The sequence below is a fragment of the Solanum verrucosum genome, unplaced genomic scaffold, assembly GCF_900185275.1.
Source record: "Solanum verrucosum unplaced genomic scaffold, falcon-dt-bn FXZP01000094.1, whole genome shotgun sequence".
Lineage (NCBI taxonomy): Eukaryota > Viridiplantae > Streptophyta > Magnoliopsida > Solanales > Solanaceae > Solanum > Solanum verrucosum.
This window is the reverse complement of record NW_026019970.1, coordinates 337,583-625,940: the sequence shown is the minus strand read 5'-3', so window position 1 is coordinate 625,940 and position 288,358 is coordinate 337,583. Positions and strand designations below refer to the sequence as shown.

Genomic DNA, 288,358 nt, shown 5'->3' with positions numbered 1-288,358 from the left:
CAATACTAAAAACAACACTAGCGCATACCCGACCGACCCCACGCTTCTCCTCCACCAAAAACGCTGCAACCCAGCAAAAATTGTTGAAGTCCAGTGATTTCAGCATCCCAGAATCGCAAGCATCATGACCCGAGCCCAACAGCGAAGGAATCCAACGTGTCCCCATCTTGACGCCTCGTTAGTCCTTATTTCAAATCAAGCGCCTCAGATCGTTGTTCCGTTGAGTAATTGTACGATTTTCATACATAAATTCAAGATGGCTGCCTTATTCTCAAGATTTTTGAATTTCAAATTTTGAATCCATTTCGTTTCCCTCCTCAACCAAACCCTAAATTTCCCCCTATAAATACCCCTTCTTCTTATTTGTTTGGGGTTGGAAAAAATTGGTGAAAAAAAAGAGGTATAGAGAACGATAGTTCATAGAGAAAATATTTTCTAAGGTCGCAAATAGAGAGTCGAAACTTGAACAAAAAGCATTCTCGATTAGCATCCAAAATGATTTGAGTTTCTTTGAGCTCTGTTTCTTTTTACACGCATCGTCCGAGCTCGCCGAAGTTCTCAGAATTTGCATTGTGGTGGTAGAAGTTCTGCTCGAGTTCATCGTCCCGGCTAACTGCTCCGAGAGAGAATGAAGGAATGAATTGCTATTCTAAATTCATCTCTTAGTTTCCATATAGGTTGGTTTTGTTCTGAAATGCATGATGAGTCTCCTATCAGTTTTGTTTGAGTAGTTTATTGTTCTTTCGATTTCAACTCGAGTTTTAATAGCCATTTGGTTCTGTTTCTTCTCTGTTTGCTCATGTTTTGGACTGATGTCCTCTCACATTTGATTCAGAATGTTTGTGTTCTTTAGCCTGTTCTCATAAAGTTAAGTCAGCTCTGAATGAGTTTATTAAGTATTTTGGTTATTTTACACTCTATTGATGGCTGTTTTCTTTCCTATCGATGCCATGTTGGAGCTGCTTCTACCTGTTATTGTTGTTGTTGTTGTTTATAGTTGTGTCTTTTAGGATGGATTTGAGGCTGAGTAGTTGTCGTATTTCAGCGGATTACATGTTGCATTTGACCGAGTTTACTGCATTTGATTATTCAATATAGGTTGTATTTCTCAACATATCCTCTTGAAAGGTTGTTGATATTTGTTTGCACTGATGAATATATATAGATTGGTTTAAAAATAAAGAGGATAACATTATTCTCCCTCATATTAGATGACTAGCTGAATACACTTGATATGAATTTAGTTGAAGGAATTGGGGTTGTGATTATTTTGCCTCTTTGATTACTCACTGATATTACTTGCCACACCTAGAAACATCATATGCTTATGTTAAAATCTGAAAATTGTTCATCTTGAAAGTTACAGTAGCTATGAGCACATTTGGTCTAATTTTTTGAGTCTTAACTAGAGCTTTAATATTGTTTTAAGTTTGAGTGGGTAATTTTTTTCCTTAATTTATTTAAGTATGTCTTCTCATTGTAGCTTGAATTGCTATCAACTTTTTAATATGGACATCAATATGTTCGTTTGTTTTGGTCTATCTCTCGAAATTTGATTTGGTGAACACCTACGAACTTGATCATTTATGAATGCAAATCTGTATAAGGTCGTTTCGTTTGGTTGAATATTTGTTTAAGATTTACGTGGCGGAAATTTTATATATTTTCTTTAGTGTTCATGCTTACGCCTTTATTTATTTTTCAATTCCAAGTGTATTTTTATTCATTATGCATCTGTTATCCTATAATCCATGAATTTGAAATTGTCTATCTCTGGATTAGGTAACTCCAATATTTTTTAGATTCTCTGCATTGTGTGTCCAGTAGAAATATTAATTTATTACCTTTGTTCTAATAAAAATTGTTGTAGTAGCTTCCACTTATTTAGAGTAGCTTCCAATTGTTTATAATAGACCCCTACATGTTATGAAAAGTTAGTTGTGATTTCTTAAGACCTTTTGACATTTTAGTTCAATGAGATAGATAGTACCCAATTGATTATGTTATCTGAAAGATCTGATTATTTTCTTTCTTGTTTTAATTATTCTATGTTGCATAAAGTTTGGTGCTTTAATTCTTTATAGACAAATTGGTGTTAAATTAGTCAACAAGGAATATGTTGTTATTAGAATATCAAATATCTGACCAATTTGCTACATCGAGTTGCTTTATTTTCTAAATGTCGACTCCTACTTGTTTAATTCACTTGTGCTAATCATTTTCTTTATCTTCTTAGCATGAACACTCTCCCATGTTGAGTCCACTCGGACTCCCAACCCCTTTGCATTCGATTCTCCTTAGGTCAACCTTCGTGTTGCGATAGGAAAAATACTATTATTTGGGTTAAAACCCAAGTGAAATGATCAGCAGTGGCCTCAAAAGGCTGAAAACGAGTAGCAGAAATGGGCCAAAGCCCTCCTAAATATCGGCAATTGTATTTTGTATTTATTGGGCCAAAGAAGGCCCATCTTTTATGTTAATTATTATTTTGCTAGATTAGGAAAGGTGGGATTGGGCTTTAGGCCCAAAGAAAAAATATTTCTTTTATGCTAGCCTAGGACAGGTACAAGTGGTACAAATGGGGTTAAAGGCCCAAAAGCCGAAATTAGGTCCAAGTGTTGGTCCAGGCAGACAGAAAACCAGACTTGGGCATCAACATTCTCTCCCTATTTATTTGATTTGTTTTCGTATTTGTCTAATTGTTTATTTACTAGTTAATTCTAAGGTTTTTTCGTGGGATGATGTTGATCCATTGGTTGGATGATGATGATGCTCCATCGATATGATGATGATGTTGATGCTCTATTGGTAGGATGACGATGATGATAGAACGATGTTGCTCCATCGATAGGATGATGATAATGATAGGATGATGATGATGCTCCATCGATAGGATAATGATGTGTTGATGCTCCATTGATAGGATAATGTTTCCTCATTGATAGGATGACGATAATGATAGGATGATGATGCTACTCCATTGATAGGATGATAATGATGCTCCATTGATAGGATGATGATGCTACTCCATCGATAGGATGATGATGATGCTCCATCGATAGGATGATTAACAATGCTCAATTGATAGGATAATACTGACGAAGGTCCATTGGTAGGATGTTGATAATGAAAAACCATTGGTAGGATAATGATAATAATGAAGAAGATCTGTCGGTGGATAATATTGATCAATTGGTAGGATAATGTTGATGATCCATTGGTAGGATAATGTCGATGAAAATGAAGATCTGTTGGTAGGATGAGGATATTCCATTGATAGAATGAATGATGTCCCTTTGGGTGATGGTATTATCTCATTTGATAATATTCTAGGAATGTCCATCTGGGTGGTAAAGACGATGTCCCTCATGATAGTTCACATTACCGCGTCTGATATCAATGAGATTCGTGAATAGTCTTCAAACGTTCTTGATGCTGAAGAGTGTAATCTCGTGTCATCGAAGATGCTTGTAAATATTGAGAGTGATGCATTCACTTGTTTCCATTTTGAACACTTTGTTTTCATTGTGACTTATGCTTTGCCGGGAATTTAAACGAGGTGTTATTGCTCGTATTCTAAACTCTTTCTTTTTCTTCTTAAAAACTTAAATGACTTTCCTGCATCCACAACTTTAGAAAAATTGTCAATTTTGGGGAGCTCCTCGCCCTGTTGACTTCTCCATATTCGTTTAATGGAGAAATATGATGAACTTAAGGCAATCTTATAGACCTGCATCCACAGAAAAATTGTTAGTTTTTAAAATAAACTGATCTGTGTTGACTTCTTCAATCGTTTGCTCCTTGCCTTGCTATCTTCAGTTGATCGCTCTGATCTCTTGCTTCTCGATAGACCAGACAACTTTTTATGCAAAAATATTTGAAACATATAGATAAAATCTTTAAGAAAAAGGTTTTCAAAAAGTTGTAATTGAAAAAGGTCACTGCCAAGTGTCATGTCACGTCAAGCTTAAATGAACGTCATTGGTTCGAAACTTTGCTGTGTCCGATAGCTTGTTCTGGAGAATCTAAAAATCCTTAAAGATTTGGAAATTTTTGACATGGTTCTCCCGAAATCTACTATAATAGAGAAGTTTTGTAGTTGACTCTGAAATTCAAAGGTGTCGGAGATTGCTGCAGTTGGCTTTGACGTTTAATGATGCCAAAGATCATTTAAAGTTAGCTTTTAAACTTCTAATATTCTCGAAATATTCAAAATTTATTACAAACTTCTAGTGATGTTTGAAGGAATTTTTGAGGTCATCCTCAAAAGTTTCTGTGCCAGTTAGATGTCTTGGGGTATCTCGAACAGTGTATATATGACTTGTAGAATTTTTGAGACCTTCTCAAGAATTCTGTCCCAATTGCAACTCGCAGTGTATCTTTAATCTTGACTTGTTGGAGAAAATATCTCTCTTTAGAATTTTTGAGAGGGACTCAAAAATTCTGTCCCAGTTTCTATTGTAAAGAAAAATAGAATTATTATGGGAGATATGACCGAGCCGTTGTGGCACCTACGTATCCCGTTGAGGCAGAAATCAGGTTAAACGTAGTTCTCCCTCGTGATTAACAAAAATAGGAAATTTACAAAGAAATCGACCGAGGCCGACGTAGGCCGCCTATGTATTTCTTTCTTGAGAATTCAGGTCGAATGTAGTTCAAATACAGAGAAATATTAAAAGGGATGAAGGGGTGACCGAGGCCGACATATGCTGCCTATGTATCTCATTCTTGAGAATTTAGGTCAGACGTAGTTCATTACAAAAGGAAAAATTCTAAGCATAAACGATTACAAGAAAATAAAGGTGGTTACAAAGAAATGATAGAAAATGAGTCTTCAAACATGTTATCTTTTGACAACAATGAAGTAGATCGATAACTTGTGAGATCCAATGTTCATGCTCAACCATGTTATGTCATCAAACAATGTATCGATGTGTTCTCCAAACAAACTAATGAGTTCTCTTTCCTGTGCTTTTGTCAGATAGACACCAATTTTGATTTCTTTGATGCGTTAATCATTTTCCTGATTCACTATTCTGACCTCTTCTGGATTTGACTTATCATGACTTTCGTACTGTTTGAACTTCTCAACCAGGTGTTTGGGTACCATGATCTTCTCATCGTAGTCCTCAAATTCGTCTGCATCTACCCCATATTGTTCATTCAGCTTGTGACACGACATGCTATTGGCAGATTTGAAAATATTTTCATTGAAATCATAGATAGATACTGTCATATAGTAAATATAAAGCAAGTAGAGCAATTTTTGCAATAAAGGAGGTTTTCATTTGAAATAAAAAAAATAAGAACTTTGGCAATGATGATAAATCATTTTGCCTTTTCCAAAATATGAGGAGTGAGATTAAAACATAGTGAGGCAAAATAGAGTAAAGGATGGGTGTCGAGCCTCATTTGAAACACCACCAATTTTTTAGAAATAGCATATAAAATTGTCTATGTCTACCAAGACGAACGAGGAATCAAGAGCGAAATGGATGTCCAGTTAGTTATTTGCTCCTTTGGCTTGCTGTCTAGTATGACTGGTGTCTCAATCATCTCTTCAAGCACAATATCACCTTTTTTGATTAAATTTTTTATTCCTTCCCTTACACTAATTTGCATTGAAAAAGACTGATATAAGTGAGACAATTTTTGAAAAGCTTGATTGATCTTCTGCTTGTTCTGGCCCTCATTTGACACTAAAGCAAAAGCTGGATAAGGTGTCATGATCACAAATTTGGATTTCTCTCTTTTGGTTGGAAAGACTACAACTTTCTCAAGCTTTTTGAAGGTTGGCTGAGATTATAACTTTCTCCATATTCAAATCCTCTTCGACTTCAACCATATTAATAGTCACCCCTCCATGGTTCGGCATGGGGTTTCTATTGACATTAGGACTGGTAGTATGAAGAGTAACGACCTTTTGATCTATCAAGTCTTGAATTTTATGCTTCAAGTTGATACAATCCTCAGTATTATGCCCAACACCTCCTGAATGGTAAGCACAGTAAAGATCGGGTCTATAAAGCTTGGAGTCGACATTGATATTTTTTGGATCAATTGCCTGTATCAAGCCAGCTGATTTCAATCTCTCAAAAAGTTGTGTTCGACTTTCAACCAAAGGAGTAAAGACTCTATAATGTTTCTTCTCAAGATTTGGGCGAGGAGAATAGTAATTATTTCCTGGATGTGAAGGTACTTGACAGTAGTTTGGAGGATTTTGGTGAGTTGGTGCATGCGTTTGGAAATTTGGGTATTGTGGAGCTCGGTAACTAGGAGGGGTGTTTTGGTAGTGCGGAGGTGGAGTTTGATAACTTGATTGGATATTTGAACAATTAACTGATGGAGTTTGGTAATATGGATGGGTATTTTGGTAAACAAGAGGTGGAATTTGGTAACTCGGTGGTGGAGTTTGGTAATTAGGAAGTAGAATTTGGTAACTCGGTGGTGGAGTTTGATAACCTGATTGGGTATAACAAGCTGGATATGAATTTTGTGGAGCTCGAGGATAACCTTTGTAAGGTGAGGATTTTCTGAAGTGTCCTTTTCCATTAGATGTGCAAGAAATAGAAGACACATTTTCTCTCTTCTTTTTCAACAATCCTGCAGATTCGGTTGAGGCGGCAACGCGAGATACTTTTCTGGTTTTAATCCCATCTTCGATAGCCTCACCTACCTTGACTATCTCCGCAAATTTTGCTCCAATAAGCAACATTATCCTGTCATAGTACTTTGGCTTTTGAATGCGTATGAACACTTCAAAGATCTCCTTCTTAGACATGGGTGGTCGAACCCGAGTGGCCTCTTTCCTTCACCTATACGCATATTCACGATAGCTTTAAGTGGATTTCTTCTTAATTCTCTCCAAATAATAGCGATCAGGAACGATCTCCAGATTGTAGGCGAACCGTTCGACGAAATCTTTAGCTAGTGCATTCCAGCTAGACCATTGTTTTGTCTCATGGGAGGTAAACTATCCCAACGCTTCCCCATTCAAACTTTGGCTAAAAAGCCGCATTAATAAAGTTTCATTCCTTCCAACTCCCACGAGGTGGTCACAATAGGCCCTCAGGCGTGCCAAGGAATTCCCCGTTCCTCCGAAACTGTCAAATTCTGGCACTTTAAGACCTTTCGGGAGGTCCAGATTCGGATGGATGCACAGATCCTCATAATTCAACCCATCGACTTCAGGAATATAATGCAGCTCCTTCATGACTTTCCTGATCTCTTCTTTCATATTCAATTTGGCTGCCTCTTTCTTTGACATCCACTCTCTCTATTATTCCTCATAGTGATCAAGCTTGGAACAATTGGCATAAGGTTCATTTGAAATTGGGATTTAAAAAGTAGTCTTTTGAGGCAATGACGGAGCAATGGAGGGACTCTGGGTATTTTGAATGACTTTGTAATTTTGGGGGAAAGTCTGGGGGTTGGTATATTGATTATGCTGATGGGAAAATGTTTGCGGATTGTCGACATTTTGATTTTTAGGGGGAGGGAAAGCTTGCGGGTTGGCATTTTGATAAGAAGGAAAGGTTTGAGGGTTGGTACCTTGAGGATGAGGTGGCTCTTGGTGAGATACGGAGGCATGAAGGGGATTTGGGGCTGCTAGGTTGATGATTTGGAGATTTTGAGTGGGGTTAGAGGGTGGGCTCTGAACATGTTCCGCGCTTGGAGGAGGAAAGTAGGGTGGAGGTCTTCAATCTCCTTGAAGGTTGAAAGCAAAAATTGGATTAGGCAAGTTTTGTCTTCTTTGCATTTCGACCCTCATTTCGGTGATCTGTTACATTAAATGTATAATTAATTCATTTTGATCAACGATGGTGGGTTGAGCCACGACAACATCAGTCAGACTAATCTAATCATTGTTATCACCCATTACTGCCTTTCTTTTTTGCAAACTTTGATCGGGGAAAGAATCTTTGGGGGCCTTATATGTTATGAAATAAGGATGATCGGTCAGCTTATCAACACAGATCAATTATAAGTATTTGACAAAGAAAATTAACTCAAAAGATAAACATGTTAGTCTATGTAGATGATAAATAATACAAGATATCACACAGGAGTAAACACACAAGGGTTGCTTCATTCGAAGATAAACTGGCCCATTGGTATAGAGAAAGACAAAAAATTATCTATTTGACTTTGAGCTTAGTGGATCGGAAACGCCAACTTGAGTTGAGACAAAGTCGATTGTAACTTTCATTGTTATATTTCCGAATTCAATCGATATGAAATTCTAGCCTCCTTGCAAGAGTTGGAAAAAATAAAATTTCTCAAAATGGGGACCGAGCCTTGTAAGGCCGCCTACGTATCTTATAGAAGAGAATTCATGTCCTACGTAGTTCGACCCTCGAATCTCTTTTGATTTGAGACGGTAAATATTTTTCTGGTATGAGAGTAGGATTTGAAAAAATAAAATTTGAATTTATTGGGAAACTAAAGACTCGAAGAGTATTTGGCATACTTTCTATAGTGACTTGATATTTGTGCTTAGGGGTTTCTAGAAAATCTCCAAAAAGAGTTGGCTTCAAATAGAGCAACATAATCACACACGCAGTTATAACACATAAACAATTATTGCATGTTTTAAACAAATATGTGACCCTTTTATGCCAAGGGTAGACCTAACGATTTGAGGGATGTATATCGTCGTTTGAAACAACCCATTGCCCCAAAAACCAAAATTTATACAAATTTTGTGAATAAACTGAATGGGGATACATAATGTGGAATATGTGATACAAATAATTAGTCTCACACAGGGGTACAATCCTAAACTATGCTTCCATGAAAGGTCCTTTGTTTTTGTTTTCTCGTCGTCACCTGATGTCCATACTTTTCGATGGAATAGTAGCTTGTACAACTTTTTCTTCGACTTGAATAAACTATTAAACTCCCAACCCCCTAACAAACAATGATTTTTCAAACAATGTATACATCATTCGAATTTAAACACATAAATATGATCGTTCGTTTAGACCGTAGGCAATTATAGACTCAAGGTGGTCTTTCTAATGCGCCCAACACGCCTTGTGCGTTGGGTCATCTTAGTTCAATGCGCTAAAAGGGATTTGGGTTCGCTTTATGCTACTTGACTAAGAGTTGGTTTAGACAAGACCTGGTTACCCGAGTTAGACAAACTACGGGGTGAAGTATAATAAATGACGTTGAATGACTACAAGCCAACTATTCGTTTATCACTTCAAAAGAACTTGGAGGTGCTTTTCTGAAGAACAGTCGTGGAAAGCCACGTAATCGTCTTTTTTCCTAATGCAAATTATTTGCCGTTTGGTGGAATCGATGCCATGAAATGCAACAATTTATAATTTACAAGAATTGAAACAATTAAGCAATTTAAACAAATAGCCAAATAAGTTAATTTTAAGGTTAGAATCCATTCAAATCCCCAGCAGAGTCGTCATTCTATTTTATTTAAAATTATATTTAGACTGGTTTTAAGAGTCGCCACTTAATTTTGAAAGAAAAATTAAGAAAACTATCTTTTCAAAAGATTAAATCAGGGAATCTAATGAAAATATTATAAAGGGGATCGGGGTTCATATTAGCATTTCGAGAAGCGTTTGAAAGCACCCGATATTAGTTTGTGGTCATCCAACATTGTTTATTATACTTCACCCCGTAATTTATCTAACTCGGGTAACCAGGTTTTGTCTAAACCACCTCTTAGTCAACTAGCGTAAAGCGAAACCAAATCTCTTTTAGCGCATTGAACTAAGATGACCACCTAAGGCGTGTTGAGCCCATTAGAAAGACTACCTTGAGTCCAAAACTGCCCACGGCCTAAACGGACGATCATACTTATGTGTTTAAATTTGAAGGATATATACGTTGTTTCAAAAATCATTGTTTGTTGGGGGGGTTGGGAGCTTAATAGTTTATTCTAGTCGAAGAAGAAGTTGTACTAGCTACTATTCCATTGAAAAGTGTGGGCATCCGGCGACGACGAGAAAACAAAAACGAAGGACCTTTCATGGAAGCATAGTTTAGGATTGTACCCCTGCGTGAGACTGATTATTTGTATCACATATTCCCCATTATGTATCCCCATTCAGTTTATTCATAAAATTTGTTTAAATTTGGATTTTTTGGGCAATGGGTTGTTTCAAATGACGGTATACATCCCTCAAATCGTTAGGTCTATCCTTGGCATAAAAGAGTCACATATTTGTTTAAAGCACACAATAATTGTTTATGTGTTATAACTGTCTGTGTGATTATGTTGTTTTATTTGAAGATATTCTAGCCAACTCTTTTTGGAGATTTTCTAGAAAACTCTAAGTACAAATATCAAGTCACTATCGAAAGTACGTCCAAATACTCTTCGAGTCTTTAGTTTCCCAATAGATTCAAATTTTATGTGTTGAAATCCTACTCTCTCATACCAGAAAAATATTTACCGTCTCAAATCAAAAGAGATTCGAGGGTCGAACCACGTAGGATGTGAATTCTTCTCCGTGAGATACATAGGCAGCCTTTCAAGGCTCGGTCCCATTTTGAGAAATTTTATTTTTTCCAACTCTTGCGAAGAGGCTAGAATTTCATATCGATCGAAATCGAAAAAATAACAATGAAAGTTACAATCGACTTTGTCTCAACTCAAGTTGGCATTTTCGATTCACTAAACTCAAAGTCAAATAGATAATTTTCTGTCTTTCTTTATACCAGTGGGCCAGTTTATCTTTGAATGAAGCAACTCTTGTGTGCTTACACCTATGTGTGATATCTTGTATTATTTATCCTCTACATAGACTAACACGTTTATATTTTGAGTTATTTTTCTTTGTCAAGTACGTATAACTGATCTGTGTTGGTAAGCTGGCTGGTCATTCTTATTTCACAAGATCTAAGGCCCCCAAAGATTCTTTCCCCGATCAAAGTTTGCAAAAAGGAAAGGCAGTAATGAATGATAACAATGTTGAGATTAGCCTGATTGATGTTGTCGTGGTTCAACCCATCGCCGTTGATCAACATGAATTAATTATACAGATAATCCAACAGATCGCCGAAATGAGGGTCGAAATGCGAAGAAGACAAGACTTGCCTAATCCAATTTTGGTTTTCAACCCTCAAGGAGATGGAAAACCTCCACTCCACTTTTCTCTTCCAAGCGCGGAACATGTTCAGAACCCACCCTCTAACCCCGCTCAAAATCCCCCAATCATTGACCTAACCGTCCCAAATCCCCATCATGCCCGTCTCTTACCAAGAGCCACCTCCTCCTCAAGGTACCAACCCTCAAACCTTTCCTTCTCATCAAAATGCCAACCTGCAAGCTTGCCCTCCCCCTAAAAATCAAAATGCCGATAATCCGCAAACATTTTCCCATCACCATAATCAACATCCCAACCCCCAGACTTTCCCCCAAAATTACAAAGTTACTCAAAATACCAGAGTCCCTCCATTGCTCCGCCATTGCCTCAAAAGACTAATTTTCAAATTTCAATTCCAAATGAACCCTATGTCAACTGCTCCGAGCTTGATCAATATGAGGAACAAGAGAGAGAGAGTGGAGGTCAAAGAAAGAGGCAGCCAAGCTAAATATGAAAGAAGAGATTAGGAAAGCTCTCAGTCTTTGTCGAGAGCATCCAAGAGGATGAATTCTCAAAATAAACCACAGGTGCGGACGACATAAAAAAGGATGCAGCACAACGTGAAACTTTTTCTTAGTAGCGAATTGGGACACAGTCCAAAGAGGAATGTCAAACTCTTAGGACGCGAGCTGAGGAGCGACTTCCACCACAATCAAACAACACCCCTATCAGAAGGCATGTGGGTTTTACTTTAGGTTTACCGGTATCAGTTTCGCATCCGAAAAGTTTTGGTTTTCACCGAAGGCATCATTCCAATCTGAGTGACAATGTATCAAGATCTTTGGAAATTATGTCCGTGTAAGTTCTTACTTATGGATGTGAAGAGCTCCACATTTATGGCTAAGAGGTTTCAAGCCTCTTTTTCATACTCGACTTATTTGTCACTCTTCCATAACCAAAGGTTATCTTGCATAAGAGATTTCCTTTCCAACCGGTCGAGTCGAACTACAAACATCCCGATTCCTTAGGTCTTAGGATATGTAAGCGGGCTTAAATTTGAAAAATCTACTGTAATCCGACATTCTCTCTTAAATCTTATTCCCTAGCATTCTGGTCTCTTCATAATTCGATATCAGAATAGCTTTTTAATTCTTTCATAATCGTGCGTTAAATCAAGTGTATCAAATTATAAGTGGCCTGAATTCTCATATAGTCTAAGATATGTAGGAAACCCGTTTCTAGGATTCGGCCATAATCCTAAAGTTTGTATCAAAAACTCTTTTCTGAAAGATGAAGATGTGGTCGGTCAAAATTGGATTTGTCAGTTTCATTTGCCTCAAATTTCTTTTAGCAATCCAAGTCAAACGAGGGACAGTTGTTGACACCCAATTTTAACCCTCCCCGAGAAGAATTAATTTCCGAGCATCTTAATTTCAAACGATCTGAAATATTTAATTTGATCAAAATTTAAAATATTTTTCAAGTAATTTTTAGATAATTTTAGTCATTTTATAATTTTTAAATAATAAATATGTTTTTATATAATTAGTATATTTTATAAATATTCGAAGATCGCGTAAAAAAGATTTTACTTTTACATAAATATTTTGTTAATTAGTTTAGTTTAAATTATGGTTAATATTCTTAAATTAATTAGTTTGATTAAGTTAATTATTTTATTTTGTCAAGATTAAGAAGCTCGTTAATTAATTAATATTAATTTATCTTATTTGAGTTTTAGCCAATTTTATTAATTAAATTCAAAATGGTTATTTTCTTAATTCATTTGGCTATAATCAAAATCCATAGAGTCATTCCTAATCTAACCCTTTTAACCTCCCCTTAAACCCAGCAACCCAAAATAATTTCTAGATTATCCAAGCCCAATTACAATTCCAATACAAAGAAATCTATTCCAAAACAGACCCATCTGCAGCACATCAAATACATTACACCAAATCCCAACCCATACCAACAATACATACGTTCAACAATACTAAAAACAACACTAGCGCATACCCGACCGACCCCACGCTTCTCCTCCACCAGAAACGATGTAACCCAACAAAAATTGTTGTAGTCCAGTGATTTCAGCAGCCCAAAATTGCGAGCATCGCAACCCGTGTCCAGCAACGAAGAAATCCAATGTGTCGCTATCTTGATGCCTCGTTCGTCCTTATTTCAAATCAAGCGCTTCAGATCATTGTTCCGTTGAGGAATTGTACGATTTTCGTACCGAAATTCAAGCTGGCTGCCTTATCCTCAAGATTTTTGAATTTCAAATTTTGAATCCATTCCGTTTTCCCCCTCAATCGAACCCTAAATTTTCCCCTATAAATGCCCCTTCTTCTTATTTGTTTGGGGTTGGAAAAAACTAGTGAAAAAAGGAGGTATAGAGAATGATAATTTATAGAGAAAATATTTTCTAAGGTCGCAAATAGAGAGTCGAAACTTGAACAAAAAACATTCTCAATTAGCATCTAAAAGGATTTGAGTTTCTTTGAGCTCTGTTTCTTCTTTCACAGATCGTACAAGATCGCCGAAGTTCTCAAAATTTGCATTGTGGTGGTGGAAGTTCTGTTTGAGTTCATCGTCTCGGCTCGCTGCTCCGAGAGAGATAAAATGATTTTCTTTTACGCTTTAGCTCTTCTTTGTTCATTTTAGAATTAAGAGTGTTATGAGTTTTGTGAATGAAGGAATAAACTGTTATTCTAAATTGATGTCTTTATTTCGATATAGGTTTGTTTTGTTCTGAAATGCAAGATGAGTCTCATTTTAGTTCTGTTTGAGTAGTTTATTGTTCTTTCGGTTTCAACTCGAGTTTTGATAGCCGTTTGGTTCTGTTTCTTCTCTGTTTGCTCATGTTTTGGACTGATGTCCTCTCCCGTTTGATATGAATTAAGTTGTAAGAATTGGGGTATTGTCTATTTTGCTTCTTTGATTACTCACTGATATTATATGTTTATGTTAAAATCTGAAAATTGTTCATCTTGAAAGTTACGGTAGTTATGAGCACATTTGGTGTAATTTCTTGAGTCTTAACTAAAGCTTTAATATTGTTTTAAGTTTGATTGGGTAATTTTTTTTCTTAATTTAGTTAAGTATGTATTCTCATTAAAGCTTGAATTGCTATCAACTTTTTAATCTAGACATCAATATGTTCGTTTGTTTTGGTCTATCTCTCAAAATTTGATTTGGTGAACACTTACACACTTGATCATTTGTGAATGCAGAACTGTAAAAGGTCGTTTCGTTTGGTTGAATATTTGTTTAAGATTTACGTGGCGAAAATTTTATATATTTTCTTTAGTGTTCATGCTTACCCATTTATTTTTTCAAATCCAAGTGTATTTCTTCATTATGCATTTGTTATCCTATATTCCATGAATCTGAACTTGTCTATCTCTGGATCGGGTAACTCCAATATTTTTTAGATTTTCTGCATTGTGTGTTCAGTAGTAATATTAGTTTCTTACCTTTGTTTTAATATAAATTGGTGTAGTAGCTTCCATTTATTTAGAGTAGCTTCTAATTGTTTATAATAGCCCCCTACATGTTATGAAAAAGTTAGTTGTGATTTCTTAAGACCTTTTGACATTCTAGTTCAATGAGATAGATAGTATCAAATTGATTATATTATCTGAAAGATCTGATTATTTTCTTTCATGTTTTACTTATTCTATGTTGCATAAAGTTTGGTGCTTTAATTCTTTATAGACAAATTGGTGTTAAATGAATCAATAAGGAATATGTTGTTATTAAAATATCAAATATCAGACCAAATTGCTACATCGAGTTGCTTTATTCTCAAAATATCGACTCCTACTTGTTTAATTCACTTGTGCTAATCATTTTCTTTATCTTCTTAGCATGAACACTCTCCCATGTTGAGTCCATTCGGACTCCCCACCCCTTTGCATTCAATTCTCCTTGGGTCAACCTTCGTGTTGCGAAAGGAAAGATACTATTATTTGGGTTAAAACCCAAGTGAAACGATCAGCAGTGGCCTCAAAACGCTGATAACAATTAGCAGAAATGGGCCAAAGCCCTCCTATATTTCGGCAATTGTATTTTGTATTTATTGGGCCAAAGAAGGCCCATCTTTTATGTTGATTATTATTTTGCTAGATTAGGACAGGTGGGATTGGGCTTTAGGCACCAAAGGAAAAGTATTTCTTTTATGCTAGCCTAGGACAGTTACAAATGGGTTAAAGTCCCAAAAGTTGAAATTAGGCCCAAGTACTGGTCTAGGTGGACTGAAAACCAGACTTGGGCCTGAACGTTCTCTACCTCTTTATTTTATTTGTTTTCGTATTTGTCTAATTGTTTATTTGCTAGTTAATTCTAAGGTTTTTTGGTAACTCAATTCCCCAAAAGACGAAACAACCATATCTTTAAAATCAAATTAGTATTTTATTTGACTTTAAAATATCTAGTACTTAACTAATATTTTTATTCCATTACCCTTTCCCTTTTAAAAAACAAGTTCAAGTCTTAAGTTGATATTTCTTCAAATAAAGTATGCTTTTATTTAAAAATCGTTTAGCCAAATAGTTAATTACCGGATAACCACATGTTAACGGGCATTTCGGATGTTTTCAAACGTTTCCCGAAATGCTAATATGAACCCCGAACCCCCTTATAATATTTTCATTAAATTCCTTGTTTTAATCTTTTGAAAATTTAGTTTTCTTAATTTTTCTTTAAAAATTAAGTGGCTACTCTTAAAACCAGTCTAAATATATTCTTAAACAAAACAGTAGATCCCCAAAAGATTGAAGCAGTTAGGAATTGAGTCAGACTTAGTTCTGTGACTGAAATTAAGAGTTTTGTGGGGCTCGCTAGCTACTATCGTTGCTTGTGAAGGGATTAAGGTCAGATTTGTAGATTCAAGTTTGTAGGTGACAACATTCAAGAAGTTTTGGTATGGGAATGTTAGATAATGAACAACATTACTTTGGAAAATGTATTTAGTATTGTTGTCATAGCATGTATGGGTTGTTTAGCGAATGATGAAATTAAGTTATGTCATTTGAGGTTCGAAGTATACTATGATTTCATGGATTTTTTGTATATCAAGAAGAAGTCAGGATACGACTGATCCAATAACAACGAGGTTTACTTGGTTAAGTTATTAAGTGTGTTAAATTGTGGAGAACCTGGGTATGAGGAGGAAATCAGTGAGGTCGTGGAGGCCGAGAAAATGGTTATGCGGGTAGAGGAGTAGTGCATCCAGGCAAGGAGGTTGCTCGTAAAGATGCCAAGGCTTAGTTTTTATGCCTTTTTGGGTAAGACCGATGCTGAGGGTCTGATGCAGTGATCACAAGTACTATTATATTATTTGTGACCGGATGGCTAATTGGTTGTTTGATCTGGGTTCTACTTATTTTTATGTGTCCGTGCGATTTACCTCTAAATTTGATATGATTTGTGATATACTTGATGCCCCCATCCATGTTTCTACCCAGTTGAACAGTCAGTCATAGTCACCCATGTATATCGTGTTGTCCTGTTGTGTTTATGGATTTTCAAACTTGGGTTGATTTGGTTATGCTAGATATGATTGACTTGGTATAATCTTAGGCATGACTTGATTGTCCCCCTATTATGTTGTGCTTAATGGTAATGCTAAGTCGGTAACTCTAGAGATCCTGGGTAGTGAAATGTTAGAGTGGGAATGGGGGTACAAGCCTAAGTCAGCTAAGGTCATATCTGTTATGCGGAGTAGGAAACTGGTGGGGCGGGATTGTTTCATGTGATTGACTCATATTTGGGATGTTGAGGTCGAATCCCCCTCTATTGAGTCAATTCATGTGGTGTCAGAATTGAGAGAGCTTAAAGATCAAATCAAGAAGCTTCTTGATTAAGGTTTCATCCCTCCTAGTGCTTCCCCGTGGGGTTTTCCTGTCTTATTTGTTAAGAAGAAGGATGGTAGTATGAGGCCTATTGATTTTATCTTAAGCCATAAAGGGGTGGATTAATACCGGAATGACAAACTTATGAATAAAGAAAGTCCCATTGAGTATACTTGGGTGAGGGCAATTGATTTTTTATTAAGAAAGTGCACATCAAAATTGGGTTAGTCCTTTGAACTTGATGGGTATACCTTAGTTTAAGATGTCGTGTTGATGGAAAGTTTGACTTTGTGGTGATAGTCAGGGCTGACTGAGCATAAGGGTAATACGAGTTTGTGATGGAATGTAACTATATAATAAGATTGGTTGGCAACTATTGAAAAAGACTTGAGAAAGGAGTGTACATACATTAGCTCGAGTTTGATGATAAGTGCTTGGTTCTTGTTTTTGAGTTTAGTAATGAATTTGATTCACTAGCTATGCTCTAGTGTGTTTTCACTTTTGTGAGTGGATCCCTAGTGGTGGATCAGGGGTACCAAATCCTACGATGTTCTCTTGGTTGAGTGGGAGGATTGGGAAGATTTGGTCATTTCGAATGACATAATTGGTATTGTCTTGGAGTTGTTAAAGTATTTTAGTGGTTCGATATGTACCAGTTGCTTATGAGAATTCATAGAAGAGCTACCCTGTGTGATCATGGTTGTCCGATAATCTTAATATTCGTCTAGTCGTCGAGGTCATGTATTGATTGTGTGTAGATGAATGCGGGGATCATTGGGTTCAATTCTACTGTTCTTAAGGGTAATCTACAATCATAATTGTTAAATCTAGCATTCATAGTATGGTTAGAGGGTTATATGCTTGGACATATCCCTCGATGAGTATATAATGTATAAAGATCAAATTTTGTAGCTTAAGCTCATGGAATTTTATGTTATGAGAAGGAGATGTTGATAAGAACTATGATTGGTTGAGTATTATGAGTGTGTGTTGGTTGGTTCAGGTCCACCTCTAATTGTAGCGAGTATTGATTTAGAATTTCATCATGCTTATGTGAGAAAGGATTAGTCCTGATGACTGTGTCAAGGTCCTTGATAACATGTGGCAGACGTGAGTATGATCAACTTTGGTGGTTATTGAGAATAGTTTTTGTTGTAGTTAAGTTTACATACAAGAATAATTATCACTCGAGTATTGTGATGACTTCATTGAGGCATTGTATGTGAGGATGTGTAGATCACTCATAGGGTGGTTTGGGGTTGAAGATGTAAAACTTTTGGGAGTTGATTTGGTGAAGGATGCTCAGGACAAGGTGAGAAGTATCCAAGCTAAGCTTCTAGCAGACCAGAGTCGACAGAAAAGTATGCGGGACAAGTAACCCCACTGATTCAACGATTCAGATACTACTCTACTTTTACTTTAGCCAGTCTTTCCTAGTTGGTCACTCGGGGACGAGTGATGGGTAAATTGGTATCTATTGTAACGAACTGATTTCGTCGTTATGGAAAAGCCAATAGGGAAAGAATTGGACTAGAAAAACTTTTGACTAGTAACTTGAAATTTCTAGCCTAGTCTAGATTTGGATGAAATCGAAGTCAAGCGACTCTAGGGAAATCTGGTAATGAATGAGAAGTATAATAATGAAATTGATTGTGTGAGTGGATAGCTAAGACGTTAAGGAACCCGTACGACTTTACAAAATTAAATTTGGACGAGTAGAACTCCCGAAATTGATCTTAGCGTGAACATGTGTTTTCTGAGTGTCGTGGGATGAAGGTGTGTTGTGAATGGGGGTTTGGAGCTCTTAATTCGACATTCTATTTCCGTGCAAGCCGTTATGACAGGATTATTCCCGCCAGGGCGAGGCCGCTGTGGCGGGTTGGGGGCCGCCACAGCGGGGACAATCGCGATTTAAGATCGAAATAAACCCCAAAATCATTTTATTCTGCAACATTTGACTTTGAGAGCTAGGAGACTACCCCATGTGCATTCTTGACGTTTTTCACCATTATTAAGGCTAAATGTAAGGTTTTAACTCCCTGAATCCGTTTTGAGATCCGTAGAATGTAAATTCGTGGGTGATTATCGATGGGGTGGGTTTTGATCTGGAAATTATGGTAGAAAAAATTCTAATCTGGGTATAAGGATCTTTGGTATGGTCTAGGGTTATTGGGTTTGTCATAATCTGGATAATTAGACCCTTGATTGTTGATCCTTGCATATATTAATTATTTGTAGACCTAGAACAAGCGCAAAGAATCCGAAAAGGAAAGATTCAAGTGGCTTAGGGGATTCAAGCTTGGATTTGAGGTAGGAGATGATTGTGATTTCATGTTGGTATGATATATATTTGTAATTGCTCATTATAATGCATGTATGTATGCGAATGTTGCATTATTAATCACTCTAATCATAAATGAGGATAATTGAATAATTGTATGTCATTAATCACCTCTTGTTGTATGATTGTGAGAATATACATTGTGATTGTGATTGTGGTTTGTTGAATGGATCGGGTGTTACGTTCTGACACACTAACTTGGATCAGTTGCTATGTTCTGGCATAAATATGGGATCGATTTCCACGCTCTGGCATAAATATGAGATCGGTTGCCACGTTTCGGCACAAACATTGGATCGAGTACCACGAACCGATACACTAACAGTTTGGGTTCCATGAGAGGACCATTGAATTGGGTTCCGTGGAGAGGACCATTGAATTGTGTTGTGTATCTACTTGTGTTGATTACGTTCATATCTAATGGTGATTGAGATTGAAAGATTGTTTATTGCTCTAAAATGATAACCAATGTGTATTATTGAGAACGTAGAATGCTACATTGATCTTGAAAAGATAACTAACATTGTATATGTTTGGTATATGCCTGTTTTATAATGTTGTAGTTACTTGCATGTGTTTCACTTATTGGGATAGCCATGTGATCCTACCCGTACACTTGTATTGTGGTTGTGTACTGATATTGCACTTGCTTGTTCTTTGTTGAGTACAAGGCATCTTCAGGCGGCTATTGATAGACCTCAGCTAGGTGACTATTGAGCGTGACCAAATTCAAGGGTGAGCTAGTTCTTTCAGGCTATCATGGATATTTCTTGTTTAAGTCCACTCTTTTCGGACTCGGACTATTTGTTTAAGGTGTTTGTTTAGTTTTGGGGTTGTACTCCTTGTTCTTAGACTTGTCGTTAGTAGAGTTTTGGTGCAATGACTTTCAGGTTCTAGGGGTTATTCTTCCGCATTAGTTTGGCTAGTTTATTTAAACCTTTAGAGTTTATGGGAACTCTGTATTTCTTTTGGTCATTTAAACCTGCTTCCGTATCTTTAAATGCATATAATTTGGTTAAGTTGTTAGTTTGGGTTGTAGTAATGGTTTTTCCAACAGAGGGTTAGTGTGGGTGCCAATCACGACGGTCTGAGTCGTGACATATATATATATATATATATATTTACAAAACTAATGTCTTTATCAAGATCAAAGATTCCATAATCATATGATATACCAATAAGTAATATGTAGTCATTATGTGTTTTAAAATTAAAATGCAATCTTCTAAAATCCAAGTTTCATATATAATATAGTTATGATAATGTTTTGGAATTGAGGTTGTGCACAAACAAAACATTAAGGATGCTTGAAAAGGGTAAAAGAGAAGTAAGGGATAATGGGAACAAAAAGTACTTTGCTGCAAGAGAATAGTCATCATTGTGTATCATACAATTGTAATTAATTGCTAGTTTTAATTCCATCATTTGACTTTCTACTTTTTTTTACTCCTGTTAATATTAACATTATTATGACAACAACAAAAAAAATCATATAAATTTTTAGGCTTGATCATTTGGAGAAGAAAAGATTTCTTTGGAGAATCTTGTAAAAAATGTATTTTGTAAAAAGTTATTTGTGAATCTGCAGTAGTTGGATTTACATAGAGTCTGTACTGACAAATACTTATAACAATAACTTTGAAGAAACATAAACAACAAAGTTTGAAACATGTACTAAAAAACAACAATTAATATCATAAGCATAAATTAATGACTATAAAAAAATATAGCAAGATCTGTAACAATAGAATGAAACATAATGGAAAAAATCGAGCCCACTGAATGCAGAGTGTCTCCTTAAGGAAACTATTATCCTCTAGTATCCGAGGTTTAAAGAAATAGATCCTCTCAGGATGAAATAATTTTATTCACCAGTGTAATGATATAAAAAAAATGGTGTCAGTGAGCCACTCAACAGAAGCAAAGTACACAAATATTTAATTGTGCAGAAGAAGAAGAAGAAGAAGTTCAGAATTTTCGTTGTTTTAAAATGAGAGGAAACTCTTCTATTTATAGAAAAAAAGTGTAGTGTGAACAAATGTTTATTGTGTCTTATCGGAAAGGTCACAACTCTTTGGAAAAGTCACAACTCTCCAAACAGGTCACAAACTTTCATAAATATTACAACCTTTCGTAAAAGTCACAACTTCTCATAAAAGTCACAACTTTTAATGAAAGGAGAAGATTAGTTTTGGAAATAAATAAATTAAAAAGGAATCCTTATTTGTGGTGGCGCCACATAGGCGGCCTAAGGTTCTACATATATATATATATATATATATATGATTTCTAACTATTATAATTATCGCGCATCCCGCAGATACATATACTAATTTCAATCAATTAAATAATGGCATAAATTAGTATTATCAGAACTGATCTGTCTTAAATAAAATATTATTCCAGGAGGTTGCTTGGAACAATTCTGTATATAATTAATTACACTGTCTAAATAACAAATAGAAGACCATATAATTCTGTATATAATTCATTTGTCAGATGTTTGGGATTTAATACTTCAATTGGATGGTTGTTATATTGTTCTATAATGTATTGTATTATATATACAACGTTTGGATAGATTCTATAGTTTCTCATTGTTACATAATGTCACATAAGAAAATTTTGAACAAGAAAAGTATGATACATGATAAAACTATTATAAAAAGGTAGGATAATTGATAAAATAGAATTATTAGATATTCCATAAGCAAAGGTAAATAAAACGGAGGAAGTATATGTGCTCAAATAAACCAGATCTAGGACAGGTTCTAACATTTGCAACCACTAGAAATTGATTAAGACGAACGAGTTATATTGTTTGGTCATACAACAACTCATAAAAACTAAACTGTAGAAGATATTAAAACCAACATATAACCACGTGAGCTACTGCATGGAGTTTGATGTATAATCTCCATTAAACGGGTCCAATATTATGTCATGATATAAATGCTAATCTGAGCTAACATGGATCCACTAAGCTAATGCTTGTAAAATACAAGGAATCAGCCACAACTAATGGGTGACCATTATAAGCCTAATGTGACACGTATTTTTGGGACATAAGGATTGTTACTAAAGGTCTCATGCCTCAACTAACGGGTGAGCCTCCATCCCTAGGTCCTCTCGGTGTTAAGTTAACTCCCAATAGAAACATGCAATTAACTTAAGACATTGTATCATACTGATAATTGATAATAATTGAGTAGCTCATGAATCATAGTAAAACTAATAATTTCTGATGATAATTGAGAGACAATTTATCTAAAAACGTCTTAAGTCATGATATATGATACTCTGGATTATGCATTTGAAAGAGCATAAATCTGAGACATGAAAATATTTATACTCTGACGGTTCATAAAATACAATTATTATTATGGGAATACAAGTAAAATCATGCAAGTGAAGGTCATTCATGAAGAAGAACTATATTTCATTGGAATTATGTACAAATCATAAAACCCTAAGTTTTGTACAAATCACATACTGAAGAACTGAAGTCTTTTTAGGACTCAATGGGTGAAAAGATACCCATTGATTAAATTTCACGTACCTGAAATAGAGACACTAGCTTGAATTCTTGAGCGGAGACTTGAAGCTTTAAAGTGCTTGTTCTTGCTTGAGATGAGCCTTGAAACAAAATAAATATAATTTGAGGACCTATACCCTGGGCGGGACTGACACTCGAGAACCATTACTGGCCCCAAGCGAACCCTTGGCCTGGCTTACTTACTCAACGGAAGACTTAACTCAACATAACTCTACTTTTAAAAGTAAACTGAAAGCTCAAAGATAACTAAAAATGTATTAAAATAACATTCACTGGCCAAAATGGCAACTCAAGTCTCAACATAATAGAATGAAAATAAAAGGACTAAAGAACTAACATATGACTGTCTATGAAGCCTCTAAAAACTGAGACGGACGTCGGGACAAGACCCACGACATCCTAATGAACTAAACATACTGAAAGCAATAAAATGGGATCCTCCGGAAGCAAGGAGGCTAACCAACAAACTCTAAAGCTCAACTAGAATCAATGATGCGCTGGATGCTGATCCTGGTTACCTATATCTGCATCATTAAAAGATGCAGGTCAAATGACATCACTACATTGAATGCATGAGCATGCGAGGGGAAATCTAAAACAAGACATAATCATGAAAGGAATGAAAGAAGAAACCTAGTCTCAACTCAACTCAACTCAACTGAATTCATTTCAATATAAAGCAGTATAAATAAGTGTAGTATAAGGAAAAGCTTTTCAAAACATGGATAGCAACTCTATGTATTTAGAAATACAATAGTAACTATGTGTGTATGCAAAGATACAATATAAACTCTGGAATGTATATAAAAATACAATTTACTTCTGTGTATATAAGAATACAAAATACTTTCGTGGTAGTTTCTCTAACCGACAACCATCACTTAAGAGCTACTGTGATGATACAACGTTTTGCCTCACGCTGTCAGGGCCGTCCTATACCTTGCTGAGGGTATAGAACCTGACTACTAAGTGGATCCACTAGTCTATGCTAAAAATTTCTAAGAAATCATCTAAAAATTATGACCCTTTTCTACCCATGGTGGCTACATGGTTTATGGGGGCTAGGAGTTGTCTGAACTCTCCCCCATATCGGTGCTCAATACTACTCCCAGAATATAATACTAGCTCTTATATTTAAAAACATAACTTCTTTCTGGGGTTTGAGAAAATTTCTCAAAACATAGTTCAAAGGCTCTTCTTGAAAATCAAAGTTTCCTCTTTTGCTTAATTGTGAAAACATTTACTCTTTACTGAAAAACTAGCTCAAAGTCTCTTTTGGAAATCAAAGTTTTCTCTCTTGTTTAAATGTGAAAACATTTTAATCTTTGGGAATACATAGTCCCCATATACTCTTTTGAAGAAATGAACTTCAATCTTTACTCTTTACTCAACTCAAAACTCAAGTCTTAAAACAAAGTTAAAACATTTGTAAAAGACTCTTGGAAAACTCTATGAACTTCTCTTGACTTGACTCTTAACTTTCCTTGAATTAAATTATGGATTCAAGGCTCATGATCTCCTGTTATGGATGATTTCATATTGTTTAGACAGTTGGGGCGGGAGCCAGAGCCCAAACTTCAGAGTCTGGGTAAGGGCGGTCTGAGTGGCGCGGCACCCCTGAGCCCAAACTTCAGACACTGAAGTGGGGTGCTCTGAGTGGCGCGGCGCCCTATGCCTCTGCCCAAAAAATCCCCGATTTTTCTTGCTTATTTTTCAACTCTAAACCCTCTAGATTCACTTGGTTCTTTCCCCAAACACTTAGATTCGACTACATAATAAAAATATGAAAGAATCTACTCAAAATGATATCTAATTTCATGAATTTAAATCAATAACTCAACAACTCCAACAATACAAAACCCAATAGAAACTTCAAACAAATCTATCGAGAACTAAATTCCTAAACCTTCAAGAATATAAATTCACTGAAATATATCATGGTTTGCGCGTGGGTGAATTAACCCAACGCTATGTGATCTCACATACCTCTTAGGGATCACCCTTTGATGAAATCCACAAGCAATTCTTCAAGAACTTGGCGATTCCTTGCTTCTTCTTCTCTTTTCTCTTCTCTCAAAACCCTAGTTTATTTTCAATAGCGTAAATGAAATCCAATCAGTTTAGACCCCAACTTAATTACCAAAAATGAATTTAATTAATTGGGTAGTGAAAAGACCACAATACCCTTCTAAAATCCAATTTTGACTTTCCTTATCTAGATAGCCTAACTTCAAATGGGAATATCTCCCTCATACAAACTCGAAACTGAGCAAACTCAGAGGCGTTGGAAAGATAATTCATATATATTTCCTACGGTTTCTTTTAGCAGACCTTAATCATCCTTATCTATGAGATATGGTCATTTGAAGTTGACCCAAAACTCATACTTATCTTGATTTTGTCAAATTTCCAAATTTTTTATTCTTTCCAAAAATTAATCTTTCTAATTCTAGCTCTTTCTAGTTGAGCGGTGTTACAATATCTACCTCTTGGGAACAATTATCCTCGAATGAGATCAATCTTAGTAGGCTAAGGACGTAACATCTAACATTCAGTTCAAACACCCAACAAACAAAAATGCAAATACAACATGCCAACTTAAAAATAAATACCAAGAAAAGGATTAGTACCTTAATTTGGAACTTCTACGGATTTGAAGAGACGTGGGTATCTCTTCGTCATATCCTTCTCAGCTTCTCAAGTGGCTTCTTCAATAAACTGATTTCTCCACAAAACTTTGACTGATGCTACCTCTTTTGTTCTCAACTTGCGAACTTGGCGATCTAGAATCTGAACAGGAATCTCTTCATATGATAAGCTATCCTTGATACCAATATCCTCATTAGGTATGATAAGTGAAGGATCTCTCATGCACTTTTTCAACATGGAGATGTGAAATACCGGATGAACTGCTGCTAACTCTTGTGGTAGCTCTAACTCATAAGCTACATTGTCAATCCTCTTGCATATTCTGTAAGGACCAATATATCGGGGGACTAATTTTCCCCTTCTTACCAAGTCTCACAACACCATTCATGGGTGAAACTATCAAGTAGACCCAATCATCTACTTTAAACTCTAACTCCCTTCTCCTAACATCAGTGTAGGATTTCTGACGACTCTGCGTTATTTTCAACCTTTCTTGAATAACTTTCACTTTCTCCATAGCTTGATGAACTAAGTCTGGTCCTATCAACCCAGCTTCACTAACTTCAAACCATCCAATAAGAGATTTGCATCTTCTCCCATAAAAAGCTTTATAATGAGCTATCTGGATGCTAGAGTGGTAACTATTGTTGTAAGCAAACTCAATGAGAGGTAGGTGATCGTCCCAATTACCCTTGAAATCAATCACACAGGCCCTCAACATATCTTCTAACGTATGAATAGTGCGCTCTGCTTGACCATTTGTCTGCGGATGGAAAGCAGTACTCAAGTTCACCTTTGAACCCAAGCCTTTCTGAAAAGATTTCTAGAACTGTGCAGTAAATTGTGCACCTCTATCTGATATAATCGAAACTGGCACCCCATAAAGTCTAACTACCTCTTGAAGTTACAACTTGGCAAAGTCCTCTATTGAATGGGTAGTCTTTACCGGCAAAAAGTGGGCTAACTTTGTCATTCTATCGACAATCACCCAAATAGAATCATGTTGTCTGCGAGACCGTGGCAACCCAGTAATGAAATCCATATTGATCATCTCCCACTTCTATTCTGGAAGTTCTATATTCTGATCCATACCACCTGACCTTTGGTGCTCTACCTTAACTTGTTGACCATTTGGGCATTTAGCAACGAACTCAGCAATACCTTTTTTCATAATATTCCACCAATACATTTCTCTCAAGTCACGATACATCTTTGTGGAACCCGGATGAATTGAATATCTATAGCTATGAGCTTCCTCCATGATCCTATCTTGGAATTCATCCACCCTTGGTACACATAATTTACCTTGATACATCAATACATTATCTCCTCCTTGTTCAAAAGCCAATACTTTTTGCTTATGAACATTTTCCTTTAATTCAAGAAAAATAGGATTTTGGTCTTGCTTCTCTTTCACTTTTGACACTAATTATGATTCAACCCGATTCATCACTACTACTCCTCCCTCTGTGGAATCCATTAGTCGAATTCCTAATCGTGCAAGTCTATGTACATCTTTTGCTAACTCCTTCTTTTCTTCCTCAACATGGGCAGTACTACCCATAGATAATCTACTCAAGGCATCAGCAACAACACTAGCCTTACCTGGGTGATAAAGGATACTCATGTCATAATCTTTGAGTAACTCTAACCACCTCCTATGTATGAGATTAGGCTCTTTCTGACTAAACACATACTGAAGACTATTGTGATCAGTGAATACATCTACATGAACACCATAAAGATAGTGACACCATATTTTCAAAGCAAATACTATGACATCCAACTCTAAGTCACGTGTTGGGTAATTCTTCTCATGAACCTTCAATTTTCTAGAGGCATAAGCTATAACTTTGCTATTCTGCATTAACACACAACCCAAACCAACTCTGGACACATCACAATATATAACAAAGCCTTGCGTACCTTTTGGTAAGGTCATACTAGGGTAGTAGTCAACCTCTTTTTCAATTCCTGAAAGTTTTTCTCACAAGCTTCGGACCATTGAAATTTCACTATTTTCTGAGTTAACTTGGTCAAAGGGGATGAAATAGATGAGAACCCCTCTACGAACCTTCTATAATAGCCAGCCAACCCCAAGAAACTCCTAATATCGATTGCAGATGTGGGTCTAAGCCAATTATGCACTGCCTTTATTTTCTGAGTGTTAACTCTAATTCCTTCACCGGAAACAATTTGGCCTAAGAATGCCACAGACTCAAGCCAAAACTCACACTTAGAGAACTTCGCATACAACTCTCTATCCATTAGAGTTTGGAGAACTATTCTGAGATGACTAGCATAAACTTCCTCATTTCTCGAATAGAATAGAATGTCATCAATGAACACGATAACAAACATATCTAAATAACGCTTGAATAGTCTATTCATAAGGTCCATGAACGTTGTAGGCGCATTGGATATACCGAGCGGCATGACCAGAAACTCATAATAACCATAACGGGTCTTGAAAGTTATCTTTGGAATATCACATTCCCTTACTCTTAACTAATGGTAGCCAGATCTGAGGTTTATCTTAGAGAAACAAGTGGCACCCTGAAGTTGATCGAAGAGATCATCAATTCTCGGAAGAGGATACTTATTTTTTATAGTAACCTTGTTGAACTAATGGTAATCTATACATATCCTAAGGGAACCATGCTTCTTTCTCAAAAATAAGACCGGAGCGCTCCAAGGTGAAACACTTGTTCGAATAAGACCTTTCTCTAGGAGATCTTTCAACTTCTCCTTTAACTCTTTCCACTCTGATGGTGCCATTCTATATGGCAGAATAGATATATGACGAGTATCAAGAAGAATATCTATACTGAAGTCTCTCTCAAGAGGACTCCGAGAAGATCATCTGGAAAGATTTCTGGAAACTCTTTTACTACTGAAACTGACTAAATAAAAGGTATCTCAAAACTAGAGTCATTAACTCATACTAAGTGATAAACACACCCCTTGGAAACTAACTTTCTTTCCTTAAGGTACGAAATAAAATGACCTTTAGGCACTACTGAACTACTTTTCCACTCTAAGACTGGCTCATTTGGAAACTGGAACTTGACAACTCGATAGCTACAATCAACTGAGGCATAACAGGCATGAAGCCAGTCCATACCAAGAATAACATCAAAATCTACTATGTCTAACTCAACTAAATCAGCCATGGTGCTCTTGTGATTGACGGAAACGGTATAATCACGATAGACCCTCTCTGCTAGAATAGACTCACCAACAAGTGTAGAAACACTGAAGGGCTCACTAAGTTTTTTAGGAAGAATTTCAAAATTCACCGCAACATAAGGAGTTACAAAGGATAAACTAGCTCCTGGATCTAGCAAAGCATAAACATCAAAGTTAAAGACTTGGATCATACCAGTGACAACATCTGGCAAATCCTCTAGCTCTTGGCGGCTAGTGATAGCATAAAGATGATTTCCTTCTCCGCCTGGCCCTAAAGTAGCTCCTCTGGATGCAGCTCTGTCTGGTGGAGCAACTGAAGAAGACTGGGCTCTATTGCCCCATTTATCGATACCCTGCCTGTTCTTTGGACACTCTCACATAAAATGACCATTCTGGCCACACTTAAAGCAATTAGTGGAGCCCTCACGACACATCCCCGAGTGGTTTCTACCACACTTAGCACATGCAGGAGGCTTACTACCCCTGTGTGTCATACTATCTTGAGAATGGGCAGGTTTAGCTCTGAAATTCTGACTATTGTACTCACCTTTGTTATTTGGTGCAGGTGCACTAGCAGATGATGGAGCAGGTGCCTTTTGTTTCTGTTGGAAGAAAGACCGGTTCACATCATTCTTTCGCTGCCCGAACGCATTCCCTGATGTCTTAGACCTCTTATTCTTAAACTCTTCTCTATCCCTCAGCTTATCCTCCTCAACTTGTTGCACATGGATCATTAGCCTTGCTATGTCCATATACCCTATCAGCATAGTTGCATTGCCTTCCTAGCTTGATAGGCGAGACAACCCAGCAACGAATAAACTCATCATTCCCCTCATGTCAGTAACCATCTCCGAAGCATAGCAGGAAAGTTGTGTGAACCTTAGACTGTACTCATGAACGTTTAAATAATCCTTCTTAAGAGTGAGGAACTCTCGTACCTTTGCTTCTCTCATTTCTCGAGGTAAGAAACACCCCAAGAAGGCCTCCTCAAAACAAGCTCAACTCACAAGTGGTACACCCTCAGCTCGGTTCTTTTTCCATTGATCAAACCAGATCCTAGCGACACCCTTCATTTGGTATGCAACTAGCTCCACCCTTTCAGTAACATCAACATGCATGATCTCAAAAACCTTCTGAAGCTCTTCAACAAAATTTTCTGGATCCTCAGTAACACTTGAACATGTGAAGCTTGATGGATTCATCCTTAAGAACTCACAGATCCTTGAAGTGTCAGCCACTTCCTGTTGATTCCCTCTCTATCCAACTTGATTGGTCACAGCTTGACTTAACATCCGATTAGCTTCACGAAATTCAGCATTGGTGACCTCTCATTGGGGTTGCACTTCTGGTGCATTAGGTACCCCTTGCTCCTGAACGTTCCTCCTAGTAGGACAACCTCAGACAGCTCTTCATGGAGGCATGATCTGAAAGACACGCGCAAGAACGAGTTAGAAGGAAACTTTATAGATATTAACTCTATCGCACGACATGAATATGAAAGAAGTAAGATACTTCCTAAGTGTCGCAGCCTCCTAATTATAGATGTAGCGCGCTTCACACCGATAACTAGGACTCTACTGACACGGCTTCATAGACTCCCTAGCACTCTTGAACTCTGGGCTCTGATACCAAGTTTGTCACACCCCGAGCCTACACCTTGGGTGGGACTGACACTCGAGAACTATTGTTGGCCCCAAGTGAACCCTTGGCCTAGCTTACTTACTCAGCGGAAGACTTAACTCAACATAACTCTACTTTTAAAAGTAAACTGAAAGCTCAAAGATAACTGAGAATGTATTAAAATAACATTCACTGGCCAAAGTGGCAACTCAAGTCTCAATATAATAGAATGAAAATGAAAAGACTAAAGAACTAACATCTGACTGTCTATGAAGCCTCTAACAACTGAGATGGACGTCGGGACAAGACCCACGACATCCTAATGAACTAAACATACTGAAAGCAATGAAAGGGGATCATCCGGAAGCAAGGAGGCTCACCAACAATCTCTGAAGCTCAACTAGAATCAACGATGCGTTGGATGCTGATCCTGGTTACCTGTATCTGCATCATTAAAAGATGCAGGCCAAATGGCATCACTACATTGAATGTACAAGCATGCGAGAGGAAATCTAAAGCAAGACATAAGCTTGAAAAGAACTGAAAGAACAAACCTAGTCTCAACTCAACTGAACTAAACTGAACTCATTTCAAAATAAAGCAGTATAAATAAGTGCAATATAAAGAAAAGCTTTTTAAAACATAGATAGCAACTCTGTGTATTTAGAAATACAATAGTAACTCTGTGTGTATGCAAAGATACAATATAAACTCTGGAATGTATATAAAAATACAATTTACTTCTGTGTATATAAGAATACAAAATACTTATGTGGTAGTTTCTCTAACCGACAATCATCACTTAAGAGCTATTATGATGATACAACATTTTGTCTCACACTGCCATGGTCGTCCTATACCTTGCCGAGGGTATATAACCTGACTACTAAGTGGATCCACTAGTCTATGCTAAAAAGCACTAAGGAATCATCTAAAAACTATGACCCTTTTCTACCCATGATGGCTACATGGTTTATGGGGGCTGGGAGTTGTTTGAACTCTCTCCCATATCGGTGCTCAATACTAGTCCCAAAATATAATACTAGCTCTTATGTTTAAAAATGTTTAAAAACATAACTTCTTTCTGGGGTTTGAGATAATTGCTCAAAACTTAGCTTAAAGGCTCTTCTTGGAAATCAAAGTTTCCTCTCTTGCTTAATTGTGAAAGCATTTACTCTTTATTGAAAAACTAGCTCAAGGACTCTTTTGGAAATCAAAGTTTCCTATCTTGTTTAAAACATTTTACTCTTTGGGAATATAATACATAGTCCCTATATACTCTTTTGAAGAAATGAACTTCAATCTTTACTCTTTACTCAACTCAAAACTCAAGTCTTTAAACAAAGTTAAAATATTTGTAAAAGACTCTTGGAAAACTCTATGAACTTATCTTGACTTGACTCTTAACTTTCCTTGAATTGAATTATAGATTCAAGGTTCATGATCTCATGTTATGGATGATTTCATGTTGTTTAGACGTACCTTAGAGTGTAGGAATCAACTAGGAAACATAGGTACGCTTCAAGGGAACATAATCGAAAAGAAGTTGTAAAAGATAGAAGACCTGGCGTCCCTGGCGCTCTGAGTGGCACGGGGCGCCAGAGCCCAAACTTCAAAGTCTGGGTTGGGGCGCTCTGAGTGGCGGACGCCCTATGCCCTTGCCCAGAAAATCCCTCATTTTTTTTGCTCGTTTTTCAACCTCTAGATTCACTTGGTTCTTTCCCCAAACACTTAGATTTGACTACATAATCAAAATATGCAAGAATCTACTCAGAACGACATCTAATTTCATGAATCTAAATCAATAACTCCTCAACAACTCCAACAATCAAGAACCAAATAGAAACTTCAAACAAATCCATCAAGAACTCAATTCCTAAACCTTCAAGAATATAATGTCGCTGAAATAAATCATGGTTGGCGCGTGGGTGAACTAACCCAACTCTATGTGATCTCACATACCTCGTAGGGATCACCCCTTGACAAATTCACAAGCAATTCTTCAAGAACTTGGCGATTCCTTGCTTCTTCTTCTCATTTCTCCTCTTCTTTTCTCTTCTCTCAAAACCCTAGCTTATTTTCAATAGCGTAAACTGAATCCAATCAGTTTAGACCCCAACTTAATTACCAAAAACGAATTTAATTAATTGGGTAGTGAAAAGACTGCAATAATCGTCTAAAATCCGGTTTTGACTTTCCTTATCTAGACAGCCCAACTTCAAATGGGCATATCTCCCTCATACGAACTCGAAACAGAGCAAACTCAAAGGTGTTGGAAAGATAATTCAAAGGTCTTTCCTACGGTATCTTGTAGCACATCTAACTAATCCTTATCTAGGATTTATGGTCATTTGAAGTTGACCCAAAACTCATACTTAACTTAATTTTGTCAAATTTCCAGATTTTTCATTCTTTCCAAAAATGACTCTTTTTAATTCTAGCTCTTACTAGTTGCGGGGTGTTACAGTTGTGCATTAGAGGGGAGGGTTTGGCCACTAAATTTTCCTTAATCACACTGAAAATAGGTTAAAGCGACATAGTGTAAGAATTAAAGAGTGGGAAAAGATCAAAACAAGCATGTCTAAAAACTGATATCGACAGCTTCTACGAAGGTGTCTACGGTCTGTGGATCCATCTATGGTTCATAGATTCCTGTTCGTATAAATTAGAGAAAAATCTAAGTTTTTGAAGATTGATATACGAGACTCATCTACGGTTCATAGATCAATCTACGATCCATAAATGTGTCCGTAAGAATAAGGGAACTTATGAGTTTTTGAAGTCGAAACCATGAGTCCAATCTACGATTCATAAAAGAATTTAAGTGCAGTAGATTACACTCGTGAATTCAGACTTAAATTTTTGTTTTTGAAGTCTCATCTACATATCCCACCTACGGTCTGTGGTTTCTTTTACGACCCGTAGATGGTATCTGTAAAACACATAGAATTTTGAATCTCTGAATTCTCAAGGTCTGATCTGAACTTAGAAACTTTTGGGATGTTACAACATTTTTCTACAACGATGTCAAAATTTGATACACTCAAAATTACACCTTAAGATGATGTAACGCGAATGCATACAAATACTGTAAATCCAAACAAGATTGGGGTCAAATCCTATATAAAATAAAGAGATATACTACTGATTAGATGAATACCAGATTGACAATATAAATTGTATTACTGGAAGTTGCAGTAATAAGTTTGCTATGTATACTATATGATTAAAGCACTAACGTTTGTCTCTATAATGAAGTGCACTGTTCTTTGATTTTCATGCAATTACAGACAATTAGACATTTAAATATGCACTCAGTTCCTAAACCAACACTCAAAGGTATATTAATTAAGAATTTTTTGAAAGCTAGTCAGTAATTAACACAAGCTCACACATCTATATAAAGGAGTTGCAAACTCCCATCTGAGTAAGACGTGCATCAGTCAGTTCGATTCGATTTTATGTATTATCAGTTCGATTTATTAGTTTTTGATTTTTTAAATATGCTAAATTAATAAGATACTTTTATTGGTTTTTGGTTTATTGATTTTTGGTCCTCAATGGTTCGATTTTTAGTTTAACCAATAAGAAAATTAAAATAAATATATGACCTCTTCAACAATTTGGTGCGACAAAAATAATGTTACTTTACATAATGCCATAAAATAGAAACATTAATAACTAACATCAAAAGAACTATACAAGTGCAACACCAATAAAAGATCTAGGACAATAATGTGAATGGAAGGCTAAAAGACAAAGATAGTAATCAATAATGTACTCATATTAATAATTAATATTTATATAGGGATAAAGGAGTGAGTAAATTACTACAACTTTAATGAGTTATCATTTTACCCAATAACTCAATATTAAAAAAAAAACCGAACCTATGACTTGATAATTTTTTCTTATAAAATCAAGGGTAAAGGGTCAAAAATACCCCTCAACTTTGGTTTATTGTTTGACTTTACTCTCGCCGTTAAAATGAAGTTAATTTTACCCCTCCCGTTACTAATTTCACCAAATTTACCCCTCATTAGACGGAATCCCCAAAATTGACCCGAATTTAAAAAAAAAAAAAACCTATTCCGTATTTTAACCCAATGACCCGGCCCCATTTAGAATAACCCGGTTAGAAATGCAGACATTGATGGAGTTCATACTTTACAAAGTGCTACTGTAGTACATATTATTACTGAAGTTTTTACATATTTGAAAGAAAAAAAAAAACAAATCAGCAAATTAAAGCAAAAAAGCTACCCGGAAAAGTTCTAACCCCGCTGCCCAAAAAGCAATAATATCAATTCAAAAAATAAAATAATCCACAACAAAGTTTAATAGCATATAATCAATGACAAACTTGAACAAGGAATATGAAAAAAAAGAAAAATTATTGGAGCTTGAACTCCCTAACCAAATCTTAAACACAGAGAAAAGAGTGAAAAATGTAAAAGAAAAATAAATCATAATAAAATATTAGAATGGAAAGCAAATAGAGGGTCACCGGAAAATGGGATAAAGCTCGCTCGTGGAGCTGTGTTGGTGTTGTTAACTGGTTCGAGAAATGGGTTTGCTGATTTTAGCGTTGGGAGAGAGGCTGTGGTGGTTGCTGATTTGCAGAGCCTCGTCGGAGTTCATGGTCGTTGTTCATCGGAGTTGGAGCCAAAAACACCTATACAATAGAAGAAAACGTAAAAGGGGAAAAGGGAGGGGAATGGCGGCGGTCGCTCTTTGCTGGAGTTCGTGGATGGAGCCGGTGGATTTTGGTAATTGTTTGATGGGTGTTTTCAAATCGATTGTTTACAGGTTGTTTTTGAAAAGGAACTCAAGTTTAAAGATGAAGATGAACAAGATAGAACAAAAATGGGTTATATTATTATGTGGGTCGGGTCGGGTTAAAATTGGGTAATTTAAGTAAAATTCGGGTCAATTTTGGGGATTCCGTCTAATGAGGGGTAAATTTGGTGAAATTAGTAACGGGAGGGGTAAAATTAACTTCATTTTAACGGTGAGGGTAAAGTCAAACAATAAAACAAAATTGAGGGGCATTTTTGACCCTTTTCCCTAAAATCAATAAAAAATCGTTAATCCAATAACCCTATAGCATTTTTTTCAATTCAATTTATTGATCTATTCAATTTTTACACACCCCTACTTTTGGAATATTTTTGGATATCGCAAGAAGGGAGAAAGACGTTGACATAATTTGCTCTCAATGTCTCTTAACAAGAAGGAGAGTTCCAAACAAGTGTAAGACTCATGGCCAAAATTGAATAAAAAGAAGTTTTTAGTTGAGGAGGAAGAGCTCAAAAATAAAGGAGAATTTGTATAAGGTATAATACATAAATATGTCTTTTAATTTGACATTTACTTATATTTATGTCCTTCAACTTTGGGTGTGCACAAGTAAACACTTAAATTTATATAAAGTTTAACAAATAGACACATGCGTCCTACGTGACATCTACATGACAATATGAATCCTACGTGTATTATGACACGTAGGACGTATGTGTCTACTTGTTCAACTCTATACAAGTCTAAGTATAAATGTGAAATAAGGCCAAATTAAAAAGCACTTTTATGTATTGCATTTTTATAAAGGGTTTTTTGGTTAATCATTTGAAACTCGATACCCATAGAAGAATTTAACCCTAAAAAGAATAGGATTAAAAAAATTAAATCATATGACCAGCAAAACCCTAGCAGTTATGGTTGCTTAAGGCTCATAAAATCTGATGTTGAGGGGATAATTGTTCAAGAATAAAGAGAGGATTCAAAGATTTGTGAGTTTTTTGGATAAATTATTTTTCTTCAAATTGGTATAATTTTTTTCATAATTTTGGTAGAGAATTAAATATATATCTTTCCTTGTCGGCGGGCGATATGCTAGCCAACATGTCTCGCTTGTTTGGGCTTATAATTATATTGGCAAACGTCAGGCCAATGATATATGCATGAAGAATAATCAGGTTGAGAAGAACTGATAAAAAATATTGCAAGTTTATAGGAAACTAATTTCTTCCCCTCTAAGGGTGTGTTCAATGTGAAGAAAAACTAATTCTTGAAAAATAATTTCTAGGAAACTAAGCGAGTTCTTTACTTATTTAGTTCTTGTGTTTAGTAGATAAGCAAAAATTATTATCTTAAAGTTGTTTGTATATAATTTTGACAAATAATATAGGAGGTTGGGGTTGGGAGGTAGGGGTGTGGGGTGGTGGGAATGACATAATTAATGTGAAACGTTACTATATATTGTTGAACTTGTTTTCCCTACATTCATTAGGGAAGTCATTCTCCTCATTTTTAAAGAACTTGATTTTCTAAATATTTAACCAACCGAACATAGAAAAATTGAAATACATACCAAGCCCACCCTAAGAGTTAGAAAAATGAGTTAAAATATTGATGACAAAGTGTATCAATGATAGTTGAAGAGAAAGTGTTTCAGCCTGAAAAGTTGATGAGAAGTATGTCAACAATGGTAAGAGAATTACTAATTGAATGACTTTTGGATTATAAAATAAAATTGAGTGACTTTTTAAAAGAATTATTCATAGTTAAATGACTATCTGAACATTATTTCTTAACTAGTGCATCAACAATTAAATATACAATTTTGAATTACGAAAAAAATATTAAAACAATAATTTAAAGTACAAGTAGAAAACTAAATTGATTAAGATTTAATATTTTAATTCATGTCTAAAAAGAAATTTATAGTCGAAACTATTTGGTAATAGATTTTTCGATTTTGAGTTAAGTAGGTTTTATAGTATTATAATAAAGATATTACCAGCTATTTTTTATAATGGCGGGAAATTTTGAAGAATATTTTTGATTCCCTAAAACAATAATTATTTATTTACTCGATATAAAGCACAATACAACTTTGGACATCTAAAGTATTCCTTGAGTGAATTATTTGTTCATCTTTGATTCCCTTATTAAAATACTTTTCTTTTAATACTAACCAAAATGTATGGCAATAGAATCATGAGTTCACGTTCCAAAACTACTTTACTTATTACATCTTTATATTACTTGCTTTTTGTCAAATTTAATTTATATTACTTAGCTACAATCGGGTTAGATATTTTTATTAAAGTCTGATTAATTTAATTTATATTACTTAGCTATCATTATACGAGGTTAAATATTTTTATTTATGTCTGATTAATTTAGATTTATATTGTATGATTTATTTAAGGAAAGTGTTCTATATCAGGAAAATTTTAAACTCAAAACTTAAAATCGAATCATTTAATTAAAGAAGGAACAACCTCATCTGCTCAATCATATATTTAGTGGTCACAAAATACAACTTCCATACCCTCAGCTCTCTCCTAAATCTTCGTGTTTAATTACTACGTTTCCATCTTCAACTCATATCATGTTTCTCTTTATTTCATATGAGATATTCTTTTCTCTAAATATTTTTGTACATTAAATATTTCAATAAATATTTAATGACATTTCTATAATTTTATCCAATTGAGTCTTACTTATTCGACAAAAAAGGACGCATTTTTCTATTTTAAAATTCATTTACTTTAAAATATTCTTATAACATCGCAACATCTTTTCAGATTCTTTAAAGAGCAACTTTCTTATATAGCAAACATAAAAATCATATTTGTATGTTATAATTATAGTTTGCATAATTGTGCTCCATAGCAAATTTTATGTTGCTATGGAACTTTTGATTTGTATAGTTCGCTACAAACATCCAATTTTATACAAATTGTTCAGTTTTGTATAAATCTATTTATACATTATAATTTGTATAATAAGATTTGTATTTGTATAATTATAAGTGTATAGGATGAAAATATATGTATTTGTATTTGTATATACATTTTTCTCTCACTTTATATAAACACAAACACATTTTATACTGAAATGTATAAAATGGCTAATTGTATACCAAATCAGATGGCAAAAAAATGGGATGTTTATTGTGAATTACAATTAAAATAAACTATGGCTATAACATTTAATTTGAATTAATAGTTTGCTATTTCATACAATTAAAATATTCTTATAACATCGCAACATCTTTTCATACTCTTAAACTTCACACTCAATTAAATTACATTACATAAATTGAGACCAAGAAAGTCAGAGGCAGACTCATGTGCTATATATAATAAATACCTTGAGATATAACATATAATTTATTACGTACCCAAAGACACTAAAACTAAGTTTTGGTGCATTAGTTTAAATGTTGCACACCTTTGAGGGACGGGGTTCAAATCTCATTTATTACTTTTTTTATTTTAATGGTGCAACGTGAAGTTCAAAATTATCACCCACAAAGTAAACTTTATATTATAGAGTTATTTAATTTATATTTATACGTCAATACATTAATTTTATATTTTTAAACTTAATAAATTTATTATACGAATAATATTCGATGACATACTTTAACTAACATGCATCGATAATGATGCACCTTTCATCTTCAAATCTTCACCTACGAAGAAAGTGTGTGGCTATATATATATATATATATATATATATATATATATATATATATATATCATTTAATGTAAGTCAATTAACAAATAGAGAAAGAAGAAAAAAGAAGGCGTATGTCTAGAGTGGACCTGGCAACATGTGCGCTACGCGTTAATGAGATTAGTCAATGAACAAAAGAAAATGGGAAAAAGGAAGAATCATTATGTCTCTCGTCTTTAGTGCTCACCACATATATGAAGGAAGACTAGAATTTAAAATTTTTGATTAAAAATGAAATGATCACAACATATTCCTTCTCTTTCTTTTATGGTGGACTGTTTTTTTAGTCCAAAAAAAAAAAATTCAAAATATAAAATTTATTACTTCCTCAATCTTCACACTTTGCTATAAACGGAGTAAAAGAGATTAATAAAAAGTATTTTAAAGTTAATTTCATAAATCATACTTATAGCCGGGTAGTGGCTTTCCAAACAGACTCGGTCTATTTGGAAAGTCACTTGGTAATTGGAATTGGTGTAATTACTAGGGTAGTAATTACCACCCTAGTAATTACACTGACCTGTTTGGTTGCCACAGTGTAATTACACATGTCATGTTTGGATGCCACAGTATAATTACACATGTTCTATTTGAATGCACAATTGCAATTATAAAATTATAATAAATTTTAAAAATAAAAATTAATTATTTAAAATTTATACTAGACAAATAAGAAACTTTATAAATGACATTAAATTAAATATTTAAGATATATATTCTTTTTTGAAAATATATTAATTTATAAACATATTTTCTGTAACTAATATTATGAAAAAATAATTGATTTATATTTTTTCAAATTAATATATTTCAATTGAATTGATCGTAACAACTAAAAGTATGAAGTTTCTACGAATATCATGAAATGCATGTTTGATAAATCGAGTAATATATAAATAAAATATCATAAATTATTAAATGTTTGACAAAAATGTAATCTATCAAGTCTAATTAAAAAATGACATGCAATGTAAATTCAATATTACTAAAACAAATGAAATTGAAAATATAACATAAGTTGTAAATTCAAAACAAAAAATTTAACATAATACTCTTATAACAAATTTCAACATAGCAATAAATATGATTTATTTTTATTTTTTCTTAATAAAGAAAACGTAAGTCTATAACCTTACTTAACAATAAGTTCTATTTTAATTTAAAAATTAGAATACTAATAAAATTATACTAATGAGAAAATATGCATGGCATAAAGAAATAGATAATACGAGAAAATTACATAAAATCACGTAAAGTAAGGTTGAGAACAAGAGGAAAATGAAATATAATAATATAAAATAAAAAATAAACTTTTACAAATTTTTAGAATAATAAAAATAAAAAAAGAACTTAAAATAATAGAACTAAAAAAATTAAAACAAAGAAATTTAAATAGAAAAAAAATAATTAAGTAATCATATGGTAATTACACCATGTAATTACCAGCAATTCACAGCCTCTGCCTGTGAACTGTAGAGTGTAATTACCTCCTCACCAATTACCTGTTGACCAAGTAATTATCTGTTCTTCCAAACAGGAAAAGACAATATAATTACACTAATAGTTTGCTATAAACGGATTTTAAGAGATTAATAAAAAGTATTTTAAAGTTAATTTCATAAATCATACTTATAGCCAGGTGGTGGCTTTCCAAACAGACTCGGTCTATTTGGAAAGTCACTTGGTAATTGGAATTGGTGTAATTACTAGGGTAGTAATTACCACTCTAGTAATTACACTGACCTGTTTGATTGCCACAGTGTAATTACACATGTCATGTTTGGATGCCACAGTATAATTACACATGTTCTGTTTGAATGCACAATTGCAATTATAAAATTATGATAAATTTTAAAAATAAAAATTAATTATTTAAAATTTATACTAGACAAATAAGAAACTTTATAAATGACATTAAATTAAATATTTAAGATATATATTCTTTTTTGAAAATATATTAATTTATAAACATATTTTCTGTAACTAATATTATGAAAAAATAATTGATTTATATTTTTTCAAATTAATATATTTCAATTGAATTGATCGTAACAACTAAAAGTATGAAGTTTCTACGAATATCATGAAATGCATGTTTGATAAATCGAGTAATATATAAATAAAATGTCATAAATTATTAAATGTTTGACAAAAATGTAATCTATCAAGTCTAATTAAAAAATGACATGCAATGTAAATTCAATATTACTAAAACAAATGAAATTGAAAATATAACATAAGTTATAAATTCAAAACAAAAAATTTAACATAATACTCTTATAACAAATTTCAACATAGCAATAAATATGATTTATTTTTATTTTTTCTTAATAAAGAAAACGTAAGTCTATAACCTTACTTAACAATAAGTTCTATTTTAATTTAAAAATTAGAATACTAATAAAATTATACTAATGAGAAAATATGCATGGCATAAAGAAATAGATAATACGAGAAAATTACATAAAATCACGTAAAGTAAGGTTGAGAACAAGAGGAAAAAAAATATAATAATATAAAATAAAAAATAAACTTTTACAAATTTTTAGAATAATAAAAATAAAAAAAGAACTTAAAATAATAGAACTAAAAAAATTAAAACAAAAAAATAAAAATAGAAAAAAAATAATTAAGTAATCATATGGTAATTACACCATGTAATTACCGGCAATTCACAGCCTCTGCCTGTGAACTGTAGAGTGTAATTACCTCCTCACCAATTACCTGTTGACCAAGTAATTATCTGTTCTTCCAAACAGAAAAAGACAATATAATTACACTAATTACACCAAATTCAATTACCAGGGTGTCCTTCAATCTAACTAACAAATGGAGAAAGAAGGAAAAAAAAGGCATTTGTTTAGAGTGGACCTGGCAACATGTACGCTACGCGTGAATGAGATTAGTAAATTAAGGGACAAAAGAAAAAGGGAAAAAAAGAAGAATCATTATATCTTTAGTGACTCACCATATATTTATTTTAGCAAAGACAATTTCATACCTAAAAAAACTTAAAATTAAAAATGAAAAAAAACAATTTATTCTTTCACCATAACTCTGGGGTAACCACATATTCCTTTTTTGTTTTTTTAGTCGACTATATTTTTTAGTCCAAAAACAAAAAGAATTTTCAAAATATAAAATTTATTACTTCTTCAATCTTCACACTTTGCTATTAACGGAGTAAAAGTGATTAATAAAAAGTATAACAAAGTTAATTTCATCAATCATATCTTATAGGGAGTAGTAACAGAGAAATTTCTCGGAAGAAGTTAAGAAAGTAGTTAGGAAAAAAAAGTCTGTATATAAGAAAAATCACGTACTTTATATAGAAAAGAATAAAAAAAATGTCTTAATTGAATTAAAATGTTTTCCGTTAATAATTTGATCTAAAAATACTCATTCATAAATAGTTTAGTTCAAATATATCCATATGATTACTTAATCAGTCAAAAATATGTTTTTCCTAATAAATAATATACTCATTTGCAAAAAAGGGATTTCGATCTATCAAGTAACAATAAGGGTATTTTAAAACTAAATTATTGATAGTAATAACATTTTAAGACCAAATTATTAAATATTAACTAAGAACGTTTTTGTTCAATATGAGTCGGACTAAATTCAGATTCGCGTAGGAAAATTTCATATTGAAGGTCCCTAACAAAGACGTTTGAAACTTGTGGACGAAGGAGGTGAATAGTTGTATACTATAATAGACTAGATCAATTATATTCATTGACTTGAAAGACAAGATCATTTATGCTAATTATTTTATACATATTCACAGACTTGGTTATTTCCACAAAATCTTATTCAATTTCTGTTTTTGTTTCATAACCAAACCAAACCAATCCAATCAAGAAACAGCCATGGCTGAAGTACTCGTCTCCATTGTGCTTGAACAATTAGGTACTTTCATTGTGGAACAAGTTAAAGAACACGTTAAAGAACAAGTAGAGGAGATGAAAATGGCTATTGGGATCAAGAAAGAGATCGAAAATTTATCTTTGAAGTTGAAAATGATAAGAGCAGCATTGGATGATGCAGAGAGAAGAAGGGTCAAAGATATATATGTTAAGCATTGGTTAGAAGTTCTTGAAATTTTCTCTTATGATGCAGACAATGTGTTAGATGAATGGCGCACAAGAATACTCCAGCAACAAATTGAAAGAGATGAGTCTGTTGCTGATGCTGGTTCTGGTGCTGCTGTTTCGATTCCTAAGAAGAAAGTAAGTTGCTTTTCACTGTCTTGTTGTTTTACTTTCAAGAAACTTGAGGTTAATCGCGATATTGTTCGTAAAATAAAGGAATTGGATGTGAAGTTAGAAGAGATTGTGAGGGATAAAGATCAGTTCAATTTTGTAGTTAATGCAACTGGTGGTGGTGGTAGTGTTTCTGATCAAGATGCGTTTAGGAGAGTTATGAGTACGGGTATTGTTGATGAATCAGAAGTACATGGTAGGGATTCTGATAAAGATGTTGTAATGAGGAAGTTGCTTGAGAGTAGTGATCAAGAAAGTGTCCCTCTTGTTGTTTCTGTTGTGGGTACAGGTGGGATTGGAAAAACAACACTTGCCCAACTAGCTTATAGTGATGAGGAATTGAAGGGTCATTTCGATAAAAGAATTTGGATTTGTGTATCTGATCCTTTCGATGAAGTCAAAGTTGCAAAAGCTATTCTTGAAGGGTTAACTAAAAGCTCTCCGAATCTGTCTGAGTTCCATATGTTGTTAGAAAGAATTCAAGAATGTGTCTCTAAGAAAAGGTTCTTTCTTGTGCTAGATGATGTGTGGTCTGAAGATAATAGAAAATGGGAACCGTTGAAGAACTCCCTCAAGAATGGAGCTCCTGGAAGTAGAATCTTGGTTACATCCCGAAGTGAGAGGGTTGTGGGGATAATGGGCAGTTCTTACATGCATAGGTTGGGACAGCTATCAGATTCAGATTGCTGGGCATTGTTTAGTCGGATAGCATTTTCAGGAAGGAGTAACGAGGATCGTGAGAATTTAGAAGATATTGGAAGGAGAATTGTTCAAAAATGCAAAGGATTGCCACTTGCTGCAAAGGCTATGGGAAGTCTCCTACGTTTTAAGGTTACAGAACAAGAGTGGCAAACTGTTTTGGACAATCAAATATGGGAACAGGAAGAAGTGACATTAGACCTTTTTCCTCATTTGTACTTGAGCTACAATGACTTGCTCCCAATCTTGAAGCGTTGTTTCTCATATTGTGCCATTTTTCCTAAAGATACTGTCATAAATGTAGACAAGTTGGTCAGAATTTGGATGGCACAAGGTTATCTCAGCACAGTTGAAAATAACCAGCAGGAAGTTAGAGGACGCGAGTACTTCATGAACTTAGCTATGCGCTCTTTCTTTCAGGAGTTGGAGACAGATGATAAAAATACAAGTGTGATAATATCTTGCAAAATGCATGATGTAGTGCATGATTTTGCTCAGTTTCTTTCAAAAAATGACTGCTATAGCATCACAGGGACCGAAAGCACAGAAAAAGTTCTTAGTGTTCATCATTTATGCTGGGAGAGAACTGACAGTACAGTAACTCCTGTTTCTGTCTGTGATGTTGAAAAGATCCGCAGTCTTTTTGCTGAACACTTGCTCGCGAAAGAGCTTACTCACGATCTGGTCAAAGGTCTTAAATGTCTAAGAGTTCTAAATTTACATGGCTGTGGAATACAAGAACTCCCTCAAGAAATCGGCAAGCTGTTCCATCTGAGGTACATTGATTTAAGCAGCAGCCAAGTACAGAACTTGCCTGAAGCCATTTGCCGGTTGTGTAATCTGCAAACGTTAGATCTTCAAGGATGTAAGCGTCTTTCAAGACTTCCTCAACATATAGGAAGACTGATAAACTTGAGACACCTCATTACAACTGACACACCCAAGTTGGAATCTTTTCCTCAAGATATCGGAAATCTAACTCAGCTCAGGACTTTGAGTGACTTTGTAGTTGGGAAAGGATCAAGCAAGCTAGGATATATCGGAAAATTGAACCAGCTTCAAGGGTATGTATCTATCCATGTGATCGACAGTTTGAACGCTGCAGAAGACGTAGTTGAAGCACAAAATGCAGCATTAAGAATGAAGCCATACATCAAGGAACTACGTTTGAATTTCTACTGGGCAAGTGAGGTAAGTATGGATGTGATGGAAGCTCTAATACCACCTCCAAACCTTAGATTCTTGACCATCAACGGATACAGAGGCACTCAATTCCCAACATGGATTACACTGTCCCTTAATAATCTTAGAGTTCTTACACTAAGTGAGTGCTTTAATTGCACCTTTTTGCCACCTTTAGGTAAGTTGCCATTTCTTGAAATTCTTTGGATAAGGCTTATGGATGAATTGAAACATGTAGGAAATGAATTCTTGGGCTTGCCAGGAACCATTAACACATTTCCAAAGTTGAAGAAATTGAGATTTTCATATTGTTCAGAGTGGGAAGAATGGACAGACATAAAACCAGAAGTTGGTTTTTCAGTAATGCCTAGTCTTAAGGAGTTAGAATTAAATTGTTGTGAAAAGCTTAATAGCCTTCCATATTGTCTCCTACAAAGAGTGTCATCACTAGAGTCTTTGAAGATCGAGATGTGTCCTTGTCTTGAACTTGATTGGACTGAGATAACTCATATTCAGAACATTGAAACTGATGATGCGATGTGAGGAATGTTGAGTTCTTTTGTGAGAAGCCTGAAGCCGGAATCACTTGGTAATCATCTGCCTTGTACAAACTGCTCATCACACTATGGGAGTTGGCCAAGCATTACCTTAATTGCAAGACTTATTCATCTCCTACATGAGAATGAGAAAGATATGTATGATAATAAACTTTATTAGTTTTCTTCATTTTTTTTTCTCTTTTGTTACTTGAATTATCCTTGTCTAGAGTATGAACCTGTATCCATGTTTTGATGACATGTACATCAAGATTTTTGTATTTTAGATGTTGAACATGTATAGCTTGAATACTCTTTGAACTAAGAGAGTTGTCTACTACCGTACTACCAAATCTTATTTGTCTTTATATATAAAATCTTGTATTGTTCAAAGTAACTTAATGAGTCTCAAAAAATCAATCAATAAGTTGGTTCCATTGGAGTTGTTGATGCAAGAACTTTGAAATGGAATACCAAATAAGCTCACGAGAGGGAGTTGGTCGGATGGTAAACACCTCTCACTTCCAACCCGAAGGTTGCGAGTTCAAGTAAGCAGGGGAGGGAGCAAAAAGGGTGGGAACTCATGGGAGGGTAAAAAAAAAAAAGAATACCAGATAAGGTACTCTCAACTGTGCGTTAACAGCATAAGTAAACAAACAACATATATTTGATCTTGACATCAGTGTTCAATTGTCTTAGATCTCTAAAACATTTTTATCTTAATATTCCAGATTGATTTTTTTGGTTATTTTCTCACTTTAAATATGTAATGGTACAGAGAGTTACATGGTAAGTTGCAAGTGGACAAACAAACATTGCACTGGTGACTAGTATCATTAGAACCAGCCACTTCTGCCCACATCAACTTTTTTATGCAGGAGTATAATACCAAGTTGATGTAACAAATGATAAGGGGAAAACTATAGTTTTTATTCTGCAAAATTGATTAGCTGCTGGATTTATCGACTTGAAGTGGGCACTGTGTTTATTGTTCCTCTTCATTTCAGATACTTCCTCATGTTCCATAACAGTTTTCAGTTTCAAAGGTTGGAGCAAAGCACTACACTGCACCGTTAACATTCTCAATATCGTCTTTTGTCAATTGCATCTTGCCTTTGTCTCGTCTAGGGTTTCTTCGTGTTTGATCTGGTTGCCCTCGCTGCAAAATAAACAAGATTTTACCCGAGATCACAATCACAAGAATCAATGTCATTGTCCATGCAAAGGCATACTTTGCATACAAAGTAATTACTTTTATTGTGGTTGTTGTGTATATGCTGTCGGATGCTAGTCATGCCCCTCCCCCTCCCCAAAGTTTGGGTCGTGGATTACTGTTTAACAAACAACGGTAATATTAGAACATGAATTAGGTATGTTCATACCTTCCTTAGAACAAATGCCAAATAAAGGTAGGCTACCTCCCATTCGTCTGATGATAGAGTACCTGTAATTAGCAAACTATATCACAACACAAGTTTTGGGTATGCATATGTAACAAGCATCAATTATCGAAAATACTTGGATGAAAGAGCACAGCACTAATATTCAGCATCTAAGATAACCAAAACTTACTTTGGTCTTGGTTCCCATCACCTAATGCACCGAGCCTCCTCATTAGCTCAATGAACTCTGGTTTCTTCATGTACTCATCCACAAACTCATGGTTGTTCTTCACAAAAACTAGCTCGAAGTCATACTGCAATAAAAAATTAAATAACACTGTCAGAATAAATGTGAAGGCAAGAAACAATTGCATTATATACTTGAATGCTAATATTATGCCTTCTGCAGTGCAATCCTTGAAATATCAGTAATTATGCCTCGTATAGCATACACAAATTCTATCTGAGTAACTATAAGGATTTTGAACAATGTCTAAGATACTCCCTTATTTTGTCTCATAATAACATTAGGGAGCGCTCTCAATCAGTGTTATCAAAGGCACACTTAATGTGTGCTTCAGTGTCGTCATCAAGGTTCTAAGACATACATTTCCTTGCCAATGAACCTCTTCTGAGGAGATGACACTACACAATTGATATTTCACTTTTTATCGTAATTATTTTTAATTTCTTTGTTCATATATTTGTCATTCATGCTTACAAATTATTAGTCTTGGACTAATCATATATATATTTATACTTTTTCTCCCTTTGCGCCTTTTTGCATCAAAGTCTACACTTTATTTGCGCTTTGCGCTTAAAGCCCCAACAGACCTTACAACTCTCTTTGCTTTTGATAACACTGCTCTCAATCAAGAAAATTGCCTTCTCTATATAAAAGAAAACCTACCATGGTCTTGATTTAAAATAAAAAAATAATATAAGATAAAAAAGGGCATATTTACACCTACAATTTCTCGTATTCATATAAAAGGGGTATATTAAGTCAAAAAACAAATGACCTGTGGTGAAGTACATGTCAACAACTAAAAGTGGGAGGCACACATGCTAATACCTCTTCAGCCATTGCCTTGAAGACGGGGAAAGGAACAATCCACTCAGGACAATCAACAGCATCCTACAATCCAAATATTGACAGTTTATTTGTTGAAAAGCAGATAAATCATATATTCACACATAGATGCAATCAAAGGATTTTCAATATCAGAACCGTAGATTGGTTTTCAGGATTTAATAGGAGGATTACCCTATGTTGGTTTTCAGGATTTAATAAGAGGATAACCGTATGTTGGTTTTCAGGATTTAATAGGAGGATGATAACATTCCAAGCATATAATACAAAGTCTGTTGTAAGTCGTTTAAAATGGGATTCTCAACCTGTTGATATATGTACATAAACTATTGTCTGATAAAAATTAATAACTGAGTTTTGAGCCCCAAAATAGTGTTTGGTTTCATTCATAGCACATGCAAATCCATAAATAGTAGAGTAAGAACAGTTATTTAGTCTGCTAGAACTTGCAAATCATGGAGGCTAAAAGACAAATAAAAATTCTTCAATGTGCATGATTCTAGACACGTAAAGCAAAAACTGAAAACCATACATGTATAGACTAGCTATAAAACAAATAAATTATTCAAATGGAAGCTGAGATTTGTGTTTTGCAACAAAAATCGACAAAGAAGCGAGTACATACTTTAATCAATAGCAATAATATCAAAGGACACAGCTAAGATATATAGGAAGCCATAAAGGTCTACACACCTCCAGATGGAACTTGTATTTGATGCCAAAAGGATTTGAAGATTTAAATTTCTGCAAAACAATAGAAGATCTTAATATACGAATACTTATAATAGGAAAAAAACAGAAATTAGAAAATTGCTAGAAAATGATAACACAAGTTACCTTCTCTGAAAACTCTTCATCAAAACGTATCCAATAGACACTATTACCAAAGGCTAGCCCCTCAGCTGTACTTCCAAAGATAAACAGGAACCATATATCAACAGATCTTTAATCTGGACTTGTATAAAAAGAGACTACATAACACATTTCAAAAATTTGTAATGCCACGATCACTCCACTAGTCTTAAGTGATGGCTACACGATCATAAAGAATTAGACAATATTAGAAATAATCACAGAGGCTTTAAATAAAACACATAGAAGATATGAGAAAAGGTAAACTAAGATGGTTTGGCTATATCCTACATAGACCTCTAAATGCACCATGCTTGTAGGTGGGATACTTTTATGATGATTAAAAAAAGGAACGATGTAGACCTAAAACCACATGAAGGAAAATTGTCTCAAATGACTTAAAATCTCAAAATAGGTGCATGCTTAACAAAGTAAAGAATACAATAGAAGCAAAGGACCTATATGTACCAACAGGTTACGATTGAAGTTTTGTTGCAGGTGTAACTTGCATAAGATCTCATCTTTGGTATAAGTCTTTTTGTCTAGTTGGATACTCATATGTAAGGGTAGAAAAAAGAGTTAGGTTTAGATAATTTCTTGTTCTGAAGGAATTTTTATGTGCCTTACAAGCAATTATTTGTCAATACTGGAAGGAAATAGATCCAGGCAGAGGACATAAAGGATTCACATAGCCAACCCAACTAATTTAAATTTGATGCATAGTTGAATGATTGATGAATCAGGCAACAATCTAAGCATTTGAGCGCCCCCCCACCCCAAATAGAAAAGGAGAAAAAATAAATAAATGAAGAACAATTTTCTAGTTGCACTTCAGCTCCTTGACCTTTTAACTGAAAAGCTAGTGATGAGAGTAAGGATATATCACAAAGACATCAGAGTCATCACATTTATAGATTCAACAGGGACAAGCAGGGCAGAATTGAGCAAAAGTTAAACCTTCTCTATACTTCTTGACAATGACATTGGCATCTGGCATTGTTCCAATAAATATTCCTCCAGGTCGGAGTAAAGCTGAGATATTGGCCAGCGCACGTCGTGCACGTGCCTCAGTAGACCACGAATAATGCATAGCAAACTGCAAATTTCAAGTTTTCTTAGCTTAGAATCTGTAAGAGGACACCCAAGACGGACATAATTTCTGGATAAAGGGCTGTTGCATATCAAGATACTAGGCAGAGGGATCCAATCAGGAGGACACTGTACAGCCATTTTTCCTCAACCTTTACTTCATTAAAGTTTCTTTAAAATTTAAGAAAGATGTGGATTGGACTCCTTTTTCAGTGAGCTACTTTGGAAAAACTTCTGAACACAGTAATGAATTTACAAGTTTCATTGGCAAAATAGAAAGTAAAGCTGGAGAAAAACCAAAATAGGAAAAATGAAACATTTAACATAGCCAGGAACCAAAAACATGAAAGCTTGAGAAGAGATATTTTACGAGGGCACCAACATACCCAAAACACCTCACGATGCTCATAGAAAGAGATGCAGTTTTATAAAAGTAATTCAATTCATAGAAGCATGTACCTCTATAGGCTAAGAAATGGCAGAAAAATAGTTCAATTAAGCCATAAAATAACTACTCCTTTTGATAACATGGAGTAGTTATTTTCTGGCTTAATTGAACTACTTTACTGATTGGCACGAAATATTTTTGAAGGAGAATGATAAATGGTTCATCTTGGACTATGTTTTTCACCTAACTCCCTGAAGAACAATGCTACACTATAGGAAATGTAGGAGACTGACATACCTGACAGCTACAAACATCAAAAGGTGCATCATCTGCTAAAACCCTATCCAAACGAACCTGAAATTTCCCACACAAGATATCAGTAGAGTCATCCGCCTTGATGTTTCAATAAAAGCACGCAGCTGTTTGGAATATCAGTGGTTTTAAGCATATATTAATCATCACTATACATCCAGCTAAGGACATGATACCTAAGGTCATCGTATGTTTAGGAAATGATTCATCATACATTCATAATAATCTAAACAACGCGGAAAAAAAAAAAAGCAACAAAAAGATAAGAACTTTCAGTTCCATCTGAAGAATGAGAAAACTTGATTGATCATGTAGTCAGCTGATTTACCTCATAACAATCTCCACACAGGAGTCTGGCAGGAAATGAGAACTTTTTGCGTCGCTGATGGTGATCTGCCTCACCATTGTAACGGGTCCGGCAGTCTTCTATCTTTACATGATTCAAGAATAATATCAAAAGTCAGGCTAGCACTCAAATACAATAGAAAATAAAAATAGACCTCAAAAACTAGAATTTAACATAAATATATAGAGGAATATAATTACTTTACTTGGTCAAAAGAAATATAGAGCAATATAACATTCTATTAGATGGATATTCAGTCCCGTAAATAAAGGAAGAAACTTAGCATGCAAATCTACTAAATGGAGCACTCAATTAAGAACAGTGTTATCAAAGGCGCGCTTAAGCCCTGAAGCGAGGCTCAAAACGTGTTGAACGCTTCGCCTCGCTTTATGTGCGCTTCAGTGTCGTTATCAAGGTTCCAAGGCAAAAGTTTCCTTGCCAATGAGCTTCTTATGAAGAAGTGAAACTAAATAATTGATATTTCACTTTATCATAAACTTCTTTGTTCATATATTTGTCATTCATGTTTATAATTATTAGTCTTGGACTAAACCTACATATTTGTATTCTTTTCTCCCTTTGCGTCTTTTTTCATTAAAGTCTACGCTTTATTTGCGCTTAAAGCCCCCACGGACCTTAGAGCTTTTTTGCGCTTTTCGCCTTTGATAGCACTGATTAAGAAATGCCAGCATCTCCTATGCCTGAATCATTTAGAACTGATGTCAACAAGTTAGAATTTAAGAAAGCTTTTGTGGCCTTTTCTTTAAGTTAATAATCCAGATTAACCTCCAATTAAAAGACAGAACCAAAATTTGATCAACATTCCCCTCAAGTTAAATGGCAACTCAATAATGTTTTCCTTAATCATGTTTATTACTCAATAAAAAAAAACAGATCTTTGGAATAGTTCTGCCAGAGACAGAAGATCAACCCTTGTATTCATATAAACAAATACCACAAGGCAATAATTCATAACTCCACGGATTTCTCAGCCAAGGCAGTGTGCCTCATGCTCCAGTCCATTCTATGGAGATGCATGCACACACATGGTTCAAATAGAACCTGGAAACAAGAAATTGATTTTCCATCTCAATCCTGCTGGTCAATGCTAGGCAATCATGCTGGTCAATTCTTCTAGTCAGCCATTAGTTATTTAAATTTAATCAGCTAGTATTGGGGATTATGCTAGCAAAAATTACAGGATACCATTTTGATCAGATGCATGGCACCCTCACAAATGTCGACCTTTGTGGTTAGTCCTAAGGGTTGGCCCCAGACAGATGTCTCTGTCCAACAAAAAAAAAAAAAAAAAAAGATGCATGGCACCCTCCCCCTAAGCAAAATCTGTGTAAGATAACCCCCCCCCCCCCCCCAGGTAAAGTATTTCTGTCTACGATAATTTAAAGCACAAATAGAGATCCCTCATGTTTTTGCCACTTCTTATCAACAAACTTGAGTAGTTCAACATAGTTCATGAAAAGAATGTTTCGAAATTGGATTGGATTGAATGGATGGTGCTGAGCACATTGGAGGAGGTGTACATAGTTAGGCCTTTAGAAGGAGGAAGAGAAAATCTAGCATGGGATGTTGCTCCATCAGCCCATTATGCGAGTTCTATGAAAAGAGAAACATGATAGCTTTTGACGGTGTTGATATTGATTTTATCAAACTGCAAAATAGTCTCTTGTTTCTAGTTTCTTTTTGGTGTACCAATGACCATGGGGTTTCTTTGTGAATAGATGAATAAATAAGATAATTGGAATTCTTTCATACAGAACCACATTTTGAAGTAGGTTCTCCATCTATTGGTATACAACTTGTACACAGGGTTTCCCTGTCATTAATAACATCATTTGCCTCATATCAGAGAAGAATATTTCAAAAGTTTAACCAAATCAGAGAATTATTCCTATACAGAAGATCAACTGCGTGTAACTAATTTTAAGAAAAGAAGGCAAAGACTTGTTAATACTTTAAGCAATTAGGCTGCATGATAAAAAGTTCAGGAAATGTTGGATCTTAAAAAAATCTACTATGCAGAATGCTACCGATGATAAACAGAAACAATAACCTATATAATGAGTGAAATCTGACTGAATACATGTCAATTTAGTGGGAAACACCATAATGGAACCACAAACTAGAATGAAGATAGATCCTCCTTTATTTATCATTCTTGAACCACCTTAAGAATTAAAGATACCCTGGTGACCAGGTGGATGCAAAGTCCCACCACATGGCTTAGTAGGCATTTGGACATGCGATTTCATCTCGTGATTTGTAATCATGAGATGTAATCGGCGTTTGGACATGCGATTTTATCTCATGATTCCAAATCTTGAGATGAAATTCCAAATTTTCCAAAAAGCTTGATTTGAAAATTTCATATCATGATTTCATATTTTGTAAATATAAAAATTGACCCACAAGTTTAGATTTTGTAAAAGAAAAAGCCACCATTTAATATCTACATTATTTTTTGCGATTAATTGAAGGAGTGATGAAATATTCTCGAAATATTCACATGATAATATAGTTACTAATGATATTGACCAACAAACGACTTATATTAAAGAGTAGTACACTACAATCATGCTCAATTTTACTTTTTATTGAACTAGAGTTTGATCAATAAATGTTGTAGTTTTTTTTAGAATAGCTTTGTTATAGTGTATTATACTTTTGTTATAAACTTTTACTTATTTGGTAAGATTCTATTTTAAAAATTGGGGTAAATTTGAAAGTTTTTATGTTTATAACCAAAACCAAGTTGCATGTCCAAACAAAACTTCAACTTCATTTCATATGATTTCATATCACATGGCCAAACGGGCCCCTAGAATATCCTTGTTATACTATACTTCACTGCAAGCACCACTCTAACAGCTAATAGCATAGTAAACCTTCAGATGTTCAATTAATAATATTTAATAATGTTTAACTGCAAAACATCTAAGTACTGGTAAAAAGCATCTTCTAGGAAGCCATACAAATTATTAAGCATGTAAAATAGCTTGCTGAAAGGGAGCTCTGACTTGCAGTGGCAAGCACAAAAAGACCAAAACAAGTATTCATCCAGCAGGAACTTACTGAACCATCGGCAATATCAATACCAACGTAATATCCAATCTTTGCTTTATCCCATTTGATGAGATCACCACCCTGGTTTAAACAGAAAATGAGAATTAGATGCATGGCTACTTGGTTAATTACCACCTAGAAATTCTAACAGCTCAATTGCTGCCAGATAATTGGGGTGTACAATAAGGCAAAAGTACCTTCCCACAAGCAAGATCAAGAACTGCATCCCCTCTTTTCGTATAAAGCTGAATCAAGACACTCTTGATCTAACAAGCCAGAAAACCTCATTAGCAATGAACTATGCAGAATATCCCCGCTTATGAATAAACAAGACATACCCAATTATTAAGTTTCTTTAAATGGATGATAGGACTTGCTTCGCGCTCTTCAAGAGTTTGATTGGTCCTCGCACTGTAATGATCAGCCACCTTCCTGGCAAAGATTTTTGTACTCTCATCTTCCAGAAAATGAGTGTCGCCTGACACCAGTTCAAACTTTTAATCAAACCGCAATAGAAAACCAACTTCTGGCTTCTTTATCCAAAAAGGTTACAACTTCCTAAAGTTTAGCATCAGAAGTTCAATTATTTATGGCATAATACATCGCCCCTAGCAGTTAAACAACTACCCTGCATCGTAAATAAAATTCAGACATTACAATAATTGTAGCAAAACACTTTAGCAGCGAAAATAACAGTATCCTTGTTATTACTAACTAATGCAACAATGAACAAATATGTTATATCTATGTCTATACAGCGACAGATAACTAAAATCAAATGCAGTTACTATTAAAGAAAAACATGAGAAAATTCTCTTCTAGGTTATGCTTTAAAAAAAGCAGTAGTTCTCTAACTTCACAGGCATCTAACGGTGTGACCTAGTGGTCAATGAACTGAACGGTCTCAATCTCATTACAGATAAAAAAACACTAGGTGATTTCTTTCCATCTGTCCTAGTAACGAGTCACCTGATACCTGTTACATGTTGCTGCTAGCCGGTGGCTAGTATCACGTGGAATTAGTCAAGTTACGCCAAAGCTAACCCCAACACCACAGTTATCAAAACAACAAAAACACACCAATGAACAAATATGTTGTATCCATATCTATCTATACAAAGAAATGCCAACAATCAAGTGAATTTGTCTTAAAAGAAAATATTACAAAATTCCCTTCTGGGTTGTGCTTATACAAAAGTAAAGTTTCTAACTTTACAAGTACTAATTCAACAAACAAAACGAATATGCATAAATCCATCTACACCAAGATAGGTAAATCCCAAGTGGGGTCTTTTGAAAACAAAAAATAAATAAAAATTACCTTCTGGGTTTAGCTAAAATACGAGTAAAGTCTCTAATTTCATCATGCTATATCCATATAATTCCAAGAAAAGGTAATAAAAACAAAGAAGATGATAAAATACCTTCTGGGTTATGCTTAAATTTGGATTGTGGAGGTCCATAAGAACTCGAAGATGGAGATTCAGAGTAACTTCTCTTCATAATTTAAGAACCAACAAGTACAACAGTATGGATTATGAACAAATCTGGAACACTAAGCTATAAAACAGTGAGAGAAGAACAAGGAATTAGTGAAGGGAAAGTATTTGATTTGTCAAAGACACTTTTGTTCATCGGCCTTATAAGCCCTTTCGGATTCGTTTACAAGGGGTTGTAAGGAAAATATTTAAGGACAAAAATTAAATATATTAGTAATATTTTTTATTATTATTTTAATTATTTTAAAATAGTTGAAAATATAAAGTAGTTAAGAATTTTATTTAAGGAAAACAAAATTTAATAATTTATTTAAAAATTGAAAAAGTCAATTTAAATTATGAAAAATGTTTCAATTATTTGCAACCTATTTTATTTCTTTTAATGATTTAAATTTTGTTATGAAATATATTACGTGAATGTCTACTAAATGTATTATCTTTATTACTATTCATCGTGATTATTGATTTGAAGTAATACCTACATCTCCACTGCCTTCTTATTTATCTTTCACACTCCTTAATCTTCCTAGAATTCTCAAGGATTAATGATATGTTTATGGCTATTGCTCTAATCTTTTAATATTCATATCTTATATTGCTTTAATTTTACGATATGTTATCCATATGAATCTCTAAATTCATTCGTATGAAGCAAAAGAAATAAAATGTCGGTTATATGTGAATCAACAAGGTTAGTATTTTACCGGCAAATATTAGCTCTATTCCTTTACTGTGTCAAATGATATTTGATCACTGAGTGTTGAATAATTAGTTTCAATTTCCATTAGAATTTTCCAATTCTAATTGAGTCTATTAAAATTCGTAATGGAGATTTATGACAGATGATCAATATTTTAGAGCTTTTGCAACACCTTAGATATCCTAATCTAGGGTCAGACCATCCCTATTTAATTAAGTGCTTTAAAATTTATAGGAAATTGAGTTTTATGGACACCATCTACGGACCGTAAACTATTTTTTCAGACACATATACTCGTTTTAGCATTAAGAGTAGTTTCGGGGTTGCATCCCCGATTTGATTTTTTTAGAGTTTTGGTTTAATGACTTTCAGTTCTTAGGGGTTTTCCGCATTAAATGTTTTAAACTATTGGGTTGAGTTTATAAGGACTCAATCCTTGGTTGTTGCAAATGTTTTACTTTTTATATGATAAAAACTTGGTTCTTTAAATGATGTTTGGCTAGTTTTGGGTTAATAGATGGTTCTCCCACCAGATTGTTTAGTATGGTGCCACTTATGATGGTTTGAGTCGTGATAAACTTAGTATTAGAGTCCTAGGTTTGTTGATCTCGTCATATCAAAACGAGTCTAGTAGAGTCTTATGGGATGGTACAAAAACGTTTGTACTTTTTTGTAAGAGGCTACAAGACTTTAGGAAATCCTCTTCATTTTTCTTCCGAGCTTTGACTTGATTCCAATTGTTATTTGACCATCCAAATTGGTATCTAACTCTTTCATTCTTCTGTGCGCAGATAGTTGACACTTGACAGAAAGACACAAGGGTAGTAGCTCTAGTGGTAGAGCCCGCAATGAGAGGATGTGGAAGAGGTTGGGGAAGGGAAACACCCACCGGAGGTGGAGCTTAGAATGTGAATGCACCAAGGGAAGCGACCCGCCCCCCACCCCAGGATTGTCATGTACCGAGGCTACCCCCTAGACGTAACACGGGACCTAGGATTACGAGTGATCTCAAGCTAACCCCAAGTCTGGCATATCACACGCATACTGAAATATAATTAAGTAAACGAAAGCATAACTATAAAGTGAGTCAAAACTAAAGGACTCCAAGAGAAAATATATTTGAATATCCATAGGAAACAACCCCAAAAACTAAACATTGACTCTATGTATGGAAGCCTCTAATATTGATGAGTTGCTGGGACAAGTCCCCAGCTAACTCTAAAAATACGGAAAGACTGATAATAAGCTAACTAAACCAAAAGCATAAAGAAACATCCTCGAAGTATGAGGACTCACCATTGGAGCTGCTAAATTTAGACTGGAAATCGAGTCAAGCGTGATCTGGATCTTGAGCGTCTGACCCTACATCATAAAATGATGTAGTGCAAAAGTATGTGTCAGTACTTTGAATGTACTGAGCATTCATGGTATAGATATGCTAAGTTGAACGATATGTAAGCTGAACAATGTGTAAGCTAAGCAAAGATATAGATTGTACTGATGTATAACTAAAAGATAAACTGGATGCAATGACCAAGTACTAATCATGAAGATAACATGTTGAATTGTATGCGGGGCACGTAATTTTAGGACTTGAGGGTAAGTTGAGCTCTAGTCCAACTCGGTGCTAAGTCTACTCCCAATTGATTATGTATGAAGCTACAATGCACTAAAATACTGAGTAACTCAAAATACTGACATGCTAACTGAGAATGCAACATTTATATACTGAAGATAAGGTAATCGACTTCTAAAGCATGATTTTCTGACTAGTTTACCTAGTAAGTATAATTCATGAAGTAGTGACAGATTTACACAAGCTAGGGTTCTGAGTTCTATGAATGAAATTATACTAATTTATCAAGAAACGAGTTATTTAGATCAAAGGAACCATAATATCCAAAATCACAATAAATCTTGAAAATCTAGAAACCATAGGTTTGAACAGTTTATGAGAATTTGAAGGATTAACTGAAATCTAGGGAACTAATGGGTGAAAGGAACCCACTAATAATCCAAAATACATGGTGATGAAAACTACAGAGAAATTCTTTGGATTTCGGGGCTAAACTTTGAAGAAAACTTATGCTTGTTCTTGGGAGAACTGGTCGACTTTTCCTTTTCTTTTCGCTCTAAGTTGGGCGATTTTGTTGGAGAATGAGGGTCCTGGTATTGTCTAACTAGATTAGTAGGCTTAGACTTAGTAAAACGACGTAGTTTAGGCACCAAACGACGTAGTTTAAGTGCCCAATGCATAACGACCCTGACTTAAAGTTGACGAAGTGACTTTCATGATGGGACTGACGGACCGTCTATAGGATCACAGACTGTTAATTGGGCCATGGTGATGGCCCTACCCAACAGGGCCCTACTGAAATGAGCGTAACTTCTTACTCCTAGCTTGGATTTTAGCAAACTCGGTGGAGTTGGAAATATGACTCAGAGATCTTAAATTTGATAGGTCATGGGCCACCTAATTCATTTTGTGCTTAAAGATATGACCGTTTGAAGTTGACCCAAAACTTGGAGGCTGACAGGTCCATTTCACGGACCGTGTGAAGCACCACGAGCCGTATAGGCCACCGTGGTTTTTCACAGGAGTTGGGTTGGTACTGGGTCATTTCCACGACACAGTTAATGGACCGTGTGGGGTTCCACAGACCGTCTAGTGGTCTGTGGTCCTCCACTTTTCCCAAGGGTGTGAACCATGACGAGGGTGATGGGTCGTGGTTTTGTACACAACCCGTGGACCCCTTCCGTGGTTCACTTTTTTCCTCTTTTCAGTCTTAGTCAAAAAAATTCTGAGGTGTTACAAGGATCTTGTAAATGAAGAGGTTGAGATTGAAGATAAAGTTGAACCTGAAGTGAGTGCGCATGCTGGGATTGCAGGTCTTCCCCCTATGGACGCTGGGTCTTCCCCCTATAGACGTTGGGACTGTTTAACAAGAGCAAAACACAACAAGTAATAATAATAAATATAATGCAATATATAGTCAATGAATGAGTTGTGAGGTAGGACCCTGAGGGACTCGTGAGTCTCATATACCAACCCATCAACTATATTTCTCGAGTATACAAACCAATATTTATCCTCGGTATAATCAACAATAAAACCACCAAGAATTATTTCCCTAACTTTCTTTCAAAACATAGTTTCCAGAATACTAAATTTGTGATCCATGAGAATGAATATAAATGCATGATCACAAAAATAAAGGAAGTTTAAATAAAATACATATACCAAGAGTCCACCCTTACACCACACTAACTATACTTAGCCAACAAGCCTTTTCAAATAATAGTTTTGCTTTCAAAATAATTCTTATCTTTGTAACACCCCAAAAATTTCTAAGCTAAGGCCCGAACCATTCCTTAATTGCCTGAAAAATTAAATCGGGTGATCCTTAAGTTACGCATAGGTGTAAAGGTCATTTATTTGGTGTTCAAATGAATTTGGATATGATTTAAGGTCATAAGAACCCCCTAGCACAAAGTTGAGTTGAAATATTCATTTACTTAAGATTCTACTTAGGTCAACTTCAAATGATCATATCTCCCAGTACATAATGAATTAGGTGGCCTATGACCTACTAAATTAAAGGTCTTTAATCCTCTGTCCAACGCCATCAAAATTTCCTCATTTAATGGTCGGAGTAAAGAGTTATGACTGTTTTACCAAAGACTGACAAACCAGAGTTTAGACCCCTAATTGGGTGAAAAAACGTGTAGGAAACGGATGAATTGCCTTAACTAGAAAGACTACACTAAAATGGGCATATCTCATTCATCTGAACTTGGAGTTTAGCAAACCTAGAGGTATTGGAAAGAGGACTCAAAGTCCTTCGATTTGATACCTGATGGGCCACCTAACTCCTTTTTTGCTAAAAGTTTTGGTCGTTTGAAGTTGACCCAAAACTCACAATTGAAGAGTAACTTGTACGAATCTCAATTTAGCTCTTTCAAAGTCCGAGGTGTTACAATATCTCCCCCTTGGAAACATTCGTCCTCGAAAGAGTTCACTCTAAGTAGAATAGGATGTGGGAAAACATCTAATACCCAACTCAAACACTCAACATGCATTTTTAACACAACTTAGCATATCAATTTAAAAGGTTATCGACAAAAAGTTATTACCTTGGTCTGGAACTGATTCGGAAGGAAAGAGATGTGGGTATCTCTAAATTATATCCTCCTCAGCTTCCCAAGTAGCTTTTTCAACAAATTGATTTCTCCATAGGACCTTGACTGATGCAACCTCATTGGTTCTCAACTTGCGAATCTGACGATCAAGAATCTGAACGGGTATCTCCTCATAAGATAGGTTGTCCTAATACCAATATTCTCACTAGGTACAATAAGTGAAGGATCACCCATACACTTCTTCAACATAGAAATGTGAATACCGGATGGACAGCTGCTAACTCTGACGGTAACTCCAACTCATAAGCTACATTGCCAATTCTCTTGGATATCCTGTAAGGACCAATATACCGAGGACTGAGTTTCCCTTCTTGACAAATATCATAACACCCTTCATGGGTGAAACCTTTAAGTAAACCCAATCATCCACCTTAAACTCCAAGTCTCTCCTCCTAACATGTGTATAGGATTTCTGACGACTTTGTGTTGTCTTTAACCTTTCCTAAAATAATCTTCACCTTCTCTGTATCTTGATGAACCAAGTCTTGTCCTATCAACTCAGGTTCACCAACCTCAAACCATCTAATAGGAGATCTACATTTTCGCCCATAAAAAGCCTCATAATGAGCCATTTGGATGCTAGAGTGATAATTGTTGTTGTAAGCAAACTCTATGAGAGGTAAGTGATCATCCTAATTAGCTTTGAAATCGATCACACGAGCCCTCAACATATCCTCTAAAGTCTGAATCGTACACTCTGCTTCACCATCAGTCTGAGGATGGAAAGCAGTACTCAAATTTACCATCAAACCCAAACCTTTCTGGAAAGACTTCCAAAATTGTGTTGTGAAATTATGCAAATCTATCTGAAATGATAGACACGGGAACTCCATGAAGTCACACTATCTTTTAAATATATAATTTGGCATAATCTTCTATAATACCCTGGTATAAAAAGAGATATTTTTAGAAAGAACTAAATTGGAAAGAGCCAAATTGAGAATTTTGCAAGTTAGTCTTTAATTTTGAGTTTTGGGTCAACTTCAAATGACCATAACTTTCAGTACAAGATGAGTTAGGTGACACATAATGTATCAAATCAAAATATTGTTGAGTCATCTTTCCAATGCCACCGAGATTGCTAAATTTCAAGTTCGGATGAGAGAGATATGCCCATTTGAGTTCAATCTATCCGATTAAGGAAATTCATCTAAGGAGGGGTATTTTGGTCTTTTCTTTACCCCCACTAGTCTAACTCATTTTTAGTAATATTTTAGGGGTATAAACTGACTTAGATAAGTTTTCACAATTCTAAAATACACTTAGGGTTTTGTGGAGAGAAGTTCAAGAGGAGAAAGGGTAGAACGGTTAAGATTCTTACGAAGCTTCGAGGATATAAGTTCTCATAGTGTTGGGTTCATTCACCCAAACACTGGTCTGTAGTTTTTGGGCTGGTGCCCCGTGCCACTCAGTGCGACAAGGTCGTCAGGTCCTCTACCTTTCCGACCTTCTTTTCGTGTGAGTTCCCTCTAATCGTACCGATATTTTCTACTTGATAACCACACTTAAAGTCTTCATTAATCTTTGAGATATGATTCATATCCAAGTCATAACTCTTGAACTTATAATTCAAATTCAAGATAGAGTTAAGAGTAAAGTTCGATGAAGTTCTTTTGAGTCATTTGATAAGTCTTTCGCAAAACTTTAAAACTTGTTTTAAGACTTGAGTACTTGAGTATGAGGATGAGAAGAGTAGAGTTTCATTTTTCCAAATGAATATATGGGAACTAAGTAATCCCAAGAGTAAATGTTTTTACATTTAAAATGAGAGGAAACTTTGATTTCCAAATGAGATTATGAAGAAGTTTTTAGCACTATCTCTTTTAAGAGAACCCTTTTGAGTAATAATACCGAAGTTGAGGATGAGAAAATGTTTTTAAACATATGAGCATGAGTTATATATTATTGAGAGTAGTATTGAGCACCGATATAGGGACGAGTTTAGATAACTCAGAGTCCTCATAGAACATGTATGCCATTATGGGTAAAGGATTATACTTTTTAGATGATTCTTTATTTATTTTTAAGCATAGATTAGTAGATCCACTTAGTTGAGGATGTCTTATGCTCCGGCAAGGTATAGGAAAATTCTGGCAGCGTAGGTGAGGCATTGTATCATCACATAACTCATAGTGATGATTATCGGTTAGAGAATCTCCCAAATAAGAGTAAATAATTTTTATTGTATTTTTAAATACATTGAGTTGTTATCTACTATTTTTAAAAGCTTTATATAAACTGCATCCTTATTGTTGTTTTATATTGTATTGAGTCGAGTATCCATGAGTTGAGTGGAGATGAGATAAGTATGTTTCATTCCTTCCAAGTCCAAGCCTTTATGTTATGTTCAATGTTCCTCTTGTATGCTCGTACATTCCATGTACTGACGTCATTTGGCTTGCATCTTTCATGATGCAAATACACGTAACCAGGGTCATCAACAGGCGCTTCGTTATACCATTTGCAGTTCAAGATAACTTTGGTGAGCCTCCTTGCTTAGGGAGGATTCCATATATATCTTTCAATTTTTTTAAGATGTCGTGGATCTTGTCCCAACTACCATCATAGTTATTAGAGGCTTCATAGATATATAGATAGATAGATAGATAGTTAGATAGACAGTAGTAGTTGAAGAGTTTTTTAATTTTCGTTGTTAAATGTTTAAGACTTGAGTTACCTCTTTTGGCTAGTTGAATGTTTATTTCTAAATACTATGATTTAAGTATTTGAGACATTTGAGTTAAATCTTTACTTTTGAGTCCATCTTATGTGTTGAGTAAGTCTTCCGCTGAGAGTTGAGCCAGTCCAAGGGTTCACTTGGGGCCAACAATGGTTCTTAAGTGCTCGTTAAGTCCAAGGTAAAGGCTCGGAGGGTGACATATTTTGCTAAATAATTTGTCTTTACTGGTAAGAAGTGCGTTGATTTAGTCATCCGATCTACAATCACCCAAATCGAATCATGTTGCCTGCAAGACCGCGGCAAGACGGTAATGAAATCCATATTTGTAACACCTTTGATTTAAGAAAATAGAAAAATGCAGCTTTCCAGGATCTGGTGTCAGAACCAACGAAAGCCACCGACAGATCGTGTGTCAGACCACGAACCATAGGTGGGGTCCCATGGTTTAGCCCCCAGACTTAAGGAAAACTCAGGATCAAAAGGTGACACATACGACCGTGAACCACAGTCTGTTGGTGGACCTACGGACCGTAGGTGGGTTCCATTTATGGGATCCAAAAATTTGTGGTCTTTGACCCCACCCACGGTCGACCAGTACGGTCTGTGGTTGGACCGTATGTGAGGGTCATCAGTTTTTCAGAGGAAAATGGTTGTTGGGTCAACTTTAAACGGTCATATCCTTTAGCAAAAAATGAATTAGGTGGCTCATGACCTAACAAATTAAAGATAATTGAATCCTCTTTCCAACGCCACCGAGTTTGCTAAAATCCAAGCTTGAAGTAAAAATTTATGCTCACTTTAGTGAAGCACTGTCGGGCAGACCATGAACCACGACCCTAGTCGATGGTTAGTAGTTCAAATGACGGCCCTTCAGTCCTGTAGTAGATAACACTCATCAGTTTTAAGTCAAGGTTGTTTTGGTCCTTTTCCCTATGTATTAGGCTCTTAAACTACGTCGTTTTACTTAGTCTAATCCTAACAACCTAGTCAGACATAACTATAACCCTCATTCTCCAAAAAAATCATCCAACTTAGAGCAAAAATAAGAGAAAGAGATGACCAACTCTTCCAAGAACAAGCAGAAGCAATCTTTGAAGTTCAGCCCTGAAATGCAAAGGATTTCTCCGTAGATTTTGTTACCAGGTATGTGGGATTTCACTAGTGGGTTCCTTCCATCCACTAGGTTCTTAGAATTCAGTCAGTTCTTTGATTCTACATAACTTGTTTAGACCTAGGGTTTGTAAAATCTTGGAAATTTGTTGTGAATTAAGTTGCTATAGAATTTATGGTCAAAATATCATGTTTTCTTGGAAACGTTTCATAATTCCTTGTATCAAATTCAAAACCCTAGTTTGTGTAAATTCTCTTAGTTTATGAATTATACATTCTAGGTCAGTTAAACAGAAAATCATGTTCCAGATTTCGAAGGTCACATTCTCAATATATAAATGTTGCATTCTCAGTTAGCATGTTAGTATTTTGATTTATTCAGTATTCAGTGCATTTTAGCTTCATATGTATTCAGTTGGGAGTATACTTAGCACCGAGTTGGACTAGGGCTCAGCGTACCCTCAAAGTCCCAGAACTACGTGCACCGTAGGATTATAAGTCCCTTCTGTTGGTCATCAAATTTAGTGATCACACCAATCATGCCTTTATACCCCTGGTAGGGTATATTGGGTCCTCTCGATAGGTCATATACACCAGACTTCACGTTTAGCTCACGTGGTTTATGTCGATTAATAGTAGCTCCCACAGTCAGCATGTTATTTCATGATTAGTACTTAGTTATTGCATTCAACTTAGCTTTTTAGTTATGTTTCAGTATTTCTATCATTGCTCAGATTATGTCATTGCTTAGTTATGCTCTATTTAAATCATATATATTTGTTCAACTTAGTATCTATATCATGTGTGCTCAGTACATTCTAAAGTATTGATGTATACTCTACACTACATCCTTTTATGATGTAGGTTCAGGTACTCAGCATCCAGATCACGCTTAGATCAATTCTCGATCTGATTTCAGCAGCTTCAGTGGTGAGTCCTCATACTTCGAGTACAATAGACACGCTCTCCATTTTAGTTGTTGCTTTTAGTTTCAGTTTTGTTAGAGTTAGATGGGGGTATGTCCTAACAACTCAACTCAGTTAGAGGCTTTTCAGACATAGTAGTAGATTCAGCTTAAGTTATTAAGTGGTTGTTTCAGTTATCAGTTAACTCTTAGTATATTTTATATATTTAGACTAGTTGGGCTTGTTCCTCTTAAGGTAACAATTGATTTAGTTTCCGCTTAGTTCATTTTACTTAGATATTTTTAGTATGTTCATGATATGCCAGATTTAGGGTTAGCTTAGGGTCCTCGTGATCCTAGGTCTCATGTTACGTCAAGGGGGTAGCCTCGGGGCATGACAATATTAATCATCTCGCATGTCCATTTCAGAAAATCTATATTCTGAGTCATGCTACCATGCCTTTGGTGCTCTACCTTGACTTGCTGGGAATTTGGGCATTTAGCAATAAACTCTGCAATACACCTCTTCATACTATTCCATCAATAGACTTCCCTCAAGTCACAATACATCTTTGTGAAACCGAGATGGATTGAATATTTGGAACTATGAGCTTCATCCATGATCCTCTCTTGGAGTTCATCCACCTTTGGTACACACAATCTTCCTTGATACCTTAACACACCATCTTCTGCCTGTTCAAAAACCATCATTTTTTGCTTATGAACATTTCTTTTCAATTCAAGAAAAACAGGGTCTTGCTCTTATTTCTCTTTCACTTCAGAAACTAGTGATGATTTAACCTCATTTATTACCACCAATCCACCTTCATTGGAATCCAACAACCAAACTCCCAATCAAGCAAGTCTGTGCATGTCTTTGAATAATTCTTTCTTGCCTTCCTCAACATGAGTAGTACTTCCAATAGACAACATGCTCAAAGCATTAGCAACAATATTAGCCTTACCTGGGTGATAGAGGATACTCATGTCATAATCCATGAATAACTCTAACCACCTAATTTGTTTGAGATTAAGCTTTTTTTGACTGAAGACTCTTGTGATTGGTGAACACATCTATATGAACACCATAGAGATAGTGACGCCATATTTTCAAGGCAAATACTACATCATCCAACTCTAGATCATGAGTTGGGTAATTCTTCTCATGAATCTTAAGTTGTCTGGAGGCATAGGCTATAACCTTACCATTTTGCATTAATACACAACTAAGTCAAACTTTGGACGCATCACAATGCACAAAAAATCCTTGTGTACCCGACTACCCTCTGGTAGGGTCAACACTGGGGCAGTAGTTAACCAGGTTTTCAATTCCTGAAAGATTTTCTCACAAGCTTCAGACCATTGAAACTTCACTGTCTTCTAAGTCAACTTTGTCAACGGGGATGAAATGGATGAAACCCCTCGATAAACCTTCTATAAAAACCAGCCAATCCCAAGAAATTTCTTATATCAGTTGGAGAAGTGGGTCTAGGACAGTTCTGCATTGTTTTAATCTTTTGAGTGTCAACTCAAATCCTTTTTCCAGATACAATGTGGCCTAAGAACACGACGAACTCAAGTCAATACTCACACTTAGAAAATTTGGCATACAACTCTCTATCTCTGAGAGTTTGGAGAACTATTCTGAGATGACTAGCATGATCCTCCGCACTCCTCAAATAAATAAGAATGTCATCAATAAACACGATAACAAACATGTCAAGATATGGCTTGATCACTCAGTTCATAAGATCCATGAACGTTGCAAGAACATTAGTCATGCCAAAAGACATAACAAGAAAACTCATAGTGACCATAACGGGTCTTGAATGATGTCTTCTGGATGTCACTTTCTCTTACTCTCAACTGATGATAGCCAGATCTGAGGTCTATCTTAGAAAAGTAAGTGGCACCCTGAAGTTGATCTTAAAGATCATCAATTCTCAGAAGAGGATACTTATTATTTATGGTGACCTTGTTCAACTGGCGGTAATCAATACACATCCTAAGAGATCCATCTTTATTCCTCACAAATAAGATCGAAGTGCCCTAAGGTGAGAGACTAGGTCGATAAAACCTTTATCAAGAAGATCTTTCAACTATTTTTTGTACTCTTTCAACTCAATTGGAGCCATTCGATATGGCGGAATGGATATAGATCGAGTATTAGGAAAAATATCTATGATGAAGTCTATTTCTCTCTCAGAAGGGACTCCGGGAAGATCATCTAGAAAGACATCTAGAAACTCACTCACAACTGGAACTGACTGAATAGGCGGTGTCTCAACACTAAAGTCATGAACTCGGACTAAGTGATAAATGCACCCCTTGGAAACTAACTTTATGGCCTTAACACTCCTGAGCTACTCCTCCACTCTATAACAGGCTTATTAGGAAACTAGAACCTTACTACTCAAGTTCTACAATCAACTGAGGCATAACAAGCATAAAGCCAGTCCATACCTAGAATAACACTAAAGTCCACCATGTGTAACTCGACTAAGTCAGTCATGGTGTCCTTGTGATTGATAGAGATGGTAAAATCATGATAAACTCTCTCGACTAGAATAGACTTACCAACAGGTGTGGAAACACTGAAGGGCTCAAGAAGTCATTCGGGAATAATATCAAACCTCATAGCAATATACAGAGTCACAAAAGATAGACTCACACCAAGATCAAGTAATGCATATACACCAAAAGTAAAGACTTTAATCATACCAATTATAACATCTGGTGAATTCTCTTGCTCTTGGCGACTAGTGAAAGCATACTAATGATTTGCTCCTCCGCCTGTCCTTCAAGTAGATCCTCTTGGAGCAGCCCTATCTACTGGAGGCGCTGAAGAAGATTTGACTCTATTGCCCCCATTATCATTACCTTGCATGTTGTTAGGGCACTCTCTCATAAAGTAACCTATCTGAGCACACTATAAATAGCCATTGGAGCCACCACGACATGCTCTTGGGTGGTTTCTACCATACTTAGCACATGTAGGAGTTCAATTGGCCTCTTGTGCCACACTACCCTAAGATTGAGCAGGTCGAGCTCTGAAGTTCTGCGAATTTTGATTCCTGAACTCACATCTATTCTTTGGTGCAGGTGCACTAGCTGATGATGGTGCAGGTCCAGTTGGCCTTTTTTGAAAAGATGTTCGGTTCACATTTCCAGTCTTATGCTGTCCGGACTCATTACTTGTTGTCTTAGCCTTTTTGTTGTGGAACTCTTCCCTATCTCTCAACTTGTCTTCCTCAACCTAATGTACATGGATCATAAGCCTTGCTATGTCCATGTGCCCTATCAACATAAAAGCCTTATCCCTTTTGTTTGAAAAGCGGGACAGTCCAGACACAAATAGACTCATCCTACTCCTCATATCAGCAACCATCTCCGGAGCCTAATAGGACAATTGAGTAAACTTGAGGATGTACTCATGCACACTTATGGGCTCCCGTTTAAGAGTGAAAAATTATCTTACCTTTGCCTCTCTCAGCTCGCTGGGAAAGAAATGCCTCATGAAGGCACTTTCAAACACGCTCACAATTGGTGCCCCTTCATCTATGCTTTTCTTCGATTGGTCGTACAAATCCTAGCGACACCTTTGAGCTGGTAAGTAGCTAACTCCACTCGCTCAACATCAACAATATGTATAACCTCAAACATCTTCTACAACTCTTCCACAAAGTTCTCCAGATTCTCAGTGACATTTGACCTAGTGAATTCTGGGGGATTCATCCTCAAGAACTCACGGATCTTGGATGTATCAGCCACATCTTGTCGAACCACTCTTTGTTGACCAGCTTGATTGGTCACAACTTCACTCAATATCCGGATAACATCTCAGAACTGAACATTAGTGATCTCTCCTTGAGAGGGTTGCACTTCAGGTGCATTGGGTAACCCTTGATCTTGTGGATCAACATTTCTCCTTGCAGGACGACCTCGAACAACTCTTCGTGAAGGCATGATCTGAAAATATAACTGCAAGCATGAATTAGAAGAGACTTTTATAGAGTAGAACTCTATCGCATGAAAAAGACTAAGAAGGAACTGATTTTTTTCCTAAATGTCGTAGCCTTCTAATTATAGATGTGGCGCGTTTCACATCGATAACAAATTTATTCTATAGACACGACTTCATAGACACCATAGGTGTCTTTATCTTTGTGCTCTAATACCAAGTTTGTCACAACCTGACCCTATACCCTAGACGTGGCCAGCACTCAAGAACCATCACTGGTCCCAAAAGAAACCATGGTCTGGCTCAATACTCACCAGAAGACTTACTCAATAACATATGAATTTAATTGCAAAGATTAACTCAATTGTCTCAAAATAATTAACTCAGGATATTTAAAAATATCCAACAAGCCATAAGAAGGTAACTCAAGTCTTAAAACATTAACAAAGAAAATGGAAAAGACTCCTCAAAATACTACTGTCTATGAAACCTCTAAATACTATGATAGAAGTTGGGATAGGACTCACGACATCCTAACAAACAAAGCCATAATGTAAAGCCCTCTGAAAAGCAAGGAGGCTCACCAAAGCTAGTTGGAATGCGATTAGATCAACGAAGCATCAGTTGATTATCATGAATGCATGTATTCATGATGCAGGCCAAATGACACCAATATATTAAATTTACGAGCATGCAAGGGGAATACTGAACATAGGTATATATAGTTGAACTGACACAAATGGAAAACATACTCACCTCAACTCAACTTAACATGAAAGATGCAAGATGTATAAAGCTTTTAAAACATTAGATAATAACTTAATGTATATAAAAATACAATAATAAACTATTTACTCTTATTTGGTAGATTCTCTAACCGACAACCATCACTATGAGCTACGTGATGATACATCATCTCGCCCACGCTGCTAGAACTGTCCTATACCTTTCCGGAGTATAAAACATCCTCAACTAAGTGGACCCACTAAGTTATGCTTAAAAGCAATAAGGAATCTTCTAAAAAGTATGATCACTTACCCATGTTGACATACATGGTTTATGAGGATTTTGAGTTGCCTGAACTCATCCTCATATCGATGCTCAATACTATATATATATATAGATATATAAAACTCATGCGCATATGTTAAAAAACACAGCTCTTCCTCAATTTGAGATAATTTCTCAAAAAGTTCTCTTAAAAGAGATAATGCTTAAAAACTCCTCATGAACTCGTTTAGAAATCATGGTTTCCTCTCGTTTTAAATGTAAAAGTGTTACATACTTAGGAATATTTAGTTCCCTTATACTCAATTGAAACATGAACTCAACTTTCCTCATTCTCATACTCATTCACTCAAGTTTTAATCAAGTTTTAGAAGATTGTAAAAGACTTCTCAAAACAACTCAAAAAGGTTTCTCAAACTTTACTCTTAATCTTTATTGTAATTTGAAATAAAGATTTAAGAGTTATGATTAGGAAATATATGATCTCTTAATGATTAATAAAGGTTTACATAGTTATAATTAAGAAGAGAGCGAAGACACGATTCAAAAGAACTCGGACGTAATGAAAGACGAAAGAGAAATGAAGGCAGGCGACCCTGGCGCGGCGCCAACCCCTAAACAACTGAAGCCCTTTTTGGGTGCACTGCAGGCGCACCCCGTGGCGCCTCAGTGGTGCGCCGCCCCACCCTAGGCCCAGAAAATCCGACGAATTTTCCTCTTCTCTTTCAAGCCATATCTCAGCTAGAATTGATTGGTTTACTCCCAAACTCGTTTAGATTCACAAACCCAAAAAATTAATCGAAAACCTACTCAAACTCCACCAAGAACATCACTCATTCGCAAAACTCTCATCTCAAGAACTCAACAAGACTCCATTGATAAAGAATGAAGCAAAACTTCAGGAACTCCTCAAGAATCTCAATATACACAATCTCATGGACGATTTCATAATTGGAAACTCATGGTTGGTGTGAGGTTGAACAAAACCAACACTATAAAAATTTACATACCTCGTAAGAAAATAATTCTTGGTGAACATCCTCAAAGCTTGGAAGAACTCTTGAGACATTCTTCTTTTTCTCCTCTTGAACTTCTCTCTAAAAACCCTACGCTCTTTTGGAATGACTAAAATTGATCCCAATCAGTTTAGACCCCTAATTGGGTGAAAAAATGTGTAGGTCTAGTGGGGTAGGGAAAATACCAAAATACCGCTCCTTAAAATGGGTGAATAGCCTTAACTAGACAGGCTGCACTCAAACAGGCATATCTTCTTCATTCGAACTCGGAATTTTGCAAAATCAGCGGCGTTGAAAAGAGGACTCAAAAATCTTTGATTTGAAACCTCATGGGCCACCTAACTCCTTTTGCTCTAAAAGTTATGATCGTTTGAAGTAGACCCAAAACTCATAATTAAAGAATAACTTGTACGAATCTCAATTTAGCTCTTCCGAGATGTTACACTCATGCTCCTACTAATGGTGCAAATTCCTAACTTTGTTGTGAATGTGCATTTGTGTCTTTTGAAGGTTAATGAAGTTGTATGGCGTTGTGGATATGCTCTAGCGATTCTTGATATAGTAATTCTCAATACAAAAATTGGTAAAGGTGTACAAAAAATGAACTGATTGATTTCATATTTCTTAAATCGATTTCAATTGCTTAAAATTTAATTTATAATTTAAAGGGATAAAGCACAAGTACATCCTAGACTATGACCGAAATCTAGAGACACGCCTAAATTTAACTAAGGTCCTATTACCCCCCTAAACTAATTTAAAATGGAACAAATACACCATAATTGTTGACGTGGCATAGAGAGTGTGCACGCCCTCTTAAAGACAAGTGATGAGCGAACACATTGGATACATGTCATTTTTTAATTGGTAAATTTTTAGTTACTTAGTACACATATTTATTGATATTAAAACTTATATACATTTAACGGAAAACGGTCAAAATTGCCCCCGAACTATATGAAATAGATCATTTATACCCTTCGTTACATTTGGGGATCAAAAATGCCCCTGCTGTTATCCTAAGAGACCACAAATACCCTCAAGAGTTAACACCCCAAATTTTTGTTGACGTGACAAGCCACGTGGGACTAATCCTTCCACCTCAGCCTTGCCAACTAGGATTCACTACAAAAGAACTAGACCTTTAGCGGCAACAACAGTCGCCACAAAAGCCCATAATATCGTCACTAAAAGTTTTTAACATTAAATTCTAATTTTGTGTTTTTTTCTTCATTGTTTTTAAAAAACCAAATATGATATCGATTAAGTAGGAGTTTGAAGACACTATATGTTTTATTTTTGTCATATGTAAATGTATAAAATGTACAATGATGCATTATATATATATATATATATAGTAGGAGATTTGAATCGAGAAGTAATTTTGATTATTTTTCGTAATAATATTGGATGTTTTTAATATGGATATTGCAAGTTATTTATTTTAGAAAATTAGGTCGCAATCGAAAATTAATTATCATATTTTTTTGTTGAAAAAATAGGTTTTACTAGCGAATGGTTGTTGGAGTCTTAGTCACCACTAAAAATCACTCATAACCTTTAGTGGCAATATTTTGGGATTTTGTGGCGACTTTGTCGCCACTAAAAGTCAAGTTCCTTTGTAGTGAATCTTAATTGGCAATGCTTAGGTGGAGGGATTAGTCTCATGTGGCTTGCCACGTCACTAAAAAATTGGGGTGTTAACTCTTGAGGGTATTTGTGGTCTCCTGGGATAACTGTGGGGGTATTTTTGATCCCAAAATGTAATGGAGGGTATAAGTGGTCTATTTCGCATAGTTCAGGGGCAATTTTGAGCCTTTTCCGTACATTTAATTATTTTCATTTCTTTCTTTGTAAAATATTTATTTTAATTTCTTTCTCACTTTAAACTTTTTAATTTTTTTCATTCATTAATTTCTTATCATTTCACTTTTAATTGCTTTTTTAAAAATTATGTGATTTTTTTATAAAAAATAATGGGAAAATGCATAAGTATCCCCCCAGCCTATACCCGAAATCCCAGAGACACACCTAACCTTTACTAAGGTCCTATTACCCCCCCGAACTTATTTTATATGTAATATTCTACCCCTTTTTGGCCTACGTGGCACTATCTTTGTGGGCCCAGTGCATGTTGACATTTTTTTCAAGATAGTGCCACGTAGGCAGAAAAGGGGTAGAATATTATAGATAAATTAAGTTCGGGGGGGTAATAGGACCTTAGTAAAGGTTAAGTGTGTCTCTAGGATTTCGGGCATAGGTTGGGGGGGTACTTATGCATTTTCCCAAAAATAATTAAAAAGTGTTCTTTAATTTTAACGTTTTAATTTTTTTATTTGATTTTCACAAAAAAAAAATGTGTATTAACTTAATTAAATAAACGATAAAGAAAATAAGAATTTTTTTATAAGAATTTTTTTCAAAAAAAAAATAAAAATATTTACTCACGTGGCAGGCAGGTGTGTACAAACATAGCCAACTTGGGTGGTTGAAGGTGTCATGTCAATACCAAAGGTGCACAAAAATACAAAAAAATGAATTCAGGGGAATAATAAGACTCTAGTTAAGTTTAGGTTTGTCCCTGAAATTTCGGTCATAATTTAGTGGGTACTTGTGCGTAGATAATAGGGTAACAGGGAAATATTGTGAATGCCTCATGGAATCGTGTAGCGATTGGTGATTTTAAAAAATTCAGGTTATTTCAATTTTTTGCGTAGCTGCTTCATTTACAAAACATCCTAAAAGTTATCATATTTTGAGAACTGGACTCATATTATTAATGATCTTGCAAGAAGAGTTCTTTTTGAAGAACTGTGATGTGAATAGATTTCAAAAAGATTAAAATCTTTTACTATCTGCAATTCAGCCTTAACCTCGAGATATTTTCTTTTGAAAAAAAGAATATTTTCATTATTTTGCATGAAAATAAAGAGGTTAGGGAAGAAACATAGAAATAAATAGGACATGGTGCAAATCACATAAGCATATACATGTCAGGGTGTAAATCACGAAATGTAAAGGGGCAAAACGCAATAAACCCTCATGGTGACTTGACCAATTAACTATGTTCACACTTGAAAAAAATTGTGAGAAAATCATATATATTAACTACATTCTACAAATCATAAATAAATATTCTCCAAATGTCCATAAATAAATATTCTCCAAATGTCCATGAATAAATATTTGACCAAATGTCCAAATATGAAAAAATGATATTATTTTTACTAAAAGAGAAGATACATATTTGATCTTATTAATTGCATTGTCACATATCTTCAAAAATACTTTCTCTCTTCTCAATCTAATTATCTATATATACTCTTCAATATTTCATCTCTTAAACCACATTGCTTCTCAACTAATATTATTGAATTTTTATGTTGATAAAATTTGTTTCTTTTGTATTGTTTAATAAGATACTCTAATCTCCATTTTTATATATACATTGATTGTTCGTCCACAATGAACCTTTGCTGAGACATAGTCCCTTATTTGCCATCGGTTTCAACAATTAAGAGTATTCAAATTGAGGTATGTTGCCTTGTAACTATTATTACTCTATAAGTGATAATTATTTTTTACTTAAGCTGCATAGACCGTTTTAACAATTTTTTCAAAAAGGTTTTTGAGTTTTTTTTAAAAAAAATTAGAGATTATAAAAGTTCTCTTGCAAAAAGTGAGGGAGAGGTGGTGGTATATATGTATCTAGGTGTATCTAACTTGCAATCTTGAATAAATTATTATTTGGTGTGACAATATGTAATTATTTTAAACTATAGGGAGAATTAGTAATTATGATAGAAATGTTTGTGTAATTTGGTAGTCTTCTTTAAGTAAAATCATTAATGATTATGAAAAATAGATTTAAGAAATCAAATATCATAAAGAATTAATCAAATGGGTCAAACTACTTGTCATATGGTCAAGCTCGGATAGGCTATAAATAAAGGTGAAGATACACGAATTTTGAAATAAAAATGAACACCACAATATAATATTCATCAATAGAAGAGGATCTATTATTTGTCAAAGAGGTGCCAAGAATTTTTGGTTTGATTTAGAGAAAATTTTGTTATTATTAATAGGTACAATTGATGGTCATGTTACTATTTAATTTTTTCGTTGGTGTCAAATTCCACCAACAACATGCGCAGTGGTATCAAAGCGCGAATATTTTTATTTATTTTCTAATTTATCATTACAATTTTTTTTAATTTTATCACTTTTTTACAGATAAAAGATCTTTATTTTAAACATAGATATCTGATAAAAAAATATTTTCTTTTATTTAAAGGGTAAGAAGGCAAAATATTGCATTTATATTTAATAAAGATAGGGTTTAAAATGGTAAAAATGACCCTATCTTCATAATTTAGGTAAAAAGAAGTTACACAATTTGATGAATTATAATTAGCCATGTTCTCACTTTGGCCGATAAAGAAAATTACGTGAAATTAACTATGTTATAGCGCCTATTAAATTGTTGTGAATATATTATCTAATTGTTTCTTTGTTGTCATTTTAGAAATGGTTGGACGGAGACGAGCTCGAAGTACTCCAATTGTGGGTGATACTAACAATCAAGCAAGAAGACAACGTAGAAGAGTTCATCAACGAAGGACAATAGTCATGAATGATTCTGATTCTGATTCAGAAATTATTAGAAATGATGTTCCAAGTTCTATTCAAAACATTTTTAGGGATCAAAGAGCTTGGAAGAGGGAAGGGAGAAGAAAATATGAGGAATTCAAAGAGATCCAAATGGATCCTTCATCTTCCATACCAGAATATATTCAATTATTTCAGATGAAACGAGAAGAATTGACTTCTCATTTTATATCGGTCTTGGATTCGGAAGCTATAGTCATATTTATTGTTTCTCTCCCAAATCATTGGAGGAAAGTAATGATTAACATTTTTATTTGTGTTGGTACAAATGAGGATTTTCTGACATATATGTATGCACTTAAAGTCAAGTGGGAGGAAAAAATAGATATAGAAGCTAAAATAAAGAAATGTTGGCTTCTAAGAACATGTCCTAGGCCTCATTTTTATCAACGTTCTCCTATAGACAATCTAGCTAATATTTTAGCTGATAGTGTTATAAATCCTTATCACCCGCGTAATAAGAAAAATATCATGTAAAATAGACAAGTGCTTATATGACTTGTGATATTTTGAATATTTTTTATGGAAATATGTTCTTTATCTATTTGTTAAATTTTTGTGATATTAAAATATTATTAATATTGGGTTAAGACTCAATTAAAATTCTTTAATATAACACATACTACGAAATAATTATAATTTTTTTATATCCATTTGATCTGCAAATGATGATTGAAAATTTTGTGACCCTTAATTCTCTATTATAAGTAAAGAAACTATGTGAATTGATTTTCTTGTGTGTGTATATCACATGCATTATTGATGAGTGGCTCTAACATAATTCTCGCTTATAAGTATAAGCAGATTATGACTTCAAAAAGTATAATTTCATACCTTAACAATGGTGTTAAGTTGTACGACAAAAATTAGAATATATGAAATTCTATTCTTTCTACAAAACTTAGGATTTTATGATATGCATATAATTCCAATGAAATTCGGTTCTTCTTCATGAATAGACTTCACTCGCATGATTTTACTTGTATTCCCATAATAATAAATGTATTTTTATGAACCCTCATAATAAAAGTATTTTTATGGCTCAAATTTATGTTCTTTCAGATACATATTTGAGATTATCAAATACCATAATTTAAGGCGCATTTCGATAAACTGTCTCTCAATTATCATAAAAAAATTATTAGTTTTATCTGTCAAATTATTTGCCGTGAATGCAGAATCTGAACTTGAAGAAGGAAAAGAAGATTTAGTCTGACTATAGTACAAGCTGGGTATTTATAATGGTCAACTCAACGCTAACTAATAAGTTGGGTATTTGTTTCGGAGCCGTTTGTTTGGGTGGGGCGTACTAAACCCACTACGTACCACACCACCAAACAGAGATGCCACTTTCAATGATGGACATCGACCCTTGTGTTAAAGTAGTATCGAGTTTCACTTGGAAACCGGCAAGTTTCGAGTTTCCAAATAAGTGGTACCCTTTATTTAGAGTTCGGTAGGTCAATTAAGTTGCCTAAATCTCTTCCTTATCTGTTGCTTTGTAGCTGCCTTCCTCGCTTCGTCTTCGGCTTTCAGAGTTTAAGTGTACTAACATATTCAACGAGTCGCGAAAACGGAATATTCTACATAAAATTTTAAAAATAAGATGTGAATTGTATACCCTAATCCGAAATGATAAAAATAAGTATCTCATGCAATTGAATTATCTCTCGTATATCGAGATAAGTAGCATTTAGCTTTTCACATCCTCCGATACATCTGACTTCAGCCCCTATTATGCTTGCAAAGTTTGTTTCTTACATCCTCTGCATTTCCACAACTTCCTCAAATATTTTTAGGTTACGTGTGTTTTATTAAGAATGAAGGGACAATAAAAATTGTTGCCGTCTGGAGAGAGTTGGTGTACACAGATTTACACCTATTTTTGTGTGCAAAAATCTTCACATTGTTTTATATACTGATTCTTATACCATATTTTACGCTGCATAAAATAATGCATAGATTCCTACCTAACTTGCACAATTAGTATTATAAATAAGAGTATGCAAAATTGCAACCAAATAGTGTGTAAGTTTCACTCGTACAAGAGCTTTCTAAAATAAAACAAAATACCATGTCTAATACATCCAACCATCTTAGAACTAGAAAGACATTTAGATTATAGAGGAAGACTGGTCATCATAGGTTGATTGATAAAAAGTATTAACTCTATCGCATAAAGAATATTAAAAATCTTGAACTCATTATAAGAATTCTAGAAGCTCGAACGGTACCTTTAACAAGAGCAAAACACAAGAAATAACAATAAATGCAATACAATATATGGTCAATGAACATTGTGAGGTAGAACCCTGAGGGACTCGTGGGTCTCATACACCCACCTAGGAACTATATTCCTTGAACATACAAATCAATAAATTTCATTTCAAAAATATTGAAGATTTCATACGCAAATTCCCGGTCAAACTTAACTGTTTGACTCTCGAAAAATGAAAAGTACCACATAAATTGGGACAGAGGGAGTAATAGTTTTGCTTTCAAAATAATTCTTATCTTGGTGTAAAAAACACTTAAAGCAAGAAATGCATGATAACTAAGTACAACTTTACAATGATAAGATTTTCGAATCACAAGTGTTTCCTTAACTGGAGCTCACTCTCATGTTCAACAATAAATTGAGAACTTCAATGCTTATGCTCCTACTAATGGTGCAAATTTCTAACTTTGTTGTGAATGTGCATCTGTGTCTTTTGAAGGCTGATGAAGTTGTATGGCGTTGTAGATATGCTTTAGCGATTCTTGATATAGTAATTCTCATTACAAAAATTGGTAGAGGCGTACAAAAAATGAACTGATTGATTTCATATTTCTTAAATTGATTTCAATTGCTTAAAACTTAATTTAAAATTTAAAGTGATAAGGCACAAGTACACCCTAAGCGATGACCGAAATTTCAGAGACACACATAAACTTAACTATTTGTTGGACATCAGTTTTAATAATCACACCATAGTCATGCCTTTATACCCCGGCAAGGTATATTGGGTCCTGTCGGTGGGGAATATACATCGGACTCCACATGTAGCTCACGTGGTTTATGTCGGTTAATAGTACCTCCCACCATCAGATTCATATTTCATTGACCATGCATTCAGTATTTACTTCAGTATTCAGTTCAGCAGGGTATCTTCACGATTAGTACTTGGTCATTGCAACCAACTCAGTTTTCAGTTATGCTTCAGTATATCTATTTCCATGTTTAGTTGTCATATTGTTCATCTTAGCATATATCCTGCATGCTCGGTACATTCAAAGTACTGACGCATACTTTTGAGCTACATCGTTGTATGATGTAGGTTCAGGCGTTCAGCATATAGACCACACTTAGCTCGATTTCCAGTCCATACTCAGCAACTTCAGTGGTGAGTCCTCATCATCAGAGGACGTTTCTTTATGCTTTTAATTTAATTAGTTCGTTAGTACTTTTAGTATTTTAGAGTTAGCTGAGGACTTGTCCCAGTAATTCGTCAATATTAGAGGCTTTCAGACATAGAGTCAAATTCAGTTGTTTTTGGGATGTTCCACATCTGAACACAATTATATTCTCAATTGAACTCTTTTAGAATTACTCATCTTTAACTTATGTTGCCACTTACATAGAGTTATTACAGTATGCTTGTGATATGTCAGATTCACGGTTAGTTTAGGGTTACTTGTGACCTTAGGTCCCATTTACGCCTAGGGGCTAGTCTCAGGGCATGACAAAAAAGATCTCCAAAGCTAGACACGATCAGCCACTGCGGTGAGTACCCTGACTAGAATCTGAACATAAGTAGGAGTGAGTACAATCCACAAGTACTCAATAGGCTTGGCTAACTGAGCAAAATGAATTAATCGACTTATGACGTATACTAAGAAACGCTTCCACCTGCATACAGAAAAGTCTCATACTGATATTGGTGCCACTAATTTATAATGAACGACACGAGTAAAGTAAACTCATAAGGTCACAATAGTTCTGATATCACAGACAAGTCAAGCAATTCAAATGGTTAATGCAATGCAGTGAGAGGATGCAATGATATGGTGGTACAGTGGAATCAAGATTGTCGACCTGTCATATACACCCTGTCGAGTTAAGGCTCCTAGACAAGGATCCATGGGGGACTCACGGTCCATATACCAAATTACAATCTTAATATCTCATCAACTTGCCACCTCAGTGTGGCCAATGATATAAAAAGATGTCTCACTTTCTTTCTCAAAAGGAATCTCCACATTTTTCTCAATTTTCCAAGAACATGATATGATGAATGAGGATGGATGCATCACAACACATAGATAACATGGAGGCAATAATAAACTCGACATGTATCAATAGTCTAAATTTCTCAAAACTCGGCTGAATCATGATATACACCTTCATATGAAAAATAGTGGGAAAAAGTTCATTCGAAATAAGTGAATTTCATTTAGAAAGCATTTCGTTTACTCAAAGTATTATAAAGTTTTAAGCTCAGCCCCTCACTCGGGCATTACAAATCAAATAACATTACAAGCCTGTCACAAAGGTAACTCATGAATCAAGTGCTCTCAAAGCAACTAGAACAACAATTAAGGCCTCAATATAGGCTAAACAACACAATCAAGCCCCCATACAGGCAACACAATATAATCAAGCCCCGGCACGGGGAACACAGTACAACTCACAGTCTAAAATCATACTACCATCCCATCCCATAGACTAAAACATAAGACCAATTACCTAATCCTAGTCTAGGAGAAGGATAAGCCAAACCTACCTTAAGGCCGAAACTTCACCCGAACAACTCTACTGGAGAAAAACCTCAACGACACACTAAACGAAATGATCATCAACTATCAAGAATGGAAAGAGTTTATCAAAAGGAGTCCAACGATACCTGCTAGAATTTGAAATCGGGGAAAAATAGTTCAAAAATCACTTCAGAAATCAAAAGGGTAAAATCACATTTTCAGTTGAAAATCAAGTTCTACAAGTCAAGAGAAATTTGTGGTTGAAAAATCCATTAAAAACAAGTAAGAATCGAGCTCTAAATCAAGAATTTACTACTTTTTCAACTTTGGGAGAAAACCCCCAAAACCCACATTTGAATTGCACTCAAAAATGAGAAATTTTGGAAAAACTTCGTCAAAATCAGTTTAGCCACAATACAAAGACCTTAAATCCCGAAAATCAATGAAAACTCATTCAAATTGGCCTTCAAATCAACAACTTTCAAATTCACTACTTTAGAGTACAAAATCTCAACTTAATGGATAGAAATCATGAAATATGAAAGGTATATTCTTGGAAAAAGAGTAAAATAGGGTTAGAAATATGTACTCAATGATTATGAGAGAAAAACGCATCAAAAATCACCTCAACCCGACTTTTCTAGCTCCCATAATGTTAAAGATATGAAATAGATATTTAACTTTGCGATTCCAACACTAAAACCCATTTTTCATTGCTCGAAGTCTATTTTTGTGCCACTAAAAGTGTGCACCAACAACCTTGAAAACATCTTCTTGACCCACGAAACTCATTTGGAATTTTATAAACACAAACCAATAGTGCAAATTCATCATAAAAAATGTTTTGGAACCAATGGAATCGTCAAATATATATATAAAAAAAATGGTTATGACCGAAATACCCCTCGGAACCCATTTAGGCAAAAAATTTCATCATTTTACCTAAATATCTAAATCACAACCTAAGGTCTCGGGACTCTAACCAATCATCTTACTAAACCAAAATCGACGTTTCAGACTCGATAAAACTGACATAATCCCTATACGACTCTCAAAACTCATAATGTTGACCAAAGTCAACTATATAAAAAATTCTCAACTCAAAAGGGGCAAAATCACCAAACACACACCCGATCACATTGAGGACCATACCAATCATTCCCACAACCCAAACTACGCATGAAAAAGCTAAGATGGAGGGTAAAATGGTCATTTCACGATTAAAAGCAAATTTAGAAGAAATGGGATATTATACTATCCACCACTAAAACACGTGTTTGTCCCCGAACGAAAAGCAAAATAAGATACCTGAAGGGATGAAAAACTGAGGGTATCTACGATGCATATCAGACTCCACCTCCCACGTTGCCTCCTCAACAGGTCGGTGCCTCCACTGCACCTTCACTGACTCAATATGCTTGGATCTCAACTATTTAGTCTGTATATCCAAGATAGCAATCAGCTCTTCTTCAAAAGACAAATTCTGATCCAAAGCAACAGAATCCCACTTAATCACATGAGAATCATCATGAAGATATTGCTTATGAATCGAAACATAGAACACGAGGTGAACCGCAGATAGGCTCGAAGGTAAGGCCAATTTATAGGCTACCTCTCCACACTTCCCCAAAATCTCAAAAGGTCTAGTGAACTGCGGATTGAGCTTTTTTTTCTTTTCAAACTTCATCACACCCTTGGTGGGGCACACCTTAAGCAAAAACCTCTCCCCAATAGAAAAGGACACATCACGAACACCAATCCGCATATCTCTTCTGCCTACTCTGTGCGATTACAAGGCATTGCTAAATCAACTTCACTAGTATAGTTAACTTAACCAACATCCTAACTAATTGATAGTTAGCAACTAACTAATTAGCCAATTTTGAAATCAGTTATAACAAACTCTGCAATCAACTAAGTGCGGTATTCACTTTAACATTATCATGATTATGAGCTACTTAGTTATTATCAGTAATCAAAATGACACATTATTATCAGATTAATTATTATAGTCTCAAGTTAATTGCATGTTTCCATTGGGACTACGCTAAGTTCAATAAATTTACCTAACTCTTTTTACATAAAATTTTAAAAATAAGATGTGAATTGTTCACCATAATCTGAAATGATAGAAATAAGTATCTCATGCAATTCAATTATCTCTCATATATCGAGATAAGTAGCATTTCACTTTTCCCATCTTCCGATACATCTCACTTCCACCTATATTATATTATTTTCCTAAATTATATATATATATATAATATTTTTAAAATAATATTTTAAGCTTATAAAACAACAAAAAAAATCCAATGAAAACATTTTTGTTGATACCAAACACACCCTTAAATGCCATTTTAATCCTTGTGTGCTAAACTGTCCCCACTGCGCCGCCTGGAGCAAGTAGACAATTGTTCATAGTTGTTATCTATTCAGAGAAACATTTTTCTTTTGTTGAGTCTCATCAATGGTAGGACCAATTCGTCCACAATTTGTGCTTTTTGGCTCATCCATAGTACAATTCAGCTTTAGTCATCAAGGATGGGGTGCAATACTCACTGACCTTTATGCTTGCAAGGTTTTCTTTCTTTTTTTCACATCCTCTGCGTCTCCACTTCTCCCTTAATTTTTTTTAGATTACGTGTGAGTTAGTACATGAATTTTTATAATCGATGTGGTGAATTGCGAAGTAGTGGATAGTGGGTACCACTTGATTTTGCAAAATTTTTATGGTTCTCAAATAAAACGAGTCAAGAAGTCAGAATAGTGGTATTATGAAAGTTATGATTAGATTAATAATGAAACGAAATGTTATATTGAAAATTATAATGAAAGAATTGTTATTGTGTAATTAAGAATTAAGGGACTATACCAGTTTGTTGGGTTCAAGTATACACAGATTTTACCCCTACTTTTGTATACTAGAATCTTCACATTGCTTAATATACGGATTCTTATTTCTGCATAAAATAATGCATAGATTCCTGCATAAGTTACGTAATTAGTATTATTTATAAGAATAATATGCAAAATTGCAACCAAATGGTGTGTAAGTTTCATTGAATTTAATGAGGGGATCAATTTTCCTCATTCAAGAAACCAAACTAAGGTATACATGGTTATGCTGAACTCAATTCAAGACTTTCTTGTTTACTACAGAAAATGTTAAGCACTAATGGATGAGTGAACATGAAATTTAGCTCAAATTATTCCTTTTTTGTACTATGAATGTTTTGTTTTGTCAAGAATCAGGAAATTTGGACAAAAGATGTGTGTAAACATTAAAATATTATTATGTAATACATGGAGTAGCAATATGGCCCTGCTAAATTGTTGACATTCACCAGTAGTGGAGATGATACACTTTTTAAACCTTTTTGTCTCCATAACAAGGAACTAATAGGTTTGAATTGTGAATTGTGTGAACTACATCATCTAAAAGTATAAACTGTTAGAGATGGGACACTTTAATATATTCATTTTAGGTTCTCAACACCCCTTACAGGATAAGCATGCGGAAATGTTCTATTGATAGATGTTGATGAGACTCGAACAGGGAACTTCTACCTGTTGTCTAGCATGGTGCTGTGACGTGTTTGATTATTCCCTCGTTCTTGGTTGAGGGACTAAGCAATCTAAATCAATGCCATTCGTGTATGATTTCAACAGTAAGAAAGAGGGGCTGAGATTGACCAGCGCTTAGCAAGTGAGATAATTGCTGTTGTTGGCATAAGTTGCATGTTTCTTTCAAGTATAGTTAGTTAACAATTCCTTAGAACATGATAAGTACAGTTTACTTGATTGAAAACTTTCTCCTTTAGTGTCAAGTGTTCCAACAGCTACATGATGCCCCTTTTGCATTGTGAATCATCAATAATTGGTCGAGCTTCAGTTTTAATTGCTAAATGATGTTATGGTAAAGAATTATAGGACGGCTTTAATTGAGTTGTTCTTAAGTTCACCTCTATTTTGGTTTGCTGTAATTTATTCTTTTTTCTTGCATTATGTTGTTTTTCCATGCTTTCAGATGTGATTAACTATTGAAAGGTTTTCAAGGTAGTGGTGCCTCTTCTTTCGTGGATTAAAATGATAATCGTTTAGTTTGAATTTGAACTTTTTTCAATAAGTGGTGTAGATACATGTTTTGAAATGAAGAACGAAATACTTCTAAGGCTAGCTCAATGCCTACTTATTATGTTTTGTGTGTGCTCTGGAGTTTATCATAATTTTCAGTCACTTGCTTGTACAAAGGCCGGGGCTTATTTAATCAATCATACTGATGAAATAGGCAGATATACTGCTGCGTGGATATGCAGGTTGGAATTCAAGGTGCGCACTTCAAGTCTTGGATGAAGTGTTCCCCAAGGTAATTGGTGATGATCAAAGTGTGCTGTCCTTTTCCTACTTCCATGTTTGAATAATTTTATCTATGTTCCAAGACAATGTAGGATTTGCTAGGCAACTTCATGGAAATTATTGAAAATCATCTAACTTAGTGTTCAGTTCCTCTATCCCGCTCATATTTAATGTTGTTCGCTCATATGTTTTTGAAACTTAGGATGCAGCTGTACAGCCTTCTCTGGTCATAGTTTATTTTGGAGGGAACGATTCAATGGAACCTCACCCAAGTGGCCTCGGTGCTCATGTTCCTCTTCCTGAATATGTAGAGAACATGAGGAAGATTGCAATTCATCTGAAGGTAACATTTCTAAAATTGAGTTGCACGCCGTGAATATACTCCAATGTGGTCTGGATCAACATTAAAGAATAAGAATACCTTGTTTTTCCTCACAACAAGTCTGCACGGGAAACTGTAATCTGTTTTTGTTTCAAATTTGACAATATGTATTTCAACCTTTTATTTTGGTGACACTTTCATTCATCCTATAATAACTCAGTTCTCAATCATCAGGTCAAATTAATGGTGATACAAACAGTATATTTGAGCCACTTGCTTTTCTTGGATGAAGTGTTACCAAAATATTAAGATAAAGCGAATGTACACAGATATTCTGATAAAATCTAGTTAGCACTTCAGCATCAACCTTTTTTTTTTAACAATATTGAATTTGGTTTGATTTGTAACATGTATCTGCTGCACTACCAGAGCCTCTCTCAGAAGACTCGGATAATCTTTCTCACTGCTCCTCCCGTGAATGAGGCACAAATGGCTGAAGTATTTGGGTAATCAACGTAACGCTAAGCATGGAAGTTTTTTTCATGGTTTGTTGAATTTCTTATTGCTAAACTAGTGACACATGCTTCTCATTACTGCACATAACCAGTAATGATCTTGGTCGATCAAATGAATCCTGTCGGAAATATTCAGACGCTTGTGTACAGTTGTGCCAAGAGTTAGGTGTGAAGGTTATAGATCTTTGGAAAGCACTTCAACAGAGGGATGATTGGTTGACTGCTTGCTTTACGTAAGTTTTTTATTTATTCGAAATCACTTTTTGTGTTTTGTCATGCTGAACATGTAAAATTAACTGTCGCTTTGGCGATACAAAATCCAGCTTCACACACTACATCAAAAATGATCATTAGCGGCAATTAATTCTTAATTACCACTTTTTAGCGGCAATTAGCACGCTTTGTATATATCCCTAAAGCCTTTAGCGACATTGGTTCTAATGGCACTTAACTAATGTCGGTAAAGACTTTATCACTCTTTATTAATGTTAGTATTTACTGCCGCTAAAAGTTGTTTTTGTTGTAGTAACATATGTGTCAATCAATTAAATTTGGAACTACCCTTCTTAAGATATCTACTTTAAAGAGTCAACTGGTTCAAGTTTAAATTTTGGTAGATCTTTCCTTTTGGCTAGTACCTGTAGTAATCAACTAAAATGCTACCATATCTTCTCGGTAAAGACTGTATCGCTGTTAAATGTTCTGAAAAACTTGAAAATGCAAGGGGATACTACAGGTCTTTCTGTCATAAGTGGCATGTTTTGCTTGCTTGGATATGGACATAAGTGACATCAAATTTACTTGAACTATGTAACGAAGTAGGCATTTGTGAAGGAATGGACTTACATGGTTGTTATGACTGCCTTGTGGCAATGGTGACGGATATTTGTTCTGATGGACTCTTTTTCCACGGGTTAGAAATCAAAGCATCTATAGATGAGCTTAGGTTTTCTCTCATTTTGCTCGTCATGTCATAGATCACTTACATGATCGAAAGCTCCACCGATCGGCTACCTACTAACCTTCTACCCTAATTCTTGATCTTCATATCTTCCTATCGAGGGTCATGTCCTCAGTAAGATGAAGTTGTGCCAAGTTATGTCTATTCACCCACCCCAATTATTTTTCAGCCTACCCCTATTTCTCGTAACTTCTACTACAACCAAGCTCTCACACATCCTAACTAGTGCATCCTCGCCCCTCCTCTTCAAATGTCTAAACCACCTCAACCTCGTTTCCCTCATCTTGTCCTCCACGGAGGCAACTCCCACTTTGCCCCGTTTAACTCTATTCCTAATCATATCTCTCCTAGTATGTCACACATCCATCTAACCATTCTCATCTCCACTACCTTTATCTTCTGAACATGAGCATTCCCGAGTGACCAGCACTCTACCTTGTACAACAGTGTTGGTCAAACCACTACTCTGTATAACTTACCACATTGCTGAGCACACTATACATATTAAATTTTGTCAGTGGTTCTGATCATAGATCTAGCTGAATGATACCTTGTATCCTGGTTGTTTTTATACTAAACCTTCTTTGGCGCTTATTCTGTTAGCAATCATCATGTTTATCCTATTTGCTTCTAATGTTAGATCATCTTTGACACGTCCCGTTGGCAATCACCATCTTCATGTATAACTTTCTTGATTTGTTTTCTGAAGGGATGGAATACATTTATCATGTGAAGGCAGCGAAATTGTGATCAAGGAAATCTTGAAAGTTATCAAAGAGGCGGACTGGGAACCTAACCTGCTTTGGAGATCATTACCTACTGAATTCCCCGAAATCTCTCCGTGTATCTTTGTTGATCCAGAGGGTTCGACGGTTATAAAAGTTTCAGAGATGGATTTTGCATGGCAGACTCAATGGCAATAGTTCAGACTCTGATTATTCATTTGAACTTGTCTTCATGAATCAGTTGGTTTTCTTACCATGTATGTGAATTCTTCCAAGAAAATATAATGCAAGTCTTCCCTATGAAATCAACTTATTACAACTCCTTGTTTTTTTTTCTTTTTTCACTCTGTATTTGGTATCTGTTTTGAATTTCTGGATTGGCTGCATTCGGGGCCCCATAAGATTCATTTAAGGGGAAGCAGGCTCAAACCTGAAACCTCTAGTTAATGATGGAAACATTTTGATTTAATAGGTCAATCTTCAGGTTTTATCACTGAACACATGAAATTATAGGTTCATAATCTATTATTTATTAAACATTTGTAGTAACTTTTTACATATATCTATGTTTTGTGTTGAAAATATTGGGTATATATGAATTAAGTATTTATGTTTTCTATCTGTCACTATTTATCTATCACGTTACAATCTTGAACGATAACTCTCCTCCTTTATTCGAGCTTCTGATCTCCTATATGAATTAACTTTTTACACATATCTATGTTTTTCATGGTTGTTGAATTTCTTATTGCTAAACAATATTGGGTATATATGAATTAAGCATATGGAGATATACCACATGAATGATATAGTTTTTAGGAACTAATTAAGCCTTTTCCTTTATTAGCATAAAAGGATTTAGACCACCTAATTATCTGATCTCAGCACAAGAAAAATATGAAATGGAAAAATCTTTTCTTCTGCTATTTCTAGACCACTTTCTAATTCTTTCTATCGCATATTGAGTATCTTGAAAAAATAATAAGCGGGGTTTATTCTAGTGATTGAGCATCTTTGATAAATTGAGGGTTCGAGTAACAAGGGAAATAAGTGGGAACAATACAATTGATCACATTTTGAAGAGGCAAAGACATGCCATTATTAAGATAAAAGATTCTTATAATATATGATGGAAAGGGATTTAATTATAAGTTTAAAGTTATTTTAAGCTAATTACCAAATATAATACTTAATTCTTTTCAAAATATAACAATTTAGAAAAATAGAAGATCCGTGAATTTTAGGCTCATATTTTGGTATATCTGATGTATGCCTATGTCAGCATAATGTATAAACATGACTCTTAACTTGGCTTCAGCGGACAACTATACCCTCCAACTTTGAGTGTGCACAAGTAGGCACTGAAACACATATAAAATTGAACAAGTAGACACGCGTGTCCTACATGGCATAATACACGTTGGATGCCACATAGGACACAAAATTGCCATGTAGGGTGCCATGTAGAACGAATGTGTCTATTTGTTCAATTTTATACAAGTTTAAGTGTCTGCTTGTGCACACCCAAAATTAAAGGTAATAGTTGCCAGCCAATACCAAGTTAAGGATCATAATTATGTATTATGCTTATATATTGCTGTATTTTCTATTTATCATATTATACATACAATTGTCCACAGACATACGGGTGCATACAACGGCATACAAATATGTATATCACTAAATATTGTCCGTATGTCAAAGTATATTTTTGTATGCCATGTGTATGTCAAGTGTATATATTGGTATGTATAATGATATATTATGATATACATGAAGAGAAAAAATTGTGAAAACCATAGAAGAGAACTCTAACACGACTAAGGTATGTACAAAAGAGAAGACAAAATACCATTTTTTTATGAAACTAATTGGAAGCTATATATATTGGATCCCCTGAATTGAATTGGTCCATGAATCTAAGAAATGGTGAGAATTCTTGATCTCTCACAATATCTCTCTCAATTTAAAAATCGAGGATATATATATATATATATATATATATATATTCATCTACTTAGTGGTAAAATTTGGATATCACTATGTCTATGTGATGATAATTTTCTTTAAAATGTCATGTTAACCCTTGAATGATTCCTAAAATATTATTTAATTAATGTTTGTGAATGATTAGTAGAGATGTGTGCAAAATAACAATATTATAAACCACATCTAAGAATAAAATAGAGATTATTTAGTGGTTGTAAACACATAATTGGCCTTAATAATTAAGCAAATACAAGTTGACTATTCTCTCACATGACTTTTTAGTCTTCCTTTCAAAGCTATGGGAAAAGAAAAAGTCTTAGCTTGATCTGAGATTACTTTCATTGTACTGCTGCTAATTTGATCGACCAATGACATTAAAAAGAAACGATTGAATTAATAATCAAAACCCTAGCTAGTTAAGTTATTACTATATAATGTACTTTTTACCAGTGTTAAGTAAAAGAACATAAGTACTTGAAATTGAACTCCAAAGTTTTATAGCTAAACATGTTTTCCAAAGTTTAACTCCGCAAAAAAATCAAAAAAATTCAAGCCCAAACACATCGCATTTACCCTACCTAATAGGAAGATGCAATTCATCGTAAAATGCTGACAAAACCATCCACTACATTCATATACAACTCCAACCAGCTACATCAAGTAATCTTAACGAAATACACGGAAAAGCCAACAAGAATCTCGTAGGATTGAAAAGTATATAAAAGAGTTCACAGTAAATATACAAGCATCCAAGAAATTTTTGTATATAATGACTATATGATACATCAAGGACAAATCTCAAACCAAGCATTTAGATGACGACATGCCCAAACAAATGATAACATTACCAAACAAATGATACATACAGAAGGTGGAATTAAGGGAAAAAACTAAATTAACAGCAGCAAGAACAGTGGCAGCAGCAGCAGCAGTACAGAGTCGCCAACATCCAACTTCCACTGTAGAAATCAAATTTAGTGGTGTTTGCCTCCTCCAAGAATAATATGAAACAAAACTAGGCAACATACACCAGAGTTCAAAGCCTCAACATTAGTGATAGACCAGAGTAAGTCTCAAATACGGTCAGATACGTGCACTGCTATCCAATCAAAACCTTTAACTGGAGAGCTGGAACCTCCCACTAGGCTTTTTCCTTCTCCACCCCTGCAAAGTTGAAAATTGTTTAATTTCTCCTCCATCTTAAGTGCAAGGATTTGAGATGTCAGACAGTAACAGAGACTTACAAAGGCAGCATAGTAAACAAATGTCAGACCAGCTAAAACAATGAATCCAATTTGAAACACGTTGTACCTGCGAAGACATCTTTCCCCATTCATAACATGATTCTTACAGCCAGAAAACCAGCTCTTGGTGAAAATCTAGAAACAACAGCAACTTACTTGTATAGATACTTAATTCCACGAAGAGATTGCAGATTGTGACCAAATATTTCTTGAGCTGCAGTGGCTTGAGCATAGTATGCAAAGGCTGTGGCGCAGAACTGAATGACACTGCAAGAGCAGAAAACAAAAGATAATACCACCAAACTTTTACACCAAGTGGAAGCAGGAGAAAGGTGGTTATCAATCCAAAAACTGCAGATTGGCTAATACCCTTTCAGAAAACCAGAATACTAAGTAAAATTATATTTAGCATCCTCAAATTGCCTGTCTTCTATTATACCACCTATCAACTCAGCACAGTATTTAATAGATGAAACCATTATCCAACAAAGTAGATGAAGTTATCTGTTTTTTATTTAGAAATACGGGGGAAATGCGCGTCCTTTTAACAAGTGCCTCATAAAATTCAGCACGGAAGTTTCAGGATATCCTGTCAGAGGAATTCATGCTTTCCTTTCCATAATTGCCTACATATGGTGTAACTAGTAAATGGTCTACAACCACAATACCCCCAAGTTAGATCAAAGCTACAACAATAATTCCCCAGTGAGATCAAGACCGTATAAGAAGCAGGCTGCTTCTTTTGTAGGATCTAGCCATAACCTGGAGGACCTGATGTAGAATGTTGTTTCATGCCTTACTTTAGCCAAACATCACCCCACTCAATTTCCCAATAAATTGAATCCTAGCTGGTACATTAAATGCTTTACTATTTGCATGGACAACCCAAAGTGTCCCACACACCAGTGGTCTAAGCATTTGTCCTTCAGATAATCATCATTAAGATCAATTGTTACACCGCTGAAAATGGAACAAATACATAAGAAAAATTGAACAGCAATAATCCTACCTGATGGAGCAAAGAAGAATAAGGCCCACATTGAAAAGAAAGGAGTTCATGAGCGTAGCTCCCCACCTGTAAATAGTGGTCCAGCACAGCAGTGAGACAGGGAAGACAGAGGAGCAAAGCAGGTGGCAAACAGATTCAATAAAGTATAATTTCAAACAGCAGAAGAAATTTACTTCATTGGGTGAATCGTAACAAAAACTAATCTCAAGCCAATCATCATTGCTCCAGCAATCACCGCAAGCAGAAGGTAGAAGCAAAAAAATGCAAAAGCTGCAGTGCCCAAAAGACCTGGAGAAATAACAGAAAAAAATACCATCACATTTCATGTATCAGTCACCATACATAGCAAATAAGGCAGGGGAGAGAAAGGTTGAAGGTACCCCAAATATCATCTAGTTTGATGAAAACCTCATTAAGGAAAGAAGAAAGTGGAGGATCAATCAGAAGATATATCACAATATGGGCAACCCAAGCTACAGAGACAATCAGCCTGTTTACATGAACCAAAAAACACAAATTCACTTCTTACCATCTATTTATGTCAAATTATTCCAAAAGAACTAGTGGAAATTAAAACTCCATCACATTCCCACATACCCTAAAACGCCTAGGATGAGTTTTGCCAAGTAACCTAGAACTGTCATTGCCCAAGCAGTCTCAGCCTGCCAAAAAGAGGCCATCAAACTAGTTTGCTCAACAAAATTACTTTGGCAAGGTGTGAAAAGTAAGATTTTAGCCGGCCAAGTATAAAAGCACATCTCCTTTACCTTTTCACCTTGAGGATACATTTCCTCTAGAGCCTTGACATCGTCTTCAAGAAGAAGAACCTCCTGCAAGGTAAAACAAAAAAATCATTTATCAAACTAACATAAAAAGAAACCAGTACTTTTCAGCTTATTCATTTCCTGATATATTAATCTGACAAAAAAACAGAATCTTCATCCAACATCCTTAAGATAAATGAGATAAAATTAACATAAGGTCTGAGATAAAATCATCAATAACTTCAATGTAAAATTTCAAGGACAAATGGATCATGCATATCAAGAGGAGTGTCACTTGCATACGCAGATTATGAACATCAATTGATCATATTAAAATAGCATAGATTCGGTCATGCAATACTTATTGAATACAAAGAAGAAAATGCATTTCGACCCCGTCGTAGTTCTCAATCATTTCGTGGCACCGGGCGTGGCTGAACCATCTACGATGGGGGGAGCTAATGCACAGGGAAGAAGCTTAGATAAAAGAATACGTTCTTGCATCGCTTTTTTTGTAGAAAGCTCGACCAGCGAGAAAAAGTGTTTGGCCGAAGCCAAAAAGAGGGTGACCCACTTTATTCGCCAAGCGAATGATCTTCGCTTCGCGGGAACAACAAAAACCACCATCTCGCTCTTTCCTTTCTTCGGTGCTACCTTTTTTTTTCCAAGGGATGGGGTTGGGGTGTATAATAACCTTTTTTTTGAGGATGCCCGGGAACAACTCCTAGGTCAATTAAGGAGAAAATGTTGGAACCTCATGGGTAAGGATAAGGTAATGGAATTGATAGAGAAATTCATAGACCTAAATAGGATAGGAGAATTGATAAGGGGAATAGAGATGATGATAGAGATCATACTGAGAAACAAAGAATTCCGTACGGGTACAACTATTATTTGAACGAAGTGCAAAAAATGCGATCTTTGTTGTATAATAGAACAAACACTAATACCTTAATTGAATCGGTCAAGATCAAATCTGTTTATCAAAGTGCTTCTCCGATTGCTCAAGACATCTCTTTTCAACCGAGGAACAAAACAAGATCATTTCGTTCCATTTTTAGTCAAATAGTGAAGGATATTCCATTAGTAATGAAAAAGGGGGTGGAGGGGATCCGTATATGTTGTTCAGGTCGATTAGAAGGTGCAGAAATAGCTAGAACTGAATGCGGAAAGTATGGAAAAACATCTCGTAATGTATTTAACCAGAAAATAGATTATGCTCCTGCGGAAGTATCTACTCGTTACGGAATCTCAGGTGTCAAAGTGTGGATTTCATATAGTAAAAAAAAGGGGGGCGTGCTATATCCGAAACGTACGAAATATAGTAAATATCGTAAAGGCAGATGTAGTAGGGGTTGCAAACCGGACGGTACACAACTTGGTTTTGGAAGATATGGCACTAAAAGTTGTAGAGCTGGTCGTCTTTCATATCGAGCCATTGAAGCAGCGCGTCGTGCTATAATCGGACACTTCCATCGTGCTATGAGCGGACAATTCGAAGAAATGGTAAGATATGGGTAAGAGTTCTCGCAGATATCCCTATTACCGGGAAACCTACAGAAGTAAGAATGGGAAGAGGAAAAGGAAATCCTACGGGTTGGATTGCTCGTGTGTCCAGGGGACAAATCCTATTTGAAATGGATGGTGTGAGTTTGTCAAATGCTCGACAAGCCGCTACATTAGCGGCGCATAAACTATGTTCGTCAACCAAGTTTGTTCAGTGGTCGTAAGCTTATTAATCTGACCCAAATTGGTACACGCCAATTCCATTTCGCCGGATTGAAAGAGCCATCAATCACTATGATCTCTTTCTTAGAAAAGAAATTGCATAAATTCTGCCTTTTTTGATCCCATGCTTTCCGTTGGTCAACAACCAACTAAATTATACTTCTTCACTACTCGTACAGGGAAGGTGGAAGAAATTCAGTCTTCTTTTTTTTGGGGGGAGCAGAGCAGTCAAAGAATGAACCAAACCAAATGATTGTTCTAGAATGGCTATTCCTCACAATTGCTCCTTGTGATGCAGCGGAACCATGGCAATTAGGATCTCAAGACGCAGCAACACCTATAATGCAAGGAATAACAGACTTACATCACGATGTCTTTTTCTTCGTTATTCTGATTTTGGTTTTCGTATCATGGATCTTGGGTCGCGCTTTATGGCATTTCCACTATAAAAAAAATCCAATCCCGCAAAGGATTGTTCATGGAAACTGATTATACCATCATCCCTATGTTCATTGATATACCATCATTTGCTCTGTTATACTCAATGGACGAGGTAGTAGTAGATCCAGCCATTACTATAAAAGCTATTGGACATCAATGGTATCGGAGTGCGCCTCTTCACGAGGGTGATTAAAGTGCAACGAAATGCCTTAAAGTTGAATAGGGTTCGCGAAGCATCTGGCTTACCGGTAATCTCCCATTCCCGCCAGTCGAGAGACTTTAATAACTATAGCATGCCAGAAACAGGGGAGTTGAGGTGGTTAGACCTATACCCCGAAATGCTCCCAGCATAGGAGCCTATGGTTCCATTCTTGTTGTTGCTGGAGGTACACATCCCTCTTCTCGGTGTGGAACGATATACGAGAAATAGATGCTCAGCCTGCAATGTCCATAACGGCGCTGAAGTAGTGAATCTATCGGCACCATAGCAGTGGTATACAACTTTGGACCTAACGGTCGGCCTAGTAACCTTTCGGAATGGGGGATCCCCGTTGGCAACAACCAGGTAGTAGTTGCGGAACTACTGGGCCGGGAGAGGAGCGGAAAGCCACTTGACTGTAAGGAGAGGACAACCTCTTGTTCCTGCTCCTCTTTCTTCGCCGACGAGGTCACGGATACAAGGCCAAGTTGACCGAAGGGGACCAGCGCTTCTACTCCTCCACCGAGGAGCCGTTCTTGCGAGAAGCAAGGGATGTCGTGAACGGTGGGAGGTCACAGAGAATTGACCTATTCATAGAGTGATCCTATGATCGATGCAGGATATAGACTATCTCATTCTTTATTCTATTCTATTTCTTAAAAAAAGAAGAAGGGTGACTCAACTTCTCAGCTAGAGTTGGTGGTGGGACCTGTTGGCATAATGCACGCTGGAACGTGGGAATTCGAGGTCTCATGAACTACTACTAAAAACCAACCTTGTTTTTGTTTTGTTTGTGGACAAACGATATCCGGTCAGGCCTATGGCTGGATCCTTTTAGATCTACGGGCCGGCCGGCCCCGGCCGTTTACATGAGCATAGGGAATCTATACTCGAGCGTTCCACTGGGCCCCTGATAGGATAGGTGAGGAATCACTCTAGATCTTCTTTTTTTGGGCTACAACTTCGCCAAGCCGACTAGCATCCCTTTCCACTGTGCATTTTTCGAACAAAGAAGACGACTATAGGATCGAATTCGCTCTTCAAGAAACTGCTCGTCCCATACCTTCTGCCTGTCTCATATGCGTGGAACCTGGTCTTTTTCGGTTCCAGCCTCTCCCTCGAATACATAGGGTAGGTAGGGCTGGGTGAGAAATGGTTCCCTCTTGCCAATAAACTTTCCCCGACCTTCGATTAACCTTACTCATAAAGGGTCTTACGGTCGGGAGAACTACCTAACTAAAGAAAAATAGTGTTCTTTCTAAGAGTAGGCGTGGAGAGCTTTTTGCGGGGAAACTTGCAAGTACAGTTTGGGGGGAGGCGGAGTCGACCCTACCTTATGAGTATTCGGACTATAACAGTTCCGATGAACAGTCACTCACTTTTGACAGTTATACGATTCCAGAAGATGATCTAGAATTGGGTCAATCACGTTTATTAGAGGTCGACAATAGAGTGGTTCTACCAACAAAGAGCCATATACGTTTTATTGTAACATCTGCTGATGTACCTCATAGTTGGGCTGTACCTTCCTTAGGTGTCAAATGTGATGCTGTACCGGGTCGTTTAAATCAGACCTCTATTTCGGTACAAGAAGGAGTTTACTATGGTCAGTGCAGTGAGATTTGTGGAACTAATCATGCCTTTATGCCTATCGTCGTAGTTCCTAGGAAAGATTATGGCTCTCGGGTATCCAATCAATTAATCCCGCAAACCCCGAACAAAGAGCCAGTACTGGTCGCCTCTCCCTTAGAAAGCTCTTTGTCTTGGGGCGGCCCGGCGAGAAAGACCGAAATGGATCTCAACAAACCCCCGCTTCCAGATGACGAAACCTGTCAAGAAGAACTCGAGAACAGGTTAAGAACCCTTCTTTTTACTTCTTATATGGGAGAAGAGCTAGCCCCTGTTGTGGAAAAACAACTGGAGATCGAAAAATCCATTTTTACTGAACTTATGCAGAGAGGCTATTCCCTTGAATCTCTTGTTGAGAAGAGGAACCAGATCCGGGGTTGCATCTTCTCCCCAAATGGGGAAGCGCTTAGTGAAAGGACTTACGCTTTGCACCTAAGAGAAATTAGGCGGTTGGGTACAGCACAAAGCCTTTGCTTTCATCGGGTTGAAAAGCGATCAAGAACCAGGATCTCCTTTTGTAAGATAAATTTTCTTTTAGTGGGGGAGCCGTATGAGGGGAAGCTTAAGCGGAAATGAAAGAGGAGGTTGAGGGAAGCCACTAAATTGAGAGCTTCGCTCGCTCGCTCTAACGCTCGTTTAGTAAACAGCGAGTGGAGTGCATAAGCCCCTTTAGAGATAGGGGTGAGTACTACACGAGCTCGTAAGTAATGTACGGAATGAGCCTTGTCTATGAAGCAGAGCGACCTCATCTTGCTTGCTTCTGGCGAAGCTTCTAGCTCTAAATAATAGGAATTCAGGTATGGCAGGAATATTGTTGACCATTACGAGCGATAGCGAAGCCAAGCCGTATAAAGGCGAGCAGCCCTTATAGCAATAGCAAACGGCCTACTTATAGCCTATCAACAGGTCAGTCAATATCAGTAGAGGTCTTCTTGTCCTCTCAACTCATATTTCCCACGTAGTTCGTCGGTTAAACCAACGATTCTCTTCTCAAAGTCAAAGCAATGAAAGAACCACCCCTTCCTGTTTTTTTGTACTGTCAGATAGAAAGAAAATTAGACCCCAAAGAGTCCTTCTTTACCACTTTTCAGATAGAGGGGGGACTCGAGTTGGCTTTTAGACGATCTCTGTAATTTTATGGATTTGATCAACTATGTCTTCTAGTATGAGGGTCCTTAGTAATCGTTTACGGTGGGTGGATAAGCAGTCGGGCATCCACGTAGGACCTGTTGCGAAGTCTTCCCTACTCAAGGGAATAGAGCGATTGTTGCAATCAGAGAAGCTAGCCCCGACTGTGCATCGAGAAGTTCGTCTAAGCATGAATATTTTCTTTTATGGGGAACGTCGATCTCTCTCTATGGCGTAGATAGATAAACCCGAAGCTAGTCTTGATGGACAAGAAATGCCCGCTCCGCTACTAAACTCACTTGGAGAAAGCAACTTGGTCCCCAAAAGAAAGGGGCAGGATATCAACTCATTTTTCCCATTGCATGCGACAACTAGTCGAGAAAAACGGGAAGAAAGCCTAAGCGAGCGAGACAAGAAGGAATGTTGGAGCTATTCCCTTAGTTGAGTCCTTGCCTCTGGCTTTGGTTCTTAAGCAATTGGGCGGATTAATACTGTTGTTAGAATAGAAATAAGTATTTCCTACTTAGAATAGAAATAAGAATAGGAATAGGAATAGGAATAAGAATTGGAATCCTAGTTGGAAAAGGATTCCAATGTAGTGTCTATAAATAGGGTCTCAATGTAACTATTTAGATACACAATTCAATAATATTTTTCGTATATATTTCTCACATGGTATCAGAGCATTGGTGAGAACAAACAAGTCACCGTATGTCTATGTCAATTTCCGGTGACTGTTGGGTCTGATTTTGTTATACTTTTTTCTTTCTGTGGGTGTTGTGCGAAAACCAACACCACCACGAGGCTCGGAAAGCCCCCGCGACCAAACCCCAGCCAAAACCACCGGAAAACACCACCCCACGCGCTCTCACGCGCCTATCGGAGGTGGCAGTTTCCGGCGAGATCTGTCTCACGCGCCGGCGCGTGAGGGCTTTTCTGATCATATTTTTTTGAGATTTTTTTGACAGTTGGGGTCGTCCAGCCAATCCGACCAGGCCCATACTGTTTTTGACCAGATCCGATCGCCGGAATTAGAGTTCCAGCTATTTCCAGGCAGTTTCCGGCGACTTTTCTTCGAGATTTGAATTTTCCGAGACAAATTTAGCATAATGTCTTTTGGGTGTGATGTTTTTGGTTCCAAAAATATGGGGATTGGAAGTTCTAGCCCTATAATCACTTCAGAACTTTTATTGGGAAGTTCAAACTATTTATCTTGGGCTTCCTCGGTTGAGTTGTGGTGCAAGGGTCAAGGTGTCCAAGATCACTTAACGAACAAGGCTTATGAGGTAGATGTAAAGGCAAAGACTAGTGAGGAAGATGCAAAAGCCAAAGCACAATGGGAGAAAGTAGATGCTCAATTATGTAGTCTCCTATGGCGTTCTATTGATTTCAAGTTGATGCCCTTGTTTCGCCCATTCCAGACGTGTTATACAGTTTGGGAAAAGGCTCGTGCTTTATACACTAATGACATATCTCGATTCTATGATGTGATATCTCTTCCAGCTATTACTTTAGCCAATGGGATCCAAACCAAACCAAAAGGGGTTGGAAAAGCCAAACCCCTATCTTCTGTCACCCTAGACTCTGTTCTTTATGTCCCTGGTTCTCCTTTTAATCTAGCATCTGTTAGTCGTTTGACGAAAGCCCTACATTGTAGCATAACTTTTTTCGATGATTTTTTTCTCATGCAGGACCGCAGTACGGGACAGATGATTGGAACAGGACATGAATCACAAGGCCTTTATTATCTTACCTCTTCAAATTCCTTAGCAGCATGCTCCGTTACAGATTCCCCAGATTTAATTCACAAACGTTTGGGACATCCGAGTCTATCCAAACTGCAAAAGATGGTGCCTAGTTTGTCTAGTTTATCCACATTAGATTGTGAGTCGTGTCAACTTGGGAAACACACTCGTGCTACGTTTTCTCGTAGTACTGAGGGTCGTTCAGAGTCTATTTTTTCATTAGTTCATTCTGATATTTGGGGTCCTAGTAGAGTCAGTTCCACCTTAGGATTTCGTTATTTTGTTAGTTTCATTGATGATTATTCAAAATGTACTTGGGTTTTCTTAATGAAAGATCGTTCTGAGTTATTTTCTATTTTCAAAAGTTTCTTTGCTGAAATACAAAATCAGTTTGGTGTTTCTATTCGTACTTTTCGTAGTGATAATGCCTTAGAATACTTATCCTCCCAATTTCGGGAGTTTATGACTCACCAAGGCATTATTCACCAGACTACTTGTCCATACACCCCTCAACAAAATGGTGTAGCTGAAAGAAAAAATCGGCATCTTATTGAGACCGCTCGTACTCTTCTCCTTGAATCCAATGTTCCATTGCGTTTTTGGGGAGATGCAGTTCTTACGTCTTGTTATTTGATAAATAGAATGCCCTCTTCTTCTATTCAGAATCAGGTTCCCCATTCCATACTGTTTCCTCAGTCACATCTCTATCCTATCCCTCCTCGTGTCTTTGGGAGCACATGCTTCGTTCATAACTTAGCCCCAGGAAAAGATAAATTAGCTCCTCGTGCCCTCAAATGTGTCTTTCTTGGTTACTCTCGAGTCCAAAAAGGGTATCGTTGTTATTCACATGATCTTCATCGATACCTTATGTCTGCTGATGTTACATTTTTTGAGTCTCAGCCTTACTATACATCTTCTGATCATCCTGATGTCTCTATGGTCTTACCCATACCTCAGGTTTTACCTGTGCCAACCTTTGTGGAATCTACGGTTACTTCTACATCTCCAGTTGTAGTGCCACCACTACTAACTTATCATCGCCGTCCACGTCCAACCCTAGTCCCAGATGATTCATGTCATGCGCCAGACCCTGCTCCTACTGCGGACTTGCCTCCTCCTAGCCAACCGCTTGCACTTCAAAAAGGTATACGATCCACTCGAAATACTAACCCACATTATACCTTCTTAAGTTATCATCGTCTATCATCACCCCATTATGCATTTGTGTCGTCTTTGTCCTCTATTTCCATTCCTAAGACTACAGGTGAAGCACTTTCTCATTCTGGATGGAGGCAGGCTATGGTTGATGAGATGTCTGCTTTACATAAGAGTGGTACTTGGGAGCTTGTCTCCCTTCCTGCAGGTAAATCTACTGTTGGTTGTCGTTGGGTTTATGCAGTCAAAATTGGTCCAGACGGTCAGGTTGATCGACTTAAGGCTCGCCTTGTTGCCAAAGGGTATACTCAGATATTTGGGCTAGATTATAGTGACACTTTCGCTCCTGTGGCTAAAATTGCATCTGTTCGTCTTTTTCTATCTATGGCTGCCGTTCGTCATTGGCCTCTTCATCAGTTGGACATTAAGAATGCTTTTCTGCATGGTGATCTTGAGGAAGAAGTCTATATGGAGCAACCACCTGGTTTTGTTGCTCAGGGGGAGTCTAGTAGCCTTGTATGTCGATTGCGCAGGTCACTCTATGGTCTAAAACAGTCTCCTCGAGCTTGGTTCGGGAAGTTCAGCACAGTAATTCAGGAGTTTGGCATGACTCGTAGTGGAGCTGATCACTCTGTGTTTTATCGGCATTCTGCACCAAGTCGATGTATCTATTTGGTTGTTTACGTTGATGATATTGTTATCACCGGTAATGATCAAGATGGTATCACCGATTTGAAGCAACATCTCTTTAAGCACTTCCAAACTAAAGACCTTGGCAGATTGAAGTATTTTCTAGGTATTGAGGTTGCTCAGTCTAGATCAGGTATTGTTATTTCTCAGCGCAAGTATGCCTTAGACATTCTTGAGGAGACAGGGATGATGGGATGTAGACCTGTTGACACTCCTATGGATCCGAATGTTAAACTTCTTCCAGGACAGGGGGAGCCACTTAGTAATCCTGAAAGGTATAGACGACTTGTTGGAAAGTTGAATTATCTCACAGTGACTAGACCTGACATCTCTTTTCCTGTGAGTGTTGTAAGTCAGTTTATGACTTCCCCTTGTGATAGTCATTGGGAAGCAGTTGTTCGTATTCTGCGATATATAAAGTCAGCTCCCGGTAAAGGACTACTCTTTGAGGATCAAGGCCATGAGCATATCATTGGATATACAGACGCTGATTGGGCAGGATCACCCTCTGACAGACGTTCGACATTCGGATATTGTGTTTTAGTAGGAGGTAATTTGGTGTCGTGGAAGAGCAAGAAACAGAATGTGGTTGCTCGATCTAGTGCAGAATCAGAATATCGAGCAATGGCGACAGCAACTTGTGAGCTAGTTTGGATCAAACAGTTGCTGGGAGAACTAAAATTTGGCAAAGTTGATAAGATGGAACTTGTGTGTGATAATCAAGCGGCTCTTCATATCGCATCAAATCCAGTGTTTCATGAAAGGACTAAGCACATTGAGATTGACTGTCACTTTGTCAGAGAAAAGATACTCTCGGGAGATATTGTTACGAAATTTGTGAAGTCAAATGATCAGCTTGCAGATATCTTCACCAAGTCCCTCACATGTCCTCGTATTAATTACATCTGTAACAAGCTAGGTACATATGATTTGTATGCACCAGCTTGAGGGGGAGTGTTAGAATAGAAATAAGTATTTCCTACTTAGAATAGAAATAAGAATAGGAATAGGAATAGGAATAAGAATTGGAATCCTAGTTGGAAAAGGATTCCAATGTAGTGTCTATAAATAGGGTCTCAATGTAACTATTTAGATACACAATTCAATAATATTTTTCGTATATATTTCTCACAACTGTATTACTGTATCATTCTGGGCAAGACAGTCGGAAGCGAGCCAAAGGGTCGGCTTACTTTCTGGAAGAAGTAGCTGCTACTGTGATCATATCTGTTGTTCGCATATCCGCTCAAGCAAGCCTGTCCTAAGCCGGCCAAGTAGTTGCTTTGAATCGGATGTGAGGGATTGAATTACTTTAGTATATTAGTATAAATATATCTTTCCCGGGGAAAGAAATGATAGTAGCTTGTTGCACGGTCTCTCTATTGATTTATAGTTTGAGGATTCGTAAGAAGTTGGGGTCGATTTCTTTCTTTGTTGTTGATATCCTACAGATATTATGTTATTATGTATTTCATCCCTTTGTTTTGTAGATTCATTATGTAAGTGCTTTTTATGGGAATGAGTTGACAAACGAAATGTTCCTTATTCCCTAATCCCTATTTCTTTCTTTTCGTTTATCATAATAGCAACGAATACGTATCTCAAAAGCATCAAGTTCGGAGGCACCACCTGTAGCGAATCCAAACATACCCAACGCCTCCTCGTCTGCCGCTGAAACCCCCCACTCTGATGCTTCCGGCTCCCGAGGCAAATCAGCCCTGGACGAAAGAAAGGAGGAACTTATTCTTTCAAATATAAAACGATCTCGGGGATGGCCAAAGAGTTGCGGATTTCAATGTGACAACCAATTTGAGCTTATTGAGGAGATGAAAAAGGAAGCGGGAGCTAAAAAAGAAGATTGCCCCGCGACCAATTCCGCGTTTAATGGGATTAGGGAATACCAAAGTCACGTCCAAGATGGACGGAGCGGAGGGAAACCTAACGATTGTTCCAATCGAGAAGGGGGGAAGACAGGAGTACTCAACGGGGATAAGGGATCCCCCCGGGTAGAGGAAGTAAGAGATGGCTCGATTTTGGGAGGTAGACTTGGGCAGCAAGCTATCTGTTGTCCTGACCCGAAAAGCAAAAGTAGCTCGAGCCAAAGGCGACAGCGAGGGGTCGAATCAAAACCTTTCTTTTCTACGCTTTCTTCTATTACGAAATGGAGAGTGTTGTTATAGTCCTGCTACTTTTAAAGCATTTCAAGTAGTAGCATCTCAAGCCAACATAAAAAGTGTTTCCATCAGATCAGGGCTTTAGGCAAGCTAGCTAGTCAGTGAGCCAGAGAGGGTAGGAGTCACTTGACTTGGAAGAAGAATTCTCCTAAGCTTGGCACTAGGTGATCTATGTGTCAAAGGGCTACTTTTCTTCCTATCCTTTCCCTTGCCTTGCAGCTTATGCATCAATCCCATTCTACCGATGTGTACTTCTTTGGAACAGCTTTCCCGATCCCATCATACTCTTTACCTTTCTTCCCCTTTTTGGTATTTGCTATCTTGTGGTCCGGTCCCTTATTTTTAGGCTTACCACGTGGCTGATTCCTCTTGCGACGTCTGTTGGGAGGTAGCATCCAATAGATCTATGCTCACAATGATTGTTCTAGAATGGCTATTCCTCACAATTGCTCCTTGTGATGCAGCGGAACCATGGCAATTAGGATCTTGCCCAGAATGATACAGTAATACAGTATTAATCCGCCCAATTGCTTAAGAACCCAATTCAGCCTTTGCAGGAGAAGCGTCAAGCTCAACTTATAAAAAGTTCTATTTTATTTAGTTTTATTTTCAAATTTCATAAAATGTATAATGGCCACTTGAACAATGATTATCACCTCACCTCCCACCCCTTTTTCCTACTTAACATAACAGATACTATTTGCGGAGTCATACAACCTTGATATTCAATTAAAAATTATTCAAACATTTCAGTTAAAACTTTAGTTTTGAAGTTTGTTACTTAAAATACTTTTGTAGCTTCTAAATATAAACATTTTATTTTCTAATATCTAGGAATTTACGTTCAAAGTCGCGCAAAAAAAAAGATGATTTCATGCTCGTATACAAGCTCATCATACATTTCAATATTCCGGGAGTAAAAAATGTCCTTCGCAGATGTATCCAGAGACAGACCCACATGGTGCCATGAGGGTGCATGTTGCACCCAACAACTTTTTAAAAAAATTTGAATATATATACATAGATAATCTAAGAAAGGATCATATATTTAATTGTGCTCTCTCATAATCAAAACTTGTTTGGGTGCACATTTTTGTTTTTCTTATAATGTTCATTATTGTTTCAAGTGAAATTAAAATTATAAAATTCACTATTAAAATTTTTTGGGGCCTCAAAATTTTGGAGGCTTAAAGCAAACGCTTTAAAGCCTTACCCTTGAGTCACTCCTCACTGCTGCCCCCTATCTTCAAATCCTAGGTTCACCTCTGAATCTATCCCCCATTTTTCTCCAACCACAATAAATTCCTTCCATGTTACCAATTAAAGACAGGATTTGTCTTCCATCATTTAATAGTGTTTTTAAGGTAAACCAAAGTCTTTCCACAACCAATAGTTAGCAATGTTCACATATCTAGGAGGAGTTGGAGTACTGTGTACACGAAATAGAAGCGGAAGATGAAAAGAAAATAAAGAATTCTCCACATTAACTAATTTTAAAACAGTTATAGCATGTTTCATTTCTAAAAAAGACACAAGTATCTTTTTTCGACGACCATGGTGGTCGGGGCCAACATGTCCGCACCTCGACTAATTTTACGGGGTAGCAATTACCTCTATCAATCAAGACTTGGACGGATAAAAACAATTGCCTAGTGTTTTTGCCTCCGCTGGGATTTGAACCTGAGACCTCATGATTCTAACTGACTTCATTGACAACTAGGCCACATTGTTGGTTGCAAAGACAAATGTACTTTTACTTTTAGATATCCTACAATAATAATTATGCAATGAAATGCATCGATCAACATGACAGTGCGATTTGCTTATATATTTTCGTTTATAGTCTAAAACATTCCTTCTCCTAGGATGAAGATGTCCGAGCCAACTTGCAATCTTGACTATTCCACCAGGTACCTTTTACCTCCCACCAGCCTTGGTAATCCTATCCACCAAGGCTTAGGCATATGAGACACAATCGCCTATTTTTTTGCCAAGAATTTAGAATTAAGACCTTAGGTTCTCCTCCACTTCATTGACCACTAAGCCACACCCTCAAATGCTCTAAATCATTCCATTTTTAAGTTCACCTTATATGTCACATAGTGCTAAAATGAAAAGAACATTCAGAGAAACCATGATAAAAATAAGATATACCTTTTCGACTGCCTTCACATTCTTGCGCCATTTTCTTCCCTTACTCCCGCTCCTTTCTTCTTGATGAAGTGCATCAGTTGCTTTCTTCAATTCTTTCGCTTTTTTACCTAGCTCGGTAGCTTCCTACAAAATCAAAATGAAGCATCATGAGTCATGACACCAGCGTGTATACCTTTCTTTATTTTATTTTAAACATCCAATCAGGAAAATATGCAAAGAGCTTCTAACAGAAGAAAATACCTTGATATACTGTGACCGTGTAATAACAGCCTTTGGACGCCTGATGAACGAAAATATAAGTCCCAACGGAAGACAAGCAATGCCAACACCACCAAAAATCTGGAGATAATATGTGAAGCAGATAAGTCAGTACCAAACATGCATATTAGGGTGACGGGTTCTCTTCTTTGTCCTCCAATGCTGCTCCTCAACCTCACAAGAACCGATCACCCTAACCCCCTCAACTATAATCAGAGGACACAACAAAACATTCATGGTCAAGTGGCCACCCTTACACAAAATTTATTTATATTCAACTGCAAATGACAGAAAAATTACTCAAATCGATTCTAAGTTCTGCACTTAAAAACCAGCTAAGTGATATCTAAGAACTCCATATTAAGAGGCACTCTACCAAAACAGAAATGACTGAAGAACTGAACACTCATCTCTTCATCACAGCAATAACATTCAAGTGTCTAAAATTAAGTATTGTCATACCGTGAAAAGTACAGATCCAACAATAGTAGCCAGAGCAACAACATATTCAGGAAAAGTAGCACGCATAGTCCAGGTTGTCTCAGAGGAAGCATTAGCAGAATATGCAGAACACTGGTAACAATTGAAGGCAGGGATTAGAATGGCGGCTTTGGAACAAGACATTAAACTACTTATCGATGCTTACATAAGCTCAACTAACTAAGAAACAAAAACATTTAAATTTGTACCAACCTGACGGGCACCATTTCCAATACATTGTTGACCATTGTTAAAATCAAATGAATTCGGAAAGGAAGTGGTGGTTGATGACAGGTGTCTTACAGTGAAGTCTGCCTTTCCAGCGAGCCCTGAAATACTCAAAGAGGGGTAGATAAAGATCAGAAAAGAAGTGTGATGAACAACAAAACCAAAGCAAATTACCCGATCTTAAGCAATTAAATATAACTAGACACTTCAGTATACTTATCAGGAAAAAAATATTTGGTAAAATGTGCAAGGAGATCCACAAAGTTAGCAGCAATGAAGGTAACAAATTGTAATTGAAAACTATATAAACCCTAAGGAAAGGGATGAATGTAACTATGTAAGTAAAGTATGTTCCGCATTGCATAATTAAGCGAAGAGCAAGGTGCCAGATTAGCAGCAGTTTTGGGGTCCCAAAAGTTCATAAGTACTACCAGTGGCAGTAAAAATCTTGATGACATGCCGCATGCGGAGGACAAGATCACCTCCCCCTCTCTTTTGGTTCTTCAGATCCACAAGTAAAAAATGCATAAAGTTTCAAAATCTGGCCCAAAAATCACACTTTAAAATCTGATCAAAAATTGACCCAAGTAGCACTACAACAACTAGAGAGGCAAAGATGGGAAAATCTGTGGGACGGTTGTGATTGAGCCACACACCAGATGAGACATTCTTGACACCATCTTGTGTATAATCAGGAGTATTTAACTTATAATAAGAAAACTAAAATGGCAAATACAACTCCTAACTCTAGGCATATAATCCCCATAAACAGCATCCAAATATTCTTCTTTTCGTATTTGTCCTGTCATCTATAGGGGGCAAAATTCATGATAAAAAACTCCTAACTGAAGAAACTGTAACACATGATAGTGAAGACCAAATAAGAAACACAACAACTACACGTGATAGTGAAGCCCAAATAAGAAACACAACAACTTCCCTCAATAAGATGGTAATTTGAACCATTAGACAACTAAAACACATGCTTTTTTTTTTATGACAAGGGAAACCCGCAGTCACTACCCTTTGGGTGCGCACAAAACCCCCGCTCCTATGCAATAGCTCGCAAACCACATAGGGGAGGTAACCCGCACTAGGAAATCCCGGTGTGACGAGCTCGACCCAGAAGGCAAATCCCTTGCTTTTGCTGGCAAGGAGTTTCGAACTTGAGACCTCCAACATGGAAGCCCCAAGCCCAAACCACTGCGCCACCCGTGAAGTCCAAATAAGAAACACAGCAACTACACATGATAGAAAAGCTCAAATAGGAAACACAACAACTCCCTCAATAAGCTAGTAATTTGAACCATTAGACAACTAAAGTAAGTATGTGGATGTTACCTTTATACCAATTTCACTCTATATCCAAGACTCACGTTTTAACTCTGCCTATGAGAACTTCTCAATGCAATCGTCAATTCAAGCCACAATAAAGGAAGAGAATGTAGGTTAACTGCTAACAGTAGCCAAAAGATACTCTTAACTCTTGCATTTAATGGATACAGATAATTCATTGAGTCAACCCAACTAATTTTGGTATATGCATAGTTGATTGTCATCTAAAATACCCAACTCCGTACCCAAATTCTGACATTTCCTGATCAAAATTAACTAGTCCCCAAGCTCACCTTACATCACATTAGCATCCAAAGCTAGAAATGCACAGGATAGTATACATGTCAACAAGTCTGATCACCAAAAAGTTACTCGAAACTTACCATATAAAATTCCAAGCAACAAAGCACACACGATTGCTGTGACCAACACCCAACACATTGCACTTTTAAGCCTTTTGGCAATTGTCCTACAGAATACAGAAAATCAAAACATCAGAACAGCAATTCCATACCGTACACATCATGTCCAAAATTGTTCGAATACACGTACTTATCCTGGTCGCCTTCGTAGTAGAACATAGCAAAAGGAATGACGAAGAAAACGAGAATAGCATCAACAATGTAGATAGCAAGCCATAGTTGCTTCATCGGGAGCGTGAGATTACACGCTCCATTATAAATCGCGTGTTGACAAGCCTGCCGGTTTGCAACATCGGCCGGTAACATGAGAATAGAAATGGCAGCGATTGAGAGGCCAAAAACGACAACGAATTTGGGGAAATAGGCTTGATTAGCATCATCAGGATGCTGATAATTGATGAGAAGATAGACATTGAATATGAAAACGAGAATACATACGACTATGGCTACAATAACCAAGGCGAGATTGAAATCCCCCATTGTTTTGTGAAGATTTCTCGATTCGGATCAATTTTGAAGGTTGATTCGAATCGGAACAACGTGTGAATGAGAAGAATTTAGGGTTTGGGTTTGAAATTTGATGAACAGAGGCCCTTTTTCAGATCTGGGTTTTCGAAAAGAAGGGGAAAAAGAGAACGGGCGGATTTGCTCCGGTAGCAATTTGATGTGTTTGAGCTGGAGAGTTTTGAGTATTACTAATTTACCCTTTTTTTTAAAAATATTGTTTTTTTTTCTCTAATAAGTATTTTTGGTCTGCCAACAGCAATGGAACGTAGAGAGACTCGAAATATGTCTTCTAATTTTGGTAAGCACAAGTAAATATCTTAAGTTTATAAAAAATTGAATAATTAGACATATTAGTGATTTGTGTTTATATTTCGTGAATATTTCATCATTTCTTTAATATTTTAATAAAAAATTATGTAGATATAAAATAGTGATGTGGGTCAATTTTTATATTTAAAAAATATGAAATCATCATACAAAATTTTCAAATAAAGTTTTTTTGAATTTGAAAATTTATGTCGTAATTTAAAATTACGAGATGAAATCACTAAATGGAGGGCTTAAATGTAATTTGAAATATATTAGTAGAGGGAACAGCCTGGCAAAAGTAAGGCATTATTTGTTGTTTCCAACGGTTTCGCTGGATTAGAAAATTTTAAAATATGCACCCTATGCCCTCCACTCAGACAATCGCCCATAATTTTCTACTTTCTTTTTCTTTTTTTTCACTTTTACTATGGTCGAAATTATACATCGTGTTTATGAGGAAAAAAATAAAAAATATTTCTTTGCAAAAATTATCTATCTTGCGTTACTCTATGATGTATGTTGAAAATTAGACTCGTTCAAATCTTTTCAATCTCTCTTCGATTTTAGTAGGATTAGTTGATTTTTTATTTATTTAAGAGTTATCTAACGATTATCATAATTGATAAAATTTGATAGAATTAAATTTTCATAAGTTAATTTCCTACAACCAATCAAGAAAAGCAATATACTCATAATGTTTATCATAAATTCATAATCATGTAAGGTGTCGCTCTTATTATGAAGAGACTTATGAAAATTAGGAGTATTAAATTTGTATATGAAATATAATCTATAATTGATTTTGTTAAATAATCAAGTTTGTATACTTTTTGTAGTACAGATAGTGTGTTTTATTAATTATACAAGAGTCTATTAAAAAGGATTCAACACTTTTTGTAATACAAATAGTGTGTTTTAATTGTACTAGATTCTATTAAAAAGGGTTTTGTTCTATGTAGTTGACCATAAAAGTTTCAAAAATATATATATTTTTCTAAAGATCTATAATTGAATATACAAAATAAACATTATGAACACCTCATAGTCTAGTATTTACAACTAGCGAATATATTTTTATCTAATGCTGGGTAATAATATATATTTATTTTTTTGAAAAATTAAGGACTAGAATATTATTTTTAAAATATGGATTATAATATTGCTTAGATTATAATTTATTTTTAAAAATAAAATAAAGATGTATTTTGAATTTTAAAACGTGAATTTGATCAACTTTTAAGATACAATTTTTTGTCACTCTCAAAATTTCTACCCCTCCGGCTTAAATAAATAGTCACTTTAGCTCAAAAATAATTGTCCATCTTAAGAATTTAAAACTCAAATTTACAATTGTTTTCAACTATAATTTTGATATTAAAGAGTATGAATAATATTTAAGAGGAACTAATCAAATCTGCTTTCATAAAATAGGGATAATTTAGTAAATTATATCTTGTATATTTATTATAATTGGTGTAAAAAAGCTCACACTGCAATTAAAATAGAATGGAGGGAGTGAAGACATTAATTTTTTATTTTTTTTGGATAAATTCATATTGAATTTTGGAATAAATCATAAATTGTTATAAAATAATATATTGTGGATGTCCACTACATCAAGAATTACTCCATTACTTTCCTCCATTATGAAGATAACCATAACCTCCATAATCTGCACCTTTATAACCATTATTCTTGTAACCTTTCACTTCCATAACCTCCTCCATTATATTCATGTTAATGTCATGTTTATGACTAACCTTTTGTATGCCTCTATGTTACACTATAAATAGAGGCATAATGGTTCATATTCTATAGATTTGAAGATTTAGTGTACACTTGAAAGAAAGAAAGTTACCTCATATTGTTCCTCTTGTCTTATATTCTTCTTGTCTTCATCTTTATATTATTCTTTTGTTCTTAAGTTTTATAATACGTTATCAGCACGAGTTGTTTATTCTCCGTCAAGAATCAATGGTAGGTATTTCTTGATTTTTATGAATTATCCTAGTAATTCTTCGGTTGCAAGGTATACTTCATATCCTATATATTATTTGTACTAATTAACAAAGCTTGTTTTGTGGGTTATTTAAAATGGTTAGTAAATTATGATAATCTTCGTAACAACACTATTGTGAGGGACTATTAAACTGTTTTAATTTATTTTACTTGAGATTTTTTTATGGTTTCAACATGTTCTAATTAATTAGTTTTGTTCATTTTTATTTAATTAATTTTAAGTCAAATTCAGATTATGTTTATGGTATTCAATATTTATTTTTGGTAATACATTTGGTTTATTAAGACACTGGTTGAGGATAAGACGGTGAATTCAGGTTTCACCGCACCAAGTTGGTAAGACATCGAGTTAAAGTCTCGATGCACCATGATAATAAGAAGTTGGGTTCAAGTCTCATTGATTCATGACCAAAGGCGTCTTTATATGGGTAAGACATTGGGTTTAAGTCCTAATGCACTATAGTGATGATATGATGATGACTAACACAAAGTTGTATACTTTTGACTGAAAGTCATGGAATTTGTTCAATTAATTTGCTCCATTCTTTTATATGAATGTGGTAGCAGTGCATAATATGTCTGAAAAATGACAAGTGGTTGAATGTATGAATATGAGTATGGTAAAATGTTAATGATCACCATTGTTGTAATTAAAAGGAAGAACATTAGGGGTTCTTAAGATGGTCCTTCAAATGTGAAGGTAATTTTGTCCATCAAAGAGGTATGAAAGGTTATTGGGCACATTGTTTCTTAAGATGGTCCTTCTAATGTGAAGGTAATTTTTATCCATCAAAGTGATATGAAAAGATATTGTGCACATTGTTTTTGATGCAACCCAATTTGAAACGTTTTGTAAATCCTCCATCAAGGTAAAAGAATACAAAGTGGTAGTACATTTGACCTCTTAAAGTGATGTTGAGGTGAGTCACATAAATTTGATAATGCCAAAGCATGACAATGAGTTTCTCATAAAAACTTATAGAGCATGTACAACTGGTTATGGTCCATTTCTTGAAGAATATGTGATTTGTGTTCGTATGGATAAGAACATGTTCATGTATTGATGGATAAATGTCACATCTCACCTCTACGGGAGGTTTGAGAGATTGAAAATATTTTTTTTGACATAAATGGTTATTTTGGTCATATACTTTGAGTACTACACAAATATTGTAGTATGTTTTATTATGAACTATTGGAGGGCAAAAGAAAGAAATAATTTTTTTCTATAAAGGTTGTGGTCATGACCAAAATAAATATTGTTGTGTGGCAACACAAATTTATCATTGGTTGTCAAGAAATATGTCTTGCATGTGATAATTTTAACCATGACAATAATAATAATTTTATCCTTGAAGGAGATGGTCACCATTAGAATGGTTGTGTGAAATTTGTGGCAGTACACAAAATTAATTGAAAGTTTCGAAAAGACTAATTTGTTACTATCCAGAAAATGAAATAGTTCATAATATTGAAGTTGTAGTAAGTCTCAAAAGAAACTTTTTAAGTTTCGGAGGAATTGAAAAGAAAATTATTATATTGAGACTGTAAATTATTGAAAGATTAAATATCTTCAGATTACTACAATCAAAGCGGGTTATGAATATTTACATAAAATGTTACCCGTCTTTCTCTTGTTTGTTGTATAAAGATATGGACATGATGAAGGAATCACATGCAAAAGTAAACTAGAAGTTTACTAGAATAAATATCAGTTGGCATAACCGGCTGACCATTTCGGTTCAAATGTGATGCAAAAGAATTGAGAATTCATATGGTTATATGTTGAAGAAATAAAAGATTCTTCAAGAATTCTCATGTGTTGCTTATTCTCATGATAAAATTATCATTGTACCAGTTAAGGTTGAGATTGTATTCCCTGAAATTATTTGGAACATATAAAAAAGTGAATATGGGTCTGTTCACCTGCCATGTGGACAATTTACTATTGTGATTTAATAGATGCATCTATGGTATGGTCACATGTGCATTTGTATCAACTTACAAATTGATTTTTGTAAGGTTGTTTGCTCAAATTGTTAAATTAAGAGCACAATTCCAAACTATAAAATTATAGTGATAATACTGGTTGGTTTAGCAGAAATTGTTTGCCTCCAATTATAGCTAGACCATTGATTATGATAACAAATCTCTCAAATAAAATTTGGTATGAGATGAGTTTATTTAACATGTATGCATCAAGCCAACAAGGTTCTCCCATCACAATTGGTTCAGGGTCAGGAACCAAATAATTTTCATCTAAAAATTTGATGTGTGCACATATGATTTTATTGTTCCACCACTCACAAAGATGGATCCCCAAATAAGGTTGGGGGTAAATGTTAGTTTTCCTAACATTAGGGGGAGATGAATTTAGAAGCTGAAAATTATGTGTGAGGTGAATTATCTAGATCTTCGTTAAAAAAAATGTGAACTTGAAGTTCAAGAGATAATTCATTTGCAAAATGTTGCAAATAATTTACCAGATGTATTTGTTGACCCAATATTTTAATTAAGCAGCAAATGCTCCAATAAATAGTCCTTGAAGGACAAAGTCTATGGTATGCCAGAAGCGTGATAGACCAATCGATTCCAAAAGTAAAACTCCTTGAGGAAGGAGAGGAGCAAATTATCAAAATGGCCATGATAATGAGGTAAGTGCTTTGAAAGAGCACTATGACATAACACTTCATAAAACCTTGTCAAAGGTTCAGGTACCTGAAAATGATGAAAAATGAAGAGATCTCGATAAGTTATGTCGAATTGGAATTGAATTAAAATGACAGTCGACAATATCTTTGATATGAAGTAGCGCTCAATGCTATAAATGGTTACGAGGATCTTAAATTCAAATTTGTCATATAGTGTGGACAGATAAAATATTGGCACTATTCAAGTACATTTTGTTTCACTTAGAAAAGTGATGTTTTTGATGGATCAAAATATAATGTCAGTGTGGTACAAATGAATCATTGTGTGAAAGTATAACCGTAAGATATAAAGTGTGGTTTGTGCCTTGGGGCATAAAGGATTTTCGCAAAAATTCTGACATTATTAAATAGAGATATATTCTCCAGTGGTGGATGCAATGAGACTTGTTTCAATCTGGCAATAGATGAAATACTTGAATATGCATAATGAATGATTATTATGTCTAATTAGGCGATGAAGGTTACATGAAAATCCTTGAAGGATTTAAAAGGTCTTAAAGCAATTCCATTGAGTACCCAATGGTTTTGAGTCTGCTTAACACAAAGAAAGAATCTTTTTGATCTCATGAAAATAATTTAAAATGTCATGTATTAGTGCAATTGGTGCACTTACAGATTGCTGATTATGCAAATGCTAGAAGATTATTTGATACACATAACGAAAGTTATGTGAAAATATTGTCATAGTATCATTCAAGTTATGACAAGAAACTAACAAAGCAAGTAACTCAACACATAGAAGATGTGTGATTTTCTTTCAGAAAAAAAGACGAGCTTCAATGAAATTGAAATGATCAATCTCAGAGTCAGAAATGATTTGATTATGTAGATGCAAAATATTTATTTGATCTGCATAAAGCTCGATCGCAAATGGACTATTATTTATATATGGAGGCACAACAATATCTTGGAAATTCAAAGAATCACATTAGTTACCACTTCTTCAAATCATGCAGAAATAATATTGATCTATGAATTAAGTCGGGAGTGTGTTTGGTTGGAATCATGATCTATCATATTCAGAAAATATGTGATTTTCTTTTGAAAAGGATATTCTACGAAAATGATATATAGCTCAATTGAAGGGAGGATACAATCAAAGGAGATCGGACAAAGTATATTTCACCAAAAGTCTTATTTACACATGTTCTTCAACAAAATGGTGAGATACACGTTCAAAGATCCATTCAAGTGATAATCTTGTAACTTATTCACTAAAGATTGCCAACATCAATATTTGAGAAGTTGTGTTACAAGATAGGAATGCATTGTTTCCGAGATATCAAGTAAAGTTTTATCAGGGGGAGGAAAATATGTGTTGTACTCTTTTCCTTAACCATGGTTTTATCCCAATTGGGTTTTTCTGGTAAGGTTTTTAACGAGGCAATATTCAAAGCGTATTAAAAAATATGTGTACTCTTTTTTCTTCACTAGGATTTTTTTCCACGGGGTTTTTTTCTAGTAAGGTTTTAACGAGGCATATTATCTATGGACATCCAAGGGGGAGTGTTATAAAATAATATATTGTGGATGTCCACTACATCAAGAATTACTCCATTACTTTCCTCCATTATGAAGATAACCATAACCTCCATAACTTGCACCTTTATAACCATTATTCTTGTAACCTTTCACTTCCATAACCTCCCCCATTATATTCATGTTAATGTCATGTTTATGACTAACCTTTTGTATGCCTCTATGTTACACTATAAATAGAGGTATAATGGTTCATATTCTATAGATGTGAAGATTTAGTGTACACTTGAAAGAAAGAAAGTTATCTCATATTGTTCCTCTTGTCTTATATTCTTCTTGTCTTCATCTTTATATTATTCTTTTGTTCTTAAGTTTTATAATATAAATTTATAATATGTCGATCAAGTCAATTTTTTTGTTTAACTTGCAATAATATGAATTAAATGAAGTTTAATTATATTTGGGCCAGACTATTAAATTGACAAGACAAGTCCAATACTCTTCAAAATCAAAGTCCGCGAGAATTACTTGAAGACCAAATACTTCAAACCTTAACTCATGCTTATGTAAAGGAATCTTTATAAGGGCAGAAAAAAAAAAATACAAAGAGAAACTCTGCTCTTGAGTTGTGCTATGCAAGTCTCATGTATACAAAGAAGTCTTCATTTTCGAGTGGCGAGCTCCAAGTTTTCATATTGTGATCAAAGTTCGATTTTGCATTCGTGGTAAAATTTCAACAAGTATTTCATCGATTCAAGAACAAAACAAAGCTCTTGAATTGACAACCATAAAAAGAAAAGTAAGAGAATTACATCTTTTTATAAATTTTTTTTATAAAAATTGTAACCCTCATAAGTTATTGAGATCAAATAGTACTATTTTACTTGTTTAAAATGAGCCTATGAATTGTGAGCATGCATAGAAGGATATGTCGATTATCTTGATATCTGAATATGAAAATTTATGTTCACTCACCTTTATGAATTTAAAAGTTGGATTATGATGGCATTTTGTGATACTAATTATTTAAACTGTGGATTGAACTAATATGAAGATTTTGTGCAATTGAAAAATTGAAATGAGTTGATTGACTTATATAAATTGTGTATAGCATGAATATGTATGTGTTATTCTGGGATCGATATTGCATGACTACGCGCGCGTACACGGTTTGGGAACCAAAATAAGCCACAAAAATGTAAAAGTGACCAAAATAAGCCACTACTTTTGTAAGTAACTAAAATAGGCTTAGTGGAAGAAAAAATTCCACTTTATCTGATATTCTAAACGTTTTCCGTTAGTCTCATAACGTGTATGTTTTAATATATAACGGAACTATTTCCTACACTTTATAAAATGGAATTATTTCTTACACTTTATAAAGTGTAAGTTTTTCTTACACTTTGTAAAGTGGAACTTTTTCTTACACTTTATAAAGTGGAAGAAAAAATTCCACTTTACAAAGAGGAATACTTTTTCCATCTCTTTATCTTTTTTTTTGCAGTGTTTGTGTCATACAATCAATTATATTGATTTGACATATCATAAAAACGGAAAAAATTATTCCACTATGTATTTTTATTTTTTTATTCTGAAAAATCGTCCAATCTCTATTTAAGGAGGATGTTCAAACATAGTTGAATCGCACCTACAACATAAAGTCTTCTATATTTGTTCATTTCAATCTCAAAAAAAAAATGTCTTCTAAACCAAAAGTTAGAGTTTCGATTTATTGGGATGGCGAAATTATACATGACGGAAATACCGTTTATTATAATTGTCCTCCCAAACACAATGCTAAATATTCAATTAATGTCCGCTATCATAAATTTCTTTCATCAATTTATAAAAGAATGGGTATAAATAGTATTGATTATAATTTGATTATAGTCGGAAAATACCCTACTTCATTTTTATCACAAGGACAAGTAAATTTTGGAGAGTGGATTATCTATAATGACGAATCGTTGACCGACTTTTTGAGGGTTCCAAATGACTTCATAGATCAAATCAAGTTAACAATACTTGAAATCTATGTTAGGAAGGAGCCTAAGACTAGTCAACAACATTCTCCTTTATCGGTCGATGTCCATCCCCGATTAGAAAATCGTAATAGCGTTGATGGATTTCCGATAACTCAATCTACTGATTTTTCTAACATGACTCATTATCAAAATATTCTTACCGGTCATATGATGTTGATTTGAACAAAACTATCAATGAAAGTGACTGGTAATGCTCAATAATTATATTTCGATTATTATTTGTTGATTTTGTCAATTATTTATTAATTTATATGATTTATTATTCTTATTATTATTCTTATTATATATTTTGTAGTGGTTTACCTCAGCAAGATAGGAATATTGCTTCAAGTTATGGACTAGATAATTATTTTGGTTAGTCCTCACACTTTCAAATGACGGAAAATGTCGGGACATCCTCAAATTTTCCTGTCTCGCCTACTTTTGATGCAGATGATTGTCGGTATGTCCAACACTTGATTTTTCAATTAAGTTAATTGCATGAGACAAATATTTATACTTTTTTACATATATAGGGAAAATATCACACAAGATGAGCCCATTGACCCTGTAAATATCGATGATCGTGACCTTCCAAATTACGGCTCACTTTCAGCTAGTGATAGTGATGATTTGCCTAATGCCGAGGAATCAGGAGATAATGTTCCATTTGAGGTATCATCTAGTGATGATGATTTTTTAATGCCCAATCGGTCGCCAAGACCAATGTCCATGAGTCCTTTTTGTAATCATGAAATTCCTTATCTGGATCATTTCCACAATGGTCCAGATATCTTTGGCGATACACATGATGAATATACATCACAACGTATATGGGGTGAACCGGAAGATTTCATGAATGGTGCTATTTATATTGAAAAAGGCATGTTGTTCAATTCAAAGAAGCAGTTGCAAAGAGCAGTTAAGCTTCTACATTTAAAGATAGCAAGGGAGTACTTTGTTATTAAATCGACAAAGAAATCATGGCGACTTGTTTGCAGGCGTGTAGAACAAGGATGTCGATTTAGGCTAACTTCTTTTAATGATAAACATACTAACATGTGGAAAGTTGGAAGATACATTAAAGAACATACATGTGATATGGGTACGTGCCGCGATGGACATTTCAACTTGGATGTTGAGATGATTGCTAACGTCCTTCGTGTTGATATAGAAAAAATGCCAAGGTACTATTTTATCCTTAGATGATTTTTCTTTAATAAGAAAATATTCATTTTTTATTTGATAATTAATATTATTTTTACTTTTCAGGTTTCCCATCAAAGACTGTCAAACAGCGGTTCTTAAAGCATATGGCATTTCGATAAGCAGAAGAAAAGCATATCTTGGTCGCAAGCGCGCTTTTGAAAAAGTCTATGGTACTTGGGAGGGTTCTTTTTCCGAGTTGCCGAGGTTCATGGAAGCTTTGAAATACTTCAATCCCGGAACAATAGTTGAATGGAAAACAGAGCGGCGTGTCGATGTCATTGAAGATGTATTCAACTATGTGTTCTGGACTTTTAAACCATGCATTGATGGGTTTGTGTTTTGTCGTCCTGTTATATCGATCGACGGAACACATGTCTATGGAAAATATGATATCAAGTTGTTGATTGCGATTGCAACGGATGGTAACGGCTCAATATTACCTTTGGCATTTGCAATAGTTGCGAATGAGAGCATGGAGACATGGAGTTTATTTTTGGATCATTTGCACTTGCACGTTGTCAAGGGTCGTAGAGGTGTGGCATTGATTTCAGATAGGCATCATGGAATACTCTCATCCGTGTATAATTCTCCCAATTGGCAGGCCCCATTTGGGTTCCATCGTTTTTGTTTAAGACATTTGAAGGCCAATTTTCAAAAAAAATTCAAAAATGTCATTTTAAACAATCTTTTATGGGCAGCTGCAAATCACTATCAGGAGAAAAAGTTTTTGGAAAAAATGGAGATGATCAAGGAGATTAACTCGGAAGCGTATGTGTGGTTAATGAAGAACGATCTTGACAAATGGACATTGCACAGGGATGGAGGTAGGAGATGGGGCATGTTGACAACAAACAGTTCCGAGTCATTCAATGGTCTTCTTAAGTCAGCCAGGGGCCTGCCAGTTACTGCAATGGTAAGACTCACTTACAATCAGATTGTGAACCGATTTGTTACAAGATCAAAATTTGTCAATCAGCTAGTACAACAAAAGCAACAATGGATGCCTAAACCATTCAAGATTTTTGAGGATAATCGAAAAAAGTCACAGCGTCACACACTTATCAACTATCACCAACAAAGGGAAAACATATTTGAGGTGCAGACACATATGCATCATGGCAGTGGTGGTAATAAGCACATTGTAAATGCATCACAAGGAAAATGTCAATGTGGTAAATGGCAATCATACCACATTCCGTGTTCTCATGCAATAAAGGGATTTGACCAAATTGGGTATCAAGCATGGGAGCATATGGCACCAGAATTTAGCGTGCATAGCTACAAAAAAGCCTACTCTGGACAATTCAATCCACTCGGCGGTGAAAAATATTGGCCTGATAGTCCTTTTCTTATGATAGCAAATAAAAAATATTTACGAAAAGTGGGCGTAAATAAAATCACCCGTATACATAATGAAATGGATGTTCCCGCAAGTACACTTACTCGCAAATGTTCAACGTGCAAACAAATAGGCCATGATAGGCGTAACTGTCCTTCACAAGCTCGAAACGCCTCATATGGTGGTAGTAGCTAAAGAAAGATGTTTAATTGTGTTAATTTATTCTTGTATCAATTTCTATGCAATTTTTTATTTGTATTTTTGATCATCCCCAAGTGTTTATATTTTCAAATTTTTTCATTCACTTTTTTTTAAAAAAAAATGCATACACAAAATAATAACTATATATAATTAAAATAATAATAATACTATTCACCCTCAAAAAAAATACATACACAAAAATAATAACTATATATAATTAAAATAATAATACTATTCACCCTCAAAAAAAGATACATACACAAAAATAATAACTATATATAATTAAAATAATAATACTATTCACCCTCAAAAAAAGATACATACACAAAAATAATAACTATATATAATTAAAATAATAATATTATACACCCTCAAAAAAGATACATACACAAAAATAATAACTATATATAATTAGAATAATAATACTACACACCCTCAAAAAAGATACATACACAAAAATAATAACTATATATAATTAGAATAATAATACTATACACCCTCAAAAAAGATACATACACAAAAATAATAATATTATGTTCCACAACCCTTTCTTGAAATCCGTAGAACATCTCGCGGTCTAAGTCCCGTATATCCATCCTCATCTTCATTGTCCCTCTTCCTCTTTTTGGCCGGAAGATCCTTTATGTTCACATTCTTTACAATTCTTTTAACAACTTTTTTTCTTCCGGGTGTTTGAGGCATATCATCCACTGGCATAATGAAAGTAACATCTGGAGACGAGAGTGGTGACAAAGTGGTCTGCAAATAGAAAGTTAGATAGTAGAAATTGAAAATTAATTGACAAAAATAAAGAGATCCATCTTTAAAGAGATCTAGCAATACAACAATAAATCCAAGCACACCAACACTATATATTCGTATGCTCCATTCTTTATTTTGGATCATAGAATCAGAACCAAGACTTCATTATTAAGACAAAAAGCCAAATTAATCTAAGTTCCATTATTAAAATTTTGAATAGATACAAACATCATGACAACCAAAAGAACTGAGAAATGCAAAATTAAACCCAACTGATAGAAATATTATCTCTAACTGCTCCAAGCATTGATACATATATAAAATCAAAACATTAATAACTAATGTAAATATTTTAAAAGAAATAAATAACATAAACCTGTATCACATCGGGATCCTCATTAACTGTCGGAACGACATCCTCTATGATCGTCGTGGGGCTCTCCTTCACGGTGGATGAAGGCCCCGTAGTATGAATCTAAAAAATAATTAAAAGTTAATTTAATATAAAATCAAAGCATTAATAACTAATGTAAATATTTTAAAATAAATAAATAACATAAACCTGTGTCACATTGGGATCCTCAGTAACTGTCGGAACGACATCCTCTATGATTGTCGTGGGGCTCTCCTCCATGGTGGATGAAGGCCCCGTAGTAGGAATCTAAAAAATAATTAAAAGTTAATTTAATATAAAATCAATGGAAAAGGGCCTAAAATACCTTTGAACTATTAGAAATGGTACAAAATTACCCTCCATCCACAGTCCTAAAATACCCTTGCGTGGCAGATTTCTATTGGCCAGATTTTAAATAACCTAAATTAATTTAAAAACCTACCCATTCCCAAATTAGACCCGCCCCAAATTCATTTAACCTATCTTTTATCATCCTCTTCCTCAAAAGCAGAAAAAGCAAACAGGTGAGTCCTATAGTGAAAGTCAGCACAGCATACAAGCTAATTATAGTCCGGATGAGTCCTATAGTGAAAGTAAGGGGAAAAATGGTGCGTATTGGAGAACTAGAGCAAAGCAGACCTTGACATTCTGCTAGTCAATGAGTATCAGTAACGTTTTGTCTCAAGGAATTTGGTGTACCAATTTCTAAATCATTCCAACTCATTAATCTTTTCTATTCATAACTCTCTGTCTAAACCTAATCATATGTTGTTGCGGATAATTAATTATGAAATGAAAAAGTTTTGCATTTGCTATGGGACATGCTGCTGCTTATATAAAGAAGTTATGCTATTGAATTGTGTTAAAACATTTTTTCTTTCCTTTAACGTACTGAAGAATATTTTTTTATCTTGTGTTTGCAGATGATTTGTAAATTGGTTATGGTGATTTGTATATTAGGTTGAATTTTAGATGGTTTGTTCTTTACAAAACTTTTGATTGTTAAATTATAAAAATGTGCATTGACAAATTATTGGTGGATTTATTTATCTTAAGCTAATTAAAGGAACTGTCTCCAAGGAATCCCCATCTAGTGGCAATTTTCTTCAATTTCTCTATTATGTGTTTGATTCTATCTTATATAGTTCTTTTATGTGCTATACTACGATGTAGCCAAGTCTTTTAGTGATGTTCAATATTTCTTGAATCTCCCTAGCCTCATGTCAGGCTTGCAAATTGGACTTCTTGAACAGAAACGAATAGTAGAGTATTTTTGGAGAATCTGATATGGGTGCAACATCAAAAGTGAAGAGTCCGTGCAGCTAAGGATTTAGGAAAAAAGGTTTTCCTCAATCCAAACATAAACAAGAATGGGAGCATATGTCAAGGAGCATTGGAGCCGTGGCCTAACAATATTTAAGGTTTGTTTCTTAGTGTATTTGAATTATTTATTGTTGAATTACTGCTTCATTGTAAAATGTTTGATTAAATATCATAGAATTTTTTCTCTTCTTGTGCTCATAGTATCCTTGTACTTCTTTAACTTGTTTCTTTGTTGTATAGATTTTATGTAGTAATTATGTTATTTAACTTGTTTCTTTGTTGTATAGATTTTATGTAGTAATTATGTTAGTTAATGTAGGGCTTGGTAAGCATTTAGTGTTCCTAATAAGGATGTAGAAAAGTAAACTAAATTAAAATTAATATGAGTTGCAGAATGAATGGTGTTGACTTTTGTTTTTAGATTTGGATTGACTGTCACTTGTGTTTCTCATTTCAAGGACTTAGGTTATGGTTCAATTTATTTAGGAGTTAATATTTATTGCCACTACATAAATTTTTTGATTTGCATCTCTGCTAAGCTTTATTTTGATGTGCTTTGGTTTTGGTGATATACTGATAATACTATGTTTTTACTTAATGGAAGTACTTGTTATTCTAGTCCTTATTCGGTAATTAGTAGGAACTAGAAGTGACAATAGTTATTTTCTTTATGGAATAATACATAAACATGCCTTTAACTTGGCTTCATTTTGCGTCTACACCCTTCAACTTTGGTTGTGCACAAACAGACACTTCAACTTATATAGAGCTGAACAAGTAAACACATGCGTCTTACTTGGCGTCCTACATAGCAATTCGCATCCTATACATCATCATACGTGGTATCCTATGTGTATTATATCACGCAAGACGCGTTTACAAGTTTATTCAACTTTATACAAGTTTAAGTGTTTACTTGTGCAAACAAAAAATTAAAGGGTGTAGATGCCACCTCAAGCTAAGTTAAAGGGCATATTATATATTGTGTCTTTCTTTAATATGTTTGAGAATATGCTATCTGACTAATTATATACTTCTGTCCAAAATTAAAAGAAGTTTCTCTATATGATGGGGTATGGAATGGTGCTAACTTTTTATTCTGGAAAGTTGTTTAAAATGGAATGTTTGGCCAATAACATTCCCAAGGTATACCCACGAATTGAAGTACATCCTTAAGATATCCATGTGAACCAAAAACATGGTTATTGTTTTTCTAAATAAACAATTTTCATCCTTTCATTATCCAAAGTCAAAAAGTTTACAAAAACATAGAACTCCTGTGAGTTTACATGGTATGAAAGCCTCCCAAAATATCTTCTTTGTTCATACATTATAGCCTAAATGTTCAATAAAAATTTAGTAGTATACTCATTGGTGTCTTTAATCTTTTGGTGTTTGATTCCTTTTACTAAAAATGTGTCATTCTTCTCCTGTTAAAACCTATAAAATAATCTAATGTATACGTCATTAGACCAATTTGCTTAGTTCAAATTATTTATGTCTCTTTACTTGTTATTTGATTTATTTTATTATTCAATATGACTAATTATCTTTTTTTTTTCCAGAACACATTTATAAAAAACTTATTAAGGAGAAGGTTGATGGGATTTCTACACCAAGGGATGAATTGGTATTGAAGTACTATAAGGAGACATTAAATTTGAAGAAACATGCCAACAAATGGAGCTGGAGACGTTAAGTTGGAGGACAATGCCAACAAGGAGCTTATGTTGATGTTTTTGAGCTTAAGTTGACATGGAGCTAATTTTTATGTTTTTAAACTTCAGATATGTTCGATTTTATTTGTGTACATGTTATTCATTTCTAAAGGACATACCATTTTGAAATGGTTGTGCAAATAAATGCACAAGTATAGTTAATGAATTAGTGTAATTTGAATGGATTCAATTATTTATTTCATGATATGTGAAATTTAAGTAATTTTGGTTGCTTCTAAAAGTAAGCTAGGGGTCATGAAAACATAACAGATCAAGCCAAGAAAAAGCTAGGATGTTTACATATTAGCTTAAAAAATATCCAACAAAAGAGAGTTGTTTGCTATGAAGTTACCTAGGGAATAATCCTAGCTATTATTTGCTTGGATATGTTTCTTAGAAAAAATATTCTAGCTAAATTAGCTAGGCTAACAACGTTTTTCCTAGCAAAATTTTAGCTAAGAGTGTATTAGCTACAAAAGGTTGCTATGGTCATTTTCCTAGCAAAAATGATGTTAGCTAATTTTGTAAGTTAGCTATGGATTTAGTCTCTCACTAATGACATGTTCTCTTGTTTGCAATACCAATCCAACAATGTAATTCATTTTGTTTATTTCGAATTAAAGACTTTTTTCTAACTCAATAATTAGAAATTGAATGCATACTGTATAAGGCATCATTTTAAAGTAATGAAAATATGAGATGGAAAAAAATACCTAATTTATATAATTTGTAGGGTCGGATTGTTATGTTGTCGGGTTGTGCTACTCCAATCTTTCAAGATTTTGATTTTTTAGTGTAGGGCTGCTTCAATTGTCCGGATTGGGACCATCAACTGTTATGTTAATCTTCAAAGTGAAGTTTGGAAGCCATGAAAGTGAAAGGGGAGAAGAAGAAAGAAAGTGAAAAGGTAAAGTAACTTTTTATAAAGTGGAATATTTTCTTCCACTTTATAAAGTGTAAGAAATAGTTCCATTTTATAAAGTGTAGGAAATAGTTCCGTTATATATTAAAACATACACGTTATGAGACTAACGGAAAACGTTTAGAATATCAGATAAAGTGGAAGTTTTTCTTCCACTAAGCCTATTTTAGTTACTTACAAAAGTAGTGGCTTATTTTGGTCACTTTTATGTTTTTATGGCTTATTTTGGTTCCGAACCCCGCGTACACTCACATATACATAGAGAGAGAAAGCATGTGCATACACAACATATACAGAATAAGTCAATATAATCTATTAAATTGTGAGTCCTGATTATTCGATAAAGAAAGCAAGTGTATACACAACATATACATAATATTCATATCATTATTTTTATATATTAATTGTTGAAATATGTGAAAGTGAAGGATTACATGTTGATAAACTACTTTATTTCACTACTTTATTTCTTCTTTGATGTTGGTTGGTTTCGAATATCGTATTTGTAGCTACTAATTTGTGTCTTTCATAGATGTAATTTTAATAATGGTAACTAACTTTAATAAAGCAGTATAAGGATGACTCTCGTCAGTACTTCATTTGAGGGTCAATCGATGATATTGTTTAGTACATGTGTTTTTTGGCACTCATTCTTATTTTCTGCTCCTCTATATATTGTGCAGATTTTAAGCCTGGTACTAATGGCAGGTGATCCTCATTTCAACGGCAACTCACTGAAGTTTTTGAGGTAGCGACTTGTTATTCCACAACATTCAAACTTATCTCTTATTGCATCTTCTTAATCTTTATATTTCACACAACGTAGCACTTTAAATCATGTTCTTGTGGTCTTAAAAGTTTGGATTCATGTCACCAAATCTTGGAATTATGATTATTATTTTTCCATTCTTATCTTTGACTTTATGGAGAAAAATAATTTGCTTAAGACTTGTTTCACTTTCTAAATTTCTTTATTTTTCGCATTTGTGAATATTCGACGGGTCATGGTTCTTGATTTTTGGGTTGTTACCCCTGTAAGTTATGAATTTTTTAAGGTATAATATTTTGAAATTGAACTCTTATCTTGTAAGGTAAAACTTCTATTTTGCAATTTATTTATTTTTATGTTAAAATTATTTTTGACTATTTTTTAATTACTTAAAATGTTAAATAACAAAAATTAAAAATCATCAATTTAAGAGGAGCATCATTGGTTATGGAAATCACACGGCTTACTTACATTGTTCGAGACACCAACTAACGCTGCACAATGCTCTTTTTCTTTACTTAGATAATATTTTATCTTCTCACCTCATCGAGAATTCAGTTCTTCATGATGCATATATTTATCCACTCAACTCATCTTTACCACTTAATTTCAACATGTTTATTTGATCCTCCTAATTTTGCCTATCAGTCCATTATTTATGCGCGTGAGTTCGATAGTATAAACTCTTTATAAGTCTAAAAAATGAGAAGTCAATATAAAGTAAAAAATGAAAAGTTCTTTCTAAATCAATAAGGGACACTTTCTTTTCGAATGCTACAAGTTTTCTAACATATTTCACATTTTATCTTTAGATATTTGAAAGTAATAAGTGAAAACAATCGAGTTGAATCAATTTTAAAAGGTCCAATAAACTTTCAAATTTCGTCATGTTTGCATCAATTTTTCCAAGTTTACGAAGGAGATGGACTTAATTAAAATATATGTCGTAAAAACATATGAAAAAGAGCTTGGAAGTAATTAAACAAAGAAGAAGAAGTAAAAGGAGAGAGCACGTGTTTTTTTCCTCTACATTTTTTTATAATCATAATATTTAAGTCAACTTACACGTATCTCAATCAATTTTATAAAATATTTATCATCTCTGACCAACACAGTTACAAAGTACCACATATCATTCACCTTAGTCCTTTGGTTGATTAATTTGCATTGTACTCATTTGGATATGAATCCCACAAAGGATCAACTCAATAGTATAAGAGAACATGATAACTATGTTTGAACATTTATACACTTCCATTTTCCAATGGAAACACTATCATTTGTGGGACTTATCTCTCCCCACTTACAATAAACTTTAATAACAAATAAAAAAACTAAAAGAAAAATGTAACAATAATGAAGGAAGAAACATTTAGCCAATAATAAATATAATATGTCTCACTTTAGAAGCTAAACATTTTTTCTTCATTAACTTCATACGAATTAAGCTCGCTTTCTCTCTTATCTTTCTCGATCGAAAGCTAAGCGTACCAAATCGTCTAAGAAAAATCTAAAATAAAAAAAATATTCTTTTTTTACCAATTTAGATATTAAAACGACGACGAAAATTGTACCAATTTTTCTTGCAAATCCCAACAATTTTCCAAGTGTTTTTCTCAAAGCTAATTGTCTCTTGTGATCTCCCCTTCATCATCTTCTTCTCTTTATTTACTTCCTCTCAAGACTCTCAACGCGTTTTGTAATAAGAAAAATAAATAAATTTTGTTTTTCCAATTTTTTTATCCTCTTTAAAATGTAGAATTTCAATTTGTTAATATAATTTAGTTTTGTTGTTAAATATAGTAAGTTGAGTTTTTTCCGGTAATATAGCTTATTCCTTACCATTAGTATATTTAGCATGGAATTATTTTGATGGGACAAATCTTTTTAAAAATTCTAATGGATTGCATTAGCTTGTATTAAAAAAATAAAGAAATAAAGGGTTGGTAATTATTTATTTGCTTATCCATTTCTTTTTTATATGTGATTGTCCATTATTTTAGCATTTTTTCTCTCTCTCACACACACAACTCTACTTTGATTTATTTTTGGCTATATTATTTTTAAAGCCTATCTCTTGAATTACAAGGATTAGACAACAAAAATGTATGTCACTTTAGAACTACAAAAGGAAGGTATTTTCATTCCCATATATGCATAAAATTAGATAAAAATTGACAAGATGTGCGCATTTTTCGTTATAATAATTTGATTTGATAATAGTGTCACGATCAAAAAATAGATGCGATGACATTCGTTTATTCCCATCAAGATAAGTCAGCCTCAATCCAACGAAACGAAAGAAATGTGGAAAGAAAACAAATATGAGATAAGAGCGGAAAATTTATTCATTCTAGTATAACCCCAAAACTTGGTTATCACGTGTACAAACCACTGATATAAAAGTGTGGAATTTAAAGATAAGTACAAGTCTCAATGTCTTTGTTTCTCAAATAGAACAAAGCATAAAATAAGGAACAAGAGGGACCGTCGAGATAACAAACAAATACCTCTCAAAAGTCTTTTGACAAGCCTCAAAAGTAGGAGAAGAAAAAGAGCAATCACAGGTACCGAGCTCGCAACTTACACAAGTGTAGAAGCATGGAGTGAGTACCAACCAACACGGTACTTAGCAAGTAACCAATTAAACAAGGCAAAACTAGCTAGAAAATGAGTACTTCTTTCATCCTAACCGAACCTCCTCAAATTACAACCTGCATAGGAATCAGCCCAACCTAGAAGTTTCACAATACACAGTTCACAAGACTTAACAATCACAGTTGAACAACCAACAAGTATCAAGTATGTCAATCACAAGTATCAAATACGTCATTCATAAATATCAAGTAGATCTCTCTCAAGTGTTAGATGCACCAAATCACAATAGTCAAACTCTCGCTGGAACCATTTTTCTTTGGCACAATATCACTAGCCAGAATCGTTTCCCTTCGACTTTATATCATATCACTAGCCGAAATCATTTCCCTTTGGCTTTATATCATATCACTTGTCAGAGCCATTTTCCTTCGGCATACTATTGCTAGGAAGTATTTTCCTTCGGCTTTATATCACATCACTAGCCGGAACCATCTCCCTTTGACTTTATATCATATAACTTATCAGAACTATTTTCCTTCGGCATATACATCACATGTCTTATCACGATGCACAATAATCAATGCAAATAAGTAGTTTCATATCATAAGGACGAGACAACAACTCAAGCAATTCGAGTCCACATTAATGCCATCAAACTATTCCATCAATCAACCAAATAGGGTCCACAACAAGGTAATTCACAAAGCATTATGATCAACATGTTGCCTTTTCATTAATCCCATTTTTATTCCTCAAGATTAATCAAGTGAAACAATGAACTCATCACCTCATTCTCATTTCTCCCCAACACACACAATGAAGGGAAATACAAGTTTCTACAAATTTTATAAGGTTTAGAAAGTCTTTTGCCTTAATTCAATCAAATAGTCAACTAGACCTGAGTCTTCCCTTTCCAAACAATTTCCAAAGCCACCCAATCTATTTAAATCAAGTAATCACAATAAGATTTAGGAAATAGCAACACCTAACTCATACATTTTGAAAAATGGGTCAAGCAACTCAAAAACTCAATTCCAAAAATGAGGTTTGAGTTCGAAAATCTTTAATTGAAGATGTTACCCAAGACATTTGAAACTCATTGGTGAAAACCATTTCGAAAAAAGAATTAAAATCAGTTCACAATCACCATTTTAGTTCAAAATCATTAATTTGATCTGCTGAAACCAAAAAAAAAATGATGAAGAAATCCTTCTATGATCATGAATTTCGTTAATATGATTGAGTATTTTTGGGTTTTCATTGTATAGATCCAGAATTTATGGGCTAAGTCGTAGTTATGAGATTCGACGAAGAATCCGATTAAGAGATCTGAGCTGGATTTTCAGATGTTGAAACTGAAGTTTATTCAGTTTGTATCGGGTTTGATGTCGTCGTCACAGATGAGGATAGATCGGGTGGTGATAGATGGGTGAGGGTGGAAACGAAGGCTGGGGCTGGAGGAAGGTCGACGGAGGATGGTGATTGGTGTGGTGGAGAAGGAGGAGAGGGAGAGGTTTTGCGAGAGATTTGAGAGGATTTGTGTCGGAGTTCAAGAAAATGGATAAAACAGAAGATGAAGAAGTCTTTTCTATAACTTGCAATCGATAAGTCGGAAAGAGAAAATATTTGAAATTCAAAAATAAAGTGATGAAGATAATTGGTAATACCATGGAGTGATTTTAGGCGTGAAAAAAAGAAAAAAAATCGTGGGGTGATAGTTTACAGTGATGTATTCGGAAAAGTGAGAAATTATGGAAAAAAATAATCTTTGTAATTTTTTGGAATGGTAGGGAATAATAAAAAAAGAAGAAGGGTAAAATGACGTGTAGATGCTTGAATGAAGTACCAATTACTTTGATTCAATCACAAATCTTATCAAGTTTATAGTAGAAACTGAAAATAATAATAGTTGTTACGAAAAAAACTTCTCTAATAAAGCAAGTAAGTCAAACAAATCACTAATCAATTTATTGATATAACTAGGAACAAAATACAACGCCGCAAGCTCGACTAAACCTAGTCATCCATACCACAAGTAACAAAGAGGCGGCTTCTCAAATAGTACATGACTATTTTAACAAACGAATCAAACATCAAACAAACGAAGATCACTAATGAATTCAAGTAACATCACTAAATTTAGAAACAAAAAAAAAACATTTGAAATGTATGACTTTGAATCTAATTATTACAACGCATGAAGTTCAATATATTAGGAATCAATATATGTTTAATCAACATTTTTTGGAGGTGCTTGTGTGGAGGAAGAAGCATTGTTTTCCACCTGCGATAAAGAATTTTTCAAATCAAAATCAACTGATTTCAACCAAAGCTCGATTTCATTCACCTCCTCTTCATTAAATTCCATAATAGATTCCCACATTTTTTTCATGTCAGTTTCCTCAGTGCCAGATGTCGGATTAGATAGACCCCTTTCTATGATATCAAGCTCGTCAAGCTCAGCTTTTAGTTCCCTCCCTTTGTTTCGAGAATTTTCAATAGCAATATGGTTACTTTCACTTGGCTGTGTATTTGGACTAAAAAACTTATCTACAACCGCATCAAGTGTAGGATGAAAAAAAGAGTAGGGTTTATCGGTCGGAGAAAATAATGTTATCCCCACGTCAACATCATATTTCCCAACCAATTCACTAGCTTTTTTATATAGTGTTGATCGACGCTTTGAAAATGCTGTGTATCGAGCATCTTCATTTTCTATTTTGACCATTGAAATTCTTTGACATCCTAAAGTCTTTTTTTCTGCCATGACTCAACTTTGAGGGAAAATGATTTTTAAAAAAAAGTTTATTGATAGAACGCTCAAGAAAATGTGGTGCTTATAAAAATGAAATAAGATGATTATTTATACAAAAAATTCTTCATAGTTATGATAAATTTCTAGCCAAATAGTACAATAAAAAGTAGATTTCTTGCAAAATGCAAAAATTATAGTAACAAAATAAATTTATATGGTAAGAAAATCAAGTTTTTAGTCAAATAAATAAATATTTCAACATGGTTAATAAATTTTGGTAAGCTAATGAGAATATATTTGTTGAAATCAAAGAGTAAAACTCATTTTCCCCCTTAAGATTTTGAATTTGAGAAACGATACCCCTTCGCTTTTGAATAAGATGATAAATGAGAAAAGTACACTAAATAGCATAAAAAGTTAAATATTACACTCACATACCCCATTTCTTAATAATTTTAAATATACACAGTCGGCACAAAAAATTTACACCGCATAGCCTCCCGCATAAGGTTACATATATATGTATATTAATATAATATTCAATTTAATCCATTAAGTTGTCCGCTTGATTTCCTTATATGATTTCTTATTTTTAATTTATTTGTGCTCCAAATTTCTTCATCTTCACACCAATTTAATCCTACAAATAAAATGTATAACATAAGAATAATTCATAAAATTTATGCAAAAAAACGACAATGAAAAAATTAAATATGAGGTAAATAATGATCAAAGACTTAATTATTTTGATTTCTTTCTTCCTAACAATTAAGAATATTTTCTTTTTCTCTTTCTTTTTTCCGGTTAACTAAATTTTTTGTTTTTATTTTTCTCTTTGTTAGTTCCTTTTTTGTTTTGTTTTGTTTTATCTTAATTTTTTAAATATTTCTTTGTTAGATTATATTTTAAATATTTTTTTCGTTAGATATACTCTTATAGTATCATTGACTAATAAGTAATGTATGAACGGTAAATTTTAATGTTACCACAAAAATATATATACTCTTATATTATCATTGACAGATGAATAATTTCTTAACACGAAGATAAAATTGTATTTGCAACTACAACCTCATTAAATTCAAATACAACTACTGAACGAAATCACCTTTACACAACGAATAAGCAATCAATTAGCAATACCCAGTAGTAAATTCAACCCATATTCACATAATTACACCCCAAAAATTGGGGTTTTAGCTAGACATAGTAAAGAGATAGAAATCGATATCGAAAAGTGTTTCCATCAAGTGGGTATGATTGATATCGTCTTTAAACACGTCTAAGATGGAGAATCTTCAATATACACTTCTGATTGCTTAGAAATGGAAATCTTCAAAGCTAAGGAACAATGTCTCCAAAACTCTAAGTTCTAAAAACTGAAAATAATATGATTCCCTACAAAATCTGATACTAAGCTAAAAATTTAAACAAGTATTTATAGTTTGTCAAAATTGTGTTGCGAAGGACCAATTCGGCACAGTTAATCGGGATCGTCGATCCACTCGGTGATCCGCCTTTTGGTCTGGTTCATCGTCTTTCTGTATTGGCCTTCAGCAAATTCAGGTTCTGTAACGTTGGGCGATGGAATACTGCATCGCGGAATCGTTCGGTGACTCGTCAACTCAATTTTCTCCTTCAGAGCTTGGCACACTAGAACTTTAGGCAAGACCCTAGCCATTCAACGAATCACCTAATGGTTTAGGCGATCCTCATGCCATCTTTTCTTTGTCTTTTCCGCTGCCTTGTTCCTTTTTTGCCCAATAGTGTCCATGCTTTGCCTCTAACTCCAAATACCTGAAACTCAAGGTTTTTCATCAGTTATTGAGACAAAATATGCATTTGAGGACACTAAATCTATCAAAATAAAGCCCTAAAAGAGTCCAAATCGTGGATTCATCAACACCCCTAACTTAAAATTTTGCTTGTCCTCAAGTAAAACTTAAGTTCAACAGTTCAAAAAGGATGTCTCAAACAACGCTACACAAGACTCAATCATGAATGCACACAAAAAGACTCAACTTACTCGTGTAAGAATCAATAATGCACTCAAAGATTCAAGTTGTGACTCACCATTATCAAAGAATCTTAAGCTCACAATACTTGCTTCAAATGCAAGTTCAAGCTCAACAAAGGAATTCAAATGCCCTCACACAAAGAATGATTCCATATTCACACAATGTTCAATCATTTAAAGTTCAGAAATCAAGATCAACACTCACACTCACAAAGATAAACACAATGCATGAATTCACCCATATGTTTGCCCTTATTTTCCAATCGACTTTTACTTCAGCTCATTCAAGATCAAAAAGGTCTTTTCAAGGCTTGTAATGGGGCTGAGTGTAAAGGTATGGTCATTTACGCTTATAGGCTGAAATCCTCATGAAATGTGATGTGCAACACCTTATTTCCCTTTCTTCATCATTTTCATTCAAGCTCAAAAGTCACCTCTTATTCATCTTTCGTGGATCATTAGAAACCCCATTTTCTTTGTATTTTCACAACTTTATTCCACAACTTTTTCTTTTTCAATCTTTTCTCTTTTTTTTTTAATATATGGAGGGGTTCCATTTTTCTCAAAACATGGGCAAAAGGGACTTCTTTGCATTTTCTTGATTCACCTTCTCTTTTCACCACACCCCTAACTTATGCTTTTGGCCTAAGTTGGTTATTCAAACAGATCACAAATAATGAGGATTATGGGTAATGGATCAAGAAAGGTTAAGCTTTCATCAAGTTTCTTCCAAGAAAAGGGTAAGGCTTAAGGGGTGCTCAAAAGAGGTTCACACACTCACAAGGTAAGCCACAAAAGAGGTATAATTTCAAATTGGTTCATACTCTTTAAAGTTGTCTAAGATCATTTCATGAAATTTGCATCACTTAGTCAATCGGACCAACATGGCAAATTCTTGGTGTCATCACATATGGTTCACGGTAAGCTCATCACACAAGGCATTGACACCAATGTCAAACAAGACTCCATACTTTTGCTAGTGTGCAATGTTCATTGCGAGAGACTTAATTTGATACTTGGCTAGTCACAACGAGATGCAAAGAGTTCACATATTGTCTATGCAACTTCAATTGGCCTCGCCGTAGCAACACATTCATGTTTGTTCGATTATAATAATTATCCAAGTCATCGATATTGATCAAATCGATACTCAAATTTGCACCAGAACAGCCACATTTAACACGAACAAGAGGTGGCAAAATTTTTTGGAAGGGTGAAAAATCATGTACAATTAAAAACACGGAGCCACAAGCTCAAACCTTCCACACAAAGCAGTGTATAACACAAATTTAGCTCAAAGCCCAAATGTATAAACAAAACAAGAATTTTGAATGTCACACAAAAGGTGGGCCTCACCCCACCACAAATAAAATCATTTGTCTTAAATGCAAACAAAAATATAATATACATAAGTCAAAATGAAAAAAAGACAGAGAGAGGTAAATAGGGGATCTTATCTACGCAGTCGCTCCATCTGTCTGGGCATCAGTGCCCGGAGTTCCTTTAAAAAGAACAATAACATCAGACTCATCAGGAGTTGCTACAGGTGTATCCGCCAAAAAATTCCGCACATTTGCATAGATTCCCTGGGCCCATGAAGGAATAGAGGGGTCTCGTGGATTAGTCTTCCTGTTAGAACTGGGCCTCTTGCCTTTGCCTTTGTTTCTAGGTGAAGGTTCTTGCTTTCCCTTCTTGGGAGGATTCAACCTTCCTTCATTTAATTTGAAATTATGTGCTTATCAGTCGGGGTGGCATGATTCTCCCAGCAACTTTAGGTCTAGCCATGTCTGCAAAGCCTCGAGACAAAGTTAGAAAATATTTGACAAAAACACTAAAAATCAGTTGCAGGCAAACTTGCCGAACCTTTCAGGGAATCGCCGACATCATTTGGTGCGTGAGGGTTTTCTCGCCGAAAGGTACAGTTCTGAAAGGATGCAGGGATGCAGACAAAGGGTGATCAAGAACACGTTTGGCGAGTCGTCGAGTGCCTTCAGCGATCTTAGGCTTCTCGCCGAAAGTTACAGAGCCAAACAACACATAAAACATGAAATTAAAGGCGAGATGAGGACATTAGGCGAACCGCCGAGTGGTTCGGCAAGCTCGACCCAGCCCGCCAAATGACCCAATGTGCTTATTTTCAACCCAACTTCTCGAAATCAACCCTGCAACCCTCGGAAACATAATTAAAACATGCATAGTACAAATCCAGACAAGACCCATAACATACAAGCACTACCCACATAATTTTAATGCTCTGTATAACTAATACATTTCTTAATACACAATAGATTTCATTAGTTATACATAGCATGAAAAAATGCACCAAACAAAGGACTACTAATACATATAATTAATGCATGTATTATATTTGCTAATACACTCTACCAAACGACCCCTGAATGTACTGAGCATGCATGATATAGATACTACATTGAACATATATAAGCTGAAATAAGGCATAACTGAACAATACTCTAAATATTGAACGTAACTAAAATAGTTAAACTGAATGCAATGAATAAGTAGTAACCATGAAAATAACATGCTGAACTGAATACTGAAGTATAACTGAAAACCTGGTTAATGCACTAATAGTCTAACTATGGGAGCTACTATTAACCGACATAAAACCATGTGAGCTTAACATAGAGTCCGATGTACACGTCCTATCGAGAGGACCCAATATACCTTGTCAGGGGTATAAAGGCATGACTGGCGTGATCACTAAATCTGATACCCAACAGAGAGGACTTATAAACCTATGGGGGCACATAGTTCTAAGACTATGAGAGTATGCCAAACTCTAGTCTAGCTCAATGTTAAGTCTACTCCTAACTGAATATGTATACGACATATTATGACTGAAATGATGAAATACTGAATAGCTCAAAATACTGACATGCAAATCTGAGAATGCAACATTTATATACTGATAATGTAACATTCAAAATTTGGAATATGATTAACTATTTAACCGATCTACCAAGTGCATTTCATGAATTAAAAGAAACTACGCAACTAGGGTTTTGAGTTTCATACAAGGAATTTAACAACGATTCCAAGAAAACATGATAATTCGATTAAGAATACTATAACAGCTAAATCACATTCAATATATAAGGTTTTAGAAACCCTAGGTCTAAACAAGATATAGAGAATCGAGAATCTGACTGAATTCTAGGTACCTAGTGGATGAAAGGAACCCACTAGTGAAATTCGATATACCTGGTGACAAAATTCATGAAGAAATCCTTTGGATTTCAGGGCTGAACCAAAGAAAATCTCTCGCTTGTTCCTGAGGGGTTGGTCGACTCTTTCTCCTCTTTTGCTCTAAATTTTAGTGAGTTTTGGAGAATAAACGGTTTGGGGTAAGTTCTGACTAATTTAATAGGCTTAAACTGAGTAAAACGACATAGTTTAGGTGTTAAATGACGTAGTGTAAATGCCCAACGCATAGGGGAAAGGACTAAAATGACCCTGACTTAAATCTAATGAGTGCCACCTACTACATGACTGAAGGGCCGTCGGTTGACCTACCAACCGTCGGTAGGAGTCGTCGATCAAGCTCTTCCCAATAAGGCTTTACTAAAACGAGCATAACTTCTTACTCGTAGATGAGAATTTATCAAATTTGGTGGCGTTGGAAAGATGATTCAATTATATTTCATTTGATAGGGCATGGGCCACCTAATTCATTATGTGCTAACATATATGACTGTTTGAAGTTGACCTAACAACAATTTTCCTCTAATTGGTTGTTGACCCTCACATACAGTCCGTAGGTCCAACCACGGATAGTACTTATCGACCTCAGAGACCATAAAACTCTAGACCCCAATGATGGAACCATCCTAGGTCCATGATTCAATCAACGGACCGTGGTTCACGACCGTAAGTGTCATCTTTAAATTCTGAAAATTCCCCTAAGTTTGGGACTGAACCACGGGACCCCACCTACGGTCTGTGGTTCTACCTACGGTCTGTGGGTGATTTTCGTTGGTTCTGACACCAAATTCTGGAAAGATGCATTTTCTATTTTCTCGAGTCTGAGGTGTTATAGGTACTTCCACTGCACTTTCACTAAAACAATCTCCTTGGTCCTAAGCTTTCGGACTTGCCTATCCGAGATGGTTATATGTTCATTCTCAAAAGATATGTCTGTATCAAACACAATCGAATCAAGTGAAAGCACATGAGACTCATATGCCACGTACTTTTGAAGTATGGAGACATGAAGCATAGGATGCACAAGTGACAAACTAGGTGGCAAGGCCAAGTTATATGTCATCTCTCTCACTCAGTTGAAAATATCTAAGTGTCAAATGAATTTAAGGTTACGCTTGTCCTTCTTTTCGAACCACATGACATCCTTCATGGGTGACACTCAGAAGCCAAACATAATCGCCCTCCATAAATTTTAAGGCCTGGACTCGCTAATCTGCATAGCTCTTTTGTCGACTCAAGACTGTCAACATTATACCCTGAATCATACGGACATGCTCCATAGCATCTTTAAGCAAATCTGTATCTAAAGAGTCCATCTCAATTGATTAAACCATCAAATTGGAGATCCATATTGTTTGCCATACGATGCCACAAATGGGACCATCTGAATACTAGAATGGTAACAGATTTTGTAGACAAACTCGACTAAAGGCAAATGTTGTTCCCACCTAGCACCAAATGAATCACACAAGCTCAAAGCATGTCCTCCAACACCTGAATCGTCCTTTTGGACTAACCATATGTTCGAGGATGGAAAATTGTACTCATATCTAACTGAGTACCCAAACCATGATGTAACGCCTTCAAGAAATGGGAAGTGAACAAAGAACTCCAATCAAAGACGATAGAAATAGGGACTCCATATAGTCACACAATCTGACTAATATAAAGTTGAGCCAACTTATCTGTCGTATACTTCACTCGAACTAGGATGAAATAAGGGGACTTGGTAACCTATCCACAACAATGCAAATAGAATCTAACCACCCACGATGATAGGTAGACCCATAACAAAGTCCATAGTAATTCGCTCCCACTTCCGAGCAGGAATATGTATCCTCTGAGATATACCTCCGGACCGCTGGTGCTCATACTTGAATTTTGGAAAGTCAAGCACCTGGAAACAAAATCGGCAATATCTCTCTTCATGCCACACCACCAGTATTGCTAACTCTAATCATGATACATCTTCGCCGCTCTCGGATGGTTGAAATATCGAGAATAATGGGTCTTCTTAAGAATCAATCTAATCAACTCGCCCACCATGGGTACACCGATCATGCCCCCAATCCTCAAGACACCCTCAGAATCAAGGAAAACCTCTTTGGCTTCCCCTCTCATCACCTTGTCTCGAATGAGACACAACTTCTCGTCATCAAACTGGCAATCATGGATCTGTTCAACTAAGAAAGAACAAGCCTCTATGAAATCAATCAAGCCATCGGTCTTGTAACACCCCTCAATATGAAATAGGATAATTAGAGCTTCACATGCGTGTTAGTAGTTGATAAACTTGTATAAATGTTTGAAAATGATTTTATAGGTTAGTTTAGTTCAGTTTGAAGTCAAACGTCAAAGAGACATTCAAGACGTTCGAAAACTAGCCGTTTGCATGCTAGTGTGTTCTAGTGTGTCTTGCATGTTTTTATGTGTCGTATGAAGTCTAAAATCAATGGTGGTGACCCTACTATCCTAATAGGCATGTTTAGGGTCCCAACGTCTAGGTACGACTCCCCAAGGACCACCTTAAGGGTCCTTGGAGAGGACCTTAATGTTTTCATAAAAGGCTGCCTAGGCAGTGTGTTTGGCAGTCTTGTTTAATGCCCAGGGTGAAGCCTCGCCATGCCTTTGATGCCCTATCAAAAGGGGGCGTAGCTCCACACTTAGTTGTGGGAGCTTAGCCCCAAATGTTGAGCCTCTGTCCCAATCAACGACCTACTAGGACGGTCCGTCAATGGTGGCCGTCGTTTGGTGCCTTGTTTCACTGCCAAGTTTCTGCCAAGTGAGGGGTGAATTCACCCCACATTCTAATTAGACCCTAGATGACTATTTTACCTATTTTTGGGTATTTTAAATTAGTTAAAACTCTTTAACCTAGTTAGACCTCATTATTCCAATTGAACCTTCCCTCCAAAATAAATTCTCTCTCTAGAACTCCATGGAAGACATTGATGAAGCTTCAAGCTAGGGGATAGGTTCCTACTGATTTCTCCTTCAAATTCCTAATGAAATTAATCACAAAGGTATGGGGATTTTATCTTTGATTCTCCTTTCAATCAAAGAGCCAAATCAAAGTGATTTCAATGTTTTTCATAAACACTATAAACCCTAATTTCAATTCTAAGCTTGGGTTCTTACATGAAAGTATTACAAATGATGATTTATGTTAATATTGATAGTTTTAAGATAAAAAAACTCCATGAACCCTTGCATATGTTGAAATCCTAACTTTTGGGTCTAAAGTGGGTGTATTGATTATGAGCTAATAATGTGATAATAATGTGTAGATTGTTATGGGCTATTGATTTATGTATTGTTCTATATTGAATTATGAGGAATTGATGGTCAATTGTGTTATATTGGATGCTGGCCTTGAATGGGAAATTGTGACTTAAGGTTTATGATGATGAAGAAGTTGTGAATAGATTATTGATTCTAGTATTATATATATATATGTTGTAGATGTTAGAATTGTGAGGTTTGATCCCTTTGAAAGGGGGAGGTGTTTACTTTATAAGCATGTTGTGATCATGGTCTTGTAGGCAAAGTTGGATGATTGTTGTTTTGGGTAATGTTGATTATGTGAAGGTAATGTGATATGATGTGAATTTGTGTATGGTCTAAGAGTATGAAATGTGACCTTGTGTAGAGACTTTATGTGTTATGCTTGGTTGTTGTCTTCTTTGAATGACTTATAATGAAGGTGAGGTTAGGATAGACTATGTTTACCTACTCTCACACCTAGTGAAGAATGAATGGAAGAATGTGAGAATGAATGAAAAGAATGGAAGAATGTGAGAATGAATGAAAAGAATGGGAGTTAATGCTAATGAATGAAAGTTGGGTCTATTGTAAGGATAGTCTCATAATGTACTCCTTTAAATGAATGGGGTTCCTAGATGAAAGGTTTTCTCATCTTTGAATCCAAGAGCTTCCTAAATGAATGAATGTTGGGCTAGGATGGGTACTCCTTCGTGAGTTGAGATGAGAGTACTTTGTAGCAATCCTTATCCCTAAATGAATGAATGAAATGAATGTCCAAACTCCGTAGGGGAGTAATGTCTAGCACCGAGATGATATGAAGATGGGTGGATACTCCTTCGTTAGTTGAGATGTGAGTATTTAGTAGCAACCCTTAAGATGGGTGCTCCTTCGTGAGTTAAGATGAGAGTACTTAGAAGCAATCCTTCTATCCCTTAACTATATGCACATAGGACTAGCTAGTGGTCTCTACCACGTAAAGGCTAAAAGAATGACCCTACCTTAGGCAAGTGGGGATTCCTCATCCGGTAAGGGTTACTACCGGGATTCCATGTCAAGCTCCATGGTCTATGTCGGTTAAGACTCTTCCCCCACAGTAATGAATGAATGAACTAGGGTCTCTTAAGGGTGTACTACTTATGATAGGTGGTGGAATGGGACATCATCTAGACATTGCACAAGTAGACATTTAAGGGAGATCTTGGTGTGTCTTAGTAATGATAATGAATGAATGAGTCTTATTGGGCTAATTAATAAAAGTGTTGGTCTTTGAGCATGCTAATGTGAAAGTGAGTCATAATGAATTGAATGTAAGTGCTTATGTGGAATTGAATGTATGTGATGATCTTATATCATTAATGAATGAAGTTGTCTAAATGCATTAAGTTGAATGAGCGATTTATGTTGAGATGTGAATGGAGCTTGTCTTGTGTAGCCTTAAGGATCACTTGGGTGTGGTATGGAGAGGTAGTATGGGTTGTCTCACCATGTCTTACTTAGGTGAGTCTTAGGATGACATTTGATGAGTGTTCTAGTTTTATGAAGTGACTTGTTGGCTTATGTGCTTATATGTCTTATGTGATTAATTGGTAAAGGTTGAGGTATGCATGGTAAGTGCACTTTGTGTGACCTTAAGGTGGTGCCTTAGTGTGGGTGATGATATGGGACGTTGCCCATACATTGCACAAATGTATTGCTTAAGGGTTACTTAAGGTGAAGGTCCAAGGCAAGAAGGAAACGGTAAATGGGTTATGTATGTTTATGATATATTGTGAAGCATATGACTTTGTATTGTTGGTTGTGACTTGTAAAGTGCCTATTATGTTGATGTTCATGAGATTTTATCAAAATGGCATGAACGCATAACTTCCAAACAAATGTCCTTTATAGCATGTTTTGCATATCCTCATACTTAGTGCGTGTGTTGTACTAATCCCTTTCTTCCATTTTACTACAAGTGTAGGTTGTGGTAACTAGCTAGGAAGAGATTGTGCTTTGGAGTTGCTTGGATTGCTTCACTCTTCCAAGTCTTTGGTATGTCCTCAAGATTCGAGGACTATGTTTAGAAGTTTCTTAGTCATTGTAATAGATACTTAAGTTTCATTTCATTTGTAAAGGGCCGTGTCCCTTAGTACGTTTTAAGTTCTTGTCTAAGATTGGCTAAAGAGACTTAGTAGTTCCGCTTGTGTATTGATGTTTTCAATTTATGATCTATGCGATGAATGAATGCTAAGGCTTATATAAGACCTCCGAGAGGTCGAATACACATGTAACGGCTAGGGGGTGCTCTCGGGTCGTTACAGGTCTCCTTGGAAATCTACAACCGGACAAGACTATTGGCTAACTTCTAAACATCCCTATCCGAGCGGCAAGACTCCCCATGCTAGAAATCTTTTAATTCAAAGCATTGACCACCATATTGGCCTTTCCTGGATGGTACAAAATGGTGATATCATAGTTCTTTAGTAGCTCAAGTCATCTGCGCTGCCTCAAGTTCAGATTCCTCTGAATGAAGATGTACTGAATACTCTGATGATCAGTGAAGACCTCACAATGCACCCCATACCGATAATGTCACCATAGCTTAAGCACAAACACCACAATTTTCAACTCTAAATCATAGGTAGTTCTTCTCATGGGTCTTCAACTGTCTAGAAACATTGGTGATCACCTTACCTTTCTACATCAGAATACCGCCTAACGCGACTGTAGAAGCATCACAATAAACGGTTAAATCCACACCATTTTTGGGTAAGGTTAAAACAGGAGCCGAAGTCAACAAGGTCTTTAGCTCTGGTATAATTTAAGATGTTACTTGTGTCTTATCTCTATTATATAATCCTTTTAAATTATCATCATTTCAAATAAAAATTGTGTCTTGTTGGGCTCGAAAGAATTAGGGCGACATACGAAAGCTTACAATTGCAAATCATATGGCGAAAAATTAGACAACACATAAAACTATACTAAAAGAAATATATATTATTATATGATATGACCAATTGACCTACATGTTTAAAAAACATAAAAACTGTAGAGAGAAAATCTCTCTATAAACAAAACTCTCTAAAAGATTATATTGTGGATGCTATTATGTTTTTGGTATGAGAACAGGGGTCTTCAATTTATAGAGTTCCAAAGGTTTCTTCAGGAAAAGTAAAACCAATTATGGAAATGCTTTAACTTACCTTTCATGGTAGGCAAAAGGGTCTGATGGATCCTTATACTTGACTCGGATTGTAAATTAGACCCTTCTACTCCACAAAGTTTCAACTGGACACTTCCACTCAAACAAAATACAAATTTTAAGCCCCTTTGACCATTGATTGGCCTTAGGTGTCATTAATTTAGCTAAGTTGGAAAAATACGTGTTACACACGCGAAATAAGAGCGTGGATTGATTAATAGGTTACTAAAACTAAATAAAAAGTAAAAAAAAAAAAGCAACCAACCTTGAAAAAAGGCAAAAAAAGAAAAAGATAAAGAAAATCTCTGTCTTCTTCAAACCCACTCACCAGAAAATAACACATCTCCCACCTGATATATCACTATCCTCTCTATTTTCGATTACTTTTTTCTTGCAATCTCACTTTCCCTCACTTTTAAAATGAAACCGCACGTTCATAAAAAATTCAACTACAAAAATAATTGAAAACGAAAGAAAAAATTCGTGTCCAAATTGAAAGCTCAGATCGGAATTGAAGAAGGATTTTTGCTACTACTAGTTGTTTCTTTTTATCTCTTTAGAAGAAAAACTTTTTAAAAAACAAAAAACAAATTTTCATCCTTCTTTTAAATTGTAGATACAACTTATGAAATTTTCATATTTCTTGATCTTTCTTCTTTCAAGTTTGGATTTTTCTTTCAATTTCAAGCTTTTTGGTGTCAAGTTTAGTGTTAAGAGTAGTAGGGTTTGAGTACTTTCTTCTATTGATACTAATATCAATTTTGATAAAATTGTAAGCTCAAATGGGGCTGTCAATAGACTTTCTTTTGGGTTAGGGTTAGTGAGAACAAAGTGAAAATCATTTTCATAAAAAGTAATTATTTGTTTAATAAAATAAATATATAAAATAGCACTGTGACCATTAAATTAATTAGATGGATATGATATGGCTTATTTTTTACGTGGATATAATGTGTCATCCATGTCAGATCGAGCGAGGAACACCGGCTGATATAAGAGTTTAAAATTTCTATTTTGTTTGAGTTGAGGTGTCTAGTTGAAACTTTGGAGAGTTGAAGGGTCCAATTTACAATCTGGTCAATTATAAGGTTCCACTAAACCCTTTTGCCTTCATCGGAAGAAAATTAAGGCAAAATTCTAACACGCCTTAAGTTGTCGTGTGAGGTAATTTTTCCATTATTAAGTTGGATTTACTACTAATTACTTGAATTAACAACTCTGCAATTTTTTTTAGAGGAACTTTCGCATATAGCTACTCAAAAATAGCCTAATTACTCTCCATAGCTATAGTTTGATAATGACAACTCGTAACTACATGTTATAGGGAGGAGAGAGGCGAACGAGACTGAGAGAGAGGAGAGAGGCGAGCGAGAGAGGGAAGAGAGTGGGAGAGAGGTGAATTGTATATGTATATCGGTTAGATAATTGTATATTATACATATGCATTTGTATATATGACAAGTGAGATTGGGAGAGGGAGGAGAGAGGCGAGCGAGATTGGGAGAGGGAGGAGAGAGGTGAGCGAGAGAGGACAATAATTTGTATAATTCGCAAGTACGTTTGTATAATTCACGTGTTTTTGTATAATTGAGTGATATAAAGTCTGGAATTCTACAAATATAATAAAACTCGAAATAAAAAATTGATACAAACATAAATATATGAACTTTAAACAATTATACAAAATATATTATACAAATTACATTATATATAAATCATATTATACAAAATCAAAAAACTACACGTTTATACAAATTTTAAAATGTTATACACAAAAAGATTGAATGTATATGATGACAAAACTGAAAAATCAAAGGAAATCGTCGTCATATACAAATACAAATCAAACAAAGAATTGTTAGCTGCGAATTATACAAATGTGACGAATTATACATATACAAACGTGACTAATTATACAAACTCAAGTCAACCCACGTAATTAATGTATAATGTTAGTCGCGAGTGGTAATTATAGCAAACTATAGCTATGATGAGTAATTAAGTACTATAAGTTTGCTTAACCGCGTAATTTTCCGTTCTTTTTATTATATTATTAGAACAGAGGCCAAAATGTCAAATAAAAATAAATAATATAAATGGACAATTCATATGATTGTAATCATTTAACTGTCACACTTTTTTATTCTTAACTTTCAGTTGGCAACCTAATTTATGACTACCTTTTCATTGAAACATATCTCAATGGTGAGTCGGCCAAATGTTTAAATCCAATGGACAATAGGTGTGTGGAGGTCAACTTAGCATTGAAATATGTTTTAATACAAATGGAGTGATGGTTTAGGTAGTTAAATGAACAATGTATAGTTGAGGTATGAAACTCTTATTCCTAATTGACAATAGGCATGTGAAGGCCAACTCAACATCGAAGTGTGTTTTAATACAAATAGAATGATGGTTAGGTAGTTAAATGAAACAATGGATAGTTGAGGTAGGAAACTTGCGAAGAAAGTGATAGTATAAGTGTATTTAACAACAACTCAACCGAAATGGGGCAGCTATATGATGTTTGCACTATCCATCTCGCTCCATTCTTTTATTCCTGTGAAGTCTGACCTGTTTCATTCCGATATTTGATAAGTTGGGGTTCTCTAAGACTAATTTACATATATTTTCTACTGATATATAAATCTATATACAGTCTAAAAAAACTTCTTGCAGAAACAACTTCTACTATAGGTGAGTGTTTTGTTATTGCATTCTGTTTTTTTTTGTTAAGTCTCATGGATTCGAGAATCTTTTATTTGATTTTAGGTCTATCTCATTCCTGTTAGAACCTTCAATTATCATGGTTCACACCTATACACTTGCACATTTAGAGATCTAAGTAGGACACAACCAAACCATCTCAAACGACCTTTCTCATCATGTAAACTCAACTTGCACCTCCAAATGGATATGATGAGATCATTTTTCTTTTTGTTTATTCTCGTATGACTACACATCCATCTTGCTATTTGCATTTATGTGACACTCATCTTGTGCAAGTGTTGAGGCTTATATGTGACAAATTTATAAATGCTTTTCGAAAGAAAGGGGAATCAAGATAACAACTACAATTTCCATACTAAGTGGCTGGAGAGTGTAAATTTTATGCACTTGTGAAGTTGACTGGGATTAGGTCAGTGTGTAGGTTGATGTGGAGTTTGGGGGAATTATGGCTGGCTGCTCATGGTAGTGTGTTGCTCCAAATGATAATAAATCTCGTAGCTTTTGATGGCTTCATTGATTGAGTTTACATTGTGCAATCCTAAAATTTTATGAATCACTCAACTACCCTAATTGATCACCTAGCATGCTCATATCATTAGTAGTTACTTAAAAGGTTTAATTCCTACGCAAATAGGTGAGAGACCGTAAAAAACATTCATATTTAAAAGTTTTTTCTCTCTTACATTTCTCCTGGTGAACACAACATTTGACACTTCAGAGCTTTCTTTGTGGAAATAATTTTGTTGAGCCAAGATATTTATCTTGTAATGCTGAGTCATAGTTAGTTACTGATAGAGTTAGTTACTGATTACTATTAGCTGGATTGATTAGCTGTCAAATTAGTTAGTTAGTTGAATAGATTATTCATAATTGTATATATACACACTTCTATCATTGAATGCTGTTTAGTTTTGATTCTCAGAAATCACTGCTCACATTGTATCAGTTCTTCAGTTTCTTTTCTTCTTCTCATTGCAAGAAGATCTAAGCTCCCATTAATGGAGATGAATTCTTAGATTTGATAAACTTCTCTTTACTCCAGTATATATGACTTTTATAGGAAATATTCACGTTAATATGCTTGTCCATTTCTGTTTTCTTGCTTATTTTCTTTCACTAAAGACGTTTGATACTTCAGAGTTTGCCTTGATGAATGTTTTCTCTTTTCTTCAGTATAGGACTTTAATACTGGGAGTTTATGGACCAGGTAATTTGCAGCTTGGACCAAATTCCTCAATCCTAATAAAACCTAATCCCTTATTTGTGAAAAATATAAAGGTAAATTGTGTAATTTCTTAGCCTGTTTTTTATATATTCTCTAAGCTCGTAGTTTGACAAAAAAATGTGTGTCCTCCTACAAGGTGGAAGATATGGATGGTGCAAACAATAGACAAACGGTGTATGGGTTCTATGAAAATCTGTCTATGGAGTGGGCAACTTGAACTATGGAGTTGTACAGGTCAAATAACTATTACCATGTTAAATTTTCACTTAAGATAGTACTATTAAGAGACAATATGGGTATAAGCTTTCAATTTTTTGGGGTGGGGGAAATATTTTCCTTCTTGTTTAGTTCTGTGAAAAACAGGTCCGCTAACATGATAAATACTAAGTGTTTCAATAAATTAGGGTAATGTATCAAAACTAATATTTGAAAAGATATATTATACACGATAAAATTGTAATGTATCATAAATGTGAAACAAATGAATTGTACATTTATTTTAGAATCAAAATCAACTAGATACATTAAAAGAAAAAGCAACAAAAATTAAAAAAATCAATAATTTGATCTGCTAAAAGCAAAAAAAAAATAAAAAAATGAAAAAATCCTTCCACACTTTTTTCTTTGCTCTATATCAATTCTTGTAGCTTTTTTCACTTTCAACAATGACGATGTCCCATGGATCTCGATCCAAATCCCTTAACGGAGCCATCAACAACTCTTGATAAAATTGTGATATATCATAATGATGAAACAAAGGCAGTATACATTAATTTAAGAAATAAAAACAACTTGATACATTAAAAAACTGAACCCGTATATCAGAAAAGGAAGAAGAACAAAAAATTGGAAAAAAAATCATTAATTTGATCTACTGAAACAAAAAAAATGATAAAAAATTCTTCTAAGTTTAAGATCTTGAATTTTATAAACATGATTGAGTATTTTTAGGTTTCCATGGTGTAGATCCAGGATTTATGGGTTAAGTCATAGTTATGAGATTCGACGAAGAATCCGATTAAGAGATTTGGGCTGGATTTCCATATGTTGAAAGTGAATTTTATTGAGTTTGTATCGGGTTTGGTGCCGTCATCACATATGAGGATGGATCAGGTGGTGATAGATGGGTGAGGGTGGAAACGAAGGTTGAGGCTGGAGGAAGGTAGACAGAGGATAGTGATTGGTGTGGTGGAGGAGGAGGAGAGGGAGAGGTTTTGGGAGAGATCTGAGAGGAATTGTGGCGGAGTTTAAAAAAATGAATAAAACAAAAGATGAAGAAGTCTTTTCAATAACTTGCAATCGATAAGTCGGAAACAAAAAATATTTGAAATTCAAAAATAGAGTGATGGAGATAATTGGTAATACCATGGAGTGATTTTAGGTGTGAAAAAAGAAAAAAAAATCATGGGGTGATAGTTTACAGTGATGTATCCGGAAAAGTGAGAGAAATTGTGGAAAAGAAGGATTTTTGTAATTTTTTGGAATGGCATGGAATAATAAAAATAGGGTAAAAAAATTATGTGTAGATGCTTAAATGAAGTACAAATTACTTTGATTTAATCATACATCTTGTTAGGTTATTTTTCCTAAATTTTATAGTAGAAACTGAAAATAATAATAGTTGTTACGAAAAAAACTTCTCTAATCAAGCAAGTAAGTCAAACAAATCACTAATCAATTTATTAATATAACTAGGAACAAAATACAACACCGCAAGCTCGACTAAACCTAATCATCCAGACCACAAGTAACAAGGAGACGGATTCTCAAATAGTACACGACTATTTTAACAAACGAATCAAACATCAAACAAACGAAGATCACTAATGAATTCAAGTAACATCACTAAATTTAGAAACAAAACAAACAAATATTCGAAATGCATGACTTTGAATCTAATTATTACAACGCATGAAGTTCAATATATTAGGAATCAATATATGTTTAATCAACATTTTCTGGAGGTGCTTGTGTAGAGGAAGAAACATCGTTTTCCAGCTGCGCTGTCAATTCAAAATCAACAGAGTTCAACCAAAGCTCGAGTTCATTCACCTCCTCTTCATTAAATTTCATAATAGATTCCCATATTTTTTTCATGTCAGTTTCATCCATGCCTGATTTTGAATTAGATAGACCCCTTTCTATGATATCAAGCTCATCAAACTCAACTTTTAGTTCCTTCACTTTGTTTCGAGAATTTGCAATAGCAATACGATTACTTTCACTTGCCTGTGTATTTGGACTTAAAAATCGATTGACAACCGCATCCATTGTAGGGTGAAAAAAAGAGTAGGGTTTATCGGTTGGAGAAAATAATGTTATCCCCACATCAACATCGTATTTCCCAACCAATTCACTAGCTTTTTTATATAATGTCGATCGGCGCTTTGAAAATGCTGTGTATCGAGCATCTTCATTTTCTATTTTGACCATTGAAATCTTTTGACGTCCTAAAGTCTTTTTTTCCGCCATGACTCAATGTTTGAGGAAATATGATTTTAAAAAAATAAGTTTATTGATAAAAACACTCAAGAAAATGTGGTGCTTATAAAAATGAAATAAGATGATTATTTATACAAAAAATTCTTTATAGTTGTAATAAGTTTCTAGCCAAATAGTACAATAAAAGGTAGATTTCTTGCATCATGCTAAAAATTATAGTAACAAAATAAATTTATATGGTAAGAAAATCAAGTATCTAGTCAAATAAATAAATATTTCAATATGATTAGTAAATTTTACCAAATTTTGGTAAGCTACTGAGAATATATTTTTCAAAATAAAAGAGTAAAGCTCATTTTCTCCCTTAAGATTTTGAATTTGAGAAAAAATACCTCTTCACTTTTTGAATAAGATGATAAATGAGAAAAGTACACTAAATAGCATAAAATGTTAAACTCACATACCGCATTTCTTAATAATTTTAAATATACACCGTTGGCACAAAAAATTTACACTGCATAGCCTCCCGCATAAGGTTACATATATATGTATATTAATATAATATTCAATTTAATCCATTAGGTTGTCTGCTTGATTTCCTTATATGATTTCTTGTTTTAAATTTATTTGTGCTCCGAATTTCTTTATCTCCACTCCAATTTAATCCTACCAATAAAATGAACAACGTAAGAATAATCCATAAAATTTATGCTCAAAAACGACAATGAAAAAACTAAATATGAGATAAATAATGATTAAATACTTTATTATTTTTATTTCTTTCTTCCTAACAATTAAGAATATTTTCTTTTTCTCTTTCATTTTCTTCGGTTAACTAAAAATTTTGTTTTTATTTTTCTGTTTGTTAGTTCCTTTTTGTTTTGTTTTGTTTTATCTTAATTTTAAAAATATTTTTCCTTTAGATTATCTTTTAAATATTTTTTTCGTTAGATATACTCTTATAGTATCATTGATTAATAAGTAATCTATGAATATAAATCTTAATGATACCACAAATATATATAGTATCAATTAAGCAAAAATATCACTTGGGAAATCTATTGTAATTATTCAGGGGCATCAATGTAAGGGGTATGTATTTGTAATGAATTTGTATTTATAGAATATTTAGTTAGTTTCCCCATTAATGTATTTCAATAGATTTGTTTTGACCAAACATATATATATATATATATATATATATATATATATATATATATATATATATATAGTATCAATTAAGCAAAAATATCACTTGGCGAATCTATTGTAATTATTCAGGGGCATCATTGTAAAGGGTATATATTTGTAATTAATTTGTATTTATAGAATATTTAGTTAGTTTCCCCATTAATGTATTTCAACAGATTTGTTTTGACCAAATATATATATAGTATCAATTAAGCAAAAATATCACTTGGGGAATCTATTGTAATTATTCAGGGGCATCAATGTAAGGGGTATATATTTGTAATGAATTTGTATTTATAGAATATTTAGTTAGTTTCCCCATTAATGTATTTCAATAGATTTGTTTTGACCAAATATATATATATATATATATATATATATATATATATATATATATATATATATATATATATAGTATAAATTAAGCAAAAATATCACTTGGGGAATCTATTGTAATTATTCAGGGGCATCATTGTAAAGGGTATATATTTGTAATTAATTTGTATTTATAGAATATTTAATTAGTTTCCCCATTAATGTATTTCAACAGATTTGTTTTGACCAAATATATATATATATATATATATATATATATATATATATATAGTATCAATTAAGCAAAAATATCACTTGGGGAATATATTGTAATTATTCAGGGGCATCAAGGTAAATGGTATATATTTGTAATTAATTTGTATTTATAGAATATTTAGTTAGTTTCCCCATTAATGTATTTCAACAAATTTCTTTTGACCAAAGTAAAGTCTGCATTGCATTTTCAATTAAATCTAGATTGTGCATTGTTTGACACTTTCAAAATGATTTTCTTTATATTTAGGTTTTGAACCTAAGAACTGTTGCTAAATGTGGGACAATCCCATTATTGAACCCCAACCCATGTTGATTGTAGTGTGGTCATCCTCATCCCATTTATAGATGAAGGTAACAAGTGTCATCATGTCACAATTCAAAAGTGGACGTGATGGCACTAGTCTCCACTAGGGCTGGGCATTCGGTATTTCGGTTCGGTTTCAGTTTTTTTTCGGCTTTTTCGGTTTTCAGTTTTTATACAACGTGTACCGAATATCGAACAGAAATAATTCGGTTCGGTTCAATTTTTATTATTTTGGTTCGGTTTATGTTATTTCGGTTCGGTTTTTGTTAGTTCGATTTTTTTGTTATGGGCCTGCTTAGTGGGCTTTTTAAAATTTTGTAATTTTTTTGTTTATTTTATTTATATTTATATCTTTTTACTTATTTTACTTTGTTTTTTAAATTATTGTATGATGAAAAGTACTAACTACAAAACTGCCGTTATCAATTATCATTGAAATTTGCCCTTGTTAATAAATTATAATTAAAATACTACTAAAAGTGTAAAAGCCAATAAATTATAAATTTAAATTAAGTACTACTAAAAAAGCCTTGTGAGTAGTTCCAACTTCCAAGTTCCACACTTGCTGTTATCATTGTTCTTTTTTTTCTTTCAAAAAGTAACACACAATTACACAAATAGGCAAAGAGCTGTGATACAAATCTCTTTAACATTATTTTAAAATACCATAGTTTTACTCAATGAATGTAGGGCAACTCAATTACACTATCAACCTTTAATTTCCTAAGGAAACATTTAAATCCATTTTTATCCCCCTCAAAAATCGAATCAAAATGAATGAATCCTCAGAATAATACGAAATGATGTGGCAGTTTTAGTCCAAAATGGCACTATCAAATAGGCCAAAAGGCACTAACAAGTAACAAGTAACAATTTAACAAGTAAATAAACTTCACTACACTTCACAAATACAGTAATCAATTGATCATGCCATTACACAACAACACAATAACAATCTAATAAGTAACAATAATGCACCAATGTAGTTTTCATGAGACCACTTTCAAGTTTCAAGTGCCAACAATAACAAACAACAATAATGAGCAACAAACAATGTAGCCTCTTCCATGAGACCACCTTCAAGTTTCAAGTGTCAACAATAACAAACAACAAACAATGTAGCCTCTTCCATGAGACCACCTTCAAGTTTCAAGTGTCAACAATAACAAACAACAAACAATGTAGCCTCTTCCATGAGACCACCTTCAAGTTTCAAGTGCCAACAATAACAAACAACAATAATGAACAACAAACAATGTAGCCTCTTCCATGAGACCACTTTCAAGTTTCAAGTGCCAACAATAACAAATAACAATAATGAGCAACAATGTAGTTTCTTGACTTTCTTCCATGAGACCACTTTGAAGTCTCAAGTGCCAACAAAATTACCAAAACACTAACAAAACTTGGTACTTTACACCTTTATTCATTGTCTCGACTTTGGACCTTTTAAAATAAAATTAAATGTTAGAATACTACTTTTAAGATTAAAAAAAATGATATGATTAAATAAATGACGTATTAAACTCACCACTATTAAATACTTGAGACTTGCAAGCCAATCATAGATCAACAATGGAAGAGTTTCTTCCACTATTTGCCATCTCTATAAATAAGAAAATCAAATATGTCATACAACACAATAAGTCTTTTATTTTTTCCAAAAACAAATAAAAAATAAAAAGTCTTACCAAGTTCAATTTTTTCAAGAAATTCCAAACTTTCTTCAACACAAATAGGCTTAGTTTCTTGTCTAAGCCAATCTTGAACACAAATAAGGCATTGCACACATTTGGGAGTCAATGAACTTCTAAAGGGATCAAGAATATGACCACCCGTGCTAAATGCACATTCCGATGCCACACTCGACATAGGAATAGCCAATACATCTCGAGCCAACTGTGAAAGTATAGGAAATCTAGGAGAATTAACTTTCCACCAAATCAAAATATCAAAATCATCAGATTCAGGCTCTTGGTCTTCAAGAAGATATCTATCCAACTCAGATTTAACACCTAAACTTCCAAAATCTTCCTTTTGTTTCTTCATGTAAAACTTAGTTCTCAAAAAAATTATTTTCACATTTTGAGAAAGACCATAAGTAGATGAATCAGAGGAGTCAGATGAAGATGATTGATTTTTAGAACCTTTTGCATACTTACTTACATAGATCGCAAACAAATTCTTTAAGTAAGCATTTACTTCATTATTCACTATCTGTCCCTTTTCTTCCCCAAGTAATTCTTCAAGAGCAAAACTAACATACATAAATTTATTGTGTGGATCCAAAACAGAAGCAATAAAAAGCATTTTGTTCATCTTTTCAGGAGTACCCCAATATTTCTTGAACTTTTCTTTCATCACCGAAGCCATTTTACTCAAATCAACATCATCACTTGTCATACATACTTTCAAGTATGCATCAAGATCACATATATCCTCAAAATGAACATTACAAGTAACATATCGTGAACCTGAAACTTTCAATGTGAGCTCATTAAATTTTTCAAGAAACTTTGTGATATTCCTCACATTAGCCCAATCCTCATATTGAATTGAACCTGCAATACTTCCATCTTCACACACATCAGTAGCAAGAAAAGAATTAAAATTACCATCATAAAGATCAAACCTCTCAAAAGCCTTTTCAAATTTTTCTGCCGTGTCCAACATCAAATATATGGAATTCCACCTAGTAGGCACATCTAAAGACAACATTTTATCACATTCTATTTTTTGCATTTCAACTCATTTCAAGAAGTTTCTTGTCCTTGTAGAAGATGATCTAACATATTTCACCATTTGTCTCACCCGTTTGATAGAAGGACCAATTTCTTTCAAACCATCTTGCACAATTAAATTAAGTATGTGAGCCATACATCTCACATGGAGATGCTTACCTTCCATCATATTAGTTCCCCACATATCTAATTTTTTGGACAACTCTAAAACTGCCACATCATTTGAAGAGGCATTATCAACCGTAACAGTAAAGACATTGTCCAAGTTCCAATCAAGTAAACAATTACTAATACACTCAGCCAAATGCTCACCTTTATGACTAGTGATAGGACAAAAATTCAATATTCTTTTATGAAGCACCCAATCCCTATCAATAAAGTGAGCAGTCAAATACATAAAATTGATTCTTTGCACTGAGGTCCATGTGTCTGTTGTGAGACAAATTCTTGGTTGTATTTCTCTAAAAGACATTTTCAAATTCATTCTCAATTCACCATAAACTTCATAAGAATCCCTTGTTATGGTTCTACGAGAAGGAATCTGAAACAAAGGTTGAACTTTACTCATAAACTTCTTAAAGCCTTCTTTTTCAACAAAACTAAAAGGTAGTTCATCCAAAATTATCATCTCAACTAAAGCTCTCCTACATACCTCTTGCTCAAATTTCCAACTCTCTATCGAAGAACTGTTACTTTGAATATTTAACAATTTTTTAATGCCAAGTGCAACAGGCGGGGGCTTATACACTTTACATCGGTTAGTCAAATGTTGTCTCAATCCACTTGTTCCATTTCTAGTTGTATTAGCAGCATAGTTTTGTTTACAATGTAAACACTTTGCTTTAACTAATAAACCATTTTCAAAAAAAAATTCGAAGTGTTGCCAAACAGTAGACCTAGGATCCATTTCTTTTCTTTTTTTTGTTTCCTCTGTGCCAATTGAGGCATCATTGCTAGTAGTAGGTGTATTATTCGTAGAATCAACCATACTTATTCGACTTTGATTAGCCACACCCACATTTGATTGATTTTGTTCAGCCATCTATATAATTAAAAAAAAACTATTTCACAATGAATTGACACTTAGAATATTAAGGAGCAAATAAGGAAAAGAAAATGATAGTTGGATGCATTTTTTCATTGTGGTTTTTTTTTCTTTATTACTTTTGCTCTTTTTTTTGTCTGAGATTTTACCCTTTGCTAGAAAATACAATATTACAATTATACAAATGAGCAAATCAAAATTAAAAAATAAAGTTTAAATATAAAAATTAAAAATATACAAATCTGAAATCTTTATTAGTTTATTGTAATGGATAGATCAAAATCCAAATGCACTAAAATATTCTCAAGTAATTGACTAAATGCAAGTTAAAAACTTAAAATTATTTTTATATATTTATAAGAAAAAAATACCTGAAAGCTGATGGTTGTCGCCTGCCGGTCGTCGGCTGCTATTGTGCGTGGTGTTGCGGCTGCCTGAGCCCTATTGGTCGACTGGGGCTGGTGGCTGGCGGTTGCTACTGCTGTGCGTGCTGTTGGTCGACGGGACTGGCGGCTGCTGCTGGTTGACGTAACTGGCGGCTGCTGGTTGACGTAACTGGCGGCTGCTGGTCACCGACTGCTGCTGGTTGTCGCCTGCTGGTCGCCAGCTGTTGCTGCTTGTGCGGCTGCTGGCTGCTGCTAAAGCTTAGAAAGTTAGAATTTAGTAAAGTAAAAAAATTGAAAAGACCAAAAGGTTTAAAGAGTTTTGACCTAATTTAATTAAAATTATAATATTTATTATTTAATATAATATATTTTGGTAAATCAAAATACCAAATAATACAAAAATTACATACCGAAAACCGAACCGAAATATCAAAAAATACAAAAACATACACTGAATATCGAACCAAAAACTGAAATACCGAAATACCAAAATCGAAATAGTTCGATTTGGTTCGGTATTTCGGTTTTTCGGTGTTTTTGCCTAGCCCTAGTCTCCACTAATATAAGTCAGCCTGAAATGCAACAAAATGAAAGAAATGTGGAAAGTAAAACAAGAACAAGATAGAACGGAAAACTTATTCATTTTATTATAACCCCAAAACCTGATTGTCACGTGTACAACTCACTACACATAAAGTGAGGAAATGAAAGATAATTACAAGTCTCAATAACTTTGATTCTAGAATAGAACAAAGCATAAAATAAGAACAAGAGAGTCCACCGGGATGACAAGCAACTACCTCTCGAAACTTCTTTGACAAGCCTCTAAAATATGAGAAGAAGAAGAAGAGAAATCACATGGTACCAAACTTGTAGCCTACACAAGTATCAATATGCATCAAGTCATAATAACTAACTCTTACTGGAACCAGTTTCCTTCTGCACAATATCTGTAACACTTCGGTCTTAAAAAGAGCTAAATTAAAAATAGCTAAATTGAGAATTTTGCAAATTAGTCTTCAATTGTGAGTTTTGGGTTAACTTAAAACGACCATAACTTTAAGTATAGGACGGGTTAGGTGGCCCATAATGTATCAAATGAAAGAACTTTGAGTCCGCTTTCCAATTCCGCCGAGTTTGCTAAATTTTGAGTTCCGATGAAGGAGATATGTCTGTTTGAGTATAACATGTCTAGTTAAGGCGAGTCATCCGTTTTAAGGAGGGGTATTTTCCTTACCCCATTAGTCTTAAGCGTTTCTTTCACCCAAATAGGGGTCTAAACTTGTTTAGATCAGTTTCACAATTCCTAAACACACTTAGGGTTTTAGAGAGAAGTTCAAGAGGAGAAAAAGCTTCAAGGATTCAAGATTCTTGCGAGCTTTGAGGATTTTTATCAAGAATTTGATTCTTTCGAGGTATGTAAACTTTAATAGTGTTGGGTGTGTTCACCCTCATGCCAATTATGTGATTTTCATGAATTATTTTGTTCTTAAGGTTGATAGATTTGAGTTCTTGAGGAGTTCTTGAGGTTCTGCTTCATTCTTTAGCCATGGAGTTTTGTTGAGTTCTTAAGGTGAGGGTTTTGAGAATAAGGGTTGTTCTTGATGTGATTTGAGTGGGTTTTCGATGAATTTTGTTGGGTTTCTGAATCAAACGAGTTTGAGGGTAAACTATTTGATTTTAGATGAGTTAAGCCTTGAATTGAAATAAGAAAATTCGTCAAAAATCTGGGTAGAAAGGTGGGGATCCGCGCCAGCATAGCATCCAAACTACTGTCAGTAGTTTGGGGCCTAGCGCACCACGCCACTCAGTGCACCCTAAACCCCCTTCAGTAGTTTTGGAATTGCCGCCTCGTGCCACTCAACCAGGGTCGCCAGGTCCCCTACCCTCATGTGATTTTCATCCATAATTTTGTTCTTGAGGTTGATTGATTTGAGTTCTTGAGGAGTTCTTTAAGGTTATGTTTCATTCTTTAACAATGGAGCCTAGTTGAGTTCTTGAGGTGAGGGTTTTGAGAATGAGGGTTGTTCTTGATGTGATTCAAGTAGGTTTTCAATGAATTTTGTTGGGTTTGTGAATCTAAATGAGTTTAAGAGTAAGTTATTCAATTCTAGATAAGTTAGGCCTTGAATTGAAATAAGAAAGTTCATCAAAAATTCGGGTAGAAGGGTGGGGCACCGCGCCAGCATAGCATCCAAAATATTGTTCAGTAGTTTGGGGTCTGGCGCACCGCGCCACTCAGTGCACCCCAAACCACCTTCAGTAGTTTTGGAGCTGACGTCGTGCCACTCAGTGCGCCAGGGTCGCCAGGTCCCCTACCCTTCTTTCCTTCTTTCCGTGTGAGTTCCCTCAAATCATACCTAGGTTCTCTACTTGATATCCACACTTAAAATCTTCGTTAATCCTTGAGATATCATATATATTTGAATCATAACTCTTGAATTCACATTTCAAATTCAAGTAAAGATTAAGAGTTAAGTTTGAGAAAATCTTTTGAGTCATTTTTGAGAAGTTTTTTACAATCGTTTATAACTTGTTTTAAGACTTGAGTAAATGAGTATGAGAATGAGAAGAGTTGAGTTGAGTTTCATTTTTAAAAATGAGTAAGAGGGGACTAAGTATTCCCAAACATGTAAAACTTTTACATTAAAAATGAGAAGAAACTTTGATTTCTAAATGAGTTCATGAGGAGTTTTTGAGCATCATCTCTTGTAAGAGCAATCTTTTAAGTAATTATCTCAAATTGAGGAAGAGTTATGTTTTTTTAAAAACATATGAGCATGAGTTTATATATATATATATTATTGGGAGTAGTATTGAGCACCGTTATGGGGATGAGTTCAGACAACTCAAAATCCTCATAAACCATGTATGCCAACATGGGTAAAAGATCATATTTTTTTAGATGATTCCTTATTGCTTTTAAGCATAGCTTAGTGGATCCACTTAGTTGAGAATGTCTTATACTCCGGCAAGGTGTAAGACAGTTCTGGCAGCGTGGGTGAAACGTTGTATCATCACATAGCTTATAGTGATGGTTGTCAGTTAGAGAATCTCCCAAATATGAGTAAAGAGTTTATTACTATATTTTTACATACATTTAGTTATTATCTACTGTTTTAAAAGCTTTCTTTATACTACATCATTATTGTTGCTTTTATATTTAGTTGAGTTGAGTATCCTTGAGTTGAGTTGAATGAGTTGAGACGAGATAAATATGTTTTCTTTTTATCCGTTCAAGATTATGTTTATGTTTCGGAGTTCCCCTTACATGCTCGTACATTCAATGTACTACGCCATTTGGCCTGCATCTTTTTATGATGCAGATACAGGTATTCAGAGTCATCAACAGGCGCTACATTGATACCACTTGTAGTTTCAGATTTGTTTTGGTGAGTCTCTTTGCTTCCGAAGGATTCCACTTTTACTTCTAATTTTGTTAGGATGTCGTGGGTCTTGTCCCGACTTCCATTCTAATTATTAGAGGCTTTGTAGACAGTAGTAGTTGAGGATTCTTTTTCCATTCCCATTGTTAATGTTTAAGACTTGAGTTACCTTCTTTTGTCTAGTTGAATGTTTCCAGACATTTCTGAGTTTGTTTATTTTTAAGACAAATCAGTAAATCTTTACTTTTGAGTTCATCTATTGTTGAGTAAGTCTTATGCTGAGCATTGAGCCAGGCCAAGGGCTAGCTTGGGGACCATCAATGGTTCTCGAGTGCCAATTACGTCCAGGGTGTAGGCTCGGGGAGTGACAATATCACTAATTGGAACCATTTCCCTTCGATTTTATATCATATTACTAGCCAAAACCATTTTCCTTCACCTTTAACATCACATTACTTATCGGAACCATTTCCCTTCGGCACATTATCACTAGCCAAAATCATTTCCCTTTGAATTTATATCATATTAAGAACACTCAAACTACTCTCAAAATAAATTCGAAGAGTAAACGGTCATTGTCGATAAAATACCCAACTAAGAGTCGTGGTCGAATACCACAATGAATGGTGTAATGATAAGAATTCAACTAAGAAATTAAGAATGCAGACTTGTTCATTGTAGTAGGTTAAGACAAATGTGTAGGTGATTTCACCAAATTTACTAACAGAGTTTATAGTATCAAATGTCACAATTAAACAAAAAAAAATTGGGAATTCAAGTAATTAACCAGTTATCTAGGAGTGTGGAGATTGGAATCGATGTCATATATGGGTAATTGTATTTCTCAATAGTTCTAAACAATCATGGATAGGTTGGGTCAACTGCAATGACACTAATCTTCTTTCAATCTCATAACATGAGTTCATGGAATATCTTTTCGGTCTCATCAATTTGAATAACAAAAAAACCCATTACCTTATAATATCTCTCTTTTGAGCATATTTGGGACAAATAGATCTGAATCATAATTTCTCTTTCAAGCAAACTATAAAAATCAAACTTAAATTATATGCATCAAACTAATTACCCACTCCAATCAATCTTTTACAAGCATTAATCGAAGATCGAAAATAGGATTGAGTTTGCAACCTTAACTCATAAGTTAACGTCATGCTAATTAGCCTAAATCCATGATTGAACAACAATAAAATAGAGCAAACCATAATACCCATTATATTAAATCAACACCCAACTCCATAATAGCACCCCTAGACTTGGGGTTTTAGCCACCAATCACCAAGAGTAAAGAAATTATACATATCATGATAGCAATCATTGATGTGATAAAACTAAGCAATTATAATCAACACCCACTTTCATTTCAACTTCCAATTGTCAATTGCAAAAGTAAAATTGAAAACCCCCAAACTAAAGATATTTTTCACAAGATCAAATATCTCATACACAAATCTCTAAAAAATACTTTATTCCAACTTTGGCTAAAAAACTCTTTTCTCTCTATTTTCATTCTCCTTTGGGCTATTCATTGTTTTCCAAAATTCACTACATGACCAACTCAGTGATATTAGTATTCCCATCGGCTTTATATCATATCACTAGCTGAAACTATTTTCCTTCATCTTTAACATCACATTACTTACCGGAACCATTTCCGTTCGGCACATTATCACTAGCTGAAACCATTTCCCTTCGAATTTATATCATATTGATAACGCTAAAACTACTCTAAAAAAATTCGAAGAGTAAGCAGTCGTTGTCAATAAAAATACTCAACTAAGAGTAGTGGTCGAATACCACAAGGAATGGTATAATGATAAGAATTCAACTAAGAAATTAAGAATGCATACTTGTTCATTGTAGTAGGTTAAGACTAATGTGTGGATGATTTCACCAATTTACTAAAAGAGTTCATAGTATCAAATGTCACAATTAAATAAAAAAATTGGGAATTCAAGTAATTAACCAGTTATCTGGGAGTGTGGAGATTGGAATCGATGTAACATAGAGGTAACTGTGTTTCTCAATAGTGCTAAACAATCATGGATAGACTGGGTCAACTTAATGACATTAATCTTCTTTCGATCTCATAGAATTAGTTCATAGAATCTCTTTTCAGTCTCATCAATGTGAATAGCAAAACAACCCATTACCTTGCGATATCTCTCTTTCAAGCAGATTTGGGAAAAATATATCTGAATCATAATTTCTCTTTCAAGCATACTCTAGAAATCAAACTTAAATTATATGCATCAAACTAATTACCCACTCCAATCGATCTCTTATGAGCATTAATCGAAGATAAAAAATAGGATTAAGTTTCCAACCTTAACCCATAAGTTATCCTCATGCTAGTTAGCCTAAATACATGAATGAACAACAATAAAATATAGCAAAACACTATACCCACTATATTAAATCAACACCCAACTCCATAATAGCACCCCTAGACTTGGGGTTTTAGCCACCATCACCAAAAGTAAAGAAATTATACCTATCATGATATCAACCATTGATGTGATAAATTAAGCAATTATAATCAACACCTACTTTGATTTCAACTTCCAATTGTCAATTGAAAAAGTAAAGTTGAAAAACTCCAAACTAAAGATGTTTTTCACAAGGTCAAATATCGCATACACAAAGCTCTGAAAAATACTTTATTCCAACTCTGGCCAAAAATCTCTCCTCTCTATTTTCTTTCTCCTTTAGGCTATTTATAGTCATCCAAAATTTGGCCTAAAATTCACTACGTGACCAACTCGATCGGTGATATTAGTCGGACTCGTCGAAGCTGATCGGCAGATCATCGTCCGTTCCTCAGCTCGCCTTTCATTTGCTTTAGGTTGCAGGTGTTTGAACCTCAGCAGGCGAACTCGTTCGAGTATGCTTTTCACATTCGACGGATCACCGTTTCCACCTTTCAAGCCTTCATTTTTTATTCAAGTCTTGTAACCTTCGATGATGATCATATTCTATGCCTTTCAATTTTGATGAGTCGTTGTTTCTCTTTTGATTCGCCGACCTACCTCGATTATATTCAGTTGTGAGCACTGTAATTTCGGGTGAAGTCATGTCATTTGGGCTATTTGTCATTTTGGTTAGATGACTCCCAGTGTAGAGTTTACACTTCTTTCAGTGTTTATGGCCTTTCTTTCAAGTATCCACATCGCCTTGTCCTTTAGCCTTCATAGTTGTAAATCATCAAAATATCATTAGAATAAGACATAACTAGGCATTGAGGACACTAATTATTGAACTAAAAAAGGCCTCAATGAATGTAAATCTACTACTCATCACAAATCACTTGCCAGAATCATTTCACTTCGGCATAATATCACATTACTTGTCGGAACCATTTCCCTTCGGCACATTATCACTAGCCTGAATCATTTCTCTTTGGCTTTATATCATATCACTAGCTATAAATATTTTCCTTCGGCTTTATATCACATCACTTGCCGAAACCATTTCCCTTTGGCATAACATCACATGTCTCATCATGGTGTACACAATAAATGCAAATAAGTAATTTTACACCATAAGAAAGAAAAAACAATTCAAGCAATTCAAGTCCATATTAATGCCCTCAAAAGATTTCATCAATCAACCAACATAAGGTTCATAACAAGACAATTCACAAAGCATTATGATCAACACATTACCTTTTCATTAATCCCCTTTGTGTTCATTAAGGTTAAACAAGTGGAACAATGATCCCATCACCACATTCCCATTACACCTCAACACACACAATGAAGGGAAATACACTATTCAAATAGATTTACAAGGTTTAGGAGATCACTTGCCTTAATTCAATCAAATGGTAAATCCAAGACTTGAGTCTTCCCTTTCTGAACAATGTCCAAAGGCACACAATTTATTTCAATCAAGTAATCACAATAAGATTTTGGAAATAACAATACTCAATTCATACTCTTTGAAAAATGGTCAATCAACTCAAAATCCAATTCTATAAATGAGATATGTATCCATAAAATCTTTACTTGAAAATGTTACCCAAGGCATTTAAAACTCATTGATAAAAACCATTTTCGAAAAAGGAGTTAAATCAGTTCACAATTTCCATTTTAGCGTAGAACTCAAGTTCTTGAAAAACCTTGTCATTTGCCAATCAAAATCTCAAGTTTCAATGTTAAAATTCATAAATGAGTAATCGAAAATAAAGTTTTAGGGTCACAATAGCTTACCCAAATGATTTAGCACACGAGATGTCTTCAAAATCACCTCCAAGAGTTTTACAATTCTCAAAGATGAAAAATGGGGCTTAAACCCCAAAATTTATGCTCAAAACTCCTTTTAGATGTCGGAAAAGCGGATTCAGGTTCGCTTAAGCGGACATATATGCAGCGAACCACATGTTTGCTTTTGTAAACCTCGTAAAAGTGGCGCCTCTCACAAAAGCGTAGGCTCTTTCGCTTTTGTGAAGTTCGCTGAAGCGAACAAGTCCTTGCAAAAACGAAGCCTCCAAACACAGGCAAAACACAGCCAAACATAAATCAAAATGTACCTTCAAGATTTGTTGAGAACCCCGTACACACAAATCATATACGCAAATTGACTAAATTTGATGTTCTCAACGCAATGGAATCATCGAAATGCGAATCTAAGTTCTCCTTGACCCTACATACGTAAAAGTTACAGAAACTAACATAACACCTAAAATGCCAAAATGAGCTCGGGACCTCTGAAAATTCAACCAAGACCTCACTTAGGTCTAGAATCATTCCCAAATTTAAAGGAACTCTCGAAATTCTGATCCGTGCATCTGAACCCCGAATGTTGACCAAAGTCAAGCCAAAAGCTAAATTTTCATAAATTTCCAACTTAGGACCTCAAATCCTCAGAAGACTTTGAATCTAAAACGAAAACTCTGAAAGATTAATTTTCACATCTCGAGATTGATGGAATCGACGGAATTCCATTCTAATACTCGAAACTTCAAAAGACACCGAAAATCACTTTTAAGCAACTTTAGCCTTTCAAAACACGAAACTTATAAATTCTCAACTTCCTACTCAAATTTCGCAATCAACATTCAAAACTCAATCAAAAATAACTCGGGGTCAATATCAGAAGGGTCAAAACGACAATTTTATAAAAATAATTAAAAATGACCAACTGGATCATTACATTATCCACCACTAAAAACCATGTCGTCTTCGAACATAAAGCAAACAAAAGTACCTAAACCCTAAAAAATATGAGGATATCAGACACGCATATCCGACTCTATCTCCCAAGTCGCCTCATCAACTGAACGGTACTTCCACCGCATCTTCACTAAAATAATCTCATTGGTCCTAAGCTTTCAGACTTGCCTATCCAAAATGGTTATAGGCTCCTTCTCAAAAGACATGTCTGGACCAAACACAACTGAATCAAGTGAAAGCACCTGAGACTCATTCGACACATACTTTTGAAGTATGGAGACATGAAACATAGGATGCACAAGTGACAAGCTAGGTTGCAAGGCCAAGTTATAGGCCATCTCTCTCACTCAGCTCAAAATATTGAAAGGTCAAGTGAATTTAGGGTTAAGTTTGTCCTTCTTTCTAAACCTCATTACATCCTTCATGGGTGACACTCAAAGTCAAACATGATCGCCCTCCATAAATTTTAAGGCTTGGGCTCTCCGATCTGCATAACTATTTTGTCGACTCAAGGCTTTCAACAATATACCCTGAATTATACGGACATGCTCCATAGCATTTCTAAGTAAGTTTGTATCTAAAGAGTCCGTCTCAGTTGATCAAACCACCAAATTATAGATCTACACTGTTTGACATGCAACGCCTCAATTGGGACCATCTGAATACTAGAATGGTAACAAATTTTGTAGACGAACTTGACTAAAGGTAAATGTTGTTCCCATCTAGCACCGAAATCGATCACAGAAGCTCAAATCATGTCCTTCAACACCAGAATCATCCTCTCGGACTGACCATCTATCTGAGGATAGAAAGTTGTACTCATATCTAACCAAGTACCCAAACCATGATATAAAGCCTTCCAGAAATGGGAAGTGAACAAAGAACCTCAATGAGAGACAATAGAAACAGAGACTCCATGTAGTCGCACAATCTGACTGATATAAAGCTGAGCCAACTTATCTATCGTATACTTCACCCGAACTTGGATGAAATAAGCGGACTTGGTCAACCTATCCACAACAATACAAATAGAATCATAATCACCCACGATGGCAGGTAAACCTATATCAAAGTCCACAGTGATTCGCTTCCACTTCCAAGTAGGAATATACATCCCCTGAGATATACCTCCGGACCGTTGGTGCTCACATTTGACCTTACTCAAGTCAAGCACGTGGAAACAAAATCGGCAATATCTCTCTTCATGCCACACCACCAGTATTGCTAACTCTCATCACGATACATCTTCGCCGCTCCCGAATGGTTGAAATATCAAGAACAAAGAGGCCTCCTTAAGAATCAATCTAATCAACTCACCCACATTGGACACACAGATCCTGCCCCTAATCCTCCAGACACCCTCAGAATCAAGGAAAACCTCATTGTTTTCCCCTCTCACCACGTTGTCTCGAATGAGACACAATTTCTCATCATCAAACTGACGATCATTAATCTTCTCAACTAAGAAAGAATGAGCCTCTATGAAAGTAATCAAGCCACCGGTCTCCTCAATAATCTGCAATCGGACAAGACTATTGGCTAACCTCTGAACATCTCTATCCAAGCGGCAAGACTCCCATGCTAGAAGTCTTCCTACTCAAAGCGTCGGTCACCACATTGGCCTTCCCTGAATGGTACAAGATGGTGATATCATAGTCCTTCAATAGTTGAATTCATCTGCGCTGCTTCAAGTTCAGATCCCCCTGAATGAAGATGTACTGAATACTACGATCAGTGAAGACCTCACAATGCACCCCATACAGATAATGTCGCCATAGCTTAAGCACAAACACTACAGCTGCCAACTCTAAATCATGGTTAGTTCTTCTCATAGGTCTTCAATTGTCTAGAAGCATAGGCGATCACCGATCACCTTACCTTTCTGCATCAGAACACCGCCTAACCCGACTCCTTAAGCATCACAATAAATGGTTAAATCCACACCCTTCTCGGGTAAGGTTAAAACAAGAGCCGAAGTCAACAAGGTCTTTAGCTCTGGTATAATTTAAGATGCTACTTGTGTCTTATCTCTATTAGATAATCTTTTTAAATTACTGTCATTTCAAATAAATATTGTGTCTTGTTGGATTCGAAATAATTAGGGCGACATGTGAAAGCTTACAATTGCAAAACATATGACGACAAATTAGACAACACATAAAATTATACTAAAAGAAACATATATTGCATGATATGGCCAATTAACCTACATTTTTTTATAAAAAAAAAACTAATTAAAAACATAAAAACTGTAGAGAGAAAATCTCTTCATAAACAAAACTCTCTAAAAGACTATATTGTGGATGCTATTGTGTTCTTGGTATGAAAAAAGGGTATTCAATTTACAAAGTTTAAAATGTTTCCCTAAGGAAAGAAAAACCAAATATGGTAGAGAATTATATTCTTCTTTCAGGAAAAGTAAAGTCGGTTATGGTAATGCTTTAACTTTCTTTCAGAGAAGAGTAAAAATTCAAATTTAATAAGAAAATCACGGTAAAACCATAATGCGTCTTAATTTATCATGTGAGGTAATTTTTCCATTATTAAGTTGGACTTACTACTAATTGACTTGAATTAACAACTCTGCTATTTTTTTATTATACTATTAGAACAGAGGCCAAAATGTCAAATAAAAAAAAAATATATAAATTCACAATTCATATGATTGTAAATGTAATCACCTAACTGTCACACTTTATTATTCTTAAAACTTTCAGTTGTCAACTACTAATCGGAATCTGAAATACGTATATCCCAAAAAACAACAAAAATAAAAATAAAAATGATGACTGATTGGTGAAGCCACGTTCAACTCAATCATGTACTCTTCTCATTACAGTAAAATTTTCAATTTATTTCTTTCTACAATTTTCTCTCAAATCACGATTTTTACTTCTTATTCTTCAGAATGGAGGAATCAGATCGGAATCGGTCATTTTCGTCGGAGGTTAGGGATGAGCAATTTTCCGGCGATGCATCGATGTCGCGACACGAGGAGGAGGTACCGGTGATTGACGACGATGATAGGCGGCCTCCGTTGCCGTTTCCGGAGAGGAATAATGTTTTTCACAATGCACCTTATTTTCCGGCGACTGACAATGAGGAAGCTGTGCGGTTAGCCAGAGATGATACCTGTTCTTACATTGTTGTTATTATCACTTTCTGGTTCTTCGGTAATTTTTTCTTTCTCCCCAAAATCTGCATATGTGTGTTTGCGTTTCTTTTTCATTTTTATTTCTACTATCGTTGCAGCTCTGAAAACCGAAAATAAGACAATCTGATGATATTTGGACATGTTCACTTGTGCCCTTTTTTTCCCATCATATAGTTGTGTCTCAACTATTCATTGTTACCCTTTAGCTACCTTAAGTTAGGACTACCTTTGTATTAAAACATATCTCAATGTTGAGTTGGCCAAATGTTTATTTCCAATGGACAATAGCAGTGTGGAGGCTAACTTAGCATCGAAGTTTGTTTTAATACAAATGGAGTGATGGTTTAGGTAGTTAAATGAACAATGTATAGTTGAGGTATGAAACTCTTATTCCCTAATTGACAATAGGCGTAGGAAGGCCAACTCAGCATCGAAGTGTGTTTTAATACAAATGGAATGATGGTTAGGTAGTTAAATGAAACAATGGATAGTTGAGGTATGAAACTCGCGAAGAAAGTGATAGTATAAGTGTATTTAACAACAACTATTATGGCTCAATCTCAACCGAAGCGGGGCAGCTATATGAAGTTTGTACTATCCGTTTCGCTCCATTCTTTTATTCCTGTGAAGTCTGACCTGTTTCATTCCGATATTTGATAATTTGGGGTTCTCTAAGACTAATTTACATAAATTTTCTACTGATATATAAATCTGTATACAGTCTAAAAGAACTTCTTGCAAAAACAGCTTCTATTATAGGTGTAGCTATATGACTAAGCTTTTAATACCTACCAGTCGGTATCACTCATATGAGTGTTCTGTTATTACATTCTGTTTTTTTGTTAAGTCTCATGGATCCGAGAATCTTTCATTTGATTTTAGGTCTATCTCATTCCTATTAGAACCTTCAATTATCATGGTTTCACACCTATACACTTGCACCTTTAGAGATCTAAGTAGGGCACTACAAAACCATCTCAAATGATCTTTCTCATCATGTATACTCAACTTGCACTTCCAAATGGATGTGATGAGATCATTTTTCGTTTTGTTTATTCTCGTATGACTACACATCCATCTTGCTATTTGCATTTATGTGACGCTCATCTTGTGCAAGTGTTGAGGCTTATATGTAACAAATTTATGAATGCTTTTTGAAAGAAAGGGGGAATCAAGATAACAACTACAATTGCCTTACTAATTGGCTGGAGAGTGTAAATTTTATGCACATGTGAAGTTGACTGGGATTAGGTCAGTGTGTAGGTTGATGTGGAGTTTGGGGGAAGAATGGCTGGCTGTTCATGGTAGTGTGTTGCTCCAAATGAGGACAAATCTCGTAGCTTTTGATGGCTTCACTGATTGGGTTTACATTGTGCAATCCTAAAATTTTGTGAATCACTCAACTACCATAATTGATCACTAGCATGCTCATATTATTAGTATTTACTTAAAAATTTTAATTCCTACGCAAATAGGTGAGAGATCGTAAGAAGCATTCGTATTTAAAAGCTTTTTCTCTCTTACATTTCTCCTGGTAAACACAGCATTTGACACTTCAGAGCTTCCTTTGTGGAAATAATTTCTCTTTACTCCAGTATCTATGACTTTTATAGGAAATATTCACGTTAATATGCTTGTGCATTTCTGTTTTCTTGCTTATTTTCTTTCACTAAAGACGTTTGATACTTCAGAGCTTGCCTTGATGAATGTTTTCTCTTTTCTTCAGTCTCTATGACTTTGATACTGGGAGTTTATGGGCCAGGTAATTTGCAGCTTGGACCAAATTCCTCAATCCTGATAAAACCTAATCCCTTATTTGTAAAAAATATAAAGGTAAATTGTGTAATTTCTTAGCCTGTTTTTTTACATATTCTCTAAGCTCGTAGTTTGACAAAACTTGTGTCCTTCCTACAAGGTGGAAGAGATGGATGGTGCAAACAATAGACCAACGGTGTATGGGTTCTATGAAAATCCGTCTCTTGATGTTCTTGCAACTTCTACTGAAGCTTACAGAACCTCTCTTCCTGCAAACACTAACAAGGCACGGTGTGACTTTAAATTTTCTTTTAAGTCTCTAATGCCTATCTGAGGCTTGTTTAATGAATTATCTTGTGTTTGATTTTACAGCAATGGATATATTACTTGAATCAAGGGTCTCAAATAAACATATCATATAGTGTCAAGTCCTCAAGTTCGTTTGGTTTAGTCCTTATTATTGCTCAAGGTAAGTTCATTTTCGTCAAGTCTATTCCAATTTTTGTTTCCCAGTGTTGCATTTCTTGTTTAGGGGTCAATTTAAATCTATACTAGGTTGATTACTTTGTAAGGTAGCATCAAAACTTTGCAAATCAATCCAAATTAATGGGCTTTTCAACCTCATGTTAACAGTATGTATTATAGGATAGCCCATGTAGAGGACTGTTAGAGTACTCAACTTGGTAGAAGTCTGGTCCACCTCACTATTGCAGTATAGCTTCTATGGTTTTTGGGTTCATTGTTTTCTTTGGTTCTTATATGCCCATCCAGAGAAACAAATAATATTTCTGTACTATCATTTAGCTTACAGTTGACATATTATTTTTGTCTAAGCTAGTCTCTTCTGAGTCCCAGTACCCGCCTTTCAGGCCAGCGGTAAAAAAGAAGTGTTCCCTGGAACTGTCTCTCTCCTCATTTTCCTCTTTAAGTGGTCCATCAGAGCGGTGTATTCTGGGCTCAACCCTTCAGTGGGGAATTGTCTTTGTGGCTCACTCCCTTGGAAAGTGGTTACCTGTCTTGTTGATCAGGTCTTCTTTAATATTATAGCCAGCCAAGTTCTGACATGCTAGCTCCATTTCAATTTTCTAGCACTGAGATATTTTTCTCTAAAAGTCAATGAACTGCAGGAAGCGAAGGTCTAGCTCAGTGGCTTGAAGACCCATCTTATCCAAATACAACACTATCATGGAATGTCATTTATGGTAAGAAAGAAGACTAGCTAATTATTTATGATCCCTGCATAAAGGTCTTGCACAAACTATAGCTCACAATAGATAGAAGTTACCTTATCACACCAGCTGCCTTTCTGCAGGGAATGGCACAATCAGCCAAGACATAGGGAAGTCCTCTAGTTATTACGTGGCAGTGGGCAACTTGAACTCTGGAGTTGTACAGGTCAAATAAGTATTACCATGTCAAATTTTCACTTAAGATAGTACTCTTAAGAGACAGTATGGGTATAACCTTTCTTCCGCCAGGTGAACAATTATCTAATCACATTGGTAGAAAGAAATCGTAATTTCCCTTATTTTTCAATTTTTTGGGGTGGGGGGGATATTTTTCTGCTTTTCACTAGAACTGCATTTATCTTCTTTTTATTATTTATCATGTTTAGTTCTGTGAAAAACAGGTTCGGTTGAATATTAGAAGTAAGGTATTGCTCTATAATACAACTGGTGCTTATTATGAGTGCAACCTCAGACAAAAACCATGTGGAATGAGCTTCTTTCTGGCCGGAGGAAATGTTGCTCTTTTGACTTCTCCTCCTCAAAGGCCAGTAAGTCTCCAGATTTTTCTAGATCTCCTTGTTTAATTCTCTCAACAGAGAATATGCCCAATACAAATGCTTTAATTTTGCTCAATGCGTTTGCAGTTTTTTGCAGTCTTTTTATCATTTCTATTAACAGATGTTTCTTTAAGCGGTGAATCTTTGACCACACATGGACACAATATCTTGATAAGCTTACTTCTAAATATCTCTGTTGGAATAGTATATTCTGTTTGCCGATTATATAACTTGTCGAGTGGAGACAACTTGAGTGTATTAACACCAAGCAGTAGCATTTCAGCTTCTGTCATCACAAATGAACAGTCATTTGAAGGCTGGGACTAGATTTTTGAGATGCACTAAACTAGTTAGTACAGTCATTTGCACTACTATGTTCTAGGATTTTACATGCATTTTGTCATGACAACTCCATCCTTATACGTTTTGGTTAGAGATTGGCTTGTTAATAGAGATCCTTCTTTGTATATGTCCATTCTCCAAGTCATTTGGCATCATGACTACTGTTAATCTTAATGGACCCTATACAGTGGAGTAGACTGTAGAATATGGAATATCTCCTTTGTCTCACCAATTAAATAGGACTTATGTAAATATTCTTTGGCAAGCATTCAAATTTCAACAACAACAACAACAACAACATACCTGGTGTAAATTGTAATCCCATAGGTGGGGTCTGCGGAGGGTAAAGTGTTCCCAAACCTTATACCACGAGGTAGAGAGGAAAGCATTCAAGTTTCATAGAGTAGATTTCATGTGAATGAAGTTAGCCTTTTTTCCAATTCCTGTAGGGTATAGCTACTGGTATGTGGAGCGTCAAACTTTCCTATGGACCTCGGTGGATCACATATCTTCTTGGAGTAGGTATATTTCTCTTTTCTACATAACCCCTGATGTTCCAATTGAAAAATCTGTAGTTTTTCATCTTCATCATTCTTTCTAAATGCAGGTGGGATGAGTTTTCTCATTTGGTTGGTATTCAGGTACTTGAATAATATGCAATCCACTCATCTGGAAGGTATTAGAGACCCAGTGGGGCCGATGGAATCTGAGCAGACCCCTCTTCTTTCACGCAAAGATGATGATATTGCAAGCTGGGGTTCTTCTTACGATGGTCTTTCACAAGATGATGAGTATAATGAAGGTGTACTGGACCTCACTGCAGCTCAAGGGAGACTAGTTAAAGATGGTGAATACAACAGCAATATTCGCCGACTCTGCGCAATTTGTTTTGATGCGCCAAGGGACTGCTTCTTTCTTCCATGTGGACACCATGCATCCTGTTTTGAATGTGGAACTAGGTATGTCACTTCTCTCTCTAAAAACTAAAAATGTTTTCTTTTTGAGTTTATACTCCAGAGGAATGACTAAGTACTTGCAAAAGAATATGCTTATATTTATTTATGCATATGAGAGAAACCAGTGGTTTGGGCTTGGGACTTCCATGTTGGAGGTCTCAAGTTCGAAACCCCTTGCCAGCGAAAGCAAGGGGTTTGCCTTCTGGGTCGAGCTCGTCACACCGGGCTTGCCTAGTGTGGGTTACCTCTCCTATGTGGTTTGCGAGCTATTGCATAGGAGCGGGGGTTTTACCATGTGCGCACCCAAAGGGTAGCGGCTGCGGGTTTCCCTCGTCATCAAAAAAATAAAAAATGCATATGAGAGAAACCAGCAAGCCATGACATGACAGCTAGACTTCCCTTGTTAATAAAGGGACATCATTGAGAGTTGATGTTGTTATTCTTGTTCATTAAGAAAATATGGTTGGGGAGACTATTCTAGCCACATGGATGGGGCAGTATGATCATAATCTGAGACACAACTTAGGACTAGTCACAACTTTTCCCTCAAAGTAAATTATCACCTGTCGGCCTCTTTCTCCACAACCAAGAGATCCTGTTATGGTGTTCTTCCTCCTTTCCCTTTTCTTCTATTTTATCTACTATGCTCCCTCCCCTTTAGCCAGGGGCTCGGTCTTTCAAGATTCAATCTTTCCCCTTCCCGTCACAGGGAGTCACTCTTATAGTTAATAGTAGGAGGTTTACTATGTCCCCAACTTTACTTTCTTTTATGGTGATTCTGTTGCACCCATCCCCCTCCTTTGGTTTTCTATGTTACCAAGGCACCAAACAAATTTTGAGATCATTTATTGAACTGCCTTTCATACAATCCTTAAAAGCAAAGGGGCAAAACTATGATCAATCAAATTCAATTAAAGAACTATAGACTAAAGAAATGAATCACATTTCAATGATTTTATTGTGTGATCTAAGTTCACTGTTTTTGCAAAGGCATTTCCAACCCTTTTAGTAGCGTAGTCGTTGGTAGTATCTACACTGGTAAAGAAAGAAATGAAAATACAGGTGGAAAATCCATGTATAATAGTTTAACACCATGAAATTGACATTTACAGGATAGCAGAAGTTGCTGGTACTTGCCCAATCTGTCGCAGGCCTATAAAGAAGGTGAGAAAGATATATACAGTTTGAGTAGCCGAGAGAAAGCCATTGTAGATACAATGTAAATCATGGATATACTGAGTACTCCTTCCAATTTATTACTCTTTGAGAATTGATGCTGTAAATGAAATAGTTCGCGGTATTGGTAGGCTAATCCATTTCTTTTGGTATAGAGGGCAGCACATATGTATTTTCTATGTGACATACAATATTTGTATCTTTTCCCCATGGATGTTTGGTTCTTTACATTGGTTTACTCTACCAAGAAGCAACCATAATGTCATGTACTTGAAACATATAGCTGGTGAAGTTCACACATTTGAGGGGATTTTTTTTTAAAAAAATTGCCTTAAATACATCCTCCAGAAATCATTGACCAACTAATTCGGTTTCAGATTTGACCAGTTTCTATCACTCGAACCCGACACCATTGGTAAAGGATGCATCCATCTAACCACAGTCCTCGTGGTTTTATACTACTGTATCAACAAATTACTGTTGACACCCAATTTTGACTCTCCCCGATAATAATTAATTTTTGAGCTTCGTAATCCTCGAACGATTCAAAACAATTAGTTTCATAAAATTATATATATATATATATATATATATATATATATATATATATATATATATATTGTTTGCAAGTTATTTTAACTAGTTTTGTCACTTTTATAATTCTTAGATAATATATTTGTGTTACATAATTATGTATATAATTGGTATATTTTATGATCATTCGAAAATCGTCTCAAAAATATTTAGTTTTACTATATATATATATATATATATATATATCGTTTGCAAGTTATTTTAACTAGTTTTGTCACTTTTATAATTTTTAGATAATACATTTGTTTTACATAATTATGTATATAATTAGTATATTTTATGATCATTCGAAAATCGTCTCAAAAATATTTAGTTTTACTATATATATATATATATATATATATATATATATATATATATCGTTTGCAAGTTATTTTAACTAGTTTTGTCACTTTTATAATTTTTAGATAATACATTTGTTTTACATAATTATGTATATAATTAGTATATTTTATGATCATTCGAAAATTGCCTCAAAAATATTTAGTTTTACTTAAATATTTGGTTAACTAGTTTAGTTATATAATACTTTATATTTTGAAATAGTTAGTTTATAATTAAGTTAATTATTTTATTTCGTTAAGATTAAGAAGCTCGTTGATTAATTAATATTAATTCATCCTATTTAGAATTTAGCCGAATTCATGAATATTCATCCGATTTTGGCTAAATCCTTAATTAGCTTGGCCAAATTCGCAATCCGTAAAGCCATTTCCTGATTCCAATCTAACTTACCTTTTTGGACCAATTTTGGGCCTTTTCTCTAACTTTTCCAGCAGACCCAATCTTAATTCCCAGCCCAATTATTTTCTGCTAAAAAGAAACCCATTCCCAGCCCAAACCCAATTCCTCTAACAAGACCAACAATCCTATACTAAAAAAAACAGACGCAACAGCAACATTACAATACCAAAACAGTACATATCCCCTGTACAGCATCTTCAGCTTCAACGTCTCTCTCCACTGTGCGATTTCAGCAGTCCGTTTCCAGCCATCAAGCACGCATTTTCGTCCTTGCCAACGTGAGATCGCTCCACGTGGCATCTCAAGGACATTAGAGTCAATTTGAGGCGTCGATTCGGCCTTTCCCCTTCCGGAATAGGGCAAAAATTTCAGAAAAAGCATGCCTCCCTTCAATGGTGAAAGGTTTTGAAATTTGAATTTCGAATGGAGCCGATTCTCATCCGGATTCCCCCAAAAAATATGCCCTAATAATCCCCTATATATATTCTCTTCTTAGTCACTGTTTGGGGGGGAGAAAAAAAATATATATATACAACTGCTCATCAGAAAATAATTTTTTGCTAGAGAAACTAAAAGCAATCCGAATCCCAGACATTTTGGGAACTAAAAATCACTGTTCGTATTGTTCTCGTTTCGTTTCCGGCGAAGTTAAGCTTGTAGTCGTGGTGGGAGTTGTGCTCTTCTCGTCTGTCCCAGATTTGCTGCACTACAAGAGGTAATAAACTCGCCTTATTTCCATTCAATGAATATCAATTTCCACTCTTTTGGATAGGAATCCATTCTTGTTTCTTGAATGAGGTATCTCTGTGTGAAGATGGTCATTGCATTCGATTGTCATTATTGTATTTGGATGAGGTTACAGGATCAGTTTGTGTGTTCCTAAGGTTATATTAAAGTTCATATTGTTTTATGTGTCTAAGTTTTATCCTATTTTTTGTGCTAACTAGTTTACAAGTTTAGTCTCGTTTGAATCATTTGTTGTCCCATATGTTCAGTTCCGAATAAGATATTTTAGCCTAAGTTTGGCAAGCACTTCGTTTCCGATGTGATTGTTCTGCCTTCAGCTCTTTATATCCTGTTGTTGTAAGCTGGCAATGAACTGTTTGGTTAGTTGGCTTTTGAGTTTAAACTGATGTATACTTCTCTTTGCTTGGTGTACATGTGAATTTGTTAGTTTAATGATTCTTAGGCTGTAGTTTCCGTTTGTGCTTAATTATCATACTTTTCTAAGTTTCCAATTGAGTAGTTTAGTTACAAGGATCGTTGGTTTGTTCAGTAATTAGGTTCTCGTATTTATGACTTGATTCGTCTAGCTAAATGTCGTCATGATAATGATTAGATGATGAGTTTGCTGTGATGTTTAGTCGGCTTTATGGCCTTCCAAAATGTTGGAATTAGTAGTCATTTTGCTTTAATGTTCTTAACCATTAGCATGCTTATCATTAGTTTCGTCGTTGGTGGATTGCATTTTGGTCACTTTTGGATTTATCTACTTGTCATGAATGATCTCTTTTCATATTTACAAATAAGTTTTCTTCCCAAAAATGATCAAATTAGCTCTATGATTCGTCTTTTGAATACACTTATATCTCATTAATCTAAATGCAATTTTTTTATTTTTTTTTTTACTTTTGTGTTGAAGATAAAGGTTGTTATTTCATTTGATGCATGTGATTCTTATCTTAACTTGCATATTATTTGATAAACATGTGTCTGCTTATTGCCTCTTCATTGACAAAATCGTTGAACGATAGTTGAATTATCCATGTTAATTCTTTTCTTTCACTTGCTTTACATGTGATGCTTCGCGGAGTCTAAATCGGACTCCTTTCATCATCTCCCTGCATTTTCGGGTATCGAAGTCAGCCTTTGGTGTTCGAGGGCGAAAGGGAAGCTAATGCAAGCCTCCAAAAGCCCAAAAAGAGCTGTATACCTGCTGTACACAGCAGTATACACTGCTATACAGCAACTATACGCATGATATACAGGGAAAAAAAATAAAATTCAGGTTGCGGGGGTCAAAATAGACTGTATACGTTCGACATACGGTTCGATATACACAAAAAGGGGTCAAAATACGACCCATATACAACAATATACATTTGCTGTATACACAGGTGTTTGGGAGCGAAAATGGGCTGAAGGAGGCCCAAAAACGCAGCAAAGGCCCAAATTCAATTTTCTTGCCTACGCTTTGTTTTATTCGTTCGACTAATGCTTTCATTTCTTATGGTTAAATTTAATTAAACCCCAAAGGTAGTCATTTCTCTTTTATATTTTTTAAAATAAATATTCATTCATATAATTTGTTTACTTAGCTTTTATTTAATTTTGGTCTTGTTATCTCCTTAAGTCATTTCCCTTAGAAAAATTCCCCTAGTTCATCCCCCCTTAAAATAAATAAAGTGATAAAAATAATAAATGGCAATAAATAAATAAGTTAAAATAAATTAGTTTTCATACTAAGTTAAAATTTCAAAATAAATTAGTTTTCTTACTAAGTTAAAATTTCAAAATAAATTAGTTTTCTTACTAACTTAAAATTTCAAAATAAATTAGTTTTCTTACTAAGTTAAAAAAAATAATAATAATAATAATAAAAAAAAAAAAAATATATATATATATATATAGTTAATATAAATTAGTTCTTTTACTAAGTTAAAATTTCAAAAAATATATAGTTAATGAGTTCTTCTATTTAGTTAAAATTTCAAAATTAGTCAAAATCATTTTGGTCAAATCGTCGGTCAACCGCGAGTTAGCGGGCATTCCGAGGGCCTAACACCTTCTCGGAATGTACATTTGAACTCGAACCCTTTTTCAATTGATTTTATCTGTTTAAATCTTTTTGAAAACCTTTAATTTTTTCTTGATTTTTTACTAAAAATTAAGTGGCGACTCTGTTCTTTTGGAAATTCGATTTCTCTTAAACCATAAGTTTAATCGATTTTTCAGAAACACAGTCATTTTCCTTTTGATATATTTTTAAATAAAACAATTACTTAAGCGCATAGTCATGTACCAAGTTCAAAATCACAAATAATTATTGTTAAAACAAACTAAATGAAAAGAGGAGATTCAATTTTAACATCGTAGGGAGCTAACCGTTCCAAGGAAAATTCCCAACACAAGTTTCTATAGTTAATCATACTGAAATGGGCTAGTCTCAAATAAATACAATAAAGTAACTAGCATACAATAAATATAGTCATATTTTATTTATATAGAAGCCAAAAATCATAGAAAGTATACATTGACTATACAATATAACTTACCTAGCTATACAGTAACTATACAATATGATACAATTGACTATACATTATTATACACTAAAAAAGTTGAATATAGTTTAGCTATACATTGAAGTGAAGACTGACTATTCAATCTCTATCAACTCAAAATCACTGTTCAATCTCAATCAACTCAAAATTTCCTCTAAACAGTCCCAAAATTTAGATATGAATCTTTTTCGATGTTTAGAGCCTTTTGATATATAGTTCACTCCAAAAAATTTCAGTACATCAAATTTAAAAAGAAAAAAAGGAGAAGACGAAGAAGAATGACGATGAAGAAGAAGATGACGAAGAAATAAAGGTAATATGGTGATGGTGGATAAGAGCAAATAATCAATGGTGAAGGCGGTCAACATGGTTTCCTTGGTGTGATGAGAGATGGAGTGAGTGGGGTTTAGTGAGGAAGAAGTTATACTTATTGGAGAATTTTAATAATTAATTAGTGTAAAAATATAGTTAACAAAAAGAAAAGTTCATGAATACAGTAAAAAAAAAGGGAGATAAAAGTTATAATTTATGACGTAGCATCGATGTGGCGAGCGAGTATAAATAATCACATATTGTGAGAGTGATGTTAAATGTCTCAGAATGATATTAAATTCACTTTTAAATAATAAATGTGTGTAATAGATCACCATGATAGTTTAAGTGTGTATTCGATCTTTCAGGACAAATTTAGGGAGGAACTATGTCTTTTCCCCATAATAAAAGAAAAACATGTACGAAAAGAAAATCTAGTCTTTTTACATATTAAGTGGAGTTAATATCACAAAGAGTCACTCAATTTTGAGAATTTATTTAACAAAGTCATTAAACTTGTTTTTTATATCAATAAAATCACTCAACTTACATAGTTATATCAATTAAATCATTAACTCAAAACTTTGACAAAAAAAAAATTCAAAATTGAAATGGATCATTTTTATTTTTTAAACACACATATATTAATATAACTTAATTGTGCATCATCCAAGTCCAAACTAAACTACTGCAGTTAAGATTACAATTGAAGCTGCTCATCAATATAAACGCGCATGTTTATTAAAGCAACTTAATCGGGTTAATCTAACATTATCGTATTATAACTACTAAAGTTAAAATTCTATAGAAATTTATCGCCCTTTTCACCTTGTTTACTGTCGGGCATTCAGTGATATGGATCGTTGGAATTGGGGGTCGGAAGAAGATGAAGAAGTGTTGGGTTTTTTAATTGGGTTTGGGTTAATGGGTTGACTTGTTAATGAATTTTGGTCTAGTTGCATGTGGATTAATAAAAATCATGTTTTATATTTAATTAATGACAAATTTAATTGAGTGATTTTATTGATGCAAAAGCATAAGTTGAGTGATTTTACTAATACAAAACAAAGTTCAATGACTTTGCTATATAAATTATCAAAGTTGGTTGAGTGACCTTTTGAGATATTAACTCTATTAAGTGTCTAATATTCTACAAAAGAAGAAAGATTATTTATTGTGAGGAGATGGTTAGGAAGATGATGAAGAAGGTAATGTCATAACAAAACAAGTTGCTATTATTTGGTGGAAGCAGTGGTGGAGCCAGAAATTTTACAAAGGGTGTTCAGAAATAGTAATTTGTTATGTTAAGAGTGTCTAAAATATGTTATTTAATCATTTCGTGTATTATTTTACTTATATATATGGTATTTTTTTCCGACAAATGGTACCACCATGTGGCTACTCACTGGGTGGAAGGACAATATTAATAGATATTGTCTTAAGATGCTAGTATCGTGATCATTACATGGAGGAAACAATGTCAATTTTTTTTCTAACTTCTCTAATAATTTTAGGTTTGAAAACAATTTGTTTTATGTACATGTATAAACATTGAAGGATTGCATCTGCAACAAGTCATAACTAAATACTGACATTATTTAGTGGATCAAGCTCTTCCTTTCTTCCTTTATTATGAGATTCGAAAGTAGAAAGAAGTTATATCGAAAAAATGGGTTGGTCACCTTGTGACATCCTAAATTCAATTACTTCACTCCCTTCAAAAGTTGGGCAGTCCTCAGGACAGGCAAAATATTGACAAAAATACAATCTCACTTTAAAATCATTTTGTGATAATTATAAAAGAGGAAAAAATGCAAGAAGACATGGAAAGAACATAACATATAATGGAATATTGAATCAAGTACATCAGATTATATATCAATTCATTCAACGCATATATTTCCGAATTAGAGGAATTTCACCAAACTGAATAATAATACTATAATATCTCACTAACTACATGTTTAAGATATACTATTTGTAACGACCCCCTCCAATCGTTATGGGTAGACTAATGGTGAAAGAATCGGGTCAAAAAAACTTTTTGGGTAGAGACTTAACAATTCTATGCTAGGCAGTCTCAGATGAAATATGAGTAAGGTGAGGTTTAGAGAAATTCGGAAATGGGTTGGGCGATATGTCTAAGTTTGAGTCATGTTTTCTAGTAGTTAAGACAATAAAGAACCCATAGGGCTTTCCAGAATTGAATTTGGGTGAGTAAAACTTTTGGTATTGAACTTGGCATGAAGGGGTTAGTATAGAACGTCAAGGGTCGAAGACATGTTGCGAAATGTAGGATTTTTGGAAAGGTTTATGAGTCTCTAATTCCATGAAAGTCTCTACAAAGGGTGTCACACTGCTATATCAGGATGAATATGCATGCATGCATGCACTATAGCAGAGTAAGTCGGATTTTAATGGAGAAAAATTTCCAAAATCTCTTAGTTTTTGCACTTCATTTAGGAAAGGGGAAGGCGAGTTAGGGCAGTTTCCATCTGTTTTCCCACTAATATTGTAACACTTCTGTTTTTGAAAGAACTAGAAAGAGCTAGAATTAGAAAGATTGTTTTTGGAAAGAATGAAAAATCTGGAAATTTGTTAAGTTATGCTAAGTTTGGGTTTTTGGTCAAATTCAAACGACCATAACTCCTAGCTCAAGATGAGTTAGGTTTGCTTCCAGATATCGTAGGAATGATCTTGAAATTATCTTTCCAACGCTGCCGAGTTTGCGCGATTCCGAGTTCGTATGAGTGGGATATGCCCATTGGAAGTTGGGTTGTTAAATTAAGGAAAGTCTAATCCGGGTTTTTGAAGGGAATTATGGTCTTTTCTATACCCCATGACTTAATTTCGTTTTTTGGTAATTAATTGGGGTCTAAACTGATAGGATTCAGTTTATGCTTTTACAATATTGAGTTAGGGTTTTAGAGAAGAGAAAAGAAGAGGAGAAAAGAGGAGAAGGAGCAAGAATCGTCAAGATCTTCAAGAATCGCTTGTGGATTTCGTCAAGGGCTGATCCCTACGAGGTATGTGAGACTTTCATAGCATTGGGTTCGTTCACTCACGCGCCGATCATGTTTGTTTCAGCTAAATCCGTTTCTAGGAAGTTGAAAGTATGATGTTCTTGAATTATGTTCTTGATAAACGCTTTAGTTCTTGAGATTTGATGGGATTGTGGAGTCCATGATGGAATTGTGTTGATTTAAGAGTTGTTTTGAGTTAGATTCTTGTGTGTATATATTGGGCATTTGAATCTATAGAGGGATTGAGAAAAATAATCGGATTTAGGCGGATTGGGGGTGAGAAAACGAAGAAGGAAAAAGTTGAGCATGTATGCAAGTCCGCGTCGCGGACTTGCTCCCCCAGTGAACAAATATCGCCTCTGCATCGCGGTTAGGACGCGGACTCCTCTATTTCAAAATTTAATTTCGCGATAAAAAATATAAATAGATCTCCGCGTCACGGACTTGTTTCCAGATAGTGATTTTTTGATCTTTTCTCATGTTTAGCTATTTAAAAACACTCCTAAACATCATGAGATCTTTCCTACAAATCACAATCCTTGATTCCATAATTCAATTCAAACAAAGTTAAGAGTCAAGTTAAGAGAAATTCATAAAGTTTTCTAAAAGTCTTTTATAAACCTTTTAACTTTGTTTTATTAAGCTTTGAGTTGAGTAAATAGTAAGAGCAAAGTTCATTTCTTCAAAGATTATACGAGAATGTTCCCAAGAGTTAAAAATATTTTCACATTTGAGCAAGAAAGGGAATTCGAACATCGATTCCAAGAGAGCTTTTAAGCTAAGTTTTGAGTAATTATCTCAAACCAAAGAAAACAAAGTTTGTTTTAAAAACATATGATAAGTATATTTTTGGGAGGACTATTGAGCACCGATATGGGGATGTGAGTTCATATTAACTCAAGTCTCGATAAACCATGTAGCCATCATGGGTAGTAAAGGATCGTACTTTTTAGATGACTCCTTAAGTGCTTTTTAGCATAGACTAGTGGATCCACTTAGTTAAGGCATTCTATATGATGACAAACTATAGGATAGTTCTGGCAGCGTGGGCAAGACGATGTATCACCACTTAAGCTCATAATGGTGGTTGTCGGTTAGAGAAACTCCCACAGAAACTATATTATTTTATTATACGAGTACAGTTGAGTTTGTTATTGCATTTCTTTAACAAACTAAGTTGGTTTCTACTGTTTTAAAAGCTTTTTGTATATTGCATGTGTTTTATTGCTTTATATTGAGTGAAGTTATTCAGGAGTTGAGTAAGGCCAAGGTAAGTGTTCCTTTTAGATTATTTTCAAGCTTATGTTATGTTTAGTATTCCAACTCGCATACTCGTACATTCAATGTACTGATGCCAGTTGGCCTGCATCGTCTTATGATGCAGACGCAGGTAACCAGGATCAACATCCAGCGCCTTGTTGATCTAGTTGAGCACTCAGAGTCTGTGGGTGAGCCTCCTTACTTTCCGGATGACTCTCTTTTTTACATTGCTTTCCACTTTTTAGTTGTTAGGATGATCGGAGGTCTTGTCCCAATATCTCTCTTTGTTTTAGAGGCTTCATAGACAAATAGTTATAGTTCTTTAGTCTTATTCATTTCAGTTGTATACATTTAAGACTTGAGTTGCCATTTTTGGCTAAGTTATTATCTCTTAAGTTATTGCATGAGTTATATTTTTTATGTTTAAGTCTTCCACTGACTTGGTTGGATGCGGGATCAACTCTACAAGAAGCGGTACGGACGTAGATGATATCATCACGACCACTCTTTTCGTACCGCTAGGGATGCTTAACGCCACTTTGCCAATTGACGTTACCTACGCTTTCGTGTCTCTCAGTGTGGTCAGCACTGGGTGTTTCCGAGCAGCGAGGCTTACACCCATTCACATTAGTTCATCCAAAGTTCCTTACCCTTATGCACAAATTATTGAATAAGTCATCTTCCTATCAAGGTTAAGGAGTCAACTGAGCATCTCAGCGGCGGGATTGAATACCCAGATCGAATCAGAGTTCACGCGGCCCGCCCTGAACAAATAGGAGGCATAGGCCACAGGTCGCACATAAGTCGCCGGGTTGCATGACAGAAGAACACCCAACATAAAGATGCACACTCCTCTATGTGAAATAGTCATCTTCATATGAGCTTTTTTATAGTAGTCGTGACCAACAGCCATCAACTCTCGCTTGTTGGTAAGGTGAGAGCTTCAAGCCCGATTTCAGGTGGCGCACCCTCTACACAAGCACCGCTGGATGAAGGGGGGACGAGGAAAGCTACAGGCCCAAAACCTTCGACCCTTCTTCTTAAATGGGGGTGCCCAAGGCACCTCATCTTCTCATTTCATCGTTGCTCATTCCCGTTAGGTCGAAGTGTTTGGCTTTTCCTTCTCCGTTCCCCCTCAAGGAACAGGCCAAGGGTTCGCTTGGGGCCAGCAATGGTTCTCGAGTGCCAACCACGTCTAGGGTGTAGGCTCGGGGCATGACAAATATCTTTGATAAAGGTAAGTGAATTGCTCCCTTAATTTGTAATTTGATTCTTAAGCCTTATAACATAGAGTGTTACTCTTTGAGTAGGTTTTTCACTTGAATTAATAGTGTAAAAAGCTTTGATTTTGGCAGAATGATCATTAATTGGTCTAATATTAAGATTTGAGTGTAATCCAGATTTAATTAGGTCATTGTTCATTAATTTTTTTACATTTTATTATTGTTTTAGATCAAGAACGAGTCAAGGCATTACAGAAGAGGAAAAATCAAGTTCTTTAGAGTTCTAAGGATTGATTCGAGGTAGGTGATAATTTATTTGTTTTCCAAAGTATGTAACGTATGCATGTTAACTGCTTTGTAGTATTATTTGTGAGATGCATGTGGAGAAACTAGAAGGCAAATGTGAAATGACTTCACGTGATAATCTCATGGAATGAACTTGTTTATTTATTTGTGGTTTCAAGTTAGTTGTTTCAAGTTGGTTGATCATTGTGACTGTGATTGCACATGTTGTTTGAGATTAATAGTTGGCTCGGATACCACGTCGGTACAAGATACTAACTGTTGGCTTGAATACCATGTCTGGTATGAAATATTAATGGTTGGCCCTAGTATCACATCAGTACACTAACAATTTGTGTGTAGGTTCTATGAGAGGACTGGATATGTGCATTTTGTGATCATGTGGGACATGTTTCATGCATTGGTCAATTCAAGATTTGTGATTTGGAATTTGTATCATGTTGTGCATGTTGATATATGTGTTGACCTTTATTACTGTTATGTAATTACTTGTTTACATTCATGTTTTGGAACTGTCTTACAATTGTTTTTTCTTTGAGGTGTATATTGCATATTTTGGCAACTACTTCGAGACCTCAGTTGTAGGAAGAAAGATATTTGAATCCAAGGGTGAGCTACTTATTTCGGGCTGCCATGACTTTTTTCTTATCTTGTTGTTCATCCACTCGGACATAGACATTTTATATTTTTGGCTTATGTTTCTTGTTAGGGCTGCATCCTCTTATTCTAGATACTTTAGAGTTTTGGTACTATGACTTTCAAATTCTAGGGAGTTAAATTTTGTAAATGATTGAGTTTATGGGAACTTGATTCTTTAATTGTTTTAAACCATTTTCCTAGAATTTATAGTACGACTTATTTCTTAAAAAGGTTGATGGGTTAAGTTTGGTAGTTGGTTTACCATCAGAAGGTGGGTTAATGTGTGTGTAATAATGGCAGGTCGGGATCGTGACAAAGTTGATATTAGAGTGCTAGTTTTGTTGATCTCGTGGTACCAAAATTAGTCTAGTAGAGTTCTACGAAACAATATCGAGATGTGTGTACTTTCTACAAGAGGCTACATGACTTTAGAAAATTATCTCTCCTTCCTTCCTTCGTGCTATAACTTGATTCTAATTGGTACCTACCGATCCAAAGTGATATCTTAACTTATTTTCTTCTTTTGCAAGCATATGATTGCTACGAGACAAATGGTGCAATGGAAGTAGCTCCAGCGGCGAAGCCAGCAACAAGGGCACATGACAAAAGTAGAGGCAAAATTAAGGGTAGGGTTAGGGGTAGGGGTAGAGGAATGGCAACACCCGCCAGGGGTGGAACTCAAGCAGGAAATATACCAAGGCAAGCGACCCACCCCCACCCTAGGAATGTGTTGAGGAAGAAGTTGGGATTGAGATTGAGGAGAATGTTGAACAAGAAGTGAAAGCACAAGTTGGGGGTGTGGGTTTTCCCCTTATGTCTTTTGAGGTGTTTCAATAAGTTCTAGCTTTTGTGAGTGGGTTGGAAGGTATTGGGCCCACTCTCACTATGTAGGCTACTCAGGCTCTATTTAATCATCATGTTGCTACTATGGTCCCTAAGGTGGATAAAGCTTCGGGCACTGATGCAAAGGACGTCCACAAGATATGCGATAGGGTAATCATAGAGGTCGAAGAATGGTAATTTAGGGAGAGGAGAGGTGCAACCAGGTAGGGGGGTTGCCCGTAATGATGATAGAGCTCAATGTTACGCTTTTTCGGACAGGCCAGAGGTTGAGGCATCAGACACACTGTGAGAACATATGTTATTCTTGTCTTTGACTAGATGGCTAATATTTTGTTTGATCCCAGTTTCATCTATTACTACATATCTATTAATCTTTTCTTGAGTCTTGACGTAACATGTAATATTCTTGATAACCATATTTATGTTTTTATCCAGTTGAAGAGTTTGTAGTTGTTACCTATGTATATCGGTTGTGCTTTGTTATGTTTATGGGTTTTCAAACTTGAGTAGATTTGGTCCTATTAAATATGGTCGGCTTTGATGTGTTCTTAGGTATAACTTGATTATCCCCTTATTTTCTAGTGCTAAACTGTAATGCTAAGACAATGACTCCAGAGATCCCTAGTTGGAAAAAATTCGAGTGAGAAGGGTATACAAGCCTAAGCCAATAAAAATCATAACTTTCTTAGGCTCGTAAGCTAGTAAGGCAAGATTGTTTGGTTTATTTGGCTAATCTTTGGGATGCTAGTGCAAAATCTCCTTCTATTGAATCTATTCATGTGGTTTCAAAATTTCAAGAGGTATTTCCAATAGATTTGTCGGGTATGCCCTTGGATAGGGATATTGACTTTTGTATTGATTTGGAGCCGGGCACTCACTCAAATTTTATTCCTCCCTATTGCATGGCTCCGACAAAACTGAGGGAACTCAAAACTCAACTACACTAACTTTATAATAAAGAGGTTCATTCATCCAGTTCTTCTCTTTGGGGTGCTCCGATTTTGTTTATGAAGAAAAAGTATGTTAGCATGAGAATTGCATAGATAACCGACATTTGAATAAGGTCACCACTCCGAATAAGTACCTCTTACCTCGTATAAATGATATGTTTGACTAGTTGATGGGTGTTTTAGTCTTCTCTAAGATTGACTTGAGGTCGGGCTACCACCAATTAAAGATTAGGCCTAGGGACATATCTAAAACTACTTTTAGAACTTGGTATGCACACCATGAATTCTTGGCAATGTCGTTTGAGTTGACTAATGCGTTGACGACTTTCATAATCTTGATGAATATGGTGTTTAAACCATTTTTGGATTACTTTGTAATCATGCTTATATATGATATCTTGATCTACTCCAAGGAAAATAAGGAACGTCCAGATCACCTTCGTATTGTTTTGGATATCTTGGGGAAACATAAGTTATATGCTAAGTTTTCCAAGTGAGAATTTTGGTCCTCTTCAGTTGCCTTCTTAGGACATATGGTGTTGAAAGAAGAGGTGATGGTAGATCCCCAAAAGATTGAGTCAGTTAAGAATTGAATTCAACAAATTATGTGACATAAGTTAGGAGTTTTGTGGGTCTTGCTAGTTACTATCGCAGATCTGTTAAGAACTTTGCTTCTATTGCCATATATCTAACAAGGCTGACGCAAAAGTAGGTATCGTTTGAGTGGTTTGATTAGTGTGAATATAACTTTCAGAAACTTAAGACCATTTTGACTACAATGCACAGCTTGACATTGCTGGTGGAAGATTAAAGACTTTATTGTTTATTATGACGCTTCACATTCGGATTTAGGTGTTGAGTTGAGCCCATTTATGTTCTTTCACTTCCTTTCAAGCTTATGTCTTGTTGTAGAATTCATCTCGCATACCCGTACATTCAATGTAGTAATGCCATTTGACTTGTATCTTTTTATAATGCAGACACAGGTAACCAGGATCAACATCCAGTGCATCGTTGATTCTAGTTGAGCTCCAGAGTTTGTTGGTGAGTCTCATTGCTTACGGAGGATCCCTTTTTATTGCTTTTAGTTTATTAGGATGTCGTGGGTCTTGTCCTGATATCAATCTCAGTTATTAGAGGCTTCATAGATAGACAGTCAGTTAGTTCGTTCGTCTTTACTTTTTTATTGGCTTATGTTCAGATTTGAGTTGCCACTTTGGCTAAGTTAAATGTTTATTTCAAAAATATTCTGAGTTTAGTTTGAGACAATTGAATTATCTTGCATTTGAGTTCTTTTCTTAATGCTTAAAGTCTTCCGCTGAGTAAGTAAGTTAGGCTAATGGTTCGCTTGGGGACATCAATGGTTCTCGAGTGCCAGTCTCGCCCAGGATGTAGGCTCGGGGTGTGACACATATAACTTAGAAGTTGAGTCATTTAAAATTCTATTGACCATCCCATGTTATTTTTCCTAAATTAATTGGGTCAAGATGTGTTAAATTTAAATTAAACATTTTAAATTGGCGATGGTTTTTTTTTCGAATCTGTCATATGTCCATGTGAAAATTTTATGTATAGCAAATATAAAATTCATAATTGTATGCTATGGCTATACTTTATATAATTGCACTCCGTAGCAAAAATTGTGTTTGCTATGAAGCTGTGTTTTTGTATATCTCGGTATTCCTTCATTTTAATATACATTTTGATTTTTTTTAAAATTAAATAAAAGGCGATAATTTTGGTTAGAAAAAAAGGAAAAAAATCGCTGAAGTCACGCACATTATGTTTCAATAAAATTTTGTTCCTTCTACGTCTTCTTCAATAGTAAGAACTCCATTGTAACTCAGTTCAGAAAATTGATCAAGTTGTTGACAGTACTGTACAAACAATCGAGATCATATTGATTTTAGAGATAAAAACAAGAGGTAATTTCATGTTGAAAATATACTCTGATTTTATTTTTTTTTCTGGTCGAAATTGGTGTTCAGCGTGTATTCAAAATCAGATTTCCTTTTAAACTTTCATCAATTGAAATTGAATGTAGATTCAGAGGTGTATATTTTGTTCGTAATAGAGTTTAACACCTATGATTTCAAAATTTATATAGTTATTTTGAATTCTAAGAAAATTTGTGATTATCAAATTTTCTAGATGATATTGTTGATTATTTTGAATTTTTGATCGCAGATTCACTTTTTTCACAGTCATATTTTTCTTCGGATTTGTATATTTGGTGTCGAAACTATGAATGACGATGAAATTGTATTATGATTTGTTAAGAGTTTATACGTATAGGTGTTTCGATATGATTCAGTCAAATATGTATAATTCGTATATGAAAATGTTGACTATTTATTTGAATTTGTATATCTATACAGTGCAGGTTCGTCCTTAATTTGGATATATGATTCTGTATATTTTTATATAATTTTGTAAATTGTATATTTGTATAAAGCTGTAATTTGTGTATATAATCGTTTATATAAGTGTATATTGGGAATATGTATATAAATGAAAAACTGAATTCGTTGTAATTTATATACATATACCTATTAGTGTTGTTGTGAGTTGTATAAGTATATGAAACTGTTGAGTATTTATTCGAATTTGTATATTTATACAGTGCAGGTTCAGCCTTAGTTTGGATATATGATTCTGTATGTTTTTATATAATTTTGTAAATCGTATATTTGTATAAAGCTTTAATTTGTGTGTATAATCATTTATATAAGTGTATATTGGGAATATGTATATAAATGAAAAACTGAATTCGCTGTAATTTATATACATATACCTATTAATGTTGTTGTGAGTTGTATAAGTATATGAAATTGTTGACTCTTTATTCGAATTTGTATATTTATATAGTGCAGGTTCGTCCTTAGTTTGAATATTTGATTCTGTATATTTATATATAATAGGCATATGTATATGTCAATTATTTTAGGTTTGTCAATTGTATATTTGTATAAAGCTTTAATTTGTGTATATAATCGTTTATACAAGTATATATTGGGAATATGTATATAACTGAAAAACTGAATTCGTTATAATTTGTATAAGTATATGTTCTTTTTGTTGTTGTGATTCTCAATCATATAAATGTATATGTATATATAACTTAATTTTTTTATACAAAAATTATAAAAGTGGCTTCATTAGCTGTGTTGGTTATGCATTTTGGTAGATGGGACAGTGACAATTGTTACGTTGGTTATACTATTGAAGGGGTGATTTTAAAAGAAAGTTCATTGTATAAGGAGTTGTATAATGTTATTGCAACGCAACTCGGGGTTGATATGAATGTGATTAAGCTGAAAATTGAGTATAAGGTTGAAGAAAGCAACACACCAATGTTGATTCACAACAACATGGGTATTAAAGTGTATATCATGCTTAAAAAGGTTGCAAATGACTTCAACACGTATCCAATTTGTATAAGCAAACTAGATAATAGTAACAATACCACTGAACTGTGTGAAAGTTCAAATCAGGAGAAGGATATGGTTAGATCTATTTGTATAGATGGTATTGCTGAATTTAAGACTAAGCAGATGACAATTGGTGAATTGGTAGAGCCGCTTTGTGTTTTGGGGTCAGGGAGTTGCGATAGAGTCATTTCAGATCCATGTAATAAGTATGTGGAGGTTGATCAAGTGTATAAGGTCAAAGCCACTTTGAAATATGTGATGGAAATATATGCAATTGAAAAGAGATTTCAATATAGGACAGTGAGGTCAAATACAATCAAGTAGATAGTTTGTACATACGAATACATAACGGTATATTTTGTTTTAATTATTCATATATTGATGTGTTATGATGTATTTGATGTTGTAATTATAGGCTGGAATGTATTTCTGAGAAATGTGAGTGGTTAATGAAAGCATCAAATATCAACAAGTTTGGAATAATTAGGATCCGAGCATTTAATATAGATCATACTTGTCCTTTGAAGGATAAAGTATATTCACAAAAACATGCAACAAGCATGTTGATTGGTGGGATTGTTAAGCCTAAGCTTGTTGATCACAAGAGAAAATATACACCTTCTTATATTCAGAGTAATGTGAAAATATATCTCGGAGTTGATGGTAATTACTCGTTGGCTTGAAGGGCTAAAAAGAAGGCTTTGATTTCCTTGAGGGGCACCACTTCTGCATCTTACAACAAACTTCCTGCATACTTGTATATAATGGATATTACATATCCAGGCTCGCATATACGTCTGAAGAAAACTGACAAAAATGAGTTTTTATATCTTTTTGTTGCATTGAATAGTTTCATACAAGGCTTTAATCATTGCAGGGCTGTAATCGTTGTTGAAGGAAGTCACCTAAGAGGACCGTATAATGGGACGTCTGTGGCTGCAAATACAATGAATGGAGCAGGTATGTTTCAGTGTGTTTTTAAATGTATATTTTTTATTTTATGTTAATTTGTATATAAATAAAAATGTAGGATATATTTTCCCATTGACCTATGGTATCATTGATTCATAAAATGACGCCGCTTGGACTTGGTTCTTTGTACAACTAAGGGAGGCTTATTGGGAAATGAGTAATATGTGTGTTGTCTCTGATAGAAATGAGAGCAGTATAAAGGCAGTGACAAAAGTGTATAATAATGTGTCGCATTATGCTTGTATGTGGCACTTGTGGGATAATGTTCAAAAGAAATTCAGAAAGTCCTCCAAGGAGCTAAGTCCTGTATACTATACAATGCTAAATACAAGCAACAAACTTGATTTTGATAAACTACTGGATACCGTAGAAAAGGTTGATGTAAGAGTTAAAAAATATTTGGAGTTGGCTGGATATGATAAGTGGGCTAGGTGTCATGCATAGACTCATCGGGAATGGGCTATGACGCCTAATATTGCAGAGAGTATAAATGTTGCACTAGTGTCTGCGAGGAAATTACCAATTTTTGATTTTCTGGAAGAAGTTAGACTGATGTTTGGGAGATGGAATCATGATAACAAACACGAGGCAGTATGCACATTTACTCCGTTGATTGGAAAATTTCAGAATATACTGGTCGAAAATGAAGCAATGAGCACACGAATGGGGGTATGTTTTATGTATATCTAATATTGATTAATGAGTAATTAATTGTTTTAAACTTGTATAAATACAGTTATAAGACTATTAGAATTAATATATATACAATGCATAAATTTATACATATACATAAACATGTTTGTATGAAACAGGTTGTGTCGTCGACTGAATATATATACAATGTGACTGATGATGGTAGGAGTTTTGTGGTCTGTTTAAAGAATAAAACATGCAGCTGTGAAAAGTTTCAATACGAAGAAATATCATGTGAACATGCTCGGGCTGTGCTGAAGCGAAAAAGTCTAGTAGCTGATGGATATTGCTTGGATTTGTATAAACTAATGACAATTTTAAAGATTTATGAGATATCGATTTATCCATTGCCTGATGTAGCAGAATGGGTGATACCTGAATACATAATGTATGATAAAGTTCATCCTCCAAAGTTCAAAGGACCTCCGGGAAGGTTAAAAAAGAAACCTCGTGCAAAAACAATATGTGAATTGCTCGGTCTCAAAGGGAAGCATACATGTAGCACATGTGAAGTTGCAGGTCACAATAGGCGTTCGTGTAGAAATAGGCCTCAAGAAGTTTAATGACCTCTTTCTATTATACTGGAGTGTAATTTTGGATTTTATAGATACTTGAATGTTATTCGCAACTGATTTTGTGTTTAAAACTATATGAGTTGGAATGGTAATGATGGAATAAATTTGTTATGTCCTATTAATAGTGAGCATTTTTGTTCTTCTTTTTGTATTCATGCTATTGTATATAGTATGAGTTTTTGTTGTCTGTATATATTGTCCATCATATACAGAAATTGTATATGTATAAGTTATATTGAACATATTATTCTCCTTGTATTTATGCTCGGACAAATAATTCTATGTGTATTTGCTCGATTGAAATATTTTCCTCTAGATTTATAATGTTAATGTATGAAGTAACATACATGTATTAGTAAAGATCATAATTTTAAATTGTATAGAATAATTTTTTTAAAAATATTCTATTTGTATAAAATACATGTGAAAATATAAGTACTTAATTATGTTGGTTTGTATAATTTTTGAAGTGTTAATCTGCATATATAATGAAATTAACAAAAATAAAGAAGTAAAAGACTTAAATGATCAAGTGAGTATATTACAACCAAAAAATTGGAAGTTCAAAACCTTCAAGGTTATTATGCATGTCATTTGCATATACAAAACAAAACATAATTTAGTACTACTGTTCTAATTAATTGTGATCCTTTCACTACTATCACAATCTATGTGAATCCTAATAGGCCTTTTTGGTGCCTCGTTGTCATTAGTGGCATCGGCTTGGATCTTTTGCATTCCATAATTCCACAACAATGCAGCGTATCAAATACGTATGATCTCTGAATCAAAGGAATTTGGAACCCCATTTCCATTACTGATATGCTCTGCATAAGCAGCAACATATACTCCACAATCGCTGAAAATAAACACACATCATATTGTATATATAGAGAAATTATTGTACCGCTACTAATACAATAACTATTGATATTATAGATTATACAAACAATTTCAAATGTATAATTGTTTACATTGTATGTAGAAATACAAAATTTGTGTATGTGTATAAATTTGTGCAATTGTATATGTCTAAATTAACATATACAAAAAGTTTCCTTATACAAATGCAAGAACTTATACATAAACAATGCACAAAATTGTATCAAATGTATAAATATTTATACTGTATTTATAGAGAAATTGTTGTGCCTCTACGAATACAATAACTATTAATATGATACATTATACAAACAATTTCAAATGTATAATTGTTTATATTGTATGTATAGTGAAATATTGTTATTTTATACATTTAGTTTGGATATTAAACATAGTGACTATACACAATTGTATAAACAAACAAATACAAGTCATAAATCAACAGAGAAAATATCAGAATAATATACAATAGTAACATATACAAAATAATGATTATACAAATACCTCATCATGCTCCAATGAGCTAGAAACAACCACTTCATTTCTTTTTGCATTGTCACCTGTATAATTAGTTGTTTTTTCTTTCCTTTTTTTTTACTTGACCCAACAGTAGACTGATCTTTCTTACCTCCCTCCACAATTCTGATGTCAGATTGCTACAATTTTGCACTAATTTCCTCCAATCTGATTGGGTCATTTTTCAATTTGGATCTGAGCTCATGCATTGCGTTGGATATTTGACATTGAACCTGCAACCTCCCCAAAATCCTGAGTTAAGACCCAAGAAAAACGATGGTTGTTCAACAATATTTTTTCCATGCAAGTGTATACCTCTTGTCAATCTTTTAGATGGAGACTGTGCATCCATTGTATGAATGAAAACCCTGTATGGATGATGAATTGATATGAAAAATAGCTTGAAAACTAAAAAAAAATAGACAAAATTTTAAATTAATCGATTGAGATAAGTTTTGGCGGTACTTGAAATTTTTAAAACCGCAATTGGGAACGTGGTGGTGAAGATTTGAATTTTCAAACTGATTTTGGGGAGAGAATTTAGGAGAAATTAAAGGAAATTGGAGATATAAACGAGATGAAGAGAATTGTATAAAAGGAATAACGTTAGTTTTTTATTTTTTTATTTATACAAATTCGTGGGGCCCATTAATAGCAAATTGACCGAGACCTTGCTCGTCAAAGGAAATAAATGAAACAATAGCTATTTTAAATTAATAGTTTGTCATTATGTACAATTTCCTCTAAAATTTATAATGCCAAAGTATAATGAAAAAATATAATAATAAATATATATAAAAATTAATTTTATAATAAATTATATACATTTGCCCCTTTTTTGTCTCTCTCTAAAAAGTCCAGAGGTGAAAAAGGAGCTTTTCTAATTTATTACTATGTACTTCAGTAATTTATAAAAATCCTGCGCGGCTTTGAATACACTTCGTAACAGTTGCCGGAACAAATCTTCCGGTAGAGGAAAATTCCGGCGAGTGCTATACAAATTACAGAAGCATCCGTTTCTCCGGCAACACTCGCTTCTTCAAATTCATTGCTTTTCACAAGCATATGATAAAGCACAGCAAGTTGAAGCTCAGAGAAAACTAGGGTTCCACTTTTGTCTTCAGCAATGGTGGGAATGATGTCTCCGATTTCCAGAGAAAGGATAACGAGTTTACTCAATGCTGCCAAGTTCGCTTCCGACGTTCCATCGAAGCTTCATAGCTTACGCCGGCTCAAAGATGAGCTCTCTGGCGCTGGCGGTCCTTTACTCAAAGAATTCCTCCCTACTCTCATCGACCTCGTTTCCGATCGGTTTAGTCCAGTTCGTAAATTAACCATTCAGTACGTTTCCGTTACTCGCTGTCTTTCTCTGCAATTGAATACATATAATTCTGATTTGTTGTCCATTTTACAGTCCTGCAACTATTAGATTATGCGAATAATTAGAAAACTGCAAGTTATTGAATAAATGAGCGCAAATAGAGTGAGGATTTATATGCAAACCCCAGCTAGCTTGGGTAGTCCATGGAGATTGGAGCAATTGTTGAGTATGTGAACAACATATGACCCTGTTGATTCTTTTTTTTTTTTTGAAAATCAAACCCTTTTGATTATAAAATGTGAAAACCTAGAAATATGCCACTGTGGAATGCTCCAATAAAAGCTTTATTACTTGATGAAAAAGAAGAAGCTCCAATAAAAGCAATCGAAGTGGAAATGTTTTACTTTGGTGCTAGGGGATTCAAATGAAGGTGCCATTCTTTAGCTGTTAGTTATTGAGGCAAAGCAACACTCAGTGGAATGCTCTATTGTCTTTTACTTGCTGCATTGGAATTTTGATAAATTTCATGTCAGAGTAACTTGTAGCATTGGTGGCTTACCTACTGTAGAATTTTAAATTAAATTTTGGTTATTGGTCATGTCTGTTAAGCCTTTCAAGACATCAAGAGATGTCCTTTACACTGCCAGCATAATTGTTTCATGAGCTTACCTATATCTCATATAAACACTCTTCCATAGCATGAAATTTCCGTACCAATTTGGTCCTTATATTTCAACTGAACGCCTTTTCATTCTATACGTGGCATGCTCTCTTGGATGCTGTCTTACCCATTACAGTTTCAGAACTGAATACTGAAATCATCTGCCCTACAAGCATAAGCAGGCTTCTATCTTTAAAGCATGTTTTGCAATCCACTAGATTTCTCAACTCCATATCATGAGGAGGAAAGTTAAAAAGATGCGTTATTTGTTCAGGATGGTTGGTTGTATTGGATTCGAACATGGAGAATTGTTACCTGATATCATACCTGTGTTGATCTCTGCCTTGAAGGATGATACCCCAGCTGTTGCTCGACAAGCAATCACTTGTGGAATTGGTATATTTCGGTGTACTCTAGTCAAAGTTGCAATCCAGGTAGTTGACTATTTCGGATATGAAATCTGAACATCAAATATGAGTCATTTTCTTTTGACCAGGTTTCAGATCGTTAGAGATCAATTATCTGCAACTTTAGCTTATTGGATCCGCCAATATCATGCTCACATAAGCAATTTATTGTGTACTTCCACAGTTACATCTCTAACCAAATAACTTGATTGTTAATTGTCTGCCTTTCTGTTGGAATAACAATGGGATCTAACCTTCCGTCCTGGAATTCAAATATGCCATGATTGCTATTACTCACTGTCACAAAAGAATGACATGGTTTGATGTACAAAGGTCAAGCTGTCAAATTTACGCATTTATCAATCCACTGACTTTTTCAGGAATAAAATTTGTATATTCAAGGAGTACTGGATATTATACTTCAGAATCTATCAAAAAAGAACCTTGATAATATACTATAGATCTCACTTTATACAAATTAGAAATATTAAGTTGTAATACTTACCCTTTCAAAAAAATATAAGTTATATAAAAGAAATTTAGTCGACCAAAAGCTGTTGATTTATGATAGTAATAATGTCAAAAATAAAATTTGGGGAGTACATCATGTGTTAAAATTTGTAATAAAGCAGCAGGCTACTTTATGATCATTACGGCATTACCTTGACTAAAAATGCAGTTTTGAGACATTGTGATCACATATGCTTTTATTTTTGTATAAATCGAACTTAGTTCCGTCCACTATTTTTCTTCCTTTTCATTTATAAAATATCTTATCCATATAAATATCATATAACATTCATCTTTATAGTAAAATTATCTATGAATAGTTTTTTCAATTGCAAACTGCATCATGAGAATGAAAACCATTTCCCAATGTTCTTCCAATGAGTATTGCTGTTATATCATTACTGCATACTTCATTATATTTTTGATGATTTGATATTTTTTTGTTAATTGGAGTAGTAAAAATGCATATTTTCTCTAGTCTCATATCCTGTACTTTGCACACTGATATATTCTTGAACTTTTGAATCCCTATCTCAATAATAGGGCTTGTTTTCAAGTCAATTGGATGGTTCTCTTGAATCAGCATGGGCCTTGATGCTGAAGTTTAGGGAGGAGATATACACAATGGCATTTCAGGTATGTAGTTTTGTTGAAACCATTTCATACATTCATCTACCTTCTCTTTGGGATCTAACTCTCCAAACACGACGATAAGCCTGCAAGTGATGGAAGAAAATTGCTTGCGCTGAAGTTTGTGGAATCTGTCGTGCTACTTTACACACCTGATCCTAGTGTCGGTTCGGAGCCACCACCTGCTTTGGACATTAAAGGTATTAAATGCTTTTTGAAAGTGAAGTGAGTAAATAACTTGTGATATCTTCTAAAGTAAGTTGTTTGTGCTTTATGATTATTGTTTATCCAAATTGGTATCTTATTATTTTTTTAGGGAAGTTTGAACAATTCAATGTATCGTGGCTTCGCGGAGGTCATCCAGTTCTAGATATTGGGGATTTGTCTGTTAAAGCAAGCCAAAGTTTGGGTTTATTGCTTGATCAGCTTAGATCTCCTGCAGTGAAGTCAATTACTAACTTGATGATCATTGTGGTGATTAAATGGTGATGATCTATCTTTCTTTCTTAATGGGCTTGCATTGTGGAGACCCATTATTTTTTATACTACAACTTCTATATAATTTGTTGCTTTTACCTTTTCTGATGAAGTATCTTGTTCCGTTTATCCACAGTCTTTCAGAAATTGCGACTAAAAGGCCAGCTTTTTACGGTCGTATCCTGCCAGTTCTACTTAGCCTGAGTCCTTCAAGCTCTGACGGCAATAAGATGCATGTTTCTGGGGTATACCGTGCTTTGAAGATAGCCTTCATTTCTTGCTTGCATTGTACACACCCAGGAGCTGCACCGGTAATTAGTTTAATTTTTCCTAATTAGAATCCAATATGCTTTCTGTACTTATTTTGATTGGCCAAATAGTATGGCCCTTGCTGGGTTTGATCATAATGACTCTGCATCACAGAAATGTTCCGTTGGCTCAAACCTTGACTATGAACTTTTTTCTTTTTCTTTTTTTTTGGGTTTTGAAGTGGCGGGATCGACTAGAAGGTGCACTCCGAGAAAAGAGAGCAGGAGTTCAGGCAGAACCAGTTGTAAGCCAAGATTCCCAGAATAATGGGGACACAGAGTTGAAGGATGTTTCATCGATCTTAGAGGTTCCTGCTTTTTCAGTTTCCCTCTTGATTTATTATCAATGGAAAGCAATGCATCATACCAGCAGATGCTTTTAAGCTCGTAGTCCTCAAAGATTAGTTTGTTTTTTAGTGGAAGCTTTGAAGTTCATAGTCCTCAAAATTGCTTAATTTCTTTTAGGATTCAAAGCCTTCAATTAAATCATCTGCTGGGACAAAGAGATCAGGGGTGGAGCACAATGCTGAACTGATAGATGATAATCTCTCTAAGAAGCGCATGCGATCGGCGCCTATCGTCTCCAAGGCACCAAAGCAAGAGCCAAGTGGGAACCAGGAGAGAGTTTCAGCTGGGGGTTCCACAACAACCAGATCTGATGGAGATAATGTTAATTTGCAACCACTTGTTGCAATGTTTGGTACATTAGTTGCCCAGGGTGAAAAGGCTGCAGCGTCTTTAGATATTTTAATCTCTAGCATATCAGCTGACTTGCTAGCTGATGTTGTGATGGCTAATATGAGAAATCTACCTTCAAATCAGCCAAAAGTTGTTGATGATGAAGAGCCACCTCTGAAGCCAGAGATCGAATCTGATTTTAGACGATTATCATTACTGTTGACAGACACTATTTCCCAGTCCAGTATGTTAGCAGAAAAAGATGAGAGAGCTGATCAAAGTTTGGTCTCGATCGAGCCAGAGGTCTACAATGCATTTTCTAATTCCTCAATATATTTTCCTTATCTTTTCCACTTTCTAGGGAGCACATAAGTAAAAGCCCTTGTCGGACGTTCTAATTGGTTTATGTAGCTCTCTGCTTAAGCTCTTAATTTTGTTACTCATGGGCTTCTTTTTTAAACATGTTTTCAGCTGCAAAAAATTAAAGGGGGAGAAGAGCACCTCGATCCTGTCACTACTAATGTTACATCTGATGCCCTAAATTGTGCAAGCGAAGAAGCACCAGAATATGTAACTGAGCCTCTTTCTTCTACAAAGAGTACCCCTCTACTAATCGAAAATGATGTCTCATCCTTGCAATGTGATGTCGCTGACATTGAGAAAACTGAGGATTCCATACCTGGTCTAGATTCTGTAGCTCTCAAAGATGAAGCATCAGAGCTTGTAGCTGTTTCAGCTGGTCCAACTGAAGTTGAAGATGGTACTCAAGATCAAGGGTCTAGTGTAGTTAGGTCATCTTTGGAAGTAGTTCCATCAAATTCAACTGATAGGTCGGAGGAGCTTAGTCCAAAAGCAGCTGTAACAGATGTAACCAGCATGAACTCATCAACAGCTACTTCTATTGGGCTTTCTCCGCAGTTGCTTCTACCCAAAATATCTGCTCCAGTCATCAACCTCTCTGAAGAAGAGAAGGACAATTTACAGAAGTCAGCTTTCACTCGTGTCATTGATGCTTACAAGCAAATCACAATTGCTGGAGGTTCTCAAGTCCGGTTTTCTCTTCTTGCCTATTTAGGTGTTGAGGTATTTGCTCAGGGATTATTACCAATGCATATATATATATTATGAATGCAAAAGACATTTTAACTGTACTATAATTTTCTTTTCTTTTCTAAACTGCAGTTTCCTTCGGAGCTAAACCCTTGGAAATTTCTACAAACACATATATTGTCCGATTATATGAATCTTGAGGTAATTGACTATCATGTTATTTACTTTTTGATAAGGAATATCCTGTTATTTGCTTTGCATGGTATAGTGTTAATTAGTAAAATTAATGAGGGAGTCAATAGAAAGTTGAAAATCATGGTGAAATGCTCTAGAGATTAATGACTTTATTAAAAGTTGGAGTTTCTAGGTGTAATCATGCAAGAGAATGAGATATAATATATGAAGATGTAACATAGATCTAAACTATGACGATTGAGATGAAGGAATATGAGTGTTATACGACAGAAAGACACCTAATATAGCATGTGGATTGTTGTCTCAGTACATGTCTGTCTCTAGGCATAGCATGTTGATTGTTGTCTTCTGCCTAACCTTCTAATTATCTCTCTTTTGTGGATCCTCTTCTGATATTTCATGGCAAAAATATCTCAGCAGCATAAGTAGACAGTAATTGTAGTATTTTTCTTAGTTCAGTTCTGTACCTTTTGATTAAGTCAAATTTATACCTTTAATTGTGTTAGTGTTGACTAATCATTGGATGTCTTTAGGGGCACGAGTTGACATTGCGTGTCCTCTACAGGTTGTATGGGCATGCAGAAGAAGACCAGGATTTCTTTTCTTCAACAGCTGCAGCATCCGTATATGAAACATTTCTACTTACAGTGGTATGTATATGTTCCTCCTTCCTGGTGCACTTTTTTTGGATTAGGTAAATGCCTTGCATTCTTTTGATTTCCTGTATATTTTGTAGGCAGAAACACTTAGAGATTCTTTTCCAGCTTCTGACAAATCTCTAAGTAGATTGCTTGGTGAAGCTCCTCACTTACCAAATTCTACTCTCAAGTTGTTAGAGAGCTTCTGTTGTCCTGGTAGTTGTGAAAAGGATGAGAAGGAGTTGCATAGTGGAGATCGAGTCACTCAAGGCCTCAGTACTGTGTGGAACCTGATTATGCTGAGACCTCTAATGAGAGATGCTTGTCTCAAAATTGCTTTACAGGTTTGCTGTCAGTGTACTGTGTGTGATCTGCATCTTTTATTTGACAAAAGTCATACTCCTTTCTTTCCAATACTGTGACGTAGATTGTCTGGACACGAAGAGGTCATTTGGTAGGGTGTATAAGAATAGTACTGAATAAGGTGTATTAGTAGGGTTGGGATTAGTAATGCGGACATTATTTTTCATAGACTATTTGATTTGTCGTATTAAATGAATAGGGTGCATTAGAATAGGTTGTTTGGTAGGGTGTATAAGAATAGTACTGAATAAGGTGTATTAGGAGGGTTGGGATTAGTAATTGGTGACATTATTTTTCATAGACTATTTGATTTATTGTATTAAATGAATAGTGTGTATTTGAATAGGAATAGTACCCCGTATTGTTAATGCCATCTTTTACTATGTATGTATAAGAATAATACGGAATAGGGTGTAAAATTAGCACATAAGTTGAAAACACTACCAAACAAGGGATTAAATAATACCAAAGCTAATACATGTACCATTTTCTCTAATACTTCCTACCAAACGACCCCAAAGTTTTAAGGAAGAAAGTAAGACTTTTGAAACTTATGGTCTTAAACATGCCATAACATTTTTGTGATTATATAAACTTCATTAAGGGTAAAATGGGAAATTCAAAGGTAATTGTTTTTAAATATAGAAATGTGTCATTGTTTTTGGGATGGACTAATCTGGAATGGAGGGAGTACCTGTCCTGTTCTGAAATGCTGCATATCTGCACCTTCTCCTATATTGCTTGGTCAACCATCAGAACAGAGAATCGATTAGTTGTTGATAGGTTAAAAGAATATAACTCTTGAGATTTACAGAGCTGAGACAATGCAATTTTGCAGTTTGGCACTTTGTGTGATCTGCTATTTGTCAAAGAAGACACACCCCCTCTGATTAGCGGGTCTTTCGTGTACGCATAGACAAACATAAACTGTGTAATTTAGATTGCTTTCTTGCCTACAATGATGAAGAAGGTGCATCCAAATTGTCTAAACGAGTGTGAATATTGGTTTTACTGTGAATTAGTAAAGCTTTAATTATTTATACCTTAAGTTAGGGAGGTGGTAATAGGAGAAAATAAGTAAGCTGGCAAAACAGTGAAATAGGGTAAAGACTCGAACCTAGTTAATTTATCAAAAACAATTCCCATCAAGTTTTGACAAGAGATAACATGATGAAAGAGAAATGGAGATACTATATTGATTAATTAATCAACATAAGTCACAAGGATAGGTACCTTGGCTACTCTAGAATAAGGTCCACTAAGGACTGGCCGATTAAGGACCCAAGGTGTGGCCTAGTGGTCAATGAAATGAAAGAAAATCATTAAGACATGAGTTCAAATCGCAGCAAAGACAAAAACCACTAGGCCATTTCTTCGATCTGTTTAAGCCTTGGTCTATACCTTATACTGAAGTTGGAGGGAGGTAGCAGGTATTTGGTGAAATATTCGAGGTACACGCAAGTTGGTCTGGTCAGACAGCTGCCATTTGTGTTAAAAAGGAATAAGGTCTGCTGAAGTAGAAGATTCTCTGAAGATTATGATGATTAAGAGCTTGTGGTCCAGATGATACTTCATAAGATTTGGAAGTTTTCTGAAGAGGTTGAAGTAGTATGACTAACCATGCTATTCAATGTTTAAGGAATGAAAAGAATGCCAAACAAGTAGAGATACTGTATCTTGGTTCTGATATATATGATCAAACAAGGTAATCAAAGCTGTGTGTAACTTATGTTCATAGAACGAAATGAGTAGTTAAGTCTATAATCTCTATATGAGCTGTCCCACCTTTAGAATGTTTTTTTTTTTAAGTTGGTGTTGCTTAGCATGGAGCAAGAGATGATGTCCGTTAGCTGATGACTGGAAGATTGGCTCCGATGTTGTAGAACCTTGTGTACTCGTCAATCAAAATCTCATTGATGCTAATAAGGACATTAGGACAATAGGGCCATCAATCACAAGGCACAGATTATAGATTACAGAAGATAGACCGCAACATGAAGGCAAAGGAACATTACTGTTGTGTGTTTACTGGATATTATGGAATGAAAAGATATGAGATCACTTTATTTTGCTTCAGTTTCCAAAAAAGGAAAGAATAGGAGATTGCTTCAGAAGAAAATAGGAGATTGCTTCAATTCCCGGCAGAGACAAAACACTAGGTGAGTTCTTCACTGCAACAGCAGGTGCGAGGTGTGCGCAAGCTGGCCCAGACACCACATTTATCCCAAAAAAAAAGAAGTAAATAGGAGATCATTTCAGATGGAGGATGATGGAAATAGCTTGTTTGTTTAGAGGAAGGATTCCTTTTTTGTGTGTAGGTAATTGCACGAATTTGATTGATGATCATGGAGGAGGTCATTTCTCTTTTTCATTTTTTGTGTAAAGAACTGTTAGTAGATGATGCAGAATCATTACTAGACTTTTTTGCTTCTTTGTAAGTTTTGTCAGGGGTTGTATTTGTCGATATGATATACCAGGCCTCTTTTGGGTGCTGATGAATATAACAAGTTACCAATTTCAAAAAGGAAAAAGAAAAAGAAAAGTTAGTGTGTTTTTAGCAATGAGTTATGACTGCTGTGAGTGCAACAATTCTTTGCAGCATCATGGTTACTGCCTTTGTGGTCCCTTCATATGAATTTCAATGGAGGATTCTGTGTGTCATCATCTTCTCAATTGAGAAATCCATTTCATTTAAGGTGATGGGGTCAGATGAAATCCTTTCTGTGTTCTGTTGGTAAATGTGAAATCTTCTACAGATAGAATTCTAATTCACATCACCATATTCTGACCTCTATCTTCTTTTGATTGCAAAGAGTGCTGTTCATCACTTGGAAGAGGTGCGCATGAAGGCAATACGGCTGGTATCTCATACATAACTTGGCTGTCGAGTGAATCAGATTAGTTTATGATTGTTGCAGTTCTTTCAACAGCTATTTGATGTTACTTTTGCAGGTTGCCAACAAGCTTTATCCTCTGACATCCATCTCTCAACAAATAGAACTCTTTGCCAATGAAATGTTGATGTCAGTTTCAACTGTTGATCATAAAGCAGACTCAAATGGTGATGGATCTGATCCTGCATTGCAGAAGGTGTTAATTCTCATTATGAAAACTGAGTCTTGTCAACTTTAGTTTCAATTTCTGTTTCTTTTGGTGTCTGTTGCTTTTGCGCATCTTGGTCACTTGGTGGTGGGTTTTGGTGGGGGCACAACAGTCACTTCTTGTATGTTAAGAATCATCATCTGAGCTTATAGTGTTAATCTTAGTTGCGGAATCTTCACTTTTGATGCCGCACCCGTGTCGGATTCTTCAAAATTACCGTACTTTTGGTGAATCCGACACGCACCTGTTGACTGTTTTGAAGAGTCCGAGCAACAAGGTGTTAGTGCACCTTTCTGACTTTCAGAATATTCTCAGAAAATATGTCAACATATTATTGCCTGAACGCAATTCTCTCATTATATTTGTATTGCTACACCCTACACATGCTTTAGTCTCTGCTTTAAAGATGCTGTTCAAGGATTCTGCTAAACTGATTTATTTTGCAAAAGATTAACTGCCTTTGTGCTTAAAAGGCTGACTACTCTATCCAAAACCAAAAAAAAAGAGGGGATGAAACATATCCGCAGATGTGTGCACAAACAAGGAGGCAAAAGCTAAATTGTTTAGATTCTACTTATTGGAGAATCGGCAAATTCCCTTACAATTGCTGGAGGTGATTTGGTGCAGTAATTTTTTGTTTCCAGTCAAAAATTTAATATAGTAAGCCATACCAAGTGACTATGATAAATGCACATTAGACTTACTGTCTAAGTGTGTGTATTACTTTGTTTTTTTTTGGGTGGGGTTAGATAATAAGCGGGAATTCGGTTGGTTGCTTCTGTACTCATTGTTAATTGATTGCTGCTATATATTTTTTTTTTTGTATAAGAAAAGAAATGAGCAAGGAAACTCATCTGAATATGTTAACCCCCAACCTTGGGAATTTGAGGGAAATAACCAGGAAGAAAGCCAAAAAGTGAGAATAGAAATAAAGAGATAGAAAAGATACTCATGTATGCCTGTCGAGCATGTCTTCTCGAGTTCATAACTTGCAGTGTCAAAATAGTTGTTTTTTCTAGCTCTCTTTTATACAGCTACCTAATGCTCTTTTTTCTTTTTCAGGATTCTGGTTCTGAAAAGTCCTCGGAAGAAGGACCATCATTTTCTATCTCTAACCCTCTTCAGTCATCCACTTCTGGAAGCAAATCACCATTTTCTATTGCTGAGGGTCAGCGACGCATATCGCTCTATTTTGCACTGTGTACTAAGGTTTCTTCCACTTAGTTTGACTATTCTTGCTTGTCATTGAACCTGTTGTTTAATTAGACTTTGATCATACATCTGTAACCTAATAAATACGTGTCTATGTTGCTGAGCAGAAGCACTCACTCTTTGGCCAAATATTTGTTGTATATAGTGGTGCATCCGAGGCTGTACAGCAGGTTTGCTTTAAAACCTGGACTTTCTGCTAGGATTGTGTTCACAGCTTCATTCGTCATTCCTTACACTGTTTCACCTTAATTTTATTTTTAACATACTGAGAGCTGGTAAGTGTTATGCAGGCAATACATCAACAAATCCATATGCTAGTTCGGACAATTGGTTCTTCATCTGAGTTACTTGAGATAATATCAGATCCACATAGTGGAAGTGAAAAACTATTGATACAGGTCTTGATGCACTTTATTGTTCATTTAATGCTAGCTTGGAAACAAAAATACACTCTCTTAACATACTTATTTTTGTTCATGACTCAAGGTTTTGCAAACGTTGACTGAGGGGATAGTTCCTTCCTTACAGTTGATAACTACCATCAGGAATCTATATGAGACTAAAGTAAAGGTATCAAATATGATCATTTTGTTATTGATAATGACTTCTATTGTTGGACTGCTAAATGAGGTATCTACAATAAACCCTTGAACTTGATCTCCTCCAAGCTTTTCTTAAAAGCATGGAATTGGGTCAACATGCCCATCACCTTGCGTTTAAGGGTGAACATGTGCTCCTTGTGGCCCTCTTCCACGTTCATGTTCCTTTAATATTATATAAAAGTTGTAGGATGGTATGTTGAGTGGTGTCAATGCTGCTTCTTGATAAATCTGTTCTAGTAAAATTTCCAAGTTTAGTATTAGCAGTTTACTGTGTATCTTAAGGGCCGTTTGGTTGGAGGGACACTAATATAAACAGCAGCATTTCTCATGTACCTTAGAAGATTTCTATTTCTGTCCAAAAGCTTAGGTTATGATATGGTTAATTATTTTGATTTGCTTTCGTGCTTCACAGGATGTTGAGCTCCTTATTATGATACTTCCTTTCCTGTCAAAAGATGAGGTACTCATCTTTTCTTCTCTATTGCCTATTTTGTATAATTTTCTTCTCTTGTTACTTACATCCTCTGTGCATTCGCTGCTATGTCACTTCTCCCTTTAACTTAGTTTTTGCTCAAGGAGGTGATTATACATGCACAGACTGGGAAGTAATGACTGTAAGAAGTAAGATAATTCAAGTGGTTTGTGCACAGGGACCACCAAAAGTTGTGATGGGGTGGTAAGCACCCCAAGTGGTTTGTGCACAGGGACCACCAAAGGCTGTGATCGGGTGGTAAGTAAAAGGTTGTGATGGGGTGGTAAGTACCCCTCCATCCTTAATCAAAGTGGTCTCTGCACAAGAGTAGTTATTTCAATAGGGATGTTCTCTGTTTGTTGAAGTGCAAAAGAAGCTCCTTGAAAAAACTGTGGGAGTGTTAGAACTTAAAATGTTCTTCTTTGCTGAAGCTTCTTTGTGTTTTTCCTTTGTTTTGACTTTATTTTCTTGGCGCTATGTCATTCACTACTTCTTGTTGTTATGCCTTACTTGAGCCGAGGGCTATCGGAAACCATCTCTCTACCTTCATAGGTAGGGGCAGGGTTGTGTACACATTACCCTCCCCAGACCCTGCTTGTGGGATTACACATGTATGTAGTTGTATGTCATTCACGTGTTTCTATGTTTTTGTTTTACTTTCATCTTTCTTTGAGCTAAGTTTCCTGCATCCCTTCTTCCTCAGGTTTTACTTCTTTTTCCACATGTTGTGAATACTCCATTGGATAAATTCCAATGCGCTCTCCTTCGTATTCTACAGGTATTTTATATGCTTCTATGAACAATATCTCTTTCAGGGCTGTTATTTGTGGTCTCTTTACTTTCCATCTTTTAGTCTGTCAGTTTCTTCCTTTGAGGGAAAGGAGGCGATTTATCTGCATTATTCTTCTCTGTTAAAAATATGAATCTCTATTCTTTATAAAAGAGTTAGACACAAAAACTAAAGTTCCGAAGCAAATTCATTTGATCCTTTGACCTGGGTTTGAAAATGTTTGTTACACAGGGATCAACTCACTCAGGTCCAGTGCTAACTCCTACTGAAGCATTAATTGCTATCCATAGGATTGATCCTGAAAGAGAAGGCATTCCATTAAAGAAGGTAGATTTTCTTTACCATCTTTGATTCCGTACTCTCCCAAATTTTGTTAAAACTTTTGCCACTTGGAGGTAATATTGACTTTTGCAGGTCACAGATGCATGCAATGCTTGTTTTGAGCAGAGAGAGATATTCACGCAGCAAGTTCTTGCGAAGGTCTTGAACCAATTGGTATAGCTCCTTCTATACTCATTACTAATTCATTTCCAGCTTCAACCCTTCATTAAATCTGAAATCCATATTAACCTGAAAGAACAAATATTTAATTTTTCTGGGGACAGGTTGAACAGATTCCTCTTCCTTTGTTGTTCATGCGGACAGTATTACAAGCTATTGGTGCTTTTCCATCTCTGGTAAGATAGATGTTTCACTCATCGTATCTTTCACTACAGTGATAAGTGCATGCATAATGAGTCGAATGATGATTAGCTGCATTAAGTGATTAAACCAGCTTTTGAACCTCGTTATAGCCCCTAAACCAGAACAATCCTCGTATCTGTGCTTATGTTACATTGCTAGGAGGAAAGATTCTACAGTCAAACCTTAGCACAGTTGAAGAGTCAATCTATATTCTTCAGAAGAGTCTTATTTACTTCTGTATCTGTGCTTTAGCGAGGTAGATTAAATGTTTCTTTGGTCTAGTAATTCCTAACCCCGTGTCTCCTTATGTACCATTTTGCTTATCTTGCTTTTACATCTTTCAGGCTAGTAATATTTCTTCCTGCTAACACTAGAGCATCATAAAGTCTTTTGCACATAAGTTGAACAGGGAAATTGAACAAATGCAGGCTCCTTCCTGATAATACTAGAGCCTTTTTTTCTCTTTCTTCTTTATGTTTCATTACTTGTATGTGTCTGAGTTCCCTTATTAATGTTGTCCCAGGTGGATTTCATTATGGAGATCCTCTCTCGTCTTGTTAGCAAGCAGGTATGTATTGCCTGTACTTTGCCAGCTATATCAATGCATACTCAACTCTGACATGTTTGTCGTCCAGATATGGAAATATCCAAAGCTGTGGGTAGGATTTGTGAAGTGTGCCATTTTGACCCGGCCACAATCTTTTGGAGTGCTTCTTCAGGTATGCCTTAGATGTAAGAAGCTAACTATGTTTATCCTTCAGCTATCCTACCATCATCCAATTTATGTTGTAAGTGTTGGAATGATTAGAAACTTGGAAATTATGCTCTGCTTCATCTGTCAGTGCTGCATGCTTCTGAAAATAATAATAAATCATAATATAATGACATTCACCAGGTTTAATTATTCAAAGGCTCGTACCTACCTGCTATAAACAAAAAAACATGTTGTTCCACAATAAACAGACTTTAAGGATATCCACTAGTGTCGCACCCAAAGGGTAGCGGCTGCGGGTTTCCCTTGTCATCAAAAAAGAAGAAGGATATCCACTAGTGCATTTGTTTGTTTATCCTAGCATAACGGATATGGGTACGTAATTTAAACGTACTCTTTTATCATCATGCTCAATGAGACAGTTTCAAGTGAAATTGAGTTAGAAAATACCGAGCCCTCAAAAATTAAGGTATAAATTGATGCTGTATGTTAGAACTGACACTATTCTAGACATGTATGCAGATTGCAGGCTAGCCACTAATTGATCAGGTAGTTTTGAGACAGTTTTAAGTTTTAACAATAAATATATGAAGGTTGCAACTACCGAGATTCTGTTCTAGCACAAACTTTTAGCAGATGTATTATGTTCTAAAAGGCAACTTGGTGCCTTTTCAGTTGTTTACACTTTCAACCTTTCTAACCTCAGTACTCTTCATAAGTACTGTTTTCTTAAATGCTCCAGCACTAAAAAATTTGTAAATTTTTAATATGAAAATTGAGGCAAGCTAGTAATCATGTTGCTGATTTGTCTTTGTAATTCCGTATGAAATGGGTCATTCCTCATCGTTTCTGTTGGTTGAAGAAAACATGGGCAAACGTTGCTCTGACTTGTCAGGTGTTTGTAGAGTGGGTGGTGGATGGGCTCATGGTAGATTTGGTTTTCAGCACCAATTTGTTGAAAGTTGTTTGTTTTGCTTTGAATTGAGTCATCACTTTTTGCTATTGGTGCAGTTCTGAGTATGTAGATGATCCTATAGCCATTATAGATATTCTGTTCTTTGTTAGATGAAGTAGGATCTAGTTAAGATTTGTTGAGTATACTCAACAGTATGTAGCTCCATGATGTAAGTTTGGGATCCCAGCCTTTAGTGCTGAAGATTTATACACAAAACTGTTACCTTTGTCAAAAAAAATTGTTTGTTTTGCTTTCTAGGCTGGTAGAACCACAAAGAAGTCAAAACTTAACTTTTTTACCTTCATGACCTTGATGTGTGTTTCAGCTACCTCCAGCTCAGCTTGAAAATGCATTGGGTAGAACGCCTGCTCTCAGAGCTCCTTTAGTTGCACATGCAAGCCAAGCACACATAAAATCTTCACTTCCAAGGTCAGTCTCACATGTATATGTCAAGAGGATTAGTACTCATCTCTATTGATGATATATACATTTGTATTGTTTTAGGTCTGTCTTAACGGTTCTTGGAATTGAATCGGATGCTCAAGTTTCAAGTCAGGCACCTCCCAACCAGTCTCAGACAGGTGATATTGACAATTCTGATAAAGAAGCAGGCACTGAAAAATCCAGGGACTCATCAGTTGTCAGTTAATTTGATGTGTGAGGTATGGGCTTCTCAGGGGTGGTACTTCTCATCATTTCCTACCCTTTGTTTTTGATCCTATTTCCTTTGATACTCCCACTGAAGATAATCTCTTATCCGATTTGATGTGCAGCTTGGTGCTTCACTTGTAGATTGCTGGCATACTATTTGAGTTGCATCCTGAACTCTAGGGAGTCTTGTTCTCCCCTCTAGACAAAGCTCCCGGTTCTATTCTTTCAATTATCTGGCAGGCTGATGCAAACAGGGTCCTTACAGTGCCTAATGGGAATCAGTTTTGTGGTTCTTTTCTGGCCTTGGAATGAGGTTATCAGAATACCTCAGCCTTACTATGGAGGCTCGTCTGTATTGCAAGTGCTTTTTCATGTAGAGGGCAGTCTTGGTCTCTCCCAACCGCAGGTATTGCTGTTGGTAATGAGTAATAGTTGTATTTAAGGAGTATCCTAATCTCTTCCAGAGGGTGCTCAGCTCGACCTTTTGTATTAGCTGATTTAGGAACTAGGAAGTCACAGGGTGTCTTGATAACTGATAAGTAGGTGCTTATGTTGTATGATGCCTGTATTCTTCAATAGTCAAGCATTTTAGCAAATTTTAGGAAGGTGGCATTCGTTGAGCGACTGCCTAAAGTTGTTTGTGTGAGATTTTGACATAAAATGCATATTCAGCTGAATGGAAAAGATTAGCCAAGCAGCTAATCTTTCAATATTATATTTTTTTTGTTACATTGCAACTTTCTGGAAGAAGTTGCAGCTAAAAATTATGAACGAGTGTCACATAACTTGTTACAGTTCAATTTTCTCACTTTCTGTACCTATCAGTGACAACTTGAAAAATGGAAATTTTCTCTGTGCTAAATGCTGTAACCTTGTCAGTTCGATTTCAAGAAAATGATGCATTCATTTCATTTTCATCAGCTTAAAATATGGATATAAAGTTAAAGAGGATATGTCACAGTGCAAATGTATTGCTAGTGAAAATCGTTCGAATTGTATTACAGAACTTACTATGTTGCTCCAGTATGGTATTGGGATTTAGAATGACGTGAGTTAATAAATAGGTGGGTCAATGTTATTCGGACTGAAACTGAAATGGATTAAAAAGTCTCATAATTCAACCTGTCATTAAATTTTGATTTTGGTTATTTTTTTAAAATAGTTTCTTTAGTATTTAATAAAAGGTCAAAGTCATCTGCGGTCCTTAAAGTTGTCTGCATTATTCATTTAGACACGTCAATTAGACCTAGTGCCTATTGAACACCTCTATCACCTCAGATTTGAACCGTATAAGCATTTTTTGCTTACATGGCAAATCGTTTGTGAGTCATGCAAATGGGGAGCGTGAATCCTTTTTTCTCCCATTTTTTTGCCTGCATTTAACACCTCCAACGTTACAATTTTAACGTTAAAATCCCCAATTCTTCTTCCCCCAAATCCATTTTAGAACCCTAAAACCCAATTCTCTCTTCTTTCTCTAAATCTCCAACGTTTCTCTCTTCTAAATCAATTGTCGCAAAATTCAGTGAATATCGAGGAAGTCGATATATGTAAGTGTGGTGTCTATTGTCGACTGAAAACTTCGAGGACTCCATTGAATCCAGGTCGTCGATTTTTTGAATGCAAATCATCAAATGTTTGTAACTATTCGAACAAAAAACTACTGTTATTGTATTATTTGAAAAATCAACATGTTTGTATATTTATTACTGTTATGTGGTTTGTAGGAAAATGGTGGATGTAGCTATTTTAGATGGATTGATCCGTCGCCTGAAATTGCTAATGAATTATTTAGATTTGTGTCGTCCTTAATGAATAGATTCATAGATGGTGAAAATCCGATTGATCGACTAAAGAGAAAGTGAAAGAGCTTGAAGAAGAAAGGGATTCTTTGAAATTTCAATTGAATGAAAATGAAGAGAAGATGATGGTATTGAACAAGAAGCTCAAGGAAGTTAAACTCCAAAGGGATTGGGAAAATGTCAAATTTAATCGACTTGTGATTGTTTTCTTTGTCTGCTAACTATAAAATAGTTCGTTAATATTGTGTAGTTCATAGTACTTTAAGATTGTAGTACTTAATTGTTTAGTTTTGCAGTAGTTAGGAGGATATTCTAGATCAATTAGTGTTGTACTTAATTGGTCTGTTAAGTTCATATTTTGTATCAAATTGGAAGTTTGAATGTGAATTGATCAGTGTCTCTTTTGTAACTTGCCATGTGTTCTGAAATTAGTTCTGGGATCGACTAATCTTATTGAGAAAAACACAAATGCATTGAGAGGTAGTCTAGTTGTTGTTCAAAATCTGAGCTAATAACACAAATGCATGACTGAAAAATACATAACACAAAGTCATGGTTGAAAAATACATAATACAAATGCATTGAGAGGTAGTCTAGTTGTTGTTCAAAAATCATGGCCTTGCATGGTTCAAAAATACATAGTCTTGCTAACACAAAGGCATGGTTCAAAAATACATAGTCTTGCTAACACAAAGGCATGGTTCAAAAATACATTACACGAGTGTTCAAAAATAAACTAAAGAGTAGATTGTTGAAGACCCTTTTAACATAGGCCAAAATCATAACAACTTTCCAAATGAACTACTTCTTGGAGGTTCCACAAGACCTTTTTTTTTTCCTGTTTGCTTTCATTTGTTGCAACTGTGAAGTGCTGACTGCATCTTTTCCCTTCCATTTTAGGCCATGGGGTTTAAAGTCAATATCTATATTGGTGGGTGAAGCACTCTTCAATTTTGTTGGCCCATGTAGAATTTTCTCACTTGATGTACCAAGCTGTAATAGAAAAAAGAAAGTATAAGATAAGGTAAGATCATAATATGGCTATCAGAATATACACCAAAACAGAGTAAACATATTAAGTGAACATACATTAAATATTTGGGCTCCAGTTGTAGGATCAAAGTAAACACCAAAATCAGTTGCAAGCCTTCTGTTTCCTCCAGTAGCAGCAACAAATGAGGCAGAACTATATGGTCTCTTGTGACCTGATAAAGGTAGCAGTTGACTAGAAGAATTATCTCTTTCAGTAACAAATGTGGTCCCTCTTGCATTAGCTTTTTTTCTTCCCAATCCTCTCCCAGTCCCAACTTGAACCCTTTTTTGAGGAGGTCTTGGCACAGATGTTGTGTCAACACAAATAGAGCTTGGTTGACTTGATTGTGTAGTTGCATATGTGGTTCTGAAAGAAGAGTGTGATGGACCTCCCATTGTAGACTATATAACATAAATAAGGATATATGAATAACTTGTAGAACAATCAGTAAATGCAAATGAATTTTTAAATTTAATCTTACTCCTGTTTGAGTAGTTCTTGACACAACAGTGGTAACTAAACTTTGTTGACTTGATTGTGTTCTAACCTGTTGAACAGAAATAAGGAGATATGAATAACTTGTACAATAAAAATTAAATGCAAATGAATATGTAAATCAAATCTTACTCCTGTTTGAAAATAACTTTGTTGACTTAAATTTCTCTGACTATCAGGTTGAGAAGTGCTCCCCCTTTCATACTATGTCACCACAAAATATAATAATATGATTATAATATATATAAACTTTAAGCAATTTACAAATGTGAATATGAATTATTACTTACTTTTGCACACACAACTTTGTTATGATCAGTTTTCTTGCATATGGAACATGTCGTCTTTACTCCTTTTCTTGAAAGTTTCCCATATTTTTTTGGCTTATTCTTACTCTTTCTTCTCTTCTTGCCAGGTTTCCCTGGCATTTTTTAATTTTATTTTGGAGGCTCTATTGATGAATTTGTAGTTTCAGGCCACATTATCATGTTGGGAATAGGTTGGATGAAATGGTTGTAAGCCTTGAGAAATGTTTCTTTCTTATACTAGTGCTCTACATGTTGATCAGGATCTTGATTCAAGTAATAATAAGCACAAATAGCATGAGGGCAAGGAATACCTCTCAACATCCACAACCTACAGTCACAATGCTTCTTCTCCAAGTTAACAACAAATGAATATTCCCCCTCACTAATTTCAAAACCATTCACCCCATTCCATTGAACTTTACAGTTATTAGAATACTCTTTGTTTCTTTCTAGTATTGTCCTTGCCATAGGTGCAATGTCTGATATCCATGTTTTTCAGCAACTTTGATCATATTTATATGTATGTTCATCATTTAATGCCTAATATCCTCTCACATGGTAATAATTTATTTATGTCTAGCAGCTAAGATTCAGGAATTGAAAGTCTCACACATGTTATTTTCTACAACATCACACTTGAAATGAGTTAGGAAAAAAGCCCTAGACCAATTCTTGGGATCATAATGCAACAAGCCCTCTGTTATTTCCTTCTTACCTAGCTTAGACATTGCATGAACTTCTCTAAACTTGACTTCAAATGAGGACTTTGAGCATCTCCAAAATTGTTTCATTCTTTCTTCTCCTTTTCATCTCACATGCCAATTGCTACATATATGTCCAACACACATCCTTTTTCTCAGCATTTAGTAACAGCTCTAATAAGACAGGAATAAGTCCCTAACAAAAAATATGTACAGAATAAGAAATTGAAGTAGTAAAGATCAATTAAAACTAAAATATAAGAAATTGTGTAATCAATACCTTTCGTATAGCTGACATTAAAGTCAAACCTTCACCAGTTCCCAAGTTTAGATCAACAATTAAATACCTTATGAACCAGCTCCAATTATGTTTTTTTCCTGTATCCACAACTGCCGAGGCAATTAGATACATTTGATTGTTTCCATTCTTTCCAACAACAACTAATTGCTCATCCTTACAAACTCCCTTGAGAAAACAACCATCAAATCCAATTATATTCCTACACGCCTCCAACCATCCTTGCTTAAATGCATGAAAACATACATAAAAGTAAACAAAATGGTTCTTTCCTAATTCAGTTTTCTTATCAATTTTTACCCAACAAGAGCTTCCAGGATTGATTTGTTTGATCATATCTGCATAGTCACATAATCTGGCGAATTCCAATTTCCAATCACCTATATCTTCCTTCATAATCCTCTGTTTAGCCCTGTAACAGACGGTCTTCCCAACATAATGACCCAACTTTTTTCTAACCAAATCTTGAATTTCTCAAATCCTTATGTATGGTTGAGATACAAACTTTCTAGCAATTAACTTTGAATTACATAATTTGTTCCTGTTTAATGGAATACACTTGTGAACATGATGATAGTTCTTCACAATGAAATCACCTGAGTCCCTGTCAATGGAAGCATATAACAACCACTTACAATTATAATTTATGCACTTTACTCTGACTCGATGTTTTTTATTAGGTCTTAACTTTATCTGGCTCTTGTACTCTACAACATAATCTGCCACTGCTTTCCTGAACTGATTTGCACCCTCAAAGACCATTTTAAGCTCAAATATTGACACTTCACAATCTTCATCATATCTAACTTTTTTGCTTCTCCTTCTAGCAGGTATATCTACTCCCCTAACAACATCCACATCTAGTTGTTCATCACTATCATCACTTCAACGGTTAGAGCTATTAAGATAATCCTCATCTCCACCCAATTTTCCTGCATATTTGTCAATTTTATTTTTCCCAATATCCTTAAAGCCTCTATCAATACCACCAACCTCTCCATCTGGTATTTCTTTATATTCAGTAGCCTTTTTTCTCTGTTTTTTTGTTTCTTCTTTCTTGTCTAAAAGCTCTCAACTCCTCATCAATATCTGAACCATTTTCTGAAGGTATATCCCCTAGATCTGAATCACTACTCAAGAAATCAAATTCACTTTCTCCACCTAGGTTATCATCTACACCCTCTCTACGTAGGTTATCATCATCCACACCCTTTCCACCTAGGTTATCATCCACACCCTCTCTACGTAGGTTATCATCATCCATACCCTTTCCACCTAGGTTAACATGCTCACCCTCTCCACCTAGGCTAACATCCGCATCCTCTCCACCTAAGTTAACAGCCTTACCCTCTTCACCAAGGTTAACATCAACACTCTCACCACCAAAGTTAACAACCTCACCTTCTCCACCTAGGTTAACATCCTCATCCTCTCCACCTAAGTTAACAGCCTCACCCTTTTCACCAAGGTTAATATCAACACTCTCACCACCAAGGTTAACAACCTCACTTTCTCCACTTAGGTCAACAACCTTACCAACATCAATGCTATTATTAGTTAGATAGCATGTAGGTCCCTCAGTGTCAAGTAAGGGGTTCATCTAATACATGACAGACAAATACTTCAAAAGTGTCCTCATATTTTAAGTCTTTAATTAGGTGTATGAGATGTTGGTCAGTTGTAATTAGGATCCATTGTTTATTGATAAATCCTTTACATAAAAGCCTCCAACAATTTCATACCCCAATTCTTTAGTATAATACAATAGTTCCAAAATGGAAACGTAGTCCTTAATAATATACTTGAGTGCAGGAACACAACTTCCAACATAAGTAGGGACAAATATCTCGGATAAAATTTCACCATGGTAAATCTTTGTAAATATAATCTCCTTCATGGTCAATTGTTAGGTAGCCCTACAAAATATCAAACAAACCCTAGCTTAATATAACGAAATATACTCATATAACCCATACAATAACTAAAAATCAAAGCTTTAAAGCATATTTGTTGGGTAATAGTAATATAAAGGACAAAATATTCACAAAAATCACAAATCCTAGATTTTTACAAAACCCTAGCCTTTTGAATTCATTTCACAAAGCATGTTAAAAACATTAACAATCCTAACTTACACAAGGAAATCTTCGAGATCATAACACGAACAAGACGAATTCAACTTCAAACTGGAAGAAATCGCGAAGAGGGAGAGCTTCAATTTGGAAGAAATCGCAAAGAGAGAGAGAGATAGAAGTTCTGTCAAAGTTAACGATTTAGGGATTTTGCCCATTTAACCCATTAACAAATACACGTCGAATACACGTGGTAGTTGTTAAATGGTCATTTTATACACGTCGATACACGTTGAAAGCTTAATAACACGCGCCACACAATTTATGAAAAGTGACAAAAAAATGCTTACACTATTCAAATTTGGGGTGGTAGAGGTGTTCAATAGGTACTGGGTCTAGTTGAGGTGTCCAAATATGTAACACCCCGAAATCAAAAGATTTCTCTGTGGAATTCGTCACCAGGTATGTGAGATTTCACTAGTGGGTTCCTTTCACCCATTGGGTCCTTAGAATTCAGTCAGTTTCTTGATTCCCTTATTATGAATAGACCTAGGGTTTCTAGAATTTCAACAGATCATCATGAATTAGTTATTTAGATGTTCCAAATCATATCATCATGTTATTACATCATTTCTCGCATGAATTTCAGAACCCTAGCTATGTATTTCTTTAGTTTTTGAATTACACATGCTAGGTTAGATATCTCAGTTATTCAGTTATACATGCCTCAGTTATTAATGCATCATTATCAGATTAATTGTTGCATTCTCAGTTTGCATGTTCAGTTTTGAGCTATCCAGTACTTTACAGAACTCAGTCATAATGTGTTAACCACTTAATTCATTGGGAGTAGCATAATACCGAGTTGGACTAGGGTTCATCGTACCCATATAGTCCCAGAACTACGAGCCACGTAGGTGTAAGTCCCATCTGTGGGCGACATCAGTTTAGTGATCACGCCAGCATGCCTCTATACCTCTGGCAGGGTATATTGAGTCCTTTCGATGGGGCGTATACATCGGACTCCACATTTAGCTCATGTGGCTTTATGTCGGTTATTAGTAGCTCCTACAGTTCAGTCAGACTCTTTTGCATTGACCATATTTCAGTACAGTCAATATTCAGTCTCAACATGTTATAAATTTGGTCATTGCATTAGTTAGCTCAGTATTCAGTATTTTCAGTATCTATATCATGTTCAGATTATTTCATTGCTTTATTGCTTTGTTTAGTTATATGTTATTTCAGCTTTACTCTATCCTGCATGCTTAGTACCTTTCAAGTACTGACGCATACGTGCGCTACATCTTCTCGTGATGTAGGTTCAGGTTCTCAGCATCCAGATCACGCTTAGATCAGTTCCCGATCTCCAGTTCAGCAACATCAGTGGTGATTTCTCATTTTTCGAGGACTAATGACATGTTTATCTTTATCGCTTTTAGTCTTTAGTTTCAGTTTTGCTAGACCTAGTTGGGGCATGTCCCAACATTTCTAGTCAGTTTAGAGGCTTATTTCAGATATAGTTAGATTCAACTTAGTATTTTGAGTTAATAACTTCCTTGTATTAAACTCTCAGATTTGATATATTCAGTTATAGTATATGGGTATTCCCCATCTTTTCAGATTTATTTATGAATTAGTTTCCGCATCAGTTTATTAGCTTTAGTATGCTCATGATCATGCCATCAGGGTTAGCTTGGGATCACTTGTGATCCTAGGTCCCGTGTCCGCATCTCGGGGGTAGCTTGGGGTGTGACAAACTTGGTACCAGAGCCTTAGGTTTAAGTGTCCTAGGATGTTTGAAAAGCCGCACTAGGTAGAGTCTTTTTCATGGATGTGTAGTGCGCACCACATCTAATGAGAGGGAGGCTACAAAGTGTCTTTAGGAAAAATCTTCATTTTCTTGTTACTCTTATCGTGCGTAAGGTATGATCTAATTCCATTCTAACTCGACGTTCTACGTTTCAGATCATGCCTCCTCATAGAGCTAACGCCAGGAATGCAAATGCCAGGAACACAAACGCAGCTCCTCCAGTTCTAGATCAAGAAGTGTCGAATGCTGAATTCAGGAATGCCATTCAGATGTTGGCTCAGAGTGTCACTAACCAGAACAATCAGCGGTTTCAAGCTCCTATGAATGCAAATGGTGGATCAGCAGCAGCAAGGGTCCGTGACTTTGTTAGGATGAATCCTCCAAAGTTCTTAGGATCGCAGACTAGTGAAGATCCCCAGAATTTCTTGGATGAGATCAAGAAGATCTTTGAGGTGATGCAGGTCACTGGAATGATCGGGTTGAGTTAGCATCTTACCAACTTAAAGATGTAGCTCATATCTGGTATACTCAGTGGAAAGAGAACAAGGGTACAAATGCTGCTCCTATTACTTGGGAATGTTTCAGCGAAACCTTTCTGGACCGGTTTTTCCCCATAGAGTTGAGAGAAGCAAGGGCCCAGGAATTTATGAACTTGAGGCAGAGTAACATGACTGTCCAAGAGTATGGGCTCAAGTTTAACCAACTCTCCAGGTATGCTCCTCACATGGTTGCTGATTCCAGGGCTCAGATGAATAAGTTTCTGTATGGAATGTCAGACTTAGTGAAAGCAGAGTGTATGAATGCTATGTTGTTGGAGACATGAACATCTCTAGGCTCATGACTCATGCTCAGCAGGTTGAGGGTGATAAGGTTAGGGAACAGGCTAAGGAGACTAAGAAAGAAAGAACAGGTAACTATGAGTATTCCCAACAGAAATCGGGTGGTGGAAATCGCTCGCAGTTTCAGCAGAAGTCTTCGACTCCAGCCCCTTCATCAGCTAGTGTTCCATCCCCCAAGTTCCGTAATGATCAGAAAAGTAGGGCGTTAGGCTCTAAGTCTCAAGGTAGTGTTTCAGGCACCAAAACATACCCAACTTGCCGAAATGTAGTAAGAACCATCCGGGCGAGTGCCTTGTAGGTAAGGAAGGATGCTTTGGGTGTGGTCAGTCTGGTCATAGATTGAAGGATTGTCCTTCTAGACAGGGTCAATGAGGAAATAATGGTAGAGCTCAGTCTACAACTTCAGCAGCACCAACAGGTCGCCCGACTCAGCAAGGTAACTCTTCTGGTACAGGTGGCAGACAACGCCAAAACATGCTCTATGCTCTTCAGGCTCGCCAGGATCAGGAAGGTTCTCCTGATGTAGTCACTGGTACGTTACGAGTCTTTGATCTTGATGTTTATGCATTGTTAGATCTAGGAGCTACTTTGTCTTTTGTAACTCCTTATATAGCAGTCCAATTCAGTGTTAGCCCAGAAACTCTTTCAGAACCCTTCTCAGTCTCTACTCCAGTCAGTGACCCAGTTATAGCTAGACGGGTATACAGAAATTGCCCTGTCACAGTCTCTCAGAAAGTCACCTCAGCAGATCTTGTAGAGTTAGAAATGGTAGACTTCGATGTCATTCTAGGCATGGATTGGTTACATTCATGTTATGCCTCAGTTGATTGTAGAATTAGAATTTTTCGTTTTCAGTTTCCAGACGAACCAATCTTAGAATGGAAGGGTAGTAGCTTAGCGCCTATGGGTCGATTCATTTCTTACCTTAAGGCGAGAAAGATGATCTCTAAGGTTTATCTCTATCATCTAGTTCGGGTTAATGATTCTAGTTCTGAATCCCCAACTCTTGAGTCAGTTCCTGTAGTCAATGAGTTTCCTGAAGTGTTTCCAGAAGATCTTCCCGGAGTTCCTCTCGATAGGGAAATCGACTTTGGAATTGATCTCCTTCCAGATACCCAGCCTATCTCTATTCCTCCTTACAGAATGGCTCCAACTGAGCTTAAAGAATTGAAAGACCTTCTAGATAAGGGCTTCATCAGACCTAGTATTTCGCCATGGGGTGCACCAGTGTTGTTCGTAAAGAAGAAAAATGGTTCTCTCAGAATGTGCATTGACTATAGGCAGTTGAACAAAGTCACAATCAAGAATAAGTATCCCATCCCCAGGATTTATGACTTGTTCGACCAACTTCAGGGTGCTAGTCATTTCTCGAAGATAGACCTCAAATCAAGTTATCATCAGCTTAGAGTCAGATATAGTGACATTTCGAAGACAACCTTCAGAACTCAGTATGGTCATTACGAATTTGTAGTTATGTCATTTGGACTAACCAATGTTCCTGCAGCTTTCATGGATTTGATGAACAGAGTGTTCAAGCAGTACTTGGACTTGTTCGTTATCGTCTTATTGATGATATCCTCATTTACTCTAGGAATGAGGAAGAACATGCAAGTCATTTGAGAGTTATTCTGCAAACTCTCAAAGATCGCCAGTTATTTGCAAAATTTAACAAGTGCGAGTTTTGGCTACAATTAGTTGCCTTCCTAGGGCATATTGTGTCTAGTGAAGGAATTCGAGTAGATTCCCAGAAGATAAAAGCAGTGAAACAATGGCCCAGACCTACCTCTGCTACAAATATCAGAAGTTTCTTGGGTCTAGCGGGCTATTACAGACGGTTTGTGGAAGGATTTTCATCCATAGCCTCTCTATTGACTAAGTTAACTCAGCAAAAGGTTAAGTTCCAATGGTCAGATGATTGTGAGAAAAGCTTTGCAGAACTGAAAACTAGGTTGACTACAACTCCTGTCTTGACTCTACCAGAGGGTTCAGATGGTTATGTGATCTATTGTGATGCATCCAGGGTCGGCCTAGGTTGTGTGTTGATGTAGCGAGGTAAGGTTATAGCTTATGCTTCCAGACAACTTAAGGTACATGAGAAGAATTATCCAACTCATGACCTCGAGCTTGCAGCCGTGGTGTTTGCACTCAAGATTTGGAGACACTACTTGTATGGTGTTCATGTAGATGTGTTCACAGACCATAAGAGCCTTCAATATGTATTCACCCAGAAAGAGTTAAATCTTCACTAGAGAAGGTGGCTTGAGTTCCTCAAAGATTATGATATGAGTGTGCATTACCATCCGGGTAAGGCGAATGTAGTAACAAATGCTCTTAGCAGATTATCCATGGGTAGTGTAGCACATGTTGAGGAAGAAAGGAGAGAGTTAACAAAGGATGTTCACAGACTTGCTCACCTAGGAGTTCGTCTTATGAGCATATCAGATGGTGGTGTAACGGTTCAGAATGGGGCAGAATATTCTTTGGTAGTAGAGGTTAAGGATAAGCAAGATAGTGATCCAATCTTTCTTGAACTTAAGGGTGCAGTCCACAATCAGAGAGTGGAGGTTTTCTCCCAAGGGGGAGATGGTGCACTTCGCTATCAAGGTAGATTGTGTGTTCCTGATGTGGGTGAATTGAGACAACATATTCTTGCAGAGGCCCATAACTCCAGATATTCTATTCATCCAGGTGCCACTAAGATGTACCGCAATCTGCGGGAAGTCTATTGGTGGAATGGTATGAAAAGAGATATAGCCGACTTTGTGGCTAAGTGCCCCAATTGCCAGCAAGTCAAGGTAGAACATCAGAAACCATGAGGTATGACTCAAGAGATTGACATTCCTACTTGGAAGTGGGAAGTGATCAACATGGACTTCATCACATGTTTACCTCGTACTCGCAGACAACATGACTCAATTTAGGTGATTGTTGATAGGGTTACTAAGTCTTCTCACTTTTTGGCGGTCAAGACTACAAATTCAGTGGAGGATTACACCAAGCTTTACATTAATGAGATTGTGAGGTTGCATGGGGTTCCTTTGTCTATCATTTCAGATAGAGGTCCTCAATTTACCTCTCATTTCTGGAAGTCATTTCAAAAAGGTCTTGGTACTCAGGTTAACCTTAGCACAACATTTCATCCATAGACGGATGGTCAGGCAGAGCGTACCATTCAGACCTTAGAGGACATGTTGGGAGCTTGTGTGATCGACTTCAAGGGTAGTTGGGATGATCACCTTCTTCTGATTGAGTTCGCCTACAACAATAGTTACCATTCCAGCATTCAGATGGCCCCTTATAAGGCATTGTATGGGCGTAGATGTAGATCTCCAGTTGGTTGGTTTGAAGTAGGTGAAGTAGCCTTGATAGGACCAGATTTGGTCATTGATGCTATGGAGAAAGTGCAACTCATTAGAGATAGACTTAAGACTTCTCAGAGTCGCCAAAAGTCTTATGCAGATGTGAGAAGAAGGGAACTAGAGTTCCAAGTTGATGATTGGGTTTTCCTGAAAGTGTCACCCATGAAGGGGGTGATGAGATTTGGCAAGAAAGGGAAGCTCAGTCCCAGATATGTAGGTTCTTACCGGATCTTGAAAATGATTGGTAAAGTGGCTTATGAGTTAGAGTTGCCAGCAGACTTAGCAGCAGTACATCCAGTCTTTCACATTTCTCTTTTGAAGAAGTGTGTGGGTGATCCAGCATCCATAGTACCATTAGAGAGTGTGGCCGTGAAAGATAGTCTTTCATATGAGGATGTACCAGTTGAGATTCTCGATCGTCAAGTTAGAAGGTTGAGAAACAAAGAAGTCGCTTCAGTCAAGGTTTTATGGAGGAGTCAGTCTATAGAGGGAGCTACTTGGGAAGCAGAAACAGCCATGAAGTCTAAGTATCCTCACCTTTTTCCTTCCAATTCCATTCCAGCTTGAGGTAATAGTTCCTCTTCAGTTTTTCAGTCATTCATGCGAAAATTCAGTCTTAAAATCATGTTCCTTCAGTTTGTACTTGCATTTTCAACATATTTGCATGTTCTTGGAACTCAGTTCAGTTAGAAATTCAGTTCTCAGTGTTTAGTGGTAGGGATTGCAGCCCTCTCCCTCTATTTCAGCTAGATTAGTCCTCATTCGAGGACGAATGGTCCCAAGGGGGAGATAATGTAACACCCCGTATTCGAAAATAGAGATTTCAAATTTCTGGTGTTACAGGTGGTACTCACGGACACCATCCACGGACCGTAGATGGACTCACGGTCCGTAGTTCGTGACAGAAAACTTCCCCAGAACTTAGTCAGAAAATTTAGCTAAGTGTTGACCCACGGCCGGACTTACGGTCCATAGGTCAGGTCACGGACCGTAGTTCGTGTCCGTGGATCGATGCCCCAAAAGCCCAGCTTCAGTCCCGATTGACGGTTGACCAGCACGGACCGTCAATCGATCCACGGTCCGTAGGTCTAACCGTAGGTGAGGATTAACAGCCAGTTAGCTGAAAATTGCTGATGGATCAACTTCAGATGGTCATAAATTTTAGCACAAAAAGAATTGTGTGTCCCATGACCTATGATATGATAGATAATTGAATTATATTTCCAACACCACTGAGTTTGCTAAATTTCGACCTTCGAGTAAAAATTTATGCTCATTTTAGTGAAGCTCTGTCGGGCAGACTCGACCTACGGATCCAATCGACGGACCGTCGATTGAATGACGGCCCGTTAGTCTCGTCCGTCAGTCACTCCGACAGCAGCTAAGTCAGGGGTGTTTTAGTCTTTTTCTATTTCGTTTAACCCCTAAGATATGTTGTTTAGACCCTAAATCACGAGGTTTTAGTCAGTTTAAGCCTAGAAACATAACTAGAACTTACCTTAGTCAAAATCATTAATCAAAACTTAGAAAATTAGAATCAAGATAGGAGAAAAAGGTCAAGAACCCTAGTTCAAGAACGCAACAAGGTTCCATCAGTTCCAGCCCTGAAATCAAAAGATTTCTCCGTGGAATTCGTCACCATGTATGTGAAATTTCACTAGTGGGTTCCTTTCACCCATTGGGTCCCTATAATTCAGTCAGTTTCTTGATTCCCTTATCATGAATAGACCTAGGGTTTCTAGAATTTCAACAGATCATCATGAATTAGTTATTTAGATGTTCCAAATCATATCATCATGTTATTACATCGTTTCTCGCATGAATTTCAGAACCCTAGCTATGTATTTCTTTAGTTCTTGAATTACACATGCTAGGTCAGATATCTCAGTTATTCAGTTATGCATGCCTCAATTATTAATGCATCATTATCAGATTAATTGTTGTATTCTCAGTTTGCATGTTCAGTTTTGAGTTATCCAATACTTTACAGAACTCAGTCATAATGTGTTAACCACTTAATTCATTGGGAGTAGCATAATACCGAGTTGGACTAGGGTTCAGCGTACCCACATAGTACCAGAACTACGAGTCACGTAGGTGTAAGTCCCCTCTGTGGGCGACATCAGTTTAGTGATCACGCCAGCATGCCTCTATACCTCTGGCAGGGTATATTGAGTCCTTTCGATGGGGCGTATACATCGGACTCCACATTTAGCTCATGTGGTTTTATGTCGGTTATTAGTAGCTCCCACAGTTCAGTCATACTCTTTTGCATTGACCATATTTCAGTACAGTCAGTATTCAGTCTCAGCATGTTATAAATTTGGTCATTGCATTAGTTAGCTCAGTATTCAGTATTTTCAGTATCTATATCATGTTCAGATTATTTCATTGCTTTATTGCTTTGTTCAGTTATATGTTATTTCAGCTTTACTCTATCCTGCATGCTCAGTACCTTTCAAGTACTGACGCATACGTGCGCTACATTTTCTCGTGATGTAGGTTCAGGTTCTCAGCATCCAGATCACGCTTAGATCAGTTCCCGATCTCCAATTCAGCAACATCAGTGGTGAGTCCTCATTTTTCGAGGACTAGTGACATGTTTATCTTTATCGCTTTTAGTCTTTAGTTTCGGTTTTGCTAGACCTAGTTGGGGCATGTCCCAACATTTCTAGTCAGTTTAGAGGCTTATTTCAGACATAGTTAGATTCAGCTTAATATTTTGAGTTAATAACTTCCTTGTATTAAACTCTCAGATTTGATATATTCAGTTATAGTTTATGGGTATTCCCCATCTTTTCAGATTTATTTATGAATTAGTTTCCGCATCAGTTTATTATCTTTAGTATGCTCATGATCATGCCAGCAGGATTAGCTTGGGATCACTTGTGGTCCTAGGTCCCGTGTCCGCGTCTCGGGGGTAGCTCGGGGCGTGACAAAATGAATAATGCGGACAATTTTAAGGGGCCGCAGATGATTTGACCTTAATAAAATTATATTTTCCTTATTACTACTCTATAACATATCAAATAAAAAGATTATCTATTCGACATTCAACACAATTTTTTAGATGAATTTTGAAAAAAAGTTTGTGGTGGCGCAACGTTGGTCCGACCTACGTGGCGCCACCACAAACAAGGATTCCCTTTTAATTTATTTATTTCTAAAACTAGCCTTCCCCTTTAATGAAAAGTTGTGACTTTTAGGAAAAAATGTGACTTTTATGAAAAATTGTGACTTTTAGGAAAAGTTGTGACTTTTATGATAAGCTGTGACTTTTATGAAAGGTTGTAACGTTTATAAAAGGTTGTAACGTTTATAAAAGGTTGTGACCTTTTCAAAGGGTTGTAACTTTTCCAAAGAGTTGTGACCTTTCCGATAATGCACAATAAGCATTTGTTCACACTACCCTTTGTTGTCTATAAATAGAGGGATTTCCTCCCATTTTAAAACTACGAAAATTCTGAACTTCTTCTTCTTCTTCTTCTGGACAATTAAATATTCGTGTACTTTACTCCTGTTGAGTGGCTTACTGACACCATTATTTTTGTATCAATACGTAGGTGAATAAAATTGTTCCATCCTGAGAGGATTTAATTCTTTAAACCTCATGTATTAGAGGGGAATAATTTTCTTAAGGGGACATTGTGCATTCAGTGGACTCGATTTTTTCCTTTCTATTTCATTCTATTTTTACGTATCCTGGTATTATTTTTTTACAATAATTAATTTATGCTTATGATATTAATTGTTGCTTTTGAGTACATATTTTAATTTATGTTTATGTTTCTGCAAAGTTATTGTCTCCAGTTATATTGAACATATACACATATAGTAGGTATATTCATTGTGCAGAAAATAATTATTGCACTCAGTTTCAAGAATTCATGTTTTGATATTCAATATAAAATTCTATAACTTAAAACTACTATATATAAGCTTACATATTATCTATTTTTACATAGATATGAAGTATCTCACTTATCAATTGAAGAAATTCATTATGCAAGTTTAAAAGTTATAATTGCTTTCATGTTCAAGCGTAATTTCTATTTTGAATCTGTTAATTTTTTTTTTAATTTTCTACTGAGACATATATTACAATTGTATAATCTATGCAACTTAAATGTGTTCCTTTTCTTAGGAAAGCTTTTGTATATATGTCTTATTTTCTCTTTTCCTTTTAATGTTGATTAAAGAACCAATGATTTATTATTTCCTGAATAATTCATTCATTAGAGGTTATTGAGTTATGTGATAATGACAAATAATCAAATTCATTTTGGAGTGTTGCTAATATTTTTTTAAGAACCTATTTTTTCCCATTATTTTTAATATATGAATATTAGTAAAGGATTATTTGCAAGTTCAATGCAATTATTATTTATTACTGTGCGAGTGAGGGCAAATTACCTAGTATATATATAAAAGAGAACCCCATGTCCGCCTACGTGGTACCACCACTAATCAGTATTCCCTTTTAATTAATTTATTTATTTTCAAAACTAGCCTTCCCCTTTCATGGAAAGTTGTGACTTTTATGAAAAATTGTGACTTTTATGAAGAGTTGCGATTTTTATGAAAAATTATGACTTTTATGAAAGGTTGTGACCTTTTCCAAGGGTTGTAACTTTTCCAAAGAGTTGTGATTTTTCCGATAAGGCCCAATAAGTATTTCTTATTCGTTTTCTTCTTTGCACAGTTAAATATTCGTGTACTTTGTTCATGTTGAGTGGCTCACTAACACCATTATTTTTGTATCAATACACTGGTGAATAGAATCGTTCCATCCTGAGAGGATCTATTCCATTAAAACTCGGGTACTAGAGGGGAATAATTTCCTTAAGGGGACACTTTGCATTCAATGGGCTCGGTTTTTTTCTTTTTGGTTTCATTATATTGTTACAGGTCCTGGTATGTTTTTTTTACAGTCATTAATTTATGCTTATGATTAATTGTTGTTTTTAGTACATGTTTTAAACTTTATTGTTTATGTTTCTCCAAAGTTAATATTCGTGTACTTTGCTCCTGTTGAGTGCCTCACTGACACCATTGTTTTTGTATCAATACACTGGTGAACAAAATTGTTCCATTTTGAGAGGATCTACTCCATTAAAACTTGGGTATTAGAGGGGAATAATTTTCTTAAGGGGACACTTTTAGTGGGCTCGATTTTTTTCTTTTCGATTTCATCTATTGTTACAGATCCTGGTATGTTTTTTTACAGTCATTATTTATGGTTATGCTATTAATTGTTGTTTTTGAGTACTTGTATTAAACTTTGTTGTTTATGTTTCTACAAAGTTATTGTTATAAGTATTTGTTAGTACATATTAAATAACACACGTTAATTGAGTATTTACATAAGTTTTTCCTACTGAAATTGTTGAAGATACAATAAAAAAATTCCTTAAAGATCTATAATATCATTTCGTGAAGACAAAATTCAAATTTGGTATGCCATTGTAAGAAATAAAGACCTTAAAAACTTTATCGCACCTTGATGTTTGAAGTGAACCAAGAGAAAAAGACAAGAATTAATAAACTTTTGACATGGGTTCAAGAATGTGTCGAATGACCTATAGAGGAATATGACTAGACTGGAGCCTCTTTTATTCCCAAAGATACATATAACAACAAAATAAATTAATTGTTCATATTCAATATGAAGTATGGACATATTCTCAAGTTTACTGTAAGTTGTAAATACTTTTTTTAAAGTAATAAATGTGTTTCTCGACACTGTGATTGAAATAAAAGTGTTGTTTCAAATTGAACTCCATCACTCTGGTATGTTGATTTTAAAATAACACCCAAACAAACTAAATAGTTTTGTGTAATATTTTTCCCTTTCAAGTATATAATAAGTTGAATTGTTGTCTAATATGATACATTCTCCCTTTAATTTTTCATTTTAATAATTACTTATGATAAATTTAAATGAGGAACTTTAAAATGATAAATGTAAAGCAAAAAGTAGGGCTGAACTTTCTACACGTTAGAATTAGAATATTTGTTCACTTTTTTTCAGCCTTTTAAAATTTATTTATCCCTTCACTAATAATTATTTATTTATTAGAAAATTTAATATCTCAGGTTGATGTTCATTGTTTCCCCAAAAATATCAAATTGTAACACTTCCTGGAAGCAAAAGAATAAATTATAAAATCAAATTAAAGATGAGTGATTGAAACATAAATGATAAGATGTTATAATTATCATTTTTCTTTACATTATTAATATTCGTTACTACGTAATATTGTATGTAAGATAATATAGTGTTTAAGTTTTAATGATTGATAGATTTAAGTATTATTTTAAAAATTTTATGATATTAAATTTCTGCGCGAGACGAGAGTAATTTGACTAGTAAGTTAATAAAATGGTAAGTCATTAATCTGCTCAAACTTGAATGAGCTGGCTGTTAACTAGTGTAAATAGTTAAGCAAGCTATATGGTTGAGTTAGTTAATCAATTAGTAAAAAGTTAGTTAGAAAGATGCCCTGTTGGCATGAGTTAGTTACTACATTTATTTGTAGTATAAATATACCCTATGTACAAATACATTGTTTCAAGTCACATTATACAATCAATACAACTCTCTCTTCTTCCTCTCTTCTAGCTATGGTGTTTAAGCTTGAGCTATGAAACGTTCATGGTATCAGAGCCCACGATCATAGAGATTACCTAGGTACTTTGATAGCACCTTCCCAAAAACAGGGGAATCAGAAGAAAACTTTAGGATCTCATGACTGGAGATACAATGGAAGGAGCTGAGATTCAAGCCACCAAAACTGAAAGTGGTTCTGGCACAACCAGCACAACCACATTTCCTGTCATTGATCACAATCATCATCTGTTTCTTCAACATACAGAAACTCCAGGTAGTTCTCTAATCTCTCTGCAATTAACAGGATCAGAGAACTATGCCTTGTGGAGTAGGTCATTTCGAATTGGTCTAGTAGGTCGAAGTAAACTAGGATTTATAGATGGAAGATTCCCGAAGTCTATGTTTGAGCCTAAGCTACATGATCAGTGGGAAAAGTGTAATGCAATAGTTTTAAGCTGGATTATGAATGCAGTAAGACCTGGTCTTCTTAGTTCTGTAGTGTATGCGTCTGATGCTAGAAATATGTGGCTAGATCTAAGAAAAAGGTTTGACACTGTGAATGGATCCAGAATATTTCAGTTACATAGAGAGATTCACTCTCTCACTCAGGGTACAATGTCAATTGCTGACTATCATTCACAACTAAGAGACCTCTGGGATAAGTATGATGATATCATGCCATGTCCAGAGTCCAAAAAATTTGGTGAACACTGTGACTATCAAAGGCTTCTGCAGTTTTAATGGGACTAAATGAGTCATATTCCCCTCCTAGAATTCAAATCTTAATGATGAGTCTAATTCCTTCACTAAACAAAGCCTATGCAATGCTGATTGATCAAGAGAGTCAGAGAAGTCTGGCAAGCAATAGTTCGAGTGGGTCAGGAGTTATAGAAGGCACAACAATGTACACTCAGAGAAATCACACTTACAACAATGGAGCAGGATCATCAAAAGTACACTCCACCAGTTCATTCTCAGGAGCTGGTGATCATGGTGAAGGATACATCAACAATACTAGTTCTTCATGAGGAAGCTACAAGACTAGAAATAATTTTCTACAATGTGAACACTGTGGGTGAAAGGGGCATTCTAGGGAGCAGTGCTACAAAATAGTTGGATATCCTGCAGATTTCAAGTCCAAGAGGAACCTCTGAACATTGGAATGTATGCTAATCAGGTGGATATTCCTCCTAATCTTGGACAAGAGACCATAGGATGCAACAACAAAGGAAAAAAAATACTTCAGGAGCAGGTTCACACACTTGAGCTTTTTTCACTTCTATTCAATATCAACAGATTCTCCAACTGCTTTCCAGACCTGGTGATGAGAATACAACAGTTCAGCCTTCTGCAAACATTGCCACTACTAATGATGCAGGTTTGGCTCCTATTACTTTATCATGTAATTATACCAATGAACAGCGGATAATTGATACTGGAGCCTCTCATCATATCACATCTGACCTTGGCCTCCTAGATAAAGCTAGGGAAGTTCATGCTTAAAGAGACAGTAAGGTACATTTACCTAATGGTAAAGTTGCAACAATTTCTCACATTGGGAGCACTTGTGTGTTAGCTAATCAGTCTATATCCAATGTGTTATTTTTCCCTGACTTCAAGTTTAACTTGTTGTAAGTATCAAAGATCACAAGAGAGTTACAATGTATGGTTTGTTTTTTCCCTAACTTTTGTCTTTTCCAGGACCTCTCCACTGGTCTGGTGAAGGATATTAGTAAGGAGGAACATGGCTTATACATACTACAAGAAGGCCTAAGTCAAGCTCCAGATAAGCTAGTCAATAGTAGTAAACATATTCAGTTACCTAAGTCTGTCAATTCTGTTACTCAGTCTGAGTCCAGTAGTATATGGCACAAAAGACTTGGTCATGCACCTATTGATGTAATAAAGACGCATGAATATCTCAAGACTTTAAAGAGTACTGATCAAATTCCTTGTACTGTTTGTCCTCTAGCTAGACATACTAAACTTCCTTTTCCTTCAAGCACTCATATGACAAAACATGTATTTGAATTGTTGCATTGTGATCTTTGGGGACCTTACAGAGTTCCTACATATAATGGCAAGAGGTTTTTTGTGACAATTGTGGATGATTTTAGCAGATATACTTGGGTGTTTTTAATTGCATCTAAAGCTGACACTGTAGTAGTACTCAAATACTTTCTAAGGCAGGTTCATAATGTATTCTCCACCACTGTGAAAACTTTAAGGACTGATAATGGCTGTGAATTCTTCAGTGGTGAGGTTCAGACATTACTAAGTGACCTTGGCATTGCCCATCAGAGTACTTGTGTTTATACATCTCAGCAAACTGGTGTAGCTGAAAGGAAGAATAATAATCCTTGCCATGGCCAAATCACTTAGGTTTCAAGCTTCAATACCACTCAAGTTCTGGGGTCACTGTGTCTCCATTGCTATGTATATCCTAAATAAGCTTCCTTCTAGAGTCCCCTCCTACAAGTCTCCATATGAAAAACTTTATCACCATTCCCATCCTTATCCCACTTGAAGATTTTTGGGTGCATGTGCTATGCTGCTACCCCTAAACCAGTTGATAAATTCTCCTCAAGGGTTATTCCTGCAGTGTTCATGGGATATTCATCCACACAAAAAGGGTATATCTTATATGACATTCATGCTCATGGTTTCTTTGTAAACAGGCATGTGGTGTTTCATGGAGAATTATTTCCCTTTAAGCACATGCAGGCCTCCTCAGAACCTATATTTCCAGTCCTTGATATTGTACCACCTGTTGATGTGTGTTCATCTGAGTCAGTAGTCCCTTCTTCCGAGTCTCTCCTAGACACTCCTGAAGTATCCTCTCAACATATTCTAATACCACCTCCTACAACAGCTCCTATCCCAGTTATTCAGTCTCTGATTCCTACTGTGTCTTTAAGAAGATCAGGCAGACCAAGTAGACCACCTATATGGTTGCAGGACTTTGTAACTAAGCCCAAAACCAATACTTGTCTATATCCACTAACAACTCATCTCACTTACTCTCATTTATCTCCATCTTATAGACATGCTTTGCATGCTTATTCTTCTATTTCTGAGCCTGCATCTTTTCAAGAGGCTGCTGCAAATCCTGCTTGGGTAAAAGCTATGGATTTGGAGATTGCAGCTCTAGCAGCTAATAATACTTGGAGCATAGTTGACCTCCCTCCTGGTAAAATACCTATTGGGTGCAGGTGGATCTATAAGATAAAATTCTTAGCTTCAGGAGAAGTAGAAAGATTCAAAGCAAAACTTGTTGCTAAAGGGTTCAATCACAGGGAGGGTCTTGATTATGGTGAGACCTTCAGTCCAGTAGCTAAGATGGTCACTGTGAGGTCTGTGGTTGCTTTGGCTGCTTCTAAAGATTGGTACATTTATCAGATGGATGTACACAATGCTTTTCTAAATGGTGATCTAAATGAAGAGGTCTATATGGAGATTCCTAGTGGTTTTGCCCACAAAGGGGAGAGTAGAAAGGTATGTAAACTACACAAGTCATTGTATGGTCTAAAACAAACACCTAGACAATGGAACTTAAAGCTTACTGAGGCATTGGTGCAGATGGGGTTCACACAAAGTCATTTTGACTACTTACTCTTTACTAAACAGGCTGATGGTGACATTGTTATAGTACTCGTATATGTGGATGATCTTCTAATCACTGGTAGCAGTCCTCAGCAGTTATGCAGCACTATGAAGGAAATCCAAAGTACATTCAAGATGAAGGATCTCGAAGAACTCAAATTCTTTCGGGTATTGAGTTCTCTCGATCTAGCAGAGGTATTCTGATGACACAAATGAAGTATGCTTTGGAGCTCATTTCTGAATCTGGTCTAGGAGGAGCCAAACCTGCCTATACACTACTAGAAATGAATTAGAAACTCACCTCTGTTAAGTATGATGAGCATGCGGATAACACAGGGGCTAAAGGTGATGATCTACTTAAAAATCCTGCAGAGTATCAAAGACTAGTAGGAAGACTACTCTACCTCACTATGACAAGACCAGATCTTGCCTTTCACTGTACAAGTGTTAAGCCAGTTCATGCACCAACCTAAACAATCCCATATGGAGGCTGCTCTAAGAGTGGTGAGATACATCAAATAGGCTCCTGGTTCAGGACTATTAATTCCAGCCAAACAGACTACACAACTAATTGCTTACTGTGATTCTGATTGGGGAGCATGTATGGAGACCAAGAGGTCAGTCACATGATATTTGGTAAAATTTGGAGATGCTTTAGTGTCTTGGAAATCCAAGAAGCAAGAAATAATGTCAAGAAGTTCAGCTGAGGTAGAGTTCAGAAGTATGGCCACTTGTGCAGCAGAAATCACTTGGTTGTTGGGCCTATACAAGGAGTTAGGAGTGTGTATGAATCTACATGTGCGTATGATGTGTGACAGTAAAACAACTATTCAAATAGTTGCCAATCCAATATTCCATGAAAGAACTAAACACATAGATATTGATTGTCACTTTGTGAGGGAAACAATTTGTCAAGGAATGCTTAAAATAGAACACATCAACACCAAACATCAACTAGCTGATTTGCTGACTAAAGGGATGGGAAAGGAACAACACAACTTGTTAATGAGTAGACTTGGAATGGCAAATGTATTTCAACCATAAGCTTGAGGAGGAGTGTTAACTAATGTAAATAGTTAAGCAAGCTATATGGTTGAGTTAGTTAACCAATTAGTAAAAAGTTAGTTAGAAAGATGCCCTGTTGGCATGAGTTAGTTACTGCATTTATTTGTAGTATAAATATACCCTATGTACAGATACATTGTATCAAGTCACATTATATAATCAATACAACTCTCTCTTATTCCTCTCTTCTAGCTATGGTGTTTAAGCTTGAGCTATGAAGCTTTCACTGGCGGAGTCATATTTTTATGGGGTTCGATTGTGTACCCCTTATTCCCAGGACCAACTAGAAGACCAATAATTATGAGAAAAGTACACAAATTTTCCCCTCTAGGTAAATTAATTTCAACTTTGATCAGATGGAGGTATCAAATCCCGTTGCTGAGATGTTTGGCATATTCGTAGCTTGACGAATGCCCGACTACCTATTACATTAGAAGAGCAAATGAACATTTTGCCTAGAATTTCAAGTTGCTTCCCCTCTCCTGTGAGGTCGATCATACCCATTTCGAAGCCCCTCGTATTTGAGTACAACAGCAATCCAGACATAGATAGAATTAGAGGCCTAAACTCTTGAGTAGATTACCCATGGCAAGGAGCTTACTCCAAGATCTGACTCCTCGTATGTAGGAGTTCAGGAATGTCAAAAGCAAAAACATCGATAGATCTCATTCCTACTTCGACCAAGAGATAGAGCAATAATCATAGCACAAAATCAGTCAATGTCAAGTATCCATGCCTTATTTTTCACGCATGACATTAGCATGACCACAATCATCAATTAATTCTCTATGATATTTGTTGATATCATATAAGACTGAGCTCATTTTCGAAGAAATAATTAAGAAAAAAAAAACTACAATCACTAGTTTATTTATCAAACTCTAAATTAATTAAAATTATAGTTTATAGTTTTTTTTCTCTTTTGCAAAATAAAATAAAACTTATATCTAAAATATTGATTTCTATTTGTTTTGTAATTTTCTACCAAAACTAACTTACTAAAATGAAATAAAATTAAAATATCAAAATGACAAAATTAATCAAATCTTATATTCTGTGTGTTGTATTTTTTAAAATAGTTTTGTCTTTTGAAGGAATATATATCACATGAAGCTTTATCTTGATACTCACCAATGCTAAATTTGATGATTACTTGCCTGGTCAAGAAAACATATTAATTGTTCGCTGTAATCATTCGATTAATTCATGATTCGTTCATCATTCAAGTAGTTTACATTACTATTACACGAGATCAAATAAAACATCCTTCTAGCTCTTTCGTGCTCTTTTCGTTCCAATCTATGTTATATTTTTCGGATTTCGAGATTCAAACAAGTCTATCTTTGACTGTAAATTTTTCATATATCTTTTAATTATTTTGAATTGCCAATTATTGTGACTTATAGTACTTTTTACGTGGTTTACAAATATCTAAATTTCATTTCAAAAAAATTGAAGATTCCACGTGCAAATTTCTTGTCAAACTTAAACTGTTTGACTCTCAAAAAATGAGAAGTGTCACATAAATTAGAACGGAGGAAGTATTATTTATTACGTCAAACCTTAAATCAAAGATTTAGTGAATGATTGAATTAATTTTGTTGTTAAAATCCTTCACAAAAAAGAAAAAAACTAATATTCTTAATAAACAAACTTTAGACCAAACAATAATCTCACGTTATTTTATAAAAAAATTCATTTTTTCTCAAAATATATTTTTACACAACAATAACAACAACATACTCAATATAATCCCTACAAAATGAGGTTTGAGGAGGATAAAGTGTACGTTGACCTTACCACTCCTTAGAGGTAAAAAGATTGTTTCTTATAGACCCTTATGTCACGTCCCGCCACATCACAGTTAAATTTTGCGTCCGGATAGGGGTGGAAGAGTCTAGAGTTGTGGAGAGGTTTCCGGAAGACTCTAGAACCCTTTAGATTATTCAAGAAGACTAGAGAATTCCTTATAATTCTCTAGAATAATTTAGATAGTTTCCAAGAAAGCCTTAAAATTCTCTAGAGTGTGTAGAGAATTCTAAAGAGGGGCTTTTGTGTAAATATCTTAGGGACTTGTAAGTAATTTTAATTTACACTTTAGTCCTTAAGAGTTAGCATGAATAGGGGGTGTCATTCATTTGCAAGGCATCCAACCAAGAATCCAACCATCCAAGTTGTAAACAATCTTCCAAAAGCAATACAAAAGCTTTTTTCCAAAATTCTTTAAGTCTTTCCTTAAGCATTCTCTTAGCGATCTTAGTCGTAAAGGGCTTACTTGAGCTTACAAGATCGTGAAAGATTCGTGAGTAAGTTGTCAAGTGCCGCACGGAGCATTAGTGAGACTCTAAGTCCGTGACAAAGTGGTATCAGAGCGAAGGTTTGATACTAAGGGAATGACAATCGAAGGAGACGTGAACGCCGCTAGTACCACCAACATCCGTCCGGATGGTGGAAAGAAGGCCCGAAAGGGAAAGAAGCACCAAAAGAGTCACGAGGAAGTGCTGTTAGATCCCACACCAAGCGAGGTGCTAACATCTCATCCACCTTCGACCACCGAAGCAAGTGACGATGAACTTGGCGAGGAGCCTATTGACGTCACCGCTGGAGAAGAATGGGTCGCAAGGGTTGAAGTGGCAAGGCAGGCCATGGAGATATTAGGCCGGCGTTTGAATGTGGTCGATGGCAAGTTCAAGACTCTTGAAGACTTCACCCTTGAAGAGACCGAAAACATCCGTAAGGAGTTGGAGGGACATCAGTGGGTCGAGTTTGAGATGAAGGAGGCTATCACTTCCTTGGAGTGTCGGCTCATGGAGGCGTTGAGCACGATTGAGACCATAAGGCCGAGATGAAAGCACTCAAGGAAGGTAGGGCAGCTGGAGGATCATCGTCGCTTGACCGAGATAAGGAGGCCAGGGTCGAGGCTCCCAAGCCACCTATGTTCAAAGGCGTCCGTGACGCGCAAGAGGTGGATAATTTCCTTTGGCATTTGGAGAATTACTTCAAGTGCAACGGGCTGAAGAGCGACGAGAGTAAGATCAACACCGCTGTGTTGTATCTTTCAGAGATGGCTATGCTATGGTGGAGGCGCAAGGAGGCCGAGATAGGGAAGGGGACGTGCACCATCAACACCTGGGAGCAATTCCGGGAGGAGTTCAAGAAAGCCTTTTTCCCTAATAACGTCATCTATGAGGCGAAGCGCAAGTTTAGGGAGTTGAAACAAACAGGCAGTATCCGCGCATATGTGCAGGAGTTCACTACCCTCACACTTCAAATTCCTAACCTCACAGATGATGATATGTTGTTCCACTTCATGGATGGGCTGCAAAATTGGGCCAGGACGGAGTTGGAACGTCGACAAGTCAAGACCATAGATGAAGCCATCGCGCAGGCCGAAGCTTTGACAGACTTCAAGCAGGAGAAGCCCGACAGAGCCAGAGGAGAAGAGATGAGAGGCAGTCATGACAATGGTGGGGGAGCTCGTGGCAAAGGCGAGGAGCAGCGGCCACATCCCAAGAAGCATGACACCTATAAGTCCGAGGGCAAGAAGTCTGGACGTCATGGCAACACGGAGAGGAAGATAGAGGTTGCCAACAAAGGTGGTTGCTACATATGCGGTGGGCCGCATGGTTATGCAAGGTGCCCTGAACTAAAGAGCCTTGGTGCTATTCTGCGAGAGCGGAAGGAGAAAGACGCACAAGAGTAAGGACAAGGCGCAGAGACGACGCAGTTGGGCTTGATAGGACTATGCGGAGCCATCACAAAGCAGCCAGAGAAGCCAAGAGGATACGGCGCGCAGTATGTCGACCTTAAGATCAATGGAAAACCTACTTGTGCTTTGGTCGACACGGGTGCAGAGGTCAATCTCATGACCAAAAAGGCAGCAACGAGGTTGGGGATGAGTTACAGTTCAAGCAACGCCCAACTCAGGACGGTCAATGCACCCCCGACTCCTGTGAGCGGAGTCGCGCATGGAGTGAGCATCATGCTAGGTGAGTGGCAAGGTAAGGCCAACTTCACTGTCGCTCCTTTAGATCTCTTTGACATAATTCTTGGGCAGGAGTTCTTCCAGCAGTGCCACGCAGTGATCGACCCTTACCTCCAACGACTTCTAGTCATGGAGCAAGGAAGATCATGTATGGTGCCCATGATCAAGGTGCCGAAGACGGAAGGACAAGTCCGCCTAACGGCTATGCAGCTCGAGAAAAACCCTAAGAAGAAGGAGTCGATGTCTAGAGCCACCATTGTAAGTTCGAAGAAGGACAATGGTGCAAGAAGGTCTTTGCCACCGTGCATGAAGAAGGTGCCAAAAGAGAACAATGTCGTGATGCTAACGAAGCCGCCGAGGCGCTTGGCTCCTAGGAAGGAGGTAGACCAGAAGACCGATCTAGAAGCGATATGGAAGATGTTGAAGGCGTTGTGCAAGGGCCTTAATCGAGTCAATGGACTATTGGTCGCGCACGCACAAGGCTCGGATGACGATGTAGGAGCAATGCGACGCGGTCGTCGCATCAATAGGTGGGGGAGAGTGTCACGTCCCGCCACATCACAGTTAAATTTTGCGTCCGGATAGGGGTGGAAGAGTCTAGAGTTGTGGAGAGGTTTTCGAAAGACTCTAGAACCCTTTAGATTATTCAAGAAGACTAGAGAATTCCTTAGAATTCTCTAGAATAATTTAGATAGTTTCCAAGAAAGCCTTAAAATTCTCTAAAGTGTGTAGAGAATTCTAAAGAGGGGCTTTTGTGTAAATATCTTAGGGACTTGTAAGTAATTTTAATTTACACTTTAGTCCTTAAGAGTTAGTATGAATAGGGGGTGTCATTCATTTGCAAGGCATCCAACCAAGAATCCAACCATCCAAGTTGTAAAGCAATCTTCCAAAAGCAATACAAAAGCCTTTTTCCAAAATTCTCTAAGTCTTTCCTTAAGCATTCTCTTAGCGATCTTAGTCGTAAAGGGCTTACTTGAGCTTACAAGATCGTGAAAGATTCGTGAGTAAGTTGTCAAGTGCCGCACGGAGCATTAGTGAGACTCTAAGTCCGTGACACTTAGCTCAAGAAATAAAAATAGTGCTAAGCAATATAGAGAAAAAAAAAGTGAAATGAAGAAAGTTATGGTTTAATACTATAGACTAACTGACAAATCATCCTAAACACTAATCATAACAAGATAAAATGATAATCAAAATGTAAAATAAGGCACATGTAATAACCAAACTCAAAGGACAAATAACTACCAGAGTAATACTAAGACTAATAGTATAGAAAAATAAGAGACACAACACTCATCTATCTATCTAATGGTCTACCTTAATTTGTGTGCTCCATAACCTCCTATCTAAGGTCATGTCTTTGGTAAGCTAAAACTGCGTCATATCTCGTCTAATCACCTCTCTCAAATATTTCTTTGGCATGCCTCTACCTCTCCTGAAACCATCTATAGTCAACCTCTCATATCTTCAAACTGTGGCATTTGTGTATCTTCTCTACACATGTTCGAACCATCTCAATTTTGTTTCCACATTTTTCCCTCTATCAAGACCACTATTACCTTGTCTCAGATATCTTCATTCTTAATATTATATCTCCTAGTATGTCCACACATTCATCTCAATATCCTCATCTTTGCAATTTTCATTTTCTGAACGTGAAAGCTCTTTACTGGCTTGACCTCCATACAACATAGTCGATGTAACCACCACTCCATCAAACTTGTTTTTAAATTTTGATAATACCTTCTTATCGCATATGACTTTGAATACGAGCCTCCATTTCATATATCTTGACACGAAAAATTAAAAGATTCATAAGTTAATAAAAAATATGTATTACTATATAAGAAGAGTGAATAAATTCACTCCTCTTTCGACACGTGGCACCCAAAAAAAGGAGAGGGTTGAACATAAGTGTGAATGTGAGGGTATTTAAAAATACCCTCACATTCACACTTATCTACTAAAAAAAAATTACTATATAATATATATAATGTATAATATAAGTACTAGATAAGTGTGAAAGTGAGGGTATTTTGGGTATTTAAAAATACCCTCACATTCACACTTATCTACTAAAAAAATATATATATAAGTAGTAGATTTAAATATATTTAAAAATAATATAAGTAATACTATACTTAGTATGCTTAAAAATAGTAAAAAGTACATAAAAAGTACTACATATCATATTACAATAATTAACAATTATTTGACACTTTCAATTCTATCAATGCCATATAAATTAGGATAAAAAAGGTAACATTTATATTCAAAAATAATATAAGTAATACTATACATTACAATAATTAATAGCTTAAATATTTAAAGGTTATATAAAAAATTTAATTGACTCTCTAAATTCTATTGCTACCACATAAAATGGATTATATGATAAACATATATTGTTTGAAATTGACGAAAAATAAACTATAAATTACAATAATTAACAAAAAAAATTGTCGGCTCCAAAAAATCTATCAATTAAGAACATATATTGTTTCAAATTGACGAAAAAGAAACTATAAATTACAATAATTAACAAAAAAAATTCTCTCGACTCCAACAAATCTATCAATTAATGCCACATAAATTGGGACATGGAAAATAACATATATTCTTTAAAAATTAAGTTCAAAATGTACTATAAAATACAATAATTAACAACTTAATATAGTAAAGAGACATATAAAAAATGGTTAATATTTGAAATTTTGCATGTGCCACATAAATTAGAACAAAGAGAGTAATAAATATTATTTTCAAAATTCTGTAAAAAAAAGGTACTACAAATCACAATAGCTAACAATTTAAAATATTTTTAGAATCATATAAAAATTTCAATAACTTCTCAAATTTCATAATATATGACATAAGAAGAGGGAATAACCAATATATTTATAAAAAGAAATGACATATAAAATGAAATGGACAGAGTATTAGTTTTTGAAAATGGAAAAGAACAAAACACATATAAAATTAAAAGACATATAAAAAAAATTTGGTTTAATTCTCAAACATAAAAAGTAACATATGTTATTAAAAACTTTAATAAAAAGTACTATAATTTACAATAAATAATAACTTAAAATATCTACAAGACAACAAAAAAAAGACTAATTTTTGTACTGCTTGTGTCACATAAATTAGGATTGGGATGATTTTAAAATTTTAATTTTGGTTATACATTATAAAATAGCCGAAAAATTGAATGATATAATTTTTTTAAAAATAACCGAATGAATCGTCCTATCGATAACCCTAATGTTACTTCTACTCTGTTTATTTTTACTTAAATTTAGAAAGATATGTTTCATTTCTACCCTCAATCTTATCGGTACATTTATTTGCTATTTGAAATTGAAATTAAAAAGACAAATGACAAATAAGTTTTTATATTAGCTCACTTATGAGCAAAATATATTATAACAATCTTTACTAATTTTATAACAATACATAAACTATACTCTCTCCGTCCCATATTAGATGGGCACTTCCAACTTTACACGGTGATTAAGAAATCATTAATACATTAAAAGACTTCACCATTTTACCCTTTGTTTATATCAATGCACATTGAAATGAGTTACAAAAAATACACATACAATATAGGAATAGTCATATTAATTGTAGGGTAAAATGGAAAAGAATTAATTAATTATATCCTAATTTAATAAGTGCTCAAATAATATGAAATTCTTTTTTTTAGTAAGATTATCATCTAATATGGGACGGAGAGAGTAACAATATAACTTTATTAATGTTGGGCCCGGACTTTCTTTACTAGTATATATACAAAGAGTTATTACCAAACAAAATATTACCGGTGACCGGTTGGCCCAATACTAGAAATTCCCAACTGGATTAATTTCCCGTTACTCATCCAGAGTGAAGCAAAAGCTCCGTCCGGTGCCTCGTCGGAGAGAGATAAAGTAAGAGAAAATCTTGAAATTGTCGTCGGAGGAAGGAAGAAGAAAAGTATGGGTGTGGACTATTACAAGGTTCTTCAGGTGGACCGAAATGCCAAAGATGATGACCTCAAAAAAGCCTATCGAAAACTCGCTATGAAATGGCATCCTGATAAGAACCCTAACAACAAGAAAGAAGCTGAAGCCAAATTCAAACAAATCTCTGAAGCCTACGATGTAATTACACTTCTCAAACTTCACGGGTTCGATTTATTTTTTCCGATTATGAATTTGTTGTTAATTCTGAGACGAAAAAACAGAAATTTGCATAACCGATTATTCTAATTTTCAAGTGCTGATCAATTTCCGTAATTTGATGTTAATTCTGAACAAGAAAAAGATATAGATCTCTGAGTTTTGAGATGTAATAGGTAACCTTAATTTTCATAAGTTCGATTTATTTTCATTTTCCACAAATTTATAGTTAATTTTGAAGAATTTATTGCAGGTTTTGAGTGATCCACAGAAGAGAGTAGTGTATGATCAATACGGAGAAGAGGGGTTGAAAGGGCAGGTGCCACCGCCAGGTGCTGGTGGATTTTCCGGCCCTTCAGATGGGGGTGGTCATGGGTCGTTTCGATTCAACCCGCGTAGTGCTGATGATATATTCTCCGAATTCTTTGGGTTTTCGACCCCGTATGGTGGGATGGGAGATATGGGTGGACGGGCTGGTGGTCCAAGTTTTTCTAGGGGTATGTTTGGGGAAGATATTTTCACTTCGTTCAGGAATGCTGCTGGCGAAGGTGCATCTGGTAATGCACCACGAAAGGCTGCTCCGATAGAGCGGAACCTTCCTTGTAGTTTGGAGGATCTATATAAGGGAACCACCAAGAAGATGAAGATATCCAGAGAAGTTACTGATGCTACTGGGTGAGTTTTCAGGGTATGCCCTCAGTGATAAAAATCTTACATTTTCCCCTTTTTTCTTGAATAAACAATTTTAAGTTGGTGTTTGTCAGGAGTTAGACTTGTTGTTTGGGTAGGGATGAGAGTGAGACTTAGAGAACCTCTATGAAGGAAAAATATTGCATATAGATATCAAGGATTTAGGCATATCTTATGGATATGCTCATGATTGAGGTATATCTTTTGGAGATGGTCACGTTAATGGTGGTTGATTTTTAAGTTAAAAATTTGTAATAGAATCATTTATGTGCAGACTTAACTTGAAAAGAAAGATTTATACAGTACAATCCTAACTAATCTGATTGAGGCATAGTTGATTGATTCATATTAATGTTAAATTTAAATGTGGTGGCAATAGCTTTGTATTTATCATTTTTGTTTTTACAATGGGATGATCTGAGTGAATGCTATTTAATGCACTGGCTGAACTCAAATATGAAAACCCTTGTGTTAAAGATGGTGGTACATGTTGCCAATGGGAGGTACAAATCCTAGAAGAGACAAAAATATTAAGTGATTTCTTCCGATCTATTCTAGCCTTGGTGGATAGAGTTACCAGGTACATGATGCCGGTGACAAGTGGTAGGTATCCGGTGGAATAGTCGAGGTGCGTGTAAGCTGACCCAGACACCACAGTTGTTAAAAAAAAGACTATGTTTCATTGTATGTGTCTCAAGCACTTTAGGGGTGAAGAGAAAGGAATATGAATATTTATTAAAGAGAGGGAGGGAGCGGGAGGGGGGGGGGGGGGTCAGAGGAAGAGGAAGAGAGAAGGATTATGTATGATGCATTTTTATGTTGGGTAGTCGGCAGTTGGTTTGGTTTTCCTTTTTTTCTTTATAGCATAACCTTGTTAAGGCTGAATTATCATTTATATTGTGCAAATGGAGCATATCGTGGCCAATTGTTATTTTCTGTTGTGTGAAGTGTGTTAGGTAGTTCAGTCGGAAAATTCCTTTTTGCTTGAATGTGGGAGAAGTTCTTGACTAGTTATAGCTGAACTTCCGTTGCTGGTAGCTGCTAGATCAATTAACATGTCCCTAGGGTTGTCAAAGGCTTGCTTAAGCCCCTAAGCGAGGCTCAAAACATGTTGAGTGCTTTGCCTCGCTCAATGTGCCCTTTAGTGTCTTCATTAAGGTTCTAAGATAAATTTTTCCTTGAGAATGATTGTTCCCAAAGAGGCGACATTAAACAATTTGGTATTTCACTTTTTCGTAAAAAAAAATCAATTTCTTTGTCCATATATTTGTTATTCATGCTTATAATTACTTGTCTTGGACTAAACATATATATATCTTCAGAGGGTCGAGAAGAGTCTAGCAAGGTGGTAGAAAAGATATTTGTCAAAGGCTGGGAAGGACTTGCTTATTAAGAGCACCTTGTCTTGCATTCCCACTTACTGCATGTCTCAGTTTCATGCTCCAACTTCGGTCACTGAAAAGTTGGAAAAGACTCGGAGAAATTTCCTTTGGATGTGGTGCATGGGACAAGAAAATTTCACTTGGTCTCACATCTCGTAAAAAATAGGGAGCACTCAGAATTAAAGATTTAAAAGTTTTTAATAAAGCTTTACTAGGTAAATCGTTGTGGAGTTTCGGGTGGAGGTCTAGGCTCTGTGGAGGGGAGTGATAGTTGATAACTATAGGAGTATGGAAAGTGGGTGGAAGACTAGAGATATCATTTCGCCTTTCGGTTGTGGTTTGTGAAGGAATATCATGAAGGAATGGGATAATTTTGTGCAAAATATCTCATTCAAGGATAAAGACAGGAGGCGAGTTTGTTTTTGGGGACATAGCGTGGGAACATAAAATTGAATGATGAATTTCAGAGTTTGAGTATTCTTGTCAAAGAGACTTGACAATTCATCAAATTAGGGGGTGCACAAGGTAGAGAGATACTTTGGGATTTGAGATTTAAAAGGAATTTTCAAGATTAGGAAGTGAATGAGTTGCAAAGATTATTGGCCGTACTTCATGAGAAAGTCAATTTGATGGATAATTTCAATGTTAGATGGTGGGGCTTGGGAATAACGGGGTGTTCTCGGTCAAGTCCTTTTATGAATAATTGTTGATTAGGGAGGACCTTGTTTTCCATATAATGCAATATGGGTTCCAAATGCACCGAGAAGTTGTGTTTTTTCACTCGGCTAGATACTAGAGGGTGATTCTAATAGCAGAAGATCTGAGAAAACAGAAGGTTGTCTGCGTTAGTTGGTGTTACTTACATGTGCAAAGAGGCGGGTGAGGATATGGATCATCTTCTTTTACATTGTGGGATAACCATGAGATTATGGTGCGATATATGTATGTGGTCTGGCACTCCCTGGGCAATACCAAAAACAGTGAATGAGTTGATGTTGAGTTGGAACTTGGAAGAGCGGGAGGAAGATAAGACAAAGGGCTTAGAAAGTGATTCCACTTGCGCTAAAGTTGGTAGTCTTGGCAAAGAGGAATAAGAGAGCTTTTGAAGGTGTAGAATCGAGCTTCTCTCAGTTGAGAAGTAGTCTCCGTTTCCTTATTTTCTTTTGGTGTAATCAGAAAGTCCCTTGTTGTATAGATGATTGGGTGGAATTTGTAGAGAATCATAGTGTAGATTCTTTACCTTTTGGTATACGCTTGTATATGATCTGTTTTACCATGTATAAACATGAAAATACTTTTACTTGATAAAAATAAATTAAAATAAAAAATTCATTTTTTTTCTATTTGCACCTTTTTTTCATTAAAGCCCACATTTTAGTTGCTCTTAAAGTCAAGTACCTTAGAGCTTTTTTACGCTTTTTGCTTTTGATATCACTACATATCTCTAGAAGCTAGTTGCTTGGACTTTTCTCTTTTGATGCTGCACTCGTGTCATCACGACATGGGTGTGGATCTTTATTGAATTTGGTCCATTGATTTTTGGGTGCTTTGACCAAAATCAATGGAGAAATTTGGAACAGATACAATGAGATTTTTCGGTAATCAAAATAAAAGGGTTGATGTGAAATTGAAGAAAATAATATATAGAAATTTCTATGTCAGTCATTTTTCTTATATTACTCCCTGTAGTCCATATTGAGTGAATTGTTGGGGCATGCACACCCTAAAGAAAAATATTTGTGGACATAAATTAAAGGCTACTTTCCTATTATTACCTTTTTAGTTATTTCCAAACTAGTCATCAAGAAAATATAAAGTAGCTCAGAACCTCATTAAATGAAGGGTAAATAGAATCTGATCAATGTTCTTGAACTTTGAATAATTCACTTAATTTGAATTATGAAAAAAGTCTCAACAATTCACTTGATATGAACTAGAGGGACTACCACTTTCTGTAAGCTTTCCACATAATGTCTCATAATTTAGACATATAACTCTATTTTTAAATGTTTGAATTATTAGCCATATCTCCACTCCTTATTTGTACCTGGATCAGTACCCCAAATCTTAAAATTTTGATCATGAAGTATCCAACCTCTAGATCTGCACCCTTATCAGACACCCAGACCCAACAACTTAGTGTGGAAGTAGAAATTTATATCATACAAAGATGATGACCTTAGATTTGTTATCAAATCCGTATTATAACCTCAACCATGGTCATAATGTATTCTTTAACCTTCTCCAATGGAGTGATGATGATCTAGATTCTAGACAATGCAAAAGACTCACAAGTTCTGAAATAAGCTCATTTTATGACTTTTAAGTGTTGAAGCTGTAATAAAAGAGCTTGTTGCTTCTGCTTCTACAAATTCATCATAGGCTCATTTTCCTCTTCCGTTTTCTGCATTATTGATGCTGAGAAAGTAAGGGCGAGTTCTCATGTTGACGTATGCACAAACCCGTTTTCAGGCCTGACAATAAGCGATAGACTAGCATAAAGGAAAAGGAGAAACTGTGATCAAGAATTGGAATTACTTTATGAAAAAAATACACGATCATTTTAGTGTTTGCATTTCTCAATAAAATGGTCTACAGTATCGTAATTTGGTACCACCAGTGGCATTAAGTAATCTCACTGTGTGTTCCAGAAGTAGGATGAGTTAATCAATCTGTCTCACCAAAATGAGGATGTACTGATAACTAGCTGGAGAATGTGAAGCACAGATATAAAACATCATTTTAGGGAAGGACACTTGTGATTTGAGTATTTATTGGTGCCACTTAATTTAGTTTATTACCTGCAAGCTGTGAGTAGAAGTTACTGTATGAATGGTTGACAGCATAGTTATTAAACTTTCTGCGATTGTGTTAAAGTTATACAGCATGTGCCCAATAGTTAACAAGTTGGTTGTCATATTGAGTATTTTAATACAACTTTTTGTTTTGTGCTCCATTTGCTTGTTGCCCCTCCCTGGCTCATGTTTGGTAAGATCAGAGTCTCAAAAATTGCAAGGTATTTACCTCTTTACCCTTTTTCTTTTGATAAGTACCTCTTCCCTTTTCCTTTCATAAGCAATAAGGTCCATGCTTGTTCTGAATGTTAAGAAATATATGTCACATTTTTGAAAGATGATGGTAAATCAAGACAGAGAAGTGTGCTGTCCTCCTGTGATGTCTGTTTGAGACAAAAACACTTGCATATTTATGGTGCTATTTCTAATTTTCTTTCAAGCCTTGTTTGGTTTCAAGAGTCCCTGTTTTTCATCCTTTGTTTCTCTTTTGGAAGGCATCCGTGGATGTTTTCCCATATGCACAGGGAAAGCACGACATGTTCACGTATTTCATTTATTATTATATAGAATTTCAAGGGTTTATAGAAGAACAAAATAAAAGAAGAGAGGAAAAGTAGAATAATGGGGGAAAGAAGTCTGATGCTAGTTCTTACAAACACTTTTATCTTATTACTATTATTTTTGAATGCTTTTTGTATTCTTTTATTTGGATGGTTGAAAGTTTTAAGTGACTGCTTGGTATGAATTTTACTATCAGGGTAATTCTGTAGTCCCTCTAATTACGTAACCATTTTTGTCTTTGGCTTTTTCCCTAGAAGGAATTAGTTGTAGGGAATTGGGAAGTTCTTAAATGGAATTTAATTTCGGAAGAAAATATAAACTCTATCACTTTTCTTTGGATCGGAAAATATAACGTGTATATATTATACACACACACATACATATGTATTGTGATTTTCTTTGATGATGTAAAGAGTATACATATATATTGTCTCTTCAAGTGAAGCTTAATGTTACGTTGCTAATTTTGCTGGGATTTGAAGTTAGCACATTTTTGGGTGTGCAAATGACTACTCCAGTGAAATGATACCAGTCATTCATTCGAACTCTGACGCAAACAAAACCTGGTACTTAGGTGGGGAGGAGGATATAGAAGCAGCCTCATTACATAATTATAAACAGTTAACCTTCTCAAAAAAGAAGCAGCCTCATTATCGCCGAGTTTTGAACTGTGTGCCACAGATCGGCATTTCTCCTCTATGTGTTTATATGAGTGTGTCGGTTCATGTCAATTCTCTTTTTCAACCCAATCACTGTGAAGTTTTTGTTTCTCACATTGCGAAGTGCTTTCTGCTACTTTTGAAAGAAGCAACAGGTCCTTGGATTCCTGCTGGTGAAGCACTTGGTGTTTTGGAATGTTGAGTTGTATTTTTTCAATTACCTTTAATTATATTTCCAGTTGATTCCTAGTAAAAGTTTCTAATCCCGTTCAGAATGTTGTTTCTACAGGAGACCCAGTACGACAGAGGAAATTCTAACAATTGATATCAAACCAGGATGGAAGAAGGGGACTAAAATAACATTTCCAGAGAAAGGAAACGAGCAACGAGGCATAATTCCATCAGACCTTGTCTTCATAATTGATGAGAAGCCGCATAGTGTCTTCAAGAGAGATGGCAATGACCTCGTTGTCACCCAGAAAATCCCCTTGGTAGAGGCTCTTACTGGATACACTGCACAAATAACAACCCTTGATGGACGGAATCTAACTGTACCAATTAATTCCATCATTAGTCCAAATTATGAAGAAGTTATCAAAGGAGAAGGTATGCCCATTCCTAAGGAACCTAGCAGAAAAGGCAACTTGAGAGTAAAGTTTAACATCAAGTTCCCCAGCAAGCTTACTTCTGAGCAGAAAGCTGGCATTAAGCGATACTTGACATGATGAGTGGACATTAGCTCCTATAGTTTTCCACCAAATGCTACATAAGCCTCACCCCGTCTCGTCTTCATCATGCAAAGAAATATGCACTTTGTTTATTTGTTTATTTCTTCTGCAACATTTAAGTCTGTTATTTCAATATCACTTGCCTTCTAAACTGAGCATCCCGTGGAATCTCTATTTCCATTGTTCTGTGTGGTGATAGAGTACAGTTGGATCCAACGCTCTCCTCTTGTGTACTCTTTTGTCAATACTAGATGTGGGTGTGCCCGTGCATTGCACGGGCTTATGAGTGTAGGCCCTATGTCATGCTTCTCTTTTTCCCTGCTATATTATCATTCTATTTACTACTAATTATAAGAAAACTGATTATTGAAGGATAAGCCAGTTGGTAACTGGTGTTATCTAAACTTTGACAGAATATACTTCTTTGTTTTTGATATGAGAAACTATCTGGAAATCACATCTAAAGATTATATATAATTTGAAAATTGTCTCAATATTCCTTAGATTTCACTAGTTGTGTGGTTCAAGATAATATTTTTATGGATTCTTTGATCTTGTAATATAAACACAAGTGCTTAAGTCGAAAGATAACAGCTTTGAATGAAAAAAGGATTGATGTTTTCTCGTCCAGATTAACAGCCAAACTGGAAATGTGTTGTTTCTTCCATTGACACAACAAACTTTTGAAGTTATATGCTAATGGGTTATGTTGCTTGGACTCTTCGGAAGTGCCATCAGGTGTGTTCAGATCCTCTAAAAATAGTGCATTTTTGGTGGGCAAGATACGTGTGCCAACATTTTTGAAATATCGGACACGAGTGTGACAATATTTTTGGAGAGTCCAAACAATGTAACTTTTAGTACCTATTTTTGCTTCATTCTTATTTCACCTTCAAAGGGGTCTATGTCATGACATCAAAATAATAAAGATAATTGATCTTCTAAATAAGAAGGTTTATGGCATTGGAATGGAGTGATTACATATAATTTTAGAAGATTTAAATAAATATTTATTATCTTTTTTTCTTCTTTTTTTCATCCGTACACAGATGTAAAGTACAAAGAAGTAAATATACAAAGAAATGAAGGAGATTAGCATCGATAATATATAACAAATCAACAATATATATTAATTTTGACTTAAAATTGTCAATTGACTTTTCAATAGCTTGTTGTTTGGATTAACCACATTGCGAATTATAATTTCAATATGGAACACACACATATATAAATCTTGTTTCAAAAATATTTTAAAAATCAATTTTAAGTGTATTACAAAAAATAATAATTTATAGCTAAGGTAAAGATAGAGTTTTTAGTATTGAGTAATCTTTATCTTTAGAAAAGCTATTTTCCCCCAATTTTGACACAACTTAAAAATACTTATTTTTTCACCAATAAATTAACCTAACACCTTTATTCTTTAACATAATAAATAATTTATTTCTGAAAAATAAATATTTTGAATCTTTTGACCAAACAAGCAAGGATCTTTTTGCTTAAATAAATCAAATTATAAGAATCTATCTAGTAATAAAAAATAGTCCTACTCCCACAATTATAAGCTATCTCATTTGCCTTTAATTTTTCGAAAAATTATAATATCAGTTCCCAGTAATTTTTCCTCCTTCTTTTGTTAGATCTCAGAATAAATTGTTGTTGAGGTACGAAAATGGCCTCAATTTCTTCAAGTCCTCGAAGTGTAGAAGAGATCTTCAAAGATTACAGTACTCGTCGTGTTGGGATACTTCGTGCTTTAACTGACGGTACTTTATTTTCATGCATACTTTTTAATGTTATAAATTTTTCAATTTGGCTATTAATTGTTTTCTGTTTTTCAGATGTGGATGAATTCTATAATCTCTGTGATCCAGGTAATTTTTTGTTTAATTTACTTTCTGGGTTATTGTAGATCGTGGATTCTTGCTTTTAGTTGCCGTCAAAAAAGTCCTCATTTTTTTATTTTTTTTTATATTTTTAGCTTTGAAGGTGAAAAATTGATATGCTTAATCTGAATATTTGATGCTAAATCAATGAGCTTTTTTAGTCTACAAAGTGGATTTTTGAAAATTCGGCTAATTGAAACATTTTTTTTAAAAAAAATTTGGCTTTTGCTTGATTGACCAGACATTATTGGTAATATTCTTCAAAGTTTCTTAGCAAAAATGGTTGTATTAAAGAAAATGTATTTTTTCCGAAACATTCTTAACAAGGAGAATTTGAACAAAGTGAAAATCTTAGTTTAAATAAAGTTTTAACTAGACCGGTTGTGACTTGTCTTGACATTTTCTGTTTTTATGCTTTTTTTGTGTTAAAATGTGTTACTACTTGGGTGTAGAGAAGGAAAATTTGTGTCTTTATGGACATCCAAATGAAACTTGGGAAGTCAACCTTCCTGCGGAGGAAGTTCCACCTGAGCTGCCAGAGCCAGCACTTGGGATAAATTTTGCTAGGGATGGAATGAATCGTAGAGATTGGCTATCCCTGGTTGCTGTTCACAGTGATTGTTGGTTGCTTTCTGTGGCTTTCTATTTTGGAGCTCGTCTTAATCGAAACGAAAGGTACTCTTTTGTTTGTTATTAATTAAGATAAATCAACGTCTATAGTATTGGATTTACTTTTAGAAAATGTGGGATCTCTCTCCACTGTTTTTCGTGTAGCTCATTGATATTTTCAAAACTCTAGATAGAGTCTATGCTGAGTATTTTTTTACTATGGCCATCTCTGCCCCTTCCTGTATGTAGTTCCGAACTTCCTGCTATGATTTTGATGTCTCATGGAAAAAGGGGATAACTTTTTCTTTGTTGTAAAGTTGTTAATTGGCTATATTTGAACATTCTAGATGTTGAGCAACACAATTTCAATGTCCTGAAAAGCCATTGTAAGTGTTAGAGTCATTAATTATCTTGAATTTGTTCTACTTTCCCATACAACAAAGTTGGTCTATCCACCACTCTAGAGAACTTACCCTTAATCCCTTGAGAACACGTTCTTATTGCACACTACCTCGGAGGCAAGCCTCCATTTCACCCACCCCGCTCCAATATGATGTGCAACATCATCATCAATCTCCCCGTTTCTTTGAATTATTGGCCCAAAAATACTTGAAACTTCCTCTCTTGGGTATGACTTGTGCATCTATCTTCACTCCCTCCTCTGCTTCATGAATTACGTTACTACATTTGCACTCCAGATACTCTGATTTAGTCCTGCTTAACCTAAAACCCTTTGACTCTAGGGCCTATTTCCAAATTTCCAGCCTATCATGAACTGCACCACACGTCTTGTCAATCAATACTATGGCATTTATGAATAACATACACCACGACATCTCTCCATGAATATGTCGTGTCAATTCGTCCATCTCTAAGGCAAATAGGAGCGGGATAAGGGTTGCCCTGTGGTGAAATCCCGTCATGATCAGGAAGTGTTGTTAGTCACCTCTCACTATTCTAACTCGTATCTTGGCACCATTGTACATGCCCTTAATTGCCCTAATATAAGTCGCAGGTACACCTTTAAACTCCAAACATCTCTAAAAGACCTCCCTAGGGACTATATCATTTATCTTTTCCATGTCAATGAGCATGTGTAAGTCTCTCTTTCTGTCCCTATATTGCTCCAACAATCTCTGTACAAGATAAATGACTTCTATAGTTGATCACCCCAGCATGAATCGGTGTGGGTTCTTGGAGATAGACTCACCCCTCCTCCAATGGCGTACGCAAGATTTTTTGCAAGTGGTGTCACCTTTTAAGTATATATATATATAACACAATTCACGTATACTATTATATCTTTTCCAAAAAGTAATTAAAACAAATTTAAAACTTTTTCTGGATATATTTTTGTTTTGAAAATTATCTCATTAAATATAATAGTGCTACATTTTTATTTTTATATAAAATATCAAAAAAATAAAAAGCAAAGGAAGAACGTAAAAAAGAAAAAAAGAAAAAAAGAAGAAAAACTACATATTTATTTTTATATAAAATATCAAAAAAATAAAAAATAGAAGGCAAAGGAAGAACAGAAATAAAGAAAAAAGAAGAAAGAAGAAAAGCAAAGTTGTCCAGGTTCGAACTCACGGCCCACATAGCAATTGACGCACATAACCAACTGAGCTGCGTGCCACTTTATGTCAAACTAAACACTATATAGTATATATCTTTTCTCTTTTCTGCCTTATATATATATATATATATATATATACATATATATAGCATATTTTCAGACAAAGCTGTGTCCCGTGACACCCCTTGGGCAGTGGCAGAGCCACCTTAACCCCCTTCGGCGGAATATTATTTATACATGGTTAAAATATTTTTTTAGGTATATATAGTAGATGTCGAACCCCCTTCGGCTACTTTGTGTGTCTATTTTTTCAGATTTTGAACTCCCTTATTGAAAATTCTGGCTCCGCCACAGCCCTTGGGTCTTCCTAGATTCATCCTTGCCCTCCTCATCCTTATCTTGACCACCCTCTCTCAGACTTTCATATTATGACTTAGTAGCTTGATACCCATGTAGTTGTTGCAATTCTGAATATCACCCTTATTCTTGTACAATGGAACCATTGTACTCCAATTCTATTCTTTTGGCCTCTTAACCGTCTTAAATATGACAGTAAATAACCAGTCAACCACTCCAAACTTGTTTTGCTAGTATTATTCCAAAAATCCACTGGGATCACGTCTGGCCTAATCGCTTTTCCTCTCCTCATCTTACAAATAGCTCCCTCAACCTCTGTAGCCTTATCCACCTACATTACTAGAATCCCTAGGATTGAAATACCTTTTTTTTCATCTCTATCTAATGTTGGCCTCTTCTCTTAACACTTTGCCATTATCATCCTTCATGCACTTCATTTGGTCCAAGCTACGATTCTTCCTATCCTCACCTTTGCGAGCCTATACATCTTTCTATTCCCACGTTTGCTCCTCGAGCTCTTCATACAAGTGCTCAAAAGATGTTGTTTTAGCCGTTGTGATGGCTAGTTTCACTGCCTTCTTCGCCATCTTATACCTCTCCCTATTCTTCCTTGTCTAAGCTTTCCACTAACATCGTATAAGCAACCTTCTCGGCTTTCACGTTTCCTTGCACCTCTCCATTCCACCAACAATCCGTTTATGCCCGCCTTAGCTCCCCCTTAAGACCCCTAATATCTAGTCTAATTGCTTCCCTAAGCTATCCTGGTCGGCATACTATTTGCATCCCCGCTACTCCCCCATGCCCCTATAGCCACCAACTTTTCTCTGATCTCCTAGGCTTTCGCCTTTGTCAGGCCTCCCTATTTAATCCTTGGTTGGGTATATGTAGCCCTTTTCTTCTTCTTCCACTTGATATCTAAATCCATTACCACAAGCTTATGTTGGGTTGTAAGATTCTCGCTCTGGATAACCTTGTAGTCCTTGGATAAACCTCTATCATACTTCCCAAGGAGCAAGTAATTTATCTCAGTCTTGACTACTGAACTACGATATGTCACCAACTCAAAAGCTTTTGCGAATTCTAAAAGTAAAACTCCTCCTTCATTTCTGTCCCCAAAGCCGAGACCGCCATGCACATTGCCATATCCTCTTAAAGTGATCCCTATGTGACCTTTAAAATCTCCTCCTAACAATAGTTTCAGTCTACGGGATACCTCTCACAACCTCGTCCAACTCCTCCCAGAAGTGCATTTTGACCTCCTTGTTCAACCGCCTGTGGAACTTATGCACTAATAATGTTGAAATTTATCCTTCCCAAAGCTATCTTAATAACCATCATCCTATTAGTCACCCTCCTAACCTTTACCACTTGTTCCCCGAGTTTCCTATCTACTAAGATGCCTACGCTATTCCTAATCCTCAAGCTTCCTAAGTACCACAACTTAAATCCGTCTACATCCCTATCCTTGGTTCCTGCCCATTTGATTTCCTGGACAACCTACAATGATCTTCCTTTCCTTAAGAATCTTCACCAACTCTTATCGTCTTCCTGTTGATGTCCCTATGTTCCAAGATCCAACTCTCAACCTAGAAGCACCCTTTGGTACCCTTACCCACCCCTACCCCTCACACCCATCCTCAATCAAGGACATGACCTTAAACTTCCATCAAACCCCGACTACACTAACACAGGTTATAACAATACTCAAGTGAAATAATCAAGGGTTCCCCTAAATTGACACTACAACAATCGAAGGAATCTAGAAAAAGGAAAAACAGTGCAACTAACTGGCAGGAAACAAGAATGAAAAATAATCAGGAGTTCACCAAAATTGACACCAAAACAACCACAGAGTCTAGAATTAAAGGAAAAACAGTGCAACTAACAAGCAAAAAACGAAATATACATCAATTAAGCAATCTAATTAAAACACAGACTGTACAAATTAATTCAATACACCTAATTTAAAAAAGGCTAACTGAGCAAATTAATTCAATCAATTTTTTAGAATAAACAAGCAAGGTTTCTCAGTGATACCAGATGCAAGAAAAAGTATCATAAGCAATACGCAAATAACAAAAAGATGCAGACAAAATGCGATGCTAGGGAGGTGATTAATCCAAACTTAAACTATTTTTCTAATATTTATGGCCAGAGGAAGTTCTAATCAATGTATGTAATCTCAGTATAATCCCATGTGCTCCCCGATAGTAACTGCTTGTTATAGTCCCGAACCGCTCCTGGCCCGCAGTATCCCATATTTGCACCTTGATTATCTTTTCATCCTGCTCTGGTCCTCATTTTGGAATCAGCTCTGATGGTGCTAATGTAACTGTCGTCATTGGCGAATCTGAGAAGAAGACTGTAATTGCTGACAGAAGAATTACCGATTAACAACAATTTGAACAAGTAATGGCTGCAGCCAAAAAAAATCAGTAAAATTAATGGAAAAAATCACATTAATATTGCAAAATCTCGAACTATTCGTTGCTCATGTTTGCTTCTTCTGTTTTTGGCTATGGAGAAAATAGGCTTTTCTTCTTCTGAGAAATGAGGATTTCCTGTTGGATAGCTATGCATTTTGTTTCTTGAAACAGGTAACTTGTGTGTGTGTATCTATGTAAATGAACAAAACAATGTATATGTTGTGCTGAAGCCATATTTTACAAAACATGTCTCTAAGAAACTGAAGCTATTCTGACCATCTAAATGGAATCTAGCATATTGAGAATTTCTACAGTTTCTCCTGGGTAGAACTGTACACCAAAAAAACAAAAGAGCAAAATACAGTTCAATTTGATCTTTTGCACAAAATTCCTCAGATCTTCAAACATTTGGAACTTCTCTCTTTCTAGATTGTCCACCAAATGTTAGCTGGGACAGTTATCCATCTTTCACTATCCTTTGCCTAAACTCCTGCTTCCTCCCAACTAAGTAATACATCAGATATCTTGCCTGGCATTATCCAAGTGATGCCTCTAAGATTAATGAAGATTCTCCACAGTTGTTCTGTTAGCTTGCAATGAAGAAAAAGATGTTGTCTCTGCTCTTTCACCACATAAATAACATCTGGGATAGAGAGAGATACCTCTTTTCTTCAAATTTTCCCAGGTAAGACCAGCCTCTTTTGTTAAAAACCAAACAAAGCAAGCCACTTAAGGTGTCTTTGTCTTCCAGATGTGCTTCCGAGGCCAATTCTCAACCTGCTAATTGGTTTGATTCAATACTTTATAAGCTGAACTCACCTTGTATGAACCACTACTATGCCCATTCCACCAGAATCTATAGCCCCCTCCTGTAAACCACCAATATTTTCCGAAGTACTGTAAAATTCAGTCGCCCTATTTAATTCCCAGTCATTGAGCATCACTCTGAAGATAAATCCCAGCCTTGTTTTGTCCACATTTCTGTCAGGTTGAAAATATCAGGAGTATTGATCGCTATGTATTGTTAAGACTGTCATTAGGTGGTGACAGTGCTTGGTTCAAGCAAATAAATGGTTGCTCTGTGCTATCAGGTTGAAATTCTACAGCTTGCACTTCATTCAATCTTGAAATGTGACAAATTCTGTTAGTCCAAAAGATGAGTTCTTCTTGAGTCTGTATGGTTGAAGATTATTTCTGATGGGGCAGAGGGGATGCATTCTGGTGGTTGTATATTTATGTCATGCTTGTCGAGTATTGAGGTTGTAACATTTTTCTTGATTACATGTTACTCCATGTCTGTGTACCCTATCCTTTTAGAGTCAGTTACACGAGTTCTGAAGTCCATCTTTGTAACTCTCCATCTATTAAGTACACAAACACGCTTCTTTATGTGTTTTTTTCTTAATCTTCTGCGAGTCCATAGATCATTCACCAACTTAACTTAGCTTTCTTATATATGTCTTCAAGTATTGGGTTTCATTGAGAAACTATTTCTGCTGTGCATGTGTGGTGTGGTGTATTGCCAGTTTTGAATTTTGTTTGCTAAGACATCCATCTTACTCTTCAATCGCTTGCCCCGGGATTTCTGGAGGGTTGATCATTCTATTTAAAGTTGTATCTTGCTTCTTTGGATGTTGGGACATCTGAAGTGAAGGAACCTCCACAGTTATGCAACTTAAACATGCAAAGAACTTTGGAATAGTCTATTCATATATCTAGCCACCACATTACCTTTATTTACATGTAGGATATATGTTAAGTTTTCTGGTTTGATATTTCTTCTGGTTCCACTTTCTTTAGGGGACAGCTGCTGGTGCTAATAACTAGCCTTAAGACACTTTTCTCTTCCTAATGATAGATTGCATCTCTAGTAGTGATGAATGTGCATTTGTGGATTAAAAAAAGGGGGCAGCCAGGTGCATGAAGTATCTGGTGTTCACGCAAGGTCCGGGGAGGGGTCGCACCCCAAGGAGGTGTGATAGAGAGAGAGAGAGAGAGAGAGAATGTTAAGGATGGTAGCACACGTTTGCCAAGGCGCTCTCTTTCCTAGAGATCTCATAGTTTATACTTCTCATAGTATTTGTGTGATTGTTCTTTTCTCGGGCATTGCATTAGATTCAAAATTCAGTGGCAGCATCTTTTTTAGATATAACCATTTGGTATCCGGAACACACTAGCCGCACTAATCCATATTCTCACCACGTAGGGCCCAGACGCCCAGTTAAGGAGGTAGCGCTCCCTACTAGTGGCAGTGTTTATTACTTCTTATTCACCTCTTTCACCACTCCACCATCTTCATTTGTGGTGGATGTGTGGAGGTTTGCAAGAGGTGAAAGGAATCACAATTTAGTGTCACTCTACTTGCTAATTGCTATTTCCAGACAACTTTCTGATTTGGTTCTTTATAACTTTCGCCTGGGAAGTCTCTACTTTGTGGTGTAACTTTTCTGCGAGGAAGTTCTTGTTAGTCTGAGTTTCCATACTTTTTGTACAGGAAGCGTCTATTCAGCTTGATCAACGAGGTGCCAACTGTTTTTGAAGTTGTGACCGAACGAAAACCTATAAAAGATAAGCCCAGTGCAGATAGTGGGAGCAAATCACGTGGTAGCAGCATAAAGGTAGGGAAAAATCAAAGCCATTATGTTATCTTCCCTTTAATTTGTTGTTCCTTAGTATTCAGTAACATCATGATACTTTTATTTAGTTTCTCCTCAGTATGTCATGTTCTACTATTTATGTGCTTGCTCACTCTCTCCTTCATTACTAAAGTCAAAATTTCCCCATTTTATGCAGAGATCTAGTGATGGTCAGGTGAAAAGCACCCCAAAGCTGGAAGATGAAAGTTACCAGGAGGATGAAGAAGAACACGGTGAAACACTCTGTGGAAGCTGTGGTGGGAATTACAGTGCTGATGAGTTTTGGATTGGCTGCGACATCTGTGAGAAGTGGTACCACGGCAAGTGTGTGAAGATAACACCTGCTAAAGCTGAGAGTATAAAGCAATACAAATGCCCGTCTTGTACCTTGAAGCGGAGCAGACAGTAGTCCTCTCATGAATCAGAGAAAGAGCAGCCATAATTCTATTTCTGGCCATTAACAGAATAGTACAGCAAATATTACACCTGTAATGGACATGCTATTGTAATCTTTCTTTACCTATATATGGTCAAAAAGAAGATGAAGTTTCTCTTATTTCCTTCATCCATCTTCAGAATTTAACACAATCTCAATACATATTTAGAAAGTCTGTTAATTTACTCTACTTCCTTTATCATGTTAAATTGTTCACAGTTATTTGTCAATGAAATACATAGTTATGTTGATTATATGCCTTTACAGGTACAACTTCCAAAGAAAGACCTGATAACTTCCATATCTGGTTTGTTACTATTTTATTTTATGGTGTGCTATTTGGATTTAGCCAACAGTATGAACCAAAAACTGAAAAGCTGGCTTGTAGAAATGCCTTATTTTGTCTTGTACACTCAAATTCCAATTGAGAAGTGCCAATCTTGTTAGCTTCTTGTTGCTTATGAGTTTAGTTCTCTTCACCAAATGATTATAAAAATCAACATCATTTGGAATTTGGAATATCTTTTTCACATAGCTTGGTTTGTTCCGAAAATTTATCGGTATTATACCTACCCTGTTTCCATAGGATCCATCAACTTGTTAACATTATCTTCACAACAGCTTTACTTATTTAAGTGTTGTTTCTTTCTTTGTCTATAAGCTTTGGCAGAGTTCTCTCTGCAATGCCTGGGAAATTCAGAGAGCAGCCAAGTTCCAGTATGGCTTCGAATCGTGCTGATTGTTCATCAAAGGAGAGACTGAAATGGACTCAAGAGCTTCATGATCTGTTTGAGAAGGCAGTTAGTCAGCTCGGAGGTCCGGAAAGTAAGTGATCCTTGTTGAAGTGTGTGATCGTTTTATGTTAAGAAGGTTTAACAGTTAAACAGTGTTCAACTTCAATTTCTTTGTTTAACTACGGTTTGGACATTGCCTCTCACGTGTAGGCCTGATTGTTTTCTTTTTGATAATGAGTGACGATGAGATTCACTTTTGTTTGGCTAAATATGTCTTCGACATGCACACCTAATTCCTTTTCTTGTGCCAAGCATGTCGATTTTTTTATGACAAGCCTGATTCTCTTTCATTTTTTCATGTTGTGAAAATTCTTTTTATTTTCAACAATTCTTCAGTTGAATTTGAAAAGCTTTCTACCATATAATTATCCTCTCGCCTATTTTTTTTTTTTTTTTCATTTTCTTAAAATAAAAAAACTAAATATTGGCTTGCAGGAGCAACACCAAAAGGAATTTTGAAGGTTATGGGGATTCCTGGTCTAACAATCTTCCATGTGAAAAGCCACCTACAGGTTTTCTTATTATTATTTCCTTTGTGTTTGTGATGATTTCTTTCATTTGTGTAAATAATTTATTCATAATTTAATAAAATGTATTTTCTATAATTCAGAATTCATAATATTAGGATTCTAGATCTGCCTCTATTAGCGGAATAGCTTCATAAGTCTGGATACAGATTCACGTGAATTTAGTAACTTTTGCTCATAGTTTTTTATATATATTAAGAAATTTATCAAATATCTATAAATATTTAACTGTAAACTCAATTAATATTGTAGTATTAACTTGAAATCCTTGAAAAAACTCATAGTGAGGATTTAAAAGAATTATTAAATATAGCGAGAATTTTCTTAAATTTGTTCTGTATATTTAAGATATAGAGCAAATAGTTATATAACTTATACAGACCAAATTTCGGATACTATTGTTACATTTGATAATTATCAAAACTATAGCTAATTTTGATATTATTTATTCAATCCTTATTTTCTCTTTCGATTTGCAACAGAAATACCGTATGTCAAAATTTGTACGTGAAGACCCTGAAAGTAAGTTTTTTTTTTCTTTTTTTTTTATACAAGTTAATTATGTAAATAAAATAACATATACTAAAGTTCTATATTAAATTCTTTTGTCTTGCTTTTCATTTTTTAACGTATAGTTGGCAAGTTTGAAAGGAGAAGCATATCAGAAATTTTGCCAAACTTCAGTGTTACAGCGTGAGTTACTGTTCCATTCCTTATTAATACAGACACGGATTCTGAATTTAAAGTTTATGAATTTTCATAATGATATCAAATTAAATATTTAATAATAACTGAGTTCACAATCAAATATTTATACGTATATAATGAAACTTTATAACATACATAAGGTTGATACTAAGTTCACTACTAAAAAAGGGTCATATGTTTTTTATTTTTTTTATTTTTTCGTATTATAATTAAAAATCCGCAAATAATTTACAATACCTAAAAATATTAGGTGAAAGTTCTTTTATACTATAGTTTATAGAAGTTAAACTCTATATCGATTTATATAGGGGCGCTCAACTTAATGAAGCATTACAAATGCATATGGATGCACACAAACGATTAAGTGATCATCTTGAGGTAAACTAATTAAGCTTATAATTTAATTAATCTTTTTTCATCCATGTTTTGCAAATTATTAATTAAGATTAATCTTTTTTCTTAAAGGTTCAAAGAAACTTGAAGATAAAACTTGAAGCACAAGGAAGATTTCTAGAGCGAATAATGGAAGAACAAAAAGTTTGTGCTTCAGGTTCTAGACCTAGCTGCAAGTCTTATTTGTATTCACCCTTGTCGTTACCATCCCTATGCGAGGAATCTGAATCAAACGTTAAGGAACTCGAGGTTGAATATGATTTCGAGTTTGATATATCTGGTTGTCAATTACCACGAAAAAGGATTCGATTCGAGGAAGACGATGGATTATTAAATCATCGATACAATAGTACTAATAATGTTACATATTCACCACAAGAATTAGAATGGACTACTCTTGCAAATCACCAGTCATCACCATATGATTTGCATGCTTTATATGATTATCTTATTTAATCAACTTAGTTGAATATATGTTGTTGAATTTAAAGAGTACGATTGGACATGTGAAAAAAAAGTGTGTTAGTTAGGGAAAATATATATAAATATATGAGTGTATTTAAATAAAACAACATATTGTATAATACGCTTATGTAATCTTGATAATTAAGCACAATTTACATATGGGGTTGTTCTTAATTAGTCTATCATCAAGATGTACAATGTCTTACGGTATTAATTTCTTTGACATTATGACCTTACATAACGATGTTGTTATTAAATTATAATTTTATGTATTGAATTTTATTTGACTATTTGTGGTTTTAGTATGTGTGCTCGGGATAGAAGTTTTTATAAATGTATCGCTATGCTATTAAGTATATATTTTGATTAAAATTATTTCTTTCTAAGAGGTGGAATAGAATAACCATGTTGAAGCATTATCATATTATGCGTCTCTGACTTTGTATAATGCATTGTATATCTCATATTCCCTCCGTCCATTTTTATTTGTCATGGTTTTCTTTTTTAGAATCAAATGATAAGAACTTTGACTATTATTTTACGATGTATTGTTTATCATATTGATATGCAAAAAATTGCGATTTATAATATTTTTCCTAAAGTTTTTGAATATCTAAATTTTTTGTCTAAAATATCGAATCTAATTTCACTTTGAAAATTAGGCAAATTGACTTTCGAAAAGCGCAACATGACAATTAAAAGTGGACGCGGAGAGTAATATGCCTCAATCTTCTACTCTTTCCCGAAGTAGATGATTATTCATGGCTATTACCTTGACACCAAAGAAAAGTTTGTCCTAGTACTTTATTTCTATCCTAGTTGATCCTGATTCAATATTAAACGTATAAAATAATTTTTGATAAATGTTTTTTCTAAAAAAAATAAATTAAGAGAACCAACTCTGCCCTTTGGTTTGTTTTTGAAATCCTATAACAAACTGATGGGCAGAGTCGATTTTCTAGGTTTTTGCATTTGGTATTTTTTCATAAAATCGACGGACTAATCGATCAAGTCTGTCAGTTTTCGAAAAAAATAAAATAAATTCAAATGCAGAAACTTGAATTTTTTTTGTAACCACCTTCCAAATAAAACAATTAAATGTGTTGGTTTCAAATTAATCCTAACTGAATTACAGCTTACTCTAGTCATCAATTTAAAACATCAAATTCAAAGTAAAGACTCGTCAAAGGATCTACAAAATATATCAAAGTTCAAAAACTTCAAATATATACAAAATTTCGAAGTATTTTCAATGTTCAACAACAATAATCCTAATACCTAAGGGCATCTCCAACCCAAACACTAAATTTTACCTTGCACTAAATTTGGTGTCAGCACTATTTTTGGTGTAATTAACTCCAACCCACTGCACCAAATTTTACATCAAAAATGAATATTTTTCTCTCTCTTTAATATTATATTATTATTTCTTAATTCATTTATATTTTCTTATTTCATAAAACAAATTCTTTCTAAAACATTCACCATATATAATTCATATTATTTCCTTTTATAATTGTTTAATATAAAATTATTTTGTACCATAATTTTTTAAATAATATATCCAATTATAATTTATAGTAGCATTAACATAAATTTAATTTAAAAAAAAGTCATATATAGAAAAATTAATTTATAAAAAAGCTAAATTTTATATCTAAAATTAATATTATAAAAATATTACATAAAAAAAATTTAAATATACAAGAGATTTACTTGAAACATACAATTTATATAATGTTTAATTAAAAGTTTATATAATGAAATAATATTAAAATATTCAAAAAGTGAATTGGTGTGATGAATAATGTTACACACACCAAATTTGGTGTTGGTTGGAGCTCAAAACACCAAAATTTACACCAAATTTAGAATTTGGTGTAAAATTTGATTTTGGGTTGGAGATGGTCTACGGGGTACATTACATACACTTCATCATCATTAGAACTCTCTCCATTAATTGAGGTTGAAGGAGAATGGAGCACACCATGCACACCACTTTCAATTAGGTTGAAGGAGATGCCGAGGCAAGACGATTGTCGCGATGATATAACACATGCTCTTATTTTCAACAATCGTCTTGCCTCGGCATTTGCCAAGGCATGCACGCATAAGTCGTTCGATTTGCTAGAATATTTTCAGAGGGGCAAATTCGACGATGACACCTGTCAATTTGATGAATCACCAAATAGTTCGACGTATTGCTGAAATACATCACCAAAGTGACCCAAAGACCTCCAGAAGCTATTAGTTTTGGCGATCTAAAGCCCTATTTTGGCTACCTGCTGAATATTTTGGCGATTGGACCTCCAGATCGTCGATGTGATCGATGAGATCCATTAAAAGGTCATGCTCTTTGATTTTTCAGGTCTTCTTACGTTTCAAAAGGGATATTCTTGACCTTTTACCTTGATTAACTTTTCTAAGTCCTAATAACTTATCCATTCACGCCCAACACTTAAACAATAAAATTCAATATGTTCAAAGTTGTCTCAAACAAGAAACTGGGGTTTTTCACCTTGAAGTTTCAGTTAAGGAATTATGTCAAGTGTGTTCATTTCAGGTACGTAGGATTTCATCAATAAGTATCCTTCACCCATTGAGTCTAAAAATGAACTCAATTCTCCAGTATTTCACTATGAAAATCGAGGGTATCACAAAAAACATGAATATCTTTTTTATTTAAGTCTCTTCTCATATATAAACAAGGGAGGACCCACGTGGGCTTCAGAGGTTCACTCGAACCCCCTCATTAAAAAATCACACCGTATATATAAGGTAAATTTTTTGTATTTCTGTAGATATATATATTTTGAACCCCCTCAATAACAAGGAGAAACTGATAGCGTAGTGGCAAGTCCTCCTGAAATTAAGCTTCATGTCACCAGTTCAAATCTTTGTGATAACGATTTTTATTTTTTAGTTTCATCTGTTTTTCACATTTTTTAGTTTTTTTAAAAATAAAAAACGTGCGGCTTATTTACAAACCCCCTGAACGAAAATTCCGAGTCCGCCACTATATATAAATAGTCTCTAAATACATGTTTTTCATATTGTGTAGTATCTTTACTTGAGTATATTTTCATGAACCCTCAAAATATCGATATTTCATGTTCTGTTGTTTTAAATTGCATGTTTCCTTCAGATTACATAAATTATCATGATTAGCTTTATACTCAGTTTGTTTTAAAGTGTCCATCACTCAGTCTCAGATATCAAACTCATTGAACTTCATTAATATCAGTTTTGCAGACCATTAAAGTGATTTCCACTGAAGCATACTCTTAATACTAGTATTTTTTATATAATATATATTATTAGACTATTACTATTTTTCATGAACCGGGATTTAGGTCCAGCCTTATAGATTCCTTTCAAAATCATAGTGCATGTATGTTTTTTTTATGCATTTTACTCCAACCATATCATGTCTCCCATACACTTACAAGTCTCACGTTTCAAAAATGCATGGCTTATATATGTGTACTCATCTCATAGATCAGGAGCTTCGAATCGTAATAGTAAGATATATGACATGCATAACATCTAGATATGTCATCGATACTTTTGAACATTTTTTCCAAAAGTAAGTTTTCGATTAGTATGGTACACGAAATGACATCAATGACTGTGAATCAGTTTTCTTATAAAAGCAAAGTTCACTAGTAGTATGGAATTCAGGTATGATATTCATGATTATAAACAACATTTTCAAGAGCTATCAATTATGTTCAGTTGGGAGTAGTACTTAGCAACGAGTTGGACTAGGGTCAGTCTACCCAAATCCTAGAACTACATGTCATCATAGGTCTATATTGCCCTTTTAGGCGCATGTAAGGGTGGCAACGGAACCGGTAACGGAACTACCGGACCGGGACGTTCCGGAACCGGAACGGAACGGTCACCACGGGCCGGAACCGAACCGGAACCGGGACGGACCGGAACCGATAATTCCGGAAAAAAATACCTATACCCGTCCCGGACCGGTAACGGACCGGACCGGACCGGAAACCGGGTCCAACCGTTATAAATTATATTTTTTTATTAAAATTAAAAAATTAGGAATATTACACTTAAAAATTTATACTTTTAAAGTTTTAAATACAAACTTTCAAACTTTTAAAAGTATAAAAGTTTAAATTTCACAATTTAAAACTTTGAAAATTTAAATTCAAACTTTAAAACTATAAAAGTTTAAATTTCACCCTTTAAAAGTTTGAAAATTTAAATTCAAATTTCAAACTTTAAAACTATAAAAAGTTTAAATTTCACAATTCACACTTTAAAAGTTAGAAATTTTAAATTTGAATTATAAACTTTAAAACTATAAAACTATAAAAATTTAAATTTAACACTTTAAAGTTTAAATTTTAAAAGTTTGAAAATTTAAATTCAAACTTTAAAACTATAAAAGTTTAAATTTCACACTTTAAAAGTTTGAAAATTTAAAACTTTAAAACTATAAAAGTTTAAATTTCACACTTTAAAAGTTAAATTTGAACTTTTGAAGACAATAATAAAAAAAAATTAAGGCGAATAGCCTATACTTTTATTAATATTAATTAAATAGTACAAGTTGAGTTACAAAATATTAGTAGAGTATTAAAAAATCTAATCTACACAGCCACCTTCTAGGAAGGGTTCTGTTTGAATTAGACCTCGAATTATTATACTCATACTAATAGACATTTAAATTTAATAGTTCATGCTACCAAGGAAATCTTTTTTTAAATCATTTAACATTTCTCTAGTAACATGCTCTGGAATTGGTTGATTAGCTAGTTCTTCCATTGCATCAATGCCGTCATCACTAAAATCTAGCATTATTTCATCAACGTCATTTTCAAATTTGGTCGGTAGAGGTGGACGACCATAACTCCTTCTCTCGCCATTAATCCAATCTCTAAATAGTACGGATATCTCCAAGCTATCTGCTGCTAATGAATATCTATGCTCTCCAATTTGAAATCTTGCTGCACTAAAAGCGCCTTCCGAAGCTACTGAAGATGCTTGAATAGCTAACACATCTCGAGCAACCGGTTGTAGTTTTGGAAATCCTTTGCCGCGATTGCTCCACCATTCTAGAAGATCAATAGTAGTAGGTTTTGTATTTTGATTAATATATGCATCAAAATCATTTCTATCATTATGAGAAAGTTCAATAATACAATCTATCATATCATCAATTTCATCTTCATTATTATATCTACTCCTAGAACTTTGAGGCTCTTCGTTATGTACTACATTCCTTATATTAGAATTATTATACAAGTCGTACAATTTTCTAGCTTCAATTTTTATACTATCTTTAACATCTTGACAACTAGGTGTTTCATCATCTTCACTATCAATACCCAAATTAAAATATATTTTATCAACCATTCGTGATGCACCTTCATCTTTGTAATGTGGGTTTAACAAACAAGCAGTTAAATAAATTTGAGGAATAAGAATAAAATATTTTTTAAATTTTTCAATCATTTTCTTAACAGATTGTTCAAATCTTGGTTTATTTTTAAATTTATAAAATTTATTAGAAATAGCACAAATATTAGGTAAAACAGAGCAAATAGTTGGATAATAAAGTGCAGATATTTTTTTTGTAGTTAAATAAAAAACTTTTAAGAATTCTATAAGTTCTTTTATGTCATTCCAATCATTATCATCAAGTCTATATGTCATATTTGAATTATGAGCATTCCAAACCATTTGTAAAGGTTTCCTATATTCATAAGCAACTTCAAGCATTTCAAATAAAGAATTCCATCTTGTACACACTGATTTTGGAATTTTTCTAGGTGGAAGATTAAATTCACGACAACGATTTTCAAAATCTCTACGTCTAGACTTAACTTGACATTTAAAAATAAAATGACATGCAGTTTCAACTTTTGTGCAACCATCATCATATATTGCTATACCATCTCTAACAATCAAATTATATATGTGTGCAGCACACCTAATATGAAAACCATCAATATAAATAGGGCAAAGAGACGGTTTTAGTATTTCAACAGCATTACTATTATTAGAAGCATTATCTAATGTGACACTACTTATTTTATCACAAATTCCATAGTTTTGCAAAACATCTATAATTGTTTGAGCTATATAACTACCGGTTTTATGCATTTCACAACATTTATAACCTAAAATTCTTTTTTGCAAAGTCCAATTTTCATCAATCCAATGCGCAGTAATTGTGAAATAATCATTACCATTTACACTACGGCCCATATCAGAAGTAATAGCTATTTTACAATTGTTATAATAAAATAAACAACGAAGATATTGAAAATGTTGAGCTTGATAATCAAAGATAGCCTTTTTAATTGTATTTCTAGTAAAACCTTTAAAATGTGGATTATACACAATTTGAATATAATGAATAAAACCGGGATTTTCAGCAAAACTAAATGGCAAACCCATAACAACAATCATTTTAGCTAATTCTTCAAGATCTTCTTCTCTACTATATGACCGTTGTATACTAGAACCAGAAACATTAGAAGGATTTAATTGTGTTTGGACCATATTAGAGCCATCTACTCCTACATTTTCAGGAAGGGTGGTACCATTTTTTTTAGCTTCGGCTACAGCTTTAGCATGCAAAAATTCATTTTTACAACATGACATTAAATGATTACTCAAATGTCCCGTCCCACCCTGTTTTCCTACAGTTTTATGATTCATTCTATGTTTACATTTATTACAAATAGCTTGTGTTTTATCTTCATTCTGAGTCATAAATTGCCACACAACTGATTTTTTAGCGCGTTCTACCTTAGTCCTAGGATGCACGGGGGGAATGGGAGCAGGACAACGAAAGGGAGCGGGAGCCGGGGAAGAGGGATTGGGAGGGGGACTAGTAGCCGACGGTGGCTCAGTTTCATCATCATCATATTCATCAACATTATTATCAAAACTATCAACATAATCATTAACATCATCTTCAGGTAATTCCTCTTCAAAATTACCAAATCTTCTTTGTAAATGTTCATGATAAGGATCTAATCCACTATTACTATCAATATTAAAAACAGTTTCATCAACATGCGTATAATCATCCGTATTTATTCTTAATTGAGAAGTTTTTTTAGTTTTAGATTGAGAAGTACTACCGGTTTTTTTTATTTTTCTTGGATTTTGAGCTAGATAAATTAGTGAACGAATTAACTATGGTTGTTTTACCCTTTTCAATAATGTTTTTTCCAAAATCCATATTCAAAATATAAAAAGTGAGCAAATTATATATAATACGAAAATGATTAGCAAAGTTTTAAACAAATAAACAACTAAAATATGTAGAGACTAGAGATTAATTACTCACAAAATAAATAATTAAATGTAAACAAATAAATAACTAAATGAAAAGTGAGTTGGAACGAATGTACCAAACGTCTACTTAAAAAAGTAGACGTGTATGACCGGAAGGCGAAAATTGAAAGTTGAATTTTGAAGCTCCAATTTCCAAAGATCAAATTCGTAATTTTAACGAGAAGTCGAGAATAAGAGAATTTAGAGAGTAGAGAGTAGAGAGATTATAAGATATTTTTGTGAGTGAAAAGAATGAAAGATTAGGGGTATTTATAGTTAAAAAAAAGGTTGAAAATGTAGTTTTAAGAAGTTTGGGGTATTAAAAAAGTTTGGGGGGTAGGGAGGTGTAAATGGGGGGTTATGGGGTGAAAGAGCCGTTGGTGGGGCCCAAAACCCGTTGCCCAACGGCTCTCAACGGCTATTTTTCAAATTTTCAGATTTAAAAAAAAAAAAAAAAAAAAAGGTATAAAACCGGACCGGAACCGGACCGGACCGGGACGGAACCGGGACTAACCGGACCGGGACGGACCGGTAAATCCCGGTTTCCGTCCCGTTACCCCTCCCGGACCGGAACAAGTCCGGATCTAACCGGCACTATCCGGAACCGAAACCTCCCGGTTCCGTTGCCACCCTTAGGCGCATGCCTTCAGTTTAGTGGTATCACGTCAAATCAGATCAACCTTTATACTTTGACAACGTATATTAATATCTTTTTATGGGAATTATACATCAAACTCCATGTTTAACTCACATGGTTATATGTTGATTAATAGTATCTCTCACAGTTCAGTTTCAATTATTGCATTGACCTTGTACTCAATTAAATCAGTTTAGTACTTATCAATTGCACGTTTTACTACTTGAACATTATATTCAGATTATATATTTCAGTTTTGTATTTAGTTTTCAGATTGGGCATGTTGAACATAATTGTATAGTGCATGTCTCACATACTCAGTACATTCAAAGTACTGACATACCTTCTTGCACTATATTATTTTATAATATAGGTTCTGACGCACAACATCCAGCTGCAGTTGATACGACTTCCATTCAGCCCAACAACAGTGTTGGTAAATCCAAGTTGAAGAATCTAATCAAACACTTAGTTTGGAGGATCATTGAATATTATTTCACTAGTCAGAAAGTGCAATTACATGATGTGTATAAAACGAACTACACCATATAAAGCCACAGTCCAAAATTGTACCTGTTACAATCGTTCATTCCAACATTTTTTGGCGAAAAAACCTTCAATGAATCTTCACATGAACTTTAATGGAATTACAGAAAGAAGAAGCAGAATAAGCACAAGAAGTGTGTTCTTTTTGGAATTGTAGAGAATGAAAAGTTCTTTTATCTCTCCTCTGAGAACCCTTTTTATAATTATGAAAGGACACAACTATTCAAATAGTTGTGTTCTTCCCTTATATTTATTGATATATAATACATAATTATATTTATCCATTTCTCTTGATCACATGGATCCGGGTTGACCCTCCCGGACCGGAACAAGTCCGGATCTAACCGGCACTATCCGGAACCGAAACCTCCCGGTTCCGTTGCCACCCTTAGGCGCATGCCTTCAGTTTAGTGGTATCACGTCAAATCAGATCAACCTTTATACTTTGACAACGTATATTAATATCTTTTTATGGGAATTATACATCAAACTCCATGTTTAACTCACATGGTTATATGTTGATTAATAGTATCTCTCACAGTTCAGTTTCAATTATTGCATTGACCTTGTACTCAATTAAATCAGTTTAGTACTTATCAATTGCACGTTTTACTACTTGAACATTATATTCAGATTATATATTTCAGTTTTGTATTTAGTTTTCAGATTGGGCATGTTGAACATAATTGTATAGTGCATGTCTCACATACTCAGTACATTCAAAGTACTGACATACCTTCTTGCACTATATTATTTTATAATATAGGTTCTGACGCACAACATCCAGCTGCAGTTGATACGACTTCCATTCAGCCCAACAACAGTGTTGGTAAATCCAAGTTGAAGAATCTAATCAAACACTTAGTTTGGAGGATCATTGAATATTATTTCACTAGTCAGAAAGTGCAATTACATGATGTGTATAAAACGAACTACACCATATAAAGCCACAGTCCAAAATTGTACCTGTTACAATCGTTCATTCCAACATTTTTTGGCGAAAAAACCTTCAATGAATCTTCACATGAACTTTAATGGAATTACAGAAAGAAGAAGCAGAATAAGCACAAGAAGTGTGTTCTTTTTGGAATTGTAGAGAATGAAAAGTTCTTTTATCTCTCCTCTGAGAACCCTTTTTATAATTATGAAAGGACACAACTATTCAAATAGTTGTGTTCTTCCCTTATATTTATTGATATATAATACATAATTATATTTATCCATTTCTCTTGATCACATGGATCCGGGTTGACCCACATGGGTGACCCAATCCAATTTCCTTCTTCTCTCACTCACACATATATAGTAGGTCAACTCTCATTCCTATTATGTAACTTTTATACATTACGACTAGACCGCGTGTCCAGTGCATACTACGAGAGCTTCATTACTATACATCTGTTAGGAATATATAACATCTCGATCAATAAAACTTAAAGTAGATTATACTATGTAATTCCCTAGATCATTTATGACATTCATATTTCTCATAATCTGTTTTCTTAATTTTTGAGTTCATCATTATGTACTTGTCTCATATAGACAAACATAAAAGACGTCAATGAACACAATTGATCTATGTGATAATATCTAATGGTCTTCCTCATCACATGAATCTCTTAATCTCAGAGTAATATATTTTTTTCTAGAAATATCCCGCCAGACCGAATCAAACATGATATCTTGGCAACATACTAAGATAGAAAACACCAAATTGATCTCAAGAAATTGATTAAAGTCATGAGGGTACAATGTGAAAATTATTTATAATTTTTAGGGTTTCACATGATAGAAAGTAGAGACTAAACTTGTATCGCCCTATGGGTCGCTATATGCATGAAACATTTGGTAGGATGTATCGATAGATTTCAAAATTAAATTGAGGAGTGCAATTACTAATTTTTAGTAGGATAATTTATAATTTATTATGATATAGATAACTCATTCATTTGTAAATTTATATTGTAATCGAAAGCCTCAATTAATAGGTTTGCGGTCCCTATTATGCCCGACTAATATGCCTTCTAAAGAATAAATATTTGGTTTTTAAAAACCGTTGATTCTTGTTTTTTTTTTTTAAAAAAAATAGGCATGAAACGTTTTACCCATTAACGCAAAAACGTTTTTCCACAAGGCTGAAAATGTTTTTTCCCTTAATGACAAAAAACTTTTTTGCCCTTTCCCCTCTCTTCATCAATGAAAATTGAAATATAATGGACAGTCTTGTTCAAAGAAAGATCACCCTATTTTCTGAAAAAGAAATATTTGGCCACACAAATTTCTAGTTAGAAAGTTAGTCAGAAAATAGTAGAAGATGAAAGCTCTAGATTCATCAGTTTTGAAACTATTTTTATGAAGACTCAAGAGGTTAGTGCTTAGTGCTTAGTAATTTTCGTTTTTGATTTATATTATTATGTTATTATGTAAGTTTGTGATTTATGACCATGCTTCCGCTGTATGTATGGATTGTAGGCTCTAACAGTTAAGAGCGTACAACCCATATATATAAGGCCTTGTAAAATGGAAAACATCGATCAATAAACAAGAAAAGTTCTACATATATCTTTTTCATTCTTACACACAAAAATCTGACAACTTTTTTCTAATCCCTATAATTATATTAAGAAATCTATTAAATATATAAGCATCTTGAGAAAATTACGCGAAATGGCAAACATCTAGAGTATATTATGATTTTAAAAAAACAATCTAGAGTATATTATGTAATATAGCTATAGTTTTGATTATTTTTAATCCGTGGCTACAGTTTCGCAAAATTTTGTTATTCGGTTTCCTAATTGTATAAATCCAGAATTTGTATAATTCGATCTCTGCTTGAATAAATCCAGAATTTGTATAATTCGGCTCTTGATTGTATAAATTCAGAATTTGTATATGCTTACCTTAGCTATTTGTATACGATTTATGAAAAATTCATAAAAAAATATTTTGTTTGTATATTGATAAGCGAAATATACAAGCGGAATTCTGAAAAATTCCTAAATAATGTATAATTACAGAATTTGTATATACTTACCCGATTTGTATATTCGTAAGTGAAATATACAAAAGGACAAGCGAAATATATAAATCGCAGCCTCCATTTGTATATACTTACCCTGTTTGTATATTTGCAAGCGAAATGTACAAACGGGCAAGCGAAATATATAAATCGCAGCCTCCATGACAAACAAAATTATATCTATGAAGAGCAATTACCGAAAGTACTATAGCTATAGAGCTTTATTATGTATATTGTCTTTGCTATTTTTGAAATTTTCTCTAAAAAGTTTAGATGACTAGTTCAGTGATAAAGAAGAGCTTACTATAGTATATGACCAAATAAATATTTAAGATAAAGTTTCAAAATTTATCCAAAAATTTTAGTCAAACGCTATCTTACTGTCCCAGTTAAGAATAGCCTTAATAAATTTCTTTTCTAAGGAGTTGACCATGATTGGTCTAACTTTGTCTCTTAAATGACCTTTTCTTTGTAAGTACATAATTAAAGCCCCTATTAATCATAATCATATCAACAAATTTGTTTGATGCATAACAATAAATGTTTTTTATTACCCAAAATGCAACACTAACCAACTTTTTGCATTGTTTTCTTTTCTTTTTTTATATTTATTTATATATGGCTACATACATTTATATCTCAAAAAATTGGCACATTCACACACACCTTTCTAAAAAACAAGGATTCTGAGGGCTCTTTCCTCACTTTTTTCTACAACAAGAAGTAGAAAAGAAAAAGTTCAACAGCTTCCATTTTTAATTAGGTACTCTTTGTGAGTATTTCACTTTTTACCTCTGATAATAATAAGACTTTGCAACTCTAAATCACTCTATTTCTGTTACTATCTATTGCTTTTTGTACTTATCATCGTATTATTTTATTGTAGTTACTGTTTAGAATGTTTTGTCATGACTTCTATAGTATTATGTACTAAATTCCTCATTTCCTTTCTCGATTTGCTTTGAACTGTTTTCCTCGAGGGTTCATTAGAAACAACCTCTCTAATCCTGGCACGGGTAACGTTCATTTGCGTATACTCTACCCACCTCCTCAGACCCCGAGATTACACTGAGTGTGTTGTTGTCTTGTTGATGTAAACTCTTAATTACATAAATTGTCAGAGAAAGCTAGAAATGGAAAGAGCAGATGATGTCTACACAAAAGATGGGACAACTGATATCAGTAAAGCACCAGCTAACAAGAAAAAAACTGGGACATGGAAGGCTTGTTTCTTCATCCTTGGTATAGTAACTTTATATTTAATCAAACTAATATAACTATGTGATTTCATTTACTATAAATAGCGCGATCCATGGCGTTTTACAGGGGAGGAAATCTCTGAGAGACTAGCGTACTTTGGTACGAGTGCTAATTTGGTTAATTACCTTCATCAAATGCTTGGCCTAAACAACGCGGCTGCATCAAAAGTTGTAACAAACTTTCAAGGAACTTGCTATGTCACGCCTTTGCTCGGAGCATTCTTAGCTGATGCTTACCTTGGGAGATACTGGACAATAGCAATTTTCTCAATCATCTATATAATGGTAAGTGGTAACTACTTTTTCTTAACAAGTACTTGTCAAATTTATTTAGTGTTAAGAGTCTCACATCGGATATGGGATGGGTAAATGGACTCCTTATATGGTTTTAGACAATTCTCCCCTCATGACCTAGCTTTCGAGGTTCAGTTAGGCCCAAGATTCTTTTTTACATAGTATCAGAGCTAAACTCATCCCAATTCCTTGTTTCACCGATGTTGGACCCCCATATTATATTGTTCATGTTTGACTGGATGTGCAGGGGAGTGTTAAGAGTCCCACGTCTAATATGGAATGAGTAAATAGTCTCCTTATATAAGCTAACTTTTGGGATTGAGTTAGATCCAAGATCTATTTCTTTACGATTAGCTAGTCGCCACTTCACAATAAGTCTTGTGATGATTTGATGAACTTTTCTTTTATAGGGAATGACTCTATTGACAATGTCAGCTTCAATAGTTGGAATAAAGCCATCATGTCATAATGGAATTTGCCACCCAACAGAGCTAGAGAAAACAACATTCTACATTGCAATTTACTTGATTGCTTTAGGGACTGGTGGCATCAAACCATGTGTGTCCTCTTTTGGGGCTGATCAGTTTGATGACAACGATGAGGTCGAAAAGAGAAGGAAAAGCTCCTTCTTTAACTGGTTTTATCTGTCAATCAATATTGGTTCTCTTATTGCTTCATCAGTCCTTGTTTGGATACAAACGAGTGTCGGCTGGGGCTGGGGTTTCGGAATTCCAGCTGTTGCAATGGCTATTGCTCTTATGTTTTTCTTTGCAGGCACTCGTTTTTATAGACTCCAGACGCCAGGAGGTAGTCCATTGATTCGGATGTTGCAAGTATTGGTAGCTTCTATGAGAAAATGGGATGTTAAACCTGCTGCTGATAAATCTCTTCTTTATGAGACTTCTAATGAGGAATCAAGCATCCAGGGAAGCCGCAAGCTCGCTCATACGGATAAATTCAGGTAAAATTATGGACTTATAATATTAGAAATGTAATAATCGTCCTCAGAATTTGAGTTAATTTCTCAGATAATCGCTCAACTAAGGGTAGTTTACTCAGAATGTCACTTTTTTTTTAATATTACTCAAAAGTCACTTAACTATTGATAAGCGAATCTCTGTTATATTTGTACTATTGACCATTTGGAAAATGAAATTCAGCTTCTTGGACAAGTCTGCTGTGGAAACAACACGCGATAAAGTAAATGGATCGGTGAATCCCTGGAGGCTCTGTACCGTGACACAAGTTGAGGAAATCAAGTCTATTATTCGTCTACTCCCAGTGTGGGCATGCTGCATTATGTTCACGACTGCATACAGTCAGATGAACACAACATTTGTGCTCCAAGGGAACACAATGGACCGCCACATGGGCGGTCATTTCAAAATACCATCAGCATCTTTGACAGTATTTGAAACAATCAGTGTGATACTATGGGTGCTGATATATGACCAACTCATCATCCCCTTTGCTAGAAAGCACACAGGCCACGCCCGGGGATTCACTCAGCTTCAGAGGATAGGTATAGGCCTTGTAATATCTATATTGTCCATGGTATCTGCTGGTGTTGTGGAAGTAGTACGCCTCGACTACATCAAACAGAAGGGGTATTATGATGTCAAGACAATTCCTATGTCTATCTTCTGGCAAGTTCCTCAGTATTTTTTCCTTGGATGCGCGGGGGTATTCACGTTGATAGGTCAAGTGGAATTCTTCTATGATCAAGCTCCCGACGCGATGAGAAGCTTATGTTCAGCCCTATTGTTGATGGCAGCTGCATTAGGTAGCTATTTGAGTAGTTTCCTAGTTACAATTGTGACAAGGAACAAGAAGTTTGGATGGATAACAGAAAATTTGAACAAAGGGCATTTAGATTACTTCTTTTGGCTATTGGTTATTCTTAGCATTATCAACTTCATGGTGTTTCTATTGGTTTCAAAATTGTATGTCTACAAGAAGGTTATTCATTGAAAACACCTAGATGAAGTAAGACTTCTATTTTTACATGTAACACCTTGTTTAGATGGTTGGTACTCGTCGTATTGCATTGTATTATTAGTTTAAATATCATGTTTGTGTTGATTGTTACTTAAATTTTATTATATCATATATTTTACGTAGGACACATGTGTCTGTTTGTTCAATTTTATATAAACTCAAGTACACATATACAAAGTTAAAGAACATAAATACTAATTAAAATCAAACTAAAGAATACATTTATATATTATTGCTAGAAACACTTATGAAGTTCAAATTAAAAGTATTTTTGAAATCTTTAAAACTAGCTAAGTCAAATAGATGCATGTTCAAATACATTTTAAAATTTTAAAGATCACAATTATAAAAAAAACTAATTAATTTCTCAAATTTCTAATTTTAAAATGGAGAAACTACCTAACTAAATAAGCATTCCTACCATATTTATTAGTTCTCCCAATTGAAATAATTACATTTTATGTTACTAATCAATAATTTCATACCATATTCAAGTCAGATACACCTGAATACATGTTTTTCGTACTAGATACACTGAAAAATGGAGAGAAACGAGTGAGAATAGGAGGGAGGCAACGAGATTTGTTGATGAATCATAAACACATATAAATCACACTGGATACACATGATACATATGAGAGTGGCAAGCGAAATAGGAGGAAAGTGAGAACAAGATTTGTCTATGTATTTCAAATACATGCAAATGCACTTGAATATATAAGATTCATAATATTATAAATTAACAATCATAATTAACTTCTAGTGAACTTTTTGTAAGTTATTGATTTCTCACCCGATGTCCAGTACTCACATTGGAGCTCAACTAAAACAAATTAAACCTAATTTTGATTCTATGGAGCTTGACTAAATTCGGATTCAGGCTAGAAGTTTCACATTGGAGTAAAATGCTCTCTAACAAAAGCGACTTTGTACATAAGAAGATTCAAATCCAAAATCGTTAATTAAAAATGAAGGAATACTTATCGGTCCATAACAACCGGGATGGGTAGTAAGTTACTCTTAATAATAGGTAACTATCACACAAAACGCACCATCATACACATGGTTCCTATTGGTTGAATACGTCACGAAAACCATAAGATAATTCAATTCAATTGAATTGGGTATGCAAATTGAGATCAGTAGCAGAAATGGATATTGAATCATTGAAGAAATTCTTGGAGAAAGAAGGAGGCAACTATGAAACCTCAGTGGATTCCATGCCTGCAAGATTTATTGAACCCTTTGTCTCCCATGGGATAAAGGTTGACCTTGTTGAGCCGGGTCGGATTCTCTGTTCTTTCAAAGTTCCTCTTCGTCTAGTGGTGAATTACTATTCATGTTTCTATATATACAATTTTTGTTGTTTTGTTTAATTAATTAATTAATTGAGATTTCTGATCGGAACAGAATGCCGGTAATTTTCTACATGGCGGAGCTACGGCGACTCTGGTGGATATTATGGGTTCTGCTGTTGTTCATACTGTAGGTGCGCCACTCACTGGTGTATCACTTGAGATCAACGTTTCATATTTGGATGCTGCTTATCTCGGAGTGAGTTTCTTCTTTTTTGTTCAGATTCAAATTTGGTACAGTTATTGAGTAAGGATTCATCTTTCGAGTTTGGGAATTTGGCTCTTTTGTTCATTCTGTTCAAGTATAGGTTATGGTATATTTATTGATTTGCTAGCGATATAGCGGGCTCTATGTTGTCTTTCGTCTTCACCTCAGAAATGTGCTAAGAGTTTGGAAGTTATTATCTTATTCTAGACATGACCTTAGACGGGAGGCTGTCCTATGTGGAGGACACTGATTAGGGTGGAAGGTTATTAGGTGGTGGAGCATTGTCTTGCTTATACTTCCATACTGATAGTCGTAGTATTTCCCGTGTAGTTTCTTGTCCTTTGATTTCTGTTTCTGTCTATTGACTCTTGTACTTTAATAATCGTGCTATTCTGTTGCAGTTACTGTTTCATTTTTTCAGTATGCTTTTAATACTCCCTCCGTTTCATAAAGAATGACCTGATTTGATTTGACACGGAGTTTAAGTAAATAAAGAAGACTTTTGAATTTTGTGGTCCTAAATTAAAGTTATGTCAAATGTACAAAATTGCCCTTAATCTTGTGGTCTTAAACATGCCACGTGGAAAGCAAAAAGTAAAATGTTACCAAAAAAGGAAAGAGGTTATTCTTTTTTAAACTGACTAAAAAGGAAAGGAGGTCATTCTTTGTGAAACGGAGGGAGTAGTATTTTTCCATGATTTCTTCATTTTCGTTATTTCTTTTTCGATTTGCTTTGATATGTTTTCCTTGAGCCAATGGTCTATCTGAAACAACTACTCTACCTCCCGAATAGGAGTAAGGTCTGCGTATACTATATCCTCCCCAAACCACACTTGTGGGATCGATCACATTGAGTTTGTTGTTGTTTGCGTAGTAATCAGTGTTATCAAAAGCGAAAAGCGCAAAAAGGCTCTAAGGTCTGTGGAGCTTTAAGCGCAAAGCACAAGTAAAGTGTGGGCTTTGATGAAAAAAGGCGCAAAGGGAGAAAAAAAAACAAATATATATGTTTAGTCCAAGACCAATAATTATAAACATGAATGACAAATATATGACCAAAGAAATTGAAAATTTTTTTTATGATAAAGTGAAATATCAATTGTTTAGTGTCACTTCTTCATAAGAGGCTCATTGGCAAGGAAAAGTTTGCCTTAGAATCTTGATGACGACACTGAAGCGCACATAAAGCGAGGCGAAGCGCTCAACACGTTGTGAGCCTCGCTTCAGGGCTTAAGCACGCTTTTGATAATACTGGTAGTAATAGGTCTCACTGAAACTTCTCTCCGAGAAGAAAAGCTAACTAGTAAAAGAGAGAGCTTTATAGGAAAATGAGGATATTTTGCACCGATGTTATGGTTATCTTTCACAATAAATCATAAGAAGGATGAACTTTTAGACGGAATTATAGTGTTGTTATGAAAGAATTATGGCCCTTATTTCATGTGGAGGTCTTTGATGTTATATACAGTTCTATTTGCATAGCTTCTTGAACTGCATTAAGTATAGTTAGCTGAGTGTAACTTCGTTATGAGCAAAACTTAATTAATCGGAATGTTCTTGAAGCTTATTTTGAAGTCTTATGCAATAAAGTGTGTTCTGGTTTTAGCAATGCCACAAACTTTAGTTTATAAATGCTACTCTAGGATGTCAGAGCAGAATTGGCCTTCTTCATTCACCAACCTCCAACAATGCAACATTTTGGGATACACATGGATGGCTTTTACATCTATAAGATAAACATGTGCAATAGCACGGACTTCATCAATAGTCAGTTTAACAATTCGACCGGTTTGATATAGAAGCTTTGAATTTAATCTTCTTGTAGAATGTTAATGCTATCTTCAAAGGAAGAATCTCTTGGCGATAAAGAATAGGGAATTAGAATGAAATGTAATTTCATTCACGATTAGACAGTATATAGAGAATTTTATCTTGGTTATATCAGGCATCTAATATACAATTTTAGCACAAGTGATAGTCTAGTAGACTGAAAGTAGACTATTATTCAGCCTGATATCTTGAATGTAAATCAATACTACCTATGAGCCAAAACTACCAGCAACTTAAAGCACTTGACCTTAGTGTTATTAGTTGCAACATAGATAGATACGAGTAAAAAACTTATAGTTTGTGATGTGTTGTCATATATTGTTGAAGAAAAGAAGAAGAAATAGGAAGTACTTCGCTTATATTAGCTGGAAAAAGTTGCACCAAGCAGGGGACTTTCATTGTTTCTTGTATTAATGTGCTTGCTGAATCTCATCCTTCTTTTTTGGTTGATTGGTTATAGACCTATTTTTTGTTTGTTTTACTTGCTAAAACTCCTAAGATGACTTGTTATAGCCAAATAAGTAGCACTGCGTTGATATGCTTTTTCGCATATATTATTCCATTTAAGGACTGTATTTTCTGTATGGTGCAAGTCAATGTTCTCTAATTTTCAAAAGGATACAATGCAATATCCTCATTCAATCATTGTCTGTCTTACATAATCAGGAGGAAATCGAACTTGAAGCCAAAGTATTACGTGTTGGGAAGTCAATCGCTGCTGTCACTGTTGAGTTGAGGAAGAAAAAGACGGGGAAGATAGTTGCACAAGGTCGCCATACCAAGTATTTGGCTGTCAATAGTAAGCTTTGAGCTACATATACTTTCTGAAAACATTTCCCATACATATATGGGACGTGAATCCATAAGTAGTTTTGGCATGTATTGTGCAATTGAACATTCAAGTACGGAATCATTTTTTATCACAGTGAATGATCGTTATAATGAGATTTGACTGTATTACGAAAGTTTTCTTTTACTGCTAAAAATGCTAGGTCCTGAATGGATATTTGCTATGTGGAAGAAGTCAGTGTTGTTTTAACCAAGATAATGGAGTACCTGGGAAAAAAGGGAAAGGGCTTTATATAACCCTCAATTTTGCGATTTAGAGCTGATATACTCTCGTTACAAAAGTGGTTGATATATATACCTACAGTTACATAAATGACTCAAATATACCATTTTCGTCTAACAAAAGTGAAAAAATCATTTTTTTAATTCAAATTAATAATCCAGTATTCTGGGAGAGAGAAAATAAGAAAGGTAGAAGAAAATGAATTTAGCAAGAAATTCGGTTCAAGGTGATCATCACATTAGTTACATTTCCTAAATAATAATGAATAAAATAAGTAGAATATTTATTGATTGGTTTACTTAATAATTGAAAGAAAATAAATTCTTTCTTACTAATATGGTGTGTATGTCTTTGAAAAGTTTTTTTAGTTTTTCATTAAGGAATTCTAAGAGAAAAGAAAAAAAAAGAAAAAAGATAATTAATTTAGTAAGAAATCCAATTTAAAGTAATATGGTATATATGATCTCTGGATTTTTTATTTTATTTTTATTTTTATTGGGTTTTCAATAGAAGTTCTGCTTTTATCTAAGAGGAGAAAAGAAAAAATATAAAAGAATATAAATTTAGTAAGAAATCCAATTTAAAGTGACTACATTAGTTACAAATCCTAAATAATTATGAATAAAATAATTAGAATATTTATTGATTAATTTACTTAATAATAATGGAAAGATAATAAATTATTTCTTAGTAATATGGCGTGTATGATCTCTGAATTATTTTTTTTAGTTTTCCAATAAAAGTTCTACTATTATTCTAAAAGGAGAAGAAAAAAAATATAAATTTAGTAAGTAATAATTTAAAGTGACTACATTAGTAACATTTCCTAAAAAATTATGAATAAAATAAGTAGAATATATATTAACTGATACTAAATAATGGAAAGCAAAAAATTCTTTCATAAAAATATGACTTGTATGATCTCTGGAAAGTTTTTGTTTTTAGTTTTTCATTAAAAATACTACTATTATTTTTAAGTGGAAAAAAGGAAAAATAATTTTTTTTAAATGACTCTTAAGAAATCCAATTCAAAGTGACCACATTACCTACATTCCTAATCAGTACTCACTTTATTTTATATTAAGTGAATTTTTGAGTTTTTTTCATTGTTTAAAATAATTAAATTGTTCGAAGTTTAAGACAGATGTTTGAATTTTTTTTCATATTTGTCCTTTCTTTTAATGAAGTTTGATATTTTCTAGGAGATAAATTACACTATTTATAAAATTATATTTATGATTTACAAAGAAAATAGTGGAAAACATGATTTAAATTATATCCTTAAATATTTTCTTAATAAGTGTATTATCTCACAAATTCAGTTGATATGGAATAGAGGAAGTAATGAATAAAATAAACATAATATTTATTGATTGATTTACTTTTTCATGGAAAGAAAATTAATTCTTTCTTATTAGTGTATGATATGATCTTTGAAATGCTTTTTTTAGTATTTTCATTAAAAATTCTACTATTATTCTAAGTGGAGAAAAAAATATAAAAGAAGATAAATTTAGTAAGAAATCCAATTCAAAATAACCATAATAATTACATTTCCTAAATAATAAAGAATAAAATAAAATAAAATAATTATCTGATTTACTTAATAATAGTAAGTTATTGTCTAATAGATATTTATATATATACTCCTCTCTAATACCCCACCATTACCTGAGAAAATATATTTTTCAAAAGCTAGAAAATGAGTTTTCAAAAGCTAGTTGTGAAGGAAACTTCTTCAATTCCAGTAATAGACTTCAAAGAGCTAACAATGGATGACAAGAAGGTTTTTGAACATGACAAGTTACAATCTGCTTGCAAAGATTGGGGAGTTTTTCAGGTACGTGATATACAGTCAATTTTTTCTATAATAATCTTGTTTATTTTGAGATTTTTATTTTTATCATAGCAACTGACTGATTGTTGTACATCTATAATAACATTCGAACATTTAAATTTTATTTGATTGTTACAAATAAAATAAGATGCATAGATCTAATTTCTTTTATATGTTATAAAAAATGAGAAAATTATTTAAAGTTTAAATCTAAAAAATATTCATACTCCACTAACTAAAAATTAGCAAGAGTTAATATAATTTCCATAATTTCATTATTCTAATCGTAATCGATAAATCAACCGCAAAATTGGCAAATTAGCTTACTGGCTCATTGGTATTTGGTTATCGAATAAATGATTGATGAATGGCTTAGAATTTTTTAATTAATGGCTTATCGGTGTGAGACGGATTATTCAATTTCCTTATTGGACAACCGTTAACCCGTTAAGAGTTACCATACTTCCACTTTTACCATATATATCATTTAATATGTTTCCATAGTATATAATTATATATTGTTAGTTCTAATGCTATAAAACCAAAAACATGAAAACCTATTTACTTATCTGTTATTAACAATCACATTAGTATTAATCTTTATTTTTTGCACTATAGAAGAATTTTATAATCTAATTGCATTTAAAATAGTGATAAGAAGTCATTTTTTAAGGTACGTTCATGGAGAAAAAAGGTAGAGGTTAGCCTATACACCGCCTATAAGCTCCGTTATCAAACTAACCGATATCTTATATATAGGTTGGCTAGCTAGTGGATTAGTAAATTTAAAAATCAATATCCATTAGGCCAAACCATTAATTGAAATTGTTTGTTCGATCCGTTCGGCCCTAACTCTGTATGAAGATTTAAATTCTAAGCCATACATTTTAAATTAACTTAAAAATTAAATTCATTTAAGATTGCATGGAAGAATTTAAATTTCAAATGCTAAGCTTCATCACAATTCGTATAATGAAGAAAAATCTTTTAATGATTTAGTGTATAAAAATATCAAAATCTTTAGACGTAATCTTAGAGATTCTATTTTTATAAAAATGGTTATTATATTAACAAACAAAAAAGAAGACTTGGCACCCTCCAACCGACTCAATTATATGTGACAAATCTGAGTTAAAATAAAACAATAGAGAATGCAATGAGGTATTGTGGAAAATTTTCTATAATAATTCTACTACAAATTCAATATAGACTAACAACTCTAACCCTTTAATTGCCCAATCATCCCACAAAATAACTCATCTACTTATTCAAACTTGTGAACATAACAAAGACTAATAACTCTAGTCTTACATTGATCGTGTTGAAAAAATTGTTCTAATATCTCAAAAAGAAGTATTCATAGTATTGTCTAGGTACATTCTTTCTGATCTTGTTTATGAGTATTAAATATATATTTATTGTGCTTGAATGCCTAGCCTTGATTAGCCATAATTCCATTATATTTTCCACCATTGAAAGCCATATTTTGGCAGTTGACTTTCAGGTTTAAACATTCCCATTATTATCCTTTATGACCCATTAATCCTCTTATCACGTAAAAAGAAGTTTAAAAAGAGTGATTTTCCTTTCTCCTTAGTCCATGTTTCATGTGTTGGATTTTCTTTCTCTTGGTATCTTTGTTAGTTTCTGGCTCCTTGTTTTGTATTAGAAGAGCTTGTTGAATCCTGAGGGATACACCTATATATACCGGGTGAAATATCCTTAAAAACAGTGTTTTTCGACACGCCTCAAGCTATGAAAATTTCCTATAAGAGTTCATGGTGAAGAACAAGCTTTGGTGAAATCCGTACAAGTGTTCATGATATAAGTATTTTTCGTAAGATTTCCAACAATCTTAAGAATATTTTATTATAATCTTATGGAAAAGCAATTTCAGGTATGTCATTATTCTGAAACTTTTAATTCGAATTTATGAATGATATACCATAAACTGGTAACTGATATCATAATATATTTACCAATACCAATAATCATGTGAGTTATCCTGCAGTGAATTTCTAAAACTACATACGTTCTAAAAACATTAAAGTGGTTCATTTCTTTTTGACCAAAATGTGTAGTTAATTAAGAGGTGAATTTCAGGTGGATATATTTTGTTTTACTATAAATATATAATTAGCTATGGCTAAACTCAAAATGCTTATTGTTTTGTCAGTGGAAAACTATGTTATCATATCCCACTATGTTTGAGAAGATTCAGAGAAATGATAATCTCGCTAAGTAAAAAAAAAACTAAGTGAATGATGTAAATTATTGTGGTCATTTCTCTAGTGAATCTTGTGGCTAATATGTGAAATTGAGAAATTGGATGTTAGATTTTTGTAATGTTGAGTACATTTATGCTAACTAAAATTATTTTGTGCTCCCAAATTAGAAAAGAAGAAAACTTTATATATTGTCACACTTCGAGCCTACACCCTGGGAGGGACTGGCACTTGAGAACCATTGCTGCCCCAAGCGAACCCTTGGTCTGGCTTACTTACTCAGCGGAAGACTTTAAGCATTAAGAAAAGAACTCAAATGCAAGATAACTCAACTGTCTCAAACTAAACTCATAATGTTTTAGAAATAAACATTTAACTTAACCAAAGTGACAACTCAAAACTGAACATAAGTTAGTAACAAGATAAAGACAAATGAACTAACTGACTGTCTATCTATAAAGCCTCTAATAACTGAGATGGATGTCGGGACAAGACCCACGACATCCTAATGAACTAAATACTGAAAAGCAATAAAAAGGGATCCTCCGAAAGCAAGGAGGCTCACCAACAAACTCTGGAGCTTAACTAGAATCAACAGTGCGCTGGATGCCAATCCTGGTTACCTGTGTCTACATCATAAAAAGATCCAGGCCAAATGGCATCAGTACATTGAATGTACGAGTATGCGAGGGGAAATCTAAAACAAGACATAAGCTTGAAATGAACTGAAAGAAACACTTACATTGGCTTTACTCAACTCATGAACAACTTAACTCAATATAAAGCAATAAGACACATGCAATATATAGAAAGCCTTTAAAACAGTAGAAAACAACTTAGTTCGTTAAAGAAAATGCAATAACAAACTCAACTTTACTCATATATAAAGTAATATAGTTTCTGTGGGAGTTTCTCTAACAGAAAACCACCACTATGAGCCTAAGTGGTGATACAACGTCTTGCCCACGCTGTCAGAACTGTCCTATACTTTGTTATCATATAGAATGCCTTAACTAAGTGGATCCACTAGTCTATGCTAAAAAGCACTAAAGGAATCATCTAAAAAGTATGATCATTTACTCCCATGATGGCTACATAGTTTATGGAGACGTGAGTTATCTAAACTCAAACTCGTCCCCATAACGGTGCTCAATACTACTCCAAAAATACTCAACTCATATGTTTAAAAACATAGCTTATTTCTTTGGTTTGAGATAATTACTCAAAACTTAGCTTAAAAGCTCTCTTGGAATCGATGTTCCCTTTCTTGCTCAAATGTGAAAACATTTACTCTTTAACTGAAAACTAGCTCAAAGGCTCTTTTGGAAATCAAGGTTTCCTTTCTTATTTAAATGTGAAAACATTTACTCTTTAACTGAAAACTAGCTCAAAGGCTCTTTTGGAAATCAAGGTTTCCTTTCTTCTTTAAATGTGAAAACATTTTACTCTTTGAGAATACATAGTCCCGATATACTCTTTTGAAGAAATGAACTTCAAACTTTACTCTTTACTGAACTCAAAACTCAAATCTTAAAACAAAGTCAAAACATTTGTAAAAGAATATGAACTTCTCTTGACTTGACTCTTAACTTTCTTTGAATTGAATTATGGATTCAAGGATTGTGATTTGTGATAGAAAAGATCTCACGATGTTTAGGAGTGTCTTTAGATAGTTAAACATGAGAAAAGATCAAGAAATCACTGTCTGAAAGTAGGTTTGCAACGCGGAGATGTATTTAATTATTTGGTCGCGAAAATAACTTTTGAGGCAATGGCGCCATAACGACGCGGAGATGTATTCTAACCACCTCCTATGTCTGAGATTGAGCTCTTTCTGAGTAAATACATACTGAAGACTCTTGTGATCGGAGAACACATCCACATGAACACCATAAACACAATAGCGCCATATTTTCAAAGAAAAAACTACGACAACTAACTCTAAGTCATAGGTTGGGTAATTCTTCTCGTGAACTTTCAACTGTTTGGAGGCATAAGCTATAACATTGTCATTCTGCATCAATACACAACCCAAACCAACTCTAGACGCATCATAATAAACAACAAATCCTTGCGTACCTTCTGGTAAGGTCAATATTGGGGCAGTAGTCAACCTGTTCTTCAATTTCTGAAATCTTTTCTCACAAACTTCAGATCATTGAAACTTCACTGTTTTCTGAGTTAACTTGGTCAAAGGGGATGAAATAGAGGAGAACCCCTCTACAAACCTTCTATAATAGCCAGCCAAACCCAAGAAACTCTTAATATCAGTTGGAGATGTGGATATAGGCCAATTCTGCAATGCCTTTATTTTCTAAGTATCAACTTTAATTCCCTCTCCAGACACAATGTGGCCTAAGAATGCCACAGACTCAAGCCAAAACTCACACTTAGAAAACTTGGCATACAACTCTCTATCTCTTAGAGTTTGGAGAACTATTAAGAGATGACTAGCATGATCTTCTTCATTCCTCGAATAGATTAGTATGTCATCAATGAAGACGATAACAAACATATCTAATTAAGGCTTGAATACACTATTCATAAGGTCTATGAATGTTGCAGGCGCATTGGTCACACTAAAGGACATAACTAAGAACTCATAATGATCATGACGGGACTTGAATGCTGTATTTGGAATGTCACATTACCTTACTTTCAACTTATGGTAGCCTGATCTGAGATCTATCTTAAAGAAACAAGTAGAACCCTAAAGCTGATCGAGCAGATCATCTATTTTCGAAAGAGGATACTTATTCTTGATGGTCACCTTGTTCAACTGACGGTAATCTATAAACATACTAAAGGAACCATCTTTCTTTCTTACAAATAAGACTGGAGCGTGATGTTTGCGTAATCAAGACACAACTTCCAATTCAAGTGTCTACGATCGTACAATAGTAATATAACCTAACCGAATGGGTTGGGGTCGAGTCCCAAAGGAGCGGTTCCTGAAAAGTAATGGTTAAGCACAAAAATGCTAAAGTTAACCGTAGCTAAAAACATTATAGAGTAAAAACATACTAAATTAAA

At 35.0% G+C, this 288,358-nt stretch overlaps 14 protein-coding genes and 1 pseudogene across 16 annotated transcripts; 12 read left to right on the top strand and 3 right to left on the bottom strand.

Moving 5' to 3' along the window:
• The first annotated feature begins 42,668 nt into the window (after positions 1-42,668).
• On the top strand, positions 42,669-45,875 carry LOC125817062 (putative disease resistance protein RGA3). Its single transcript, XM_049496647.1, has one exon. It carries the CDS (start codon positions 42,669-42,671, stop codon positions 45,483-45,485), a length of 2,817 nt encoding a protein of 938 aa, XP_049352604.1. The 3' UTR covers positions 45,486-45,875.
• A 654-nt stretch (positions 45,876-46,529) lies between these two features.
• Positions 46,530-55,682, bottom strand: LOC125817089 (mRNA cap guanine-N7 methyltransferase 1-like). The gene is made up of 13 exons (XM_049496665.1): positions 55,446-55,682; positions 54,360-54,499; positions 54,219-54,287; positions 54,031-54,102; positions 50,923-51,024; positions 50,580-50,636; positions 49,763-49,901; positions 48,791-48,855; positions 48,647-48,697; positions 47,936-47,998; positions 47,051-47,174; positions 46,861-46,922; positions 46,530-46,637 (listed from the first exon to the last, which is right to left on the bottom strand). The coding sequence occupies exons 1-13, from the start codon at positions 55,522-55,524 to the stop codon at positions 46,539-46,541; spliced, it is 1,122 nt and encodes a 373-aa protein (XP_049352622.1). The 5' UTR covers positions 55,525-55,682; the 3' UTR covers positions 46,530-46,538.
• Positions 55,683-82,941: 27,259 nt separating this feature from the next.
• On the top strand, positions 82,942-87,702 carry LOC125817093 (GDSL esterase/lipase CPRD49-like). The gene is made up of 6 exons (XM_049496670.1): positions 82,942-83,085; positions 84,796-84,873; positions 85,066-85,206; positions 85,615-85,691; positions 85,793-85,933; positions 87,371-87,702. The coding sequence occupies exons 1-6, from the start codon at positions 82,975-82,977 to the stop codon at positions 87,582-87,584; spliced, it is 762 nt and encodes a 253-aa protein (XP_049352627.1). The 5' UTR covers positions 82,942-82,974; the 3' UTR covers positions 87,585-87,702.
• Positions 87,703-90,071: 2,369 nt separating this feature from the next.
• LOC125817084 (LIMR family protein At5g01460) lies at positions 90,072-108,816 on the bottom strand. Its single transcript, XM_049496661.1, has 14 exons — positions 108,289-108,816; positions 108,120-108,205; positions 106,387-106,502; positions 106,156-106,266; positions 105,676-105,774; positions 105,436-105,558; positions 92,396-92,458; positions 92,226-92,290; positions 92,009-92,118; positions 91,802-91,916; positions 91,629-91,694; positions 90,776-90,886; positions 90,620-90,686; positions 90,072-90,539 (listed from the first exon to the last, which is right to left on the bottom strand). Exons 1-14 carry the CDS (start codon positions 108,636-108,638, stop codon positions 90,492-90,494), a joined length of 1,530 nt encoding a protein of 509 aa, XP_049352618.1. The 5' UTR covers positions 108,639-108,816; the 3' UTR covers positions 90,072-90,491.
• Positions 108,817-117,602: 8,786 nt separating this feature from the next.
• On the top strand, positions 117,603-119,950 carry LOC125817061 (uncharacterized). Its single transcript, XM_049496646.1, has 3 exons — positions 117,603-117,670; positions 117,744-118,394; positions 118,480-119,950. The coding sequence occupies exons 1-3, from the start codon at positions 117,603-117,605 to the stop codon at positions 119,948-119,950; spliced, it is 2,190 nt and encodes a 729-aa protein (XP_049352603.1).
• A 24,101-nt stretch (positions 119,951-144,051) lies between these two features.
• Positions 144,052-259,095, top strand: LOC125817095 (PHD finger protein ALFIN-LIKE 1-like). Of its 2 annotated transcripts, none has more exons than XM_049496673.1 (6): positions 144,052-144,062; positions 250,547-250,678; positions 250,754-250,786; positions 251,251-251,473; positions 258,264-258,387; positions 258,563-259,095. In XM_049496673.1, exons 2-6 carry the CDS (start codon positions 250,585-250,587, stop codon positions 258,812-258,814), a joined length of 726 nt encoding a protein of 241 aa, XP_049352630.1. In that variant the 5' UTR covers positions 144,052-144,062; positions 250,547-250,584; the 3' UTR covers positions 258,815-259,095. The 2 variants fall into 2 exon arrangements, with proteins under 2 accessions (XP_049352630.1, XP_049352629.1); XM_049496672.1 differs by lacking the exon at positions 144,052-144,062 and adding an exon at positions 166,649-166,659.
• Positions 148,787-149,314, bottom strand: LOC125817060 (agamous-like MADS-box protein AGL61). Its single transcript, XM_049496645.1, has one exon. It carries the CDS (start codon positions 149,312-149,314, stop codon positions 148,787-148,789), a length of 528 nt encoding a protein of 175 aa, XP_049352602.1.
• On the top strand, positions 167,029-173,589 carry LOC125817085 (E3 ubiquitin-protein ligase APD2). The gene is made up of 10 exons (XM_049496662.1): positions 167,029-167,293; positions 169,001-169,107; positions 169,190-169,315; positions 169,402-169,498; positions 170,157-170,231; positions 170,342-170,424; positions 170,660-170,806; positions 171,607-171,679; positions 171,765-172,116; positions 173,226-173,589. Exons 1-10 carry the CDS (start codon positions 167,029-167,031, stop codon positions 173,299-173,301), a joined length of 1,401 nt encoding a protein of 466 aa, XP_049352619.1. The 3' UTR covers positions 173,302-173,589.
• LOC125817059 (uncharacterized) lies at positions 190,342-191,308 on the top strand (annotated as a pseudogene).
• On the top strand, positions 191,327-192,120 carry LOC125817096 (uncharacterized). The gene is made up of 2 exons (XM_049496674.1): positions 191,327-191,533; positions 191,677-192,120. The coding sequence occupies exons 1-2, from the start codon at positions 191,327-191,329 to the stop codon at positions 192,118-192,120; spliced, it is 651 nt and encodes a 216-aa protein (XP_049352631.1).
• LOC125817082 (uncharacterized) lies at positions 194,429-210,675 on the top strand. 2 transcript variants are annotated; one of them, XM_049496659.1, is made up of 28 exons: positions 194,429-194,871; positions 195,787-195,946; positions 196,973-197,065; positions 197,145-197,259; positions 197,376-197,544; positions 197,673-197,847; positions 198,027-198,152; positions 198,310-198,825; positions 198,994-199,605; positions 199,705-199,773; positions 200,301-200,417; positions 200,504-200,749; positions 203,582-203,629; positions 203,721-203,858; positions 204,933-205,079; positions 205,190-205,252; positions 205,373-205,480; positions 205,569-205,652; positions 206,097-206,144; positions 206,860-206,934; positions 207,178-207,273; positions 207,361-207,441; positions 207,552-207,623; positions 208,154-208,198; positions 208,266-208,349; positions 209,623-209,726; positions 209,802-209,959; positions 210,071-210,675. In XM_049496659.1, the coding sequence occupies exons 1-27, from the start codon at positions 194,657-194,659 to the stop codon at positions 209,944-209,946; spliced, it is 3,951 nt and encodes a 1,316-aa protein (XP_049352616.1). In that variant the 5' UTR covers positions 194,429-194,656; the 3' UTR covers positions 209,947-209,959; positions 210,071-210,675. The 2 variants fall into 2 exon arrangements, 1 of the variants encoding a protein (XP_049352616.1); XR_007442277.1 differs by lacking the exons at positions 209,802-209,959; positions 210,071-210,675 and having other exon boundaries at positions 207,368-207,441; positions 209,623-209,701.
• LOC125817091 (uncharacterized) lies at positions 241,751-249,128 on the top strand. The gene is made up of 3 exons (XM_049496668.1): positions 241,751-242,079; positions 242,351-242,772; positions 248,474-249,128. The coding sequence occupies exons 1-3, from the start codon at positions 241,915-241,917 to the stop codon at positions 248,907-248,909; spliced, it is 1,023 nt and encodes a 340-aa protein (XP_049352625.1). The 5' UTR covers positions 241,751-241,914; the 3' UTR covers positions 248,910-249,128.
• Positions 259,096-259,518: 423 nt separating the features above from the next.
• LOC125817094 (myb family transcription factor PHL7-like) lies at positions 259,519-261,719 on the top strand. The gene is made up of 6 exons (XM_049496671.1): positions 259,519-259,666; positions 260,071-260,147; positions 260,645-260,684; positions 260,798-260,855; positions 261,179-261,248; positions 261,336-261,719. The coding sequence occupies exons 1-6, from the start codon at positions 259,525-259,527 to the stop codon at positions 261,717-261,719; spliced, it is 771 nt and encodes a 256-aa protein (XP_049352628.1). The 5' UTR covers positions 259,519-259,524.
• A 12,664-nt stretch (positions 261,720-274,383) lies between these two features.
• Positions 274,384-276,774, top strand: LOC125817083 (protein NRT1/ PTR FAMILY 8.2-like). Its single transcript, XM_049496660.1, has 4 exons — positions 274,384-274,492; positions 274,577-274,794; positions 275,214-275,764; positions 275,964-276,774. The coding sequence occupies exons 1-4, from the start codon at positions 274,384-274,386 to the stop codon at positions 276,772-276,774; spliced, it is 1,689 nt and encodes a 562-aa protein (XP_049352617.1).
• A 1,178-nt stretch (positions 276,775-277,952) lies between these two features.
• Positions 277,953-281,113, top strand: LOC125817097 (uncharacterized). The gene is made up of 3 exons (XM_049496675.1): positions 277,953-278,126; positions 278,212-278,355; positions 280,858-281,113. Exons 1-3 carry the CDS (start codon positions 277,953-277,955, stop codon positions 280,999-281,001), a joined length of 462 nt encoding a protein of 153 aa, XP_049352632.1. The 3' UTR covers positions 281,002-281,113.
• The last annotated feature ends 7,245 nt before the right edge of the window (positions 281,114-288,358 follow it).

What these genes read in the sequence shown, in the direction of transcription:
- LOC125817062 (XM_049496647.1), top strand. Translation starts at nt 42,669, where the DNA reads ATGGCTGAAGTACTCGTCTCCATTGTGCTTGAACAATTAGGTACTTTC.
- LOC125817089 (XM_049496665.1), bottom strand. Translation starts at nt 55,524, where the DNA reads ATGAAGAGAAGTTACTCTGAATCTCCATCTTCGAGTTCTTATGGACCT. An exon ending in TAAAGAAACTTAATAATTGG is followed by an intron (nt 54,288 to 54,359) that starts GTATGTCTTGTT and finishes CTGGCTTGTTAG; the next exon opens with ATCAAGAGTGTCTTGATTCA. An exon ending in TGGCATTTGTTCTAAGGAAG is followed by an intron (nt 46,638 to 46,860) that starts GTATGAACATAC and finishes TTTATTTTGCAG; the next exon opens with CGAGGGCAACCAGATCAAAC.
- LOC125817093 (XM_049496670.1), top strand. Translation starts at nt 82,975, where the DNA reads ATGGTAGGACCAATTCGTCCACAATTTGTGCTTTTTGGCTCATCCATA. An exon ending in TGGATGAAGTGTTCCCCAAG is followed by an intron (nt 84,874 to 85,065) that starts GTAATTGGTGAT and finishes TTTGAAACTTAG; the next exon opens with GATGCAGCTGTACAGCCTTC. An exon ending in AGATTGCAATTCATCTGAAG is followed by an intron (nt 85,207 to 85,614) that starts GTAACATTTCTA and finishes CTGCACTACCAG; the next exon opens with AGCCTCTCTCAGAAGACTCG.
- LOC125817084 (XM_049496661.1), bottom strand. Translation starts at nt 108,638, where the DNA reads ATGGGGGATTTCAATCTCGCCTTGGTTATTGTAGCCATAGTCGTATGT. An exon ending in ATGTGAAGGCAGTCGAAAAG is followed by an intron (nt 92,459 to 105,435) that starts GTATATCTTATT and finishes TTTACCTTGCAG; the next exon opens with GAGGTTCTTCTTCTTGAAGA. An exon ending in CAAACTAGATGATATTTGGG is followed by an intron (nt 91,917 to 92,008) that starts GTACCTTCAACC and finishes TTATTTCTCCAG; the next exon opens with GTCTTTTGGGCACTGCAGCT.
- LOC125817061 (XM_049496646.1), top strand. Translation starts at nt 117,603, where the DNA reads ATGACGGAAAATGTCGGGACATCCTCAAATTTTCCTGTCTCGCCTACT. An exon ending in TTTGATGCAGATGATTGTCG is followed by an intron (nt 117,671 to 117,743) that starts GTATGTCCAACA and finishes TTACATATATAG; the next exon opens with GGAAAATATCACACAAGATG. An exon ending in GATATAGAAAAAATGCCAAG is followed by an intron (nt 118,395 to 118,479) that starts GTACTATTTTAT and finishes TTTACTTTTCAG; the next exon opens with GTTTCCCATCAAAGACTGTC.
- LOC125817060 (XM_049496645.1), bottom strand. Translation starts at nt 149,314, where the DNA reads ATGGCGGAAAAAAAGACTTTAGGACGTCAAAAGATTTCAATGGTCAAA.
- LOC125817085 (XM_049496662.1), top strand. Translation starts at nt 167,029, where the DNA reads ATGGAGGAATCAGATCGGAATCGGTCATTTTCGTCGGAGGTTAGGGAT. An exon ending in TGAACTCTGGAGTTGTACAG is followed by an intron (nt 170,425 to 170,659) that starts GTCAAATAAGTA and finishes TGTGAAAAACAG; the next exon opens with GTTCGGTTGAATATTAGAAG. An exon ending in CTTCTCCTCCTCAAAGGCCA is followed by an intron (nt 170,807 to 171,606) that starts GTAAGTCTCCAG and finishes CAATTCCTGTAG; the next exon opens with GGTATAGCTACTGGTATGTG.
- LOC125817096 (XM_049496674.1), top strand. Translation starts at nt 191,327, where the DNA reads ATGACGCCTAATATTGCAGAGAGTATAAATGTTGCACTAGTGTCTGCG. An exon ending in CAATGAGCACACGAATGGGG is followed by an intron (nt 191,534 to 191,676) that starts GTATGTTTTATG and finishes TGTATGAAACAG; the next exon opens with GTTGTGTCGTCGACTGAATA.
- LOC125817082 (XM_049496659.1), top strand. Translation starts at nt 194,657, where the DNA reads ATGGTGGGAATGATGTCTCCGATTTCCAGAGAAAGGATAACGAGTTTA. An exon ending in CCGATTATATGAATCTTGAG is followed by an intron (nt 199,774 to 200,300) that starts GTAATTGACTAT and finishes GGATGTCTTTAG; the next exon opens with GGGCACGAGTTGACATTGCG. An exon ending in GCATGAAGGCAATACGGCTG is followed by an intron (nt 203,630 to 203,720) that starts GTATCTCATACA and finishes TTACTTTTGCAG; the next exon opens with GTTGCCAACAAGCTTTATCC.
- LOC125817091 (XM_049496668.1), top strand. Translation starts at nt 241,915, where the DNA reads ATGGGTGTGGACTATTACAAGGTTCTTCAGGTGGACCGAAATGCCAAA. An exon ending in AAATCTCTGAAGCCTACGAT is followed by an intron (nt 242,080 to 242,350) that starts GTAATTACACTT and finishes AATTTATTGCAG; the next exon opens with GTTTTGAGTGATCCACAGAA. An exon ending in GAAGTTACTGATGCTACTGG is followed by an intron (nt 242,773 to 248,473) that starts GTGAGTTTTCAG and finishes TTGTTTCTACAG; the next exon opens with GAGACCCAGTACGACAGAGG.
- LOC125817095 (XM_049496673.1), top strand. Translation starts at nt 250,585, where the DNA reads ATGGCCTCAATTTCTTCAAGTCCTCGAAGTGTAGAAGAGATCTTCAAA. An exon ending in CTATAATCTCTGTGATCCAG is followed by an intron (nt 250,787 to 251,250) that starts GTAATTTTTTGT and finishes ACTTGGGTGTAG; the next exon opens with AGAAGGAAAATTTGTGTCTT. An exon ending in CGTCTTAATCGAAACGAAAG is followed by an intron (nt 251,474 to 258,263) that starts GTACTCTTTTGT and finishes CTTTTTGTACAG; the next exon opens with GAAGCGTCTATTCAGCTTGA.
- LOC125817094 (XM_049496671.1), top strand. Translation starts at nt 259,525, where the DNA reads ATGCCTGGGAAATTCAGAGAGCAGCCAAGTTCCAGTATGGCTTCGAAT. An exon ending in TCAGCTCGGAGGTCCGGAAA is followed by an intron (nt 259,667 to 260,070) that starts GTAAGTGATCCT and finishes ATTGGCTTGCAG; the next exon opens with GAGCAACACCAAAAGGAATT. An exon ending in TGTACGTGAAGACCCTGAAA is followed by an intron (nt 260,685 to 260,797) that starts GTAAGTTTTTTT and finishes TTTAACGTATAG; the next exon opens with TTGGCAAGTTTGAAAGGAGA.
- LOC125817083 (XM_049496660.1), top strand. Translation starts at nt 274,384, where the DNA reads ATGGAAAGAGCAGATGATGTCTACACAAAAGATGGGACAACTGATATC. An exon ending in GGCTTGTTTCTTCATCCTTG is followed by an intron (nt 274,493 to 274,576) that starts GTATAGTAACTT and finishes GGCGTTTTACAG; the next exon opens with GGGAGGAAATCTCTGAGAGA. An exon ending in GCTCATACGGATAAATTCAG is followed by an intron (nt 275,765 to 275,963) that starts GTAAAATTATGG and finishes AATGAAATTCAG; the next exon opens with CTTCTTGGACAAGTCTGCTG.
- LOC125817097 (XM_049496675.1), top strand. Translation starts at nt 277,953, where the DNA reads ATGGATATTGAATCATTGAAGAAATTCTTGGAGAAAGAAGGAGGCAAC. An exon ending in AAGTTCCTCTTCGTCTAGTG is followed by an intron (nt 278,127 to 278,211) that starts GTGAATTACTAT and finishes TGATCGGAACAG; the next exon opens with AATGCCGGTAATTTTCTACA. An exon ending in TGGATGCTGCTTATCTCGGA is followed by an intron (nt 278,356 to 280,857) that starts GTGAGTTTCTTC and finishes TTACATAATCAG; the next exon opens with GAGGAAATCGAACTTGAAGC.